Raw genomic sequence first — 288,358 nt, 5'->3', positions numbered from 1 at the left:
GAAAGTGGAGGGGGAGCGGGCAGGGAAGAAGTGCAATATTAATGGGAACGGTAGGGAAGGGAGTGGGGAAGGAGAAAGATTTGAAGGCTAGAGGGAAGGGAAGGGTGAGGGAAAGAGAAGAGGGAATGGAATCGGAGAGAGATGGGAACAGGAAGGGAGAGGTTCCAAGGGTATAAGAAGGGTTTCACGGTTAGAAGGGAATGTGTTGCAAGGGTAGAGAGGAGAGTGGGAAGGAGAGAGGTTGCAAAGTTAGAGGAAAGGGGGTTACAAGGTAAAAAGAAAAGGAAAGGGAAGAAGAGAAGAGAAGAGAAGGGGAGAGGTTGGAAGGTAACAGAAGGGAAGGGTTTGGAACTGAAGGGATTGACGAACGGGAGGGAGAGAAGGGGAGTGGTTGGTAGGATAGATGGAAAGGGAAGAGAGGAGAAGAGGAAAGAGGAGTGTGAAAGGTAGAGGAAGTGAAGTAAAATCAAGGGGAGTGGAAGAGGGGGGTGGTCTGCAAGGGTGGAGGAAGAGAGAGAAGGAAGGGTTGCACAGTTGGAGGAGAGGGCAGGAGGGAAGGGGAGAGGGAAGGGGAGTGGGGTTGGCAGTGGGAGGGTAGATGAGAAATAGAGCAGGGCAGGGGTAGATGGTTTGAATGGGTGGGGAGAGCAGAGAAGGGGGAAATGGATGAAATGGGGAGGGACAGATTGGAGAGAACAGATGAAGTAGGGAAGAGAGGAATGAGGGGAAAGATGCATAAAAGGGAAGAGGAGAGAAGATGCGAGATAGGAAAGTAAGGAACAGAAGGGAAATGAAAGGCAGATAAGAGGAAAGATAGGGAAGGGGAGGGGAGGGGTGAGGGGAGGAAAGGAGAGGAGTAGGATAAAAAGAAGAGGAGAGGAAATGGAAGGCAATGGAAATAAGGGAGAGGAGAGGGGAGAGGAGAGGAAGATGGGGTACGGAAGAAAGAGAAGAAGAAGACAGGAAAGGGCTAATAAAGGGAGAAGACAGGAAGATAGGAAAGGGGTAGCGAGAGGAGAGTAAGATAGAGAGGGGGAAGGAAAGAAGAGAGGTGGAAGGGTAGAGAGGAGGGAAGGGTAAGGGGAGGGAAGAGGAAGGGAAGCGACATGAAGAGAAGAGGGAAGGGAACAGGAGTGGGGGAGGGAGGGAAGTGGAGGGATGGGAAGATGAGTGATTGCAAGGGTAGAGGGGAGGTGTTGCATGGTAAAGCAAGGGATTTCAATGTTAGAGGGAAGGAAATGAAGGGGGGGGTTGGAAGGGAGGGAGGGAAGGAGTGGGGAAGGGGAGAGAGAAGGGGTGGAGTAGGAGGGATAGCAGGAAAGGAAGGGAAGGGAGAGGGGAAGAGGAAGGGAAAGGGTGGGGAAGAGATGAGAAGAAGGAAAGGGAAGTATAGTAGGGGATAGAGTGAAGGGATGGGTAAGGGAGGGAGAGAAGTGGGGGGTTGCAAGGTTAGAGGGAAAGGCGAGGAGTGGGAGAAGAGTGGAGGGAATGGTAAAGATGTAATAGGGAAGGTTGCAGTGTAGGGAAGAGGGGAGGGAGATACGGGGAGGAAGGGGATGAAAGGGTAGATGGAAGGGAAGAGTGGAAGGAAAGTAGAGGGAAAGGGTTGCAAGGTTATAGTGGAGGGAGAGGAGGTGTTGCAGGGGAAGGGGAGGGGTTGCAAGGTTGAAGGATGGCACAACAAAGAAATGGTCGAAGAGGAGGAGGGATGGGGAGGGTTTGGAAGGGGAAAAGGGGAAGGTAGAAAGGGTAGCAGGAATGGAAGGGTAGGGTGGGGAAAAGATGAGAAGAAGGAGAGTGGGGAAGGGAAGTGGAGGGGAAGGGAAGTAAAGGGGAGTTGAGAAGGTGAGGGAAGGGGAGCGGTTGCAAGGACAGAGGAGGAAGGGAGTCAGCAAAGGGAAGGAGAGGAGGGGGTGAAAGGGTTAGAGGGAAGAAGGGAAGGGAGAGGAGTGGAAGGGAAGGCATTGCAAGAGTAGAGTGGAGGGGAGGGGTTGCAAAATTAGAGGGGAGAGGAGAGGGGAGGGATGGGTAGAGAATGGAAAGAGGAAGGAAAGGGGAGGGAGAGAAGGGACAGTGAAAAGGGGAGGTTTTAGAAGGGAAGGGAAAGAGAGAAGAGGGAGTGAAAGGGGAGTGGAGTGGAAGAGAGTAGGCAAGGGATGGAAGGAGATGGGAAGCGGAGTGGAGTGGAGATGGGGAGGGAAGAGGAAGTGTTTTGAGGTTGGAGAGAAGGAAAGGGAAGAGGGGAGTGGTTGAAGGGAAAGGTAAGGAAGGGAGAGGGAAATGGAAGGGGGAAGGGGGAAGGGAAGGGGAAGTAGCAGGGATTTGGGAAGGAGAGAAGGGAAGGGGTTTGGGAAGGTAGAGGTAAGGGGGAGTAGAGGGAAGGAAAAGTGATGAGAAGAGGGGAAAAAGGGGAGTGGGGTTGGGTAGTGGAAGTAGGGACAGGAAGGGGATCGGAAGGGGAGTTGAGAATGGAAGCAAGAGAAGGGGTTGCAAGGGCGAGTAGAGGGAAGGTGCTGCTATGTCAGAGGGAAGGAGTGAGGGGAGGGGAGAAAGAAAGGAATGGGAAAGGAAAGGAAGGGTACAGAGATGGGTACAGGGAAGGTTACAGGAATGGGAAGGGGAGAAGGACAGTTGCAAGGAAAGAGGGGAGGAAGGGAACGTGTTAGCATGGAAGGGATTGGGAAAGTGAAGAGAGAAAAGGAGGTAGAGGAAATGGAAGGCAAGAGTGAGGTGAGGGATGGGGAAAGGAGTGGATGGAAAGGGAAGTTAAGGGGAGTGTGGAGGCAATGGAAGGGGAGGGATTGCAAGGATAGAGGAGGAAGGGAGTCGGGAAGGGGAAAGAGAGGAGGGGATGAAAGGCTTAGAGGGAAGGGAAGAAGGGAGCAGAAAGGAGTGGGAGGCGTTACAAGGGTAGAGTGGAGGGCGGGAAGGGGAGGGGTTGCAAAATTAGAGGGGAGAGGAGAGGGGACGGAAGGGTAGAGAATGGAATGAGGAAGGAAAGGGGAGGGAGAGAAGGGGAGGGGTGAAGGGGAGGGTTCGGAGTGGATGGGAAGGGAAGTTAAGGGGAGTGTGGAGGCAATGGAAGGGGAGGGATTGCAAGGATAGAGGAGGAAGGGAGTCGGGAAGGGGAAAGAGAGGAGGGGATGAAAGGCTTAGAGGGAAGGGAAGAAGGGAGCAGAAAGGAGTGGGAGGCGTTACAAGGGTAGAGTGGAGGGCGGGAAGGGGAGGGGTTGCAAAATTAGAGGGGAGAGGAGAGGGGACGGAAGGGTAGAGAATGGAATGAGGAAGGAAAGGGGAGGGAGAGAAGGGGAGGGGTGAAGGGGAGGGTTCGGAAGGGAAAGAGAGAAGAGGGAGCAAAGGGGAGTGGAGGAGAGTGGGTGAGGGAGGGAAGGAGATGGGGAGAGGAAGTCATTTGAAGTTAGAGAAAAGGAAAGGGTGGAGGGAGTGGTTGAAAGGAAGAGAGGGGAGAGGGAAATCGATAGGGGAGGGGAAGGGGAAGTAGAAGGGATTTGGAAAGGAGAGAAGGGAAGGGGTTGGGAAGGTAGAGGTAAGGGGGAATGGAGGAAAGGGGGAGGGGAAGTGCTGAGAAGAGGGAAAGGAAGGGGAGTGGGGGATGGGTAGGGGAAGTAGGGACGGGGAGGGGATCGGAAAGGGAGTTGAGAAGGGAAGCAAGAGAAGGGGTTGCAAGGGCGAGTAGAGGGAAGGTGCTGCAATGTCTGAGGGAAGGGGAGAAAGAGGAGGAAAGGAATGGGAAAGGAAAGGAAGGGTACAGAGATGGGTACAGGGAAGGTTACAGGAAAGGGAAGGGAAGGAGAACGGTTGCCAGGAAAGAGTGGAGGAAGGGAACGTGTTAGAATGGAAGGGATTGGGGAAGGGAAGAGAGAAGAGGAAGGGTAGAGGAAATGGAAGGCAAGAGTGAGGTGAGGGATGGGGAAAGGATAGGAAGGGAAGTGAAGGGGAGTGGGGAGGCAATGGAAGGGGAGGGATTGCAGGAGTAGAGTGGAAATGGGAGGTGGGGCAAGGAAGTTGGCAGTTGTGAAGGGGAAAGAGAAAAAGGGAGGGGTGGCATGAAAGGGTCGAGAGAACGGGAGAGGGAGGGGAAAGGGGAGCATTGCAATGGTAGAGGGGAGGAAGGGGAGCGTTTGCAAGGTTAGAGGGAGGGTAAGCTAAGGGAGAGAAGGAAAGTTGGGAGGGAAGGTTAGGGGATTGAATGAGGAAGTGAAGTGAAGGTGGAAAAGGGAAAGAGGGAAAGTGGAAAAGGAAAGGAAAGAAAAAGGGATGGGGAGAAGGGGAATGAAGGGGAGAGAAAGAAGAGGTGGGGAAGGGTAGGGAGGAAAGGAGATGGGGAAGGGAGGATCTGGAAAGGTAGAGGCACGGAAAGGGGTGTGAGGGAGTGAAAGCAAGGGAAAGCGAGGGGGAGAGGGGATGGGAAGGGAAGTAGAGTGGAGGAGGGGAGGAAAGAGGAGGTTGCAAAGTTCGAGGCAATGGGGACTGATTGCAGGGTTACAGGGAAGGGAAGGTGAAAGGGAAGGCGAGAAGGGAGGGTTTTGGAAGCTAGAGAAAGAGAAGGAGGGTGGGAGGGGTTGTAAGCATAGAGGGGAAGGAGGGAAGGGGAGTGGTTGCAAGGTGGGAAGGGAAGGGAGAGAGATAGAGAGAGGGGAGGGGTAGGGGTAAGAGTAGGAAGAGTACCAAGAATGAAAAGCAAGGGAAATGGGAAGGGTGGGAAGAGATGAGAAGAGGGAAGGGAAGTAAAGTGAAAGGAAAAGGGAAAGGAGATAAGGGGAGTAAGGGGAGGGAGAGAAGGAGAGAAATAAGGGGGAGGGAAGGAGAAGTACATGAAGGGGAGGGGGTAGGGGAGGCTAAGGGGAGGTGGTGAAGGGGAGGATTTGGCGGGATAGAGGCAAGGGAAAAGAGAAGAGGAAAGGAAAGGGGTGTGAGAGAGGGGAGGCAAGGGAGGGAAGGAGAGGGATGTGATGGGAAATGAAGTGAAAGGGGATGAAAGAGGAGAGTTGCAAGGTTAGAGGGAATAGAAGAGGAGGAGGGGATTGGTTGCAAGGAAGGAGAGGGGAAAAGGAAAGAAAGGAAAGTAGACAGAAGGGGAGATGTTGGAAAGATAGAGGGAAGTGTGAGTGGATAAGGCAGAGATCAGAAGAGAAAAGGAAAGGGGAATGGGAGGAGAGAAGGGGGTTCCAAGGGTAGGGGGGATGGGAGTTAGGGAGGGAGAGAAGGGGGATGAAAGGGCAGGGAAAGGGGGTGTAGGAGAGGGGAATGGGAGGGGTTGTAAAGTTAGAGGGGAGGAGGAGACACTGCAAGTTGAGAGTGGTGAGGAGAGTAGAGGAGAGGGTGCATGTTTAGAGGGAAGAAAAGGGAAGTGGAGTGGGGAAGAGAAATGAAGGGGAGGGGATGAAGGATAGAGGGAAGGGAGTGGGAAGTGGAGAGAGTGAAGAGGAGAGGTAAGAAGAGTAGTAGGAATGGAATGGAAGGGAAGGGTGAGGGGAATGGTGGGGAAGAGATGTGAAGATGAAAGGGAAGGGGAAGGGGAGCAGGGGAGGGAGGAAACAGGAGAGTATAGGAAGGAAAGGTGAGTGGAATAGAGACAGCAAGGGGAGGGGTTGCAAGAGTAGAGGGGAGGGCTTGCAAGGTTGGCAGGAAGGGGAGGAGAAAAAAAGGGGAGAAGGGAAGGTGTGTAGAGGAGTTGCAAGTGTAGAGGGGAGGGAAGAGGAAGGCTTGCAATGTTAGAGGGAAGCGAACCGAAATGGGGGTGGGAGGGAAGGGGAGAGGAGAGGAGAGGATGAGAAAGAAAGGTGAGTGGAGAAGGGAAGGTAAGCCTTTACCAGGTTGGAGGGGAAAGAGTGAAGGGTAGAGGGAAGGGAAGGGAAGGGAGAGGAGAGGAGAGGTGAGGGATGGAATTGGGAAAGGAGGGGATGGGAAGGGTTACAATGGTGGAGTGGAAGTAGGGAAGGGAGTTGCAAGGGTAGAGGGTAGTTGGGGAGGGAGAGAGGGGGAAGGGGATGGTCAAGTGAAAGGAACGGAAGGATAGAGGGAAGGGGAGAGGAAGAGAGTGGAAGGGCAGGGATTGCTAAGGGAAGGGGAGTGGGGAGGAGATGGAATGAAGGAAGGAAGGAACATGAAGGGAAACAAAGGGATGGGGAAGGAGAGAAGGGAAGCTAAAGGAAGGGGAGGGAAAGAAGGGTTGAGAGGGGGAGGAAGGGAAGGTAAGTGGGGAAGTGGTTTTGAAGGGGAAGGGGGGGGGAGTATTTGAAGGGGTAGAGACAAGGGAAGGAGAGGAGAAGAGGTAAGGAAAGGGGTGTGAGGGAGGGTAGGCATGGGAGGGAAAGAGAGGGAGTTGGATGGGGAGTGTTAGAAGAGAGGGAAGAGGAGGAGTTTCAAGGCTCGGGAATGGAAGGGGAGGTGGGGATTGGTTGCAAGGTTAGAGGGAAGGGAAAGGGAAGGAGAGAAGGGGGTGGGCTGGAAAGGTAGAGGGAAGAGTGAGTAGATGAAAGGGGAAGGGGCGGAAGAGAAGAGAAGAGGGAAGGAAAGGGGATTCGGAGGAGGAGAAGCAGGGGAGGGGAGGGTTTGCAAGGGTAGAGGGGAAGGAGAGAAGGGGAAGGGTTGTAAAGTTAGAAGGAATGGAAGCAGTGGCGTAACGAAACTTGAGGGAGCCCCCCAGCAAGGTACGTGGAGGGGCCCCCTCAGAGCTTAATCCGGAGCTCCCCGGCTGAAGTACTATGCTGAGGGGGTCCCCTGGAGCTTGGGGGCCCCCCTGCACGGCTGGGGCTGTGGGGGCCTGTGTTACGTCCCTGAATGGAAGGGGAGGTTGCAAAGTTAGAGGGGAGGAGGAGAGGCTGTAAGGTGAGAGTGGAGGAGGGGAGAGGAGAGGTTGCAAGTTTAGAGGGAAGAAAAGGGAAGCGGAGTGGGGAAGTGAAAAGAAGGAGAGGGGAGGGGATTGAAGGGTAGAGGGAAGGGAGTGGGAAGAGGCAAGAGAGAAAAGGAGGGGTTGAAAGGGTATTAGGAATGGAAAGGTGAGGGGACAGGTGGGGAAGAGATGTGAAGCGGAAAGGGAGCGGGGGAGGGAGAAAACAGGAGTGCATAGGAAGGGCAGGTGAGTGGAGGAGGGGAGGCAAGTAGAGGGGTTGCAAGGGTATAGGGAAGGGGTTGCAAGGTTGGAGGGGAGGAGAAAAAAAAGACACGGGAAGGGTGTGGTGTGAGGGATGTGGAAATGAGAGGATGGGAAAGGAAGTAAAGGGGAGTGGGGGAGGTCAGGGAAAGGTTGCATGGGTAGAGGTGAGGGAAGGGAGGGGTGAGATTGCAAGGAGGGGGAAGGAAGTCAGGAAGGGGAGGGAGAGATGGGGAGGGGATGAAAGGGTCTAGGGAAGAGCAAGAAAGGAAAGGGGGAAGGGAAGAAAGAATGGGAGGGGAGGGGAATGAGAGGGGAGGGAGTGGAAAGGGAGGCATTGCAAGGGTATAGAGATTAGAGGAAAGGGCAGGGTTTGCAAAGTACTTCTAGGAAAGGGAAGGGAAGAGAATGGAAGGGATGGGAGGAGGAAAAGTAAGGGGAGAGGAGGAGATGGGGGTGGGAGAAGAGGGGAGAGGATAGAGAGAAGGGGAAGGGGATAGAGAGTAGGGGGAAGGGGAAGGGGATAGAGAGAAGGGGAAGGAGGGAGGGAGGGAGGGAAGGGAGGGTTTGGAACAGGAAAGGAGAAGAGGGAGGGAGGGAAAGAGGAGTGGAGTGGAGTGGAGGATTGGCAAAGAGGGAGGAAAGGTGACTGGATGGGAAGTGGAGCGGTGTAGGGAAGGTAAAAGAATGGAAGACAATGTGTTGTTAGGTTAGAGGGAAGAAAAGGGAGGAGGTGAGTGGTTGCAAGGTTAGAGGGAAGGGAAAGAAATCGAAGGGTGAGGGGAATGGGGAAGAGGAAATGAAAATGGAAGGAAGGAAGTGGGGAAGAAGAGAGCAGGTGGAAATGTAGAGGGGAGGTGAGTGGAGGAGGAAAGGGGAGGAAAAGATGAGGAGAGGTAAAGGAGGGGTGTGGAGGGGGAAAAGAGAAGGAGAGGGTATCTTAAGGGAAGGGGAGTAGGGAAGGGGAGTTGAGAAGGGGAAGCAAGGGAAGGGGTTGCAAGGGTGAGGGGAGGGATGGCGTTGCAATGTTAGGGGAGGGAAAAGAGGGGAGGGAAGAGAAGGAAAGGGGTAGTAAAGAATAGAAGGGAAAGGAAAGGAAGGGAAGGGAAGTGAAGGGAAGGGAAGGGAAGGGAAGGGAAGGGTAAAAAGAATAGTAAATGGAAGTGAAGGGCAAAAGATGGGTTGCAAGCAAAGAGGGGAGGAAAGGGAAGGAGTTGGAGTTGGAAAGGAAGGAGAGTGGAAATGGAAGAGAGAAGAGGGGTGTTGGAAGGGTAGAGGGAATGAAAGGGAAGGGAGAGGTGAGGGATGGGTTTGGGAAAGGAGGGGGTGGCATGGGAAAGGGAGTGAAGTGAAGCAGAGTGGGGCGGCGAGGGAAGGGGAGGGGTTGCAGCAGAGGGGTGGAAGGAGAGAAGGGGTTGCAAGGGTAGAGGGAGGAAGGGAGTTGAGGAGGGAGAGAAGGGGGTGATAAAAGGGCAGGGAAAAGGGGATGGTAGAGGGAAAGGAAGGGAAGGGTGGAGGGAAGGGTGGAGGGGAGAAAAGGGTAGAGGGGAGGATAGGGTAGAGGACAGACAAGGGAAGGGAAGAGGAAATGAAGAGGTAAGGGAAAGAAAGGAAAAAGGAAACGAAGAGGGAGGAGAAGGGAAAGAGACAAGAAGGAAGTGGAATGGCAGGGCAGGGTTTGCTAAGGGAAGGGGGGGTGAGGGCATGGAATGAAGAAGGGAAGGAACGTGAAGGGAAACAAAAGTGGAAGGAGAGAAGGGAAGCTAAAGGAAGGAGAGGGAAAGAAGGGGAGAGAGGGGAAGGAAGGGAAGGGAAGTGGGGGAAGTGGTTGTGAAGTAGAGGGGAGGATTTGGAAGGGTAGAGGCAAAGGAAGGGGAGGAAAAGAGGGAAGGAAATGGGTGTGAGGGAGGGGAGGCGAGGGGAGGAAAGGGCGTGGGAAGGAGAGTGTTGGAGGAGAGGGAAGAAGAGGGGTTACAAGGCTAGAGGTAATGGAAGAGTAGGAGGGGGCTGGTTTCAGAGAATGGAAGAGAAGGAGGGGGCTGGTTACAGGGAAGGGGAAACGGAAGGAGAGAGGGGGGTTTGAAACGTGAAAGGAAGTGCGAGTGGACAAAAGGGAAGAGAAGAGGGAAGATAAGAGGAGTCAGAGGAGGAGGTGGGAGGAGGGTGTGCAAGGATAGAGCGGAGGAAGCGGAGGGGTTGTAAAGTTAGAGGGAATGGAAGGGAAAGGTAATGTAGGGGTGGGAAAGGGAGGGGTTGCAAAGTTACAGGGGAGGAGGAGAGGTTGCAAGATGAGAGTGGTGAGTCCAGAGGAGGGTAGAAGATAGATTGCAGGGAAGCGGAGTGGGGAAGAGAACAGTGGCGGTGCGTCCATTAAGGGCGCTGGGGCGTTGCCCCACAAGCCGCCCGCACCGGCAGCTCCCTCGGCGTTGAGGGAGAATTTTCAATTCTGACAATCATGTCAGTCACAGTCAGCATGAACTCGGACTGCCCACCCCCTTCAGATTCTGAAGGGGGAGGGCGGTCCGACGTCATGCTGCTGAGTGACTGACATGCAGCATACCAGGGGTGGCGCAGAGCGCACAGCAGGCAGCAGTGCGCATGCTGGGTGAAGGAGGCGAATTTTCGCTCCGTGCCCAGTCATGCGCACTACTGTCTGCTGTTCTGGCGCATGCCCATTAGGAGAGCGAAGGTTGAGCAAAGGCTCAAACCTCGGTCTCCTAATGGGCAGGCGGGCGGTGAGTCACCCTGCTCTAAGCCAATGCTGGCGCTGCTGGAGCAGCGTCTATTGGTTTAGAGGGGTTGCCAAACAGTGCTGTTAATATCTGATCCGTTTATTCCATCATCGAGGCATCAGACTACTTGAGGATTAAGAGGCCAGATTCATACGGCCCGCGCCGCCTGCACCTGAGGATGTCAGCGGTGTGCAGTCACTCAGTGACATCACGAAATTAGGTACGCGAGGAGCGCTGACATGCCACGGGTCAGTTCAGGGCTTGAACACTTCACGGCAGCCTCAGCTTTTAATCGTCTAAATCAAAGGTATTAATTAGGTCTCACTCTCGCTCCGTCTTGTACTCGTATTGGCGGACGATAGTGGTGAGCAATGCTCAGTCTCACTCGCATGCTGATCGACGGTGAACGGTTGCCAAGGTATTCACATAATTTATTGATGTATCTAGTGTTTTTGCGTAATGGATGGGCGGGAAGTGCCAAGGGCGCCTCGGGTCAGTTCAGGGCTTACTTGAGTGGTGAGCGCTACTTCCGCTGTTTCCCACTACTATATTATTTCACGCCAGTCTCTGAATTTTATGGCCATACCCAGCGGTATTGATGAGGTCCAAACTTAACTCACCCGTTGCCTGGTATCAGTCATCCTTTCAGCGCCAATCCACTCAGTCACACCGCCTGCCACACAGCGGGTCTTGGGTTGTGACGTGGAGGACTGTAGAACTGCTGTAAAATGAAAGAAAAGCTTGCACACCCACGTTGCAAACAGCACTATCTCTGGAGGTTATTCCAGGTGCCTTTTTGTAAGAAAAAAACATAGCACTGGGGATTCATTTAATTTAGAAAAAGTTCCCCCAACATCCTTCAGTGTATATAATTAGCTACAATTTCTGCATGTGGGACTACTTTTCACATCGTCATTCTTTGACATTTTTAAGGGGCCAAGATGTAGCCTTTTGGGTGAGCTATTTCCCGATGTAAAATTTGCATTTTAAAAATACAGAATCTGAACCCCTTCTGCTTCTTTTTCCTGTTACAAACCACATTTTCCCATTTCCTCCATGCTTTAGTGCTGACATAAACAACCTATGCAAATTACCAGGATACAAAAGAGGCAGAAGCAACTTCTGCTTGAGAGTGCACAGCAGTGTTTAACCCTGCTGACAAATTATGAAGAAATTAGGTTTTTTTACGCTGACAAGAGGTGCCTGTCTGCTATTAAACAAAACTCTGAATAAGAAAAATGATGAAATACCTACAAATTGCCTCTGTGGTACCACAGAAGATTTGAATTTTTTTAACTAGCCTGCACCCTGTACAGTTCCGTGAGAAGAGTACCTACCATCACCAAACTGCTTACACAAAATCATCTAGATGAGCCGGATGAGCACATTCTCTTCCTCATAAGTGACTTGTTCGAGAAAGCAGCAAAAATGGGACTGGAAAATTCCTGAGAAACAGCTGGAAACGAAGAACAAAACTATTGCAGAGGTCCAGTGCTGTTCCTTAGAAGAGGCGCCAACGGGACCCAGCCGAGAAGCAGAGAGGCGCCGCGCGGACCTGGTCTGGTAAGCTTTCTTTTTTAAATTTTCGTGTTTATGGGGTTTTGGAATATCTACTCGTACCCAGTCTTCCTCCTTAAACGAAGGAGTATTTTTCATGTTTACCCACATCATACCTGTTTATGTATTTGGTTTGATGCGCAGATATCCTCTCAGATATCTTGTCCCTGTCCATCTCACACACACCCCTTTTTTCCAACCAGAAAAAGCTGACATTTTCGTTATAGGATTCCTGCCTTTAAGGGACAGAATGTTACTCTGCCTCTCACCCCACTCACTGTCCACGTGTCTCTCCTTGCCTGTAACCCCCTCCCATTGTGCTGTCCCACCCCGCAGTAAACCGGAAAACTATGATGTGGCCGCGTCATCTTTTTTTTTCTCCCACACACCCCATACCTGTTGCCCCTGTATAGCCTCCTTCTATGTGCAAACAGGTGTAAGTAGGCCAATCCCTCACTAATGCCCCAAGTTGTCACATCGCTCCTGCAGATACGTCCGATGGCCTCCTGGGGTTGGGAAGGAGACGGCGCATTTTATCAGCGCTAGGGTGGAGGCCTGTTCTTGTGTGCGTCATGGATAGAATGAGGCCTGGCAGACTCCGATACCGGCGATGATATAGCTCAGTGGGTAGAGCGCCTGCCGCTGAGAGCTGGCCCTGAGTGAGAAAAAGCAAATAGCCCAGGCGCCGGCAAAAACTCGTACAGCGCTAGTATGTGTCCGCTATATGCTATCAGAAGGCATAATCCCTGGCTTCCAGCACCTGAGGCTTTGCAACACTGTAGCCCACTATGGTATAACCATGATGGCAAAGCGGTAAACAGGAATCAGCTTTTAGTGGCATTGCCCCTCCCCAGACAAATATTACCAGCTATACTGAGTATTCACGCTGACCATGTACAGAGCAAGTTACATCTATTGAATTACATCGAATTGTTTTTTGCACTTTTGTCAGTGAGCCCCTAAATCTGACTTTCGATCGGAGGATGAGCCCAGTCGTTGCTTCTGTTGAGTGGATGTCGAGGACTGACTGGACTGGACAGTCCATATCACATTCGGCTCAAGCACGCCCCCGCTGCCTAGCCCTCCTCCTCTCTGACACACACGGACGGCCAGCACGTCTCCTGGAAGCTCCCAGAAAGGGGAAGGTGTGACCAGGGGTGCTTATGAGGTGGCACCGGGCCCAATATGTCTGGCTGCGGGTTTTGTGTTTGTCACTTTGTGAGTAAATCGAGTATTTCCCATTTGCTTGCAGCTGCAGCGGTCTCTGTATACTTTTTTGTTTATAGGTCTTTAAGCCTAAACAAATGTTTGTGACTCGTGCTTTATGTGTGGACTTGAAAGAGTTTGAGTGTGTGTTTGTACTTGTACTTGTGTTGGGGTAAAGTTGATGGATATAAGGATGTTATTACAGATCCTGTCATAATACTTTCGCAAGTGCTTTATCAACCTTCCTGCTTCCTCAAATTTGCTTGAAAATGCTCCATTTATCCACTCTTTTTTCAAAATTTTCTCGGAGGAGTTGTTAGGGCTAGCTCGCTCGCCTCAGTGCAGCACCATGATAACTTTACGCCCCACCACTTTCAAATGTCACCAGCCGCCACTGGAAGAGAAATGAAGGGGAGTGAACCGATTGAAGGGTGGAGGGAAGGGAGTCGTAAGAGGAGAGAGAGAAGATGAGGGGTACGAAGGGTAATAGGAATCGAAGGAAAGGGTGAGGGGAAAGGTGGGGAAGAGATGCAAGTATGAAAAGGAATGGAAGGGGAGCAGGGGAGGGATGGGGAGTATAGGAAGGGAAGGTGAGTGGAGGAGGGGAGGTAAGGGGAGTGGTTGCAAGAGTAGAGGGGAGGGCTTGCAAGATTAGAGGGAGGGGGAGGGGAAGGGGACCTGAAGGGAAGGGAAGCTGGGAAGGGAGTAGGGAAGGCGTGTAGAGGAGTTGCAAGTGTAGAGGGGGAGGGCGGAAAGAGGAAGGCTTGCAATGTTAGAGGGAAGCGAACCAAAATGGGGGAGGGGAGGGAGGAAAGGGGAAGGGATGAGAAGAAAAGGAGAGTTGAGAAGGATTTGCCAGGTTATAGGGGAAGAATGGAAGTGGTTGCAAGGGGAGGGGAAGGAGAGGAGGAGTTACAGGGAAGGGAAAGAAAGGAAGGAAGGGAAGGGGTGGGGGTTGCAAGGTTAGAGGGGAGGAAGGGTATTGGAAGGGGTTACATTGTTAGAAGGAAAAGTAGGGGAGTGAGGGAGGAGGTGGGGACAGAAGAGTATAGGTAAGGGTGGAGGGAAGGCAAGGGCAATGAAGGAGAGGAGGGAAGTAGTGGGACAGAAAATAAAGGGTTGGGGCAGAAATAGGGAAGGGGAGGAATGAAAAGGGAAGCGGAGGAGTGTCTGGAAGAAAAGGGTTGGAAGAGTGAATAAGAGGGGAATGGAAGAGAAGGGAAGGGGATAGAAGAGATGTAAATAGGGGACAGAGGGGGAGTGGGTGAGAGAGAAGGGTTGGAAGGGTAAAGGAAAGGGGAGGGAAAAGGACAGAAAATGTATGGAAGAAAAGAATGGAGGGAAAGGGAATGGAAAGCAAGGAGGAGAAATAGGGAAGTAAGGAAGAGGGAAATGGAATGGGAGGTGAGGTGAGAGGCATGGAGAGAAGACAGGTTGCAAGGAAGGGAATGGAGGTTAAAGGAGAGTGCAGTAGAGATAGGGGGGTGGGAAGGGACGAGACGAGAAGATAAAGGGAAGGGAAGTGAGAGAGAGAGAGGAGGGATATTGCAGCAAAGGGAAAGGATGTGAATAGAGGAGATAAGGAAAGGAAGGGAGGGCTGAAAGGGAGAGGATAGAAGAGTTAGGGAAAAGGTTTGAGTGAAAGGGAATTGGTGATAAAGGAGGAGAGATGAGGAGCGACAGGAAAGCAAGTAAGAGAAGGGAATAAGAAGGGAAGGGAATAGAAAGGAAGAGGTAATGGAATGAAGAGAAAGAGCAAAAGGAATTGAAAGGAAAATGGAAGGGAAGGAGTAGGAAACATAAGCGGATAGGATAGAAGAGATATGTAAATTGGTAAGTGAAAAGAAGGGGAGCGAAAAGATAAGGAAGGAAGGGAAGAGGAAGAAAAGTGAAAAGAAAAGATCAGATGAGAAAAGAGTAGATAAAATAAAAATAAGTCAAGTGGAAACGGGGACATGAGGAAAAGAAGAATGGAAAAAAGGAGGAGGAGAAAGAGCTGCTAAAAAGGGACGTGAGGGTGATTACAAAAGGATTGGAATGGAGAGGAGACAGAGAGGTAAAGGGCAAATAAATTGATTGAAATGGATGGAAGGGGAAAAGGGGAACGGTAGGACAATGAAAGCAAGGGAAATGAAGGGAAGGGAACTAGAATGTCAAGTCGGTATCAAGTCAGTTTCAAGTTAGTTTTCAGTTTTGTTTCAAGTTCAGTTTACAGTTCACTTTTTGTTTGCTTTATTTACTCACCTTGCCCCCTTACACACACCCCTGCCCTCTTCCTTTTTGGACCCCGCTAAGCCCTGCATCTTCGGCCTCTCACTGTCCCCATCTCCCGCCGCCAGCAGTGGTCCTCCTCGTCCCCTGTCCCTGAATGAAATGCTGCAGCTGCCTGGTTACGAGCCTTCTATACCAAGGACACGTCACAGTGGAGGTATTGCAAGGGTCATCATGCATCATTCGAATGGGTGATGCCATGTGTTTCAGTTTACGGGGGGGGGGGGGGGAGGGGGGCATGGCACCGTTTTAATCAATTTTCTTGAGAAATACCAACTAATTTATTTAGTCACAAAAATGATCATGTGATCAACCTGAAAGAAGATCCATTCTATCCGACATTCTTCCCCAACAGTGGTCTCTCCTTTTCCCTTTGCTGCGGCGGAGACCTCCTCTCTGCAGTACCCTGGACCTCGGGGCGTCACACTGGCGGGCCTGTGTCATACCATGAATGCTCCATTCACAGGACTCTGCTTCTGGTGCTGCTGAGAAGGCACAGACCTTTTGCGTAAATTTAAAATGTTTTTTTTCTGTATTCGTTTAAAATAAATGAAGTTCTCATCGTAAGATTGTGGATTTCAGTAGCGCTTGGTCTAATATATTTGCCGTTCATACGTGCTACTTAAAAAAAAGTGCGCTATTTATTCATCTGCAGGACCGATCCGGTGACCTAGAACTTTCGCACATACCTCGGCAGCGGGCGCATAACTCAGTAAATCACTTTACCACTCTTGAAGAGCGCCAGTTAACCAGCTACGAGCACATTTCCCATTTTCGGCTCTGATGCTTTGGTATGGAATATTATTCTGGGTGGTGTGAAGAGGCGGTGCCGCCTCTTCGGGTCTGCAGATAGATCTGTACATCATGTGTGCTTGGATATTATGTGGACTGGATAAGCCATTCCATTAAACATGGCCCAGAGACTAAAAGCCTTTTGCCTGGAGCCCCGCTGCACATTAAAAGCTAAAAACGGGTGGTTCTCTTCGAAATCCATTGTGCAAGTTAGGTTTTTATAGGGGCCAAAGAAGAAACAATACATAAAGGAATCCACAAGGCGGCAAAATCAGGCGCGTAGCTCCTAGAGGCCAGCAGCCAAAATCCAAAGCGCTTCAAGCAGCGGAGGGAGCCATCAGCACAAAGGAGCGGGTCTGTGATAGCAGATGCATGTATTCCACCTGCCCTGGTTATCTACAACCTGCTTCTCTTGATGACACCCCGCATCAAACCAACATAAGAACAGTCGCTGTGTCAGCCAGACCAGGCTGCTTTGCTCTGTGTACACTATGGTAAAATGCCGCTGGTTTCTTTGAGAGTCCCAGGAGGCAGCCACTCATATACAAGTCATAGGCTCACTCAAGCTTTATGTAGCACAGCATTTCATCAGGGAGGGCAGTGGACATGGGATGGATGATGGAGTGCGAGATAAGGAGGGAACACGCAGGAAAGGGGGTAGCACTCACTGACCCATATGTAACCAACTCCGTCTCTCTCTACTTGCAAAGACACTAAAGAATAGATGATCATGCAATTTGGATACTTTTCTGACCCAGTGACTAGCACTGACAAGGACATACACTGGTTTTAGTCTCAGCTCTAAATCATGTCCCATCCTCAACACCCATTCACACTTTAAAGTTGCATTTTAGAAGACTCCTATTACATGAAAACCAAAACCCTCATGCACAAAAAGGTAAAAAAAAAAAAAAAAAATTACATTTGAAGTAAAAAAGATATACAAATAAATACCAATTTAGTGGCTCATGTGTACAACGTGAAACCAAAAAACTTGGATTAATCATGGCTTCCCTGCTTAACCAAATTGTGTGATCTTGGGAAAATATTTTATTTTACCCATCTTCCTTTTTGTTCACTATTCCACATGAAAGCACCTTCAGATAATTAAGTTCAAAAACAATTGTGTTTCATTTAATAGGCTAGAATGTTTCTCCATTTATAATAATGTGAGCTGCATGAAGGATTTACATGGCAACTGTCAGGACAGGAATGTTTCTAAGTTTATGTTTAAAAAAAATATTAATTAAAAAAATACTTATCAGTGCAGGGCTATAATGTGACATTTTAATGTCAAAACTTCCACATGTTAAAAAAATACACTTTTTGAATTTTTAAGAGACTGTGGGGTACATGCATCAAGCTATTTCCCAGTTGCAAATGGGCCGATTTGCAGAATTAGCCCCTTTGCGACTGGTAAATAACCTTTTGGGATGCAGCAACCCCAAAGGCATTCGCAAAATAGGTAAAATAGGTAACCGCCATTTCTGAGATTCTGAGATTACCTATTTTGGGAATGCAGTTCGGGAAATCGCAATTTGCAATTCCCTAAATGCAATGCAAGGTGCATTCTCAGAATGAGTCTTTGCATTAAGGAATCGCAAATTACCATCAAGTTGATGGTAATTTGCATTTCCTTAGAAAAATGCACAAAATTATATTTTTCTAAGTTCCATGTGTTCACCACATGTGCACAAATACCATTTTTGGGAGTGCATCAGGGTGGCCTTTTGGCCCCCTTGCACCCTTGAATTGCATTCACAATGTGCGATTACCTGTTTGGTAATCGCAAATTGTGAATGCTTTCCCTTAGGAATGAATGGGAAAGCATTCCTTAATAGCAAATCGCAATTTGCTAATAGGAAATGTGTAGGAATTGCATTTTTTTCTGCAAAACCTACATGCATGAGGAATTGCGATTCCTTAATAGCGATTCCTTAATAATCATTATTAAGTAATCGCAATTCCTTTGCTTGATGCATGTGTCCCTGTATCATATTTTAAGTGATATTTGGTGTAAAGTTTTCATGACAAACTTAAAAAAAAAAAACATTTTTATTTTATTCAGTACATTTATGCATAGTACATGATCACAACCACGGATCATTCTTATCATTCACAGGTTATCATTATGCTTATCCCCCAATCATGACAAACGTTTTTAGTGCTCAGCTCATGCACAGGCTATAAGAGCTGAACGAGATGGTTGACTCGGCTCGGACTTGGCTCGCTCTCTTAATTTGTTGGCTCGCCCACCTCCATATTAACCAACTGAGCATTTCCTCTCATAACAATTGATTTCCTACAGATCAGGTAGAACCAAATTATGTGCAAAACACACAAGATGATGGACGGAATGTTGCACATTGGCAAAACATTCACCCCCAGTCACAGATCTGGGTTTAATCCATCGTTATTTTGCTCACCACGCCACCCTAGGTGAGACATGGCCAAATGCAAATCAGTCTTGACCCTGTGCCTCATGGGAACAGTCCAGCCCGAACTGCCAAGCCACGTCTTCCCTGGACCGGAATCAAGCATCCTAGGACCGGTTTTGGGGTTTCACTGGACTGTTTCCATGAGGCACAGGGTCAAGACTGATTTGCATATGGCTAGGTTCAAACTGGAATGGCATGGTGAGCAAAAAACGATGGATTTAGGCCCAGATCTCTGTACAGGGGTGAATGTATGACATTGTTCTGCATTCTGTCCATCAACTGTTGTTTTTGCATTTGTCACCCCGAGTGGGACGGGTATGCTCAGACGTGAGTCCCGTGCTCTCTATGCCACTGGAATTAAGCTATATTGGCTGAAGAGGGGTGAAACCCCAAAACTGGTCCTAGGATGCTTGTTTCCAGTCCAGGGAGGACCTGGCTGGGCAGTTCGGGCTGGACTGGTCCCATGAGGCACAGGGTCAAGACTGATTTGCATATGGCCATGTCTGAACTGGGGTGGCGTGGTGAGCAAAAAAACAATTAATCTAGGCCCAGATCTCCGTACTGGGGTGAATGTATGACATTGTTCTGCATTCTGTCCATCAACTGTTGTTTTTGCAGAACCAAATTATGTGACAGCATTGACTAAATTATGCAGCAGTAAAAAGCAAATTATTCTGCAGAATGTGAAGTAATTAATATGAAAATGATTTGTGCTTCCATGACTTCATTATATTGCTATTTTTATAGATCCTAACACAATGTGAGAAAAGGTTTCAACTCATTATATTTTGCTATGGGTGAAGGTAGGGCCGGACTCTGAACCAAAACCTGCCCTGGCAAAGTGCTCATCCGCCCCCCCCCCCCCCTGCTATGCTGCAAAAACGACCCTGTAACAAAAACAGCCTCCAGGAGCCCAAAACCTGCCCCCACCCGTGCGGCCCACCGGGGGATTGCCGGTGCCCGCTACGGCCAGTCCGGCCCTGGGTGAAGGGTACCAACCTTCAGAAGTGCAAACCCAGAGTTTCTCACAGTTAAACGGCCAATAGGCTCACTCAATCCCCCTCAAAGCAGCTTCTGTAGAAGGAAAACGCAACATGGACTGTACAGTGCAACAAGGGGCTACAGCGCCAACAATACACTTTGCTTAATGCAACAATTGCCTGGAATGAAAAAAGAAGATGGACATGCATGACTGTACCATTAAATACAATCATTTCTAGAGCCTTATGACAGAATATAACTTTTTCAATAAAGATTCTGTTAAATGTTGTCTTACGTTATGAAGGGTTTCAAGGCACTAGAACATTTTAAAAAGTCATTAACATTTATATTCCGTCATAAATACTTATGTAACAGCTCCTTGAGACTCACACGGGTTAGGAAAGTGCTATAGAAATGCCAATATAATATAGAGTAACTGTCTTGCTCATTTATATTTTAGAGGAAACTTCCATAACCTAGTAGTTAACAGTGTGAGAAGGTGCTACTGCAATGCATTTGTCAACGAGGAGAGATACGCTATGGAGCTATTCATCCCTGTTGAACAGATCACTAGACCACAGGGTACAGATCTAGATAAGAATCCTCTGTGCCATGGAAGCTGCAACAGCCCCAGCAATGGGCTTTGCAAGCTTTGATTTGGTAAAAGAGTCAGAAGCCCTTCTTTTTTCAGTCCCCATGCTTTTAATCCACTGGAAAAAACGAATTAAGCTGAAACAGGTACTGCACCACTGTCTCTTTATAACTGTCAGGGTCGTTCCCCCTAACCCTTATCTCCTGTGTTCCCCAACCTCCCAAATCTGGGGGGGTGGGGAGGGATAGATAAATCCCATGCATACCCCACAGTTCCTATGCCAATGCACGGTGCTGCACGCCATTCCCTTCAGCAAAATCGAGCTGCTATGGGAGGCAAAGGCAGAGTCTGCGTCCCTGATGGGATCCCTGCTGGCCTCCCCCCCACAGCCAACCTGGAGACCCATCACACCAAGGTAAGTTTGTTTAAGGGGTCTACCAGGTGAATCGTCAACAATTGCAGTGTGGCCTGCCATCCCGTCCACATGTGCGCCTGCTCCCCATCCCGCACCAGCTTCAGAGCCTTCCTTGGATCCCTGGTCTGTGGCATCTCCGAATTACTCAGGAGTGCTCCAGACTTCAAGAGTTCCCATCTCTCCAGGAGTTTTCCCAGCCGGCGCCAGCTCTGAAACCCTCATTAGCACCCTGGTCTACAGTAGTTCCCTACCTTTTATGAGCCCGAGCCTGCACCACCTCTGAAGCCTTCATTAGCTCCCCATTCTAGAGTAGTTTGCCGCCCTCCAGGACTTCCTCCAGCCTGCACCAGCTCTAAAGTCTTAATCAGCTCCCTGGCCTAAGGGAGATCCCCACCTTCCAGGAGTTCCACCAGCCGCACAAGCAGCGCAGTCTTCACTAATATCCTGGTGTGAAGTAGCTCCAAGCCCTTCCTGAGCTCCCAGCCTTCAGTAGATCTCCAGCCAGCAACAGTGCTTCACACTCCACTAACTCACTGCTCCTTACTAGTTCTCTGCCCTGGAGTAGGTCTCATCCATTCATACCGCCACAGCCTGTATTAAAAAGTAATACCATTTGTGTGGGACCCGGCCTCGTGGCGTGAGCCTCCCTGACCATTAGCACCCCAACCCGACTCATGCACCACCCCTGATCCCTGGTTATAGCCGCCCGGCCTCCCCACCCCGTAGCCACCGACGACCCCTGGCCACCATGTCCCGATGTTCCGATGGCCGGCCCAGGGCCCCAGCGAAACCTAGACCTTAGACGCGCCATGCCCGGCCAGGGGAGAGGGAACCCCCCAAGCAAGACAGGGAGGAGTAGTCTCTGTCACCCCTCTGACCTCCTCTCAATGGAGGGTTTCGATCGCCCTCCGGGTCCCCAGGGAGCTGGCTCCCCGCATGCTGGGTGTCTGGAGTCCCTCCCGGCCCAACTTGAAAGGATCAAAGAGCCGAGCGGCAGGAAATCCCAACACACCACCCCCAGACGCCAAGACCCCTCTCTGTGAGGACGCCGGACTTCAAAGGGAATAAGGCGTATAACAGAGGGTGCTGAGGGGACTGGGGCAGAGAAGACCTGGAACTACGAGAGCCCTGCGGACCTGATCGCGGCTTGACGAAACTCGATAGAAGGACGCTACCTGATCCTTGGAAACCACCTGAGCCCTGCTGACGCCGTCGCGGCTCCTGAGAACACTAAGAACACCGGAGCCCTGCTGAGAGACTCGCGGCTCCCACCAACTCCAGACCGGCTGAGCCTGCCGAGTGAATCGCGGCCCCCGAAGATCACCCGACAGTTCCTTCCCACCAGAGCCCTGCGAACGTGGTCGCGGCTCGAGAATACACTGATCCGGCTGGACCTGAGACTGTACCGTGTCCCCCGGCTTGAGGATTGAGAGCTGTGCGAAGGATACTTGGCATTGACTCTGAACCTAGAACTGTTCTGCTACCCCAAACCCCTATGAAGGAATTACCAAGCTTGTTGTATCGACCAAAGACTACCTTGCGGATCATAAAGGTCCAAAGAATCTTAGATAAAGATCTCCGTCTACTGAAACCTACTGTGTGGTGTCTCTTTGTCAAGCGGTGCAAGCTCAGCGTGTGCGATCCTAAAGTACGAGACCCCTTCCTGAAAGGGCCTCACCGCCGGTGCTCGGCCTGGTTCTGGGAGAGGTGGGTCACGGGGTGGTCAGTAACATGTTCTGTAACCCCCCTGGGATCGGCCCTTCCAACAATTTGTGAAAATATTTGGAAACTGTGCTTGAAGGAAGGAAAACTCAGTGCAAGACCATGAAATTCTTGGGATTTTTCTGTGGGATTTTTGTGAGGCAAAGCAATAGCAAAACAAAGTTCTTGCAGAAATAATTATAAGTGCATAAAGCTGTCATCAAGCAGGAGTGGTAGAGCTCGTTAGAAATAACACTTAAAAAGATTTGGCTCAATCAGGAGTCATTTTATTGGGAAGAGTCATTTGCAAACATTCTTCCATCTACGGTTTCATAGAATGCCATGACGTAGGCACGATGGCAATCCTAAACCCAATCTCATGTGTTTGTCAGATGCAGAGTACTTGAGCTTCTGAAAGAAAGTAGGTACTACAAAAGAGCAAAAACGCACACTTGATATTTTCCAATTCATGCACTGCCCTAACCACTAACTGAACCCTTTTCTCCCAACCCTCTTACGGCTTGGTTTAAAGACCCAACATCTCCGAACTGGTCAGCAACTGCTCCTCCGCTGTTTTCCAGCAGTGCAAAAAATAGAAAAAGAAAATTATAACATAGCATTATCATCATTTCATTTTTCCCTGCTGTAGCAGTTTTGTGGGTGGGGCTGGGCTGCTCACAGATCAGGGGAGGAGTGGTTAAGATACTATTTAAGTGCGGATGACAGTTTGCCTGCCGTCTTGGGCTGGCCAAACAATCATGCACACTTTGCATTTTCTCCACCAGGCTGTATCAGAGCCCGGTGAAGAACATGCACAAGCGCATAATCCCCATCGGAGCGCCGAACCATGGCATTCAGACCAATCACGACGCTGCTGTCATGGTCATAGCAGCATAGTAATTGGCTTAGGGGAGCCGGTGTGCTTCCTGCTTCTGTTCCGGGACTCGTCTGGAAGCGGAGGAGAGACACGGCCTTGAAGATGTAAGCGTGTTTTTTTTTCCACACAACCCCCACCCCCTGCCTCGCCACCCCCAATCCATGCCAGCTGCCACTGAAACTGGACTGTCTCTCTCTTTACATAAATCCTCCCCGACCCCTCTACAATTTCAGATGTGGGAATACTACTGAATCTAAATATTAGCAGGACGCTCTCATGCGAGGTCCGACTGTGGACACAATGGAGTGAGTAGGCCCCTGGGGTTCTTTCGGTCCAGTACATGTATCTACTTAGAACCTTAATTCTAAAACCTTGTCATTCTTACCACTGTAAACTGTCACCCCTAACTCCTTTTTTCTATCTTTTGCTTTCTCCTGCCCTCTGCTACTTCCCATGCTTTCATGCATTCCTGTCCTTCTTGCCTGATGGTCAAATGCCTAAGGCCAGCTGCCCATAAAGCGCGGTTAGACTGTTCAGCGAATTTTAAGTTTCTTCGTAAAGACCACTTCAATGAAAAACGCTCCTTCCTGACTCCTTTGATTTTGTGTCCTCGTTTCCTTTCTCCTAATCCTCTTTTCCATCTATCCTGTCCCGTGCTTTCCTTTGGCTACTCAAATTAGTAAGAACATTTTAGGAAATCATACTTACACTTTCCAGTGCCTAGGGAGCTGTTTGTATCTTTCTCTCTGTCACTCTTTCTGTGTTTTACTAGGTCTCTCTGGGGTCCTTTTTTCTGTCTCCCTCATCTGCCCCAAGATGGCTTGTGCATAGAAGTAGGCTAAAAAAGAATATACTAGAAATAAAGTTATTTTCACTCTCTGCTGCACTTTGCCCCTCCATTCTCCACAAGACATTCCTGGTGGGTATTTGTGATGGTGCACTTGTTTGAGGAAATCCATAAGGCGCCTATGTATTTCCTTAGTAGGTCATGGCGCTACGGTACAATACAGATATGTGTGCCTTCCTCATGGATGGTTTGTAGATCCTGTTCAGTCTCTGTTCTGATTTTCTCTTTTGCATGGCTTCGTTGAGCCAGGGATTTATTGCGATAGTTCGGTTGTGTTGATAGGTTAATGTGAATGCTTTTAAGTCGAGGTCTTTGGGAGCCTAAAGTTTCAATACTTTCATAGGGCAGAATCATTTTTTCCCATTTGGCGTTCAAGGAAAGATAATGTGGTAAAGATCAGAAAACGAAACTGTTCCGACCAGTTCACATCGAAAAGGGCAAGCCTTCCATCAAGTTAAAGATGTGACTGGTTGATATTGACTGGATCAATAATTCTAACATTCCTGAGTCTGCAAGAATAAGGTCCAGAATCTTTCCCCAGCTGGTATCACTGTTGGACAAGATTGTGGATATGTACAATGTCCACAAGGGTGGTGAATGATACGCATTTAGGAGTGCCTCATTCAATGTTGAAATCTCCAATGAAAGTGCAATTAAAAAAACAATAATTAGCCTACAGGAGTGAGACTCTATGATCTGATCAAAAACTCTGTGTGCTTGTGTCGTTATGGATGACATGCAGATGGACTGTGAAGGGTGGTGGTAAAGCAAATGAGACATCGAGATTCCAAATTGGCGATGTTTACAGCAGGGGGTGCATTGACCAGCCTTCAACACTTCTTGTGGCACTACAAGTCCTTCACTGGTGCTGTGTCTAGCTTCTGGAGCTCTCTTCCACTGTCTCTGTGGCCCCAAATCCAATCTGCTCACCGTCAGGAAGGTACTAAAAGCCTCCCTGTTCTGACTCTACCATAACTGGCTGTTTTACTAATCATCCTGGGTGACTGTCTCACCTCTCTTGTTAACTTACTTGTTGTTTCCTTAAATTCTCTCTCTTGTATTGCATTTCTCTTGCTATTCTGAAAGTGCACTTTATACCTACTACAATATAGCAGCACTATAGAAATAAATAAATAGGTCCATAATGCATAGTAGTCAGTTAATTATCCACAATATGCAGACACCTATTCTATTTGCGTAAATATTATAATTTCTGACACTTTGACTGAAAGTCACTCAAGTCGGAGGAGTTTGTGTTTACATGTATGAAGTTTAGTGAGCACCGACCACGTATTTCACTTTTCTTAGATAATTTTTTGGAGAGCTAAAACTTCTGAAAACGAGCGCAAAAGACAGGAAAATGCTGGATGTGGATGTGATGGTGAAGAAATACAAATGCAATAAGTCAATGTATGGGAGCAAAGGCCCTGAGCCCGAATACGTTCCCTTCTGAAATGTGTGGGTGATTCTAGTAAAGTGGTAGCATATATCTTGTGCATGTTTGAGGAGGCTAGATTGATGGTGTGTGCGCCACTAGACCTATGGATGGTCATACATCAACCGATGTATGGGATGGTAAAGTGAACTCATGCATCCAGATTATGTTACATTTGCTATCAAGACTCTGCCTGTGTGCAGTGCTGTCTGGAATATGCGAATTGAGTCAGCAGGACACATATTGTTCTTTTATCCCTTGATGCTTGAAAGTGTCTTTATTCGGTAGATGGAACTATGTTCAAAGCTCCTATCCTGGTTCAGACTCCTGCATACTACCTCAAATGCAAGGGTGAAAATCATAGATCATCCACATATGGGGATATTCTGTTCATCAGTTCAGAAACTTTATTCGGATAACTTGGTATCCATAAAAGCACAACAGCACGATTATATGTGGTGGAACCTGCTTCTGAGGTTGGTAGACGTGCAAAGTATTCGTCAACAGTTTAATTTAAACTCTGAGTATCTGACCCCACCCCCAGAGCCCCACCCCGCCCTCCATTACCTGGCATGCATGCGGCAGGTAACCAGGAAGGCTTTCTACAGTTGAGCATCTATATTACGAATGATGGCATCACCACGCGTGCTGAAATGAACTGGAGTTAGTACTGAGGGGATTTCAGATGAAAGCAGACCACTAGAGAGGTGATCATTCTCCCTTATTAGGCCAGGCTGCTTTGTATAAAACAATTTCATGGCTTCTATTTTTGACACATTGTACATAACCCATAATCTGTAGCGGAGTAGTTCCTCAAGGGGGTGGGCACGGCACTTTGGTCAATTCTATTTCAGCCAGGCCTCTATCCCAGAGGAATGAGCAAACTATATAGGAGCCACACAATGGGGGCATTGCATTTCCGTATTTGAGAAACTATTACTGTGCATTGCAGTTGGTGATGGTGAAGTGGGCATTCTCCTTACAACGAGAGACATCTATGCATTGCTAGACATGCGATCAGCAGGTGGGGGGGTGTTAGAGAGTACAATGAGAGACCTCCCAAGACCCACAATAGAGGCTCTGTGGGTGCGGAGGTGTGCCCTGAAATGTATTACTTCTAAAGGGAGAACTACTGCAGAGGCTACCACAAGGATATTGCTGTGCTTCAGAAAGCAGGGAACTTGTCTGGTTTTGGGAAATGGAACACTATTGGTATAGAGGGGATGTGTGAGACAGAGCGATGAAATACTTTGAGACCATGAAGGTGGACTTTTCTCTCCAGATTCCTATTATATATATTCCAAATGCAAAACACTCCTCATTGGAAAGGCCACACGCAGCGTGATATCATCTCCTTTATTTGGCAGATCGCACAATCAACACAAAGCAGCTCCAACAGTTATTTGGCCCATTTTTAGGCACCGATGATTGAAGTGGTGCCGTAAGAGCAACGTGGTTCGTTTGGCGGACTTTCAGAAGCGGAATTCTCACCAGGCATGCTTTCAACTAACCCAATGGGGTAAGAAACTGTGTTAGGAGTGCTACGGGAGGCAATACCCACTACGGGTTGTAATGAGCAAACTCGCATTACCAGAATGCACCTGATGACACGTCCACTTGGCAGGACTTTAAAATCACGCTGCAAGTGCAGCTTTACTGTTTGCCCCACCTGTCTCCATTTCCGCCCAAGCCAGTGACCAAGAGATATTTTCCAGAAACGCGTATGGCAGAATGGGCCAAGTAACTGTTGGAGCGGCTTTGTGTTGATTGTGCGATCTGCCAAATAAAGGAGATGATATCACGCTGCGTGTGTGGCCTTTCCAATTAGGAGTGTTTTGCATTTGGAATATGTGGCGGCCGGCTCTGGTCGCGGAAATGGTCCCGCCGCTGACTGAGTGGGTCTAAGGCACCGATGATTGAAGTGGTGCCGTAAGAGCAACGTGGTTCGTTTGGCGGACTTTGAGAAGCGGCATTCTCACCAGGCCTGCTTTCAACTAACCCAATTGGGTAAGAAACTGTGTTAGGAGTGCTACGGGAGGCAATACCCAATACGGGTTGTAATGAGCAAACTCGCATTACTAGAGTGCACCTGATGACACGCCCACTTGGCAGGACTTTAAAATCACGCTGCAAGTGCAGCTTTACTGTTTGCCTCACCTGTCTCTATTTCCGCCCAAGCCAGTGACCAAGAGATATTTACCAGAAACGCGTATGGCAGAATGGGCCAAGTAACTGTTGGAGCTGCTTTGTGTTGATTGTGCGATCTGCCAAATAAAGGAGATGATATCACGCTGCGTGTGGCCTTTCCAATGAGGAGTGTTTTGCATTTGGAATATATATATATATATATATATATATATTCACTGAAAAAACCATAGGTTTCACACATGTTATAGTTAGCTGGACATTTCACTCGTACAAAACCAATGAAATTCCCCCGTTATAGTTAGTTCAGCTAACTATAACTCGCGCGCCCGCAATCCACTGCTGATGACGTCACATATTACATCACTCATGACATGGTCAGTGACCTCAATCATGACATCATTGATGACATCTCAAATAACATCACTGATGACATCATTGATGACGTCTTCAATTGACTATGTGTTTCTGAATAATTTTAATATGTTTAATATATATAGGGAAAGCTCTGTTGAACAATAAGTGGTTGTAAAAGTGAGTGAATGGATATATTACTATGTGCTTAATTGACTCTATAAGTGAGTCATTAAATGTATCTTAATGCATACTAGTTACTAAACTGTGTGAATGTTTGTATGGGTCTGTGTGTTGGTGTGTAAGTGGTTGCATGGTTTTGTGAATAGCTATATGAGTGTCTATATGGGTTATTGATTGGTTGTCTGAGTATCTGTATGGGTGTCTGAGTGTTTGTGTGGGTAGGGTGTGTGTGACTGACTAGATGTGTGAGTGGGTGATTCTGTGGGTTCATGGTTTTAAGAGTGGATCTGTGGTGGACTGTATGGTTGACTGAGTGTATGTATGGGTGTGTTAGTGATTGAATGTATATTTCACTGGTACATTTGTGACTAACTACATATGTGAAAGGCAGTATATATGTGTGTAAGAGTATATAAGTGGGTAGATGCGAGAGTCTGTGAGAGTGACTGTATGGATGAGTGTGTGCTTGTATCTATGATTCTATTAGAGCGTAAGAATGTGGTACTATTTTTATGAGTAAGTTAACTTGAGTGTGTATAACCGCATAGGTAAGTAAATGGGAGTGTGATTATTTGCATGACTGACTAGGTGTGAAAGTACCTCTATGGATGATTGATAGTGTGTGATTGAGTATATAGATGTATAAAAGCATGTGCTAGTCTTGTATGGAGTGACTGTCAGTATGAGTGACTGTACAGGTGAATGAGTGGAGGTGTATGTAGACCTTGGAGTTAATAAGTAGATATTGGAATGGTATTGACAATGGAACTCTAAATTTTGTTTTGTTGTATCAAAGGTTATATTAGGGTGTGAGAAGATGTGGTAATTTTTCTTATGGATGACGTCATCACTAATGTTATTTGAGATGTCCTCAGTGATGTCATGAGTGATGTCACTGACCATGTCATGAGTGATGTAATATGTGACGTCATCAGCAGTGGATTGCGGGCGCGCGAGTTATAGTTAGCTGAACTAACTATAACGGGGGAATTTCATTGGTTTTGTACGAGTGAAATGTCCAGCTAACTATAACATGTGTGAAACCTATGGTTTTTTTCAGTGAATTTGCAAGGTTTTTTAAATGCTAATTCCTAACTATAACGTGTGTGAAACCTATGGTTTTTTCAGTGAATTTGCAAGGTTTTTTAAATGCTAAGTTATGTATTTTTTAAATATTTGTTTTAAAAAAAAATGTCCTATGTATTCATTTATATATTATCTTTATCCTTTAATTTTGTTTGGCTCATTTTTTTAAAATTTTTTCAATTAGGATAAAGTTGAACAGCATAGTTAATATTTTCTATTAAGTTATGTCCATTTTTGTCATTTTTATATTAATTCTTAGGGTGCGCGCTCAGAGCGCGCACCTAGCACGTTTGCGTAAGTTTATTATGAATTCCGTTTTACGTACGCATACATAAGTTTTATTTCGCGCTCGGAGCGCGCACCCAGTACGCATGCATACGTACGTGTACGTACGCATGCGTGCGTGCGTCGTACGTGCTCCACGCGGTACACTTCCGTATATGCGTAGAGTAAGCGCGCTGTCGTTTGCGTATACGCGTGTGCTACGTATGCGCGTTACGTATGCGCATACCACGTATGCGCATGCGCTCGTACGCGTTCGCGCATGCGTAATTGCCCGGTGCGCGCTCCGAGCTTGCTCCGTGCGCGCACCTCGGGTTATGTTCATAATAAAACAACACTTCTAATTGGTTTAAATTACTTTCAGTTTCTGATTGTTTCAACACCACATCCAATCCCCTCATGGCAAGTCATGTGATCAACAATAATCACTTTTGATTGGTTTGAAGTACTTTCAGTTCCAGATTCTTCCAACACCACTCCCACTTTCTTCATTATTAGTTCTGATTCCCTTGGAGAAGGAGCTAATCTGTTGTTGAGAGACAATGGCTGAGCAGCAACCATCTTCAGAGAGTGAACAGGACACTCTTGAGAGACAGAGGAACAGGAAGCAGAAAGACAGCTTTATATGGCAGTTTTTTACTTTCCCTGAGGGACAAAAAAAAGTGAATGCACCGAAAGTTACTTGTGTATTGTGTCAAAAAGTCTTATCACGTGGGAATGCTAACAAGAAGTATTCTTTTAGCATACACACAATGACGAGGCATGTTGAGGCAATGCATCCAGTGACTTTTCGTCGAGCTTCTGGAGCAAACCCTCCACCTGCTCAGCCGACGACATCTGCAGCAGCTCAGCCGAGCACATCTTCGGCAGCTCAGGCAAGCACTTCTACTGCGATGGTGCCTTCACCTTTTTCTACACCTCTTGTTGGTCCACCTTGTTTGTCGAGGTTGTCTACACGGTGCACTGATTGCGGTAGTCTTATTTCTGTGGGGGAGACCAGTCTTGATCTCCTTCAGCGAAAATTTGATGCGCATCAGTGCACTAGGCCATAGATGTTTTTTCTTTTTTTCGTTTTTCTCTTCCTGTTTCCCTACATTAACTCAAGGGCTCTTTTCAGAGCCACCTAAAAACTAAACACAAATATTTTTGGGGGATTTTTTTAAAAAAAAATTTTTTTGGGGTGCGCGCACGCTGCGCGCACCCGAGGAGGTTTTTTTTTTGTTTGTTTTTTTTAAAAATTTTAATGAACAAAGAGAGGTGAAGAAAATGAATCTCTGTCAACAATTCTTCTCTGCACACAGACTCATGGTTTGATGGTAGGCACAAAACAGTATTCCTCATTGTTACCAGTACACATTAACTTATGGTGAAAACATACTCCATAATATTTAACTAGTTAAAGACAACATACTCCATAATATTTAACTAGTTAAAGACAGTTAAATATCTCCCAAACCTCAAAATGTAAAACATAACTTTTAAAGAAGATTCACAATTCTAATATTTATATCAAAAATCACCACAGACATCCCCTCTCAAACTCATAACTCACCTTTAAAATTAGTTAGTTGTGAAAGAAATGTGCCACTCAAACAGCAGACTATCAGAGTCAGAATATCAGAGCTCTACACCTCTCTCCTCTCTCCAGAACCAGTAAATGGCAATGTTTCCCTCTCTTTTGTCACACATATACATGTTAATTTCAAATCTCAGTGCTTCCCACTTTTTTCAAATGAAATCACACATTTCTATTGGTTGCAAACTTCAACCCCTTTCCAAATGTACCCTTCCCCAACTTGACTTCTGCCTGCTACCATAGCAACAGATCATGGAACACTGCTGTGAGGAGAGAGGTCAGAAGTTCAGCACACAATGTTTCAAATCCAAAGAGCAAGAGTGGTTCACCTGTCCAACCTAACAGCAAATCCAATCTAATCTTCTGTGGGAACACAATTTTCTGAACCAATACAAAACATGCTTCTAAAAATGTACACATACAGCCTAGTTTCTAGTGTAGAATGGTGTGAAACAGCCAATGAGTTCTTTTTATTTAAAAAAATATGTATGCCTCCATTTTCAAACTGTCTTTCATTTCATATTGCCATTCTACTGAAAGACACCTCCTGAGTGCATCCAGATCTCCTTGGAAGATGTTCACAGTGTGGATTGTAGGTCACAGCTATGTCTTCTGGAGTGAAAAGTATGCAGAAAAAAGAGGTATGGTGAGAGACCTTGCTTTGTCAAATGTAGACATTAAATGGATTGGTCAGAGAGGGTTAAAGTGGCACCAATTAATGCCTTTGGTGAAAACCTTTCTACATCTCCCACAGCCTAACCTTATTATTGTGCACTGTGGTGGTAATGACCTAGGCACTTTAACTGGGGTAGGTCTGGAAATGCTTATTAAGGACACCTTTGTGCAATTGATGGCGCTTTTTCCACAATCTGCCTTTGTATATTCTAATATATGCCAAAGGCAAAAGTGGAACTGGTCCAACCAATTTTGTCCACAGATTGACAAAGCAAGGAAGCACGTCAACAAATCTTTCTGCTTTCCTCAGAGACTATGGTATGGGTTCTATATACCACAACAACTTGCGTTACAACATACAAGACATTTATAGAGGAGATGGTGTACACTTCACTGATGAAGGCAACAGAGTCTTCCTCTTGAACTTAAGACTCTGCATCGGTACTTACTTGTAGGTACCAAAAAACACACAATGAACACAAGGGCTCTTTTTAGAGCCACCTTATATCTAAACACTTAAATGCGATTTTTTATTCTTTTGTTTTTAAAAGTTTTTTTCGGGTGCACGCACTCGGCGATATTTTTTTTAAAAATAGAATTTTTTTTTTTGCCCTACAAGGTCCTACTGTGACCCCCTGACAATGCCTAGTGGGTCAATATCTCCCCACTCTGCCCCCTTTACACGTTCTCCCCCTTTGTTTCTCACCCCCTCTAAATGCGAGAGACAAAATGGCGGCCGCCGCTTCCTGATTTCCACTGATTCGAATGTTTACTTACTTCTAACAACCAATCAGAAGTGCGCGAGCGCACTGCAGAGTGCGCGCACCCAGCGCGTACGCTGCGCGCGTACAGATATATGTATTGATTTAAATGCTTTTTTCTCTGGAAATACTGAACAGATTTACACCAAACCTGCAAAAGGCACTTCATGGACCTTTTAGCTACCTCTCTGCCAAATTTCACATAATTATGTTAAGCCGTTCAGGCTGTAGCTGCGACTAAAGTCCCTATGGAAAAATCCATGGGGAAAACGTGTTTTGGGACCCCCCCTTTTTCTCAGCCCCCGCTTGACGAATCACCCCGAGACTTCCAGGGTAGGAGCTGAGCGGAGCACCCCATTAGTTTTGAAAATTTCACGAGGATTCGCCAACCGGCGCCAAAGTTATTCAAAATAGAATTTTGAGATTTCCTATGGAAACTCGGTCCTAACTATAACTATCTACTGGCGACCGCCAGTAGATAATATATGTATATTTAAAATCTACTAGTGGTCGCCAGTAGGTAGTTATAGTTGGGACCTAGTTTCCATAGGAAAATGGTTTTTGACTTATCTATATCTTTGGCACCGTTTCACAAATCCTTACGACATTTTCCCCAAAAATGTGTGCTGGTGATTATAGTTGTGCATGGAAAGTTTCGGGGTGATCCATCAAGCTGGGGTGTAGAAAAATGAGGCGTAAAAAAAAAAAAAAATTAATGTGCACTGCAATAAAATGGCAAGATACTACCTGGATGATGACTCCTATGGGGATTTTTTGGACGCTCCTCAGGAGTATCAAATGGAAGAGGGCCTTGTGGAGGTCCTGGACATCCATGTTCAGGGTTTAATCAATAGGGCCTTGGTCAGGGCTTTGAAGCTATTCACTCAACCACTCAAACTATGGCAGGAGAGAATGTGGCATGGGCTCGGGGCCGCCACTCGCCCTTTTGGAGGTTTTGAATTCGGATCCCAGCCTACCTTGTTCAAAGACCCCTAGTAAGGTGCGTAACTCCTTGGAGAAGAGGAGTTGGCCAACGGCTAGGGCGGTCGGCCTCAAATCTGGGGAACCGGGTTGGAGTCTCAGCAATGACACTGAACATCCTGTCATTCTGGAAAAATCCCTTAATCTCCCCGTGCCTAACAAAAAAATTAATGTGTCCTCATGTAACACAACTGGTGCTATGTAAAGCGCTCTGATACACGATATCGGGTCAGGTTCACACTATATAAAACTCCATAAAAAGAAAAAAAAAAACTCATTGGTACGGGACCACAAATATGGCATTTCAGCAGCCCCCCGGACCTTTCTGGGTCAACGCAAGGTCCTGACCATGCCTTCGAGGATTTAGATTCCCAATCCTCCATCTCCAAGAAGTCACAACAAGAAACGCACCCTGCATTAAAGTATAAGTTCATGTGCAATAATGTTACAGCACCCCCCCCCCCTTCAGTTCCTTAGAGAAAGAACTTAAAATTCAATCCACACTCAGACTGGGTTATAGGCCCTGAAGTGACAGAATATGTTCAGTCATGCCTACACTAAGGCTTTGACAGGGAAGTATGGAATACTCTACGCTCTAAACGTCCCCATCTGTCCCTCCAGGGAGAGGTTGCTGATACTATAGACCTCGACCCAAACATGGCCACGTTCATCAATAAATTGCTCTCTGGACCCGGACGTTCTTCTAGAATTGGCTCAACAGGCCATTTGCCTTTTTGGCAATGCCAATTGTGCCATTTTGGCAGAAAGGCGCAAATCCCTACTCATTCATTACGACCGTAAGCTAGCCAAATTAGCCTCCACTAAAGCTGGTCCTTTGGTAAACGGTCTCCTCTTCGGAGATACGTTTGTGAAAGACATTGGAAAATATGTGGCCACCCTCTCTACCTTGGATAAGGCCCAATCAAATATTTTTAAAAAGGTTTTCCACACTGGCCTTTTTGGGCGGGCCGGACGCTACAGAGGTCATGCGTCAGGCCAGAGTAATTTTCAGACCTCCCTCAGAGGTTATTATGCCTACAGAGGATAAGGAAACATCTATGCAGGCAACTCCAATTTGTACCCCTCCTGTCCCAGAGGGGAAAGAGGTTGCTACACCAAACAGTCTTACAGAGGTGGTCATTCCACGACGGATTCAGACTATTCAGGTACTGATCATACCTTCCTCAACTGAAATTTTGGGGGGCAGGATGTAATTTCTGTATCATTGGGAACGTCTTACCTAGGAACCTTGGGTTCTGAAGATGGTATTTGGGTTTCTTTTGGAGTTTTACACCACTCCCTCTCAGGCAGTCCTTCCTCCCCCTCTCCATTTTTCCCAACAATAGAGTCTCTTTATAAACTCAGAAGTGCTAGATCTGCTTTGGAAAAGAGCGATTGCCCACTCCTCTCTTCACCCACGAGTATTTGTAAAGCCTATTTTCCTGGTGCAGAAAAAAGGCAGAGGTGTCCGCTTAGTTCTCATTTTGCAGCATTTCAACTCTTGAATAGTTTACCAACACTTAAAGATGGAGGGTATCCATCTTCAGCACAATCTCCTTCAGTAGAGTGATTGGATGGGGTACCTCTATTTGAAGGACACATACCTTTCGGTTCCAATGTTTTCCCCTCAAAGGCAACTTACATTTTTCTGGCACTCCATTTGTACGAATTCACAGCTCTTCCCTTTAGCTTTTCTTCAGCCACTCGGCGTTTCACCAAGCTTCTGGGACAGATCGTGCAGTGTCTCAGGGAAAAGGGGTTGAGACTTATTGTCTAGCTCAATGATATTCTCATAATGGCCCAACAACGTGACACACTTCTGTTGCATCTCTCATGGGCGATTCAATTTCCTCAGTATTTAGGGTTCCTAATAGACAGAGAGAAATTGCTTTTTAACTCTACACAAAATCTGGACTTTCTGCGGTTACAGATAGATTCGCTGTCTGCACAACTCAAAGTTGCCCTTCTAAAGACTGGGTCCATAAAGAAGTAGTTGAAACAAGCCTTGGACTCTCCGACAATATTGTTACATATTCTGGCATGACTGGTGGGCCTTCTGGCATCATCCATTCAGGCCATCTTTCCGGGGTCTTTGCATTATCAAGCCCTTCAGAGGCTCAAGATTCTTCATCTTCACAAGGGCCTTTCCTACGCGGAACACATTGCCTTTTCGGAGGAAGCCAGGACAGAGATCTCCTGGTGATTGGCTCATAACCACACCTGAAATGGCAGATTGATTATTGCCTTGGTTCCGGAGAGGATTATAGAGTAAGATGCCAGCAGATGGGGCTGGGGTGCGAGGTGTGGCTCGAACAAGACTGGAGGCAGTTGGTCTCTAGGGGAACTACGCCTCCACATCAACTGCCTCACCCTCCTCGCAGGCTCTTTAGCAGTGAAGATCTTGTACCTTCACAAAGAGAAAGGTTGTATTCTCCTTCAGATGGACAACATTTCAGCAGTTCATTACATCAACAAGTTGGGGAGCACTCAGTTACGTCTTTGGACAGAAATCTCCAAGGATTTTTGGCATTACTACCTGGAGAACCAGATTGCGTTACAAGCGGAGTACATTCCAGGTCAGGTGAATGTAGTGGCAGACTGGAACTCTCGCTTCCTTCCTGACTCCAGTGACTGGAGGCTTCATCCACGCATATTTCAGAGTCTCAATCAGATGTGCGGTCTGTGTGCAGTGGATCTCTTTGCGTCCCGTCTGAATTCCCAACTCCCATGCTTTTACAGCTGGAGACCAGACCAGATGGTGAGAGTTGGATGCATTTCTGCAATCTTGGTCAGAGGCTGTGATGTATGCTTTTCCACCATTCACGAGGACTCAACCGGTCCTTGCTCAGATCAATCATCAACAGGCGGAAATTGAATTAGTGACCCCACTTTGAAAAGCGCAGAAAGGGTTTCCAGTAACCATGGTGCTCCCCTGTGCACCTTGGGTGCGGGTTTTTCCCTAACCGGATCTGCTTTTGGACCCAATAGGGCTTCCACATCAACTGTTCAATGGTCATCTTTCTCTTATGGCTAGGAGACTGTCAAGAGATGATGGTAAGCACCGGGAGTTTCAGACCAAGAGGTTTTTTTTAAATCCCAATCAAGGTCTCCTAGTGTCCATAAGCGATACGCTGCAGCATGGAAGCGATGGGTGTCTTGGTGTGGTGAATGGAGTGTGGATCCCATGAGGACCACCGTTCTAATGATTGTGAATTTTCTCTCTCACCTTGCCTCTCATGGGCTAGCTTATAGAACTATCAAATTTAAAATCACCATATCGGCGGGTCACACCCATATGGATGGTCAACCAGTGGTAGAATATCCTCAGGTGTGTAAGTTACTTTGTGGGGTTAGGATGGTCGTCCCTCCAGTTCCTAAATGCTCAGTCTTGTGGGGCGTGGATGTGATTTTGCATTTTATACGGGCTTTTACAAGCTAAATCGACAATCCTTTTGTGCCTTATGTCTTGCAGAAGAGTGTCTGACATTAAAGTCCTAGACAAAGCAGGTAGAGTGTTTACCCCTTCGGGGGGGGGGGGGGTCCTTTCGTATTTCTAAAAGAACAAAGACTAACTCTCATTGCATTACCCAGCATTTCTCAATAATCCTAAATTGTGTGTTGTTCACTGTATGAAATCATCTGAAGGCTGCACCCGCAAGTTCCATAGGGAGCAGTCAAGTCAGTTGCTCATTTCTCTTCTAAAGCCCTTTGGACCGGTTTCTTCTGCCACTTTAGCCCATTGGGTTAAATAGATTCTTGGGGTAGCTGGTATTGATGAGTCTATTTTTGGACCTCATTTTGTTTGTGGCGCCATGGCGTCTAAGGCTTTTTCATCCAATTCTAGACTGAAGGATATTATGGCAGCTGCAAATTAGTCTTCCGAATCCACATTTAAAGTGTTCAATCATAAGTCTATTGTGGATGTTGTGTCGGTGGTGGTGGCTCCGCTTTGAACAAGCATAATCCGAAGCCTCTGTTCCAGGCATAGAATAAAAAGATTTCTAGCTACTGCGTCAAGAAGTTTCAATTTTATTAAGGATACTGAGGTGAGGATTATCCCCCCACAAACATTGTAGTATTTGTATAATGCTGCATTGTGTTTAATGCCATTATGATGCATATTAATTACCACACAATTGTCAATGTTTGTTATTTCCCACCCGATGTTGGATTTATCTAGCGAAAGGATGGCAATTACCTTGCATCGTCTGTATTTCATAGGAACGGATTCTAAACCAGTGTAGGAGATGTGTAGGTTGGATTAGCTGGGTCTGCTTGTGTTTCTATGGTTCGTGATGCGTGGGATTAGTTGGCTGATTCTGCTGGCATTCCCATTGTGGTGAAGATTCCAGTTCCCTTGGATTTTGGAGGGGTTTCTGATTGAACAGTTCATGACATGGCTTCGACAATAGGCTCACGTTTGAGTCGGTTCTTTACTTACGGAAACTGTTGGTTTTGCAAAGAAAGAGGAAGGCCTCTGGTTGAAAGAGGTTATATAGGTCTGTGAGGGGTCTGATTGGTGGACTATGGGTGGTGTGGCTCATGAGAAATAGTGTTTTCAATGTTTTACTTCGCTGCTGTGATCAGTGGATTAAAAAAAGAAGCATAATCCTAGCCTCCGTATCCTTAATAGAATTGAAAATTCTTGACGCGATAGCTAGAAAAGTTTTTATTCCCTTGTGTTCTGCTGCAGTATCCCAGAGTGTTCTAAAGAACTACTAAAGTATGGCACACCCCTCTTGTTTGAATCAAACTAATACAACTTAAAACATTTAATTTAGAAAGGAACAAAAGGAGGCGGTTCATTTTGTAATAGAAATTATGGTTAGTTCTGTAGAGAGAAATATTAGGACAGGTTTGGTGAGTTCACAAATATCTTCCTCTTCTATTTCATTAAAACATTCTGACATGCAGACTGAACCATGCACTTTCAACACGAGCAGCAGACTGCCAGTTAACTCCCTGGTGATCAGCAGCTTTACTACAGCGCTCTAATGAGCAACTAGAGTGCTAACATTTTGAATTAGTGTAGCACATCTGAATGCCATCTTGATGGAATCAAAGTGAAAAACTGAAAGCATTTTCTACTGATGATACTGCAGGAAATGAGGAAATTAGGGAGCTTCATAAAAAAAGAAGTCTCCCAAGATAGCCACCAGAGGAAAAATAAAGGCCAAATGTAGCACAAATATCACCTAAATAGTATAGCCCAATGACAGAAGTGTGCAAAACACTTCATTTTGTGCAGTTTTATATAGTGCAGACTTGACCGGATGGTATCAGAATGCTTTACATAAGAATCTGTTACATTACACAAGGACACATTCATTTTGGTTTTAAACATGGTGAGATTAAGTGATGTGCCCAGAATCACAGGATGTCGAGCCGACGCTGAAACTCGATCCTGGTCCCCCAGTTTCAAAGTCTGCAGCTCTAGCCATAACGCCACATTCTCTCCTCTAAGTGTAACATATAATCAAGTGATCAACTGGATGAAAAAACAAAGATAGCAAATAATATAAAAGTGCTTTGTCGCTATTTGACAACTCAGAAAATATGTCCTCATTTTACTTTAAGAGCACTAACTATAATTTCTATGGGAATAAGACTCATTTTTATAATTTCTAAAGAAAATGCTTTAGGTATTACAGTTTTGATTACATCAAGATGACGTCAGGCATGCCACACATTTGCAATAAATATGGAATGTTAGCAATATAGTTGTTCATTAGAATAACGTTGGGAGGCAGACGTCAAGGGCACAGACTCAGATAATTGAGGACAAGGAGGAGGGTGCAGAGGCAACAAATTGACCTCGCTTGGCAGGGGGAGGGGCAGTGGCAGCACAATGGACCATGGAGGGCAGGGGAGCAGAGTCAACAAACAAACCATGCAGGACAGGCAAGAGAGGTTGTGGCAATATAACAGACCATTCAGGGCAGAAGGAAGAGGTAGTGGCAGTACAACTATACATGCCAACAGACCAGACTCAGGCAGGACACGCTCACTGTTTTTAAGCCCAAAAGGGCTTTATTTTATCTGTCTCCTACCTAAAATCTCCTCTTTTTCAATACAAGTCAATGGGGAAAATCCATTCCCAGGTTTTTTGTTGTTGTCCAAAATCTCCCTCTTACCAATTTGAAAATGTTGGTAAGTATGGTACATTGGATCATGGAGGCCAGGCGAAATGGTGTAGGGACATGGACTCTGATAACAGAGGGCAGCAGGGAGATGTACAAGGGCACCAAACTGACCTTCCAGAACAGGCAGCAGCACAATCCACCATACAGGGCAAGCGGGATGACAGTGCAGCACAACGGACCATGGAAAGCAATAGGGAGGGGACAGGGCCATGCACATGGACAACAGAGATCAGAGGGGAAGAGGCAAGGGCAGCAAGGTGACCATACCGGACAGACAGTAGGGACAGTTGCAGCATAACAGACCATGAAGGGAAGGAGGGAGGAGGCAGGGGCACGACCGCAAACCAGGTAAGGCAGGAGAGTGGGGATAGGGTCTGCACATGGAAAACGGAGGGCAGGAGGCAAGGGAGCAGGCCAGGAGCAGCAAGCTGACCATAGAGGGCAAGCAGGATGGGCACTGGAAGCACAAAACACCATGGATGACAACAGTGAGACTATAATGGCATGCACACAGACAACAGAGGGAAGGTGAGAGGGGGTCAGGGGCAGCAAGCTGACCATACACGGCAGGCAGGAGGGACTGTGGCAGCACAGAAGACTATGCATGGGAAGGGGGAGGGTTACTGGCAGCACAGCCGCCATGGTGGGTAAGGAGGAGGGGGCAGGGGCATGCCCAAAGGACCATGGATGACAGAAGGGAGGAGTAGCGGCTGGACACAGACAAGAGAAGGCAGAGGAAAGGGCTTCGCAACAGACCACACAGGATAGGCAGGAGGAGTAGTTGCAGCACAACAGAGTATGGAGGGCAGAAGGGAGTGGCAGCAAAATGGACCATGGAGGATAGAAGAGAGGGGATAGGGGCATGGAACTCGGACAGGTAGAGTGGAGGTGGCAGGGACAGGCGTCAGTCGCCCGCCATACTAGGCTGGTGGGAGGGGCATTGGCAGCTCAACTGAACTCTGAGTAGATAGGAGGGGCAGGAGCAGGTCCATGCAACATGGAGGGAGAACAGGAGGGAGCAGGGTCATGCACACAGAAATCAGGGGGAAGCAGAGTAGGGGCAGCAAGCTAAGCACAGAAGCTAAGCAGGAGGGCAATGATGGAGCATAGAATTGAGCAACGGAGTGAAGGAAGAATGGGCAGGGACATGAAGCTAAATGGAGGGCAGTGGCAGCACATCAAACCATGCAGGGCAGGAGGGAGGGGGCTGATGCATGGACTCGGACAACAGAGGGTAGGGAGAAGGATGGGGTATCAATCTAACTGTTCAGGGCAGGCGGGAAGAGTACTGGTAGAACAGCCATATGGGACTGAAATGAAGGGGCATGGACTTGGACAATGGATGGCAAGGAGTGGGGGCAGGAGCAGCAAGCTTGGGTGGGGGTAGCACAATGCCAGGCCAGAACCTGCGTCAAACGCCTCGCCCCACCGTTCATTATGATGGGCATTTTACTTAATGTTAAAAAATAACTAGAAACTCACTGGAAAAAACAACGGTTACAAGGACATTGCAATTAGGAACTAGAATAAAAAAAAAACTTAGAAATTCACTGAAGAAAAAAAAAGGTTAAAGAGACATTATATTTAGGCTCAGATTTCACTCATAAATCAAACTGTGAAATTCAGCAGTTATAGTTCCCTAAGCGAACTATAATTTACGCCCCCACAAGGCACTGCTTGTGATCTCACATATCACATCACTGATTACATCATACAGTGATTGTTTTCTGCATGTTTATGAGTGTTAAACCTTTATACTAAGGCACTACACAAGTTAAATTACTATACTTTGTGTACTACTAAGTGATTACGCGAGTGGCTGTGTGACTGTGTATCCATGTGTGAGTGGATGTCGGAGTGGCTGTATATGTGTGTGTGTGTGGCTGTAGGGGTGAATATGTGGGTGTGTGGGTACCTATTTGGGTGAAAAAGTGGGTCTGTGAGTAACTATGGGTGTGATAGTGGCTGTGTGACTGGCTCTACTGGTGAGTGGGTGGGTGTCTGAGTGACTGCATGGATGAGTAAGTGGCTATGTGGGTGGGTGAGTGGTGTGTAAGTGTCTTTATTGTGAGTGGGTGTTTGAGGGGCTGTATTGCTGAGTGGCTGTGTGAGAGGTTGTACGGGCGAGTGACTAAGTGGTGGTATGGATGACTGAGTGGCTGTTTGAGTGGGTGTTTGGTTAACTGTGAGTGTCTATGTGAGTGTCTGGGTGAGTGAATACATGTGTGACTGCTTGTATGGGTGAGTGGGTGTCTGAGTGGTTGTATGGATGAGTGACTGGGTGTGTGAGAGGCTATAGGGGTGAATAAGTGGGTATGTGAGTAGCTGTATGGGCGAGTGAGTGGCTGTGTGGATTAGTGTATGGGGTGTCATTGGTTGTATGGGAGTGGGTGAATGAGTGGTTATCTGCCTGTGTGAGTTGTTCTGTGGATGATGTCATCAGTGATGTCACTGATTATGTCATGAGTGATGAAATATGTGAAGTCATAAGCAGTGTTGCTGGAGTGCAAGTTATAGTTAGCTCAGGTATAGTTATAACTGATTAATTTCACTGGTTTTGTAAGATTGAAATCTGAATATATAGTCACTGAAAAAAACAAAGGTTACAGGGACATTATAGTTAGGAAACAGAATTTATAAAACCTTAGAAATTCATTGAAAAAGCCAAAGGTTACAGGGACGTTCTAGTTCTGCTCAGATTCCACTTGTACAAAACCAGTGAAATTCAGCAGTTATAGTTACCTGAGCCAACTATAACTTATGCCCCGGCAATGCACTGCCTCTGACCTTACATATTACATCACTCATGACATGGTCATCACCTCCATGGGTACGTGTCCTGTACATATTCTACACCACAGCTGCGTAATGGAGCAAGAGGAAATGTTACTAGTGACCTTGTGTGTGTTTTGGCAGTGCGATTGTTCCTCGTGTGTCTTTATCCAGAAATTTGTGATAACAAATCTTCCTATAGAGAAGACGATGCGAATACAAAGAGATAAATCTCCACCAAACAAGGGTCCTTCCTCTTAACTATATGAAGTACACTTTGTTTGGTGGAGAGGTCCTCATTCCTCAGAATCCAGAATGCGTCACCAGAATGAGCGGGAAAAGCGCTCGCGAACCTTTTGGTAAGCTGCCCATCAGCCTGGCAAAAGGTGGGAAGACCACTGCATACTACCAAGGTAGACAGGGCGGGATCAAACGGGTGGAGCTTCAGGTGATTTTGCACATTTATTTAAAGGGAGAACCATGGACTCTGCTCTCATCAGGCGAGGACAAGAAAGAACCCACTCGTCACAGTCACTACACATTGTATCCCAATAGATCAACGATGTATTCACCTCCACGAAGCATTTCAGGATCTTTCAATGTGCAATTGCCGAGAAAACACTTGCTTTGTCAAGCACTGAAGGGCAGAATTATTTGTCCTTTACAGAAATGAAGCTTCAATTGGGGCACCTGCTTTGTTTATATATGTAAGTGTTTCCCATTGAGGTTTAACTTCTGTAAAAATGTAGCAGGTCCTCATGTCAGCTCACGCTGCAACAGTTCTCCTGTCCAGCTTGCCTGCAGTCAGATACTCTCTGATGCTCGTCTACCTGCTCCTCTGTTTGTGCCTCTCTGCTTGTTTCTTGCTCTGTTTTGCCTTTCCTGTTCTTTTTTCTGCCCTCGGTTTTGTCTTTTTCGGATCATTTATCTGCCCTCTGTTGTGCCTTTCCTGCTCATTTTTCTGACCTCAGTTTTGCTTTTTCTGCTTGCTTTTTCTGCACCCATTTTGCCTTCACTGCTCGTTTTTCTGCCCTTTTCTGCTCTGTTTGGCCTTCTCTGCTAGTTTTTCTGCCCTCTGTTTTGCCTTGTCTGCTTTCGGTTTGGCCTTTTCTGCTCATTTTTCTGTCCTAAGTTTTGGCTTATCTGGTAGTTTTCTACCCTCAGTTTTGCCTTTTGTGCAATGGGGAGAGGGACCTAGGCCCCCCCTCCCCGGGCCTATATCAGCCCCGGAGACCCCAGCCTTTCCTGTGCTCTGGCTGCCAGCCCGCATTTGCTGCCTCCAAGACAGGAATCTTGCCCCCTGCCAGGAGGTGTGAACTATCCCAGGGGTCAGAAACAATGGCCTGGATGAGAAGGTCACACCTCCCTCCCTGACAGTTTGGCTAGTGAAGTGGCTCATCAAGGCGGTGAGCTTCAAAGACTTTACTACCTGTGATATGCAATCAGGCTACCTCCTAAAGGAGGAAACAGCCTTCCCTCTGTCCCCAGGCACATTTTTTATCCAAGCAGACAAATCAGGTATTCAGGAGGTGTACACCCCCAGAAGGCTAGGCACACCTCTAAGGTGGGTTACCTGGTCTATACAGCTAAGGAAGACTTCTGCCATTTTTACAAGTGGTAGAATGAAGGGTTCTGGGAAGACAAGGTGGCACACCCCAGGTTGTGGTCACCTCAGGGACGAATTAGCCACTGGGGTTAGTAACTCATTGGTCACTTGCACCTACACCCCTAACGCACCTAAAGGTAGGATTTAAGGGCTACCCAGAGACCAGAACCTCTGTTCTAATCTGACTTTCTACAAAGAACAAACCTGCGTCTGCGACAACAGGATCTGCACAAAGCAGAGGCATGATACTCTGCACCTGTGGCAACCTTCCTGGAACTGCATGATTGCGACTCATCCCGGGCCAAAGCTCAGTTTCCCCAGACAGAGGGACCCCTTTGAGAGCCCAATGGACCTCCAGATTTCCCTGGACTAGTGGCACTAGTCCCGTGAACACTGCAGGTAAAAAAAAACTTTCGTAACCAGAGAATTGCCGGCCGTCGGGCCCTCCGAGGGATCGCCCAAAAGAAGATGGTCCAGTGCATTGTGGGAAATAACTTTCTGATGAGCGTACCACTGCCAGGGATTGTTGGTCACCAGTTCAGCAACCACCCCCTTTACTTGACGCGGCAACTCGATGGAACTCCGCGAAAACATCGACGTCAGCCAACACACTGCGTGGAGCACTGTTTTTTTTTTTTTTAAAAGGAAAGAAACAAGAAAGAAACCAAAATTCTCCAAGTGAGGGATCCCTAAGGCAGAAAGAAATACAAATTAAAACTGCCTAAGAGGGTATTGTATGTCCTCTTTTATTAATGGTCCCCCTTGACAGGATTAAAACAAGCATTTGCAATGCAATAGGTCTCGCAATTACGCAAGTTTGAGCTATTGGCATTCTAAACGACAATGCCTTTTTTGTTTTGCTTATTAAAACATAAATAAAAGGCATTGTCATTTACAATGCCAACAGCTTAAACTCGCGTAACTGCGAGACCTATTGCATTGCAAATGCTTGTTACAACTCTTACCAAACAACATCTCCTATTCCGTCGGTGTTTATCGCACAGCCTCTTTTACAAAACTGTTCCGTGCACACAGCTACCTTACACAATGTAATCTGCGTACAACACACAGAAGCTTTTCACAATAAAAAAAGGCAGGCCTCTTTCTTTTGTCAATGCGTCCTTTGTAGTAAGGAGTGTCTTTGGCAAAGATGCAACTGCGCATGAGTAAGCACCTACCTGTTTGTGATGTAGCCATGCCACCTAGTGTAACGTGTGTCATTATAATTTATTACTCAGTAAACGCCTGTGTAACCAGGACATTGCACACGGGTCAACATGTCAAGGTCGTAATGACGCGATAAGGATGTGATGAACGAGGCCCTGAAGTCTAGAACCACAGAAAGCACATCTTTGCACGCTGTGTGGACTTCTAATTTACGCTAGAGGCGTGGGCTGAGTTTCTGTGCCCGTCTGCGGCACAAATGATAAATGGCTCAAAATTCACTATTACGGCGGAATACTACATAAATTACAGCGACCTTACATGTAGAGAGGATGTGGCGTAATGGCTAGAGCTGCCAGCTTTACCCTGGGGAACGCGTTGGTGCAACATCTCTTGGTTCTCGGTAAATCACTTGATCTCACCATGCCTACTACAAAAATTAATGTGTCCTTGTGTAATGTAACTGGTGCTCATGTAAAGCTCTGAAATACCTTCAGGTCTAGTTTGCGCTAGAGAAAACTGCAAACAAAAAACTCGTATACGCCAGGGAAGCCAGGTCCTGAGAAGACTTTGTTAGTAATAGCAACTGTGCTTGTTTATTAGTGCAACACCGTCATGGTGAGTGATTACAGACTGCCTGGTTCACCGTGTGCTTTGGACCCCTCATGCTGTAAGAGTTTACTACCTCTACCTCCGCAATCCTACGTTGTCTTGATGACTTGCAGCGCCATGTTAACTCCTAAATACATATATTCGCACGCAAAGCGAGAAACGTTCGGAGACAACCTGAGCCTGGTTTACAATCAGTGCACTCTATGCACAGCTAAGCGCACGTGCTTAAGTGGTCGTTTCACGTTCGGTTTCCGATAAACCTATTAACCACAGGTCAACACGTTTAGTGATTTGCAGTAATTTCATATATTTGCAAACGCCAAAATGTGTCTACTGCAGAGGAGCGTGTATGTAGTAGGTAATCGTACAGTATAATGTGAAATCCAAATGCACCCAGCAGAATTCACTGCTGTCGAAGACGTACACAAAACTCCATATTAATGCCGCATGATGAACAAATATTCATTAGCGAGCGCGGGAGCGCCCGAGAGTGCATGAACGCGACAGTATCCAGCATGTGTGTATGGGAGAGAGAGATAACAAGACCGTCTGCTCTGCGCCACTGGACCCCGAGCAGGGAGCCACGGAGCAGGACCTGTCGGCTGGAGACCAGGACATCCTGATGGAAAGCTCAAAGCGCTCGGCTCAGGGATAGGGGCCAGAGTAACTTCAGCACAGCAGGCAGACTGGGGGTGGGGGGTTGGTGGCCGAGCCTTGGAAGGTTTGGAGGGCAGGACCGGGCGGCTGGGAGAGCTGAACCAAGCAGCAATCAGCCGAGGGTGGGAATATAACTAAGACTCAAGTGGGGCAATTGCGACGGAGCAGTAGCCCTGCAGGGCGGATGGGGGAGGGGTAGCAACAAGGGTGATTGGCAGAAAACAAACCGAACTCCTCTAGGGAGAGAGGATTTAAGAACAAGAGGGAGACGAGAGGTAAATGTTGGGTGTAAAACATACCAAAACAAGCATTGGCCGCACGCGCGCCTCGCGTTTAAAGTAAAAAAAAAACAAGACAAGCCCGGCGGAGCGTGGCGCGCGCTTGGGGGCGGGGGAGCGGACCCTTTGAAGTGCTCCCAAAAGGCGGATTGCATCATGGCGGCACGATGCGCGTGATTGTGCGCGTGCTAGCCATGCAATCCGCTTTTTGGGAGCATTTTAAAAGCCCCTATAGTCTCGGTTTGCGATCGCTTACGCGATAGCAAGGCGAGACCTAAAAAACCGGCTGGTATTGCTAATGCGTGTTATTACTAGCCTTGGCATTACTAATGGTGGTTGTTACTTGCCGCTACCAATCGCTGTATTACACCGATGGCCACCGGATCTGAACGTCCCATACACATCATGCCCACACCCGCCATTTTGCGTTATTTTCACATGCCAGTGTGCGCTGTTGCTATTTATAGAGGTGGTCTCGAAGCTATGGGATGTGAAAATAATGCAAATGTGTGGAGGGATGGCGAACTTCCCATTAAATATCACGTGCATCACTCAGTGTTACACATTCTATGAACAATTAAAAGGTGAAGTGGGCACTGCCGAGCAAAAGAACAGTATAGCGGTTCAGAACAGTGACCGCTGCGTCAGTTACCCTTCAGCCTACTAGATCGATTGGCTGTACCTCCACTCATCCTAATCGTGCTGCTCTCCCGTTTTTCCTGCCCCCTCGCCTACCGCTATCCGTATCCACTGCCCTCTCCCATATGCCCCCGCCACCCTTCAGTAACACCAGAGGAAGCGCCAAATCGATGGCAGCAGATAAGTAAATGAACTCTGCTCCTTAAACTATATCCTGCGCGAGACCGAAAGCAGGGGCCTCCGTTCCAGCCTCAGAAACAAGGTGCTTGCGGCAGCCGACGAGCACGGTCGGTCATGACCTGACCTGCCCCAAAGCTCCCCTGCATGCTCGGTAGATTCCATCGCCCCCCCCCCCCCTTACCGCAGACAGCCTTCGGATGAAGAGGATATCCAACCGATTGGATTTAAATAACGAAGCAACGTGCAGCTGTAGCACTGCAGTCTCAGAGGACAAGCATTGGCCGCACGCGCGACTCTCGCTTAAAGTTTATTAAAAAAAAAAAAAGACAAGCCCGGCGGAGCGTGGCGCGTGCTTGGGGGCGGGGGAGCGGACCCTTTGAAGTGCTCCCAAAAGGCGGATTGCATGGCGGCACGATGCGCGTGATTGTGCGCGTGCTAGCAAGGCAATCCGCTTTTTGGGAGCACTTTTCAAACCCGCTCTCTATAGTCTCGCTTTGCGATCGCTTACGCGATAGCAAGGCGAGACCTAAAAATAAGTGTTGGGTGTATAGGAGGAGTTAAAACTGCTGTACCCTATTTGCTTGTACCATAGATACACGCCTCACCGTGTGTTGGTCTTCACCAGGGTGTTGACAGCGGCCCTATGATGAAGCATGCCACTACATAGTGGGTGAGGGCAGTCTTAAAAAATCTAATGATTCTCCCCCCCCCAGTCTCTAGATCTTTAAAATACTCACACTTTGAACCCCTTTGTAAGCAAACTTAGTGTATTCAAAGACAGAGTAAATACTCGCTCCGTTTCGGTTTTTCTCCAGTCCTCTTTAGGAGAGTTTAAAAAACAAAAACAAAGGAATTCTCATAAATGAGAAGTGGTTACTAAACTCCATCAACTGCTTCTTTCATCTCAGAACATTGAAACTCATATTTCCTTCCTTAGACCACATCATTGCATTCAGGTTGTCCATGCCTGTATCCAGTCAAGACCTAGCTATGGAGAGGTGTGTTGTTGGGGTTCCCAATGGTCCTCTGTCTTGCATCCGCAAGTTAAAACATGTTACAGCAAAAGTCCTTGGCGGAAACAGGAAAACAAACGTGACTCATCTCAGCAACACACACAGCAAAAAACTTAATGTGCCTTGAGCACAATGTCATTTATCAGAGGCTTCACCTTTTGTGATTAACAAGTTTAAAATTCACACCTAAGCCACACAACTAAGGTCTTTGAATGCTCACCAAATGGGCATTACCACAATGCAAGTCGGAGGGAGATACTATATATTTCAAGTGACAGCAACCAGTCTCAGGTTGATCCCTTCTGATTCTTCCATGAACAATTAAAAACTTCATTAGTCCAAAGCAAATACCTTCAAAGTACTTGGGTTGGGTTTCAGGCCTGTTAGCAGTATTAGTGTCCTGAAATTTGAGTGGGGGTATACTTTACAAATATTGCCACGGACAACATAGTTATTTTGTGTGTTAATGTTCTTTTCCAAGAGGACAAAAGGAATTTTTGCAAGGTCACTACTTTTCCTCATGCGTTTTCTCCCAAAGCTTGAGTTTCGGAACCTAGTCAGAGTGAGGGAATTGAAAGATACGGGGATGATGGTCGGATCAGGTGACTGACCATCATCTAACGAGATCAACACTGAAGAGGCTTAGCTCAACTGTATCCCCAAAACACAAATATAAAAGGTTTGCAGACAATGAAACAAAGATAACGTTTGGCTCTTTTACCACCTGTGCTAGATTAAACCACATAGATGTAAAAGTAAATCACGATTTGGTCAAGTGAGAAAGATCGGATTGAACCTCTGGCCTTTCCACGTCTGATAATTCAGCCCAGATAGAAGGACCGTGAGATGATGAAACCAGGACTTTTCTTCCAACATGTTCCCAATCCATCTGCCTCAACAATTTGGATTTGGAACACCATTCAGGAGAGAACCTTCGTAGGACTCGAACACCAAGCATACAATAAAAGACTAAAGACAGAATATTCAGAGTGACACCAGCATGTGCAGAAGATGCTCTTTATTGGCAAAAAACAGAGTCCAGTTTGGCCGCACAGTCCCGCCTGCATCGAGCATGGCTTTTCCTTCACTGCCCCCTGGACTCAGCTGCTTCAAGCACTGCAGCAGAACTCCGCTTGGCCTCCTCCAGTAGACTAGACACTTGCTCCTTCATCTAAATAAAAATAAAAGACAGACAGCAGAGCTAAATAACCACTGGGAAATTATTTTTTTCCTTCAGCAGGTGAGACTGTTTCAAACAGCAGAGACTTCCCTTTGTCATTTGTTTTAACAGCACAGTACATGCAGGCCGGTTGTTACTGTGAAACTGTCCAACGCAGCGGGGAGGAGAGCATTATCCTTAAATCAAGGGTTCACCAAGTGAAGGCCACTCATTGACAGTGTACTCACGCCTGAAACTGTAGCATAAAGAAAGCTTCACGAGAGAGTACCTGGTCGCACAATCACCACATCCCAAGAACATGCTTCGCTCCCTCAGTGCCTGCTACTGGGGACACTATGGTCAGAAGAAAACACCGATGGGCCCACAGAGCTTCCAGTCCACTTGCCAGTACCAACAGCTACAGATACCCAGGAGTATCCCACACCCCCTAAACAGACCGACTCTTTGGCATCAAGGTTCTTGCCTCCCAAGCAAGAGATCCTGATTTCTGGCTCCCAAAGTTTGGTTTCCCACGCTCTGGCCGCCCAAGCACGGATTCCCAATGTTTGGCATCAAAATCTCAAGATGACACTCAGTCCTCCCCAGCAAAGGATCTCTGTCCCTGGCTTCAAGGGCACATGTTTCTACTCACTGGCAGCCATTGTCAAAAGATAATACACTGCACAACGTTAGAGAGTGATCAAATCATCTGTGTCTCAAAATAACGAAAGCATTACTGTCAGACTGGATTTGTGTTTTTTTTTTTTAACAATGATTATAATTTAACATGTGCTTTTAAACATAATTCTCAAACTAAAACCATTATCTCCAATTTGTTATTACCCTCATTTTTCTAATGTCCTTTCACATTTTTTACTCATTAATTGCTAAAAGACTTTAAATAAATTTGTTGCAAATTCCCTTTGGTCCTAAAAATATCCTACCCCACCTTTCTTTTTTTAATTATTTATTATTTGCATATTTTGGAGATTCTTTCAAACTAGTGGCACTGCCTAGGAAGGGAATATCCTTTGTGTATGGCAACTACTACTGAATGGGAGATGAACACTCAGAGTGTTGAAACATGTTATTTTAAATATGCTCAACTACAGTATATGCGAGGAAACAAAACGTTCTACCACAAGTCTCTACATCAAATTAGAAATATAATTTTTTACTAGTTTCACCTACCACTGTTTTTAGTGCTTGCACCCGATCAGTAAGTATGGACAAGCCCAGCTTCAGTTTGTCTATACCTACTGGTCAAATCATCCTCGCTTCACTACACAATGTATAAATTGTGTTTCAGTTGTACCTTTTGTTGATGATACTTCTGATTCAGGGTGTTCAAAAGTGGTGGTGGGCCTTGCATCCTTCTGACAAACTTTGGCATGTGTTGGGTTGGTAATAGCCATGGATGGGAAGGTGTGTGCACACAGTCGTCTGGCCCAGTTTGTGACCTTTCTTACAATCCACATTCTGAGTAGTTTGATTAACAGTACTCGAAATGGGGAGGGGACTCTTACAACCTTCTCCTGAATACACCATGATGTCTATGGGTCATAGCGATAGGGATAATTAGAGTATGGGTGAGTGTTAACAGGTATGACTTTGGTAAATCGTGGTGTGATTATTTTTAAAACAAACTTTACTATTGGGCGGGACCCGATCAAGTTTCATTTACTTCCCTCTGAACTTTTACTGGGTGCACAGAAAGAGAAGTTACAGGTCAAAACTTGTGATTAGTTTCAACATTGTCAGGCTCCCTAAAAGGTTAACAATTGTTTAGATGCTCTGAAACAGTACCATAGGACCATTTTTTTGCCTCTGTCACAATTCAACTTGCTGCATCTACAAACTGCTGTTTATCTTGCAGTATTAGAACACAGAATACATTTTCTTTAAATTTGATCAGGAAATTTGTAAAGCTGAGCTGCACCACCTAGATCATAAACTGCCGCAACCACACTTGGGTGCATTGACCAATAGGAATCAAATACTGGCCCTGACTCCCTGCCTTACTCACCTGTGCCTTAAAGTCTTCGTCTGTTATGTCCTTCAGGTTGATCAGCACATTGAAGTAGGCCCCGAACACACCAGTCTCTAGAGCTTTCGCTGCCACCTACAGCAAAGAAAAAGGCTACGGTCATTGGGAATCCATGAAGTAATGAAGGAGCTCAAACTGTAGTAAAGAAGGAACTGTTCATAGTGTTAAATGTACGACCCTAGTATTATTGAACATCTTCTATACTGCACTTGCACCCTATGAAGGTGGGTCACCTTCACACAGAAGGCAGAAATGCACTTGGTTCAATAAAATATTACAACAATGGTACTCAGAAAATGGGAGCACAGTAGGAGGGTATTTTGCAGGGATACAGAGATAGAGGTTTCTGAAGAGATGCAGGAATTTGCCAGCAGCAATAGGCTGCAGTCGGGGATAACAATTTGTTTGAACATTTTGAGACATCTTCTTCTGACCTAATCCATGATCTAAAAGCTGGGATTTTTAGATGCTTCCTGAAGGGGAGGAGATAGCCTCAGTTCTGATACTGGGCGGTAGGGGGAGAGCTGCTGTTATGTGGGGTAGCCTGGTAAGTAAGGCTGCATAGTTTGAATCTGATCCTTCGCTGGAAGCAGCAATTGAGATCAGCACGTATGGAGGTGATGGTCATTTTCCTGAGGTGGCGATTACTGCCGTGAGTGGTGCAAGAAACTATTTTAAGACTCCGGCTAATAGTGAAAGTCCCATTTTCAGGTACTTTCTTGGAAGAAAGTCACAGATTTTGCCATACTGGTAATGCAAACTGAGATAAGGTAGGGTTAAAGGGTGAAGCCAAGGTATTTTATCAGAGTGAGTGAGCAGGAGAAGCCATCCAGTTTAAGAGAGTTTGTTCCTGAGACTTCAATCTTGCATTCATGAGAAGGTGAAAAAAGGGGAACACCTTTTGAGGCTGCTGTAGTAAGGCTCTTTATCAAGCAAAGCTATTGTGTTTGAGCTTTCAGTCACTCCCGCCACTGTGATGGGTGGAGCTTGGCCTTTAAGGTCAAAGAAATGCCACTGTAATTCCATTAAACTGCTTCTCATAGATAATTACATTACTTTAGTGTTTATTATTATCTAATTGTCTTGTGTGTAAGCTTATACTCAACACATTACAGCTTTGTTGGTTATGTTGGTAATCCAACGACCAACACTACAAGCTAGATCGGTTTATTTTGAAAAGTTATGATAAAGGCAATGGGCCCGTGTTATTTATTGTGACAAGGATATGATAAAGTCAATGGGCATTTAAGGGTGGCTTGTTACAACTCTATTGAAATCTGCAGAGAGGTATTTTGTTACATGGAATCTCACCGTTTACCATACTGGGCAAGGGTCTTAGTGTTGGTTACCAATCAGAAATGGTGGGGAGAGAAGATTTGCACAAGGAGTAAAAATTAGGGGCTTTTATATCCACCTCTCTCCCTTCCCCTACATTTAGGTCTTGGGAGTATAAAATCAAAAGGAATCTTCCCACTCAGATTGCATAGTAGGGTAGACATACAGGTCATTAGGCTGGCTGCTCTAAAATGTATTGCCCTCCCCTCACCATTGTCCTGGATTCCCAAATATCAGAAGGGTAACCGCAGTCCTAATCATCTTATCTCAAAAGGAGACAAATGTTTAATTTGTGCCAGGGTTGCCTTTTGGGGACAGGGACAGTATATTGCTGAGCATCAAACTTTGTCAACCCAGAGAAAGGCAGATAAAAAAGAGGAAGATCGAAAAACAGTGATAAAGATTAAAAAGAACACTCAAAAGGGAGATAAAAAAAAAAAGGAAGAAAGTGGTGAAAGCTTTGGATCCAGGCACTTTACTACTTTAGACAAATCAAGCACTGGGTCGGCTATCTGCAATCATTACCCATATGAAGACTCAATAAATTTTCTACAGTGGTAATCAACCACTCCTGGCGCAAAATTGAATATGTGCAGTCTGTATTCATGTCTCCAGGTTTTAAGGTGGCTCTCAGATCCCCAGAAACCCATGAAGAGCATCCAAAATGATTCCCCCTTCCCCTCCAGTATCATAAGAGTACCTGTATGTCCGATCTACAGGCGATATTGCCATGTTTGGCCATTTCCTGCAATGGGGACCAGAGGCTGCTGACCTTCTGCGCCAGTGACAAAGGCACTGAAATGGCTTTCTTCAGCCCCTCCTGCATCGCGGCTTCACGGCTGCAAGGCAAAGGACAAGCCACTCAAATGTGCAGGACTGGCGGTCAAACAATACGAGACGACCCCTGGCATAGCGACTCATTTAGGAGGTCATACCTACTCACAATATAATCAACAAAGAAGAGAGAGAAGAAAGGGAACTCGTTTGCCCTCCCTAGCTATACTCAAATAAACCAAACGAGAAAGAGCTCACTCCCTACTTAACCGATAACCTGGAGAGGTCTGTAACTCAAGATCTCAAGAAAAAACAGGGGGAACCCTAGTTTTTCCTTTTTTGAAGAACCCTCACTCACCAACCTAGCTAGGGATAATTAAGGATACACGAGATCTAGACAATCTCACAGGTATCCACCACTGTTTATCAAATGTGTCCAGGGTCTCCACTATAAAAATACTCCTTGAGGTAGGCCACCAGGTGTCGATTTTAAATCACTTACACCACACACACAAGAAATGAGCTCTGATGTAATCAGACGTTGCAGAACACCCTGGATGCCATTGGCGACCGAGGTGGCAACACAATGATGAAGGAGGTCACCAACTACGTTGGTGAGTGAGTTCTTTAAAAATAAATCTAGGAATCCCCCCCGTTTTTCCTTGAGATCTGGAGTTACACACCTCTCAAGATTACAGGTTAAGTAGGTAGAGAGCTCGTTCATATTTATGCACAAACCATTCAAGCTACGGAATATAAATATTTTGCTGCATCGTTTATTTCGCGTAACTCTTGCCAATCTGGCTAATAGAGAGCTGTACAAATGCAACAAACAAAATACAATGAGGTATATAAATTATAATAAATAAATGTATTTAGTGTTAGTGCTGGAAATGGGAAAAATGACTCCGGAATCCCATACATTGGGAAGGGGGGGGGGGGGGGGGAACAAGAGAAAGGACTCGGAGGCACAGTCAAAAGGGCCAAGGCAGTGTCGTGTGTAGCAGAGAAGAGTCAACTTGTACATTTGTTTTTTAGACACTCATTCCCTCACATGCCGGAGAGACTTTGTGTACCAAGGAAGTTACAGAGTATAATAGCAACAGATTGTGGTTAATGCACCTGCTTGAGGGATTTTTGCTCATCCAGTCACTGTTCTGACTCATCATGAAATAGTATAAAGGGTTAATGGACCAGCTGCATAACATGTAACATGCACTGACAGATTGCAATAAACAGTAACACGTCCTTCTATCTGCAGAGAAGAACAGACATCCATCCTTGGGTTACCTACACGTCTCAAATTACAATTCTTTTTAATGTAGCTTAGCAAGCATAATGATTTATGAACCCGCACAAACTCATTGAATGCATACGACAAGACTTTGCTTTACAGCTTTCCTGTTTCTCCTCAATCTTTCTTTATTCTAAGGTCAATAATTTATTTTGGTATTAATAAACACTTATTGTATGTGCTGTATGAATAGTTATTGGTACATCTGAATTGTTACATTCCACGCATATAACTTTCCTACAAAGCTTGTAAAAGTAAAGCACCTGGCTGCCAGTTATAGTTGATCTCTTAAGCACAACAAACTGAATGTCTTTGTTTTTTATTGGTAGCATCGTCATGAAGATGTTGGGCTCCAGACTGATCTCAGTCAAAATGAACGAAAAGGAGAGCTGGCGTCCCTTTAAGTAAGGCATTTGTATTGGGCACTGCTTGCACTGACAAACAAGCACTGGCAATGCCAACCGGTCTGACGTTAAAGGAATTTTGTATGGCAATGTGAAGCATTACAAGTAAATAGCATGGTAATAGATGTGTATTTGTGTGGAAGCAAAGAATCGTAGAATAATATTGGTGTAGGTTAAAAGGTCAAATGACAGTTGCACTGTCAAGTCAGAGCTAAAACCCTACGTGGGTTAAGGACTGCCCTTATCCCATCTGCGTTGCTGTCAGAGAAAACACCATAAATGTTATAATTATCTAACACACTTTAATAGTGTTACGATGTCATGTGTGGGCTCCAGAAAGCTCAAGCTGGGTAAACAGAATGATAACAGCTGAATGGAGAGCAAGCACTTTTTTTGTTAAAGCCCACAACTTCTACCCAATCAAAACATGTACTCAAGGCTCCCAACATGTGGGCGGAGTCAAAGTCCCTTTCCTAGGGACTCTCACATAATCGTCTACCAACAGCTGCGCTGTCAAGTGAGATCCTAAAATAGTCCCCCTCATCCTTGGCATGTTGGATGCTGAATACAGCAAGACTAAGGGCGCTGATTTGTATGTGGGTGCTTGTGTGGGATGTGGCAAGTATGCTCAAATGGCAAAATACAATCTCCACTAAATGCATATGCACGGATGGTTCCTTGGTTAGAGGGCAAGGGAAGTGAAGGCACAAATAATTTGCAGAGAGTAGACACCATGGGTCGTAGCAGTAGAACAAGCCTTATTCCGGTTATACTGCGGTTTCTATAGGGTTAGGTGATCCGAGTTCTCTAGATGGTATTTCAAGATATCCCCCCCCCTCCCTCAATAGATACTGCTTGCAGCATCCACTTACTGTTCTGGTGCCTCCGTCCCACTATTGTTATTGGGGAAAAGCCAAGCAAGCCCCAGCCCGAGAAAGCAATGTCTACATAGTGGCAAAGGGGAATCAACAATTCCCCTGTGCCGTATTCACACATCTGGTTGTTTTGACTTTTCAGATCGGTTTGGTAGGTATGTTACACGCCTAGTCTTTCATCACTAATTTGATCAAGGTGCAACCGGTCCGTACATCTAGAACCACAGAGCACACGTTTGTAGTTTCTGGACATTTCACTACAATTCCTTCCATTGCAGTACATGCTCACCCAAAACAGCGAATGCCTTTCTCTAGGTAATTGAACGCGACCCTTCAGAACACAACCCTGGCATCCTTAGCTAGGAAAGGATCCTGAGAGTACAACCCTGGCACCCTTAGCTAGGAAAGGATCCTGAGAGTACAACCCTGGCACCCTTAGCTAGGAAAGGATCCTGAGTACAACCCTGGCATCCTTTAGCTAGGAAAGGATCCTGAGAGTACAACCCTGGCACCCTTAGCTAGGAAAGGATCCTGAGAGTACAACCCTGGCACCCTTAGCTAGGAAAGGATCCTGAGAGTACAACCCTGGCATCCTTAGCTAGGAAAGGATCCTGAGAGTACAACCCTGGCACCCTTAGCTAGGAAAGGATCCTGAGAGTACAACCCTGGCATCCTTTAGCTAGGAAAGGATCCTGAGTACAACCCTGGCCATCCTTAGCTAGGAAAGGATCCTGAGAGTACAACCCTGGCCATCCTTAGCTAGGAAAGGATCCTGAGAGTACAACCCTGGCCATCCATAGCTAGGAAAGGATCCTGAGAGTACAACCCTGGCACCCTTAGCTAGGAAAGGATCCTGAGAGTACAACCCTGGCACCCTTAGCTAGGAAAGGATCCTGAGAGTACAACTCTGGCATCCTTTAGCTAGGAAAGGATCCTGAGAGTACAACCCTGGCACCCTTGGCTAGGAAAGGATCCTGAGAGTACAACCCTGGCACCCTTAGCTAGGAAAGGATCCTGAGAGTACAACCCTGGCACCCTTAGCTAGGAAAGGATCCTGAGAGTACAACCCTGGCATCCTTTAGCTAGGAAAGGATCCTGAGAGTACAACTCTGGCATAGAAATTACTATCTTCTCTGAATAGACCGCATGGAGCTGCGCTGGTCATTTGTATATTAGGGGCCAATTGCACCTCCTCTCACATTGGCCCCTCAATCTTTACTTTACAGCAGCAAGTTTGTTTTTGGTTTCTCAAAGCTTCATTGCCCACAAGACCGCTGCAGCATTTCCCCCCCCGTGCATTCTTCTATTCATTGTTAGCTCTCCCCTCATCATGTGCTTTTGGGGAGCCAAATACGAATGCTGTCGCCAAGGTTTCCTCACTAACTCACCTCTAAAAATAAAGAGCATAACATTTCCTGACAGGCTCACATGCTTCACCGTACCCAGACGTTTCCCACTATTCATTCATAACCGAGCGGTTCTAGGATCAGTAATCACAGCATCAACACATACAATGCCACACTGCACATCATAGGGCACACAAAAAATTAAGCAGGTTACAATTTCAGGTCACAGGGATTCTCCTGGGTCACAGCCTACATAAGCCTGAGGGAAGGAAGGAAGCAACATTCCCAGAAGTCCTCAAAATATGTGGCCTACCCTCAGGCATTAATATGCAAGCTGCTGGGGTTCACCAACTTCAGATAAGAAGGGCAACATCCCCCCCAATCTAACACGTTCAGTGCCTGACCACAATCTACATCCAAGGCCACTGGGAAGGTGTGAGGGTATCATAGCCACCATACTGCCAATTGTCTTGCAAGGCTAAACCGTAATCTAGACTGCCTGGGCATGACTGGGGGAGCAGCAGAGTTAGACTAGGCTGAGAAAGACCTGCTGCACGATTGTTCCTTGGTTCAACAAGGAACAACCCTGATCCACGGAGGACTCCATCTCAAAGCAGAACAGAATGACCTTTGAGAGAGACAACCACAGTTGTACACTGGCACCAGCATCAGAGTTGCTGATGGAGACATCTTTCAGACAGAGAAAGCTGCACCTTCTGCAGTGTTTCTCACACAAAAGTCTGTCGGTCTCCCAGAAAAGAAAGCAAATGTGTTCAAACCTAAGTGTTTATTTTACCTCGCGAATTTTCAGAAATATTTCTGTATGTACAGTAGCTTTGGGACCCTGGAATTCTGTGATTTTAGCTGGGATGCAAATAGACCCGGGCTTCGGGGGTAGTCTAACAGGACAACCAAAGGAGGCACGGCTAGCACTTCAAACAAAGAGATAGAGCTAGCCTTAGAGCCAACACAAAAATAGAGTGATCAATTGTAATTTTTAAACAATTTGGTCAAACCAGATAGGATTAGAACAAATAGTTTTTAGTGAAATTTAACAATGTTTATAGTCAACTACTGGTAGATCTTTGAAAAGGGGAATATGTGATTTAACAACTAAAAAAAACTTCTCCAGACAGCACTTTAGAACCAGTTTTCGAAGTTCAAGACAACAGTTTTTGACAATTCTCCAAATATTTCTTCTATGAAGTGACAATGAACTAATGAAATATGATTTATTTCTAGCTTCAGAAAGACGCTTCTGACCGACTGAAGACCAAAGATACATTTTGCAGTCTGCTCACCGCGCCATTGTACTTGCCGGTCTAATATTGAGCTCACTGGGTTAACACACCAAACTTCAGGATGTGTAACTAAATGCCAATGCTCAGATCTGATTCCCAACTAATCTTTCATTCCTCCAGAGACTGAATAAGTGGAAGCCAATCAGTTGGGAACATTGCCGCCTGTAAATTACTGTCAGGAATCTATGCTAGTCTACGTCAAAATAGAACAATTTTTAGTAGCACCCCACATTGAGCAGTTCTCAAATGAGATGGCGGAGTTATATCCATGCAGGAAGCCAGCCGGCAGCCAGCAAGTCTAAAGAATCGGCCAAAAAGGGGCTACCTTGAAATAACTTTGCAACAAATGGTGTTCTAAGATTCAAAGGATACAAGGAGTCCTTCAAGCTCCAGAACACACAGAATGTGTGGGAGATGGATAATGTCCTGCAAATAGGACACCCCAACAGAAACGGTGCCTCATAACAGCGCATGTTAGAACAACCGTGCTTTCAATTCGGTTCTGAAGCCACCAGTATATAACGTGTCAAATCCACTAAAATACGAATGTTTTTAAATTCTGCAAGGCCAATGTGCCTTATAAAAAGCAACATTTGCTAGGCACTTCTCCAAAACTCCTTTGAGAAGAAAGGCCATTATCTCTATAATGGTCGTTTCTAAATTCCCATACTCAATGGCAATTAGCCACGTCTGAACAGAGAAAGGAACACACTTGAAACGGACACAAGGGACACCAGGTAGACAACATGGTTACCAGTATGTGCTCTACTTGTTTCAGTGTTACCATGACAAAGTAGTGTTTTGATTGTACAATGCTTTCGCATTTCTAACCTGTTATACACAGTGTCCAACACTTGAGCTATCCCTCATTTGATAATATTTCATCTCCAAAGGACAAGAGCCACAGCCCATCATTTCTTCTAAAATTCCCAACGGCCCGTTTAGTGCTTGTGGGCATCTAATAAATATATTGAGAACCTATAAATGGAAGATAGGAGTTAAGTGGAGTTGTTTGTTCTAAAGTGCAATGAACACCCCAAGGCAAGGGTACTCACAAACATTTTCCCAAAGGCCGCAAAGTTTGGTCTCTGATGGCCGCTTCGATGCCAGCAGTATGGCGCACCAGGGTGTGGGGAGATAAGATGGGTATAAGCAAAGCATATACATCTAGTGGCTGAATTGCACAATGTTAAACAATAATACCTGGGATTAATCCCAGCTTCCCCACTTTACCAAATTGTGTGATCCTAGGCAATTGTTTCATTTCACTTTCTCTCCTTTTTCTTAGAGTGAAGTAGTGCAGGACAACCTAGTCACTTTCTTTCTTTAACTAACCATTAAATAAAGGCTTGCCTTTATATTTAACTTCACTTTAATGTTAATGCTGAGTTGAGTGAACAGCAACCCAGTGCTGCTGTTGGTCAGGGGGCCGCATGTAGAGGTCAGGAGGGCTGCATGTGGCTCCCGGGCCATACTTTGAGTATCACTGTCCTAAGGCAGCTTTGCACAGAACTAAAAACATCAAAAAGATATGAAGATAATTGTTGGACTTGGCCCTTTTTGCAGGGTCAGCCCTGAACTTTTTGCCTTCCTCCTAGCCTTTTTCTGACATGGTGTTGGTGGGTCTAGGACTCTGGGCACTTTAGCACTGCTGTCCAGTGTAGAGTATGTGTGCTCTCTGTGGTAAATATGGTAAGTTCGGTCTACACCTGTGTGGTTTATTTAATTTACCTGTCAGTCTCTTGTAAAGTGGTATCTCATATACCCGGGGCTGGTAAATTAAATGCTATTGGCAGGCTTGCAGCGCCGATTGCGCCACCCACCAAAGTAGCCTTTCAAACCTGCCTCAGGTCTCTGTCATTGCAGGGCCTGTGCGCGCAATCGCTCAGGCTGCTTCCCAATCCATCGTTTTTCACAGACGATACCACCTTAGTTTGGACACAACCATATGCAAATGAGCCTTGACCCTGCTCCTCATGGGAATAGTCTAGCCCAAACTGCCAACCCAGGTCCTCCCTGAAGTGGAATACAAGCAACCTAGAACCAGTTTCTCTGTTAAGAGCTCAGCAGCAAGGTATAGCTTGATTCCACTGGCGCATGGGGCCCAGGTCTGGTCATACTCGTCGGATGTAGAGCATCAACTGCAACAACAACAAGATGATGGATGGAATGCTCAAATTAATTTAAGCCACTGGCAGAGCGGTGGATGTCTTCGATTCCTTTGCCTCAAGGTCTCTTAAATGGCTTTCCACCAACTCGCCTCCTCCTGAGGGAGCTTCAGAAGATTTTATAGGAGAGGGTAGAGGCGATAGAGATTGCCCCATTTAAGCCAAGACACCTCTGGTTTCCTTTATTACTAAACCTCTCAAGCACAGGGTTGTCAAGCCCCCATTCAATCCATCTTCTCTACAATTCCCAAAGTTTCAATTGCAACAGCTTCAACAACTAAAGTTGATGACATGGCACTTGAGAGTTTAGCTTTGAAGGATATGGATTGATTTTGCAGCAAGATCCCAAATTCATTTCAAAAAGTGAATGCAAAATTTCATTTACCTCAGAAGGAAGTGCTTCCTGACTTGCAGAGGAAGATGAACAAGTTCCCTCAATGTTTGATGTGAAAAGCCCCTTAATGGTACATCCACAATGCACTAAGGAATTTCGGCTTTCAAATTCAATTTTTGTTGCCTTTCGAAGTGTCAATAAGGGCAAAAAGATGGTTACATCCACCCTGAGCTGCTAGGTTCAGCAGACTATTTATGAGGCTTACACATCCCTGGGTGAGGCGCCATCATCTCAGATTCAAGGTCACTCAACTAGGTTGGTTTCTACTTCCTGGGCAGAAGCTGAGAGAGGTGAAGGGCGGGGTGGGAGGGTGGAGCTGCCACATGGAAATTCCACAGCACTTTTGTTAATCATTATTTAGATATTCTCAGTTCATCCACTGATAATTTCGCTATTGGTATGGTGGAAGCAGCAATTAAGTCATTTTTGCCCTCAATAAATTAATAGTCTTTATACAAGTCCATTGATACATTCACTCCAACATAGGCAAGTGAAAATATATAACTACGCTGATGATATGCAGCTGATTTTCACAGTCGACTATAAGGGAATCTAAAGAATTTTTTCACAATACCATGATATACATCCGGGACTGGATGAATTGCCATCAGCTGAAACTGAACGCCGATAAAACTGAGATGGTGGCGACTAAAATAAAATCCACCTATGGAATCCCTCCTTTTGGACTCTCGAAATGGGGTCTGCTGCTATGCTAAAGAAAGTGGTACAAGTCTTGGGATTCTCATTGATGAGGAGCTATCCATCAAAGCCTAGATAAGGGCTGTGGCTTCCTCATGTTTTTTCCAATTTAGGAAGATTAAGAAAATAAGGAGATATTTTACCGTTTACCGAAGTAATCACACAAATCATTATTGCTTTAGTGATCGCCTGCATCGCATATGCAAATGCTCTCTACTTTCAACTGGTCTAACCCGTAGATTGCAATTAGTGCAAAATCAAACAGGTCTGTTGCCGGCCTAGACATGGTTATATCTTACCCCTGATGAAAAGGCTACATTGGCAACCGGGAGCCCAGAGGGCCATTTTTAAAACTGACTGTATAATTTTCAAATCCCTCCATGGGAAAAGTCGAGCTTTTAGCTCTACAAAAATTCAGCACTACGTTCCAAACTGCCATTTCAGATCAGCCTACCTGAACTTGTTGATGGTTCCTAGAAGCAAAAGAAAGACTGGGCGGAGCTAGGTTCTCAGGGATTGTTCCCCACACTTTGAATTCACTGCCTCCTAAAATGAGAACTATTGATAATTATGAGAATTTTAGGAAACTTGAAAACTAGGATGTTCAGACAAGTTTATGGTTAATTTTTCGATCGCAGCCTAAAGAATCGGCCAAAAAGGGGCTACCTTGAAATAACTTTGCAACAAATGGTGTTCTAAGATTCAAAGGATACAAGGAGTCCTTCAAGCTCCAGAACACACAGAATGTGTGGCTGATGGATATTGTCCTGCAAATAGGACACCCCAACAGAAACGGTGCCTCATAACAGCGCATGTTATAACAACAGTGCTTTCAATTCTGTTCTGAAGCCACCAGTATATAATGTGTCAAATCCACTAAAATACAAATGTTTTTAAATTCTGCAAGGCCAATGTGCCTTATAAAAAGCAACATTTGCTAGGCACTTCTCCACAACTCCTTTGAGAAGAAAGGCCATTATCTCTATAATGGTTGTTTCTAAATTCCCATACTCAATGGCAATTAGCCACGTCTGGACAGAGAAAGGAACACACTTGAAATGGACACAAGGGACACCAGGTAGACAACATGGTTACCAGTATGTGCTCTACTTGTTTCAGTGTTACCATGACAAAGTAGTGTTTTGATTGTACAATGCTTTCGCATTTCTAACCTGTTATACACAGTATCCAACACTTGAGCTATCCCTCATTTGATAATATTTCATCTCCAAAGGACAAGAGCCACAGCCCATCATTTCTTCTAAAATTCCCAACGGCCCGTTTAGTGCTTGTGGGCATCTAATAAATATATTGAGAACCTATAAATGGAAGATAGGAGTTAAGTGGAGTTGTTTGTTCTAAAGTGCAATAAACACCCCAAGGCAAGGGTACTCACAAACATTTTCCCAAAGGCCGCAAAGTTTGGTCTCTGATGGCCGCTTCGATGCCAGCAGTATGGCGCACCAGGGTGTGTGGAGATAAGATGGGTATAAGCAAAGCATATACATCTAGTGGCTGAATTGCCGATTGGCTGAGTGGCCTCTTTACAGCGTCAAGAGACCTTTAAGTGAACTTGTGCTTAACAAATTTCCCATAACCATGTGCCTCAAAACATGATGTAAAACGTTCTTTATTGCTTGTGAATTCCACGTGTGGTTATGACTGGGACAAAGAGGTCCTTTGAGGGGGTAATGAATCCATTACTTTCCAGTAAACTTCATTACCCCGATTGAGGTCCACCTTGACCCAGTCATCACTACTCTCTCTGTCCCTTGTAGTTTTTGACTGGTCACTTACATGAATGGCAGAGGGAGGGACGAGTTTACAGGAATTTTAGGGGAAGGGAAGAGCCTTTACATTCGATAAAAACGGAAAAGAGACTAGAGTGTGCATAGCCTGTCTGGGGGTGGGACCGCCTCACTTGGTTATGACTGGGACAATGAGGAACTTATCAGGGTAATGAGGTTTACCAGTAAGTAATGGATTCATTCCGGCTTCTTTGAGCAGAATTGAAGGAAAGCAGTGTCCTGGAAAAATATTTTTTCTGAAGATAAGCCTACTTGCCTTTCTCCTGGCATAAGAACATTGTGAGGAGAGTTCTACTTACTTATACCTCCCATACATGCATACCTCAGAACTCCTGCTGCGGCCAAATCCTGAAGAATTTTACTTACCAGCACTACAAACTGAACCTTTATGGATCTTCTTCCAAGAAAAAGAATTAACAAGGCCCACATACAATAAAGTATTTGACAGTCAGCATGAGTGGGAATCTCAAGAGTAAAGAAACCAATCAAGACAAAAGTGGATATTTCTCACATACTGGCGAACTCTTGCATTTCTGTGAAGGATGTGGCTACAGGGAGTAAGAGTAAACAGTGAATTTACCAGAGCAGCTAGAGACATTGAATAGATGTGTCTTGGCAGGTGGGTAGGATTGAGTAAGACGGGAAGAGGTGGAGTTAGGTATGAAATACCTCACAGCAGCATTCTGGCAAAAAACAGACCTATAGCTGAAGATCTGCTTGTCCACTAAGGGAGAAATGTCAGTCCTGACCACACTGAAATCATCCTAAATATGCCTCAAACCGTTTGAAAATGTAACATGCATTATATGGTTATGGAATTAAGAACTGCTGTACGAAATCAGATTCCCTGTATGCCGCGTGTGTGGAGATAAGTGTATCAAGGTAGTAATATCCCGCGATCAGATGTTCATCCAGACTACCTAACCTGCTTATGAATTTGATTCTTTAGTTATATAGGATATAAAGGTTCCTTAATTGAAAGCAATATTGTACCCAGGGGTTGGGGGGGGCAAAGACTTAACAGTACCAACCTGGCCTTCTGCTCCACTGTGGATCGGGGTAGCTTCATTGCAGCCTGCAGAGGAAAGAAACAAGTAGAATATTGAAAGGAAGCGCCATTGATTGAAACTCCTTCATTAAGTTAAGGTACGGCAGGCATAACGACCTGGAGCAACTGACTTCAACCAGGTAAGTTCCAACAACAGTCTACATGGAATCCACATCTAAGATTCCACTACTCTAGAGTAAAGACCCAATACATCCCTATTGCTCATAAGTTGAAGAAAGTTCCCTTGGCTTTAAGGTCAGAGCGGACGAATGGGTTTGAAATGTTGTGCAAGCAGGATACAATATAAAATAAGCAATTGAGAGTTTTGATTGGTTGCCCCCATGTGTGTTGGCACGCAGAGCCAATGGAGCTTCAATGATGTGTAGCTTGTCACCCACTGCCAATATTTCTACAATGCTAAGCTCTTTGAAGGATGCTAAGGTTTTCCCTGCATTAGATATGGCAATGGCCCATCAGCAGATTATATTACTTTTGGATTCCTGTAGTGAACTGGACTGTTTGCAGATGTCCCCCCGCACCACCACCCCCCACACGTTTTGCCCCCATTTGAACTGCTAGATGCTGATCTTCAATTCTGACTGGCACTTGAGCCTGGTTAGCATGCTTTAATGTACTGTGTTCTTTCCCCTAAAGTGACGTGTAATTGGCATCCCCAATTGACAAAAGTCCCTGGTAAGTGGTACCTGTGGTACCCAGGGCATGATTGGTAAAGTGGTACTCAGGACTTGCAGCACTGTTTGGGCCTCCCTGAGTGACCCAGGTAAACTAATGCAAGGAGGCCTCCCATTGCAGACTGCAGTAAAAGTGTTGCCTGCTTCAATCCTTACCATGAGTGACAAAGTCCAAGCACTGCTTTTAGTATAGGTCAGTCACCCCTAGAGAAGATCTCTTAAGCCCAGGAGGCAGGACGCAGTATATTAAGAATGTAGACATGCAAGTGCAAGCTTACATGTCTCTATTGGAACTTTACCATTAAAGTGCACTGCAAGTGATAGGCAGTCCATAGGATAACATGGGACTACTACCCAGGCATAACCGGGTTGCTAGCTCCCTCATGGCAACACTAAAATATATGGATTGGGTATTAAAACGCTTGCCTTCTCTCCCCTGTCATGCATGAATCTCGGGCCAAGGGAAGGCTGGCATGCACCCACGTAGCTACTTACAGGCTACCCATCTAGTTACCCCAGCGGACATGTACTTTGACTGTCAAGCCCAGGTTTTCCCACCCCAGCTGCCACCAAGACAGAGATCTGATCCCCCACCTGGTAATATGAATGCTCCCAGAAGGTAGAACAAAGGCATAGGCAGGAAGGAGGTGACACCTCCCTACCGCAGAATGGGTTAGTGAAGTGTGTCAAAGCGGAGAACTTCAAATGCTCTTCCCGCATCCAATATGAAAGAAGGCTGTCTCCTCGAGGAAAACAAAGCCCCCCCCCCCTTGCCCTCAGACTTGCTGGACCCGGGGAAGGCGGGAAATTAGGTATGCAGGAGGTGTGCACCTCTAAGAAGGCTGGCTACACCCCTAATGGTTGGCAGTCAATCTGCACACCTAAGTTGGACTTCAGCCATCTTTAGGAGGGCAGAAAGTGAGTTTTGGGTAGGAAAAGTGACCCACATCTCCAAATGTTGACACCTCGGGGGCAGATTAGCTGTAGGGAGTAGCTGCCTATTGGCTACTAGCTTCCACACCCCTAACACCCCTAAATTCAGGATTTAAGGGACGACGCTTACATCGGAAGCTCAGATCTGATTGACATACTTCAAGGAAGGACAGCAAAGACTACCATTTTTATTGACAAGACTTTGCCATGCCATAAATGAAGAGAGGGATTCTGGATCTCTGTGGCACCATAGCTTGGAACTGTGTGACCAACTTTTGTCTGTGGCCAAGACTTAGCACTCCCTGGTAGAGGGGCCCCTGTGGGATCCAGAAGCAGTCTCAGATTGGTGGAACGAATCCCCTGCAAGTTGCAGGTAAAACAAGGTGCTGAAGCCAAAGAAGTGTTGGCCACTGGGCCCGCAAAGAGATCGCCCAAAGAAAAGTGATAGTGTACTCAGGGAGTTGTAGTCTGGCTCTCCCTGAAGTCTTGAGCAGTTACCTCACTCCCATGGACCTCCAGCAACTGATGGTCCTTTGGATTACCGTTACCGCAACCAAAGCTTGTTGGTCACCAGGCTGGTGACTGACCCCGTAAGTCAACTCTGCATTAGGAGAGCAGCTTCCAGGAACCACAACCGATGTCTGCAACGACCCCGCTCTGGTGTACCTGCAACTTCTACTTGACAGTGGCGTCTCAATGAAAAAAGTCTTGGTGCGACTGGATTCAAGTTGATTGACAGCCCAAAGCTACCTCTGCACCCGGACTCACCGGGCAAGGTAAAAGTGAACCAGCTGTTGAACTTTGGTCCTGGGACCCCAAGCACCTCTACCCTGAAAGGGCAGAAAGTAACTTGAACCCTTAGTGACCGTTTATCACTAAGCAGCTTTTCCCATGGACCACAATGTTAAAAGCCCTGTTTTAAAGTCCACTGACAGCTCAGCAGTTACCTCTGGACCCAGATTCCCACAGCATATTAATAATACTCCGACTGTTAAAACCTGGTCCTGGCCCCCCAAAGACCTATACGCTCTGAGGGTGGAAAGGAACTCAACCCCTCAGTGACTGTCACTAGCAGAATTTCCCATTGACCGCAATGTTAAATGCCTGCAGTCCTTGATGCTTTTATTTTCTAATGCCTTAAAACTTCATAAGTCCCGTTGTATGTATGATACAAAGTTTGTTTTGGTGTCTAAATTTACATAAAAATAAGCTCGATTTTTATAAATTGGAGTTGGATTTCTTTAGAGTTGTGTCAATTACTTATGCACCATAACGGTGCTGTAAAATGCTTAACATATGTTCCACCAGTAATGCCTGACTGCTCTTTGTCACACTACCAGGACTGAGCTAAGGGTTATTGTTGTTGAATCCAAGGATCATCTTTGAGGCATTGTGATAATATTAAATGGTAAAGCCTCACAGTCAAACCACATAATATTCCACTTTCCTACAATAGCTGACATTTAATGTTGTGTCACCCCTAAAGGGGCATTTAGGTTTAAATGAATGCCTTTTGGTCTATGGTCAGCATCTGCAGTTTTCCATCAACTCATGGAAAGATTAAGGTTGTGTGCTTTCAAAATCACCTGTTGGTTTATAGTCAGAATAGAGGAAACACATGATAAAAGGTTGGCTCAGGTGTTAAGTATTTAACGAGACATAGGTATTTACTTGAAGGGACCGATGTGTAAGTGGGATGTCTCTAGTGTAGATTATCTTGGTTATTGGTTATCAGCACAAGGAGTGAAACCCAAGGAGAGTTTAGTTAAGGTTATTACTGATTTCCTTGCACAAGGTGCCAAGGACCAGCTGAGGTTGTTTTTAGGCATGATTTAGTTTTATTCAAGATTTGTTCCTAACTCTTCAAAAAAGACATACAACATACATCATAATAAGAACAAGAGGTTTGTGTGGGACAAGTACTGTGAGAAGGTGTTCCATATGGTCAAGGAAGTTGCTCGTGCCATTCCTCTTAAATTAAATCATTTGATATGTGCGACCTTTGTTAGTGACGGACACAAGCCAGCTTGGTTCAGGTTGCATATTACGTCAATGTACGAACAGGAACAATGAAGTGGTTCCCTTCACATTTTGAAGTTTGAAGAGGGCTGAAGCTGCATACTCAATCACTGAGAGGGAGGCAATGTTGTGTGTTGGGGAATGAACCATTTTCGGAATTACTTGTGGGGTTTGGAACTTACCGTCAGGGTTAACCATACACTCCTCATTGATTTGTATACCAGCAAAGGGGCTGATAAATCTATCCCCAGAATAGCTAAGTGTGAATACAGGCTACAAGAGCTTTCCTGCAAGTTAGAATATATTGCGTGGGTTTGCAACATCTCTGCAGATTGTTTGCCATTTGTGATGTTGGGGACCATATCTAGGAGGATCAGGTTGCAGTGTGTTCCCTATAGGAGTCTAGTATAAGTACCATAACCAAAGCAGATTGGGATGGTCCCATGTAAGAAGATAAACACTTAACCATGCTTATTATCCCTATTAATGTCGAAAGCAGTTCAGGATTGCTTGAATTCCAATTCAGGGAGGACCTGGCCTGGCAGTAGGGACTGGACTGTTTCCATTGGATCAGGGTCAAAACTGACTTGTATATGGTTGTGTCCAAAGTGAAGTGGCATGGTGTGCAAAATAACGATGGACAGATGCGGTCACTAGAAAATACCAGGGGGTGTGATTAATTCACACATTCCACAGATCCCTTTTTTGTACATTTCAGTGTGACACCTAAAGTAGGACAGTCATGCCCAGATGTGGGCCCAAGTTCACACTGCACCACTGGAACCAAGCTATACATGGCTGATGAGCCCTAATGAGGGTGAAACCAGGCCTGGGTTGGTTGTGTTCTAGTTCAGGGAGGACCTGGCCTGGCAGTTTGGACAGGAGTGTCCCACTGGAGCAGGGTCAGACGTATTTGGATATGGCAGGGTCCAAACTGAGATGGGAAGGTTTGCAAAATAACGATGGACTGAGATGCAGTCATGAGTAATTACCAGGGGCTGAGATTAATTCAAGCATGTTCAATCCATCACTTTTTTGTATAGTTCAGGATGAAGATAAAATGATCAGGAGAGCAAAGTGATGGAGTATATTTGTGGGGGAATGCCTTTGTCTAAGAATGTAGAGGATGAAGTAATGGCCTACCGACATGTGGCTTTTGAATCCGTACAAAAATGTTATTTGAGACATGCCGAATTGTTACTGGTGCCAGAGAAATTACATAAAGTTTTTAGTTCCGCTCTTGATGGTCACATTGGAATGAGGGCCATTAAAAGAAGGCGGAGGGAGTATTTTGGAATAGATATGTCCTGCCCATTTAGTGAAAAATCCCATGTCACTGTTCTCAGTCCAGTGATGTTGTGCCAGTTTCGGACAAGACGTGGGTGAAGTTTGGGTTAGATATCAGTCCCATCACAATGAGAAGAGATGTGCCTAGGTTCGGAGTGGTAGTTTTGGATTCTTTTTCTCATCTGTTGAATGTTATGTTTGTTAGCTCAGTCACGAGTGCCTGAGTGATTGAGTTTTTGGATACCTAGATTTCTAGAGATGGTGTCTCAGAGGAAATAGTGACAGAAAATGGTAGGCGGTAGACCTCAAGGAAATTTGAAGTTTATTTAGAGTCCCCAAGTGTGAAACATGGGAAAACCTCTTTGTATCACCGCCCCCCCATACAGATACTGAAGTGTCACCTTTTGTTCTAATGAGGACGTATTTCTAGATCCAAAATAGTTATGCCTTAGATGGGTAGGTCAGGGTTACCAGAAGTAAAGATCAAAGATGTGTAAGACAAGGAAGCCTGCACAGATGAAGAATTCTAAGTAGGCGGCAAGCCGTTGAGGTCAGGAGGGGAGACAGGGGGGAGACCGATTGGGTGAAGTTGCCTGGAATTTTACTGAAAGATAATTCGAGGTATACTGAGCCTACACGGGTTGTGGTGGTCAAACAGGCAGTGGTAAAACTTGTGGATGGAAGGTGATGGAATATGGAAGGATTGTCCTTATTCCCTGCAGATGGTGCATTAGTGAGGAAGAGTCATGCGCCCCGCTGCTCCGGAAGTCACGAGTGAGTTGCCATGCAGGTTCCGTGATTTTGTTATGAACAGATGAGCCGTGCACTATTTTGGGGTGATGCTGGAGTACGGTTTGATGATGTGTTGTACTGGGGGTGTGTGTGTGTTGGTTTGTCAGTTGTAGATAAAGTGCTTGCAAGTCTAACGTATTCCAGAATGACCACAGTTTCCCTTAAATTGAAACAGGATTTACCAATTCAAAGTGTGCGTATCACTGAAACGGGCAATACGTTTACGTGGAATGCCAAGGAATACCTTGCTCTGATTAAGCACCCCAACTAAACCGGTCTGTGGGTTGCACAGAAGCAGGACAAAAATACACCATGTGACGGTTTGTGACAAAAAGGAAGGGATTCCACTTCAACGCATCTGCCACCATTTCCTTCTCAAACGAGAAGGAAAGTGAAAGAGGAGTTGGCGCCAATATTCGACCAACACAGTCCTTCTGATTCCGGACTATAGTTCAGTGCAAGTCAACGACCAAGAGCCAGTGTTATCAACTCAGAGACACTGCAGTGCTGGAAGTACAGATATGTGGAGGAGGCACTCTGCTCCAACTATTGGTTTTTTTTTTTTTTTTATTCATCTTTAATGGACACTCTTAAGCCACACTTTTTGTGGAAGGACAATGATGACTTTTCTCGAAATAGAGACACTGTGTCAAGGAAGGTTCCAGCAGGTACATACCCCTCCCACCCCTTACTCTGACCTTGTACAAGATAATGTCCCTCTTACATGATGGAGGGTAGGGGGTATCCATCCAACTCTTTCACCACCCACCCTCGTCCCTCAGCTTCCTACTTCCCACAACAATTTTTGATAACTGTTAAGGGGCGACTGTCGAACATAGTCCAAGTTACATCCTCATGCTCTTTGTGCCATCTTTTTTCCTGACTACAGCAGCGACAGATGGGAAGGAGCCCGCCTATGCTGGCAGGATCCGCATGCGCACTGCCCCTTTGTGAACTATGGAGGAAGTCAAGTATAAATAAGTGGGGAGGAATAGTCTTGGTTGCGTCACTTACCATGTAACTACTGAAGGCGTTGGAGTCCGCATCCACCATGGCCAGGAGCTCCTTCATGCCGTGGTGCAATGGCGGGATTAACGATCTCATGATTTGGTCCAGGTCCTCGAATTGTCGTTTCCCATAAGTCATCTGTCCCACCATGGAGCCGAGCGCCGCCCCCTGCAGTGCAACATCGAAAGTCACTTCAATTAATGGTGTGATTGACCCATTCTGGGCATTCCCCATCCTTGGAAGAGCCACGAACCAATGCAAAGGAATACATGCCAGGGCTACTCTACACAACAGCTGCAAAACAGAGCCCCAGGGGCAGCACGTCACCACCCACAAACGCCCTCATAGCCCGTATTTTTCCACCCCAAATTCCAGACAGCTTAGAAATCAACTTCTCACTCCATCGAGCATCCCCATATAGGTGTCATCGATTATTAGTTTATTCTATTCAGTAGAGAATAAGGGACGCCCTCAGCTCGAAGGCAGGGATGTTCACACTGGCGTTCAGCAATGTTCCCATTGATCAGCGAACAGCCATTCTAGCTGTGTGTAAGTCCACAGCAGAACATTATTCTACTTACCTGCGAGCTACACAGAGGTCAAAAGTACACTGCCTGCGACAGCGTTCAGGAGGCTCTCCGGGCAGATGTTGGGCTATAGGTGCACTACACATCAGAAACCTCGAATAGCTTCATCGGTTTTCTTTTTGAACACCCTCAGAATCTACACTTTGTAGGCCGCATTTTAAAAACTTATTTTAATAGCGCAAGGGAGATGTGTGGAGGTTTGCATAAATGTGTGAATAAACGATTTTAAAGAAAGATAAGATGCCTGCATTAGGCATTACTTTTATTTACTCCTCTACAGCACTTGAAAGCAGCACTAGAACATAAAAACACCGAGTTAGCACACAATGGAAATCTAACACTCCAGACTCATTTAACCTTCCCTTTCCTCCGTCGTCTTCTTGTTTGCTGCTCGGCAGTTAATCATTTTTTAAGTTTCTTTCTCGTTTGATACAGTTATGTGACATATAACGAGAGCTGTCCCCATGTAAGGGAGCATTGTGTCCTGAAATCAATATTTAAGGTAGGAGGAGATCCTAGAAAGGATTGGCGTGATCGCTTAAACAACGTCAGGCGACCTCTTTGGTGTTTTGGTGCCTCTAGCGTGCATCTCAAAGACGAGAAGGGGAATTTCACACTCTTAAGGGTGCCGTCCAAGAGAAACGTGTGTTTATTAGGAAATGTAGGAATGGTAAAGTCATTAGGAACACATGGTGTGGCTTTCACTGCCCTGGTTAAGGTATCGTCGTCAATGAAGGAAGTGTTTAGAGGAAGTCATTTTTCTGGCAGCACTGGGAGGAAAGGGGTAACCTCTCGGCTGTGGTTACTTTAAGACCTAGTATGGTAAATCTGGTTAGGGAGGAGGTGCATACTGACACATCCAAAATCTCTCAGGAGCTTTCCCTCAGAAAGGCAGAGGCAGAAGGAATAGTGCCTCAAGAGGCCAAGGACAGCAGTTAGGAGCAGTTCGAGGTGACTACGGACACTTCAGTTTTTTTCCGTGGAAAAGTGGGAGGCAGATTGAGAAATTTCCGGGAGCATTTGCAAAAACGCAGAGTATCGTTAGGTTTTGGAAACTGCTCAGTGATTCAAGACAGCTTGTAATAAATGCTATACCGGTAGAAAAACAAAGGGAGCTGGCGTTTTAAGAGTTAAAGCAAGAGAAAGCACTCAGTGAGCAACGAGGTTAAACAGATGTTAGAGAGGTGCAACAGTGCAATTGGAAAACAGGCACAGAGGGTATGTGAGCGCGTGGTTTTATGGAAGAAGGACAAAAGGTGTTGGCAGTGAAAGAAGGACAAAATGTGAGTTCCTGTAATAAATCTGCAACACCATTTCAAAATGGAGGGTATACACCTAAGGGATTGGCTTCAGGATGGAGAATGGATAGGCGCAGCGAGATCTCGAACATACTTAATTTACAAGTCCTATTGCACAGGAGTCAGACTGCCTTTAATTCAGATGGAAAGGACATTTGTATGAGCTCCAGTTGCTGCTTTTGGCCTATCATCAGCACTGTCATATTTAACTAAAGTGTTCAGACCTGTGGCAGCTTAGGGGAACGAGGGGTGCGATTAATACTATATTTACACAACATTTTGTTGATGTGCCAGGATGTGAAGGTGTTGGTGTCACAACTTTGTCTGACAGAATATTTTGGAGGATTTAGGAATATGCTGAACATGGGAAAAACAATTTTGGTTCCAACTCAGAGTTCTTGGGTTTCAAGGGAGTAAAAGTGCAACTGCAGTTGCCAGAGAGCGAGGTAACAATGGTCAAACAGCAGACCTGGCGTTTGTTGAGATTTGGCATGAGTGGTTGGGTTGTTCTCTTCAATTCAAGCAGTGTCCCCTGGGCTATGCATAACAGAGCTCTGCAGTGTGTGAAGAATGAAGATTTAGCTGGGGGTCTATGGTACGGAGACAAGATGTTGATCACAGAGGATACAAAACAGGAGTCACGGTGATTGGGGAACGTAGAGGTATGGAGGGGGTATGCCATTTTTGGGACAGTTCCAGATTTCATTTTGAAGACTCACATGCGCATTGCAGGGTGGTTACAACAGGACACAGGAGGAACACAGACAGCGGCTGAAAGAGAACAAATAAATCTCTTGAAGCCATGAATTGTTCACGTTTGTGATTGAGGTGACCAACATAAAAAACTTGGGATGAAGCAGGTCAAATAAGCTATTGGATGTGGCAAAAGGAGCATCGATTTTGTCAAGAGCACAAAGTGGATTTTAGATATAGATTATTACAGCAATTGAATGTTTTACAGAGATAATATTCAGAAAATTCAGGGTCTGTTGCAGGGGGAAATTATTGCCTCACATGACACACCAGTTGGAGAAGTATTTCACTTGGCCTCCTGGGGCCGTATTATGGAAAGTGCCACGGGAGCGCAACAGCATGTGTGCCCACTTTGCGCGCCCCCAGGGCACTTTGGTATTACAGAAAGTGCCGCAGACGCTTGTGTAGTCTTTTCTGTAATTCAGATAGGGCTGGCGCTGGATGTGCACCAGCACTATCACCAGAAGATGTTCCCTTTATTTGCATGGCGGTGTAGTCCCATGCAAATGAGGGATTATTTTGCCTCGGTGGTCGTGCCAAATTATTGACGCAGGCACAGTCAAAGCAGCTGTCAGGAGGGGCACTAACAGTACGCCACCAACAAGCCCTCTGGAGGGGGTGAAGAGAGTCCTATGGATCCCCCAGACACCCCTTTGCAGGCAGGTGCTGTCATCCATTGTACTTGCCTACAAAGGGATCTCTAATCCCCCTCAAAAAAGTGCAGGCGGGTTGCCGCCTTAACAGTGAAAAACGGAGCGGCTGATTTAAAGTCACTCCGTATTACACTTAAATGCACTTCCCCCTGGGCAGTAAAACTTCATGGCAGGACATTCAAACTAATAAAGCACACTCTCCTTGTTAGCACCAAGTACACCTTTTAAAAGGAGCGTCCGGTACCAACAAGGAAAATGAGGCGCATTCTTTAATACGGCCGCAGATCCGCGAGCTGCGATAGTGGATGTGTTCAATGAGGATTGGATTTGGGGGCCTGGGGGGGGGCTGAAAGGTTAATCCTTTACCCCATCCGCAAGGATTCAGAACTTTTTATTGCTAGGTAACCAGACAAGGTTATTTATTTTTTTTTTCTTTTTAACTTTATTGATTTTCAAGGTTTCACGGTACAAAGACACTATAGTATACATTTGTAGCAGCCTTATTCTGTACATATCGTACCCTACTTAGTGTGTGGTAGAATTCCATCGCTGTATAGTTACATTCTTTTGTACCCTAGGATAAGTGTTACAAGGCCTGCCGGGGTATCTGCCCCCACTATAAGTAATGTCTATGCAGTATATAATTCGTAACCAGACAAGGTTGACGTGTGGTTCTAGTGACTATTTTGGATGGCACAAGCTTGGGTTCCAACAGTGATGGAGTTGGTTATAGAAGACCACTCATGAATCTGGTAACAAAGGGTTCTTGGTACATATGGTAGGGGAAAAGCATCCTTTTATGGAGTCAGGTGTTCTTAGTATTCTTGTTTGGAGAATATTGGAAGATCTGGAGAATTTCATCAGCTTTAAGGATAGACTTTGTTGCCCCTCAGTGAGTCCTGGGCCTCTGAAACTAGTAAGAGATACCGGAGGTGCCTAGATTGTATGTTCTTGTTGGAGCTTGAAAAATGATTTGGATCCAACGGAGGCAAAAGAGATCTAAGAGCCAGTTTTTAGGAAGAACATACAAGAATATTTTGTGCTATAAAATACTTAATTGCCATAAGTCGGATGTTGCTGCAGGTCATTCTCTTTTGAATGGTGTGTCTATTGGTAGGTGTCTTGATTTGCAGGGTCATGAAGAGTATGCCCCTCTACAGTTTTCTGCATTTCATGTAGGAGTCAATATGGGATGTCAGCTTAATATTTGCTTTGGCTGAAGAGTGGCCTATGAATAGGTGTTTAGCCTTGGGGTAATTCATGTGAAAGGTACTTTGTCAGATTTCCTTCTGGATAGTCTCAGATGTGAGGGTACCCGAGATGAGTAGCAGATATTATAAACAGATGGAGTTTTTTTTTAAATATGTTAGAGAATGAAGATAATGTCTGAACCCATGCTGTATCCACGTTTTATTGATCATCCACAATTGTGTGTGGTGAGATGTTTAAAAGAGTGAAGTGCAAGACAATAGAAGAACAGGAGATGTTCAAATTATCGGATTTGTTATATGAAGTCGTTTGAAGCAGCATCTACAGCTACCATTGCAAAATTAGAGCCATATGTCTATGTTCAAGGCTAGTAAGGTTAACTTTGCAGGAGGTAAATGGAGGACATATTAATGGCTGCCTCTTGGTCAAGCACAGGGGTTTTATTAAGTTTTATTTCAAACCAGGAGAGAATGTGTCAGGCTTTGCTTTAAAAAGCTTTAAACATGCATAATCCTAGCCTCTTGTCTTACCATAAAATACTGATTTTTCAAGGAAAAGGTGTAAGCAGAATAGAGATTTTATTTCAGGCAAAGAGGGAAGGGGTGTTCAGAAGTTGAAATATTTTGAATATGAGTAACTTATTAGGCTGAATTTGAATAGATTAACTTTTAAAATGGTTTGTTCATCTTTTCTAATGTCTTTCACTAGAGGATCAGTGATGGAGCAAATGGAGGATGAAGCCCTTTTGAATGGTGACGGAGATGCAGGTCATTGGTCTTTGGCAGCAATCAAAAGAAAATGGAGGACCGCGTGTTACACGGTCTGGCGCATTCTATATCTATCATGTATCTGCCCAGTGTTCTAATGACGCTTTCAGGGCTGCCGAAAAATGGAAATACATGGTAGTAGCCTTCTTGTCTTTTTTTAAATCTCCATTTTCTTTCTACACCCTTAGCCTAGAGCATCAGTATTCTGTTTCTGCAAGCTTGGACACGTGTATAAAATAAACCATGGGTGACATCAAAGTGTGACCAAACACAGTGGCTTATCGCTCTGAACAAACCCATTCAACAGCATTTCTATTCACAACAGCATTCAAGAACAGAAGCAATATTGGAGAGAAACAAGCCCTCAGCACAGAAGTACAACTAGAGCTTTTGCACCCAATAGAGAAGACTGTGGGTCCCTCCTGTGCACAGAATTATGGCACTGGTCTGCTCAACTGAGCATCAGGAAGCAGACATCACTTCTTTGCACAAAAGGTGAGGCCAAATAATATGCACATTACTCATGAGGAGACTCCTAGGATGCATTAAAAACATGAGCGCTGCCAAGCCTACCCAATGTTCAGATGCACTAACCCATAGTAAAACATGCTCTGTTTTACACTAAACATCCATGAAGCTAAATGCCAACACCTTATCTGCAATCAACAAGACACTACCGCTGTACAGCGCGGTCACTATTTTAGTGCAACTCACAACCACCAACACCATCTCATTGCAACATGCCTGGTTGCCAACAAACGGCCATAAGGCAACATCTGGCCACAAGGACTTTAACCAGATCCCCATCACAAGAATGTTGCTGTCCTCCTCCTTGTAACACACACAGTCACCAACAAGAGAACATCATTCCTAGGGACAAAGAGGACATTATATAGCAAGCACATGCAACCTCCATGAAGCCATAAGCAACATATGCTTAGAACTTAAATGAGGCAAGGGGCCATTCAAAATGTTATACTAAGTAAAAACTCACACCTAGGACAAAGTGTAAGGCTCTCCCCTCTCTTCAGCTGAACTGAGGGGTCAACAATTGGTTAGAGACATGCTAGCGCTTGACTATACATGGCCAGGCTGAACTTCACAACATCTAGAAGCCAATCCAATATCTCTAGTACCTTTGTTTCATCCTTGGGTAGCGTGGGCACAAGTTCAAGGAAGGTAAGAGGTGAACTCACATGACCAATGCATTTATGGGACTAAAGAATACTGGGACCGAACCAAGTTCAGAAAAAGGAAAACCATATACACCAACTGGCTTCAAAAAGCTCAAATAATGGATATAAGGAAAAGAGAAAATAGTTGATTCCAATTAATGTCCATCGAGCAACCATTAATAAAGAATTATAGGAAATATAGCATCATTTAGTCTAGCAGGACTGGGGCAGATATTTTTTGGAGGATAACCAATATCAGGCTATTATAGATTTTATTAATGCCTTGAACCTAACCAATTAACTACAACCTCTATGCATTTAACCTGAAAACTATCCCAGGATCTATCCACCAACTACCAAAACTCAAGACTGCAAAGACCCACTACTTCGAAACCAAGATATTAAATGGGGCATGGGTGGTACCATTCCTCTCGTAGGCGCTCTGATTGGTCGTGCTAAATGTGAATGTCGTACTATACAATGTCACTTTTAAATCCTGCTCTGTTCTTAACGGATTCTTTCACCACATTTCACCGGGTAATTTTGAATTTAAAACGACAATGTTGCATACGGTTTGCATGCCATTAAATATCCCCCTTCCCAGCACTGGATAATAACCTTTTATGCACCAGCCTTAACATCATGCATTCATATATAGCAGGTCTCAATCAATCAATTGATCTGGGGAATTTTAAGCGCGCTACTCACCCGTGAGGGTCTCAAGGCGCTGACGGGCGGGGAGGGGGGGGGGGTGGGGGTTTGCAGATCTGTTTAGCCGAAGAGCCAGGTCTTGAGGGTCTTCCTGAAGGTGTTCAGGGAGGGGGGCGCGTCTGATGTCTGCCGGTAGCTCATTCCAGGTCTTGGCTGCAATGTGAGAGAAGGCTCTTCCACCTGCTCTGTGGATGCGCAGGGTTTCGGCCAGTGCGAGGTTAGAAGATCGAAGGTTTCTTTTGAGTATATGGAAGTTGATTCTGTTGTGGAGTTATTTGGGTCCGTTGTGGAGGCATTTGTAGGCGTGAGTGAGGATTTTGAAGGTGACTTTTCTCCACTGGGAGCCAGTGAAGTCTTCGTAGGTATTGGTTGATGTGTTCGTGCCGGGAAATGCTGAGGACGAGTCTGGCGGCGGTGTTCTGTATTGTCTGGCATTGGTGGAGTAGGGACTTGTTGATGCCGGCGTAGAGTGCTTTTCCGTAGTCCAGTCTGCTGGTGATGAGTGCGTGGGTGACGGTCTTCCTTGACTCGGGGTGATCCATCTGAAGGTCTTGCAGAGGATGCGGAGGGTGTTGAAGCAGCTGGAGGTGATGGTGTTGACCTGTCGGCTCATGGTGAGTGATGAGTTGAGTACGATGCCGAGGTTTTTGGCGTGGTCTGAGGGGGTAGGTGGGCTTCAGAGGACGTTCGGCCACCAGGTGTTGTCCCATGCTGAAGGGTTGATTCCGAGGACAATGACTCTTCTCAGCGTTGAGCTTCAGGCAGCTGATTGTCATTCAGACTGCGACGTCTTGCATTCCTTTCTGGAAGTCGAGTTTGGCGGTGGTTGGGTCTTTGGTGAGGGAGAGGATGAGCTGGGTGTTGTCAGCGTAGGATACGGTGTTGAGGCGTGTTGTCGGACGATGGCTGCGAGGGGGGGCCATTAAAATGGTGAAGAGGGTCGGGCTCAGTGATGACCCCTGTGGGACTCCGCAGGTGATTTTCGTGGGATCGGAGAGGAAGGGTGGCAGTCTGATCCTTTGGCTTCTTCTGGTGAGGAAACACTGATCCAGTCCAGGGCTGTTCCTTGTATGCCTGCGTCGTGTAGTCTGGCGACTAGTGTGCGGTGGGAGACTGTGTCGCAGGCCACGGATGGGTCGAGTAGGATGAGGGCTGCGGAGTGGCCTTGGGCCAGGAGGGTGCGGATGTCGTGTGTGGTGGCGAGTAGGGTGGTCTCGTTTAGAGAATAGTGTTTTTTAGGATGGGCACATCCCTCAAATCCAAAAACCCTCATATCCTATTAATCAGCACATTCCTTATCATATGCTTCACCCCACCTCCAATATCCCTTAAGGTGACCTTCACTGGGTAGCTAACAGTACTCTTCACTTAACACCATACATCATCCCAGGCAGTTAAAAATGATCCTCCTCAGACATTCTAATTTAAACAGAATCCCTACTCCTTTATGTGCACAACATGATACAAAGGTCAGATAGTTGGCTCACTGATACCAAACCAACAGCACTCTCACCCCACAACAAACGTCACCCTAGAACCACATAGTTAACCAGCATAAATATGCTAGACCCTCAAGTACGTAATATACCATGTACATAAAGAAATTTACAGCTTCCGAGCAATAAATAGATCACCAAATCCAAACAAAAAAATCTAAAAATTATTTTGCAGAGTCTACCCCACAAACACAACAAAAAATCTTCCAATATCAAATTAATTTTTTTTCTCAAGCTTACCAACACAAGCCACCTCTAAACTAAACCCAAAGTTACTTACCTGTCACAGACAAATACCAAAAAAAAACGACCACCCCCAAACGCCACACAAAAAAGTACCCCGATTTAAAAAGTGATACCAAACCATGGTAATGTTTGTAAAAGCTATAAAAATGCCAACAATACAAAAACATGGCAATTGTTGTAAATGCTATAAAAATGCCAACAGTACAAAACCTTGGTAATGGTTGTAAATACTATAAAATGCCAACAATACAAAATCATGGAAGTGGTAAATACTACCAAATGCCAGCAATACAAAACCATGGTAATGGTTGCAAATGCTATAAAAAGGCCAACAATACAAAACCTTGGTAATGGTTGCAAATGCTATCAATAGGCCAACAATACAAAACCTTGGTAATGGTTGCAAATACTATAAATTGCCAACAATACAAAACCGGGGTAATGGTTGTAAATGCTATAACAATGCCAGCAACACATGTTGTAAAAAGCTTGTATGTTTGGGGTGGTTAACTAAGTTTTACTCGGACTTTGTTGCTTTTATGGAGCACACATATTTGCAGCGGGGGGGGGGGGGAGGGGGGGGGGGGCCTAGAGTCCTCCGATGATGTGCGGTCTAGGAAAATACATAAACTGATTAAAACGCCACAAAAGAAATTAAGCTGAACAAAATACCATGCGAAAGAACAAACCTCTCAATAGCAATTGCTGTGGATACACTTGAAGTATTTTTGCGGTTATTTATCAAGCTTTCTGCATAACCATTCAATAATATTTGATATACTCGTCCCTCATAAGCACTCAGGCCCCACCCAGAATAGATTAACCATCCAAACGGTTGTTACACCAGAACCTTATGATAAAGGTTTTATAGAGGCAGATATATAGAGTACAAAGACTGGTTACATTTTGGGACGGTAGAAAACCATTGATGAAAGTGCTTACATTATCATGAGTCTTCTTTAGCGAGACAAGTCTCTCGGGCTGGGCCAGGCCTGGAAGGGCCAACCTCGGCTGCACAAGCAGTTGAGACGACTGAACAATGTTACCTTGGAGGAAAAAAGAACTCTCAAGCAAGAACTTTTCATAGTTTGTATTCAACAGTCTGGAAGTTGTAGATTTGCCAGACACAAGGTTTTGGCGAAGAAGGTTGTATGCCAATATGTCCGGAATAGGACAGTGTGCTGAAGGAGGACGAAGCAGGATGCAAGGCTAGACGGTCAACATGGTATATTCCCTTGCTCTGATTTTATGGGCGCTGAAAGATAGAGGCACAGAATGAGGGAGAGTTTTCACCCACTTAAAAGGTTCACATCCGGGCTCCACTGGGCCTCCGCTTACTAGAAAAGATGATCTCCAAAATAAATGGTCACAAACTGAAGGTGTCCTCTAGTAGCCCCCATCACCAGCTGTCCTCCTCTCCTTTTCTTGATCTGAGCTACTTGCCAGGGGGTGCAAGTAGCTGGCAAAAGAGTCTCTTGCTGTAACTCCACTTGGCTCTGCTAAGGCAAGGTCGAATGAGAGATTCTTGCACTCGCGTGTTGGCCAAACCACCATTTGCCCGCCAGCACGTAGGATTCACAGAAACGATCCCAAGCGGGTGATCTTCGACGCGGACAGTGCTTTGCAGACTTAGGGCGAGAAAGCAAAAGACACACAATTGATGGACGGAATGTAGAACAAATCAAAACTTTCACCTCCAGTCAAGAGATCTGGGTTAAATCCATCATTCTTTTGCTCACCATGCCACCCCAGTTTAGACCTGGCCATATGCAAGTCAGTCTTGCAAGCCCTCTGACTGGTTAAACTAAACATTTTTGCTCCAGGAATTCCTTAGATTATTACACAACTTATGCCAACTTTTTCCGTAGAATCGGTGTTCTAGCAATTAAAAGGGTACATGCACAGCAGGAACAAGTACAGCTCCAATGATCATCTGTACTTCTGGTAGCGGAACAATGAATGTTCCAGACCTGCCCCTTTAGAAGCGTTTGAATTATTTCTCTTTCACAGTGTGTTGCTGTTTCCCAATTTACAGTCTAAAAGGAATGCAGAATTATTTTGGAGAAACATTAGCATTTGCCCGCACTGCTCCTGTGGCAGTTAAAAGTAGGAACATAAACCCTAATGCACACTACACTCGCCAGTGGGTGCGAATCCGATCAGTGGCAGTGGATGAAGATCAACCCTATTCTGTGATCCGTTAAACAATTAATGAAATCGTGTGGTCGAGCAATGCAGGGTTTGGGGTCTGTCGATGTCGCTAGAGCACTTGTAGCTTGAGGAGATGGCCAGTGGTATGAACTGGAAATAAAATTAAGGTGGAACGTCTACCACAGTTTAGAATGAAATCTCTTTATTGCGTTTTAGATACAAGAACAAGTCGACAAATAATGTCGACAGTGGTGCCTATGGCTCTACCCAGTTTTTAAGGATCACATATCAATGGTTCAATTATTAAAATAAAATTAAACTCAACAATAAGAATGGACTCAACCCAAAATCCAGAGACCCTCTTAACCCCTCAGCAGTCCACCAGTATTTCTATACCTCTTGATATCTCAAACTCCACAACCTGCAGACTAGCTATGGTTATTGTTTTTGTCCCCGTGTGAGCTCAATTCCAGTACAAGAGTTTGGATCCAACCTTCAGAACCTCACGCCGACATCTATTCGTTCTTAGTATTGCCACTCCTCCTGTTCAGATAGGACCTGATGGAAACCATCTAGAATTGAGACTTTTGTTTTTCTTTTATAAGTGGGTTTCTTGTAGCAAGCATATATCACACTGATTTGTGCATTATTTTCGGTACCACTAAACTCTTTGCAGGTGTGTTAAGGCCTTTCACATTAAAACTAAGGCATTTCAACAGATCACTGCTTGGCACCTGTAAGCTAACCCATATGTGCAATAAGTCAGTGCTTGAAGAGAAGATCCTCGACTGTCAAGAGTGAGATAATTATTATTTTGTCTTTTTTTTTTAAACAGATGAACGAACCTGCTCATATCGACGGAACTGTTGTCATAATTAGGGGACCAATCTTCTTTCCAAACAATAAATAACTAGTAATATTTTTCAATACAGCAAGTGCGGAATGCTAGGTTACATCTACCATAAACATGGACCCATTGCCTTGGAGTTCTTGGCCAACCACCGCCCAGCTCAATCCACCCACCCCCATTATACCTCAGGTTTGCCAGTCTGATGAGTAAACAGCTGCAGGGAGACACTAAGAGCTTTTCTCTTCCTTGTGAGGGTGAGCTCTCCGTCTTGCAAGTATCATCATCATTTTTCCTGCAAACCTAACTCGGACGCTGAAGCAGGTTCACTCTGGCTGCGGCAAAGGGTGGTTCCTTGTACTTTCAGTGGTGCCTAAGTAGAAGCTGTGGCAATGGATTAGCATTATGTAAAACATCTCTCCTCTTACACCAAGGAGTTTTTTTCCTTACCAAGTGATTCGACAATCCTCCTTTTCCCCCTGCCATTTAAGGAATAGTCAGAATGACTCTCCGCATTGATATGGAATTTCCTGTGCTCTTGAAGTCGGCAATAGGCCATTCCACCTTCTGCGTGTGGAGCCTACCAGATCCTGAAATAAATGTGCCCTTGACCTCAGGACATAAAATAACCCTTTGTTCTAGCTTTTCTGGCTCATTAAAAAAATGTACTCGTGTAAGAAAGTCTGAGGGCATAGCGCCTCTAAGGACAGAAGTATAGACGTGATGAATTCAATCACATGCACAGCTTTGGATATCTTCTTCCATAAGTGTGGCAGACCACTACTATGCATGTTATTTCTGATGGACCGGTCTTCCAAGCCTTTAAGCCTTAGTTGCAGGTTGATATTCTGGTCCTCTGGTCCCTTAATGATCTGTACCTTTGAGCTTACTCCTTTGAGCAGACTTCGGCTTTCTTTTTCCAGATCATCTGATTTAGCACCCTGGGAGGTCAGATATCCACTCAAGCCTTTGAAACAGGTCTTGAATTCTTATGTGAAAGATCCTATTTTGCTTTTGAGATTGCTAAGAAAATGCTGCGCATATTCCAAGCATTGCGGATTGTTTTATGGCATGCAGCTAGCGGGGTACGTTTGAGACTTTCTACTTTACTTTTTGAGAAAGTATGCCTTTCACAGATGGTTCGGGATGTGCTCCACTGTTCGTCATCCTTATGTTGCTCAGGGATGCATTGGTGGTCTTCCACTCTTCTCTTGGCACAGTCATATGAAACTAATCCAAAACCTTCACCTAGCTGAGGGTGCTACTGCCCTGATGAACAGATCTAATTCCCAGGTAACTAATAGGTCTTCCTTCTGCTACAAAGGTGCAGACGTTATAGACGTTGTCCCAGTCTCAGAACGTTATCATCCTATCTCGGAGGTTGGACTCACCCAGGTAGCTTTCTTGGAGGGTACCAATTTGTAGACGTTTGCCCTACCCTATTGTCTATGCCCATGTGATCAGGTGGGCCGAGTGTCTTGTCTCCATTGAGGTGAGGGAACTGCCCGTTGTAGCATTGCACCAAGTCATCTCAGATACCCTGTGCATTAATCACATATTTCAGTCTTCTAATTGCAGTCACTCGAAATATAGTCTATATAGACAGGCATGTCACAGAGCACCAGGCCATATTTATGGTCCCCCAAAGCCATGGGGAGCTTATGCCAATTCCCTAACTGGGTCACTGGTGGTCCCTACTCCAACCGCAGCGGTAACCATAAAAGAGTGCACCTCTGGTCTGAAACAGCCACCTCCCTTTCCATATTCTTGCTCTCACCCTCCGCTGACTCCCCTAGGTCAAAATGGGACCTTTCTTCCAATCTCCATTGTGCATTAGGCCAAGACTTGGTCTCAAGGTCTGGCTCACTGTAGTGTTGGAGACTTGCCAGTTCTGCACAGGAGCTGTTGGAACAATCTCACTGTATACTTTGACACTTCAGAGTTCATCACTTGGTTCATGTAGTTTTTGAGGTGCTTTAAAGACTGAAAATGGGGTAATTTGGAAGAGCGCCAGAACTCAGTTTACTCCAGTCCCTTGCAGGTAATGCCCCTTTTCCAGTCTACCAATTATTAGATTCATCCTCTTTACTCAGAGGTGAACATGCCAATTAGACATTAGACATACCACTTGGAAGCCAGTGCTTGGGTAGTCTCACACTTTATAAATCAAACAGAAACAAACATCTTCAACCTCCATTTTCATTAAAACTAAGTTTTATCAGGTCCATCAACCATGCATCCAACAAAACTGTACCTAATATGTGCTTCAAATGAATACAGAATGTTGAGCTTTAGAAGTCCACTTTGACTCTCTAAATGCAAGTCTACATACCCACCTCAGCCAATCATATTCTAGGAACTGTGGATGCACTTGGATGTGTCCATAGCATGCTCGATGAATCAGACTTCTTTCATCCTGCTCAATCACGAGTACAGAAGGGCATACGCTTTTGCACATTATTGCTCACAAAGCTTTCTTATAGAGAACCTCTTCTTTCCGGGCTTTACTATGATTCTGCATGTAATGTTTCATAATCTGTCTGTGGAACCAAAGTCCCATTGAAGCAGTTAACTATAGCATGAAATACAAAGCTCAGGACAAAATCTCACAAGGAAGATCCGCAGCAGCTAAATGGTCACATCCTCAACTACAGTGGTTGTTGTATCGCAACACGTGTGAAGCACTCAGGCTGGTACTAGACCTCTAACACACGCCAGGACTCCCAGAGATACTGCAAGGTTGGATGGGGTTTTATATCCAAACAGGAGATTCAAGGTCAAGGACAGAGTGCTCAGTTAAAACCTCCCTCAAGTAGTAGTGATTTTCAAGAGAGTCCTTGACATTTACACAGATGGGCAGAACCCAGCTAAAAGCCCTCGTGAAATGGTCCCTCAGATTTCTGGACAATGGGTCTGGAAGATAAGAGGACATTCCCCTCCTATTGCTACATAGAGGATGTAATTGGTGGACCATTGCCATTTACGGGGGACCATTGCTCTATAAGAGCTTTACTTTCTTGTTTTTATGGCAAGCACTGTTATTGTTACAGTTGCACAGCATTGGTTACTTTTCTCATTGTGATCCTTCCATGACTATGGTTTCCTTTGGTAAACACCACCAAAAGCAATACATTAAAAAAATGTATCTTGTAGAATATGAGGCAACATCTTTCTCAATAACCTGCTCTTTGGGGCTAATGTGGTACAACTAAGCCCCATTGGCAGGAGCATTTGTACCAAGGGTCATTCAACATCAGTTTACCTTAATTTTGAGAGGAGTTCACTCAGTCTGTAGTAGCAGGAACCTTGCGATTGTCTTCCGGCTTCCTTGGACTGAAAGCAGTGCCAGATTTTACTGGGGCCGATTTCCAGCTGCCACCAGAGCATGAGATGCCTGCCAAAGGCTCCTGCATCTGCAGTCTCGGAGTAAGGTCATCTAAAAATGGTTTATTCGCCACTCACAGACAACTGACAACTGAAACGTGAGGCATCTCTTCAAAATAGCATTTTCTTTGTTAAGGTATGTGCTTAACAGACCTAAGAAATCAAGAACCTATGCTTTTCACCCAAGTCCCAAACTGTATTTGTGATTTCTGGTGCCTGTGAGGGACCACTCCACATCCTGCTTCGCTTACACCTGTCCAACCACCAACCCTTCAGGTTCACTTGAAGTAGCCCTGCTCAGTCTAAAGTAGACTGTTTAGATCATGTGACACAAGAGAAGAATCCCCATTGACCAGACATACCATGGCGGATACAGCCGCAGCCACTGACCCTCCTCCAGGAGCAGGAGACCGAGCACCAACATGTGCCACAAAGGCACGAAGGGAACAGGATATTAGGCTGGCGTCAGATGTATCATCCTGGACCATGTACCTGCAAGAATGAAGCCATCAGTCAAAGTAAAGCTTTCTCTACAAGTTGTTAATTTTCATAGCAAGCCCTGTGAATTCAGTCGTTGGGATAGGAAAGTTGTCTGAAATCAAGGCTTGGACTGTTGATAGACCATCATATCACTGGAGTAAATAGTCAATGGTGGAGATTCTCCAGTGGTGCTCGGCATCACGAGTACTGGTGGATGGGTACACACAGGGTCTCCTCTAGAATGTCCAGGGACACCATATACAGATTAAAGAGCATGTGAAAATGTGCTCAACTCTGAAGTACACTAGAGGACATGACTTACTTTGTAGTGTGTGTTTTTAATTCCAACTAATTTAGGCCAGCTTTTCAGGCAAAAATGCAAACACTGGAGTTGCCCTAAGGCATACGTGTTAAAAAGGAGAAAATGGAAGAAATGCAATCATTACCAATGTGGGGCACACTATCCATCATCTATAGAGCACCACTTTCAATGTGGACCCCTGGCCACTTGTCATATTAGGAGGTTAACAAGATACATTCACTTTTGCCTTTGGAAAGTTGGATAACACTTTCATGTCTTGGAAGAGATATGGAATCTCTATCCATATTTCAACATGGACATCCAGTCTCACTTTGTATTAGAAGGTAAGCCCTCTCAGGCTAAGAAAGAATCTCCCTAGTAGTAAACCATGGAGCGCACTGTTGAGTGTTATATCCAGCAATCCTCTCCACACCTCATTTGTGACACTGTTCAGGGTCTTCAAAGGGTGGGACATGTGGAGCACAGATGGGGAGGTGGATCTACAAGAGTTGCCCACTCTGATGTGGCAGGTGTTGGCTGTAGGAGTGCAGTTAATTATGTAAGAGGCCATCACATGAGCTGTGGCTGGACCATTTCTCCCGTGCGCTCCCCCTTGCTGATGGCTTCAGCAAAGGAATGCACCATTCCAAAGAGGACTCTGCAGGTGCAACGGTGCTGCTCCTTGTGATAGAAAAATGAGTTTATTCGAGTTACAGTGGATTAGGTGGTGATTTGAAGATCCTTCCTAACAGGGAAGGATCTAAGACCGTGGCTGTACTCACTTCATTTCTGTTTGAGGAGCCCAGAAGGACAAAGGGATAAGGGACCAATTGCATAGGGGCGAGGACTGGCAAGAGCCTTGCAAGCCACGGATCTGCAGGGGAGCAGCTAATTCAGACTGGTCTCTTAATTTCTGCAACTGGGTTAAATAAACTAGCTGCCTCTGGATGAATATATCTTCCCTGTGGTTGCCAAGGGCACACTTGTCCATCCACGTTGTGCCAGTGTAGGTGGTGCTGAAATACAAACCTTCAAGTGGGCATGAGAGCTACAGAATGCAAGTGGAGGCGCCATAATGCCATTGTCACCCTTGAGGTTTGGCTACTGGAAACAAAACAAAACCGGTTCTTCAAGGGACAACACATTATTGAGGCAATGCTTCCGTACTGGCTAGCATGTTGCACTTGACAAACCCAAGGAGAAGAGAACCACTGAACACATCAATGTCTCAGTAGGTGGAAGGGCGCTCGTGGCTTTGATGAGCAGCCTTCATAAATGGTGGATGGCGTTGAAGCCTCGGTGTCTGCTGTAGAGAACAGAACGGAGGCCATGTAGAGTGGAGGAACACAGGCAGCTTAGAAAAGAACTGCTACTCTGGGTATTAAGCAGCTGAAGAGAGGTAATCCAACAATTCATTTGTAAACTCCCAGCACTCCCTCATTGCTTCAATTATTGAGAAGCAGTGGCTTAGCAGTGGGGGGGTGGGGTCCGACCCGGGCAGCACGAGTTTTGGGGGCAGCAGCTGCCCCCTGCTATCACCTGCCATCTCGGGGCGGCATCAGCATCCTCCCCCCGCCCACTCCTCAATGCGTTTGCCACCCCTGCGGCAAACGGAGAAAATCATCGCCAGCACCCACCCTGCCCGCTCTTCACAGCAGCCACCAAGGGCAGCAAACACAGACCGCCACGGGCGCCCATGGGGCTAGCTACCCCACTGATGTGAAGGATCACTTGAAGTTAGAGAACACTAAGAGTTTGACCAATATTAGACTGCTAGGCTGAGAAGATCGCAGAGTAGAGGAAGACCTACAGGCTCCCAACAAGACCCTACGCATAGTACTTATGCCACCACAGCCAGGACAGCATTGTGTTTATCCACAAGAAGACAGACTAGAAAAGTGTGAAGTAGTGTTAGATTTTAAATGTTATTTCTGTAATGCACAGAATCAAAATGATCGCTTTGCTATGCTCGAACTCTATTCCGTGTTAAGTTAGCATTCATGGTGCCATCTTTATTGGCGCCATCTTGTTCTGTAACTAAGATCGAGCTTCTGTCTCAATGCTTACTTCAGCAGAAAGGTTGCCCCTGCGCCTCCAGCTTATATTTCTCAAGGTTGACGCTTTGCTGCACTAATGAATGTACTATCTATTGTTGCATACCTTTGCTCTTAGATACTTGTTCCCACATCTTAGAATGGTAGACACCGGCCGAGCGGACTTTGGGTCGAGATAGCATGTACCTAGCCCTGTGCCATGGCTCATCCTCGTTTGCCTCCTTTGTTCAGCCTCTACCCAGGCTGTAGTTTTCCATTAGGGTGTGACTTGGGAGGTGTTGGAAAGCATATTGTGTGAGTCAGTCCCTCAGCAGTCATCTCAGGTGACTGGTCAGACTGGGCTCCGCTGCAGCCCCATCTTAATAAATGCTTTGGTTTGTATTCTCTGTCTGATGGACTATTCATTTCTTGGCAGGCAGAGAGGTGGTCGCATGTGACCCGGGTGACCTGATTCGGGTCACTTCCTTCAGTAGGAGAACAGTTCAGTTTCACTGGAAGTGTCCCAGCTGGATTTGGTGCTGTGCTGAACCGTAAAAAAAACAACAACAAAAAACAGCTTGAATGTGGTTGTGGGTGAAACACTGCGCTATATAAGGCCTAGACCCTTAGTGTCAAAGATAAGTGCTGTCATTGTTATCTTCACCTGCATTACTTCTGTATATCATGGTGATGCTTCCATGCTGTGACTGGAAGATGTATGTTAAAACATATACATCATGAATAATAGAAGACAACATCTTACTCAATAATCCGCTCTTTGGGGTTGAAGGGAGCCAGGGAGTCCAGTCCCAGCCGGCTAATGACCTACAATAGAAGAGAAAAAGGTTATAGAAGGCAGTGGCGTAGCAAGGTCAGGTGGTACCAGATGCAGAAAATTTCTCGTCACCCCCGGCTTGACAAAATGACAAATATATGTGTTTAAAACACATTTTTTACATTTTGTCACCCCCCTCAGTGATGACACCTGGGGTGGCCCGCGCACCACCTGCATCCCCCTTCCTACGCCACTGATAGAAGGACAGACTCTGTTTAAAGTTCAACAAGGACATACAGAGAGGAAGCCGCAAACCTCACTGGGTCATATAAGATGCAGAGACTGGGACTTGCTGCCAAGGGGGGAGGTATGAACGAAGTCCTGCAGACCTTCAGGAGGCTACTCAAGAACTGGCTGTTCGATCAGCAGCGCCCCCCCCCCACCAGCACCTTGAGACCCTCACGGGTATGTAGTGCGCTCTACAAATGTTGTTTGATTGAACGAAGTAATGTGTGGGAACAAATTTAAAGAGCCATTCTCAGAGAAAAAATGAATGCATCTCTATTGCTGGGTATCATTATCCCAACCACCTGTATTGGTTTATTTCTAAACTCAAAAGCAGCCACCAATTCCAAGTCTCCAATATTATTTATCTGGTGAGCAAACATTTAAATACATCGACCAAACTTACAACATATATAATATACATAAAAAGATTTTCTCTTCAATTCACAATGACTTTTTAAATATATATGGCTGCAATATTCAATAGTCCATAGCAGTCCATTGAGGGAGGTGAGCAGGTATGAAATACTACAGAGCCAACGAAGAACAATAAAATCCAAGGGAAACATTGGTGGCGAGGAGAAGGTACATCTCAAAGCCAGGAAAGGAAAGCAAAAAGCAAATAAAACAAGAAATCTTGTGGGCAGCACGCTACCCGCAGATGAGGGTAGCAAGACCAAGAGGCAGCAAATGTGTTCTGAAGGGAGGATCAGTGTCTCACTGAGGGGGTACAATAGATAGCCTCAGGGACAAACCATAGAACACAGGGCGAGGGCTGCAGCTAAGGGCCACAGAGCGGTATGAAGGTATAATAGAGCCAACTATAGACCTTGTAGGCACAAGCATTAAATGGTACCACAGAGAATCATATTGGGTGACAGATGTAAAATGTCTCAGGGCAAGAGGAAAGAGTCACACAGGGGTCACATGAGTGTGTAGGATGCTACCAAACATTTTCAGGTAAGGGATACAGTAAGTGCCTCTGTGCCATATTTGTAGGGATGGGAACAGGCACCACAACACACAATTACATCATGAGCAAGGCAGTAACATGCTAAAGAGACGCATGGACACAGTTCACAACATCATCTCTCAACATGCAGGTGGTACGTTTTAACCGCCCTAAACCTGTGCAAATGGAGGGAAATACTATTACTCCCTCAACTAGCCAATGTTTAACATCGCCATCTTCAGGCATCGAGATTCTTGCATTCCAGCCTTTACAGCCCAGGAACCTCTATCCATTGAAGATTGGACAATGGGCAGCCAAAGAAAGCTTCTCAAAGTGACAGACTCGCTAAACTAGGGCAATTAGCAGAGATGGGAGAGCCAGCAAATTCATAGGGAGAGCCAAAACAGGGGTCTGACTTGGATCCAAGAGCCAAAGCACCAGCCAATCCATCAAGAGAGTAAGCACTTGAATCATGAAATTAACGTAATTAACAAATATGATAAATAACCATTTAAATAATAAAATTAAAAATGTTGATTCTTCAACCTTCGTGTTTCCAAACCAACCTCGCTTGCCCCCTCTATTGACAAGACAAGCCCTTATTCACATCTATTCCTTTTACAATACAGAGTCTACCACCAGTAAAAGACCTTCCCCCACCCCCTCAGGTCACAGTCTTCCATAGCCCCTACACTCCTGATAGCTTCCTGGTATTCCACCGAGCACCTCCCTCATTAGATCCCCACGCACCCACAACCCTCTCATCCAAACAATTTACCAGTCGTATCTTGTGCTCCTCCTCCAGAATGAAGAGATTCTCCTTTTGGATATAATACTCTGCGGAATCGAGGAGGGCCTTCAAGGGAACAAGACCCACTAGCTGAGAGCCGACCACCGGCAGGTCCAGGTCCTGTGGAGAGAAGACAGAACTGAAGAGAACCGAGATGCAGAGGGTGTGTGGGGCCCGGCAGATTTAGAAGCATCAATCTAGCTCATATCACACTAAATCCCCTTAGAGAGCCTAGACCAGTAAACGTAAACAAGATCCAATGGAAGGGCACGAAAGGGTGCTGGAAAGGCCCTGGTTAAGGAGGAATGTTCCAAGAGTACTTCTGCTTGCCAAGAAACGCTCCAAGCATTCGGAGCCCTGCAGAGCACACTCGTGAAACGAGGCCCATTCCACATAAAGGGCTTCACAGAGAAGTCCCAAGGAAAGGATTGTGAATGCTAGAAAACACATTATGGGTATCATTAAGTGTTTTAGTAGACATCCTTCACTTCCAGTGCAACACCGATGCTCCAGAGACTCCTCAATCGTGTTACAAGTATCTTGGCTAAAGGTCTCTACGCCTCCAGGAACCAGCAAAGGGGCAGGTTTGAGCACCCCCCTGCCCTAAACCGCACCAGAAAGAACTGATGGACAAGCATTCTTCTACCCGCTGATGGCAGTGGAATCATTTTGTGGTCATCAAAGCACAAAAAGGGCCAGAGGAGATTTTAAGACCTGCAGGGGTTGGCTCCCCAACTAGAAAACCAACACAAAAGAAGCCCTGGGTAATTTTGTGGTCATCATGAGCTGTAAATAAAACCCCACTGCTCTCCTCTGCAACTCATAATGCACCCCTCTTTACACTTCCTTTAGGACGTTATTCTTCTTTGAGCGAAGGCTAAAAGTGTAGCACTAGAGTGTACGTGTTCCCCTACCTCGAGGGTCATTGTCCAACTGTTACATGAGCGCTGTGAAGCTAACCACACCCTGTGCATGGATTTCACGCAGCACTCAACCAACAACTCACGTAGGCTCACCACACCCAGTACCCATCCAACACTTCTAAAAGGGGGCCCTTGTTGTGGGTGTGAAGCACTATATAAAAGCTCCAATAAAATAGAATGTAATGCAATAAACACTAAAAAATAGACAACACAGGTTTAAAAAGAAAGGAAGGCATGAGTTTAGTTCGCTGCCACCGTGAATACAGGTAGAAAGATTCTGAATCTGAAGATTGTACAGAGATCTCTGCAGAATCTCCATTTCAAAGCCAGAGACTTAGAAGCAATGGCCAGACAGAAGGCAGACATTTTAGGTGACCAACATACATACAGTTCGGTTGAGGAGCAGTTAAGAGGATTTTTCGATACACCTAGAATAAAACATGACCTGCGCACCGAGGAAAAAGTGGTTGGAGCAAAGGAATCGCATTTTGTCATGTCTGCTCCGACTGCGGGGACAGATATCCAACCAACAAGTATTTCAGAGGTCAGAGAAAGGGCAGGCCAAGGTGCACACCAAGCAGACATAACACTATTATGAAACTGTGTAGCTGCACCCTCCCACATTGTGTGTTTATTCCTGTTTTCTGAAGGACGACGACCCCCGGCAAAAAGTTCAATAAAAAGATAGAATAAAAAAAAAAAGTTTGTTTTTATGCAGTCTATATTATCCTCCCAAGCATTATAACAAATTTGGCAATAAAATTGGATCATCTTAAGCACAGTATCTTCATATGTCCTAATCCTGCCCTGGTCTCCTACATTATTCCTAAAATATGATGAATTCCCGTCTGTGCTTCACAGGAACATTATACAAGCCTTTCAGGTGTCGCTACAGTCAACTTTACCTCCCTTGAAGGCCTCATGTCAATTATCTTCAGTCAATTCATTCATTCTTCAAAAAAGAAGTAGATGAAAGACAGCTTTGAGTTAGACTCGTTCTGACAATGGGTTTTTTTAATGCGTGGTCATGGTTCACCCATGGCTTGGACAGTATGCGCATAATGCTGAACGCAATTTGTGGATGATTACATTCTTCTATTTGCATTCACATTAGTTTTTGGTGATGGGGCAGAAAGGAGTTATTTTGTTAAACTGCAGAAGCCTAATGGCATGTAGGTTACAACTGAGACAGTGTGTTTAGGACTGGCTTTTGACAGTGCTGCTGTCAAAAAGACCTATTGCTAACAATACAATTTTAGTGGGCTTTGGTCCACTGGTTTCATCCTCTGGCTTACTTGGACTAGCCCCTTTCAGATATTGGCTTGAACTTTTGTCAATCACAAATTGACTCAGACCAGTGGAGCATTCATCATTTACCTACTGCTATATACATTGGCCCCCACTCCAGTATGTGCAGTGAACTGCATGAGATACTACTTTATAACTATAGCCCTGTACAAGCTGCTCCTGCAGGTGCGCTCACATGCATCTCGCTTTGTTTCCACCCACCGTTCAATTCTTCCCCGGTGCACTCATCACCCCCTCCTGCCCGCCACCCTCTCGCATTCCCCCCTCATCTCAATCTTTGTCCATGTGCTCCTTGTCACCACCCCAACTTCATAACCTTCCAGCTTCCCCCAACTTCATAGCTACTCATCACCCCTCTTTCGTGTTCCTCATCCCCTTGGCCACCCTCTTGGGCTCCTACTTCCCCTTGTCAACATCCACTAGCCCATCGTTCAGTCACCCTCTCGTTTTCTTTCCTCCCCTGCCCTCATCTGCAACCTCCCTCTATACAGTGTGAACACATCCTGGGAGACTGAACCAACAGGACCAAGTACCTTCAATGCATTTCACTTTTCATGTCCCTTTCTGACTTTAATGATCTTGTACTGCATGCATTAGCACGTTACACCAGACCTACTGACTTTGCCAATACTGGTCTTTGATATTTTTACTTTACTGAGACATTTTAATTGCAGATTTAGGACTGGTTTACGTAGTGTCCACTCTCCGCTGACACCTTTAACTAATCCCCCTCACACATTCATAGGTTTGACTTTGCTGTCACGATAGTATGGTCCATTTATGAGATTTTTGCTGACAAAATAAAAACACGTACACAGTCTTTCCTAAAAACACAACGAAAATACGGTCCCTTGTCAAGTGTGTCTACTATGCAATATCTTACTGGGCGTGCTTTCTAAATTCACCATTTATAATGCAAACTTCACCTTTTGACTTCTTTTCATGACACTCTTCGAGGGGACAGTTTCATGCACAGGGGCACTCCTCGTAGCGGTGTGACCCAAGATGTTGCTTGATGGTGAGACTATTTTAGGACCACATAAGTTACACACAGCCGCCCTTATTGCTAAAGACTTTCTCCAACAAAAAGTCAGACCCATTGGTGTTGTCAATACGTTTTGGTTATTGTGAGGCTACATACACTTACTATCACCAGATAGGTCAGAAACCAGTGTATTTTATTCAAGAGCGGTGGTTGGTCGCGCAATTACGAAACACTGGCTTTCCAACACACTTTCTATTACTAACAATAGGTGGAGGAAGTTAGCTGAATATTAAATAAGGGTGTATTATGCAGAGACTGGATTAAGTAGGAGTGCCGTTGACTAGGTTGCTTTTACTCAGGGTGATACTTTTATATATGTGTAATGCATATATGCATAATGTAACAAGATATCGCTACAAGGATGCCAGGCTGAGGAATTATGTCCCTTCTTGTCTTCGAGGAACACAAAGACAAATAAAAAAAATCTTACTCCAACAGACAGCGAGAAGGTGTCCCATATTAAGAGCATGTATCTCCATAGATGAGGCTTTGGGTTTAGGGAGGGAATGTTTCAGAGAGGCCTTCACTGTGAAGGCAAATAATTAGCTTCAGAGGACTACACAGTACACCAGGCTCTGTATTCAAGCCACGCTAGGATAGAAAGTTGTGGCGAAATAAAATGTGTAATGAGGAGTATTGTCGGATAGCAACATTTGCCAAGGCCATCGGACAAAAGACCATAAAGTCTGGAATAGATCAACTCTAGTGGTGGAATTGCAGTTCATTAAAATGCTAGTGCTACCCGGGTGATCACCTTCCTCCTTGTCATTACAGATGCTGTTCCCAATAGCAGACTTATGGGACAGCCTGGTAGATTCTGGATTTTGTAGTCTTGTTTTTGCTTCCATTGAACTAATTTGACTAAGATCAATCATCTGTGAAAAACTAAGAACTAGAGATCAATTCTTAATGACCTGGTGTGAAGCGGTCTCCCAACTGTGTACCCATTAAGAAGGCAGGAAGCATGCTGAAGGGTTTCACAGGACACACTTGTGATCTGGGTGGAAATAGTGCTCTGTAAAGGGAGACCTGTCCAGAGGACAATAAAAAGATCCATGTTGGGAACTCTGCACACCTATGAAAGGGCAATTTTGGATGGTCAAGAAGGTACTTGGTACAAAACATAGGTGGATTTGGATACATATGAACCCACGCCGCCACCAGCAACAAAGCACCGAGCAAGGTCTGCTGGTAGAACTGTGCAGCTTACGTTCCTTTCAATCATGTCTCCAGATCTCCAGCAAGAGACGGCATCCATAATATAATCCATTGTCCGCTCTCTCTCAAGGAGGCTAATGTAAGTAATGAGAAAATAAACCAGGTTGGTGGTTTTAATTAAAAACGACCCTGTCCTAGTAGCCACTGCCAACGCAGGAATCCCCAACCACAACATTCCAGAATGACGTTCCGTGCATTGCAGATAAACATTCCCACATATCTCCTTTCCTAAACAAAACAAAACTAAATACAGACTATGTATGCTATGTTGGCATACAACATGTAAACAGACAAAATAAAACACGACAAACCAAACCTACACCAGTAGAGAAAACCAAAGCAATGCAAACACTTTCCACTTCATATGATGCATTGCTTAAAACGTGCAGAGATTACTATCACATACAGGATTTCGCCTGGGAACCTCCTTTTTTAGAGCGAACTGTGGAAGAGTCAGCCCATCAACACAATGTACTGCACACGAAAGAAGATTTGGACTCCGGGACCCCAGACACCACAACCTTCTTCCACATTTTACCACCATCCAACACCCCTCTGTGTCCGCTCTCCTCCTTGACACATTTAAGTGTCTCAGCCCTTTCAGAGTGGAAACCGGTTTCTTGACTTAAACAAAATCACCAACCTTCAATCAACTCCCTTCCAGACCCTTCATCCACATATTTACTCTGCAGAAAGTTACGCACATCCACCCCCTTGCCCAACTTGTACACATCTACCTGCTTCTGACCCATCCCCTCAGCAAAGTGGAGGGAGACCCACCCATGCTGATATACAAGGTTATCCTGTACACCCACACAACTTCCCAAATTACTTCCTTCCAGTTCACATTGATAAGAGCCAATTGCAATTTATCTTTAACTACTCGGGTAAACCTCTCAACCGGAATATTGCTGTGTGGACGGTATAAAGATGTCTTGGCATGCCGATACCAACACTGCTTAAGAACTCCTTCATCCCCAAGGAAACTAACTGGGTGCCATTATCTGTTAGTTTCTTCTGGAAAATCCTCTCCATTGAATACCTCACGGAGTAAGAAATAACTACACATGTACTGACATTATATACAAAGTTGACTTTGAGACAATTGGATAAATAATCCAACAATGCCAGCGCAGCGTTGGAAGGTCCTCTAAACACTCCAAAAGGTCCCAAAATATCCAAGGTCAACTTGTTCCATGGAATGCCAGAGTATACTGCTGGGGACACAGTCGATGGTACTGTCACCTGCATCTTGTCACTCAAAACACACAAGCTGCAATCTCTTACATAATGTTCAAAGGCTCAGTCAACACCGGGCCACCAAAAATCCTCCTTGACCCTATGCTTTATGGCACCGATTGCAATATGCCGCTGGTGGGGAAACTCCAGAAAATTATTTCGTAGACATTCCGTGGCATGACCAACAAACTGCAATGTCTTAACAGGCCATGAGTAGCTGGCAACTCTTCAGCAACATGCCCAAAACGAGTCAGATCGTCGGGTACCTGCTCAAGCCTTCGCCAATTCCAGCCACAAATGACATGACCTCTCTTAACAGATCTTTCAACAATTCCTCCATCATCCTCAAACAAAACATTCTGGTTAATCTGCCCAACAGCACCACAGGTGCACACCATCTCAATGTCCTCGTCCTCTTCAGTGACCTCATCCACCTTCAATGGCAACTTTGAGCGGCAATAGGCAGCATTCTTTGAGCCAGCCACATATTCCTGTTTGTACTGAAACTCTAGTAAACAATACTGCCACTTGGCAACACGTGGTGTCGTCCTACCACCACCTGGATAATTAACAGACCAACTAAGTTTATGATTGGTACACAAAACAAATTTGCTGCCTCATGCAAAATTCTTGACATGTTGAACACCCCATCATGTTCCAACAATCTCCTTCTCAATGGTAGAATAAGCATCCTCAGCCCCACGTAGAAATCTATAGTCAAAAGCAAGGATTTCCTCATCTCCTGCTGATTTTTTCTGTAAAAATACCACACTAAAAACCTAGATTTCTTGCATCAGTCATAATGATACATCTTTGGTGTCAACCAGCTTGAGGGGATAATCAGACACCACCTCAATTTAATTTGGGTGAACACACTATTACATTCACTATTCCAGTCAATTGTATGCTTTTTGTTCGAAAGCATGCGTAGTACAGCAGTTCAGGCAGCAACATTCTAAACAAATTTAGCAACATTTTCTAAAATCTTCAGAAAAGACACAAATTGTTCTGTGTCTGCTGAAGCAGATGCCTTCTCCACTGGTTACAAAAGGTTAATCTTGGTTTAAAGACTGCTACCGGAAACCTGATGACCCAAGTAGTCCACACTACTCTACATAAATTAGCTTTTGTACACTCAGAGTCAACCCACTGTTCTGGACTATATCCAGGACTGTACCGAGCTTTTGGTTCTGATCAGCTACATCACTCAGAATATTCAGTAGGTTCAATCTTGCCTAAACCACAAAGTTTCTTCAACTCTGACTTAAACTCTTGCCTTAAGTTTAAGGGCATGCTCCTTGGCTTATGAACGACTGGGATAGCACCCTCCTTCAAGGTGGTGATTAAAACCCAACAATTTTTACAAGTTTATCCGTGAAAACCTTAGGGTAATCCTGCACCCACCTCTGTTCACTCAGTTCACACTTTTAAAATAAATAAATAAAAAAAGTTTGGGCACACAACGCTTCCCCCAGCCAGCATACATTTCCTGGAAATCACTTGATCAGGGATCAAAAACCGTACTCAATTTACCTTGATGGTGCCTACCCAACAAATTAGAACCATTCTTGGCAACATACACAGCATTCATGGCAACACGATCCTCAAACTTCAGCTCTGTTTCAAACCTGCCCACAACTTCAACCCTTTTGCCTTCATACATACATTTTTTATTGTTTGGTACTTCGAAATTATACCTTCCCCAGCCTCACAAACTCTTTCTCACCGATCGACGTGAAGGGTGTCCTAGAAACATTTTGACCCATTATGTTATCCGAACAAAAAGGAGGATTTAACACATACAGGTGTTACTTTCTCTACTTCACATTAGTTTAGACTCGATACCATCAGGGCAAAGATTCTCATCAGTGCACGCAACATCATCCAGACCCTTTACAGTGTTTTTACTATTAAGATTGGGTTTGACAGCAGCTCTGCACAGGCGCACAAAATTACCGTGCTTCACACCCTTGAAACACGAAACATTGTGTGCTCGACACGCCTTTAAAAATGCTAATATGAAACTTGCTACCACACCTAAAACACACATTTTTGTCTTGAAGACTCTCAGACGAACTAGCGTCAGGACGCATTGGAACCTTGCCGTCATCCATGATGGTGTTACACTTCTCCACAACTCTGGACACATGCTTGACCTATATTACACACACATTTCTGAATGTTCAACATTTCTAGTAAGTGCAGTTTCTAGATCAGGCTCTTCAGTAGATAAGTGTCTTTCCGTGATGTTTTTATTGTTCGTTTTCTCTAACAATTTATCCCTAATGATCTCACCCTGAAGTATAAAATTGCATGTAATAGCTGGCGTTCTCAAAGCTGCGACAAAATTATCAACAGACTACTGCAAACTGACTTCAAAACATTTTTCTTAGGGTTAAATCTCTTGTCCAAGTGTTTTCAAAATAGACCTGCCCTCTAAACCTAATTTGTAAGTCAGTAGACCCTTTTTTCTTCTTAGGCATAAAAGTTTCCCCATCAATGGCCTCTAAATCCGCTTCAAAATCTTCACATCATTGCTTCCAGCTCAAAAGGTGGAATATCAGGGATGGCCATAAATTGAGCAGGTGCCACAATCCTCTGGATAAGCACACGGGGGATTGCTGCCCAATAACAGAAAAGGACAGGCAAAAGAAGAAGATGCCAATACACTCACCATCACCTGTGTAGACAACGGTTGTACAGTGAGCAGAACGCAAAATGTCACAAGGTGTGCCGGTCACTGGTTGCCAGGATAAACAAACTATTTAACGCCTCTCTCTCTCTTTCTCGCTCTCCCCCGCTCTCTCTCGCTCTCCCCCTCTCTCTGTAATAGATTTATATAGCACTGCTTATCACCAATGAGGGTATACAGGCGCTGTCCAACTGGTATGTGAACACAAATGTGCGCTCAAGATGGCACCCATCTAATGATCTTTCCGTAGGGGATAGGCCTTGTTGGTCTCAACAAACTTAATACACTCAGGGTGGCGACCAAGTTGACGCTGTCGAGCGTTGCTGCACAGAGGAATGTTTCTGCAGGCAATAAGGGCTTGAAATGGCGTCACTACAGTTGTGGTCCATCAGTGACACGCACGGAGCTTCGGATGACACACTTCCAAAATATTGACTAGTTGAGGGCTACAGGAGTACCTTCTCCCCAGAGGATCAATGTCGTCGGAAGTCTAGGGCCACAAACAATGGTGGGCCAAAGCTCCAGCTGAAGTGTGGACACATGGCTCCCAAATGATCTCTAGAACAAGCCGTACAGCACCACAAAGAAACGTGGATAGGAACACTGGTGCCCAATCATCGCCACTAATGAGAAGCTAAGCGGTTAAGAACTTTAATCATACAGGACTAGCTGTGCCCCCCGTCCTGGCAGCAGCTACCATCCCAGTAATCCTCCAACCACAACATTGCAGAATAACGTTGTGTGCACTGCGGATGTACATTCCCCACAGTAAGGCAATATATCCACAGGGGATTACTAAATGGGTGATTCTGTAAAAACTGTTCTCACCGATATTCACCAGCTTAGAGTAGTTCAGAGTTGGCTTCCTGCTGAAGAAGAGGCGGAATAACTTGATAGGTGTGTGGCAGACAGGAGGAGCCACCCTCACTGTACCACACAGCCTGCAGAGAGGTAAGCAAGTGCAAGCAGAGAATGGCCTACACACCATTCGGGTGCACTAAGGCTGGCTAAAAGGTGGAGAGTTATGAAGGGAGACTCCTGGAGGCTACTGCACCCTGAGCACATACCAGAGAAAGAACCAGCATAGCTAGAAAGCAACCCAATAGTGTAAATACCACACCCTGCACAGTCATTAGGGTACGTGGCAACATTTGTCATGGTAGCGGTGTTGTAACGTTGCCACTGGAGGAGAGCAGAGTCCAGACTGGATGAAGGGACGAATGGGAAGGTGGAGAAAAGGCAGGGCAGAAGTAGAGTAAATAGGCAACTGGAGAAAATACAGACGCTGCTACCCCGAGGACACAGCTGGCGGCAAAAAACTATGGGCAAAGCGATTAGGAATGACACAGAAAAGAAGGGAGGGAGGTGTCACAAAGGTGAGTAGCTTCTATTGGTGCAGCGGCACCAGATCCCAGTGCCCACTGAACCCTGATTATAGCTCTATTTTACGATTCAAACAGCAGCCAGAAGACCTTTTCTCTTCCTTGCACTAGGGCCCAGGACATACCGGCTTGGCAAGATTGCGAGTAAGAACAGTGGGATTGTGGAGAGTAAGCATGTATTCTAATTTTAGTGATTATAAACCAAATAGTACCCAATAAGGAACCACATAAGCCAACATTTCCTGCACTTACTGATCATCAGGCCTGGTCGTGGTCCTGCAATTTTCTCCAGGTGACCGGCTCATTCATTGAAGGACTGTTTGTCACTCATTTGTTGGTGATAGGCCAACTGCAAGATGAAATTCCATCAAAATATAAACACCCAATGACCTCTTTGGAGACTCTAAAGCTCCACTTCCATCTTTGGACTGCCCTTTGTCAACGACCTCTTTCTGACACCTTCAGCGTCTGTTCATAACGAAGGAATCCATATGGACTTCACTCTCTCCTTATAAGCTCCTTTAGCGAATGTCGCCAAAACCGGTTTCTGGTACCTTAAACGTCTCAGATCTTGGATGAACATTTCTCATTCCTGTTACTATTGCCCTGGTACAATCAAAACCGGACTAGAGCAATGAGGTCTATCTGGCGATCCTAGACTGCTTTCTGCACCAACCTTAATTAGTGCAGAATGCGGTGGCACAACTCATTGCCACGTTACCTAGGCAGGCACACATTTCTTCAACATTGAAACAATGACACTAGCTTCCTATCAAGTTGAAGCTTGTTCATATTCTACAACGCTATCTTTCGAAAATCTACAAATTCTCTATGTTTCTCACCATGTCCTTCTCTCTGGCTACCAATATCTTCTAAACGTACGTATGTTTATTACAGTCGCCTATGCAGACAGGGCTTTCTCAGGGGTGGCTGCCAAATCCTAGAACTCCCTATCGCCTAGTTCTGTGCCCTGAAACCATACTGCCCCAGTTACGAAAACAACTGGAATAGTTCTTATCCAATTATAACACCCATGCCAACCCTTGGCGATACTTATGCTTCATGAGTGCCTAGAAGCTTTAGCGTATATGTGCGGCATAAGTACCCTGCTATATACGTTAGGGACAAATTAACCTGAAATATGTGGGAAAAGCAATGGGCATCCTCAACACCCTCCAACCGTGCCTTATAAATACAAAAAATAGGGCACGTGTGAACTCAAACCCCTGGGGCGGAGAAGGCCCATGTGGAACCTTGACTGGGGTTACAATGCTTGGCTCTTCATATACCAAACATGCGAGTCATCAGGGTTTGGCATGGATGGTGTGACAGTCTTCAACTACATGTTGTGAGAGTGGGTGGGCAGCACCCACTAGAGAAGTCTTAGGTCTTCCTCATGGACCTCAAACACGAGAGGTATGGGTGGTGCGGACCAGACCATGAACCTTCGGCTGCAGCGGCTCCTAGAGATCATGCACAACAACATGTATTCAATGGTCATGTTCTATCAGCACCACTTCCATTGAGGAACTCAATGGGGGTGGGGAGGTTTACAATGCTGCTGCTTTCTTAACTTCCTTGATCCCTTGGCCAAAGGTATTTAAGGTTTATTAGCATATGGAATGAAAAGTTTCCACAATGCTGAAATCACGGAGGATAAATCTATAATACACCGGACAAAAATCCCTATGGATTGAGAATGCGCATTCATTCTAAAATTGTGCTGGACCCTTACGTACATAAACTAAAAGCAATTTGTACAATCAGAACATTCGAAATACTGAAATAGTGTATTGTACAACCCATGTTCAATCGCGTTTCATTCTGGAAAAGTTAAGATCGGCCAAATCAACTGTACGTTTCGTGTACATGTTAAATATTGACTTAAGAATCTTCTCGTGGCAAGAAGTCCAGACAGTGCTTAATTTGTAAAGGAGTGCCGGTGTCCCAAGCTCTGTTCAGAAGACCGGGACAGGGCAATTACAAATTGGTGCACTGAACAAGGCTCCGTCATCTTAAATCCACCTAAGTCTCCTTCAGTTCTTCAGCAGACACTCAGTCTTTCTCTCTTGCAGGTTCCTGCTTTCTCCCTTTCTTTGTGATGAGTTTTCCATCTTTCTCCTTCTTTCCAGTTTGTGTGGTTCTCCCTTTCTTACACGCAGTGAATCGAGGTCTGAAGAGGAAAAAGAAGTGACTGTGCCCACAAATGAGTGCTGGTGGCCCCCACCAGGAACCACCAGGCAAATTAAGCGCTGACACTGTCTGGACACCGCAGCGAAAAACACAAAGCTCCAAGAGGGAGGAGGAGGCGCTGAGCAATAAGAAGCAAGGAAACAAGATTGAGGTTGGTTCTTAATGGTAAGTGATGGATGGGCTCCAAGTCAGTTTTAGGTTTTCTTTCTTCAAGAAGTTTCTCAAGCACATCTCGAGCTCTGCACAGACAAAACTTTAAAAAAAAAAAAAAAGTGCTCATTTTCCATTGCTTTACCATACTCAGGACACCGCTGCGATCTGACCTCAGTTGTGTGGCATGGAAAGCCATAGGATAGTCCAAGCTCTACCTAAAGATCTAAGCATAGGGAAACATAAGCCCCTCATTGAAAGAGGTCATCCCGACCGCTCTGATAAAGCTCAGAAGACTCCCTTGCTGACAGAGTCTGAATGTGATGGGCAATGTGTTCTCCTTGGTTCCTTAGTGTAGACATATCGAAAATGTTGACTAAATCTCTTCTAATCCCAGCTTGCCAGTAACTAACGGTTATATCGTACATGGACACAACTGGCCTGAGAATGAAAACCAATGCTTGGTAGATTGAGCGCACCACAGTCACACGAGGGAGCGGAGCGGAAACGGAAAGCCATATCCTGAGACACCTGCAGTGAATCCCACCTTCTGCACAGCGCTAACATAGCTAAGTCTACTGTGTGACTTAGTGAGGGACAGGTTAAGTTTACTGCCTTTATACAATGGCCTCATCAACAATGTCCAAGGTGAACTGCTTACCATAGATACTGGACAAAGGCGGGGAACAGACCAGACGCGCTACCTAAAGTGAGGACCCAGCAATCATGAGCAGAACCATGGAAGCTTTGGCATCCTCACAGCAACAGAAGAGTCATGGACGATCATGCGAATGTCAATAGCTGTACCCGGCGAATTGCTCTGGAAGCATTCTAGATCATTGGTGTTTAAGTCCTCAGTACTAGTACATAAGGGGCCACCTACACATGAATCATCTTTGACCACGTGCCATCATTTTATGTTGCATCACGGAGCATTTGCAAGATAGAGTTTGTCCAGGTCCATTTATAAAAGCAGTTCACATATGTATGGGTGCAGAATGGTCAATGGCAGATGACAATCCTACTGAACCTCTCCTGCACCTCTACATCTATGCTGTAGTAGATCCCTTCAGATGATCAATACTGGTATGGATCAGTTCCTCCCAAAGTTCTCCCACACTGCAGGAGATTTCTCGCTGCTGTACTGGATTCTCCCGTCAGCAAATGCATACTACAAACGATACCTACATTCAAACAACCTGCAGCAGCGGTCTCCCTCTCCACAGGTGCATGGGCAGTGTGACCAACTCACTCAATGACTGAATGAGAGATCGGGCTTGGGCAGCTGCTCTATGCCTTCAGTGCCGGATTCCTGACCCTCTCCCAGTGGGGCGATTACCTTTGCATCCTTGCAGACCTCCTCATAGACTGCGTGCAAAGGCGTGATCTCAAAGTCCAGCAGATTGGTGGAAATCTGAGCGAGATTGACTTCATCCAAGTACCAGCCAATACCCTGCACCTTCTTCAGACGTCCAGGCTGTGGAAAGGACAGAGAATTAGAGTTGAACAGCTTCTTGGCATTCCCGTCCTTTAAAAAGTAATTTGTTTAATACAGAAAGTTATTTGATGTACAATAGTAAGTATAAAAACATACAAAGTATTCAGATTATTATATTATCAATGTAGTAGTTCAGTGGTCAGTCAGGTGCATTGTAAGTTGCAATGTATAGATCCTGACAGTCCTCATATAAATATGCAAAGGAAACAAAATTCTGAGGCATGAACGGTAGTAAAAGCCAACATATCCAAACAAATCTCACAGTAGCACCTGGTTTCATTGATGGCCAGAATCAAATTTTTCTTCAGAATGCCATTTTGTTGTAACAAAGCCAACACTATCAGTATTTCTATAGCGCCCATCTGCCATTAGTATAGCCTCGTAGCTCAGTGGCTAACCCACCAGTGCTCCAGTAGTAAATCCATGCTAAACTACCACAATAACATCTGCCCCTAAGTTGCATATGACGTCGGTGCAGTATTTTCCAAGACCTACTCAATATTTCAATATGCAAGTAACAATTGTTATTCTGCCACCTGATTATAGTTGGCTAAAAGATTAATATCATGAGCAAGATGTGAGAATGTGACAGTCTACAACTCTGTTATCGCATTTCAAGATCCCAGGGTTGCTCACGTCCCCACCACCGGTTTTTCTGCTGAGAGAAATTTAGGAGTGGCTTTTGAAAGTGCTACCCACAGGGTTTTGCTGGCCTAACGTGCACAGCTGCCATCTGGGTTTTTCTAATGGCTCCTTTGCTCGCACTCCTTTGCGTGATTCACTCCGTCTTCCACACTGCTACCCATACAGTGGGTTTTGGATCGCCACCTTGCCATTCCAACTACCCGACCCAGGGACCCGCAATTAGGTTGCCGAACGCCCCGGGCGGCCCGTGGCTGCATTCTTCAATCTCTTTCCACCGCACACTGGCCTAAATTGTATGTAACCAGTCCTGAGGATGGCCTAGATTTCCACAGGCCGAAACGGCGTCGACTTCAACAGCGTAAATCCAGGCGCCCCCTCATTACGGACATCCTACTCATTGTTTATTATAATTTACCTACCATTGACTGTTGGTTGTCCTGATTCTGTAAAAATGATTGTACTACTTCATTCTTTGTTGCGCCTTTCTCTACCGCTGTATATACCACTTCACGTGTCACTTGCGCCGTCACAAACCTCACGAGCACTTGTGCACAATATCCTGTCGGTTACATTTCCAGTAATGTAACGCAGTGCTTGTTCTCTTTTTGATTGTAGATATAATGTTAAATATGTGCAACATGTTTTAAAATACAAGAAATCCCACATATACTTGTCTCCCTGTGTTTTGCCCTACGCTGATTGATTCTTTAGCAACTCGATTTTGCCTTTCACATTTGTTCCCCAAATGAAATCCACTCTGACACATTGTTGTTTGATATAATAGAGTAGACTAGAGCGGCACAGAGTGGTGAAGAGTATAGTGGTGAAGTGGCGCAGAGTGTGCAGTGGCAGAGAATAAGGTGCTACAGAGTAGCAACATGTCATAAAAACAAACAAAAAATTGTGATTGAAGTGGTGCAGTGGTAGATTCCCTGGCTGCCAACATTTGCCTCGGAGTGTCGTAGAGTGCAGATGTAGAGAGTAGAGTGGCATAGAGTGCATACTGCTGGCAAGCATTGGCAAAGGCAATGGGTTTGGCTTGTTTTAGATGCATGTACGTTACTCTCATAGGTCTTGAGGGTGCAATACAGAATGCTCAGAGACGCGCCAAAATACTGGCCGGGTGGTACTGTATTTTAGTTCATGTTTTAAGCCACGCCCCTAACTATATAGGAAATGCCATTCGGAAAGGATTCCTAGGTACGCTTCTTAGGCCATGCCCCTTCAAGAGATTGCACTACTTTTTTCATGCCACTAATCTCAAATCTACACAAGAAACTTTAAATCTGCAGTACTGCCAAGATCATTTCAATATGCGAGCTTGCTCTCTTGTTCGAGCGGTTGTAACTACTGATGTGAATCAGAGGATGTTGCTGCCTCGTCAGGGATACGAAGTGCTTTATACATGCTACAATACACTACATTGCCTGCAACACTCAGCTAGCAGCAAGCCCGGTTCTAGCGGGTGGGCGAGGCCCACCCAAACATGAGCCTTGGCCCTCGCAGTGATGGCAAGAAGGTCAATAGAAAATGGCCACTTTAATTTAAAACGTTCCTCTAAATGTTGTTTTTCTTACTGTTCTAGGAGTTGCATGATTTGGGCCTGGGCTCTCTCACACCCCCCCCAATCACACATCTCCTTTTAGAAAGGTGGGCTGTGTCCCCGCCCACTCGTGCAGGTACAATAGGGGCATGGTGGAGTGAGCAGTGTTTCTTTGGCACTGGGTAACCTTTGCCTACTGTTCTGCTGCATTGATATTTCCTTTTCTATTCAGTGCAAGAGAAAGAAGGTTGCTTATCCTGAGCAACATTTCCCGATCCCTGCAGCTGCTCATCAGATCAGGCTGTGAGGCATTAGAGGAACCGAGCAGGTAAGAGAACGTGTGCCTATTTGTTTTTATTTTTAGAAGCAGTAAGGCCCAGCAGAACCCATACTTCGTATAGGTTTCATTTAAACAGTTTTTATCATTATCATGGCCAGCTCTGGCACCGACACAAGACAACAATAAAACATGTCCAGATAACTCTGGTGATTTATGATCCTGCTGGAGAGCAATCATTTGTCTGTTGGTAGTTTTTAAATGCAGATAAACTGTATTTTATGTGGGTAGCTCAGTGAGTTACTGCCTTTGTCACAGAGATCCTTGCGTTACTTGCAGTTACAATCCTAACACAGGACACTGACCTATGAACTATCATCAAACGGCTGCATTCAAACCTGAATGGTATGGTTAAAACGTCGCTTTTTTTATGTTGTGAAATAGTTAGAACTTCCCCAGTCATTCATTATTCTAATGTTGCTAAAAAGAGTTTGTTTGGGCAGATATACATTTTTGTCAGTAAAGACAACCACTGGAGTACTCTATGTGCTTCTCCAGGCCAAACCTTCTTAAAATATACTTCCCACCAGTATGGATGACATGTGATTCCTACACCTTGTAATCCTCATTGACTTATGTGACATTCCCTGTAGACTGATTTACATGCTTGTATGATTCATTGTGTCTGTATAAAGTGTGTGTGATGTAAAGTAGTGTGACACCCTACACTGGGCACTATACAATAAATTAAATGCATATGAGAGAGGGGCTATGGAGAGTTGAGGGGCACTGTTGGAGGGTGGCAACGAGGGAATCCGAGGAGGCGGTCAATAAGGGGAGGTGCTATGGAGCAATGAGGGGCACTGTTGGAGGGTGGCAGTGAGGGAATCCGAAGAGGAGATCATGGTGTGGAGGAGGGGGAGTTACGGATAGAAGAGGGGCACTGGTGGAGGGTGGTAGTGAGGGAGTCTGAGGAGGAAGTCATGATGGGGAGGGGCTAAGAAGAGATATGGGGCACTTGTGCAAGGTGGAAGTGTCAGTGACAGAATCCGAGGAGGAGGTCAATGGGGGAGAGGTTATGGAGAGATGAGGGGCACTGTTGGAGGGTGGTAGTAAAGGTATATACAGAAAGAGGTCATTGGTGGGGCACCAAAAAATACTTACGCACTAGCGCTAAAGCCGTCCCTGTCATGGCCTTTTTGGTTTTGTTTATTTATTTAGCAGTCGGGTCATTAGGCCAACTGTGGAACATACTTTAAAGGTCTTGCTAATTATATTTTTTCTGCTATATTTAATGTTTTAAGTTTGAAGGTGATTTTACTAATTTTTTTTTACCAAGAATAATGAAAGTGGAGCCCTATGGTGGCTGATATGGGGCTGGGGCCCAAGGTCAGCTGTGAGATAAGGTGCACTGGAGAGGAGTAGTAGAAAGGTGGACATTCAAGCCTGTAAGGGAGTGTGCTGCAGAGTACGGGGTAAGGTGGAGGTAGTAATGAAGAGGGATTCTCCCTGAAGGCTCACACCGACGCGCCAGAGTAGTGTCACCTGCCCGATAATCCCACCTCAGAAACCTCCTCTTCCCATGAAATGGACATAACATGGAAAAAAAAACACTTTTTGGGAGTGACAACGTTTAGAAAGATTTGGAAAATAGTGCGTTTTACTGGGCCTTGTAAGACTAAGAAGAGATAAAGGAGGGCCCTGAAGCAGACCTGGCTAGACACCCGAATGAACCCTTGGCCGACCCAAATAAAAATTTCTGGAGCCAGTCCTGGCTAGCAGGCTGTAGAATTTAGGACTTCATTCGAGTGAGGAGAGGTGTTAGACTCCAATTTGTTGTTTCAGACGAGCATCAATCCACAGGAACACTTTGAGCCTTTGTCCTCCCTCATCTCAAACTACAAAGCTAGAAATTCTTAAACATGTCGTGGGATGCCCTCTAGCGTACATTTGACTTATTGCAAATCAGAATCTTAACCAACGCTTAACATTTTAACATTTTTTTTTTTTTGTTTGCATCTTTTATATAGCACAAACTCGACCCGAAGGTATTGGAGCGCTGTACACGAGCACCGTATTTATATTACATATTTAGGCACGGGGAGATTAAGTGATTTGCCCAGAATCACAGGATGTGGACGCGACCCCGAGGCTCGAACCCTGGTTTCCAGCACCAAAGTCTGCAGTCTAGCAGATGGACCACATCCTCTCCTCTCATCATCCTCACCGGACCACATCGAAGCATGTGGTCGGGTGACCTATAGCCTACATTTAACTTCTTGGAGATCTGATTCTGAACCGACCAACGTGCAACACGGCTTGTGTTACCTCCAATTGTGTAGCACGACCCCCCCCCCCCTCCCTCCCTCCCCACCCCCCGGCCCCTCCATGAGTTCGGTATCATAAGCGGTATATTCACCTGACAGCTACTCCGCAGGTGAGTAGTAATCAAGCAGAACTGTGAATCTAGGCTCTGAAGATGTAATGCCCACGAAAAACGAATATCTCAGTGGGAAGTTCCCAAAAGAGAACAATCGAGGAAAAAGGGACAACCAGCAGTAAAAAATGTTAAGAGAAACAGACAGACGTTTTAAGGCATGAGCAAAGGGGGCTCTGGCCCAGGGTCCCAGCCTTTCAGGAGGGGGGGGGCCGATAGTTCAAGACTGTCTGCACAACAGAGCTGGCTCTGACGACTTTCTTGAACAATTCTTAAACAGATTGCTTTAAGTACGTTTTCCTTGAATTTTATTTTGTGGGTGGTGTGCCATTATTACAGACATTTTGCAGAGAAATGTGTCTATGTTTCATGGAACATGCATAAAAAGTTTTTTAGATCAAAATAGGTCCTCACATATGATAAATGGGAGGGTGTCACAGATTATTTGCAGTAATATTAGTGAGCTGCTGCCGTGTTACAATATTGAAAACACAGGTGACTATCCATGAATATTAGATACACACATTTAGAATTTGGACTATTGTGTGTCTGTGCACTATCAATGACCTGGCTAAAGAGGGCATGAAAAAGAAACTTTAGCAGAAATTCAAATCTGTTCAGAACAGGGGCCCCCAAAATATGTTTGGCCCAGGGCCCCCAACATCCTTAAGATGACCCTGGAAACAGACGCCGGAACCAAGCCACCTAGACACAATGAGCTTTTTATGCAGCGTTCACACATTGCTCAAGGAGGCCGCAATGGAGATTAAGGGAAGGTAGCACAACAATAAGACAAGCATTGGCAAAACTATTCTCGACAGCAAAGTAAAGCAAATGACAACGCAAAGATGATTAATAAATAGCACCGTTAATATGCAAGGGTAAGGCACTCAAACAGCAAGCAATTTCTAAACAAAATGATGCATGCACGTTGTAATGGTATGCGTGGTAATGGGGTGCGTGGTAATGGGGTGCGTGGTAGTGGGTCATGCATGTTAGTGTACGCATTTTAAAGGCATGCGTGATCCCCTCCCGCCCTCCTTCCACCTACCTACTTTTGCCCTCCGTCTATCGCCACCTTCTCCACCCCCGACTGCTGGGATTCCCCCCATAGGGTTGACCATAAAAAGTGAACGCCTTCTTACACAACCCCCCCTTGCTCTGGCAGGAAATGGCCCATTAGCTGCCCGCTGGATGGGGTGGGTACATGCCTCCCCCTGCACTCCCCCGCCCCTCCCTGCTCAGCGTAGTCCAAACACTGCTCACATCTTTCCTCCGTCTTTGTCCTTTGTTCTCAGTTTGTCTGGTCTTCTCACCCCTCTACCTTTCACGTCACCCCTTCAGTACTCCGCCCTTTATGCTGCCTCCTCACTCCCTTTCTCTCTATCTCCAGTGTTGTCCTTTTCTCCTCTTTCTTATTCCAAATGGTCACTTTCCCGTCTCTGTTTCTCACTAACCCCGTATCTCAATCTTTTATTTTTCCTGTATTTCGTCCAAATTATTTGAATCTTTCCTTCGTCCTCCTGTCTTCTCTCTGCTTTCCATTCCCTTGTGAATATTTTTCACCTGCCCTCTTGTTCTCTCACTCCCTTACTGGCCGCCTTTTGAAAAACTTTTCCTCTACATTTCTTTCCTTCTGTTTTTCTCCGTTTTCTTCGCATGTTATCCTCTGCTCTGCCTATTAACTTTTCTCTTCGCCTTTTCCATACCCTCTCCTAGGATATATAATTTGTTTCTCTCTTTCCTGCCTGAATTATGGGTTTGGCTTTCGGTTTCTCGCTCTCACGCTCTTTCCTCATCCCTTAGTTTCTAACTTCTTTCGACATTTCGTTCCTATTGTCTTCCATTTTGTTTGCTCTCATTCTTTCTCTCCCCATTTTCCCCATATACACATTCAATATTTCGGTTTAATTTTGTCTTTATTCCAAAATGTATTCCATGTTTTGAACCACTAATTCCCTTCAGTCTTTCTTCCTCAATTTGGTTCCTCTTGTCGCTCTCGGTTTGGCTTGACAGCGCAGCTGCCTGTGTACCTATGGTTACAAATTGGATATATTATACATAAACAGGGGGTTAGGCTCAACGCAAAGTAGTTTAGCATCGCTCAACTCATGCAATTGGCTGTTTGCTACACAATTTAATTTCTTTTGGTGTGCTTGCATTGCAGAGCATGAGTAGGTAGCATTTGCAATGCAATAGGTCTCGCATTTGCAAGAGTTTGAGCTTTTGGCATTGTAAATGACAATGCCTTTTATTTAGGTTTTGGTTTTCAAATAGATAATGTCAAGATCTTATACTCTCGCAAATGCGAGACTTATTGCATTGCAAATGTTTGTTATTTTGCAGAATTTACAAAATCCGATGTGTAAGGTGCGTCATTAATGTGTTTCACCGTCTAGAACTTGTTTTTAACCCTACCCCAGGAACCACATTTATAAAGAATGTGGTACCCTGGAGGTAGTTTTCACTTTTCACTCACACGGTATTCACTACTCACTAAAAATGAAACAACAACAAAAAACTGCTCCGCTGTAATCCGGCGTCAAAGCACACCCAGGGGGCACTCATCTTCCTGTGTGGGAACCCGATGATGAAGCATGCCACCAACTAGGTTGGTGGGCGAGGGTTGTTCATCAAACCTAATGAGTTCCCTGCAAGGAAGACTTTTCCGATGACCCTGATGACTGGGTTGTTTAAAGCTTAGCAAACCAAGAGAACGAGCTCAAAGCTGAGTCTCAGATAAGGGGAGACGAACCAGCGCCTATGTTCTCTCCTCTTGACTTCTTTTGTTAATGGATTTTTAAATTTCAGGGAAGCAATATGTCTAAGACACATTTTTCAAAGATATCAATATTGTAATTTACGGAGGAGGAGCCTAGCGCGCACCCAAGATGGCCGCGTAGGTGCGAGGCTCCCGAGGACCTCCGCGACCTCCTGCATAAATCCTGACCGAATCCTGTCCTAGATGAGGGGACTGTGTTTGTGAACCAGAGTTGAGGTGACGCCCGTTTTCCGTTTTTAATTCGGACCTCGGACACCGGCGGGAGCACCGATTAAGGTTTGCGGCCTTCTCCACGCCGGCCCCCCGTACTGGAGTTGTGGGGCGATCCAGCGACAAAGTGAATAACAGCGGCGGGCAAGGCTGGGTGACTCGCGCACCCCGCACTTTCGCTTTCGCTTTTGCGCCCTCCTTGCTGCCAGGCGAGGTAGGGTCGCGAGGAGGTGTGCGGTGGTGTGGCCTCGTTGGGGTGCCCTGCCGGCCCGCCGGCTGCGGTCCGTCCTGCGGAGCGGTGGTCGCCCCCCCCCGGAGCCCTTGAACGGGATTGTCTACCCCCTTTTTGAGGAGATTGGCTCGATTTGGGACCGCGACCATGGCCACAAAACAAGATGGCGACCGGGCTAAGGTGAAGTCGACCCGTCGTGGCGCGGCCCATCAATCCAACAATATGGACCGCTACACCCTCCAGAAGGGATCTCCAGAGGCGCTACGTAGATCCCCTACGGGCCCGACTGACGCTCCTGCTCTGCCCACGGACCTGACCCTCCGAGACGTCATGGGCGCCATCGCCGAGATGAAGGCCTCGGTGGACCAGCGCTTTGACACTCTGGCGCAGAAGATCGACTCGGTCCTCGTGGACGTGGGCCTCGTGATAGCCGATCTCTCAAAAACAAATGACCGGGTCGATTCTTTGGCCCACTCTACCTCGGGCCTCACGTCCGACGTGGCGGCCCTCCAGCAGGAGGTGCGCAGGCTCGGCCAGGCGAGCGCCCTGATGCATCGTCGACTGGAGGATTCAGAGGGTCGGGCCCGGAGGAATAATGTCCGCATCATCGGGGTGCCGGAGGGACGCGAGGCAGAGGCAGCGGATCTGTTTGTGGAGGACTTGGTCCTCACCCATCTCCAGCCTCGGGGGCTGAGTAAATTCTTTGCAGTGGAACGTGCCCACAGGGTCCCCGGGGGTAGGCCTAAGACCGGAGCCCCTCCGAGGCCTCTCATCGCCCGGATTTTCAATTTTCGGGACAGGGACGCTATCCTGCAGACCTCCAGGCTACAAGGGCCGGTCAGACTTGACAATATGGATATCAATTTCTATCCTGACTTTACTCCGGCGGTCCAAAAGCAGCGACTGAGTTTTCTCGGTGTCAAACGTCGCCTACGGGACCTGAATCTCAAATATGCGATGCTTTTTCCGGCTAAGCTGAGTGGAGGTGGATGGCCGCACGCACTTTTTTGATCGTCCCGAGGCGGCCGGGGACTGGCTGGACACTCTGCCCGGAGATCGGGGCCGGGGGGGGAGCGGTTGGTGGGGAGGGCCCGCCAGATCAGGACTGAGGGACTAATGGTAGGCCTTGCTCTGGACTGTGTTATTGTCACCATTGACTGTTAGGGTAAGTTCCCCTCCTGCGGAGGTCGTGCGGGGTCTCTTGGGGGATCTCCCTCCTCCTCTGGGGGACTAGTTAGTTTTCTTTCCATGGGGCGACAGGCACACTGCACTTTGGGGGGGCTGTTCGGGCTCATGCAGGGGTGCAGGGTGGGGGGAGTTCTGTTGGGATGGGTGGGTTGGGGTGGGGTGTGGTTCGTTTCTACCGCAAGGCAAACCCTTTATTGTATTGGTTTTTTTGAGATGCTCCCGGGGGGACAAATGATGGCTTCTGTATGTGATGGGGGGTAGGGACCTGACGTTGTCCTGGAACGTTAACGGACTGGGTGATAGGATTAAGCGGGGTGTGGTCCTGCAATATCTGAAACGGATTTCGCCTGATGTGGTCTTTTTGCAGGAAAAACACCTCATTGGTAACTCCTATTGTGCCATGAACCGACGTGGTTATCGTTTGGTGGCCCACTCGGGCTTCACATCAGGCTCACGAGGGGTGGGCATTATGGTCAAGACTTCGCTCCCGCTAGAAATAGATGAGGTGCGCCATGATGAGAGGGGACGCTACACTGTCTTGGTGGGGAGAATGGAGGGCAAGGTAGTCGTCTTTGTCTCAGTGTACGTCCCACCGGGGTTACAGTCCACCACCTTTGCGGACCTGGGACGCCTCCTGCTTGACCTTCCGGGGGGGCTTCTGGTGGTTGGGGGGGGGACTTCAATGCGGTGGCTTCTGGGACTCTGGATCGCTATCCCCCTAGGGACCTCCCCCGGGCACAAGCGTGGCTGTCTGGCCTTTTGGACACGCTGGGATTGGTGGACTGTTGGCGTCTGAAGCGTCCCACTCAGCTGCAGTACACCTTCCATTCGGGGGCCCATGGTAGCCTTTCGCGGCTTGATTATGTCCTTGTCCCTGCGGCCTATGCCGGGAGAGTGGGGGAGGTGCGCCATCTGGCGCGGGGTATCTCAGATCATTCCCCACTCCTGTTGCACTTTGATGTCTTCCCGAGGGGGGAGGGCAGGGTAGCTCCAATCAATGCCTGGTACCTGCGCGACCCCACTATTCGTGCTGACTTGATTAAATCCTTGCAACGGTATTTTGAGGAGAATGTGGGGTCTGTCCCGTCTGCCATTTCCCTGTGGGAGGCTTTCAAGACTGTGCTTAGAGGGGAGGCCCTCTCCTTTATTTCCCATGCCCGGAGGCGCGCACAGGAGGAGGTGACCCGGGTGGAGGCCGAAATCACTGAACTTGAGGGTGATCTGGGGAGTGGGGTGACTGACGCTGCGCTGCACGTTCTACACCTTAAGCAGGCGGCCTATAGGTCCCTCGTCACGGAGGCGGCCAGGGGCCTCAGCAGAGAGCAACAGGGGCGATTGTATGATGTGGGTGATAAGGCTGGTAAGTTGATTGCGTGGTTGGATAGGAAGGAGAGAGCTAATCGTGTGGTCCCACTGATTGAAAGAATGGATGGTGTACGTGTCACTGAGCCGGAAGGCATTGTCTCTTGCTTCGCGGATTATTTCCGCGAGGTATATTCCCCGGTTTCTCCCTGCCCGGAGGAGGATTCCCATGCCCTGCTGCGTGACATCGCGCTGCCCTCCCTCTCAATGGAGGACAGGGAGTTGATGGATGCCACCCCCACCTCGGACGAAATTGCCCTCGCCATCCGCTCGGTCGCTTCTGGCAAGGCCATGGGCCCGAACGGCATTCCTATCGAGTTGTATAAATTGCGACCGGACGTACTGGCACCCCACCTCCGCGCTATGTTCCTTGCGGCTCACTCGCGGGGCTCCCTCCCGCCGGACCAGCGTCTGGCTACCATCGTGGTTATCCACAAGGAGGGCAGACCGCGAGACCGGGTTACATCCTACCGGCCTATCTCGCTCTTGAACGCGGAGCCTAAAATCCTCGCCAAGGTGCTCGCTAACCGGCTGGTCGGCGTGGTGGGCGATTTGGTCCACCAAGACCAGTCCGGCTTCATTCCCCATCGCAATACGGCCCTTAATCTGCGGCGCTTGCACGGGGTGCTCGCGCGTGTTCCGTTCGTGCGGGAGCCGGCCATCTTGGCGTCCCTGGACGCCACCATGGCGTTCGACACGCTCGAGTGGCCCTACATCTGGGCGATGTTGGCGAAATTTGGATTTGGCCCGGGATTCATCAGTTGGGTCAAATTGTTGTACTCGGACCCATTGGCACAGGTGGTGGTGAATGGTCGAGTCTCGGCCCCATTCGTGCTGGGACGGGGCACGCGACAGGGTTGTCCCCTGTCGCCGCTCCTTTTTGCATTGGCCCTGGAACCCCTGGCGGAGTGGCTGCGGTGGCACCCTTCCATCCGAGGTCTCCGTTGGACCCCCGAGTATGAGGACCGCGTGTCCCTCTACGCTGACGATATCCTTTTGTACTTAGCCTCCCCGCGCAAATCACTGATTGTCCTGGTCGATGTTCTGCGCTCCTTTGGCCGTAATTCAGGCCTTGTCATTAACTGGGCTAAATCCTGTGTCTATGTGCTTTCCGGGGAGGCTCCTGTCCTCCCTCGGGGCTGTCCGATCCAGATTGCCTCGCAGGGATTTCGATACCTGGGGGTCTATATTACGCTGGACCCGGTGGCCCGCTACGAGCGAAACTTGCTTCCCCCCCTCCAGCGCTTGAAGGAGGACGTCGCGCGCTGGCGGCGCTTGCCGCTTTCGCCGCTCGGCCGGGCGGCACTGTTCAAGATGATGTCATTGCCACGCTTTTTGTACGCTCTCCAGAACACTATGGACTTGGTCCCGGCGCGCTACTTCCGTGAGGTGGAAAGCTTACAGCGCCGTCTGTTTTGGGATGGGAGGCCGCGTATAGCCCTGACAAAATTGACGCTCCCGTGGTACGACGGAGGGATCGCCCTCCCGGATATTAAGCGGTATTACTGGGCCTCCCAGTTAGCTGCAATTAATCACGGCTTCTATGGGCCCGCCCTAAACCCGGCATTTGAAATGGACAAAATGCTCCTACCCGGTGGCGACTACAACCGAGCGCTCTATACTAGCGTGCCCGATTCCCGCTTGACGGGACCCACGCGTGTCATGGTGCGAGTATGGCACGCGGCTAATGCAGCTATGGGATGGAAGGACCGTTTGACCCGGGCGTCACCGTTGTATGCGTCGGAGAGGCTTGGCTCTTTGTGGACCTCGAAGGGCTTCGAGAGGTGGGACATGATAGGCATCAGTACAGTGGGAGATCTCTGGACGAGGGGAGGATTCAAGACATTCGAGACGCTGCAGGCGGAGTTTCAGCTGCAGGGCAGTGAATACTTTCGCTACCTGCAGGTCCGTCACGCACTGGGTTCCGTCTTCCCAGACGTGGCCTCCATCCCGGAGTCATCCCCCCTGGAGGATAGAGTGCTAGATGGCCACGTTCCGGACAGCACGATCTCCCTCATTTATAAGAAATTGATAAATGACCGCTCGGGCCTACTGACTGGCCTCCGCGAGGCTTGGGTTGCCGATGGGCTGGAGTTGGACGACGAGGACTGGATTTCCGCGGTGGCCTCTCCGAAGGAGGTGGCCATCCCGGCTCGCCTTCGCTTCGTCCAGCTTAAGATACTCCACCGGGTGTATATGACGGGGCCAAGGCTTCAGCGTATGGGCTATGCCGAGGATGGATTGTGTAAGCGTGGGTGTGGTGCTTTGGCGACTTTTTTACACATTCTGTGGGAATGTCCGAAGGTGGAGCGATTCTGGCGTGGTGTGCATGAGGTTCTGCGAGCGGTTACACATGTTGCGCTGTTGCCTGAAGCGAGGAGATGCCTGCTGAATGTGTGGGAACCGACTGATTACTCGGTTCCGCAGACGCGATGGGTGACTCTGGGATATATGATAGCTAAACGTGACATTGCTCAGCTGTGGGGATCTCAGAGACCCCCGGCGGTGTCGTCTTGGAAAGAACATATGGATTGGTGCATGTTCCGAGAAAAGGTGGTATATGTGGCGCGGGGTAAGCCTGGGGCATGGGTGAAGATATGGGGCCCCTGGAACGCTTACCGCGGGGGTATTTGCGAGCCGCCGTTGTTGCCTCCCGCTTCACCAGCTCCATCCCCATAGTTGACCCCCTCCCTCAGCCCTGGGCACATTGTTCTCCCAGTCCCGGATCAAGTTTCCCTCCCCCTCTCTGCATTTCTTTGGATGGTTGGGGTTCCCCACTTGAGGAGCACGTGTCGTCATTTTCGATTGTGGGTTGCCTTGCGGGTGTGGTTTTATGTTGTTGTGTTGTATAAAACAAAACCGTATTGTGGGTTCAGAGTTATGTGGCCCGCGTTGTTGATACCTCCTGCTTTATCGTCTATGCAAAGCCAAGTGCCTTATTGTATGTATGTCATTTGCTTTTGTCACTTTAGCGGCCGGCCGGAAGGTTGTAGGCCCATACTTGTATATATTTGAGATTGCAATTAACGGTTTCAAAAAAAAAAATATTGTAATTTACCAATTTGGGGGAAAAGTCTGATTTGGGTTTTAATCCACTCTCCTGTGTCTGATCAAACTCAATGTTTAGATTCCTGGATTGAGTTTCCAACTCTAATGGAGTGGTCTCTGTTAAGGACCAAGGTTTCAGCAAAATTATACTAGAGTTCCCAAAAAAAAAAAAAACACAAGAGTCTACACCAACTGGAAGGTGTGACTATAGTTTTTAGCAATGGCTCGCTAACAGAAAGGCCGTCAGAATTCTTTGGCTTGTTTATTGCACCTCCTGTTAGACTTTTGCCCTCATAAATAAAGGACACTACAGATTTTTTTTAAAAGTGATAACATACCTGGGGAAGATGATTTGGTCCGAGTAACAATGGATGTAAAATATTTGCACACTTGCATCAAACATGATGATGGCCATCTGGGCATGGAAAGTTTCCTCAACAGCAGGCCAGCAAATCTTTTGCTCCATAATCAAATGCTTTTGGAGAAGGCCAAATTTGTCGTGAACAGTGCATTTTTTTAATGAAGATAAATTATAACATCAACTACGCTTCATGGGGAAGTTTGAAAATTATTATTTAAGTACGCCCTCCCTACAAACCTTTGACTGAAACATTTTACTCTGGTTGAGGTTCACTGACAAAAAATTATAATTTGGAAGGGAGATGCGGCATGATTGCATGTTTTTCATTCACTTTTAAATCAGAATTCCCTTGTAGTGACTTTGGAATTTAGTGGTAAAACGATTTGTTTTCATGACTGTATATTGTACATTGAAGATTACAAAAACATGAGTAACATTTATAGAAAACACCAGTTAATCGTACTCAACATTCCAAATGTGCGCATCCTTTACATCAAAAGAATTATATTCCCTTTGGTGAAATGTTAAGAGCCCTTAGAATTTGTAGTAATGACACTGAATACCAGAAAGAAATCATTAATATCAAAGCGAGATTTATGCAGCAAAGTTACTCAAGCCACATTATCAAGAAAGCACTAGGAAAAAACTCAGCTGGGAGGCCGTCGTCACCAGGAGCTTTCCGGGAAGGCACGGAGTAGATCGCAGAGGGGACTTCCTCCACCATGACTGCGCCTTCCCGCTGTGCAGATTGTGTGGTGTTAGCTGTGGTATTGTAAGGCAGTTAAAAAAGGAAGATTCAGCAGCAAGGATCAAGGGGATACTACTAGCCATGTAAAAGCATTCATAATATTTCAGAATCTCTGCCACTATTGCTGTCGGGAGGGTGACAAGGCGAGCCTTCGAGTCTCAGACTGCAGGGATTGTTCTAGAAGAGTCTTCTTGGCAGATTTGAAAAGTTAAAAGCCCAGTAGTGTAGCAATGGGGCGAGGAGCAAGTCTGGCCTGGGCCGCACAAGTTTTGGGGGTGGGGCGGCCTCCCCCCCCCCCCCCCCTTCACCTGCAGCCATCGCAGGAATCACCAGAACACCCCCCCCCCCCCCGCTCCTACACAAGGCTGCCGTGTGCGGCAAATGCCGGGACAATGTCTAGCTACGCCACTGCTAAAGCCTATCTGCTCTTCTCACCCCTTTCGTAGTGTCTGTCTTAAGCAGAAGAGGCATTTCTCCGCCCCGTAGTACAGTGTGTGTTCAGCTGATATTTAGCCAGTATTCGCACCCAGAAAAGGGGTGAATTCAGAAAAGAGGAATTACCATTAGTCAGGGCTCCGACCTTAGTTTCCAGTGTCAATCTGTTCTCCCAAAGACTTGGTTTGATCTGCACCAAGTCCCTCATCAGCATGCCGTGAAGGACAGCCTTCTCTGCCCCCACAACGTCTGTGCTGAGGTCACTGAGCCCTTCGCTGCGGCGGAAATTCCGCCGCAGCGCTGGGGGGTGCGGGGGGGGCAGCGCGGTGGCCCGGTGCTCATGACGGAGCCACGCCGTCATGAGCCACGGTTGGGCTGTGCTCATGACGGAGTGGTTCCGTCATGACTCCGCCCACACCGCTAATCGCCCGCACAGGCGGGGAATTAGCACCGCGTGGGTGGCGCGGCCGCCAACGGCCGCAGCATGACGGAACCACTCCGTCATGAGCACACGGCAACCGTGGCTCATGACGGCGTGGTTCCGTCATGAGCACGGAACGGGTTAATATTGTTCTACATATTCTGCGAGGCAATGTTTTGCTTGCAGGTCTTTATAATGGGAGGTATTGAGGCGCCAAGATCCTCGTGTGGTTTATGCAAACTCAAGTTTAAATGTAGATATACAAGGTCATGATCCGTGACCCTGCAAGGGATTATATTCACGTCAGCTAAATGTTGGTCACCAAGTGAGTACAAAGGAATTCATCAATACGGGTCTGAAAGTTATGGGAGCATGAGATTAATGTGTAGTCTCCAGATTGCAAATTCAGGAGTCTCCAAGGGTCACAGACAACACGGTCCTGCATTAGGTCATGTAATGCACAACTATCCTCCACAGCCTGTCAGATCTATCCCCAAAAAAAAATCAAGCGCCACATTCCAGTCTCCTCCAATGATGGTCAATGTAATTATCCTATTGATTTGAGAGAGAAACCTAGACTTAGAAGTCTGTGGGGCATACATGGAGCCCACAGTAACAGTCATCCTCTGTATTAAAAGCTTGGCAAACACATGGCAACCGTCGGTATCAGACCAAGTTTGGAGAATGCTATACGAGAGGCGTTTATGAAGAAACATCCTAAAAACTAACACTAGAATTTTTTTAAGGCCACTAAAGCCCAGATTGTCTACATCTTAGTCTCGGTTTATCAAGAGGCCCTAGATGGTCACCTCTCTGCAGAGTTCCTCAAAGCTCAAATTTTGTTCTTCCGAAACCAGGGAAAGATTCCCTGGCGTGTTCTAGCTATCAACCGATTTCTTTGATAAATGCAGATGTTAAGATTTTAGTGAATGTTTTGGCAACACGCTTGAAAAAAGTTATCACAACTCTTATTCATTCCTCTCATCTGGACTTTGTTCCTTGACATTCCTAGACCAATCACTTACAAACTCCCTCACATATTATTTGGCAGGAGAGGCGAGTTGGAAGAAAGGGTCCTTCTTTCTTTGGATGCCGAAAAGGCTTTCAATCGTGTCGATTGGCTTTAGCTTTATTGGACAATGGCGAGGATTGGAATAGCTCATGACTTTCTCACATTAACCAGGTGCATGTACTGTGAACCAACTCCATCAGTCACTTGTGGAAGTTTCTCCTGCCCCATTTTGAAATCCATTGAAGCACTAGACAGAGTTGCCCCTTGTCCCAGTTGTTGTTTGGTTTGCTTTGGAGCCTCTAGCAATTGCAATTCGATCCAACAATGACATCAAGGGTAATCTCATCTCAGCGGGTGAGGTTAAGGCCTTATACTATGCTGAGGACATTCTCTTGACACTATGAAATCCTTCCGCCTTGGCTGCTGCTTTGATTTCTCAACTGGATTCTTTCTCCACGTTTTCAGAATATAAAACAAATTGACAGAAATGTGAGGCCCCTGGCTTTATCGTCCTCCACCACGAAGGCCTCTTTGGGTAGCCTTCCATTTAAATGGCTTAAGTCCTGTTTGAAATATCTCAGGGTAAATATCAATCGGGGCCTCGAAAATGTGGTGCTAATCCATTTGCAACCCATCGTTGATCAAATGGAGTGTGATTTTAAAAGGTAGTATGGCTTGAACTTCTCTGTGGGTTGGGTCCAGGTTATCAAGGTGAATGTCCTCCCAAAATATAATTACATCTTTGGAATGCTGCCTCTAGTTATAGCTGTCTGCGGAGCATGCAGCATTCCATCTCTCGATTCATTTGGGGCTCGGAAAGAGATTATAGGGTGCTAAGCTTTACTCAACATCGGAGATGGATGGCTTATGTCTTCCACATTTGGAGGGTTATTCGCTGGTGCAGCAGCTGGCCCATGCTGTGTTCTGGTTGCCCACTTCTAGTGATGATATCTAAACAGGGGGACAAGGGGGGCTAGTTTAACGAGGTCCAGAGTACGAGCCCCGGAAGACTGTATGCAAAGAAGGTACAAAGTTCCTCAGAAACAAAACAAGGGGCCGGGGGGGGGGGGGGGGAAGAGAGGAGACACTAAAGGGTGCGGGTGATAAAAGTAGTCCCACACTTACTAAAAGATAAGAAAAGAGAAATGAAACGGAAAAAAGGGGGAAATTCCCTTTACGGAACTAGAGCTCACACACCCAGCAAACTAGACGTCATGCTTCATCATATGAGGCTGCCCCTCGTCAGGTCGGCGCTGCAATACCGGATGGGCTCCCAAACCGGGGCTCTTTAGCGGGGATCTTTTGTTCCTGCCGGTTGGTGCAGTGGGGGTGAGGGGCCTAGTGTGTGTCGATGTGAATGAAAGTGGATTAAAACAGGTCAGTTAGTCCTAACCATTATTTTATTCATAAGGTAAACCGCCTGATTAAAAATATAGAGAGTGGCAGTATACCAGATGAAGTGTCTAGTCGTGTAGCCCTACTCTCAAGATCAACATGTTTCGTGCCTCTAAAGTCAGGAGGATCTGGGCACTTCCTCAGGATCAAAGAAAACCTATCTACACTACGTGGTCAAGTGAGCTCTACGTACCACGTTCACAGGTCGATGACCTGAAATGCAAACAAAGGATGAAGTAATGTTAACCATAATGTCTAATAAAACAATATCGTATCTCACCAGTCCTTAAAAGGAGACAAAATTTTCATTATCTAAGGTGGCACAGTAATCATGCGATTGCTGGTGTTCCCGTGGGCCACTGTACCGGATGTGATCACACTTAAATAATCTTATCATCGTATAGTGCTACTAAAGTGAGAACAATCATGACCGTGATTACCCATTGTATCCATTGCATTGATGATCTTGTCCATATTGGTTTTATGAAGTTATTTCCAGACCGAGACGGAAAATTGCATTTCCATCCTCCAAACATTGGAGATGCATTCAATTGTCACATGTCCCATCACATGTCCTGGGGAACACGCATATTTCCCTAGCTTACCCATTGCACAAAATAGCCATACCTTAAAAACTTTTGGGGGGACAATTTCAGGCTTGTATACTACATTGGTAGACCCCTGTTTCTCTGTTCCCACATCCGTAGCATTATGTGTTACATGGGAAACTCGTCTTAATACACAATTCTTGAATGCTGACTGGTATACTCTACTAGTGGATTATAATAAAGGACTATGGGAAGCGTGCCTGAAGTATAGCTTTAAGATCCTCTACCACTGGCACTTGGCCCCAGTAAGGTTGCACAATGCCCACCTTAATGTGGATTCACGCTGTTGGAGATGTGGCTTACTGTACTGCGATATAGTTCATAATGTGAGCGTCTGAAGGCCTTCTTGTCACAGGTTTGGGATAATATGAGAAGGGCCCTCGGGGTGGACAGGCCTTTGACAGCTCAGCTGGTGCTCCTACATCATGGGTGCTCGCAAACATTTTCACAGGGACCAAAATGTTCGATCGCTCTTGTGACCGTGGGCCGCATAGATACCAGAAGAGGGTGGTAGGGGGGAGGAGTAAGGTGGGTGTAGGGGGAGCAAAGCATGTACATCTACTGGCTGAATTGTATTGCAGAATGTGGAAACAGAAAACCCGGTAACAATCCCGGCTTTCCCATTTGACAAAGCTGTGTGATCCTGGACAGTTTTATTTTCCTTAATTTTTACATATATGAGGACCCTTAAAATACATGACTTGAGAATGTGCACTCTGCAAAAGCCTCCTACGATTCATTTAAAAAACTATAATGTTATTTATGTATTATTGCACCTGACTTGCCTCTTAGTTCACTACTGGCATTGTTGCCTGGCTGGTGGGGAAGCATGAATGTTTCTAAATTCATGTTTCAAAACTACCCAGTTAAAAAAAAAAATGCTTTTCAATGCGCAGATAGAATCTGATTTACTAAGGTGAAAGGTTCTGCATGTCAATGAAATGCACTTTTTGAATCTTGGAGATACTTAATTATAATTTTACATGCTTGCTGTAAGAGGTCTTTATAAATTAAAAGTTTTCCTAAAGTTAAGTAGTTACTTCCTCTCCAACTGCAATTAACATTTAATCAAACTATTGCCTGTTTCTGTAGCATATTGTTGGTTAGTGCTCTGTCGGGTAAACAGCAGCCCAGTGCTGCTGAGGACCAGAGGGCCGCACATACAGGTCAGGAGGGGTTGTACTTGGAGTATCACTGTCCTATAGGATACTCCTGACCTCCCTTCAGTGAACCAGCATGTTAATAGATGGCTCTCCACCGCTCTAGGGGTTCCTAAATTGGTGATTCTGAGTCTTTGGAAGTAGACTCTAATACCCACTCTACAGACTTGGTTGGATAACATGTATGATATGGCATGCTTTGAGCACCTTATTTATAAGCTAAATGACAAACTGCAGGTATTTGGGGCCTCATGTAGGTAAATAAATTTTACCGGTTCTTAAATACCGAGCCGTACCGAATCGGTAAATTAGAATCGGTAAGTTATATGTAGGTAAAAATTCGGTAACAGTTACCGATTCGGTAACATTCGGTAAATACGAATCGGAATTCACCGATTCGGTAAATACCGAGGTGATAATTACCGATTCGGAAAATACCGAGGTGGTATCTACCGAATCGGAAAATACCGAGGTGGTATCTACCGATTCGGAAAATACCGAATCGGTACGTACGGATTCGGTAAATAACATCACATGACTTGACGAAACAGCTAATCCTGTGCAACGACAGCCCACCCAACCAGGAACTGCCCACACCCAGGCAGGTGTACACAATTAGCCGAAGTGGCCACACCCAGGCAGGTGTACATAATTAGCCGACCCTGGAGAGGCCTGGAGTGCAGAGGAGAGGCAGGGAGCAGTTGCATGTGCGAGCGGGAAACGAACAGCATGTCCAGCCAGAGAACACAGAAAGACGGAGGGGAAAGGAGGAGGAAGCTCAAATTCAGCCCCAAGGAACTCCAGGTGCTGGTGGAGGAGGTGGTGAAGCAGCACCAGAAGCTGTTTGGGAGGCAATCCCTGCAAGTGCCTGAGGCCGAAAAGCGCAACATATGGCTGGCCATCCAGGCGCAGGTCAATGCTGTGGGAGTGACCCACAGGGACATTGAGGTCCTCAAAAAGCGCTGTTATGACCTGAGGATTGTGACCAAGAGGAAGATGGGCGACATCCAGAAGGAGGCCAGCCAGACCGGAGGTGGAACCAACAGGGCACCTGCCCTCACCGAACTGGAGGAGCTGGTGGCGGCCACACTCGAGCAAGAGAGCGTCGTGGGTCTTGGGGACGCCGACAGCTCTGCCAGAGCCGCAACACACCAAGGTAAGACGAAAGCACAGCAATGTAGCCTCCCCTACCCCTATCCCACATCCCCCATTGTGAAACGAGAATCACACTGCAGTCCACACGTGTCAGTGCAGACAGGCAATGCATTCCGGGAGATGTAGTCAGGGCAACACTAACCATGACGTAAATGTCACAGGGCAACAAGGCATGTCACGCACTCGAGGCACAAGGAGACAGAGGACAGATTGGAATGTGAAATGATTTATTGTGACGCTTGCAATGCAGCCCTTCGGGGACACTGAGCCAATGTTGTTTTTCTGTCCACAGATGTGACATCATGCAGTACAGGGCATGCTGCAGGGGAGACGGCACACCGGCCACAAAAATCACCTCTAGCCAGCACGAGTTCAGACCAGGGAGCAGGCCCACTTGCAGCCGCACCACCTACGCAGCCAGCCTCGCCGCACACAGAGCCAGCATCACCTCACCGAGAGCCAGCATCACCACCACCAGAGCCAGCATCTCCACTCATGTTCGATTCACCGGCCACATCTCCGCTTGCAGGTGTGAGAATGAGGAGGCGTCCAGCAGCCAGGCTACGAGCCTTAGACACCTCGTCAGACGACAGCATGGGCCCAGAAGACCGCACCGGGCCCCAGGAAGGGAGCCATCCCACTGTGCCCCACACCTCACAGGCAGCACAGACGGGAGCAAGAGGGCGCCGCAGGTCGCGTGTCCAGAGTCCACCAGCACCCACTGACGGCCATGGTGTCTTCTTGGGGCTCGAGGGCCAAATGTTGAAGCAACAGCGCCTGCAATCAAAGGCAGTTATGTCAGTCCAGAGGCACATGCGGGTGATGAAGACAAGCTTAGTCAACATGGACACAAACATTGGCGGCATGGCTGCGGGCATTCGGGACATGTCCCAGTCAATCCAGCAGTTGTGCAGCAAATTAGATGCTGACATCGAAGCACGGCGCCGGGAACGCCAGCGAAGGGACACTACCAGCAGGGCACTCAACCGTCTGGCAACTGCGACTTCCCTACTTTGCCGGCGCTCTGTGACGATGCAGGAGGGCCTAACACAGTGCTGCAGCGACCTGTCTCGGGGGATGGTGCAGGTGACAAGTGCACTAGGGGTGCTATTGACTAGTCAGGCGTCGACAACTGCTGCAGGGGATGCTGCGGAGCGCATCGACACCAGCAGCAGCATCACACCCCCCGTCCCAGAAGCACGCAGGAGCAGCAGGCGGCTTGGGGTTGGCTCTAGTGAGGATGCACAGGCCGTGCAATCCACCACTGCAGCGCGTATGCGCAAACATTGATGTGGCCCTGCTTAGCCACTTCCCATTGGGTGACGTAACCCTGGACATACTCCTTGTATAGATGGTATATTGCCAGATTGGCCTGTTCATGTGTTCATGGCGTGGTGCCACATTAAACTACGTCATGACTTCTCACAACTCGCTGTGTCCCCTCACTTACTCAGAAATAGTTGCATGTGATCTCTGCCCGTCTCTCTCTCCCATCGATTGCAGTTGGCACTCTAGCTGCGCTGCCCTCTGGCTGGCCTGACTCATCCTCGTTGTCCTCAAAATATGTTAGTTCCACATCTGTACCTTTTTTCGTGGCAAGGTTGTGCAGCATTGCACAAGTGGCAATTATCTTGCAGCAGGTGATGGGTTTGTACTGGCGTGCGCCTCCGCTCTTGTGGAGGCAGCGGAACCTGCTCTTCAGTAGTCCAAACGTGCGCTCCACCACATTGCGTGTAGATTTGTGGGCCACGTTGTATCGTCTCTCACTCTGGGTTGCTGGGTGTAGGTAGGGAGTGAGGATGAATGACCGGCATGCATATGCACTGTCGCCTGGATGAGTAAGAGGGAACCATCAGTTACATGCCTCTATACACTCTGATTTGCAGGTTTCAAGGGGCGTCACTGTTACTTACCCAGCAGGTATCCCTCTCCGAATTCGCCGGCACTCAGTCGTGTGTAGATCCCACTATTCTGGAAGATGTAAGAGTCGTGGGTGCTTCCAGGAAACTTTGCAACAATATCTGTGATGATGTTCCCTGCATCACAGATCACCTGCACATTGATGGAGTGGGTGGACTTCCTGTTCCTGTAGATGTGCTCTGTATCAGCTGGTGGACAGATTGGGATGTGTGTACCATCAATACAGCCGATGACATGGGGGAACTGTGCCATGTGATAAAAGTCTGTTTTTGTTTTCTGCAGTGCAGCCTGTGTGTTTGGGAAGCTTATGTAGTGGTGCATTCTCTGCATCATGGCATCCAGGAACTTCCTGAAGAAACGGGACAGGCAACTCTGGGATACACCACCCACCGCAGCTGTCACCACCTGATAACTGCCGGATGCCAGTAGATGTAGGCTGCAGAGCACCTGCACATGTGGTGGTATGGCGTGCGCCCTTCTTGTTGGCTGGTCCAGCAGTGGGTGCAGGTCCCTTATCAGGTCCATGATGGTTTCGGGGTGTAGCCTGTACCTCTCATGTATCTCTGCATCAGTCAGCTGGAATAGCGTGATGCGCTGTCTGTAGATTTGTTCCTCCCGTCGCCACACCCTCAGTCCTGCTGCCTGTAGACGTAGGCGCCTTGCAATGACGTACATGGCGGCCATGTTGTCCACGCTGTTGCATTTTGGGATTGCTTATGTGCATTGTTGATGGTTACCACCTGCTTTCCATCCGTGTTAATTACCGACTCTTATTTACCGATTTTCCTGGATTTCTTAATTACCGACTGCTCCTACATGTCATTTTAAATTTTTACCACTTCATATTTACCACTTCATATTTACCGATTCGTTAATTATGTATTCGGTAAATATGAATCGGTATTTTAGAATTCGGTAACTATGAATCGGTATTTACCGCCTCATTTACCGAAAAGTGGTTTTTGGACTCCTACATCTCACTTGTCTGAATACCGGTCGGTAACGGCATATTTACCGAAAATCGGCCGTTACCGACCGGTATTTCGCTACCTACATGAGGCCCTTGATGAGGTTTGGGACGCTTTACTTAATGACTGAAGTGTCAAGCTCAACTGTTCATTTAAGGTGTCTACGGTGAATGTGTCCTACTTCATATTTCATTCAGACCCTTATACTCCATTCCCCAGCCTATTCCTCTTGAGGTTTCCCAGTCTTAGACCCCTATTGCTGAATATGTTGGCTTTTAATAAAAGAAGAAGATGTGGACAGAAGGTCACCTGATCTTATTTCTTTCAAGGTTAGTGTTAACCCCTACCATCTTTTCTCGCCACTGGGGGTGTATATTTCCTTTTCCTTTGCTTCCTTGCTGGTTAGGTTCTTCTTTTTTCCTCGTTTCAGTTATCAATTAGTCATTGCTTTAAAGAAGATATGATCTAAACGTGTATTTTGAATTTCTCATTTTGTTTTGTTGACAGAGGAGGCTCCTCCGTTATGGTGGAGGAGTGTCACCCCCTGCTGGCAGCTGCAGACACAAAAAATAAAATGATAAAACTATTTTATTATAATTTTATTTTTCTTCAGGAGCAGAATCATAGGAGTAAGGCTATAGTGACGAGCGCACTGATGGATGAGTTGTGGGCACTGCTATAAGTGCGCATGTTGGTTTGGCCGGCCGTCTAAGGACGGCCAAACCAACATGCACACAGATCTCTCCAACCCGATCTGCATTGCTGGGTGGAGAGAACAGCAGGCACAGGCTCCCAGTCTCTCTGGGAGTGCAAATTCAGCCCACTCCAGCCAATCCCGCCTCTTCAGTCATGCTGGCATTGCCAGTATGAGAGCAGCATCTGGATTGGCTTTAGGGGAGTCTGAGTCTGTGCATAGCAGACGAAGAGCACCATGGCAACGAGCAGCAGGTAAGTGCTTATACATTTTTATTTATCGTTATTGCGCAAGAGGTTATACAGCTGGGCTCCTGATAAAGGTTGTTAACATTTAAAACGTACATTTTCATCCTTGTACGATAGCTTGCTTAAATATGGCTAGTCAGAAGATCTTCTTGGACAAACAAGGAGTATAAATGGTTGCTCGTTACAAGATATTCCAAATAATGTTGGGCGCACTAGGTGCGTGAAGCAGCGCATGGACGCATGTGCGTCATACAGTAACGCACTGAGGGGTGTGCCTGACTAATCAGGTTAGTGCTGAGGGCATTTGCACTATAACGATGAGGTCTACTTGACATGAAACGTGAGCAGAAAGCGGTTCTCAAGCCGGAAAGTCAGATGGCGTGATATTGTAGTTGCTGATGAATAGTGGTTTATATTTAAGTCTTCATGCATCATTTTGGTTGTGTTTTTTATCAAGTAATGGAGGGCAAACTAGTATGTAATTTGGGAAACTTTATTTCAAACTGTCATGGATATGAAAGGCAGTTAAAAAGACATCTCTTTAACACAGCAACTGAGCTACTATATGTAACTAGTTTATTTACTAGTCAGTCTTAAATGAAAGAAAGTAATATGTTTGAGACATAGTTCAAGAAGGGAGATCGGAACCTCCTAGCCTATCATCGACCTATCCCATTATTAGATTTGTCTGCAATAATTTGAGGGCACGTAATTCTGGGAAAAATATAGGAATGGGCAGAGAGACACTGCTTTTTCGCAGAAGTTCAGTATGGATGTCTGCTTGGTCTAGGCACCATCGAACAGGCATTACATCCATCTCTAATTCTGGGGAAATAAGTCAAGGCCAGGAGAGGTGCCATACATATGGCTTTCATGGCCCTCTCCTGTGCCTTTGACATTATTGATAGGGAAAAGCTGTGGAGGCTAATGGATCAAACTGGCATTGGCCCATCTATAATGGATTTACTTATGTGCCTCTATTGGGACCCCTCTACAAAAGTCTGTTATACACAAAATGGCGACTGTACAAACTTCATTAAGGTTACAAGAGGGGTGAAGCAGGGATGCATTTTGGCACCTTTATTTTATATGAAAGCTCGAGTCCACTTTAATATCGGGTGTAAAGGATGTCCCTAAGATAGCCCCCTGCCTGGTTCCTGTACTTTTATATGCAGATGATGCAGACCTTATCGCATGTACAGCAAATGGATTGCAGGCACTTAGACACTTTTAAAGATTTTATAGGGAATCTAAATTTGAAGATTAACCACAGTAAATCTTTTATAATGACTTATGGTCCAAAGAATACAAGATCCAAGAGTTTTTTTTATTGGGACAACGCCGATTATGAAAGTATCTAGTTTGAATTATGTGGGCATTTGATTTGAAGCAAGTTCGATTGGCCCCTTTAATACTTTATCTGAGCCTTTGGTCTACCCCAGATACCAGCTTCTCGCGAAAGGTAGGAGGAGTGTATGAACTCCAGCCATATGACTGCCATTCCCTGGCTGGCATATGTTAAAAATACCTTCTGCAACTTGGGTCTGAGCAATATCTTTGCTTGTCCATGTAGCATGAACTCTGGGTCAAAGGCATCGATAAAAGAAAAGTTCCTGGAGGATAGGGAACATTCTAGAACTGCCAAGGTGCTGGATATGGCCACAGTAGCAAGGTACGTGCCTATCTCTACTTCTATGGGGATGGAACCGTACCCAACGTGGATAACTGATGCGGAGCACAGATTTTATCTTACACGGTTATGACTGAACATGGGTCACTTTTTAGCTGCATTTCCCAGGACAGGTCCTAGTTTGCCAAGCTTCCATGCTGCCCATGTGATGCACTGTCCACCCTATCTACATTGCACTTCCCATGCTCTTCTGCACAATGTATTGTACCATATGAACTTGTTTTTTACGCCCTATTTTAAGTAACCTGAATTTACCGTCCTATCAAGAAGTTTTATATTTTTTGCAATGCCGGTCTACCCCAACAATTTGTTTCTCGGTTTTAAATGACATACAAGCTGAAATTGAAACTAAGGAAAAAAATATGCTTTATAAGAACTCTTAATTTTTAATGTCCAGGAGTACATGCCTGTTTTGAAAGAACATTTCTGCAACTTTAACGAATTTAAAATGTGCATTTGGGGTTTTTGGATTGTATTTTAACATGTACTGTTTTGATCAGGAGCTTTTAAGGTCAGGTATTGACCGACTAAAGGTTTCTTTGACTTTGATACATACTTCAGGAATTGGCAGCGTACTTCGATGACCTTTTGAGCCCTTCTCTAACCACCAGATTGGAGTAGATATTAGCTCAAGTCAATCCTTGGTTGTTGCAGGCATCAAGATATAGTAAGAATTATTGATGCACTGGCACATTGCATTTCTAAGTGAATTGAGTTGAATTCAAGTACTTTGTTCGAGAGTACCTTGCACATATGTGAATGTAAATTGAGTTTGCACTGAATGTTTTATTTTATTTCACTTTTAGATTGATGTATTGTTTCAGTCAGGTACATTTATATATTTTGGAAGAATTTTAATGCTAAGAACAAATTATGTGTTGGATTTGCTTGTGAGAGATAATTACTTCACTACAATAGTGCACTAGAGGATGAGGAGTAGCTTTTGTGCATTCTCCTTCGATTAGGCTTATTGTTCCCCATTTGTACCTATTGGAGGTTTATTCTAACACCCTTTACTTCACTCTTTGTGGTGTTTGGTCTCTTTTATACATGGTTTATGGTTTTTCGAGCTAAGCAAGGGAAAGGGATTATTCCCCACTGATATTTATCTGTTGCTTTTCTATACTATGCAAGTGTGTAGAAAACTCGCTTTTTATGTGGGATTGTCAATGTAAGGGTACACCATGCAAAAAGCAGACAGTCATTGGTTTGCAAGGCGTACATTAATAATACCAAGTGCTCTATTTGTGGTTGTGTGGTCGAGCATTTTAGGCTTACCAGAGGGTAGTGTTAAGCATTTGTTGTAAACAGAGTGAATAAATGACGCGCGCACATACACACACACAATACGGTTTTTTTATCCTATAGGAGAAACATACACTGCATAGGTTTACTTGCAAACGTTTTTGACAGGTGTCTAAGACTTAAGGTGTTTAGGGGCCCAGGTCCAAGAAACCACCAGCAGTTCAATTTTACCTGCCCTGATATGTCTAGGTGCAGAGGTGCTGGTCACGTTGGTAGCCTCGAGCGCTACATGTTAAGGTCTATAGAAGGGCCTGCAAAAGAAAGGCTGAAAGTAGGGACAAGTCTGGCAGAACTCAAAGGGGAGCTTGGCTCGGAGGGTCTTTGGAGCATGGGGACACAGTGTTTGCAAGAACCTGGGCTGGGTGGCTCTGGTGAATAGGCGTTTCCGGCAGGTCACTGTAGTCAGAGGCGGTCACTTGGATTTGGCAACCTGGAGAGGGAGCGAAAACAGAACAGCAGGGCCACTCTCGAAGACCTTGTGGATACTGAAGTCCCTCGATTGGAGGTCAGTATTAGCGTTGGCTGCGACCGGACTGGACATGCAACAAGCCTGGATAGTTGCAAGGGCTCAGCACGAAGGGTATTAGTACTGGGAGGCCTCTGGAGAAGTCAGAGGTTTGAGACTTGGTGAGAGCGACGAGGTTGACCTTCTGGACTCGCACCTCTTCTTGGCGAGTTGATCCCTCGTAATGACCAGCGACCGGTAGATGTTCCTAGGATTGATGCCTAATCACTTGCAATATCTAGTAATGGAAGTAGACATCACAGGGGCCTATCTGCTCATGTATATGGGCCCTCGCATATAATATAATGCACCCTGCCTTAAGGCCCTATGGCCTGCTGTAGGGGTGACTTACTTATAGTATATGCAGTGTACATTAGCACACTACACAGGCAGTGCGCCATGTAGTGATTCCAAAATGGGTTGGACCATTTCACTCATTCTGCAATGGCAGTTTGCATGCAGTCTTTTTGTGGGTCCCTTTGGTTGGCATAATACATGCTGCAGCCCATAGGGACCCTCTTTAGTACCAAAGCCCAGGGGTGCTAAAGTCCTTGCCAACTGGGTTACAATTAAACATTTACCTTGTTTTAAGGGAAACAGTGCTGGCACTGAGGGCCTGGTTAGCAGGGACCCAGTGCACTTTGTCAAAAAGAATCAGTACTATGGCAAAAACGTGTGGGTGGCCATGTTAAAAAGAAGGCACTATCATACACAATCCACCCCACCCTCCCCTTCAACGAAAGGGAATGAGACTAACCGTTCTCAAGAGAATCTTCATTGTCCAAGTCAAAGAACCTGGAAACCCCATCTGCATTGGCATGGTCAGTCCCAGGTCTGTGTTCCACTCAATGCTCAATTTGAGCAGGTGGTTTCCGGTGCTCGGCACCAGAACTTAATTGGCAACACCGGTGCTTGTGACAGACTGACTAATTTAAAGAAGACAACAGTGAATTCAAAATACATTAAAAATTAATTACCATTGCCTGCAACCCAAGCCATTCTTCTAGTTTTGGGGGGCTGGAGTGGTCTGAATTGTCACACTTGTAGGAGTGTGTTGGTTAGAAGCTGTGTTTTTATTATCATTGGCAGCATGGTAGGGCAAATGTGTGGTGCAAGCTGCAGTGGCCTCCCGACAAGAGCCCAGACATCAGCTTTTTTTGTTTTTTTACAAATTAAGCAATGGTTCCACTGTAAAGTCCATTTCCTGTAGTGAGACGGACCACCTCAATAGTTTAAGATTTTCTTCTTTCATTTGAATTAGCCATACAAGAGGCCTGTGCTCAATTTGTACAAGGGAGCGAGTAGCAAACGGGTATGGTCTCTTCTTCAAGGACCAAACCCCAGCAAAGGCTTCCCTCACAATGGCACTCCAATGGTGTTCTCTGGGGAGTAACCTCCTGCAAATAAAAGCAACAGGCTAGTCCTGGCCATCATCTTTGGTCTGTGATAGGACTGCTCCTATCCCATGCTCAGATGCATCTGTCTGCACAATGAACTGCCTTGCATAATCTGGAGCTTTTGGAACGGGTGCTGTGCACATTGCTTCCTTCAGCATGTTAAAAGCATTTGGACAGCTCAGAGTCCAGTTTCTGTCTAGGGTTGTTTCTTGGAGGTCAGTTCTGTGAGGAGTGCCACAGTAGTACCATACCCCTTCACAAACCTCCTGTAGAACCCAGTCAAGCCAAGGCATTACCTGACTTGAGCCTGGGTTGTTGGAGCCTCCCAGTCCAGAGTAGTCTAGATCTTGGGCTGTAAGGGCAGAACTTGGCCTCTACCTCGAAGGTGGCCCAATACAACTGAGCCCTGCCCTATCAGGCTCTTGCTTGCCTGGATAGTGAGTCCTGCTCTCTGCAGAGCATCAAGGACCGTCCCATGGTGTATCAAGTGATCCTGCCAAGTGGGGCTAGACAGCAATATAATCAAGATATGCTGCACTAAAAGACTCCAGGAGAGCCAGGACTTTGTTCACCAACCTTTGGAAGGTGGCAGGGGCATTCTTTAAACCAAAGGCCAAATAATAAACTGGTAATGTCCATCTGGGATTGTGAATGCCTAGACTAATTTGTCTGCACTGATGTCAACTCAAATGTACTGAGAAATTTCATCAGCCCTTGGAATAGAGTTTGCACCTGACTTAGTAACAGCAATGAGTCACACTTCTTTACATCGAACGCGCTACACCAGCAATTAATTTGAAACTGCGTTGGGTGTAAAGAAGAGTGACTTAGATCCGGATGCCAACATGGGCAAGGACAAGATTTACTGGTGCTAACTTTCTCTGAATGATCCTAAGGAATATGACGAGTACAAATAAAGGACAAAATTGCACAAAATGGGTTTGCATTTTATAAATGAAAGTTTTTATCTACAAACTACAAGTACCAGTGTGAGGACATTAAAAAGCCCTGAAGAAGTCTCTGGGAAAAGATGAAATGCGTTGGTTACATTTATTGAGAATATGTGAAAAAGAAGAACACTAATAAAGGGCTATGAAGATAGATTTTTAAACAAACGTGAATGGAGTCTGTGCATTACTTAATTCAGATTATATGGAATGTACAATCATTGCATAAGGAATGCATAGTGAGTGCTGATAATTTGTGTAAAATAATTTGGGGATTTATATCCCTATATGGAGGATTAGGGGGCTAATCCTCCTGATATGAGCACCACTTATTGATATTGCACCCACTCTAAATGATAATTGCAGTTTAAAAGTATCAATTTGTAAATCACTTTATATATTAAAACATACATTAAAAAAATTACATTAAAATAAGCATCTCAGAAAGAAAAAATAAAAGTTTCACTTACCTTATCCTGCAGCATGTCCTCAATGCTCTCCAATCCCTGGCTCCAGACTCCTCTGAGCACGAGGTGCCATCACAGCCAACTACCTTATCCAATCCACATGCTGCTCTAATGATGTTAAAGTCAAGCAGCATGAGAGAAGCATCTGGATTGGCTGGAGCAGGCTGCCTCAGTGCTCCAAAAGGCACTGGAGGACTGTGCCTGCTCTCCAACCCAGCTACCTAAAACAGCTGGGTTGGAAAGATTTGAATTGCACATTTCGGGCTGGCCGTAGTAAGATAGCAGGCCAAACCTATATGAGCACTTCAAATTGAAGTGGCCACTCCTCATTGCTAATCAGCAGCAAGGGTGCGCTGGACCTGCCCCCACACTCCGTTCGGCAGAGAGTAAAAAATAAAATGTCAATAATATAATTCATTACCATTTTATTTTTCACTCTTTTTGCAACAGTGGGGAAGGGTACGCTCCTGCGCTCCTGTGGAGGAACCTCCGCTGTTCAGTTCTCTCCTCGACATTGTTCAGCAAGCCTGCACCTCAGCACCAACACGTCCCCTTCCCCATCCTCACCCCACGTCTTTCCCGATCTCCTCTCCTATATTGTCTATGATCACTCATGTCCTGACCCCCTCCGCTCTTGGTATTCAATCCAGGTTTGACTGCCTCTTTTGGTTTTCATTTCCCCATCAGACATGTCCAGGACCCCTCACCGGGTCCTGCCCCCTTTAGACTTTAGTCTCCCTTCCCCATCAGGTGCCTCTCTCACCACGCTCCAGCCCACTTCTTCCCCCGAACATCCATTCCAGTTTGTACCTGCGTCCTGGACTTCGCTCCTCCTCCTCATACCTCTGCATCACCGTGCCAGACTGTCCCTCCGATGCCAGTCGGCCGATCCTCATACCATGAATGTCAATTCACCAAAACGTAGGGGTAGCGGAAGTGATCTCACACCTCAATGGCATCACAGGATTCAAACCTGAATCCTAGGAAATAATGCCACAAGACCTTAATCCTGAAGACACAATAGTGGACAATAGAGGCCAGACCCATTAGTAATAATTCATAGGGGCTAGAAACGATCTTGGTGGCTCCCTTTAGTCCTTTTAGTTGATAAATTTTAATTCATCATCGCTTGTAAGAAACTAGCACTAAGGTTAAACATAAAGATGAACGATCTGTTCAAAAAAAATTTTCAAATATTCAAAATATTGTAGCATGGCAGTAATTTGATTTTTGTTATAATAAAAATGTGTCTTTTAATGTTTTGAATTTGTATTTGTGCTATAAAGAGTGCCGTTCCACTTCTGAATGTATTTAAAGTATAATCTCCCAGTGAGGTGTGCAGAAGGTAAGCTTTTAGTGCTCATCAGAGAATACATCTACCTTCTGTTCTTTGTACTGCGTTACCCACCTCAGAGGCTAGGAGTCGCAAAAGCACTGCTAGAGGGTGCCACCTCCCAGACTCCGGTGCTACGGCCCCCTTCTCACCTGGTCTTTGCCCCTGCCCTGCTCCCGTATATCCAGGGCAATGCGGTGGGCCAGCTCCTTGGTGGACAGCAGGTTGATGTTGTATGCAATGAGGAACTTGCGAGCTCCAGTGACGCTGGCTCCCCAGCTAGGAACAAATGTGCCCGGTCCAAAATCTGGGGCCCACTCTGGTTTCTTGAGCTGAAACAAGATGACAAAATGTCACATGCAGTGAAAGTCTCTTAGCTCTTGCTGAAATCTCTTATCAACACTTAAACATTATTTCATGAGCACCACTGATGCGCCGCATTTACAATGCTGCGCACCGTGGCGCACAGATGGGCAGATGCGTGTCGCATCCCCCCCCCAAAGGGGGGCATTGCTGGAGTTGCTCCAGCAAGGCTCGGGGTGCCCCTATCCCCAACATGCTGCGTCAATCCTTACGCCTGCTTTAAGCAGGAGCAGGGTTTTGGCGCAGCATGCCCGTAAAAGTGACTGAGTGAAATCTTGTAGATTTCACTCAGCCACTTTTCAGAGGCGTTCCTGCGCCGGAACGCTCTCCCCCCCCCCGTGCAGGAACGCCCACATGTGGCGCAGGGCTTTACAACCGGACGCATCTCCCTAGATGCGTCACGTTGTAAATACCCCACAGCATGGCGCTGGCTTTGCGCCGCCGCTGTGTCACAAAAGTGACGCAACAGGGGCACAAATCTGGCGTAAGGGGCTTGTAAATTTGCCCCTAACTGTCCAGGATATTCGCGGCAGGCGCAATTTCCCCAGCCCCAACAAACCACCCCTTGAAGTTGATCAGACACCCAGGGACAGCCGGTCAGTGAGAAAACCACAACCACATTATCAACCAATATCACTCAATGCACTTCTCTCTCCTTAGATAACGTCATAGCAGGGAAGCGTGGGAGGTTCTGTTTGGGATTCAAAGTGATGGATAGAGAAGAGAGGAGAGAGTCAAACTTCACTGAAGAGCAGCACTTTCTAGGGTAGAGACAGCAACAGCCTTAGTTTCCCTCAGAAGCACCTTTAGTCTGCATGCAATTATTCCCTTGTGAAACTTAGGTTGGTCATAAACCGTTGTTTAAACAGATGAGACAACCAGGATATCAAAGCAGCACTTGGCTTGAAAAAATGTAAGTTCCAGGGCCCAGGGCAGGAGACCATTGCAGCTGGCACCACCCACAGCCCATGCCACGGCGACCACAGCGGGCACCACTCGCTGCTCCTGCCACGGAGACCACTGAAGCTGGCCGGCACCACCCACAGCCCCTGGCACGGAGACCACTGCAGCTGGCTGGCACCACCCACAGCTCCTACCACGGAGACCACTGAAGCTGGCTGGCACCACCCATAGCTCCTGCCACGGCAACCACAGCTGGCACCACTCACTGCTCCTGCCATGGAGACCACTACAGCTGGCACCATCCATAGCCCCTGGCACGGAGACCACTGAGGCTGGCGCCACCCACAGCCTTTGCCACGGTTAATGAATGCCACTACGCCAGTGCCATTATTAGCTTTCTAACCATCATTTCCCGGGTCAGCTCAGTTAGCATGGGTGGCTTGGATGTGCGAGCTTTATCAATTTAAAAAAAAAGAATAACTAGCTGCTAATGCGGTCTGATGAAACAAATAGGGCAGACCGCATCAACACGATAGACTCGGATTAATAAATGCATGTGTTTAGGAATAGGAGTCGGCGAGGAGCACCGGCAAGCACTGGCACAAATTAAGCACAAAGTTTCCTAAGGACCAGGGCTGCTCACACACCCAGTTTCACTAGCTTTCTCAACACTTGCAGCTTTGCGACTGCTCTCATAACCCTGCGGGGGGCACCGGCAACATTCCCGCCCATATTGTCCACAATGAGCAAGACCTGTGAAAACGTCTCACCCCAGTATTCACTGGGTCTCTAAGCAAGGTTCCTTGTATGGTCACAGGGAACAAATCTGCACCTGGCTTTACTGCTTTCCAAGCCAAAAACAGGATAATTCCTTTTGTACATTACACCAAAAAGGCTATTGCTAACCCACATTCACGGAGGGTTAATAAGAGGGGAGTGAGGGTCTGTGTGGGAAGGGGCAACCTGAAAAGACGGCCCTGAGGCAGACGGAGGAGGAAAGAACACAAAGGCACCAAAACTCAAGTTCACCTCAGAGAATTACTCAAGAGATGAATGAAAATGTGAACATTTAGGGGAGCAGCCAAATGTACCTTGAATGAGCTTTGAAGACTAAGAACTACTTTTCGAGTTCTCATCCAATTTACTAGTCACACTTAACACTTTAAAATACCAGGGCAGACCTAGCAAACACTGATTCACTGCTCAGTCTGTAATTGTCCAACATAAATAGACTGTATTTGTTGTCTTAAGTCCCTTCTATAGAGCTTCTACGTGAGTCGATGGTTGTTTTTTTATGGACTCCAGCGAATGGTCTTACATACGTATATTCACTTTCATCATGGTTAGGGATAACAACTGATAGGAAACATTGGCTTACTGCATTTGTTGTGCAAGTATGGAAATCTCAGTCCCAAACTGGAAACCGAGGAGCTGGAGGAGAGCGAGGGGGACAAGAGAAAACCCTCCTGGGCTTATATGGGCGGGTGAGCACAGAAGATCCGCCTTCAGAAATGCCCTCAGTGAAGGATCTTCTCCCTTCTAACAGCTCTGGCCTACCCCAGAATCCCTAAGGCGTAATCACAAACACCGGTGCATGCCAGGAGCATATTTGTGGTCTTGGACAACCTCATAACTAAACAGTAGAGGATGAGCCCCATTTTTTCAAGCCGACCCATTTGTTGGAAGAGTCAACCTACCTTGTCAGGAAGCGCCTCGTATTCACCCGACCGGATGGCAGGTAGCGATCTACGACTCTCCTGTCGTGCAGCTTCTCCATACAAGTAAACTGAGGAAACAGAGGGAATACACTCTAACACATGCCTGAGTCATAAGAGGATGGAGCAAGAAATGTTTGAAGCAAGAGCAGCCAGCAGGGCACATTCAATACAAACTTTCAGCTAGTGTAACTGGATGAGTTAGGAGCTAAAACCGAACACAGGTTGCAAAAAGCATGCCGCCCAGGGCTCTGTGGCACCAGCACAGCATCAGCCAGGATCCTGGATAAACTACCTCATTGGAATCCTACTGACTTAGTTCCAGGACCTTAAAGAACCATCCCAGTACAACAGTACTAGCTTATACTAGTCAGGATTATTCATAAACATTCATAGTGCTAACCAGAGTCATGTTAACAAAAAATACTGCAAGTAGACAGTGATGGGTACCAGTCAAGGTCCTACAGACCTGTCCCAGTGGCAGTCTAGAGGCTCTGGACATACAGACCACGAATGAGCAAGGTCAATAGATGGCCAGATCTCATTTGGGACATATTATTCCAGTCTAGTGCTTTTTACAACAAACAATTTTGTTCAAATGATTGGATTGAGATATATCAGCACTACAATACCCAGAATGCATTTAGTTGATATGTGAACGTCCAAGACTGGGAAACTGTATGTCTAGAGACAAGGAGTCTTCTGGTAGCCTTATGAATGATACAGACGCCTATTGCTTCATAAGCCGATACGAGGCAGGTGGAAGAAAAAAGTGCACAGTTATTAATCACAGCTTCCCCAAGCCATAAGGATTCTGGTGGCCATGCTCTTCAATGATACAACATTCTTAAGCTATGGTTACTACACTAAAAACTACCAAAACAACAGTCTTGTTCACTCACCAGGCACCCCCAGCTCAGATGCCAATTTCTGCCCAAACCTATTAGCACAATTGATGCATTCCTCCATGGAGACATTTCTTACAGGTATAAAGGGGCAAACGTCCAGGGTCCCCATCCGCGGGTGTTCACCTGAAGGAGATACAGAAGCCATTGTTAGCCGCCGTTCACTTTTCAAATTCTTTCCCAGAACATGGGATGACTCTCCCTCAGCCACACTGTACATTTGACGGCCAGTCAAACTAACTTAATGCATTGCAGAGACCCTGTCTAACCTGACCAGTATATGGGATAGAACTGGACTACCATGTGTGCTGCATATGATGGCCGCTCTTCTGAGACACTCCCTTCATTTGGGCGCTCATTAAACTGCTAAGAGCATGCAATGCCAATGAACTAGCTAATTCCCTCCTACTAGACTCCCCCTAACAAATGCTTAGAAATTCCATGTTCATTAACACTCCTTTCCTTTGGCTTCTCATCCACTTGTGCAAGTGATGGTCGTTCCTCCCGGTACACCCCCTTCGAATAAGCTCTACGTACACAAGGCATATTACGGCTACCCACATGGACACTTCCCACCATTAGGGACAGCAGTACCTGAATGACGAGTCATGTCGATGAGTGGGAATGCTGCCCTTGCTGCGTTCAGTGCTCCCTCCACCACAGCTTGGGGGGAACCCACAAAGGTGTAGACCGTGCGGTTAGTGGAAGGGCCGGGGTCCACATCCAGCAGTAGGCAGCCTTCTGTCTGCGAGATGGCACTGGCGATGGCATCTATCACCTGCAAAGAGAGGAGCCATTACACTTTAAGTCTACAACTCCCATTCCTTCATCACTAGACCATCATTCATTGAAATGGTGCCAACAGATGTCAGTAGCCTGGACATATAAGAGCAGAATTTGTGGCAGGACTGAAAGCCGCATCACTAGAAGTTATGGCAATGATTTGTAGGGTGATGAGTGGTAACAGTGGTCTGGGCTGGAGGAGTGGCGCAAGCATGATCTCAGCACCCCACGTGAGGGGGGGGGGGGGGGGGGAATAGTAGCATCTTATTAGATGAGTAGCAATTACAGCCGTGAACTGTAGAGGGAGCAAGAATTAGAGAGAGAGCGATCCACATTCTTCTAGACCACTCTGCTGCACTCAACACTGTTGACCATTCCACCTTACTTCTTCTCAGCTCCTCAGGTGTTATAATTTTAGCACTAGACTGGTTCTCCTCCCATTTCTCCAACTGCTTTGTCTGCCAGTGGCCTATGCTCTCAACACCTACCACCCCGCAGTGGACGCATCTCAAGGTTCTGTCTTGAGACCTTGCTTGTTCCTCTACACTATCATCTCCCTTGGTCGCATGATCCACTCCTTCAAGTTGTTACCATCCATACATCACTGACACCCAAATATCTCTCCATAACTAGATTAAAATTTGTGATTAACAGCCTTATGACAAATGGTGGCCTGCAGTTCACCTACAGTGAGGTTCTTAGAGCTAGAAATTCTGTCTTTCGCTGCCCCAGTAACTGTCACCTCTTACTCCCAATCTCCCTCCTTCAGCCCACAGCCCGAAACCTGTATAATATAACTAGTATTTCGCTAGAATCCTTTATAACATCCATCACCACGGATTCAGTTGATGTTTGGGTGTTTGCATTTTGTGCAATACAGTTGTACAAACCCATTATTTTATAGGGAACCATAAAATATGGGAAACATTTCAGTTTCCTCATGAAATGTAGTTCTCATCATGCCCTGACTAATTGCGTTTTAGAAAAATTCTCAAAACCACTCTATTTCCATAAGGTCTATCTGCTTGGCTAGTGCTCATCCAAAGCGCAGAGATACCCCTCCAGGGGCGATTCAGGCACGTTATAAACCCTATAAATAAATTAATAAATAATGACAGCCCCAAACCACTACGCAGAGCTTTACCATAGTCAGGGTACTAAGATTAGGATTACAGGTCGGTGGACCAAATTATTTAGCAGCATTATCTGAATTACACAACACAATCTCTGGAAGAATTATTTTGATTTATTTGAGCTAAATTTAGTTGAAAACAGGAAATTATGGGACAAATGCAGCTAATCCATAATTGCCACAAAAACAGAATTGCATAATTCCACTGGCACAGACCACTCCCCATTGTTTGATTATCAATCCATCAATAAAAGGTAAACAAAACCCAACCAGCATAATTCCAATCAATGCCCATTGCTAGATGAACATTATTGAGAACAACTTCACCAATCTTTCTCTTCTACAGACACAAGGTGCATTTTAAAAACGTGAAGAGAGCTTTTCTAAATTTAACAATCCTACTTGTATAATAGCCTGTTGTCAATAGTTATAGGCAGAAGGGCTATACCACTATTAAAACCATCAACGCAATTAGGGTACAATGTTCTAAATTAGAAAAAGGGAGAAACAAAGAAACATTGGAATGAGGGAGCAGAATGTCTATTCTACTTATAATTGGCCCCGATACACTTCACTGTCTTCAATGGCGCTCTCAACATCCCAAAGTTCTAATTAAGGAGTGTTCTTTTTATTCCAGACCACAAAACAGCAAAGTTCATTATTTAACCTGCTATTCACAAAAAAAAGTCCCTCTTTGCGAGGAAAAAACCCTTTTTCAATCTAACTATCCCAAAATAAACATTTACAAATCAATCGCCCTTGTAATATATGATGTCATCACAACCCTTTGATGGCAATATTGGTATATATTACACTGCTACCCACAATCCATTTTTCCATTTCATGTTTATTTTGGTGAAATTATTATGCAATTATTGTGCTTTTAACTGAAAACAATACGTGAAATACTCAACTGTATAGTATGATTGTAGTGGAAAGTAATTAAGTAGTTACAAATGATGAGCTTTAGAGAAAACAGACTTTTCTAAAAACAATATGCAGACGTCAGCTTGGTGAAATTAGAGATGGTAATGTTCCCTCCAAAGAGAATGTTCAGCTTTCACAAGCATGTTGCTAATAAAACAATAGTTAAGCTCAGATTTTTAAAGAAGTTCCTCCAAAGTTCACCTAAAAATAGGCCCTCATTGCAATTGTAGAGCTTGATTCCCAAAGAAAACTTACACTTGAGTAAGTTTACTACCACTTTTCAAAACTCCAAGTGTAACTTAATGCAATAAAATACAGTAGTAACTACAGCACTACACGTGGCCAACAACTCGTACTGAACCACCCTCCCTGTCAAAATAATGGAGGTTGGGACTTAAAATTAATTTTCATAGGAAATAATGTTAAATTAAATTTACAATAGCTAAATATATAAATAAATATAACAGTTAAAATGAATAACTATAGTACATTTATTATTTATTTTAATAACTAATTTTGGATTAAGTAATACTTTAACAAAAAAAGTTTCTTTAAAAAATGTAATAGTTTAATCAATTCAATGCATCACTTAATCAATACACATTAAAATATTCTTTAGGTGGGAATTAAATTTGTAATGTAAACTTCCTAAAAATCATTTTCTATTCATATATTTTAACTCAAAATGAATTTAATGGTGGTGTAGCATTATTAATTCTGTAAGACGTCTAAAGTAAATATATAACATGTATTTACAGTAATATTTAACAAATAAAATGTATGTTCAGGGTAATTTTTTCTCGTTTTCCCTATACTTTATCACAGGCAAACTGCAGTTAGGGTGAAGGTCTACACATGGTAAATTACAGAGAAAAATAAAGATTTAAAGTATCAAATAAATATTTAAGATGTTTACTATTAATGTAGATTATAATTTAAATTTGTAGTTTGAAATGAAGACCAACATTAAAAGAGATGCTACAGCACTATTAAATGTAAATTAAAAAACTCATTAATGGAAATTACAATTATTTTTCTAAAGTTTACTTTAAAATGTTACTATGTGCATTAACTCATTAAAAGTGATTTATAGAAATAATTCAAAAATAACTTCTATAAACTGTATAGTTTCATTATTTTGCAAAATGTTAAATAAATAATTAACATCCTTTCTGATTGAATAGTAAATATGGATTATTTATAAATTCTTGCTAACATTAATTTACATTTTAAATAGCTTATTATTTCCTGTGCAGTTTTATTTTAAGTCCCTACCTCCATTTATTTTCTATGGGAGAGTGTTGCAATACCAGTGGTTGGCCATGTGTAGTGCTGGACTTAAAAAAATAATAATAATAATGGTAAGTAGTAAATTACACTCAGCTTGTTAATACTGAAAAGTAGTAAACGGAGTGTAAACTAAATACAAAAGTGTAAACTTACTCAAAAGCTTAAGTTACCTTTGTGATTCAGGACCCAAAATGTTTAGGTTGTTAGTTTTCATAAAAAGGTGCTAATTATATAATTGACAATGATTACGTTTTACAGAGTGGTTTCAGATTGTCATGATCTACTTATACGGCCATGCTTACAGACTAATAAACTTGAGCGAAGGAAAGTGGACTGAATTTTAGCCTCCTACGGGTCATAATCTATAAATAATGGGTATCAGTGAAAAACCATTCTTGACCTGTAAAATATTGTTTTTTATGCTTCTGTTTATTGAGCAATAAAAGCACCCAGCATTTGTTACATATGTACGTGGGTGTGTGTATGCGCACACACGTCAGGGTTCTGAGGCACGAATGTCAAGGGAAAGGTTTGTGCAAGGTTCATGCAAAGATTGAAGAAAGTTCTTGGCACAGGCTTGTGTAGAACCCGTGGTAGTCAAAAGGCAAAAACAGCTCGGATCCCTCTAAACTCTCGAAAATGGTAAAATACCTCACCCCATCACTTTCTGCAAGTTACCAGGGGTGTAGCTTTGGGGGGGAGGGGGTGGAAAGGGAGGGGGAATTCCCAAATAGCTACATTTTTGGCTTGGTAGATGGATCTGGACTGCTACGTCAGTCGTTTTTTCTTGTCATCCTGGTTTCATTAAGAGGTTGTAACTTGTTCATTTCTGGATCAGGAACTGGATACATTAAGGCCCAGATTTGCATCACTTTTTTGTGTACCAAAGTCGATTGATATTGAGCAAAGCATCTTGATAGATCACATTGTATGGTGCATTTTCCATTAATAGCCATGCAAGGGATCTCAGGCTCTCCCTTCAAAATGCACTTTGTATAGTATCTTAAGGAAAAGAAAAAATAACCACAGATTACCACCCCCTGTTCTATCATTCTCTACACACGACGCTTAGGAATTGTATTTGCAAAACTAACATCCATTGTGGTGTTAGTCTCTCGCCTTCTCCAATAGTCCTCCTTCCCTAGTCAGTCTGGGGTTTAATTTGGTCCCATACCCTGACAAAGTACCTCACTGGTGTGGAGGTGAGGCAGGTCAACAGGAGAGACTAAATATTTTCAAATGTTACACTGTTTCCATTAAGTAACAAGTGATCTTCTCCAGGGCCATTGGTTGCCACAGGCTGCACAACCATAGTTCCAGTGGTGAGGCCACCGTTTTTTCCCCAAAATGATGAGATTAGCCTTTGGCCACTCCTAAAATGTCCCAGGAGTGCCCTGCTACTGCGGCCTCCCCACCCCCCACCAATCCCTCCAAGCGTGCTCACTTGTCATGTTTAGCTACACCCCTGAAGGTTCTCTGTATTTTGCCCCCAAACACGGACTTCATGTGGCTCACAGTGTCCTGCCAGAACGGCTGAGTCATGGGGCATGGTCATCAGATGGAGGTAAGTGCCCTTTACTGTCCCACATATCTGATGCGGTCAGGTAGATGTCAAGTACCGCTTCATGTGAAGTTTATATTCCGCTTCTCTATGTTGTAGACTTTTAAAATCTTTGCGAAGAGTATGCCAGTGAGAGGCCCAGATCTTGTCCTGTGTGTCTTCATCAGCTCCATTTCCCCCGCTATTTGATGCGGCTGCTTGGATCCAGTCATCTTTTCCAACAATAGTCAATAGTGTTCCCATCAGGCCTTTTGTCGTATCATATGCGCCCAGCATTATTTCGAACAAGGTGAGAGGTCTAACTGGGCCTCATTGATGTTCTCTTCCATAACCCAGTGGCGTAGTAGGGCATATTGTAGTCTATTTCAGTCACCCCTTAATTCCCCATTAGTAATTAAAGGATTTGATTATCCCCATATGAAACAGGTCACATATCGTGAGACAGATCCCCTTTTTCAAGCCTTAAATCTCCCCTGGTCCAGTCCCGGTGTGATACAAGGGTGTGTATGGATCGGCGTATATGATGCTCCTAGTGTGGATAGAACCTGTGTAGTGGATATGTGGTCCCATATCTCCACGTGCATGCTGGTTACTTCTGAGCTGGAGAGCGGCCTAGGTCTTTAGGACCCAAGTAGCCATGGCAGATCACAACCATCTCTGCCCGTGACAGCTCTGTCCATGAAAAGTCATCTTTTTTCCGATTCACGCATCGACCATTCTACCAATTTTCGGATGTTGCCCGCTTCGTAATAAATAATCACATTCGGGAGTGCTGAGCCACCCTTTTCTAAAGGGGCTGTGGTGCTGCTATGCATCAGGCAATACCATGTAGGGTGGCCACGGAGTGGGGTGGGGAGATTAGGCTCGTCACCCAGGGTGCAAGTGTGTTGGTTTGGTCGGACACTTTCGTCCTCAAGTAAATAAAAAGCCCGTGTGGAAACAGCCATGGTCAGTAAGAATACCACCAAAGTACATACAAGGTGTTGTGTCCATTCTTTTACAGCTACCACTGCCTTGTACCATTACACTGGCAACGAGGGGTCCTCACCGCCTGCACCGTCAGTCTCCTGTTTGCAGCTTGCTGATGCCCCTGGTCGTGTCGGATACCCATCACCATGTGCTGCGGCCTACATCTTCTGGCTGCTCCTGAGCCCTCTGGCCCATCCGCCCACCTGCCTGCTGCACCTTGTGTAGGCCCAAAATCAGGAGTGGCTGCATCGCTTGGTCTGCCAGCCCACTCTGCTGATGCCAGCCACAGCCTTCGGCTCCCAGCCTGCCTGTGTTGCTTCGAAGTGGGTGCCCTCCGGCCAACCATGCAAGAGGTGTGTGTCGACGGACCCTCGGCCGCGGTGGTGAGCACGTCCCACAGTGCTCCTCCTGCCTGTGCACCTGCTTGCCTGCTACCCAGTTCCACTCATGTTAACCCCTGCACGTCGAGCTGTTCCTCGCCCAGCAGAGCCAAGGGTCCCTCTACCAGCCTCCTGGATGCAGCAGTCCGAGTAAAACCTTGCCCTTGCTTTGCCTTGGCCATCCGCCTCTGCCTGCGACACCCAACTCTGGCAGTGCCTACCAGAGGTCCTCTGCTGTGCTGCCACCGAGCCTGCTTTCTGCTATCACCGTTTAGCCCCCTCCCCAATCAGCCTCACACACCAGGTACCTCCAGACTGTGCCACGGTACCTCGCCTAGAGCAACTGCCCACACCTATGTCACAGAGAGTGAATGCTAACCCCGTCTACCCCATGCCGGGCCTGTTGCATTATGTCTTCCATTCAACGGTTGTTGAAGCGGGCACCCATGCAGCAACACCACCCTGCAAAAGCTATCACAGCACACTTTGAGCCATATGCAAACCCGGACTATGAATGATCTCTGTTTTGCCAAGCGTGGCAGAAGCAAGAGGAGTCTGTCAACAAATGTTCCAACCATCTGAAAGAACCTGCACGCATGTGCATGCTCCCAGACGAGCCTGACGAGCTGAGAGCACAGTTCATTTAAGGGTGAGCCTTTTCCAAGTGCCGTGAAAGGGTATTACAAGACTCAAGAATGCCTATTTGCAACATTCTATCTCTGGGGTGCGACAAGGAGCTCTCAAAAGGCCCCGTAGCCCATCCATATGTATCCAAGCCAACCTGCAGCCATTATAGAAGAACCAGTCAGTGCCGTTTACAAGGAAACATGCAAACCAAAGTCAGACCTTGCCAAATCGTAAGCATCTGGCTGCGCCTGTGGTTGGTGTGGTGACTCCTACTCCCACTCAGATGACTTTCCTGCCAAGGGAAAAATCTTGCAGTGCCAACTCAAATTGTGCCAGTCCTCCCCCTCAAATCGACGCCCATCCACCGTGAAAAAAAACCAGCATGGTGAAATCTCACTCTGCTGTGCCAGCAGACAGTGACGTGGATGATGATGAAGACGCTGAAGTCGTCCATGTAGTTGGAGCCATTGATCCTCTCTACAGATCAAACCAGTCGACCCACCCCCATGTGCCAAGTGGACATCTAAGGTCATCCGGTCTCAGCTCTCATCAACACTGGTGCCTCAAACTAAACCTAATGGCTGCCGAGGTGTACCCTTGCAAATCCTGCAGCCATGCACTGCAACAGAGTCCAAGTCTATGCCAACTGCTCACCGTTGCAGCTAGAATGAGTCTTCCAGGCAGATCTCACCAACAACTCCACACACCAGAGTGCTAAAGTATATATGTCCCAAGAAGGCACTGGGTTTCTCTTCAGATGTCACACCACTCAAGTGCTCAACGTGGTCAAATTTGCCTTCATCATCCATGCCAATGACCTAGACCTGTTCCCACAAGACTTTTCTCCTCTGTTAGATGGCATAGACTGCCTGGTGGACCCAGCAATCCGCCTCCACATTGAGGATAATGTAGCCCCAGTGGCACTTCGACACAGCGAATTCACCTACCATCTCTACCCCAAGGTGGAGAAGGAACTGAAACACCTTGAAAAAGCTGGCATCATCGAATGAGTTGGAGGCCCAACACCATAGGTCTCCCCCATCGCAGTGGCAAAGAAACCCAAACAGCCAGATGCCATGTGCATGTGGGTGGACATGAGATTGCCTGATCTCGCCATTAAATGAGAGCGTCATCTCACACCCACCAGAGATGACATTATTGTAGAGCCGTCTGGGTCGAAATGGCTCTCCAAAATGGACAGTCTGACAGTTTCCACCACATACCTCTACATTCTGACTCGCACCCAATTACTACATTCTCCACGCATGCCCGCCTATGGAGATATACTCACTTGAACTTTGGTATCTGCAGCACAGCCGAAGTTTAACATATCATCAAAGAGGCTCTGCAAGGTCTAACAGGTGTGCTCAATGAAAACGGCGACATCCTGGTTCACGCCCCAACTCTCAAGGAACACCTCACTCACCTCAGAGCAGTCTTTATCAGACTCAAAGAGCACTGTCTAACCCACCACAGAGAAAAATGTGATTTCCAAAGTAATTACATCCGCTTCTTCAGGTACCAGTTCTCTGGCCAGGGGATTGGAGCTGATCCGGCCAAAGTGAGCGACATTCAAAGTGCAACAGCCCCTTCCTCAGTGACTGGCATCCTCAGCTTTCTGGGCATGGTCACATTGTGGACACTTCATTCAGAACCTCTCAGATCTCACCAAGACCCTCAGAGACCTCACTAAGACCACCTACCCCTGGGTCCGGCAGGATGATCAAGAGGAAGCCTTAAAAAAGTGCCAAGGCCGCGCTGTCCTCTGACAACACCTTGGTATATTTTGTTCACCAAAAGGAATCTCAACTGGTCATGGAGGTCAGCCCTATGGGACTCACATGGATGTCAGCCCTATGGGACTCAGAGCTGTGCTAGCCCAACATCAAAAGTGTGGGGAAAGGGCGCCCATTGCTTATGCTAGCTTGGCACTTACACCTACCGAACAGCGCTACTCCCAAATTGAGCAAGAGGCTACTGCCATTCTGTTGGGTTGTAGACACTTCTACATGTATCTGTATGGGCATCCGTTCACAGTGGTAACGGATCACAAACCTTTAGTGCCACTATTTTGAGGGTCCTAATCAAAGCTCCCCCCTCCAAAAGGATGGAGAAATGTATCCTGTAGCTGCAGGAGTTCAACTTCGCTGTGGAATACCGACCTGGCACTCACAATCAAACTGACTTTTCATCCCTCCATGCCCATCCAGCCACCCCTTCAGAGTCGGCCAATACCTGCAAGAGGGGAGAGGATGTGGTCTAATAGCTATAGCGGTCGACCTCAAATCTGGGGAACCGGGTTCGAGTATCGGCAAGGACGCTTAACATCCAGTGATTCTGGGCAAATCACTTAATCTCCAGTCCTTGTGGAACGCAACTGGTGCTCATGTAAAGCACTCCGATACCTTTGTGTAAAGTTTGCACTATATAAAACTCAGAAATAAAAGAAAAGACAGAGAAATACATCTGCCTGGTGGAAGACCGGTCCAGACCAATACCCACCTCCTTGGCCGATGTTGTAGATGCCACAAAGTAGGACGAGTGTTAACAAATTGCCATCCAAGCAACCTTATCAGGGGACTGGCAACCTCTCTGCTGTCCAGCTCCATACCGCACGGCAGAGGCAAAATCAACTCTCCTGTCCCTGCATAATGTCCGCCAGGAACCATCCATGACAGATGAAGGTTGCCTAATGAGGCCCACGGCTAGTACTCTGGGACAGTTTGCGTCACATGGCAGTGCTCCTAGCCCATGGGGCACACCAAGGTGTTGTCAAATCAAAGAACAGATTGCAGAGCAAGGTCTGGTTCCCAGGCCTGGACCAAAGAGTAGGTGAGGTCCTATGAGGGTGCCCCGCCTGTCAGGCCTCCGGCCCAACTAAATATCCCCCCCCAAGCACCAGTTACTATGGAGGTAAATGAGATTGTCTCAACCGCAGCAGCATCCAAGGTCTAAACATAAAAATGGAGAAGCGGATGGCCATGCACGGCCTGACGAGATCGACACCCATAACCGCACCCTCTTTAATGGCCAACTGTGGGCCAAGTACCTCCGCTCCAGAGCCACAAGCACTGCAGCATCACACCCAGCTGGCCCCAAGCCAACGGGGAGGTTGAGTGCCTGGTCAGGACTTTGACCAAAGTGATCCGCATCACCGTGGCAGAGAACAGCAATGTTGAACATGCCATCTACAACTTTCTGCAAGAGTACAACTCATGCCTCATACAACAACTGGCATAGCCCCAAGCAAGTTATGCTTTGGGAGAACTCTGGCCGACACCATCCCCCATCACCCTGCATGGGCTGATCAATCAAACCCCCTCAAATTGCTTGCAGTGCCAGCGAGCCCACAACAATGACAAACTTCAAGGAGGCCGCGCACCAAGCACACCACTCTGAAGCTCGAAAACAAATCATGGTGAAAGATTTGACACCCAGGAGGCAAGCTTTGTTTGCCTTTCCAGATGGACCCCAGGACTATCACTGAGATCAAAGGCACTATGGTGACTGCTGTAAGGGGGTCCGAAAGCATTACACATAATGTATCCCAGTTCAAATAATCCCCTACGTGCGACCCCCCCCCAAGACGAAGTGTCTGGGGGAAGTTTGACTGATTAAGAGGAAGAGTTCAATCGATCCCTCAGGAGCCCTGCCAGTATGCAGAGGCCACACTCACCTTGGCTGTGCATCCCTCCATTGGATCCTGTTCCCATGCCCAATGGGGCTAGCCAAGACGTAGCCAGCTCCTCTTCCACCAAAAAGTCATCTCCTACAGGCTCCACCAGGAATGGTCGTGTAGGCGGTACCATCTGAGGCATCCCAACGTTATGCAGAGTTTCTAATTGATTGAACTGCCATACACACTGCCTCAGTGTTAAGCGAACAGGTTTAGCAGCCCAACCGCGAAACCTGTATCTAATGTGTTTGGTTACTTTCATTTCATTGCATTATTCCCATTTGCAATCCTATGATAAAGGAGGGATGTAGTGTTGCAATGCATTGTGCAACACCATGTGGGGAGGGTGGGATAGGTTGGTCGCCCCAAGGGCATAAGTGTGTTGGTTTGGTCGGACGCTTTCATCCAAGAGTAAATAAATAGTTGGTGTTGAAAAGGGCATGGTGAGTAAGAGGACCACCAAAGTACTCGCATGAGGTCTCCATTCTTTTTTAGCATCCACCGCCTTGCACCATTACAGGGGCCACCAGTATTTCCTTGCCTAGTCTCTCTCCATCTCTTCACTCATTTAATATTCTGTCTCTGTAAGGATTGTAGTGTTCATAGTGTTCGCGTAGTGTTCGCGTCTGGTATAGACGCAGGGATGGTTCCTTTTGTTATGATGCTGCCTGGGCAAAGGTACAGGAGGAATCCAAGAGGGGAATAGCATGCCGGAAGTGGGCTGGCTTCTCGCAGGAAAAGTTTAATAGTGCCCTTTCTCAGGGTGGGTTACCAGGGTGCATAGATGCCGAAAGTGCATGCGTAAACTTGGACAGGCGGATTGCAGAGGCACTGGATAGCACTGCCCCCTGGTCACAGAAAATACCGGGAAGAGCACAAAAATCTGCTCCTTGGTATAACGCCGCCTTGAGAATGGCGAAAGCAGACTGTAAACGCCTGGACTAGGGGAGGAGGGAGTATAAAGATACGTTGAAGAGCTATCATGGGCTCATTAGAAGGGCGAAGGCATCATACTCTCTGGAAAGAATTGGGTCAGCGGAAAATTCGACAAGGGAACTGTTTAGGGTTTACAAGGAGATATCTTCCCTAGCTACAGTAGCAGTACCTGCAACGGGCTCAGAGGAGCTATGTAACCACGTGGCAGATTTCTTTTCAGACAAGGTGGAGAAAATCTATTCCACCTTCCCTGACTCCGCCCAAGTAGGCTTCGAGACCTTGGAGGAGGCAGGGCACGCCCGGGAGGGTGAAGGGTTGGATAGCTTCACCGTTCCCCCTCCAGAGCTGCTAACTAAAACCTGTATTCGTGTTAAGTCGGGCTCTCCTGGAGACCCGGCCTCCCCTAAAGTGCTTAGAGGGAGCATAGAAACATTGTAGCCATACATTCGACATCTCGTGGAGGTTTCATTTAGGACATGCACAGTGCCAGGAAGATGAAAGGAAGCAGTGGTCCTTCCGCTACCCAAGAAACCGCACATAGGCCCAGACCAACTTGACAATCTGCGTCCAATCTCTCTACTGCCGTACTTCGCAAAGATTGCAGAGAAAGTGGTAAACATGCAACTTACGGCTCATATTGGGAAATGTAACCTCCTGCATCCACTGTCTGGATTCCGGGCTTTCCACTCGACGGAATCTGCCCTGCTTCTCGCCACGGAAACCATCAGGTAATATGTGGATGCGGGACAGACGGCGGCCTTGATCCTGTTGGACTTAAGTGCCGCCTTTGACACTGTTGCCCATCACACTCTGGTGAAGTGTCTGTGGAAAGGAGGTGTGTCTGGCAGTGCATTGAGCTGGATGAAATCATTTTTGTCGGAGCGCAGTTTTCAGGTGAGGCAGGGCTCCCACTATTCTAAAGCCATCAAACTGAGACAGGGGGTGCCGCAGATAACGACCCCGAGCCCGACCCTGTTCAATCTTTATGTGGCTCCATTAGCGGAGATTGCTGATGGATTTGGGATCAGGGTCGTGTCATATGCCGATGACACTCAATTGGTGGTCTCCCTGACACAGGCACAGAATACGGCAGCCTCCAATTTCGTGGCATGCTTGCAAGAGCTGGCATCATGGATGGCTAACAACTGCCTGAAATTGAATGGCGATAAGACCGAGGTGCTTGTGGTGGGGAGAGCCCCGTCGGTGTGGTCATCGGCTTGGTGGCCCCAGAGATTGGGATCCACCCCTACACCCTGCGCTCAGGCGAAGAACCTGGGGGTGTGGCTGGACACAAAACTCTCCTTTGAGTACCATACCAGGCGGGTGGCAGGCGCCTGTTTTGGAGTCCTGAGGGGCCTTCGTAAAACCCTGGATATGCTGCCTACTGCAGCCAGGAAGACCATGGATCATGCCCTGGTGACATCGCGCCTTGATTATGGCAATATTCTGAACCGGGGTGCAACGGCTACCTGTATGCAAAGACTCCAGGGTGTGCAGAACGCAGCAGCTCGTCTGGTTCTTATGCGCCCAAGGAGGGCCTCCTCGAAGGTGGCGCTGGCTTCCCTCCATTGGCTGCCGATAAGAGAGAGAGAGTCTTGTTCAAGGCACGGTGCGTCTGCCACCGTATTATTCAGGGGAAGGCTCCATCCTATTTGTCTGATCTACTCACTCCTTATGTCCCAACACGCCAACTTAGATCAGGAGGGACGGGCCTGGTGTGCGTTCTCACTATTAAGAGAGCAAGGATGGGTGGGCGCTCTTTTCGTTTTTTGGCTGCACAGCAATGGAACAAACTCACCTTGAGCCTCCGGGTGGAAGCCTTGGAGGGCACCTTCAGGAAAAATTTGAAAACGCATCTCTTCCCCCCGGGATAGTCAGGACTGGCTAGGTTAGGGTGTAGCAATCAGGGCAGTTTGCACCGCAGCGCTGGGACACACCGGCAGAGTGTAACCATGCGCTTTATAAATGTGCCTATTATTATACAGTACTCGCGGAAGTACATTCATTTTTACTACATGAACTCTCCCCAGCTTTGATATAAATGCTCCTTTCCACTTAGCCAGGTCAGCTATTATATGAGCTTTCAGCCGAAGCCACTTGTCCCCGGTTCAAGTGTCGAATGTGTTAGTGATATAAATGCCCAGTTATTTTATCGGGTGTTTGGCCTATTTCATCGGGCAGTTCACCCCAAGGTGCCTCTCGTGATCTTCGGGACCGATATGTTCAGTATCTCGTACTTGTCTGTATTTTAAAGTGAAGTACAGTTTCATAGTCCTGTATCAATCACGGACCGCCGTCAGGGAGAGTTCTGGCCTGTATGATTTGCAATCTGCCCTATGCTTTTCCGGTTTATGAATCAAACCAAGCACGCAACCCCCATTGGGCTCAAAGGGCTTCTTTACTGTTTGGGTGCATGCGTCTCCAGCAGGCTATCATATGCAACTCAGCAAATTTGGATTGCAGATTTATTGGGCCACTCTTGACGCATGCACATTGCGAGTTACCCCATCTTGTTTGGGATCCCAGATCATATTGAAGTCCCCTCGCAACACAATCCTTCCCTCCGCAGGTTCCACCAGTGAGCTAAGAACCAGAGCGAGAAAATGCTCCTGTTAAGTATTGGGTGCACATATGTTAAGAGTGAGAGGGGAGTCAGTCATCAGTAGACTTCTGCCCTCCCAGTCTCTCGGAATGTGTTGTACCTGTATTGGGAGGTCTCTTCCAATTAGTATGGCCACTCCCACTGTCTTGGTTTCTCAGAGGCCTGATAGTTAAATGGATTGCCCCAGATTTACATTCTATTTTTTTTTTTATTTTTTTTTTTTTGAAACCGTTTATTACAAGTCTTAAAAGTATACAAGTATGGGCCCACAACCTTCCGGCCGGCCGCTAGCAATGGTAGGAACATACGACATACATTTATGGAACACGTGGCGTTACAGGAGGAGCATTTCACAGTAGGTAACCATGTCAAAAGCCACATCATCCAGGCCCCATTATGCGGTTTCATTTTAAATTAAGAACAACAAAAATTAAAACCACACCCACAAGGCAACCCACAATCAAAAATAGCAGCACGTGCTCCCCAAGAGGGGGGATCCCAACCATACACAGAAGTGTGAGGAGGGGGAAGAGAACAGAGCGAGGACTGGGGGAACCCAATGCCCGGCAGCGGGGGAATGAGTCGGCTAAGGGGATGGGGCTGGTGAGGCATCGGGCAGCAGCGGTGGTGCGCAGATACCCCCTCGGTAGGCGTTCCAGGGGCCCCAGACTTTCAGCCATGTCCCAGGCTTACCCCTCGCCACATACACCACCTTTTCGCGAAACATGCACCAGTCCATGTGTTCTTTCCAGGCCGAGACCGTCGGGGGCCTCTGGGATCCCCACAGTTGAGCAATATCACGCTTGGCTATCATATATCCCAGAGTCACCCACCACGTCTGCGGCGCCGAGTAATCAGTCGGTTCCCACACATTCAACAGGCATCTCCTCGCTTCAGGCAACAGCGCCACATGCGTAACCAGTCGCAGCACCTCATGTACACCACGCCAGAACCCCTCTACCTCCGGGCACTCCCACAAAATATGCATAAAGGTCCCCAAAGCACCACACCCACGCTTACACAACCCATCTCCAGCATAGCCCATACGCAGAAGCTTTGGCCCAGTCATGTAGACCCGGTGGAGTATCTTGAGCTGGACGAAGCGAAGGCGAGCCGGTATGGCCACCTCCTTCGGGGAGGCCACCGCGGAGGTCCAGTCCTCGTCGTCCAACTCCAGCCCGTCGGCAACCCAAGCCGCACGAAGGGCAGTCAACAGGCCCGAGCGGTCGTTTATGAGCTTTTTGTATATAAGTGAGATCGTGCTGTCCAGGACGTGCCCATCCAGCATTCTATCCTCCAGGGGGGAATATTCCGGGATGGAGGCAGCGTCCGAGAAGACGGAGCCCAGCGCATGTCGGACCTGCAAATACCGAAAGTATTCACTGCCCTGCAACTGAAATTCCGTCTGCAGCATATCGAACGTTTTAAATCCTCCCCTCGTCCAAAGATCCCCCACTTTACTGATACCTATTATGTCCCACTTCTCGAAGCCCTTAGAGGTCCACAGGGAACCTAACCGCTCAGACGCGTATAGAGGTGATGCCCGGGTCAAACGGTCCTTCCACCCCATAGCTGCATTGGCCGCGTGCCAGACTTGCACCATAACACGCGTGGGGCCCGTCAGACGAGCGTCGGGCGCGCTCGAGTAGAGCGCTCGATTGTAGTCGCCACCTGGCAGGAGCATCTTGTCCATTTCAAATGCCGGGTTTAAGGCGGGCCCGTAGAGGCCATGGTTAATGGCAGCGAGCTGGGAGGCCCAATAGTACCGTTTAATATCCGGGAGGGCAATCCCCCCGTCAAACCATGGGAGCGTCAGCTTAGCCAGAGCAATGCGCGGCCTCCCGTCCCAGAACAGGCGGCGTTGCAGACTCTCCACCTCACGGAAGTAGCGCGCCGGGACCAAGTCCATAGTGTTCTGCAAAGCGTACAGAAAACGCGGCAGAGACATCATCTTGAACAATGCCACCCGGCCGAGCGGCGAAAGCGGCAGGCGCCGCCAGCGCGCGACATCTACCCGCAGACGCTGGAGGGGGGGAAGCAGATTCCGTTCATACCGGGCCTCCGGGTCCAGAGTAATGAAGACACCCAGGTACCGAAATCCCTGCGGGGCGATCTGGATCGGACAGCCCCGCGGGAGAATAGGAGCCTCCCCAGAGAGAACATACACACACGATTTAGCCCAGTTGATGACGAGACCGGAGTTACGACCAAACGAGTGTAAAACATCAACTAGCACTATAAGTGATTTACGTGGGGAGGCTAGGTACAGAAGGATGTCATCAGCGTATAGGGATACGCGGTCCTCATACTCGGGGGTCCAACGGAGACCACGGATGGAAGGCTCCCACCGCAGCCACTCCGCCAGGGGCTCCAAGGCAAGCGCAAAAAGAAGCGGCGACAAGGGACAGCCCTGCCGCGTGCCCCGGCCCAGCTCAAACGGGGCCGATACTCTTCCGTTCACGACCACCTGCGCCAATGGGCCCGCATACAACAGTTTGACCCAACTGATGAATCCTGGGCCAAATCCGAACTTCGCAAGCATCGCCCAGATGTATGGCCACTCAAGCGTGTCAAACGCCATGGTGGCGTCTAAGGACGCCAAAATGGCCGGTTCCCGTATAAATGGGACGCGCGCAAGCACCCCATGCAAACGCCGCAGATTAAGGGCCATATTGCGATGGGGAATAAAGCCAGACTGGTCCTGATGAACCAGATCTCCCACCACACCGACCAGCCGATTGGCGAGTACCTTAGCGAGAATTTTGGGCTCCGCATTCAGTAATGAGATAGGCCGATAAGAAGTAACCCGATCCCGAGGTCTCCCTTCCTTGTGGATCACCACGATTGTAACCAGACGCTGGTCAAGCGGGAGGGAGCCCAGCGAGTGGGCCGCGAGGAACATTGCGCGGAGGTGAGGCGCCAATGTATCCGGTCGCAGCTTATACAGCTCGATAGGGATACCGTTCGGGCCCATGGCCTTGCCAGAAGCGACCGAGCGTATGGCGAGGGCGATTTCGTCGGAGGTGGGAGCGGCATCCAGCGACACCCTGTCCTCCCCGGACAGGGAAGGCAACGCGATATCCCTGAGCAGGGCACGGGAATCCTCTTCCGAGCAAGAAGAGACCGGGGAATACACCTCGCGGAAATACTCCGCGAAACAGGAGACAATTTCTTCTGGCTCAGTTACACACACACCATTCGTTTTCTCAATCAGCGGGACCACACGATTCGCTCTCTCCTTTTTATCCAACCACGCTATCAGTTTACCAGCCTTATCACCCACATCATACAGTCGCCCCTGTTGCTCTCTACTAAGGCCCCTGGCCGCCTCCGTAACGAGGGCCCTATAAGCCGCCTGTTTGAGCTGGAGGACATGTAGTGCAGCATCCGTCACCCCATCTTCTAGATTACCCTCCAGCTCAGCTATTTCAGCCTCCATCCGGGTCACCTCCTCCCGCTCGCGCCTCCGGGCGTGGGAAATAAGGGATAGGGCCTCCCCTCTAAGTACTGTTTTGAAGGCCTCCCACAGGGGGATAGCTGAAGGCACTGACCCCACATTCTCCTCAAAATAGCGCTGGAGGGATTTAATCAAGTCAGCGCGAATGGTGGGGTCGCGCAGGTACCAGGAATTGATTGGGACCACCCTGCTCTCAGCCCTCGGAAAGACATCAAAATGCAACAATAGCGGGGAGTGGTCCGAGATACCCCGTGCCAAATGGCGCACCTCCCCCACCCTCCCGGCATGGGCCGCCGGGACAAGGACATAATCAAGCCGTGAGAGACTACCATGGGCCCCCCGAGTGGAAAGTGTATTGCAGCTGCGTGGGATGTTTTAAGCGCCAGCAGTCCACCAATCCCAGTGTATCCAAGAGGCCGGATAGCCACGCCTGTGCCCGGGGGAGGTCCCTAGGGGGGTGACGATCCACAGTCCCAGAAACCACCGCGTTGAAATCCCCCCCCACCACCAGAAGCCCCCCCGGAAGGCCAAGGAGGAGGCGCCCCAGATCTGCAAAGGTGGTCGACTGCAACCCCGGTGGGACGTACACTGACACAAAGACAACCACTTTGCCCTCCATTCTACCCACCAAGACAGTGTAACATCCCCTGTCATCGTGGAGCACCTCATCAATTTCTAACGGGAGCGAGTTCTTTACCATGATACCCACACCCCTCGAGCCTGACGTGAAGCCCGAGTGGGCCACGAGGCGGTAGCCACGCCGATTCATGGCGCAGAAGGAATTGCCAATAAAGTGTGTCTCCTGCAGGAAGACCACATCAGGCGAGAGTCGCTTCAGATACTGTAGGACCACACCTCGTTTGATCCTGTGCCCCAGTCCATTGACGTTCCAAGACAACAAAGTTAATTCCCTACCCCCCATCATACACAGAAACCATCATTCGTCCCCCCCAGAGCACAGTAGGACCAACACAAAAAAAGGGTTGCCTTGTGATAATAACGAACAACACCCCATCCCTGCCCACCCACCCCAACAAAACTCACCCCTACCTGCACCCCTGCATGAGCCCAGACAGCCCCCCCAACGTGCAGTGTGCCTGTCGCCCCAGAGATAGTTAAACTAACTAGACCCCCAGAGGAGGAGGGAGAACCCCCAAGAGACCCCACACAACCTCCATAGGAGGGGAACTTAAGCAATCCGACGTATAGTGGCATCATTTTTGTCCCGAGCGAGGCCTAATATTAGTCCCTCAGTCTTGATCCGGCGAGTCCTCTCCCCCGACCGCCGCCACCCCGATCCCGATCTCCAGACAGAGTATCCAGCCAGTCCCCGGCCGCTTCGGGACGATCAAAAAAGTGTGTGCGACCTTCCACCTCCACTCGCAGCTTAGCTGGGAAAAGCATGGCGTATTTGAGATTTAGGTCCCGAAGACGGCGCTTGACACCAAGGAAGCTCAGTCTCTGCTTCTGGACCGCAGGGGTGAAATCAGGATAGAAATTAATGTCCATATTGTCAAGTCTAATCGGTCCCTGTAGTCTGGAGGATTGCAGGATAGCGTCTCTGTCCTGAAAATTAAAAATCCGGGCGATGAGAGGTCTCGGAGCGGCTCCGACCTTAGGCCTTCCCCCGGGAACCCTGTGGGCCCTCTCCACCGCAAAGAATTTACTCAGCCCCCGTGGCTGGAGATGGGTAACAATCAGGTCTTCCACGAAAAGGTCCGCCGCCGCTTCCTCACGTCCCTCAGGCACCCCGATGATACGGATGTTGTTCCTCCGGGCCCGACTCTCGGAGTCCTCCAGGCGACGATCCATCAGCGCACTCGCCCGAGCAAGCCGGCGCACCTCCGTTTGCAGGGCCGCCACATCTGTCGTAAGGCCCGATGCGGTGTGGGCCAAAGAATCGACTCGGTCGTTGGTCTTGGAGAGATCGGCCCTTATCAGGCCAACATCTACGAGGACCGAGTCGATCTTCTGCGCCAGTGTGTCAAAACGCTGGCCCACAGAGGCCTTCATCTCGGCGATGGCGCCCATGACATCCCGCAGAGTCAGATCCGTGGGCAGATCGGGGGCATCAGTAGGGCCCTCAGGGGACCTACGTGGCACCTCAGGAGATCCCTTCTGGAGGGTATAACGATCCATGCTGTTGGACTGATGGGCTGCGCCACGCCGGGTCGATTTTACCTTTGCCCGATCGCCATCTTGTTTCGTGGCCATGGTCCCAGTCTCCCAATCGCACCAGCCACGTCGTGAAGGGCGGGCAAGCCGGTCCACTGGCTCCGGGGGGGGTGCCACCCCAGATCTGCGGGGCGGATCACAGCCGGCGGGCAGGCAGGGCCCCCCAGCGAGGCCACACCAACACACAAAGCCCCGCGACCCAACCTCGCATAGACAGCAAGGATGGTGCGAAAGCGAAAGTGAGGGTTACGCGAGCCACCAAGCCCTATCCGCCGCTGTTATTCACTTCGTCACTGGATCGCCCCACAACGCAAATCCGGGGTTCGGCTAGGAGAAGGCCGCAAACCTCAATCGGTGCTAAAGTCGGTGTCCGAGGTCCGATTTGGAAGCGGAAAACGGGCGCCACCTCAGCTCGGGCTCACCAACACAGTCCCCTCATCTGGGACAGGATATGGTCAGGATAGTCATAGGAGGTCGCGGAGGTCCTCGGGAGCCTCGCACCTACGCGGCCATCTTGGTTGCGCGCTAGGCTCCTCCCCCCCAGATTTACATTCTAAATTGGTTTTTTTTTTAGTGTGTTTCTTGTAAAAATATAATTTCTGCCTGTTGCCGTTTCAAATATCGAAGCAAACATCAAATATCACCAGAACATGCACCGTTTACATGAGGGGTTAAGACCCCAATTATTTAACATGATATATTTGATGGTTTTGTCCTAGTTTTACAAGCCTCTGGAACCCAAGGTCCCTAGACCCCTCTTGCCAAATGCTGTGTGATGTAATTATTACCCCTTAACAGAAGGAGAACAGTCAACATATCATCTACGTCTGTGAGGTGGACAAGGGGTCCCCAGGTCTCTATGCCAACCGGATCAGTGTTCTGATCTTCTTAACCTGGTTTCTGCAGCCTGTGGCCAGTTTGTATAGGATGCGTACGGCGAGCGATAGAGGTCTCTTTGCCACCCTCTTTTCCTGCCCACCACCCTCCCGGCAGCCTAATATGTCCGTGCCCCAAATCTGCACATTGCACTTTGGTGTGGAGTACACTGCCCCATCTTGTCAACGTTTTGAGTAACCTTATTGTCGTGGGTGAATATGTGCATGTTTCCCCTCATGTGACTTCATGGAGCCAAGTAAATTGCAGATTCGACTCAGTCTCACAGGGCTTGTTATTGCACCGGTCACTCAGAGGTGAGTGGATCTTCCACTCGATCACCTGAGTCCTCCAGGTTAGCATGACTCATTCCGTTGTTCACCAACAAGATCTGTTGCGGGGTTTGACTCGCATCTCCTCTTTATGATTCTTTCTCACGTGGTCCCAGGTCCTACCCTCTGCTGGTGTCACTATATTTTCAGTACCTTTCCAGGTGAATCAGAGTCCTTCTGGTGAACTCCATTGATATTGTATCGGTTTCTTGTTTAGTTCCATTGGCACAGTATTGAATTCCCTCCATCTCTGCAGTGCTATTGCTGAAAGATCTTGGGACGGGGATATTTCACTATTGCCATAGTGGATTCGCTTTGTTGTGCGTGCAATCTGCATTAAACGTCCTTTCATAAGAAAGCTGGTGAGCCCGACCACAATGTCTTGCAGTTTGTCTTTCGTTTCCGCCGTTTATGCGTCCAACTCTATGTGCTCTTTCAATGTCTATGGGTTGATCCTCATCTGCTTGGAGGACCACTCAAAGCAGCTCTGACACACTTGGTCATGGCGTTGCCCTCCGAGCCTTCTTTCTTGTGCAGATCCTGATGTAATCTCACCTAGAACGGCTGTCCAGGTCTTCGCGTTTTTTCAATAGCCACTTCGCTTGCGATTCCTTAAGGCATATAGTGGTCAAAACCACCCGGTCTGCTTCGGTCACCGTGGTTATGAATTCCTCCACCCTATCGATCCACAGTCGGTCCAATCATTTGCAGGTCATTTTTAATTTCAGCGACATCTTTTCCTATTTCCACTTACATTTTTTGGAGGGACCCCTGGAAGGTTTTTTTCCAAATCTAGTTTCGGTTCTGTGAGGCAGGTCTTAAGGTCTTCTTTTGTCATAGGGGTCCTTTCGCAGCCACGGCTGTGGGTGAACTCTAGTCTCTCAGATCCTAATCTACGGTTTTCGGGAAGAACCCCGTTATGGGTTTGTGATTCCTAGTTTTTCGATCTCTGGGAATTTGCTGGTAGCGTCTCTCAGGGAAGTTGTTTCATGCCCCGGTTCTAGATATCTGCAAGAATCCCCAGCAGTGTAATGGCACTAGGGAGCATCCCGCCGTGATGTCATTCGTACCCTAGCTATGGTGGCAGCGCCACTCCTGCCAGCCATCGGTCGCCCATTTTATCCAGTTTGGTTCATGTCTGGGCCTTACAGCATTGATCTCAACATTCGGACTCTCTCAAAGTCGTACGCTTCCAATGTTTCGTTGTCCTACCATAATCACAGTTCTCCAGCTGCTTGGGAGGCTCGGAGTCATCTCTACCATCACATCGGTTGCATCTCTTTACCGCACGTGCGTGCCAGAACTCAGAAGTTCACCGCTCCTCAATTTTCATAAGTGCAGCCCGGGTGCTCTCCTCGTCAGCCACAATCTATTCTTCTTTCGCGGTTCCTCCTCTGCATCCCCGTGTGTTTCACAGCTGCCGTGCTGGGAGCTGTGTGGTGGTTACACAGAGCCCCACGGCGTGTCCAAGTGTCCTGAGGGATTCAACAGGTGCCAGGCAATGCGAGGGCTCACAGCGTTGTTACGCCAAGCACGGGTGGGTCAGGGGCCATCTCTCAGCTGCTCATCTTTGCCCACCTTTAGTACGGAGTAGCCACATATCCATCCCAGGACGAGGAGAGCGCACACCAAGCCTCTAAATCTCATAGTGCCAATATCGGCAACACTCACCCCTCATGCAGCATCATACTGAATAAATAAACAGACCCCTTTTTCGTGGAGAAAAATGCTGCAGGTTTATTAGCATACCACATATGCCAAACAGGCCATCCAAAGGCAAGCCGCCCCTCGCTGCTTACCACCTGATGGTCCAACTTGCATCGTGGCCTTAGCCAATCGGTGCTTAGCGGTTATGGTGAAGGGATAGCCCCTCCCACCTCCGGTGAACCATCGGTCCACCTCATTACTCACGCCCCCACTATGAGGGGCAGAGCGTTCAAGCGACCCCAGTTTGTACAGGTTTCCAACCACCCATAGGACAGACGGGGTGCAATCGCTCCTCAGGGTCCACCACGAAGACTTCCTGGGGATATTGGGCCTCAGAACGCTTTGTGCTCATGAAGAGGGTATCCCCGAGTACCTTTCAGCCTCTGGATCGCCCTGTAACTCCGCCATAGTCCCTGGGTGTGGTGACCGTCACAGCCAGGGCCCCCCTCCAAGGCTGGCATTCCTACTTACATGTGTGTTTTGTGTTCCCAGCACTCGTTTCCCGCATATATGGAACAGCAGCACACTTGCTTAACGGACCGCTTCTACCCAGCCTAATACTATGGCTATGCGGGCGGGGCATTTCATGCATAACTTGAAGCAACCCGTCACCCGTCCTGGGAGCCAAGTGGCTGACATTGACCCGACATGTGCTAGACCTTAGTGATACCACACCATGGCAAACTGTGCTGTTCGCAATGCGCACACTATTGCAGTCACAGCAACCGTTTGGAGTGACAACTTACACCACCTACCAGGGTTGCTTAATTAAAGCTTGATCACAGAAACAAACATCTGCTAACCAGCTGTGTCCCTAGATGCTCAAACAGCTCTCGACTTAATACCTTGTAATCCCAGGACCTAGGCCAGCCTTCATTGCTTGCAACCATGCCCCCTTACCCATGGCAGTGAGGTCGGGCCCCCTAAGTGGCACACCACGCTGTTAGGGGAACCTTTCCCTCCCGCCAGTCTCTGCCCTGATCTGTTCAGGGCGGCTCCATCACATTCCGGGGAACCCCATCCCAGCAAATGGCGCCTAGGAAACCGCACGGAGCTATTTATCCTTCACCTACCCTGGAAAGTCAACTCATTGCCTCCCAGGTGTAAGACCACAGTGATGGGAGGGGAGCCACCCCCCCGGCCAGGGTCGCAGCTTCTACAGAAGCTGTTCCAGCGCATGCCTCACAGGGGTGCCGCTGGTATACTCAAGAATTCATCTGTCCATAAAACACTTAACCTGCCTTCCGGCCACTCCCTTGGGTGGATGTACATTTTACACTTTGGGATTTATATCATTCCTCCTGCATGATGCTGACCGCTCCCAAGGATATCTTGCTTAACTGAAGCAACTTGTATCATGCAGCTTTTGGATCTGAGGCCATGGAGTAGGAGATTGGTCCTTCAGATCTCTAACTCTATCCTTGAAGCCTGAACCTGCGGCTATGCGTACGAGTCCTGTAAAATATGTGCCAACATGACGTGTATTTGAGCGCGTTGTCCTCCGGGGGGTCTGCTGGCTCTGGCAGAGACAAGATGCAGCATGCCACCTTCCCCCAACTCAGCGGAACAACCACATGTGTGAGCTTGCCACAAACTTCTGTAAACGCATGCCAACCCACCCAACCATCTCCAGCACTCTGGGGAGACACGGCCACTCGTTGGCCTGACTCCAACGATTTTGAAGTCCTGGATGGTCTTGAGGATCCATCTCTTGGTGCATGCTTGCAACCCTTAACATTATCACATTAGTTGGAAAAGACCACTGCCTGGCAGCAAGCTCATCTAAGCCCCAGCAGAAATTGCCTGCCTGTGCGATCAGGCCAAGATTCATCACTCCCCACTCCATCACCATCTTTCTTGCTTCCCGATGTTGACATTATGCAGTATATGGTGTTTTGCTTCCTGTCTGGCGGTGTGTGTACTGAAGGAAATGTGTCCTGGAAGTACCATTGATTAGAGTTCAAATGTCCCTACTTCACAGTACTTGGTGTGTTTAATAAAACTAATAACAGGTTCAACAAATCACTCGGGCATTCCCCGCTTACTTTAGCATGTTGGATTGAGGAGATCCCGTGAAATATGTACGATATCTCCCTTGGCATACCACCCCTTTAACACAAGGTTTCCCTCTTTAGGCAGGTCACTAATTGTCTCCATCAAGCATTTAAGGCTGGTTTGAGTCCTGCTTAGACAACATCCCTTCTAACACACTGTGTTGAGTAACTACTCATGTTCGTCTCTTGTACAAGTCATCCCAGTTTGCCTGGCACTCGTTGGACCCAAGGAAGCTTTTAACAAGTACCCTATACAAATGTATATATCATGTTACGCAACTTGGGACACTTACTTCCTCACTACGTACTTCCAGGCAAGTAAATACTGCCAAAGGTATCCCCGCCTTAGTAACTGAATAACCACTAAATAAATGCTGTCCAAGGTAAAAAGACTACCAGTGCACCTAGCCAAGGGCCCTCCACTGCGTGTGACCCCCCGTTGATGCGTTTGACTTTTTTTTTTTTTTTGCCTGCCCACTTCCGGACCCTTGACGTAAAACCAGCCAAACCAATCGCAGGCCCTCCTGCTAAGACAACACTACATGGCCATTAATGTGGGTGCCCCGGACACCTGCATCGTATAACATGTGAGGCCCAAGCTGTTTTAGCAGTTCACTCCAAGTTTGCCAACTATACTTTTATTCAAAGAATCAGGCTTTTCTCATTGGAGCGGCAGCATACTCCCTTCAAGCATGCCAAATGTGTTGAAATGCTTGTAATAATTCCAGCCACTGGAGGCCACCTCCCAGTCCATCCTTCCTTTGCACACCATGTCACCTCAAGTGCACTTGCACACCATGTCACCTCAAGTGCACCTGCACACCATGTCACCTCCAGTGTAACAGCAGTGTCTCCTCATGGTAGCTGCACTCAGCGTCATCACGTGCGTAAATGCACACCGCGTCATCACGTGCGTAAATGCACACCGCGTCACCTCGTGCGTAAATGCACACCGCGTCATCTCGTGCGTAAATGCACACCGCGTCATCTCGTGCGTAAATGCACACCGCGTCACCTCGTGCGTAAATGCACACCGCGTCACCTCGTGCGTAAATGCACACCGCGTCACCTCGTGCGTAAATGCACACCGCGTCACCTCGTGCGTAAATGCACACCGCGTCACCTCATGTGTACCCGAGGGAGCATTCCTTTTAAGACACAGGGAGATAGAGGCAGGTGCACTCTGTTGCCCCCGCCTCGAGCACACTCTACATTATAAACATAGTAAAACCGGTAACTGTTTCTCCCTCGTGGAAGCTCTTCTCAGTCTGAGCAGCATCCCTGAAAAAAGAAGCCAGTGAGTTGGAAGGAATCCCAAGCAGCCAGTGGCTCTGACTTCATGAACCCGGGCAGGGCTAGACTACTGCAGTCTAACCTGATTGGGCATACACATTGATACAGTGTGACCGCTCATACTCCTAAAACTGCTTCCCAATTGACTCTTTAACTGTCGCAAAACTTTTAGCGTGCGGCGCAAAAGTGAGGTGTAGATGATCACAGTGCTCCTTGATGCAGCCTGTGCTGCTACCGCAACCCCAAAGGAGCTCCGGTGCTTTGCTCTTATGCCCACCCCTTCAGCCTCTGCAATCAAGATGCCCCTAATTCCTTAGACCTCCTCCCGCCTGCCCCCCGTGCACTTGGAGCGGCAATGCCCGTGCCTCAGGCAGGCCCCCTACTCCATGCCCCAAAGGAGTTTAAGCGGGCAGGGAAGAAACAGTTGCAAGACCTGTTCTCAACCAGGCTGCGTTTGTTCAAGAAAGCAGCTCCTCTCAGTGGGGCATCGCCAGCAAACAAGGCAGCCACCCACACACTGCCAAGACCAAACCCAAAGAAAAGGTGACGACGACACACCCCCTCCCAAAATATTCTATCTGGATGCTCGTGGTAGCTCCCATACATCAGCACCATACACCCGACTTGGAGCACCATCCTAATCAGTCACGCCATATGTAGTTTAAAGCCACATTCCAGTTCAATTATATGGTGGCTCACCTGATGCTGTTACACTGCATATTGACAGGCTGGCCTGCAACCCGACTGCCAGCTGACAAGTAGTTCGTGTACTTGAAATGCTCTCCGGATCATTCAGTTGTACAAAATTAAACGTGACCCCTTCCACCCAAGTACCCAACCAATTGCCTCAACCGTATGCATCGTGTCGATTTGAGTTTACCTTTTGTGTAGACAGGGCTCTATGTTCCATGGCTACCTCAAATACACTGCTCCATAAGTAAACCAGCAGCAGGAAGGGGGGTGGGAAGAGGCAGAAATCATGGAGTTGTACCTCAACCCGGGCGCATGCCGGAATAACAATCCCGTCTCCAGACCCCTCATTACCAGAAATGCAAACCAGAGGTGAGGTGGAAGAGGCCACTAGGTGGGCGGGGGGAGAACATATACCTCTGCCCTTCCCCACCTGGGCCGGAAATGACGAGCAGGCCTCCGAAGGGGTCTCGCGATGCAGGGCTGTCCTGTGTGCCATCTTGTGGTTGTAAAGGGCCCGCCCTCTTATGAGGGTCCCCTGCGTGGACGTCGGGCAGCTCACAAAGTTTCAGGAGCGCAGACCTGGCACTCTTCTCAGCAGCTCTGGTCTTTGCCTTGTTCGCGGCTCCGCCTCTTCAATGACTTACCTCTCGCAGCTGCTGTTTGTTGAACTCACTGCCCAACCCTCCCCCCCACCCCCGCTTCTCAGGTTTCAACTTGTCTCACATATCACAGGGGTTCACCTCTGGAGCTTGCCAAGCCTAAGGAGCACGTGGTTCAGCATGCACCGGCACTCTGTGCGACTTTCAGTCCAGGGAAAACATGACTTGGCAGTTCGGGCTGGACTGTTCCAATGCGGCACAGGGTTAAGACTGATTTGCATATATCTGGGTCTGAACTGAGGTGGCGAAGTGAGCTAAAGAACGATGATGGATTTAACCCAGATCTGTAACTGGGGGTGAATGTCTGAAAAGTTTCAGCACTCCGTCCATCATCTCCTTGTGTTTGCCCTAAGTTGGCAGGGTATGCCAGACGCGAGTCCCTTGCTCACTTTGCCACTGGATTCAAGCTAGCCTGCCTGATGAGGGTTGTTAGCCTGAAACCAGTTCCAGGATGCTTGTTTCCATTCAGGGAAGACATGGCTTGGCAGTTCGGGCTGGACTGTTCCCATGAGGCTCAAGGTCAAGACTGATATACTTATAGCTTCTGTCTGAACTGGCGTGGCGAAGTGAGCTAAAGAACGATGATGGATTCAAACCAGATCTGTGACTGGGGTCGAGTGTCTGAAAAGTTTCAGCGCTCCATCCATCACCTCCTTGTGTTTGACAATTGACACAAGAGCGGTACAGTTGCAGTGTCGAGGAAGAGGAGGGTCCCTTACCCAAGTAAAACAAGCATTTACAATGCAACGGTCTCGGCATTGTTAAAGTTAGAGCTATTGGCATTGCTCATGACATTTTTTTTGTTTATGTTTGTTTTTAAAACATGTAGAGAAACGGCATTGTTATTTACCAATGCCGAGACCATTGCATTGTAAATGCTTGTTATGGAAGGCGAGAGCCAACTTACTTGGTATGATGGGAGCGGTGGGGGAGGGAAGGATGGTGGCAACACACCTCCTTGCAGCCCTCCACGCTAGGCATTTTATTTGTGTGGAAAACAGCCCCCGACCTGTGAAGTACTCTGGTGCGGCTGTGTGTGCGCCTGCCATACAAGCCAGAGAGAGAAGCCGAGGGTGGGAGGAGAGGGGGGCTTCACTGACCAGCCAGCCAATAGGGAGCTAGGAGGGAGAGGGGGCAGAGACGTTTTAATGCAGGGGCAAAGTGGGCTCTGGCCCAGGGCCCCACCCTTTCAGGGGGCCCCCTTACAGAGTCAGCTCTGTTCTCCAGAGTTTTGCCCTAATGACCTTGAGTATTTCTCAAACAGATTGTTTTAAATACTGTTTTCCTTTAATTTATTTTTATGTACCTGATGTGTGAGAGTCTAGTACAGCCATTTTGCAGAGAAATGTTGTGTTTATGTTTCATGCAATATACATAAAAGAATTTTCTTTAAGATCAAAACAAGGCCTAACATATAAGAAATGGGAGGGTGTCACAGAGATTATTTGCAGTAATATTGGTGAGCTGCTGCTGTGTTACAATATTGAAAACACACATAACTATCCCTGAGTATTAGATGTGAACACATTTAGGGCCTTATTTATGATAAGTGATGCATCGCTGTGAGAAAACAGGGATGCGTCACTTCTTAGCGCGCCCTCCTTGCAACATGATAGATGCGTCATATTTACTGTATGACGCATCATGTTGCAAGGAGTTACAGATACAGCAGTATATCTGACGTATTTGTAGGCGCACAAGTGATGCATTGCTGGGGTGTGTCTGACAATAGACGCAGCTCCAGCAATGTGTCCTTTCACATGGGGCAAGCCCCATGTGAAAGGCCCTGCATCAGTCTTACACCTGCTGTGAGGCAGGTGTAAGATATTGACACAATGGCGTCCTAGAAGTGGCGCACTGAGTTCTCATAGGTTTCAATGCGCCACTTCTACGAGGCTTTTTGCGGGGCAACACCCACCCTGCATACATTATACCTGGTGCAGGTATAATGTGGTGCAGGGGTTTACAAAGTGACGCATCTGCCTAGATGCGTCACTTTGTAAATAGGGCGCAACAAGGCACATTTTTTTACGCTGCCAGTGCGTCACAAAACATGACGCACCAGCAGCATAAAAGGCCCTTAGAATTTGAACGAGTTTCCTTTGCACTGTCAGGGACCTAATGAAATGAAATAGTGTATTTATCAAAGAGCGCAGCTACTCAGACTAGAGTGTCCTGGCACGTGACAGCAGGAGGAAAGCGTGTGTAAAGGTCCTTCCTGAAAGAGTGTAGGTCTGTGGTTAGTCTCAGAGACTCAGGGAGGCTATTCCACAATTTTGCGCCTTGAAAGCAGAGGGATCTGCCTCAAGTGCGGGCAGGGCATATTTTAGGCACGATGGCCAGGTTGGCATTGGAAGATCTTAGGGGTCTAGATGTTGTGTAGAGATTAACTCGCTTATTTAGGTAGCTGGCTTCTAAGCCGTGGAAAGCTTTAAAGAAGATGGTCATCGCTTTGAAGTCAATCCGTTCTTTTATGCGGAGCCAGTGTAGAGACTTAAGAATAGGTGTCATACTAGATCTGGGTTTAGGTCTCAGGATGGCTCTAGCCGCCGCGTTTTAGGCGCTGAATAAGGGATTTGGGAAGACCGAAGTACAAGCTGTTGACATAGTCAAGCTTTGATGTCATCAGAGCCTGCGCCGCAATCTTTCTGCCCTCAAGCGGTAACAGTGGCAGGAATTTTTTTAGCATCCAGAGTATGCCAAAGCAAGCGCCAGTTAGATTTTGGATTTGAAAGCGCATGGAGAGTGTCTTGTCTATGACAATTCCTAAGTTTTTGACTTTCTCCTTTTCCGCGGGCGGGGACGGCAGATCTTTTGGCCACCAAGTGCTCCTGTCAGGTGTTTCTGGTTTACTAAAGAAAACAACTTCTTAAGCCAGTTAAAAACCTTTGTGAGGCAAGACCTAATCATTGCCCCGTCAAAGTCGGTTCCTTTTTCACACGTAAAAATCAGCTGAGTGTCATCAGCATAGGAAATAATTTTGGCGCCCTCTTCCTCTACCAGAAATGCACGGGGGATAGATGTATAATAAAAAGGGTAGGACTGAGAATGGAGCCCTGAGGGACACCACCATTCATGGCTGGAACTGGGGATGAGAAAGGGGGGAGCCAGATGTCCTGAGATCTATTTGCCAAGAAGGAAGACATCCATGTTCAGGCAGTCCCCCTAGGCCGATGTTCGCAAGTCTCTCCAGGAGCCTCTCATGTGGGACCGTATCGAAGGCAGCCGACAGATTGAGCAGTATCAATACGTCCTTGCCTCCCTGGTCCAGCTTACCCTTGAGAAATTCAGTCACTTTCAGCAGAGAAGATTCCGTACTGTAGTTAGCCCTAAAACCGGATTGGGACTCATGAAGGAGCATCCCTTTATCAATGCGTTTTTGGAGAACCTTGTTTACATGCTTCTCTAATACTTTGGAGAGGGCCGGAAGAAGGGAGATTGGCCTGTAGTTGGCAGGGTCCTTCGGGTTGGCGTTAGCCTTTTTTATCAGTGGAAGAATCTTAGCATTCTTCCAGAATTTCAGCATGTTGTCTGAGGAGAGGGGAGCATTAAAGAGATGGTTTACCATGGGGTTTATGCTGGGACCTAATAGGTTCAGGATATTCGCTGGACATGGGACGGTAGGAGAGCCAGACTTAATGCTTTGGAGAAGGGTCAGTGACTCTTCAAGCTGAAACTCAGGGAAAACTAGTAAAGATGAAGGATCCAAGAGGTGAAATTTGCTATTGGAACTAAGGTAGAAGGTCAGTTCTTCCTCTGAGATGTTAGTGAAGGCTTGTTGGATCACGGACATCTTTTTGTGGAACATTTGAGCTATTTGCTTAGACCATTCTTCCTTGCATGGCCCTTCCTTTGTGCCGACTTTCAGGGAGGTAAAGGATTTGACTATGCTAAAGATTTCCTTACTCTTATTTTGGGCATTTTTTATCTTGGTTTGAAAGAAGTTTTTCTTGGCTGCCTTCACGAGAATGTAATTAGCTTTTAAGTTGTCTTTATACACTTTCCTGTCCTCAGGTAGATAGGATTTACGCCATTTCCGTTCCATTTTTCTACAATTTCTTTTGCTAGATCTGAGGGAATCGTTAAATCATGGAGCTGGTGGGGCCAAACTCTTTGAGGAGCGCGAAACAACCAGTACCGCTGCATCAATGTTGGTTCGGAGCCATGAATCCATTGAGAGGGCGTCCGAGTCAGGGCAGCTAGACAGCTCCGGTGAGGAATGACTGAGGGAGTCTGCGAACATCGGGATGGATATTTTATGGAACGTCCTGTAATTAGGGACCCTCTGCCCTGCGTTAGCCCGAGTGGCTGTGGCAGAGTTGGGAATGACAAATTTTAAGAGGAGGTGGTCAGAACAGATAATGGGAAGAGGTAGGCTTACTGATATGTCAAAGTTGTGAAAGATTTGATCTAGGGTATGACCCTTCTCATGGGTGGCCGAAGAAATAGATGGAAACACTTTGCAGGCCTGCAGAGTCTCCAACAAGGAAATTTTTGAGGGTCTTTTCCATTGTCCATATGTATATTGAAACCTCCCAGAATAAGGCAGTTGTATTTTAAGTCCAGGGAGGTGGTGGCTGTATTAAGCGTACTAATACAATTTCCAATGGCACTGGGAGGTCTGTAAATCAGAACACCAGCTAAGCTATGATGGGGGGATAAGGTACAGCAGAAGCCTAAGGTCTCTGCACCCTCGATGTTTTCCATCAGGATGGGAGAGCAGTCTAGTTTTTTATTGTAAATTTTGGTGACACCACCCCCTTCCCACTCGGCCGGTCCCTCCTAAGGATTTTATAACCCGTAGGGATGGCCGAGGTGATAGTAGGGTTGGAGGCTTCAGACAGCCAGGTCTCAGTGAGAAATAAAAGATCAGGCTGTTCGTCTAAAAGTAGGCCATAAATGTGTGGTTCATGCTTTTGCATAGAGCAACAATTTTAAAGTATGGCCTTTAAGTCCTCTGTTTTCTTATTGTTTTTACACTTATTGTTGCGTGGGAGGATCTCGGGTATGAGTTTCCTGGGCTGCAGGAGAGACAAGTTGCACTTATTGCATCAAAAGTCTACCTCCAAGCTCAGTTCAGCCGCTGTACACTGACATAATGGTAGCCGCCTAAGGCTAAGCAGTTTTTCCCTTTTGTAACATAGTGGAAGAAACTCACTGGAGGGGAACTGGGCAGCATGGCCGGCGCTGGACGCATCCGGAGCGCCACCAGGCGCAGACGGGCTTGCCTTTGGTGCGCCATCGGCGCGCCCGCTGCGCGCGTCCTTTTGCATCGGGAATATATAGGCTAATACCAATGATGCAAACTGGATCGCTAACACAGCTGAGGAAGTGGAAACTGAGTGGGCAGTAGTGTGGAGCCCGATAGTAGCCCCAGCCCTCCGCACAATCGGCGTATCAGCCGTGGCGGACCAGGACTGGAGGAAAAGCGAGATGCGAATTGAAGCAGACAAGGAGGTGTAAGCAAGCAGAATCAAGTAAAGTGCAAGTGCGCGTAGGTAGGAGAAATTGTTAAAAAGCACAGAGTAATTAAGACACACATATACAATTTTAAAAGTATTAAAAACATAGTAGCATGGCAGGAAACACTAAATCCTATCACTGTCAGCTGCGCGCATCTGTTTGCATCGGGAATATGTAGGCTAATGCCTATGATGAAAACTGGATCACTAACACAGCTGAGGAAGCGGAAACTGTGTGGGAAACAGGGGCCCAAATTGGAACATAAATTCAAAGTTGTTCTGAACAGGGGCCCCCAAAATATGTTTGGCCCAGGGCCCCCAAAATCCTTAAGATGTCCCTGAGAGGGGGAGATCAGTGGAGATAAGGACCACCACGTGGGCGCATCCTCTCGCCTCCTCCCGGGCACTCTTGGGTCTTTCAAGGGGCGCAAAGTAGCCATGGGAGAGGAGCAAGGCAGCACCCCGGTGCGGAACTCGCACTGTGCCGGTTCAGGACAGCTGTACGGGGCACGAGGTGGGGCCCATGACACCCTGCTGTTTGATGGGGTCTGCTCCTGTCCAGATGCTGATTGGTTCTACAGTTGTCTAAATTCCCGCATCACTCTACACTCAACCCGGGGTTGTCATTAGCTCGGTTTTGTACACTCCTCCTCTTCAACTGCTCGACCTAACATGGCACGTTCGATAAATCCCAGTACATCCAACTGTCCACCATTTTCTTCCTTCTCTGCATAAACCCCATGTTACCACCTCATTAAACTCCCCATTCCCATTCATCCAGCTTCTTGCAGCCATGAACTGGGAAAAGCTGCATGTGCCAACAGCAAGAGCTCAGCTCTTTCAATGAACGTTCTTCTTAAAACCGGTAGGTGCTGAGCGCTTCGCTCCCCAGTCAATGCTAGACCGTTTTCCTGCTTTCTTGCACGTCTGCTGAATTTCACCCTTGCACACTTGTGGGTTATTTGCACGACACCAATAAATAATTAACGTCATATTTCACCCATTAGAAGGTGGTAAAAATGGTACTGAAACAGTGTGGTTGTCCTTTGATGCACGTTTGCTCGTTTGATAGATGTGTTTCTTGAAATGGCTCCGTCATTAAACACAAACAAACACACAAACACACTTAATCCCCATCTATTTTAAGAAATGAGTATTGGCAAAGCCAATAGTTCCGACTCCTATTTTGAGTTTTGATCAAAATATAAAAAGGCCTGCTGCTGAAAAACAAACCAAATGAAGACTGGGTACTATATGCAATGCATCTGTGAGCTAAAGAAATTATTATGTCATGATTCAGTATACCCCTGAGATATAAACCAGCTCTTTGTGCATTGAAATGGAAGCACTCTATAGGAGGCAGAATAATACACCAAATAACCATTAGCAAGAAAAGAAAGAAATATTCCTCTTGTGGAGCCAAAACTCACTTTATGTATATTTTATAGAATCTGTATGTAACAAAAAGTATTGCAGCTGGAGAGGTGTGGTGCAGCGGCCAGGGCAGCTGCCTTCGGAGCACGGGGTTCATGGTTCGATCCCTGGCTCCAGTGGCAGCTCAGCACCATGTGAATCTGGGCAATAGCTCACTTAAATTCCACGACGGCCCCCAGCGCCTTGAGTAGTTGTGATTTACATGTACGGGCAGTTTTTCTGTCAAGCTACATCAAATAAAAAATAGCACCAAAGGCAGGGAGGGGTGGTTGAAAAAGATAAGCAGATTCTTCACTATTTCCAAGGAGGGAATCCTCTTGAATGGACACCAATGTTTTCCCTGCACCACATGTCCCCAATGACACTCACAGCTTTTTGCCAGCACCTTCAGTTTGCCATCAGCCACGACAAACTAGTTCAATGTGCAGTCATGGATGCCTCAGCACTAGCAACGCCCATGATCACTGCATGTTACACTTCTCACGAAGTATGCAGTTATTTAACTCAATTAATAAAATAAGCGCTGGCTGTCAACGATAATGTCAATGCAGCTTAGGGACTCATCCTCTAAAGCTTTGAGCCTTGCGATAAAACTAAAGATAATGATCTTGAATCACTTTACTGAAAAGGAAATAGAATATTGATTTTTGCCTCACACTGAATCCCCCACTTCACACACGAAAAATGTAATGAAATCTGACCGAATCTATAATGTATCCGGAAAGTGTAGAAAAGGGCATGACAGTGCATGAGATTTACCTACAAGCAGCGTTTCAGGTGTAATACATTTCTAACCACCAGTCCCACAACATAGAATTTCAAGGTGTGCATGAGGGAAATGTCACAAAATCGGCTATTTATCGACACCTTTCACCGAGATTCAAGGCACATAGCAAGGCAGCAGCATCACCGTAAACACGAGCGACAAACAAAGCCTGTTCAGCAATGAGACACACGCTGGTCAAAGACTCACCAACAAGAGACAATTATTAATTATCAGCAACAGCGAGTGACGCGTTACACCGTTTCATAAGCGTAACACAGTTGACGTACTCTGAAAGTGATTATGGTCATTGGTGGGCCTAATGACATTCAAACTCAAAGTTAGAAAGAGTATAAAAACGGGGAAACCCCATGAAAGAGTATCGACTTATGCGCAATAAGCGCATCTGTGATTGTGGACATTTTGAGCGGACTGGCTGGTTGACAAAAGGTGATGTGACCAATAAATATAAGTTTTCTGTGTTTTTCATTCACTGCAATTGTATAGTGTGTCTTTGCAATTATACGATAAAATCCCAAAAGGAGAGCAGTCAGTGGAGGGTGGCACAGAACTGTGGCATCTGCGCGAGCCGTCGGGCGGGGCTAAAACACAATCGCTTCATCTACATGATTGGTATAGGATGTGTTCGCGCCACAGTGCACCAGTGCTTGTACGGACAAAGCCTGGGAGCGGCGGAAGCTCATAATCACCATGATGTTTTTGTCAATTACAATTTAAGAGCACTTGCGTAGGGAGCCGGGCAGACGATATGTAGTTCAAAGTCCAGTTAAACTGCAGTCGCAGGGCCTCCTCGCCTCGGTTTTAAACTCTCACCGCATCCTCGCAGATTTCTCATAATTTGTGGGGTGTGCGCGCCGCGCGTCCACGTGATCAGTCAGTGTCTGCTAGTAGTCATCGGTCTTCGATAGAAGGCTTTGAGTGGCAAAGAGATGCAGGGGGCTTCAGCGCATACTTCTATGCCCGCAGTGACAACGAATCCGCTGGCAGGGAAGCTTAGGTCTGAAGCTCGTCGGCTAGATGCAGACCCCCTTGTGCCCCCCCCCCCCCCCAACCCCGCACCACCTTCCCCCGCAACAACTTAAACAAGCACACCACCGCCTTTCTCCGAGGCAGAGCAGAAATGCCTCGGAGAAACGCAGCGTCCTTTTCGGATTCGGGGGCGTTTGTCTTTTCTCTCCTCCAACCATTGGCTGGAGGAGAGAATGAGACTTCTTGCAAAAAACACGCCCCCCGATCCGAAAAGGACGGGGCCTGATCGGAATGACTGACCTCTTCTCCAATGGCTGGCCAGCATTCAAGAGGCCAGCCAATGGAGAACAGGGGAGAAGAGGGGCGGGTTCAAGCCCCTCTTCTCCAAGTCATTAAATCTCCGACTTCCGGTTCTGCCTTTCGGCAGACCGGACGTCCTCGACCTAAAAAGCACAGTCTAAAAGTCAGAATATATTTGTTGATGTAAAATCACACCATTGCACCAGTATTCCAGTAGTAGGAAGGGATTACTTATTGTTCTTGTGTGCACATTGTGCAAGAGCAGAACGCCATCACTCACCATCAGGTAAGCCAATGGCTGAAGTGGGCTGGCTCTGTGTCCCACGATACATGCTATGATGGCCGGAAGCAAAATATGAATGGTACTACAGGGGACCCTTCCTGCAAAGAAGCGCTGTTCCTGTGTTGTTGCTGTCTGGCCACTTCGCCACGCCTCGCGGCCCCCGCTTCGCGGGTGCCGCTCGTAGGCTTAGACTCTCTCTGGGGAACAACCTTTCTGCCTCCCTTCACGTGCTTTGAGCACCAACGCGCCCCTTGCAAGCTGTCATCTGGTCAACAGGGGTAGAGGCGGGACTGCGAGGACCAGCATTCCTAGCGGCGTGGATCGGCCGCAGCTGGTCCTCTTCCCGCCCCCTCCTCCTCCTCTTTAAAATCTGTGTGGAGTGAGTGAGCCTTGGGACCCTTCCTGCAAAGAAGCGCTGTTCCTGTGTTGTTGCTGTCTGGCCACTTCGCCACGCCTCGCGGCCCCCGCTTCGCGGGGGCCGCTCGTAGGCTTAGACTCTCTCTGGGGAACAACCTTTCTGCCTCCCTTCACGTGCTTTGAGCACCAACGCGCCCCTTGCAAGCGGTCATCTGGTCAACAGGGGTAGAGGCGGGACTGCGAGGACCAGCATTCCTAGCGGCGTGGATCGGCCGCAGCTGGTCCTCTTCCCGCCCCCTCCTCCTCCTCTTTAAAATCTGTGTGGAGTGAGTGAGCCTTGGGACCCTTCCTGCAAAGAAGCGCTGTTTCTGTGTTGTTGCTGTCTGGCCACTTCGCCACGCCTCGCGGCCCCCGCTTCGCGGGTGCCGCTTGTAGGCTTAGACTCTCTCTGGGGAACAACCTTTCTGCCTCCCTTCACGTGCTTTGAGCACCAACACGCCCCTTGCAAGCTGTCATCTGGTCAACAGGGGTAGAGGCGGGACTGCGAGGACCAGCATTCCTAGCGGCGTGGATCGGCCGCAGCTGGTCCTCTTCCCGCCCCCTCCTCCTCCTCTTTAAAATCTGTGTGGAGTGAGTGAGCCTTGGGACCCTTCCTGCAAAGAAGCGCTGTTTCTGTGTTGTTGCTGTCTGGCCACTTCGCCACGCCTCGCGGCCCCCGCTTCGCAGGTGCCGCTTGTAGGCTTAGACTCTCTCTGGGGAACAACCTTTCTGCCTCCCTTCACGTGCTTTGAGCACCAACACGCCCCTTGCAAGCTGTCATCTGGTCAACAGGGGTAGAGGCGGGACTGCGAGGACCAGCATTCCTAGCGGCGTGGATCGGCCGCAGCTGGTCCTCTTCCCGCCCCTTCCTCTTGTTTTTCCTTCATAGCTTGTGTGGACAACGCGCACGCGGGACGCGCGCGGGGCAACGGCCGGGGCGAAGACCGGGCTAAGAGCGGGCCGTTTGAGGCCGTTCGAGGACGGCCCAGGCCCATCCCCCTTATTGCTCCTAACCTGCTTGTTATTGTATCATCGTGCTGAGACAGGTTAGCTTAAACTGAAGCTCCCTAGTTAGCAAGTCGAATGACGACCCTGATCTCATCGTAAGCACCATGAGTACTAGGATGACACGTAGCAAAGCCTCCAAAGGTGGTCCACAAATCTGTGGCCCTATGGACGACTTCATCACCCGCACAAATATAGCCATCGATGAAGAAATATCTAAACTTCAAACCCGGGTATCCCTAGAATTGGTAGCTGCACGTAGGCTGTCCGAGGTAATTGCCCTCTCGAAAAAATCATCCCTAGGACATATAGCCTCTGCTGTCACTCCAGCACGCCCTGCCCGCCCAAATAGTATTACCACCCAGGTTGATTTACACCAGCCCCCGATTACTTCCATCCTCACTCCGCCCTTAGAACAATCACGCATTACAGAAGAGCTAAGTTTCGCTGCACCTTCTCACGCCCAGACCCCCACCCTTAATCCCCTTTCCCAAGCATTCCCAACTACTTCCCGTGTTAGTGGTGCACAACCCAAAAGAAAACGCCAATTACGCTCAGCCTACTCTCGTAAAAAGGCAAAGGTCGCAGTCTCCCACCAGCTCACAATGACCAACACTCAGGCACGTAATGCTTTACCTGAGGGTTCCTTGAGCACACAGTCAGTATGCCAAAGTATGGGAGAGGGTCCAGCCAACACCACCCCAGTAGACGAGGGGGCGCAGGTACAAGACCAGGGAAGGAATGATAAGGAATTTATAGATCAAGTCTGGGAAACATTAAAAAAACTTCTCTCACCACTCGACTTAAGATTGTCTAGGATAGAAAACAATCTACTCGAGATGGAGAAGAGCATTATTGCTCTGGCCACTCTTGGCCTGAGAAGTCTCGAAAACCAGGGCGTGTCCTTATCTGACCCACTTTCGCCAGCCCCTGTTTTGCAAGCTGAGCAGCACCCCCCACCAGTACCTGTTGCTGTAAGGCCTGTTCCTAAGCCGAGGACTGTGGCTGTGGATCAAGTTTCCATAACCGCTAAACCTCAGGCTACCAAACCGCAGATTCCCACACGGAACTCTAAGCCTGGAAAAGTAAATCCAAACCTGGTAGCATCCGCCAGACCCCAGCCTGCCGAAACCCAGGGTCCTCGTCCAAAAGAAAATTTTAGAGGAGGCTATATAGACCTTCCACCAGAGGCCAATGACTATGTGGTCGTGTTGACAGGCGTCCCTGTGATTGGCACTGACCAACACGAAAACCACTGGTCATTGAAAAATAAAACTATGCACTGGCTTAACGTCAACAGACCGATTCCCAATGGCAAAAGAAGCCGAGTAATGATGGTCCATAGAATACCCTGGGTGGGCCCAACCAAGAAATCTAAGCAAGGGGACTGTGTAGTTGTAACTTTTGAAGACCCACATACGGCGCACCATATCTGTTCCTGGCCAACTAGTGAAGATTCTTTAGTCATACCAAGGCCGCTATCCTATTTTTACCCCCCACGCCAATTGCATACCCAAGCGGATAACTGGTCCTTGGTGCAGCACCACCCATGGAACACCCATCCCATGAGGCAAAAGAATACTCTTTTACACTGGAATGGCCTTTCAACCTACAATAGATTTGGAGGCCTGGAGGAGGTCGATTGACTTTCTATGTTCCCAGCATGCCCACAACTAGAAAAAGCATTGTCTCCACATGTTATAGACATAATTGGAAATCCAACCAACGGCCCTCCAACTAGCCAAGCCGGGCTTCTGACTCTCTTGCCCCGGGCCATGGAATCGATCAAAATGGCCATTTTAGATTGCAAAAGAGTGGAAACGAGGCCAGACAGCCCCTGTTCGATCCCCCCTCCTCCAGTACAATCTAATCCAATGGAGATCGACCTGCCTGATAGAGTTGCCTCCCCAGGCGATTCTTCACTGAGGGTCTTAAGCTGGAATGTGGCTGGCCTTGCACGTAACTTTGATAACCCGGAATGGAACACTTTCCTGGCACCCTATGACATTTGCTTGCTACAGGAAACATGGTGCCAGGAACCTAGACATAGAGTGGGGTTTTCGACCTTCCATGTTCCGGCTGTATGTCACCAAGGTTCTAAAGGACGCCCATCCGGTGGTCTTCTCATCTGGATCAACATAGCACTAGACCTCAGTGTTTCTCAAAGGACCACCGAAACACCTGACCTTCAATGGCTAACAGTGCACTACAAAGGGGGAAGGAAACTAGAACTATTTAATCTCTACTTAAGGGGCATTAGGAACGGAGGATCTCTAAACTCTTTAGGCTTAAGTAACTACCTGTCTGCCTGTGACGCCGACTCTCTCGTCCTGCTGGCAGGCGATTTTAATTGCTGTTTTGAGCCTTTAGCCAAAGAAGATATTCTGGATACCAACGAGGAGGATAACAGGAGGGGCATCCCTATTTTGAACCTCGAACCGATCCCTAAATGGACACAAAAGGCGATCGATATAAATGCTCTTTGCATGGAGCATAACTTGAGAGCAACGAATGGGCGTTCTAAATCAGATCCCATGGGTGCCCATACATACAATAGGACGGGCCACTCATCCAGAATTGACTTTGTTATGCTCAACTATAACCTCTGGCCATATCATCAAGACATGGAGGTTATAGAGACCTGTGACAGCGACCACAACCCTCTCGCTTTAACCATTTCTGTCCCCTGGCAAACTGGGTCTCAAGAAGCTACTAATCAGTTATGGAAAGCTTCACATGAGATTCTTCCCTCAAACTGTGGCAGACGTCTTAAATGGGCAAGAGTCTCAGCGGATGAGGCTAGGATGTCACAAGCTGAAACCATCTTACTAGAGGCTGAATCTAGGCTTGATAGCACGAATAGCGATAGCAAGATGTTTTTATCGTTATTTACGGAGACTGTAACGGCACTAAGTGGGCTGTTCATCATTCCCAAACCCAGCTCCAGAACTGCTTCAAAGGGGGCCCTGAGAACAAGTGAAAAGTGGTTCACAGCCAAGTGTCGACTTGCTAAGGGTGATCTTGTTGCTGCAGTAAAAGGAAAAGACCAAGCTACCATCAGGTCTGCAAGGAAACTTTATAGGAAAACTGTGACTGAGGCCAAGCGGACATATGATTTCAACTTTTGGCGTGACCTAACGGAGGCGAGCACAAGGAAAGATGCTAAGGGGTTCTGGGACTTGCTAAGATCAAGAGACAAGCCCATTGATCAACAACTGACTTGTAATATCCCTGGTGTTGCCTGGTTTGCCCACTTTTCGAAATTGTATTCGGCTCAGATAGGGCCTCCGCAACCAGACCCGCTCCCAAGGCTCAGTTCCACAGATCTCCCACCAAATGAAGTCCTATTTACCACCTTGGAAGTAGAGAAGGCAATCAGGTGTATTGTTTCTAACAAAGTGGCAGGACCTGATGGGATCCCGGGCGACTTGATAAAAAATAATCCCCCATTTTGGAGCAGATTAATTGCTGCTCTTCTTAATGAGGTTATGTTGGGGGGGTCTTTCCCCGACTCTTGGAGGGGCGCTGAAGTAGTCCCCATTTTCAAGAAGGGTAGCAGGGAAGACCCAGCCAATTACCGCCCCATCAGTTTGCTGGATTCGACGCAAAAGGTAGCGGGGAAAGTGGTATTGGGCAGGATTCTGGAGTGGGTGGATGAAAATCAGATATTGTCTGATTTCCAAGCGGGTTTTAGATCAGGGACAGGCACCGTCGAGCAGACATTCCGCCTTTTAATGCTCTATTGGAAGGTAGTGGTGCTAGGAGGGGGCAGCTTATACTTAGTCTTCATAGACTTAAAAACAGCCTTCGACCTGGTTCCAAGAGCATTATTGTGGAATGTCCTTGACGAGTTAGGTCTACCTCCCTATTTGTTGGCCTTGCTGATAAAATTCCATGAAAACAACTTTGCCCAAATCAGATGGGGTGCCCAGGGAGAAAAAACCCCGTGTATTCCAGTAGACAGGGGCGTCCGCCAGGGGTGTGTGCTTGCCCCCACTCTGTTTTCGCTTTACGTCAATGGAGTGGTGGAGCACCTTCTTCAACATCCTGCAGATGCACCATCCCTGGCTGGAAGGAAAATCCAGACGCTCCTGTTTGCGGACGACACCCTCCTGATTTCGAAATCACCTGCAGGCATACAGTCACTACTTTCCAGCTTCAAGGCCTTCTGTGACACCAAGGGACTGGCCATAAATATTGGCAAGACCAAATTTCTTGTCCTCAACCCCCCTAAGAAATCTGTTAAACCCCCCACTCTAGACTCTGTCACATTAGAACGGGTCAAAGAATTTGACTATCTAGGCATACGTCTTTGTGATAGTATGAGCTGGAAGGCCCATCACCAAAAAGTGTTTCTAACCCATAAGAGGGTTGTTGGTGCTTTACTTAAAGAGCAGCGTGCTTCCTCCATAAAACCTATTGGGGCACTTCTTGATATTTATAGGGGTAGGGTTGTGAGTGCAGCACTGTATGGCGCAGAACTTTGGGGTACCCAGAGAGTGGATACTTTGGCCCACCTAGAAAATAAATTTCACAAAGATCTGATGAGGCTACCCCAGAGCACCCCCACAATCCCCCTCTTGCTGGACGCAGGTACCCGTCCAATCTGCGAGCAAGCTAAATTACGCCCCTTACTACTATGGTCTAGAATTTGGAACGTCCCCGAACTCCACAGCTATGCAGACGCCCTAAAAGATGTACTGTCCTTACCTGGCTGGCATAAGATCACCTGGCTCAGAGAGGTCAAGAGGGCATTATACAAGCTCGGTCTGGGAGCTGCGTGGGAGAATAAAACAGCACCTCCTAAACAAGAACTGAAGAAGGCTTACTGGTCTTGGGTGGATAACGAGAGACTTGGTAAATCAAATCACCCAAGATCTGTTGCCAACTTCTTGATGGTTAAAGATATCCCCTCCAGAGAACCATATTTGGACTTGATTCACAGTTCACATGATAGGGCATTATATTTCAAATTCAGGGTTGGGGTCTTACTTTTATGTCAGTTTACCTCTACCTGGAAACCACCACTGCAAACTGTACCCTATTGCCCATTCTGCGAGCTAAAAATCGAATCTGTCGCACACTTTCTATTTGAGTGTCGAGTCTATATGGCCCCTAGACGGAGGTGGTTGAAGCCTCTTTGTAGGAGCCTGGGAACTCGCTCACATCTGGAAGCTATAAGAATACTGCTCTCAGATACAAGACCCTTTTTTGCCATTTGTTTGGCTAAATTCCTAGGCTGGGCTTGGCGCATAAGATCTGCTAAACAACTGACGATACAGTAAAGTGTCCCTTTTTCATTTTTCATAAATTTTAAGATTATCCCGTGTAAATATGAAATGTTTTTAATGGTAATATGAATTGTAAATTGCTTTGTTTCGACCATTGTTTTTATGCTGTCATGTTTTGCTTTTATGATATGTTTCTATATCGAAATAAAGCTTTACTACCTACCAATGAATGAACAGAGCAGATTAAAAATATGAATAGTATGTTTATATTTGTATTAAAAACTAAAATGTCTTTAAGAGTGCTAGTTTAGGTCTGGCTTTAGCAATGTCAGCGAAAATGGCTTTAACTGAAAGTACCTCTTCAATCATTGGTGACTTAAGGCACTTAACTAATGATGCATGCACGGTTATTAATCCCGCTCTCATACATCCATTCAGCCACACTCGTACACATTCTTGAGCCAGCCCTACTATCTTTTTGTAACCTTTAATGATAAACATTAGGCCTATGGCACGTTACAATTTTTCACAATGAACCAATCAGTCCTATAGCCTTTATCACATGACCAAATTAGGACAACTGTACGAAGTATAAGCTTTCCCTCCAGCTAACCATCAGGCATGCAGTCATAAAAACACATATGCACACAATTACACTTGGCAAAACAATGTTTACAAGGATTATCACAGTCAAATCTTCTACTACAGGGTCTGTCAGAGGAGGTATCCAACAGCAAAAAAGCACATGCCTTGGCACAGGGTAAAGACAACCTACTTTTGAAGGCCTACTGACTTTAACAAACGTTTTTGACGATAAAAACGATATTGATGGTGCTTTTTTCTTAACATTTAATAAGAAACAGATCAGTCTTGGTCATGGGCTAGCTATCATCTCTACTCTCAGATCTACGGTATTTCTCTTAAGCTTTCCCATAAAGTAGAACGAGCAACACAACCGCTTCCTGCCAATCAAGCGCTGGTAGAGCAGAAGATCAACATGTGGGCAGAGCCGCAGCCTCCCTCTCAGGGCCTCTTTTTAAAGCTCTTTCTATTGATCACCCAAGGTAAGACCACAGATCTGCTTTCAGGCAAGACTTTAAAGTATATTTTCCTACCACAAACACATGCAAGTAATAGAAGAACAACGCTTTATTTCCGACCAAGCTACATATTATAACATAACATGTGTATTGTATTTGTAAAGGGCACATTTACCCGTAGGCATCTTGGCACTGAATAACAGATTTGTATTGTTACCCAGCTAAATGGTACTCATTTTATCTACCTCAGATGGATGAATGGCTAAGTGGACCCACGGGGACTCTGCTCATGACATCAGGGTGTCTAAAAATGTATTTATTACACGAACATCTGCAATTTTCAGGTTTTCCTGATGCCATTAGTTTGACAAACCAAACATGGTATAAGTCAGAAGCTATCTTCACCAATGTACTGAGCAATCTTCTCTGCCAGAAATATTACTCCTCAGCAGGGTTGGATTGGGATAAAAACTCGGCCCGGGCACACCAAATAAAAGTGCCCCACATTTGCGTATTGCCTTTCCGCAAAACACTGCTTCAGGGAAGTTGTATGAAAAGAAAGGGGGTGGGGGATATATTTTATTAACTTCACTTAGATTTAAAAAAAAAATGCACATATTAGTTCACACTGCTGAGCCACACATGAATGCAAGTAAGACCACTTCTGCTCAGGCCCCCTCCGCCCATCTGTCTCTAGAAAGGACACTCAGGCACCCACTGGGCCGCTGGCAGCATCCTAACAGCACAGACAGCCGTCAGGCTGCCCACAGAAGCAGCTCACAGCTGTAACTCAGCTACCGGCCCTTTGGCCATTTCTCGATTGCCCACATTACCAATCCGACCCTGCTCCTGAGTGACTCCTAGGTAAAGCCAGCGTTTTTACACATTTCTCACAGCTAGACCAGGAACGCACAATCACTTAGGAGTCCAGACTGAAGCCCATGTGCACACTCGGTAAAGAGGGCCATTTTCACAGAAATGCACACTCATACTGAGCCCCACAATCACCAATACACACACCCTGAAGACTACTTCACACTTATGGTAGAGCACTGCAATCTCTACCCGAATGCACACCTAGTGAAAAAAACGTCCCCCTCACGACCCCCAAAACCAGAGTACGAAAGTGGCCTTCCTTAGCAACCACAGCGCAGCATCCCTTTCAGAACAGAGTGTAAATTCCTTAATAAAGGCTTTTTTTTTTTTTTATTCAAAATCAGCATTGATAATTTCATTCTTACATTCAAAGAACATTTATCATTACATAAACAATACACAAAAACAAGGATAGAACAGTCAGACCCAATTAATTATTGGGGCCCATAGTGCAAACCCAAATTCTTTTTTTCTTCTACCTTTAAGTTTATACAGAGCGATTTCCAAATTATACAGGGATAGTAATTTAGCCTTCCAAGTAAAAAAAGACGGTGCATCCAGACTAAGCCATTGGGAGGTGATACATAAACGAAAGATGGCCATACATAAAAACAAAATCCCCTTCTCGGGGGTGGAGCGTTTTCTGATATTTACCCCAAACTCATATCCAAATAGCACTAATTGAGGTGTAATGTCAACAGAGACTCCAAGACCTAGGTTCAAAAAGCGTTTTACCTCATTTAACAGGGGGGCTAATACAAGACAGTCATAGAACATATGCACCAGATCAGCTGCCCTCAAAGCGCATCTAGGACAAACATCCCCCCGATTGGTTCCCCATTTAGCCATCTTCGCTGGGGAATAGTATAGGTCAAAGATAGCCATTTAACATTGGCTTTTGAAGCTGCCTGAAAAAAGAACAGCATCAGCTAAGTTCAATACTAATTGTAAATCGACACCTACTATCTCCAGCCTTCTATCCCAACGTTGCTCAAAGTAAACAAGGTCGTCCTGTTGGGCTGTGGTTAAAATTTTGGAGATTTGAGAAATCTTACATCTCGCCTTTATACATTCCAAGATCAGGTTCTTTTCCAAGCTAATCTGCCCTCTTAAAACAAGGTTATCTAAGAAGCTTCGAATTTGGAGATGTTTAAAAAAATCCGAGCGTTGCAGCCCGAACTTCTCTTGAAGTTCACAAAAGGACATCAATTGATTATTTAAGAAAAGGTCCCCAATAGTTCTAATCCCCCGAGTATTCCATCTCCGCATAGTTGAATCACAAATAATTGTAGGGAGTTTCCCTATTATTCCTAGAGGCATATAGAGGTTATATTCCTTTAAGGTAAAATGTTTGCGAACTTTGCACCAAACTACAGCTGCAGCCCCAAAAATCTTAAAGCGAGTTCTTTTATAGTAACTGGGCTCGAAAAACTTAGAAAATAAATGCCTAGCTTCAGGCCCCATAATAAGTTCATATATAGAGGGAGAAGCAGCAGAATCTGTATAAGACTGGGTACCAAAAAACAAAATCCCCATGTGCTGGAGCATCGCCGCCCAATAATAGTACTGGAATTGGGGAATATTCAGTCCCCCCCTTCGCTCTTGGTAGATTAAGTTTTTTGAAAGCTGTTCTTGTCCTCTTATACCCCCATATAAAACGAGAACACATTCTTTCTATCCTTGTAAAAATTGAATTAGGTAGCAGAAGTGGAATCGTGCGAAATAAATAAAGAAATTTCGGAAAACAACCATCTTAATAACATTACACCTACCATATAAAGATAAGTGTAAATAATCCAGGTTTTCTAGCATTTTATTAGATGAGGTTAGAATTGGGTCAAAGTTTAAGTTAACAATGGTTTGTACCTTCGAGGCAATTTTAACACCCAAATAGAAGGCCTCTGTGACTGTATTAACACCTGTGAGAACGTCAGTACCGGTAAAGAGAACTTGTGTCTTGTGTAAATTCAATTTATAGCCTGACAGCACCAAATTCCGACGTCAAAATTTCAATACGTCTCATCGCTTTAACCACATTCGCTGTAACGACAGCCACATCGTCTGCATAGGCTAAAACTTTAATAGATTCTTGCATGGGTTTAACTGATATAATCTCTGGATCATTCTCGATTTTAATCAACAGAGGCTCAATATAAAGAGCGAAGAGAAGGGGGGGAACAAGGACAGCCCTGCCGAGTGCCCCTATACATCTTAAACTCCCCAGAATACTTCCCAGAAATACGAATTGTGGCGGCACGGCGAATATAGAGGGCTTGCACTGCTTTGATGAAGGAGAGTGGGAAGCCTTTCCAATGGAGAACTACCCATAAAAATTCCCAGGAGACCCTGTCGAATGCCTTCTCGGCATCCAACAGGGCCACCCCTATTGGAACTTCGGAAACCTGAGCCCAATCCAAAAGGGATATTATTCGGCGGACATGATCGGTGGTACCTCTACCTGCTACAAACCCGTGCTGGCGCTGTGAGACTAAAGGTACTATAACCTTCCCTAGTCTTCAAAAAAGGCATTTTAAAGCACTTAACAAGGGCCACTTCAATAAGTGCTTGAACTCTGGGGCAGACTCACTAAGGCAGACCCCACCCACTCACCTCCATGTACACTCATTACCAGGATCCATAACCACTCACTAATGGCGCCCCAACTCACCAACTGGACACAGGTCAAGCACCATTAGTCACTTGAGATTAAGACTGACCCTTTTTTAGGTCGAAGCCTACCAGACAGAGCAGCGGTCTAGTTTGCTAAAGATATCCTGAGGACATTCAGAAAGCTTCCCTAGGAATGTATTCCACCCATTGTTTACAATTGTCTTTGTGGTTCGTATCTCACATTTGCTTGCTTTCTATTTGCCGGCTTTGTTTTAGGTTGTCCAGCTCGAGTTCATCCCTTCCATGGAACATAGCCAGTTTACAAGGGCCCCTCGTATTTTTCCACCAGTGCTCCTTTCCGTAAACAGGACTTCAAGTTATCTTGTCACATTTGCTGTGCATTGAGAGACAGAGGTCAAATGTCAGGCTCTCTTCCAGGGAACTTAGTGTTTACTTTTCCTAACTTCAAAGCAAGAGGATTTATGTGACACTCATGTGGGCTACTGGGGATGGGCTTGAAAAAGGCTGTACAATGTTATTTTTTTCCAGCACACATTTGAATGTCTGTAACTGAACCGTGAAGATATTTCAGAATATATCCGAATTAGGACAGGCCAAATAAAACATTTTTTTCTGGAAACTCTGAAGTGCAGCAGAAACTAATATTTTAATATGATCAAAACAAATCAATAAACTAGGTGATGACATTACCACAAACATTATCATTTGGGTGCTGCATAGTTTTATCAGTAAAACTGTATGCCTGTGCAAATGTAATGGTCATTTCAATTGAAAATGTGTTCTCTGTAATTGCAGTGCATTACCACAACATGCATATCACACTTTGCTCCACTCCACCCTGCACCTCTCCATGCTACTTCACTCTACTTTGAAACAACCTATTCTATGTCAATGCAATCTACACCACTGCAATTAACAGTGCACCACTCCACTCTACACCACTGCACTCTATGCCCATCTGTTCTAACCACTATACTCTATCCGAAAAAGCTTTGCTCCACTGTACTTAAAACCAATACACTCTATTCCACTATACTCTGCAACACTATGCCACTGCACTCTAGTCCACTCTGCACCAATCTATGCCACTGCACTGTACTTCAATGCACTCTACACCACTCCACAACATTCTGCACTGCACTCGCTGCCACTCAACTCTACGCCACAGCAATCTTTGCCCATGCGCTACGTGACTATAATCTACGCCATTCTGCATCACTTCACTACACCACCGCACTCTAGGCCAACCCACTCTAAGACATTCTAATCTACTCTATGCCACTGCTCTTTATGCCACTACAGTCAAAGCTGCACCCCTCTACCCTACGTATTCCACCCTATTCTAATCTAAATTGTTGCACACTACTCCACCTTGTTAAAAACCACTGCACTCTACGCCAATCTACTATGAGACACTATACTTTGCAACACTCTACACCACTCCACTCCCCACTGCATCACTCTGCTAAGCCACTGCACTATTTGCCACTGCACTATACCCTGCACCACTCCATGTTATTGCACTCTACTTTTAAACAATCTACTCTGCAATACTCTACGCAATGCACTGTACGACACTGTACACGATTGTGCTCTACATCACTGACTCTATGCCACTCTATTCTACTTTGTACCACTGTACTCTACGCCAATCTACTGCACTCTACGCCAATCTACTCTACAGCACTGTTTGTTAACCCACTTTAATCTGCAACAATGAACTATGCCACTGCACTCTACTTTTCACCAGTGCACTATATGCCAATCCACTCTTCACCACTGCAATATATGCTAGTCCACTCTTCAGCACTCTACCCTGTACCACTCCAATCAATTGCAACCTACTCTGCTCCACAACACGCAACATTCCACTGGTGAAGGGGACAATAGAAGTGATTCTGATAATTTGAAAACCACTAGCCTTTCCACAGACCTCTCAAATGTCAAGGTTTGTTATTGCATGGTGCGTCTGGATGCTATAGCGGAGTGCAAGCCACTAAGCAGAATTTTACCACAATGTGCAGTAATTACCCGATCATACCCTTGATGTGCCTTCATGTTGCTGGGAATTTGGCTCAGTGGCGTAGCTAGCGGGGGCGTAGGCACTTCATGCTTAGTGAGCAGTTTCAGCAAGCCCAAGGTAAGTGATTTTCCTTTTTTTTCCTGTCGTTATTTGTCTTTTAAGCATTGCAACTGGCTCAGTAAACATTAAGATGCACAAATCACCAGTTTTTCCACAAATTCCTTTTTAGGTATCCCCTACGCAGCGCGCATGGGCTGCATAGGAAAAAGACCTTTAGCCATCGAGTCGGTTTTGAGGCCAAAAACGTGCACGCATTGCATTGCTTTCAATGGCAACGCGTGCACGTTTGGTGACTCCCTTGCGGGAGCGAGCAGCGGCGCCATATGTTAGCAATTATCGCGCCTTGCTGCTCGCTCCCGCAAGGGAATCCGGCGCAGGCCCCCTCCCCCTGCTGCCACGTACGCTTGTTTTACCTGCCTCAGTATTTTTTACTATGACCTTTATTCTATCGGGGAAGGAATAACATTGTAGCCAAAGTGGCTGGCGGTACAATGACGTATTGTGGAGGCGCTCGGCGTTAAAAAAAGAGACTCCAGTTTCATTCAGTGCTGATCAAAGCCAGGCAGGCAGCCCTGAGCTGTGAGTCAGGTGATCGGGACAGCTCTCTGTCCATTAGCAGAAGGTGCTCCAGGGCTTTTAAATCGGGCCTGTAAATATTTGTGTGGCGAGTGGGGATGGCCTGTCTCCTAAGTGCAGCTTGTGAAAGCGAGTGCCTTTCAGCCGAATACCTGGAGAACACGCCTATGCTGAGCCACTTGCAGGCAGTGTTTGGAAAGAAAATAAGCAGATATTCACTGCCCCTCGTACAAACACCCTTCTGAGAAGTGCTGCTATCTGCCTGTTAAGTACTGGTGCTTCCATGGAAAGCCTATTGTAGCAACAGAGGACTGTCAGTGATCGCGTATTACCAGTATTACAACAGAGGAAAAGGTAGCATGCACTTCAAGTATAACACTTATTCATCCCAGCCGAGAAGTGCTGGTGCATATATTACCAGTATTTACCCCAACTAGAAGTGCTCGTCCTCGCAGGTTACCAGTATTCACCCCAGCTAGAAGTGCTTGCCGATTACCTGTATTCACTATAGTCTAGAAGTGCTTGTGCTCGCAGACGACTAGTATTCACCCCAGCATAGAAGTGCTTGTGCTCGCATATTACCAGTATTCACACTAGCCCAGAATTGATGGGATCACATATTACCAGTATACACTCTATTCTAGAAGTGCTTGAGCTCGCATATTTCCAGAATTCACTCTAGCATAGAAGTGTTTGTGCTCGCATATTACCAGTATTCACCCAAGCCTAGAAGTGCTTGTGCTTGCATATTGTCAGTAATCACTCTAGCATAGAAGTGCTTCTGCTCACACATTGCCATTATTCACTCTAGCCTAGAAGTGCTTGTGCTCACATATTACCAGTATACACTATTATTGAAGTGCTTGAGCTCGTATATTTACAGTATTCCAACCCTTTGCGAAGTGCCAGTGCTCATGTATTACCAGTTTTACAACTCAGTCAATAAGCGCCAGTGCTCCTGTATTACAACCCAGCCTAGATGTGGTCGCATATTACCAGTATTCTCACCAGCTCAGAAGTGCTTGGGATCACATATTACCAGTATTCACACCAGCCCAGAAGTGCTTGTGCTCGCATATTACCAGTATTCACACCAGCCCAGAAGAGCTTGTGCTCGCATATTACCAGTATTCACACCAGCCCAGAAGAGCTTGTGCTCGCATATTACCAGTTTTCACACCAGCCCAGAAGTGCTTGTGCTCGCATATTACCAGTATTTACACCAGCCCAGAAGTGCTTGTGCTCGCATATTACCAGTATACACTCTATTCTTGAAGTGCTTGAGCTCATATATTTAAGTATTCCAACCCTTTGCGAAGTGCCAGTGCTCATGTATTACCAGTTTTACAACTCAGTCAATAAGCGCCAGTGCGCCTTTATTACAACCCAGCCTAGATGTGGTCGCATATTACCAGTATTCTCACCAGCTCAGAAGAGCTTGTGCTCGCATATTACCAGTATTCACACCAGCCCAGAAGAGCTTGTGCTCGCATATTACCAGTATTCACACCAGCCTAGAAGTGCTTGGGATCGCATATTACCAGTATTCACACCAACCCAGAAGTGCTTGGGATTGCATATTAACAGTATTCACACCAACCCAGAAGTGCTTGGGATTGCATATTACCAGTATTCACACCAGCCCAGAAGTGCTTGGGATTGCATATTACCAGTATTCACACCAGCCCAGAAGTGCTTGGGATTGCATATTACCAGTATTCACACCAGCCCAGAAGTGCTTGGGGTCGCATATTACCAGTATTCACACCAGCCCAGAAGTGCTTGGGGTCGCATATTACCAGTATTCACACCAGCCCAGAAGTGCTTGGGGTCGCATATTACCAGTATTCACACCAGCTCAGAAGTGCTTGGGATCGCATATTACCAGTATTCAGACCAGCCCAGAAGTGCCTGTGCTCGCATATTACCAGTATTCAGACCAGCCCAGAAGTGCCTGTGCTCGCATATTACCAGTATTCACACCAGCCCAGAAGTGCCTGTGCTCGCATATTACCAGTATTCACACCAGCCCAGAAGTGCCTGTGCTCGCATATTACCTGTATTCACACCAGCCCAGAAGTGTAAGCATGTGAACATGGTGAAAATCAGAGCGCTTCTGGGACCCATCGGGTCAGGAGGCGCTACATAAATTACATGTAAGGTGGCGATCGTTAATCAACACCTGCGTGGAGTATATGAAACAGCATACAAAAACAATTGGAATGACACCCGCCAAACTGGAATCTGTTACCTGCAGTAGACACTTGTAGCCAGCAACCATCTGAACAGTTTTAAAGTGGGCAGTCTCACAATTTAAATTCGAGGTAGCCCAGCGGCTGAAGCTGCTGAACCAGGTTCAAATCTCCACCTCGTCTCAACATCTCGTAAACCTCGGCAAATCACTTAACCTCCACGTGCCTAGAAAACAAGCATTTGCAATGCAATAGGTCTCGCATTTGCGAGAGTTTAAGTAATTAGCAATGTAAATGACAATGCTTTTTAGGTCGAGGACTACCGGTCTGCCGAAGGCAGAACCGGAAGTCGGGAGATTTAATGACTTGGAGAAGAGGGGCTTGAACCCGCCCCTCTTCTCCCCTGTTCTCCATTGGCTGGCCTCTTGAATTCTGGCCAGCCACTGGAGAAGAGGTCAGTCACTCCGATCAGGCCCCGTCTTTTTCGGATCGGGGGGCGTGTTTTTTGCAGAAAGTCTCTTTATCTCCTCCAGCCAATGGCTGGAGGAGAGAAAAGACAAACACGCCCCCGAATCCGAAAAGGACACTGCGTTTCTCCGAGGCATTTCTGCTTCGCCTCGGAGAAAGGCAGTGGTGTGCTCGTCCTCTCCCCCTGCTCTCGGGCAATCCATGTGCTGCCACACGTCGGACCCTGCGTGCAACCCTGCCAGCAGCTGCCGGTGACAACACTTGCCCCCCTGGCTTGTGGTACTCTTGTATAGTATGCTCTCTTTCTCCCCTGAGTCTGCAGTATGCTGGGCTCACTCCCTGCCCCCAAGGCCTGTGGTACTATTGTCGAGTATGCTCCCCCTGGTCCTTCGCCCTCCGGTACTCTTGTATAATAAGCTCTCCCCGTGCCTCACTCCCACAAGCCTCTGAGCCTGGCGCTTGCTGCCCTCCCCTCCCCGTGCCCTCGCCGCCCCTCCCCGGGGAGTCCTCTTGCTGCAGCGCGTCTAATCTCGGTGTGAAATTGCCCTTATTGCGGGCACTGGTTTCCCTGTCATCCTCGCTGTTCCCTTAACTGCCGCGTCCAAGGGGAGGGGCCCGAGGGCAATGATGGCTCTGCGAGGTGGGTGGGATTCGTGGAGGAGCCCCGGGTTGGGGCCCGGCTCACTCGCTCTCACTCATTCTCTGCCTTCACTCGCCCTTCGTTCTCACCCAGTTTCCCTTCTCTCCCCCACATTCTTTCGCTTTCGTTTTCAGTCATAGTCCCCCTTTACAATCTCGTTCAGCATTTAATCCCGTTCGCTCTCGCTTACTGCTCTATCCTGTCTCTCACTCAGTTCCTTCACTCTGGCTCTCTTCATTCGCTTCGGTCCTCGCTCTCACATACTCTAACTCCCCCCCTTACGCAATCACTCACTCTCCTTCTCCCTCCCTTGAAGCATGTCGTTATTATCTCTCCCCGTAGCACTCTTTTCTCTCTCTCTCACACACACACAGTCTCTGTATTCAATATCCTTTTTTCGACACACGCGGACTTTCAACTCCATCACACACGTCGCCACTCCGTCTTCTTCTGTCCCTTCAGCCAGACTGTTTTACCCTCAGGCTCCCCGCCCTCTTTGCTCACCTCCATCTACGTAGCCATTTCTCGTGGTTGGGGGTTTTCTCATGGTTTGAGGGTTCTGGACTGATCGAGTCAGTTACCATGTGACACCCCTGCATTACTGAGGCTGCCGGGAGACCCCACCCGCAGCCACCGTGGACAGCAGAAGCCCTCTTCCATTCAGGGCTCAGTTTTAAGCACACACACCTGCAGCCGATGCATGTGAATGGACCAGCGCCATTGTTAGAGCCCTGGAAGCCATAAAGTGCAAGGAGGCGCTATACCCCACCCCACCATGGATCAGCTGTGAAGCTGCAAATGACTATGGCAAACACAAATGGGGGCTCATTCCAAACCACTTCAAGCACTTCCGCCCCCGCCTGTGTCTACCTACACCCATGTCAGCCGTGTGTTACAGGGCATCAGAGATATTTTACGTATAGGGGGAGACACGGGGATCCTTCCACTTTTGGCCGTATTATAGGGCAGGTGGAATAGAGTGAGGTATATACCACATCTGGCAAATGCTATCTCCCCAGAGTGGAATATTTACCATGCGTGGTAAATGAATATCTCCTATTTCGAGTTTTCGTTTTTGCCACACCAAAGTCTGCATGTTCTGGGTTTTTGAAAGACCCCCCCCCCCCCCCCCAAAAAAAATAAAATCGGTATGCTTGGCCTGCCTTGCACAGGGATTACAATTATCCACTTAACTTGTAAGGGGGTCCTTGGGAGTGACTCTGTAATGAATTAGTACTCACAGGCCATGGAGAGAAGGGCCCAGTGCTCCAGGGGAGTGGATATGGGGAGTCAGTGATCACAGACTGTAGAATAGAGGGGTCAGGACTCACTGGCTCTAGAGACGAGGTTTCCCAACTCATAGGCTGGGGAGAGTACTCACAGTCAGTGCGTGGAAGTGCGCAGTCTCGCTCGCGAGATTTAACAAGCATTTACAATGCAATGGTCTCGGCATTGGTAAAGTTAGAGCTATTGGCATTGCTCATGACATTTTTGTTTAGGTTTTTGTTTTTAAAACATTTAAAGAAACGGCATTGTCATGAGCAATGCCAATAGCTCTAACTTTAACAATGCCGAGACCGTTGCATTGTAAATGCTTGTTATTTATATGTTTTGATAATTATCAAAAGATAAATAAAAGGCATTGTCATTTACAATGCAAAAAGCTCAAACTCTTGTAAATGCGAGACCTATTCAAAGAAGCGTCTGCCATTGTCCCGGGCTGCTTATAAAGTGAAAGAACGCATGACGCGCTGAGTGTTGCAGGAAAGTATGTCGTGCCTGCAGTAGGAGAAACTATTTGAAGAAAATAACGCTTACAGACTAAAAAAAATACCGTGCAACAACCAAAGTAAAAGGGCCAGTCCTCATGGGAGGTTAGAAATGAAGACAAGGCGGTACTAAGGAGGGATTAACAAGCCTATTAACGAATCAGAAGCCAGCATTTACGAAGGACAATGACAAGCAAATGACAAATATAGGCGGAGAGTGGGCGGGGCTTCTATTCCATACTCCAATACAGCATGGCTCGCAGAGCAGCGCATGCACTGCTCAGGCTCGACCTAATAAATGGATGGATGAATGAATGGAGAGAAACTTGCATCAAAGTAATTAACGCCCCAGGCCCCCTTTACACTTAATGAAGTCATAAGCACTTCAAAGCTCACCAGAGTTTTAGAGTGATACAACTAAAGCATTAACACACAGACATGGGTGAAAAACGGGAGATGTGTAATTACTTCAGTGGAAAGTTAAAAACAAGCATTGGCATAGCCAATAGGTCTCGCCTTTGTTGTTGTCTCCACACACTTTTTTTGTTTTTTTTAAATAAAAGGCTCTCCTTGTCATTGATCTTTCCAAAGAACTCTCAGCCATGTGCAAAAGTGTAAACACTCGGCTTTTGAAGTGCCCCTATAATATCTATTAAAAGGAAGCATTTGCTCTGGATGCTCAAAAACATTTTAGGAGAGAGCCAAGAATGAGACCCACAAGTTATCACATCCATTACCCATACACAAATGAACAGCTGGGCATGCCCCAGCACCCATGTACAACTAAAGACCGATAAAGCAAGCTCCCTTTAAAAGAAAGATTAAAATCAAAGCCACTAAATCCAACTTTAGTAAAGATATGTTACTTTCACTTCTTAGACAGGGCCATATTGTATATGCGTTGTCAGGTTTTAATCTGTAGATGTTCAACAACCCTTTGTCCGTTTTTGCTTGCGTCCTCGATGTATTTTCATGGCCTACCCAAGCTTCTCCACAGCCCTCCTTGATCCTGAATGGTGAAGGAGGGCACGGCCCAGTGCTTCATTTGTAATAGAATATGTGCCAGGGGCCTCGCCAATAGGTCACTGCAGGTTTAACCAGCCATTGCCTTGCCAGCGCTGCCAACCACAACACCTACGCAACTACCAACCATAACACTCCTACAAGTGTGATTCTTCAGACTATTCCAGGCCCCCAAAGGTATAACAATGCCTTGGGTATTAGGAATTAATAGTTTTTAATGTATATTTAAGAAACAACTTCATCTCTAAATTACACAGACAGTGCCACCATGTGGCAGAGTGTCATAGTGCCCGTGTTCACAATTAACTCAGGTCCAAGTACCAGAAAACACCGGGTCAAATTAAGCACTGGAGGAGTCCCCGATTAGCGTATGAAACGTTCAAAGTACCACTATAGTTCTTAATGCTAGCTATAACTACATTTCCCAGAATACAATGAACTGCAAAATGAAACACAGTAAATACCGACATGCCATCGTTCGTGCACGCGGCCAGTTGGAAGCATTGACCAACATATACTCATGCAGATGGCTCTTTCAGAACCCAAGGGTCCCCAAGCTGAATTCCCATTTAAAAAGAAGCTTCAATCAGGCAGCAGTAAACAGGAGCCCGCTCCCCTCCGTCTCGCGCACCTCTTTGTTCCTCCCCTCCGAGAAGTTGGGGACGCACTCTACGAGCTGTGTCATTATGGCTGCTTGTCCTGCGGTGCCTCGCTCCTACCCGTAGCCGCCTTCGCGCGCACACACCGACGAGCCCCTTTATCACTTTCACCCACACTTGCCTAATCCCAGGCTTCTCATTAACCCGACTCCAGCGAGTCAACACCGAACACCTGGGAATCAGGAGCAACCGGACTGGAGCTAACTGGATCTGGACTCTGACACGGTCCACTGGGGCAAGTGGGCTGGAGCCAGACTGGGCCGCACTCAGATCCGCCCCGGGTATGGAATGCAGCGCTCTGCAGTGAACCTGTGTGTAGCGGGACCAGATGGCTCTGTATCACCAAGTTTCGATTCCTGGACGTTGGTTTTACCCATCAGTGCATTCTGGGAGACGTAGTCTGGGTTCATTTTAATTGCACTAGTTCGATTCATACGCTCCATGATGATATGTAAAAGCGAAGAACAGGAATGGTAAAGTGGTGTCCCTGTGTGTCAGAAGGAGCCAGCCTGGCGTCATAACTTTACCCACACTGACTGCACATTGGTGTAAAACATGGAATGCAAGTCGCTCTCACACACTGCCTCGATGCCCATGGAGGAACGAGCTGTAAGGTAGCGGTGGGCAAGCCAACAAATTAACAGGGGGAGCCAGATAAGAGCCAAGGGTCAGGCTCAGATTTTAGAGCCCCTGCACGAGCCGAACCCTGAAAATATTTGCTATGTAAAACATACAACAAACCACGCAAAATATAATAAACTCTGTTCTAAATTTAAAAAATGTATTTCTTTAACAAATGGAAGATTTTACAACAATAGGGCACATTATAGCACTGCACTGAGAAGTACTTATTACAAGTGATAGTTTTGTACAACTCGTAGTCTGAACTCACATGTTTGAAACTGCCTTCATATACGAGAATGAAGAAAAAAGAGTTTTGGTGAAATGAAATATTTGCCTAAGATCACACAGGTTAAGAAGGGGGGCTGCGATTTCTCCAGGTTTCACTTAGTACAAATCAGCCTGTAAATGGGAATTATTTCTCTTTCTTTATGTTAAGGCTAATTTTTACTGCACTTTAGCGCAACCTCGGCCTGAAAGTATTGCAGCGCCTTCCATGAGCCAGTTACATTATACAAGGACACATGCATTATTCATAGGCACAAGGAGATGTAGTGATTTGCCCAGAATCATGGGATGTTGAGCTGATGCCAAGACTCCAACCTGTTTCACCAGTTCTACAGTAAGCACATCTGATCAAAATGCCACATCCAGGTAGAGGGAGGCAGGCACAAGCCACATGAAAGCTCGGCTCGTTATAGGCTTGAGATTCTAACAGGACCTCGAGCTGAGCCAAAGTCAGGCTTCATGCTTCAGCCTGCCTCGAGCTTTCAGTGGTTCGCCCACCTCTACTATAACCCTCACTCATAGGTAGGGCCACTGGAATTAGGCGACAGGGGAGGTCCAAATTCTGTGGCAGGGTTGGGTAAATTATGTATCCAGAAAAGGCAAATCATGCACCGTAATGTGGCACATTTTGTGATATTATTACTTCATTATTTTCTCATTTTTAGGTCGAGCCTAGCACAGCGCAAATGCGGTGCTCTAAGGGGAGGCCTCTTGGAATCACTCCAGACTTTCTCAAAAATTGTCTGTGTGGTTTTTCAACTTCCACACATTCTATTGGCCTTTGCATGTGGCTTTAAAAAATGAAAGCACACAATTGGCCAAAGTCAGGTGCATGTCCCACCTTTTCTGTAAATGTTCACTCCCACGGCCTTCAGCTGTCGGGAGCGAGCAGCGTTGCACAGGGTGCCAGCTGCATTCCTTTGTGGATCATTAAACACAGCGCGGTCACGCGCAGCTGGAACAGGACAACTTTTTTTGTTGACTTTCGCTTTTGAGCTAACACGTTTCCTGCTCATCAGACGCATTCCTAGGGTGCCTGTTCCCTGCACTTCCCCCTCCCGCAATGGCTTTAGAGGTAACAAACACACACGCATTTGTATTTCTTTGTTTTTAAGGTAGTTACAGTTCACAAAAATACATAGCGCTTTACAGAGCGCAGTAGTGTGTGTGTGTATATGTATGTATGTGTGTATGTATATATGTGTGTATTGGAGTGTGAGGCGCAGTACAGAGCCTCGTCGACTGTTGCCGAGCGGTCGTGGAGACCAGGCCTGCTTTGCATTCACGCTTCCATCTCTCGCTGCCCAGGCTGCCCAATGGTGAAGCCCCGCGTCCCAATGGACGTGGGGAGGGCAGCCCCACCGCGAGAACCCTTCACTTTGTGTGCCCGGCCGCTGCACCCTTGTGGAGCCCCTTCCTCGGCCCTCCCTGAGGGGGATGAGATGTGCTGACTCACGGTGCCTCCCACTCCCTACTCCTCACGTTAAGTGGGGGCTGCACAGCCGATGTGCCTCGGCCTCGAGTCTCTTCTGCATGGCGGAAACTGCTTTCTGCTAAACTTTGCCTCGTGCTCCCGGCCCTTGCTCAGTTATCTATTTTTAGCCATTTTCCGTGCACCAACGCGGTGTGTCCCTGCCAGTCTGGGATGGCGGGCTCAATGGAGGCCGTTGGAGCCTGCCGCAGACCAGGATCCTCTACTACTCTATCCCAGCTTTAACGAGGCGCACTGAACTAATTTCCTCCAAGTGGCCCACTCTGAGGCTTACTGAGCCACAATAGATGTCTGCGATGGAGGGCACTTGAATCCCGCCAGAAATGTTGATGATGATGAACGTGTTGAAATGCTTTTCAGCCCCTCTGTTAACCAAAGCCCCATGCGTTCTCTCTCTCTTTCTGTCTCTGTATTCTCTCACACTCTCTCGCTCGCCCTCTCCCTCTCTCTGGTCTCTCTCCCTGCTGCTCCCTCTCACTCTCTCTCTAGTCTCTCCCTTGTCTCTCTCTAGCCCCTCTCTCTCTCTCTCTCTCTCTCTCAGGTCTCTCGCTCTGTCTCACTCTCTTTGTAGTCGCTCTATAATCCCCCCTCTCCCTCCATGCCTTCTTCTCTCCATTTCTTCCTCCCTCTCTTAATCTCTTTTCTCTTATTTTCTCCTCTACCTCTCTTTAACCTTTTCTTTTCTTATCTCGCTCCCGTCTTCCTCTGCACACTCCTCTTTCTTTCCTCCTTTTCGGCCTCTTCTCATTTTTAAATCAATTGTTGCTATGTCTCACTCTCTCTTTTATTCTCACCTTCCCCTCTCTCTTTTTTCTCACCCCCCATCTGTCTCCTCTCTTCCTCGCTCAACCATTCTCTGTCCTCTCCCCTTTTCTTCCCTCTCTTGCTCCATGCCTGCCTCGCTCTCTTCTCTTTTTTCTCTTCAATTTCTTTTGCTCGCTTTCCTTTCCCATTCATTCTAAGTCACATACAGGTATGAGTACCTAATTACAGAGCTAGCATTTCAAGGCAAGTGACATATGTATGTCAAACTATTCTGTGTTTTCAGTCCGCTTTCTGGTGATGTTTAATACTTTCTCTCAGTGTTTATATAGCCTGAACTCAACCAGAAGGATTTGGAGCTCTTTACAAGATCAACACTTATATTATACAAGGGCACTTTAACTTGGTGTGAGAAGTTGGCCTGGTATATGATGTTCACTAGTTAAAGTGACCACCTTGTTCCATGCCAAGCAACCCTTATGGTGTGGTTGTAAGTCAACCTTTTCGGACTAGCTGCCCTAGTGGTAGCGTAGGCTAAGCAGTCTTTGAGGCTAAACTCGTGAAACGTGTTAAGCAGGCTGTTTTACCAAATGTAACCCCCCTTTATACCAATGAAAGGACACCACACAGATATATATTGAAAATATATATGTATTTATTTCTCAAAGTATCCCCTAGACTCTTTATGAGCACAGGAGCACAAATCGTTAAACAAGAATACGTTAGAATACACAGAAGTTGCACTTTATATGGATAGGCCCTGGTGGCCGCTCGAACCATATACTAAAATAGTGGTATAAGTACCACGAACAGAAAAGGGAAAAGGCCTAGGCCCTCTAGAATCGCTGGGCCTACAAGGAGCTAACTTTAGTTAGTGACCAGGAGGTCCACGGGTTGCGTGTGCAGAGCAAATAGTCACACGCGGGCTCCCATAGGTTTTCAATGGGTGCGTAAAAGTTACAAAGTTACTGCAAAAAGGATCTTCCGGATGGACTATGAACTCAAGATTGGAAACACAGACACTAGAGATGTTACTCTACACTTGGGCACCGGAGTGCCAGCTTTACCTCACCCACAGGAAGCGGGTGCATAGGTCTCGAAGTGCGTCGGGTTTCTTCTATCTGTTCAGTGGAGCCTGAAGACAAAGATGCTGCAGGCGGCCGGTCCGGAAGAGATGCGGTGGATCCAAGAGTGGATCGGAGTTGTAGAAGACCTGTAAGCAGAGGGGACAGTGTTCACAGTCACTAGCCAGTGACCAGCGTGGCACCAGGTGGGTACCAGGCGATGTCGGGTGCAAACAGGAGGAAAGGCGTAGCTTGTCTCTGCAGCCACGTGATCCCTGAAGGTCGACGACGTCCAGGAGTCGGTTCACGAGCTGTCCCACGCAGGTTCTCGCTGTCGGCGGTGTCGGCGACTTGATCGAAGCAAATAAGCCTTGGCAAAAGCAATTGTTGTGGAAAACGAAATAAGCTGATGGTTCTGACCAGCAAGGTCAGAGGGACTGCTCCTTTGGAGGGGAGCAAGGGGCAGTCTGGAGCAACCAGACCAGTGGTGTAGTTCTTGAAGTTCGTCGCCAAGATGGCCACTAGCCAGCGGGCCAGCAACCGGTTAGGCGCGTCGAGTGGCAAAATGCAGAAGGGCCCCACGCAGATTGTGGAGATGCTGGAGGGCTCACCTTTGGTGCAGATGCTGCTTGGGGGTTGGGCTTTTCAGATCCCAAAGCACAACTTGGAGGGAGCCTCGGTTGTTGCACTTGCAGCTTGTCGTGGTCGTTTCAAGATGGCTGGCTCCACGTGTCTCGTTGCCTCCACGGGTCTCTCTTTTTCAGGGACTGTGGATCGGGCGGTGAGAGGTCTGGAGGTCCAGGTCTTGTCAGTCTCTGGGCTCGGGCTCCAGCGGGAGGCGGCGGCAAAGCAGACGTTGATTCGCTGGATGGTGCTTGCGTTAGCAAGGTGGTCACTCCCTGACCACAGGGGAGATTGGCTTCAGTCCTCTGTGCGGCAGAGCGTCGAAGTTCCCGTCTTCTTCTTGTAGTTAAGTTGATTCCAGGATTTCTAAAGTCTTAGGACACAGCTCCTACCTTTATTCGGATTCTAGGGGCCGGACTACCTGCTAGGTCCCTCCCTAAGGGTGGGACCAGGAAGGGGGGTGGTTACACCCCCAATCCTTTGTCCAGCTTGCCCCAGGTCCAGGGCTGGTGTGCCCCAGGACCGGTTTGAACTGGCATATGCACCGAGGCTCCTTGTGAGCCTCAGGCATGTCTGGTTCCTTTCAAGCCCTACCTGACCAATACACAAAATCCTGTCTGGGGTGGTGCACGCACCTCCCCTGGCAGGAAACCCTTTGTCCACACCTCCCAAGCTGGAAGGACTCCCAGCAGCAGGAGGGCAGACTTGTGTCTGTGGTGGCAGCATCCATTTTGTGGAGCTGAGGCTATGTTTGATTTTACCCGGGTTTCAGGTACTGTACATGTCGTGTCCCTCTAGAAGGGTGGAATGCTAACCCCGTCGCCAGAATTGGCGAGGGGTTAGTATTCCAATTCGTATGACACCTTACTCGACATGTTTTGATAAAGCCAAACCAAAGATAGCATTTAACCGCGAGGTTCATAATGCACTTAAGAGTATATGGTATGACGATATCTGGAAACAGTAGAAGGAAGTGGTTCCGACCACTGCAGACAGGCTCAGCTCATGCCAGAGCACCATCTCACATGGAACCAAGCACTCTGCCTTCAGGATTGTCAAGGCCTGCTATAGGAGTGGCTGATAGGTTACCATGTGTTCCATTTAAGGTTAGGTATAGGTATACTACACCTAAGTAAGAGGTGGTTACACCAACTTACCCCAGCTGAGTGATCAGCCAGTTGTTTCAAATTTGTTAGGCCAGGCCAGGGGTGGCACAATACATGCTTCAGCCCCTGGTAGGCCTTAGATACACCAATGCCCTGGGTACCTAGTGTACACTGGTACAGGGGCTCACAGGGTGATCTAGTTCCAATGGTTTATGTACCTAGGGTACATGGAGTCCATTTTAGAGAGAGGGCAGACAGGCTGAGACCCTGAATGGCAGTATCTCAGGCCTGCTAAGTCGAAAAACCAGCTAGACACTAGGCAAAAATTTGGGGGTAACCATAGTCAGATATCCACCTTCCTACACAACCCCCCCCCCAAACGAAGGGAGATAAGGCTGACCTTGACCAGGTAAGCCTATATTGCCCACATGGCCATATAAGGAGGAACCAGCACTGGCATGGTTACCCCCTGTCTCATGGTCCACTAAGCAATCCCTCACCCTAAGGGTATCAGAGGGTCTCCACCATAGGGAATCTCTACATTTGGTGTGTCTTGGCAAAGTAAAAGGCTGGTGTTGAGATGGAGTACTGAAGTGAGTGTCCTCAAAGTGAGGCCTCAGCTTCCTCCAATCATCCTCCACCATGGATGCCTTTCTTTCCTTAACTGATTTGCACTGTGCTCTCAGGGTCAGCCTCTGGCTACCTAAAGCTGGAGGCTGGGTCCCTTTTGTGGGCTTACTGGAGGGACAGGTCAGGTTTGGGGCCCTAAGGTCCCATGTTTGCCTGTGCCCAACAGAATCCCTCTGGGGGAGGTCCCTAACTACCTGTAAAGGAGATCCCTCAGGAATGTTTTTAACCATCACCTGTCTAGGGCTACTAGCCAGGCAATCCTCATTCTTTTGATGGGGGGGGTTCTTGTGGACAGGGGCCCTCTTGGGGTCCACTGGCCTCCCTGACCTCTGCAGCCCTGGGCTGACTGAGGCAGGGTAGAGAGAGGCAGGCTACCTGTACCAGACTGGGTCCCACCTTGGAAGGGGCCACTGACATCAGAGGCTCTGCCAGGCCAGGCCTGGCTACCTCTGGGGCAGTTCCTTCACAAGGGGTGAGGTCAGATCCCTGAGGAGGCTGACCTTTTCCTAATGTCTGGGGAGAGGGAGACTTTTCTTCCTCCCCACTACTCTCTGTTTGTGTGGAGTGATCCATAGTTTCAGGCTGCACTACACCTATGTCAGTCTGAGTATAGGCTGAGACCATTACAGCCTTGCCAACCTTTTCAGGGGGGCACTCAGTTTATGTTTGAGCTGTGACTGTCACAGCTCTGCCAGTCTCTACAGGGAAGTCTGTCTGTGCCTGGGCTGTGGCTACCACTGCCCTTCCAACCTTTCCAGGGAGGAAATCTATTTGGACAGGGGTTGTGATTGGCACAACCCCACTACCCTTTTGTGAAAGGCCTACCATTTTAGAATGGGTGTCTTGTTCAACTCCAGCCCAGGCTGAGAGTTCTAAGTCATTCCCCAGTAAGCAGTCTACAGGCAAGGTTGGGGACACTGCCACCCTTTTAGGGCCAGTGCCACCTCCCCAGCTGAGACATACCTCTGCCATGGGATGACTGTTCTGTTTGCCATCAATGTTAGTCACCTGGTAGGAGAAACCAGGCAAAAGCTGCTCAGAGGGAACTAGCCAATGGGCCACCATAGTGATGCTAGCTCCAGTGTCTCTGTAGGCCTCAGCTCTTGTACCATTGATGTAGGGCTCCTGTCTGTACCTACCCAAAGTGTTGGGACAGGCAGTGAAGTTGGCAAACCCCATGCCACCATCACAGACAAGAGTAGTTGCTGTAGGGGAATTGGCTAAGCCAGGGTCCCCCTGTGTTCCCCAAGTAAACACACCCAGATTTCTGGGGGCACTCCCACCACCTGGGGGATTACTGCTGACAGTAATAGGTGGTGTGACAGGAGTAATTGGAGGAACAGTTTTGTTTTTAGCCTTTGGGCAACTGCTGTCAGTTTTCCAATGCCCAGGAATTTTACATTCATGGCAGTAAGGCTTTTTAGCTGTGGTAGAGGAGGGAGCTTGGGACCCACCACCCTGTGTGGAGTTTTGGGGCCCTGAGGAAGATTTCTCTTTTGCTTTATCCCCACCCTTCTCTTGAGGCTTGGTGGTATCTTTCTTTTGGTCACCACCCTGATTCTTAGGCCTGATCCTGGTCCTGACCCATTTATCTGCCCTCTTTCCCAATTCTTGGGGAGAGGTCAAATCTGAGTTTACCAGGTGTTGATGGAGGAGCTGGTTTTGACAGTTACTTAAAATCAGTTCTCTCATCATCAAATTGTACAATCCTGTATAATCAGATACCTTACTTCCCAGCAACCAACCCTCCAAAGCCTTAGTGGCACATTCAACATATTCAGACCAGTCCTGAGTCTGTGTCTTCTGGGTATCTCTGAACATTAACCTGTACTGTTCAGTGGTTAAGCCTAACCCATCAACTAGGACACTCTTCAGGGCTCTGTAATTTCTGACATCCTCCTCCCTAACAGTGAGGAGTCTATCTCTGCCTCTTCCTTCAAAGGAGAGCCATAAGATTGCTGCCCACTGGTCTTCAGGAACCTGCTGGACTTTGCAGGCTCTCTCAAGAGCAGTCATCCATTTGTGGATATCATCCCCACTTTTGTAGGGGGGCACAACCTTGGACAGGTTCCTATTATCAAAGACCCTATCTTTGTCCCTAGGGACAGTGCTGCCACCAGTGGGTATAGACCCACTCTCTCTAGGTTGCCTAGCCTTACTCAGTTTCTCTTCCATCAGAGCTACTTCTAGCTCCTGTTTCCTGATTCTCAGCTGAGCTTCCTGCATTCTGGCCTCATGTTCCCTCCTCTGAGGGGTGGTCATCCTTCTCCTGGAGTGACCTTGAGAGCCTCTAGAGGTATGAGAAGCATTAGATTCACCTGAGTGATTCCTTTGCCTCCCAAGCCCCTGGTTAAGTCCACTAGGGAGATCCAATGGGGTGATCCCATTGTCAGTCCCCAGTAGCCTTAAGTTAGCTGGGCCACGTATAACACTTGGCACTGGGCTAGTTCTCCCTTCATCCTCACTACCTCCTGTATCCCCATCACTTTCCTCCTCTGTAGTATGATTCTCATCTAAGGGATGACTATTGGAAAGGGGTACTTCAGTAGCATCTTCAGAAGGGGGGCCTCCTGTTACTGTCCCTAAGGGGCCTAACTGGGAGGCTTTCCTGAGAGCTTTCTGATCTTCATCAGCCTGTAAAAGCTCCCTGAGTTCAGCAGAAGTAGGATTCTTGGGCTGTTTAAGGCCCCTGATATTTGCCAACTGCCTGAGCTCATTTTGATTAAGGGTAGCAAAGATGGATGGTGCCCTCTGGGGGTCACTCTCAACAGAGATGGGTACGGTGGACCCCTCTGCCCCAGCCATTGCTCTTAAGTGTGGGTGGATGTGTTGCAATCTACCTACACTTGGGTTTACCTACTAAACCTATCTAGTAGTTGTAGTCAGGGTGTGCTACTCCCTTTGCTCTACAACACTAAGTTCAGTAGAACTTAAGTATATCTAATCTTGTTTTATATGTACCTACAGGTACCTATGTGATCTTTCAATTGGTAACCAAGAGATTACAATGGTAAAACACAGCAAGCTCAAATCCAACCGCTGCTCACCAATGTGAGAAGTTGCCCTGGTATATGATGTTCACTAGTTAAAGTGACCACCGTAGACCATGCCAAGCAACCCTTATGGTGTGGTTGTAAGTCAACATTTTCGGACTAGCTGCCCTAGTGGTAGCGTAGGCTAAGCAGTCTTTGAGGCTAAACTCGTGAAACGTGTTAAGCAGGCTGTTTTACCAAATGTAACCCCCCTTTATACCAATGAAAGGACACCACACAGATATATATTGAAAATATATATGTATTTATTTCTCAAAGTATCCCCAAGACTCTTTATGAGCACAGGAGCACAAATCGTTAAACAAGAATACGTTAGAATACACAGAAGTTGCACTTTATATGGATAGGCCCTGGTGGCCGCTCGAACCATATACTAAAATAGTGGTATAAGTACCACGAACAGAAAAGGGAAAAGGCCTAGGGCCTCTAGAATCGCTGGGCCTACAAGGAGCTAACTTTAGTTAGTGACCAGGAGGTCCACGGGTTGCGTGTGCAGCGCAAATAGTCACACGCGGGCTCCCATAGGTTTTCAATGGGTGCGTAAAAGTTACAAAGTTACTGCAAAAAGGATCTTCCGGATGGACTATGAACTCAAGATTGGAAACACAGACACTAGAGATGTTACTCTACACTTGGGCACCGGAGTGCCAGCTTTACCTCACCCACAGGAAGCGGGTGCATAGGTCTCGAAGTGCGTCGGGTTTCTTCTATCTGTTCAGTGGAGCCTGAAGACAAAGATGCTGCAGGCGGCCGGTCCGGAAGAGATGCGGTGGATCCAAGAGTGGATCGGAGTTGTAGAAGACCTGTAAGCAGAGGGGACAGTGTTCACAGTCACTAGCCAGTGACCAGCGTGGCACCAGGTGGGTACCAGGCGATGTCGGGTGCAAACAGGAGGAAAGGTGTAGCTTGTCTCTGCAGCCACGTGATCCCTGAAGGTCGACGACGTCCAGGAGTCGGTTCACGAGCTGTCCCACGCAGTCTCTCACTGTCGGCGGTGTCGGCGACTTGATCGAAGCAAACAAGCCTTGGCAAAAGCAATTGTTGTGGAAAACAAAATAAGCTGATGGTTCTGACCAGCAAGGTCAGAGGGACTGCTCCTTTGGAGGGGAGCAAGGGCCAGTCTGGAGCAACCAGACCAGTGGTGTAGTTTTTGAAGTTCGTCGCCAAGATGGCCACTAGCCAGCGGGCCAGCAACCGGTTAGGCGCGTCGAGTGGCAAAATGCAGAAGGGCCCCACGCAGATCGTGGAGATGCTGGAGGGCTCACCTTTGGTGCAGATGCTGCTCGGGGGTTGGGCTTCTCAGATCCCAAAGCACAACTTGGAGGGAGCCTCGGTTGTTGCACTTGCAGCTTGTCGTGGTCGTTTCAAGATGGCTGGCTCCACGTGTCTCGTTGCCTCCACGGGTCTCTCTTTTTCAGGGACTGTGGATCGGGCGGTGAGAGGTCTGGAGGTCCAGGTCTTGTCAGTCTCTGGGCTCGGGCTCCGGCGGGAGGCGGCGGCAAAGCAGACGTTGATTCGCTGGATGGTGCTTGCGTTAGCAAGGTGGTCACTCCCTGACCACAGGGGAGATTGGCTTCAGTCCTCTGTGCGGCAGAGCGTCGAAGTTCCCGTCTTCTTCTTGTAGTTAAGTTGATTCCAGGATGTCTAAAGTCTTAGGACACAGCTCCTACCTTTATTCGGATTCTAGGGGCCGGACTACCTGCTAGGTCCCTCCCTAAGGGTGGGACCAGGAAGGGGGGTGGTTACACCCCCAATCCTTTGTCCAGCTTGCCCCAGGTCCAGGGCTGGTGTGCCCCAGGACCGGTTTGAACTGGCATATGCACCGAGGCTCCTTGTGAGCCTCAGGCATGTCTGGTTCCTTTCAAGCCCTACCTGACCAATACACAAAATCCTGTCTGGGGTGGTGCACGCACCTCCCCTGGCAGGAAACCCTTTGTCCACACCTCCCAAGCTGGAAGGACTCCCAGCAGCAGGAGGGCAGACTTGTGTCTGTGGTGGCAGCATCCATTTTGTGGAGCTGAGGCTATGTCTGATTTTACCCGGGTTTCAGGTACTGTACATGTCGTGTCCCTCTAGAAGGGTGGAATGCTAACCCCGTCGCCAGAATTGGCGAGGGGTTAGTATTCCAATTCGTATGACACCTTACTCGACATGTTTTGATAAAGCCAAACCAAAGATAGCATTTAACCGCGAGGTTCATAATGCACTAAAGAGTATATGGTATGACGATATCTGGAAACAGTAGAAGGAAGTGGTTCCGACCACTGCAGACAGGCTCAGCTCATGCCAGAGCACCATCTCACATGGAACCAAGCACTCTGCCTTCAGGATTGTCAAGGCCTGCTATAGGAGTGGCTGATAGGTTACCATGTGTTCCATTTAAGGTTAGGTATAGGTATACTACACCTAAGTAAGAGGTGGTTACACCAACTTACCCCAGCTGAGTGATCAGCCAGTTGTGTCAAATTTGTTAGGCCAGGCCAGGGGTGGCACAATACATGCTTCAGCCCCTGGTAGGCCTTAGATACACCAATGCCCTGGGTACCTAGTGTACACTGGTACAGGGGCTCACAGGGTGATCTAGTTCCAATGGTTTATCTAACTAGGGTACATGGAGTCCATTTTAGAGAGAGGGCAGACAGGCTGAGACCCTGAATGGCAGTATCTCAGGCCTACTAAGTCGAAAAACCAGCTAGACACTAGGCAAAAATTTGGGGGTAACCATAGTCAGATATCCACCTTCCTACACTTGGCTTTAGGCGCGAAGAGATTAAGTGACTTGCCCAGGATCACAGGGTGTTAAACCAACGTCGGGAGTCCAACCCGGTTCCAAAAGCGGCAGCTGTAGCCCTTAAGCCAGATCTCATCCCCACCCTTTTCCTGTTAAGCTCTCAATTTGCACACTATTCTCCCCCTTTCACCTGCTTGCTTCACCCATCCCAAAGCACTTTAATCACCACTAACTAAACACTTATTAGGTCCCAAAGGCGAGACCTATTGGCTATGCAAATGCTTGTTACACTTGTTAACATAGTCTGTGCATAGGTTGCACCTCATTAGTACGAGTTTAACACCCAAATATAGAAAAAAGCAACAAAAAGGTGATCACTCGACCTTTGCAAAGAGCCTTGCACTGCGCTGCAATACGCCTTGCTACATTTTTAGTAACTTTTGAAACGTTTGAGCTATAAACAATTTTAAAAAAAAAAATCTGCAGATTATGTAGGAGATGATAAATTATGTGGCAAATCAATAACTATGAGAAAAGCGCTGCAGCTGCACAATCCCATAATTTGAATGGCTCTGCTCATAGAGTATATAGGTGGCAGGTGGAAAATGAAATAAGGTGGACATGGTAACAAAGTCACTTGAAGGGCACGTGGAAAAAATGGACAGGAACAGGATTGGACCTGGATTTCTTTGGTGATAGAACAAACCTCACTGGAGCCAAAACTGAACCATGTTAGTCAAGAAGAATTTGATTGTTCTTCCACTAGGTCTGCCTTAGGGCCCCTAAAGGTTCCTATCCTGTTTTATCAGCCCTACAGAAGAGTCATCAGAATGTAGAATAACAGTGTGATGTCATGTTACCTTTACTTCACAGGCTCTACATCGGGCGTTATTAATTCGTGGAGTTACATTGGGAGTCATTATCTTGCAGGTAACCCTTTTCTTTGCAGATATGGGTTTAGCATACTTGTAGTTCTATGGCTATGTGTGTGTGTATGTATATATATATATATATATATATATATATATATATATATGTATATATATATATATCCAGGCAAAGGGATCCACATTCCGGGGCATATATATATATATATGTGTTCGGCCGCCTGGTGGAACTGTGTTGTTGGATATATATATATATATATATATATATATATATATATATATATATATATATATATATATATATATATATATATATATATATATATATATATATATATATATATATATATATATATTCACTGAAAAAAACATAGGTTTCACACATGTTATAGTTAGCAGGACATTTCACTCGTGAAAAACCAATGAAATTCCCCCGTTATAGTTAGTGCAGGCAACTATAACTCACGCGACCGCAATCCTCTGCTGATGACGTCAGATATTACATCACTGTATTTAGACACTTATTTACCCATGTCTTCTTCCATTAATCTTTAGCTATACATATATTACAAATTTTTATTTTTCATAAAGATACATATGTCATTAGTGATGTAATATCTGACATCATCAGCAGAGGATTGCGGTCGCGTGAGTTATAGTTGCCTGCACTAACTATAACGGGGGAATTTCATTGGTTTTTCACGAGTGAAATGTCCTGCTAACTATAACATGTGTGAAACCTATGGTTTTTTCAGTGAATTTGCAAGGTTTTTTAAATGCTAATTCCTAACTATAACGTGTGTGAAACCTATGGTTTTTTCAGTGAATTTGTACGGTTTTTTAAATGCAAATTTTTTTTTGAGATTTTTAGTAAAAAATAATATCCAACCTATGTATAAAATAATATATGTACTATATCCTGCATTATGGAATGGTTAATTTTTTAAAAATTAATGTTTACATACAGTTGTACATCACAGTTATTATCTTCTACAACTCTTGAAACTTGTACTTTTTTTTTTAATGCATTTTTTGCCGTGCGCGTACGGTAAGCTGACGCTACGCGCTCGGTACGTCATAAGTACGGTGCGCTTACGTGATACGATGCGCGTACGGTAGGCTGACGCTACGCGCTCCGTACGTCATAAGTACGGTGCGCTTACGTGATACATACGTGACGTACGCGTACACGCATGCGTGTTGCGCGGAACCAACGTCGCGGTTACGCGGGTGCGTGTAATGCGCATGCGCGAGTGCGTCCTACGTACGCGCTCCGTAAGCGCATATTTACGTCACGTTTGCGCATGCGTACTTGTTTACGAGCGCGTACCGTAAGCTTACGGAGCGCGCACGGTAGGTCATGTGATCCACAAAGAACACTTTTCATTGGTTGAAACTACTTTCATGTTCCAGAAACTTCACACACCACACCCATTCCCCTCATTACTGCTTGAGATCCCCTAGGAGAAGGAGCTGAATTGACATTGAGATACAATGGCAGAGCAGCAGTCCTCTTCTGAGAGTGAGCCTAGCAGCACCATCATCAGACAGAGAAGGAGGAAACAAAAGGATTCTTTTGTGTGGGAGTATTTTTTTATTTTTTTTTTGTTTGTTTTTTGTTTTAAACAGTCCTTTATTTACTGTTCCACAATACACAGCTTCCAGCCTACAACCCTTCGGGCCGGCCGTGCAAACTATAACACCAGCGTTGCTACGTATTTACACAGCCCAGTGCCGTCAACCCGGGGGTACGGCGGCGCTATAAAGTGCAAGTGTCTCACAGTTGAAAGGAGGATAGTGAAGGACTCAGTTTCTCTTTTTTAAAAACCATAAACCAGAACACGGTGCGAGGATATCGCCAGTGAGCCCACAACCGAAACAACCCCTTCCCCCCCCCCCCCACCCATTAATCCAGGCCACATTGTGAACACAGTAAGTTTGCCTATGTACCAGTGATGCGACTAGAGCACCCCCTCCCCAAGCCCGTGGGGCCACAGGGTCGCCAGGGTCCCTACATATCTCCCAAGCTGTCGTGCTCAGTGGACGGAGGCTCGCAAATGCCTCCCCTGAAATCGTTCCACCTGGACCACACCTCCACCCACTTCCGGGGGCACCCCCTCGCCACATACACAGTCTTTTCCTGTAGCATACACCAGTCCATGTCGTTGTGCCAATCTATAAGTTTTGGTGGTCGCGAGCTTCCCCAAAGTCTGGCAATGTTCCTTTTCGCTACCATTTGTCCGAGTGTCACCCAGAGCCTCCCCTTCGGGGGCAGGTCCGTTGGCTCCCATATATTAAGGAGACATCTCTTGGCCTCCGGGCGAATCTCCACCTCCCATACCTCCTGCATACACAACACCACCCTTCTCCAGTATCGTTGAATCTTCGGGCAGCCCCATAATATATGGAAGAAGGTACCCGTGCCACCACATCCCCTCCTGCAGAGTACCGTGTCAGCCCTCCCCATTAAGTGTAGCCGAGTACAAGATATATATATTCTAAGTAGTATCTTAAATTGGATTAGTCGCAGTCGGGCTGATATCGCGACCTCACGGGGGGAGGCCAAAGCATACAGCCATTCTTCGTCGTCTATCTCCAGCCCCTCAGCAACCCATTTCTCTCTAAGGGGTAGGAGCAGGTCGGGGGGGTTATTAATTAGTTTTTTATACGTAAGCGATATGGCGTGTTCTGCAATGTGCCCATCCAGTAATCTATCTTCAAGCGGGGAGGTTTGTGGTAGCTTAGTCTCAGGTGGGATGTTGGCCTGCAGGGAGTGTCGCACCTGTAAGTATCGGAAGTATTCGGTTTGTGCCAGCTCATATGTGTCCCGTAGGTGGGCGAACGTATGAATCCCTGCAGGGCCCCAAATATCCTTAATTTGGGAGATTCCGATCAAATCCCAGTTACGGAAGCCCTTCGTGCGTCCCAGATTACCCAGTTTTTCGGAGGCCCACAGTGGCGTGGCCATTTTAAGGACTCCTGACCATCCGAGCTTCTTCTGAGCAGTGTGCCATATCTGTACCGAGTGTAGTGTAGGCCCAGTGAGTCGACTCGCACCTCGTGTGGAGTAGAGCGCTATCTCATAGTTCCCCCCGGGGAGCAACCACCTGTCCATACCGTAGGCTGGGTCATTACCCTCGCCATACGTCCCTTGATTGATCGCTGAGAGGTGGGCTGCCCAATAATATTTGCGCATGTCTGGGAGGGCAATACTGCCATCGTACCACCCCAACGTCAGCTTGGTCAATGCGATTCGGGGCGACCCGGCCCAAAGGAGGTCGCGCAGGGCCGTCTCAATCGCTACGAAGTAGGTGTTAGGGACTAAGTCTGGATAGTTTTGTAGCGCATAAAGAAATCGCGATAGCGCTAGCATCTTAAACAGGGCTGCCCGGCCCAATAGAGACAGCGGTAGGTGCTGCCAGGATTTAGCCTCCCGTTGGAGCCGACTTAACGGTGGTTTGAAGTTTCGATCATAGAGGAGGGCCTTGTTAGTGGTGATGTATACTCCCAAGTACTTGAACCCGTCTGCTACCACAGTGATGGGGCACGTGTCCGGGAGCCTCGGAGGGTCACCATGCAGGACGTAGAGATATGATTTGTTCCAGTTGACCCGGAAACCAGAATTACGACCGAAACCGGCAAGTATGTCGAGTACCACAATTATCGACCTGCGTGGCCTACAAAGGTACAAGAGGATGTCATCGGCATAGAGGGAAATTCTGTCCTCCCACCCGTCCGCCCAAGCTATACCTTTCAAAGAAACGTCTTGCCTTATCCAGGCTGCGAGCGGTTCAAGGGAAAGGGCGAAGAGAAGGGGAGAGAGGGGGCATCCCTGCCTGGTCCCTCTCCCAAGTGTGAAAACCTCAGACACCTTATTGTTCACCAGTACTTGTGCCAGGGGTTCTGCATAAAGAAGTCGTACCCACGCTATAAAGTGGGGTCCAAAGCCCATTTTGCGCAGCACTGCGAACATGTACGGCCACTCTAGGGTGTCGAAGGCCATGGCGGCGTCCAAGGAGACTAACACCGCATCCTCCTGTAGTCTGTGGCGCTGCCCCAGTACGCCATTCAGCCGCCTAATGTTAAGGGCGGTGTTGCGATGGGGCATGAACCCCGATTGGTCGGGGTGGACCAACGAGGGCAGAACCGATTTGAGCCTATTGGCAAGCGCCTTGGCCAATATTTTGGGCTCCGCATTGAGGAGCGAAATCGGTCTATACGACGCACAGGAGTCTCTGGGCTTCCCTTCTTTCGGTATCGCCACTATGGTCGTTATGCGCTGATCGCGAGGCAGCACCCCTATCTCCCTGCTCTGATCGAACATTAGTTTCAGGTACTTACTGGTGATGTCAGGTTTCAGCTTGTAAAGCTCTATGGGGAGGCCATTGGGCCCCAAAGCCTTACCAGGCCGGAGGTCTCCTATCGCACGCTGTAGCTCGTCCTCGGTAAGCGGGCTATCCATGGCCTCCCGATCCACCTCCGAGAGGGATGGCATTTGAATATCGGTTAAGAGGTCTATAGAGTCTTCCTCCGGGCGGTCCGACTCCCGCCTGTAGACCTGTTGGTAGTGTCTTGCGAACTGTCCCACTATTTCCCGGGGCTCGGTAACTACGCTCCCTGATTCGGTGCGGAGTTCTGGCACCACCTTCCTGGCCTGTCGTTTCTTCTCTAGCCAGGCTATTAGTTTACCGGCCTTATCGCCCTGATCATAGAGTCTACCTATCTTATGCCGAGCCACAGTCTGAGCCTCTTGGGTAACCAGCGCTCGGTACTCCGCCTCCTTCAACTGCAGTTTGTGTCTGACGTCCCTGGCCCCAGTGTTCGACGCCTCCTTCTCTAGATCGTCCAGTTCAGCCTCAAGTGCCGTGACCTGCCCGCTCCGCTCCCTCCGTCTAAGCGAAATGACTGAGAGCGCCTCCCCCATGATCACTGGTTTGAATGCCTCCCACAGGGTGACGGGGGAGTCCACTGAGCCAATATTTTCGTCGAAGTAGCGTGCGATTGAGTGGGATATCTGCTTTCTGGTGTCCTCGTGTTTCAAATGCCAGGCATTTATTGGCACTATGCAGCCCTCACGAGTGCTCCCAATTGTTATGTGCGTTAGGACCGGCGAGTGGTCTGAAATGCCTCTAGGCAGAAGCGCTGCCTCCCGTATTGTCATACCATGTTGTAGCAAAGTAAGGATATAATCTAACCGTGAATAGGAATGATGCGACCCAGAGAAAAAGGTAAAGTGACTGTCTGCAGGATGGAGCAAGCGCCAAACGTCTGTGAGTCCAAAGGCCTCCAGAAAATCCGCCAACCACCTCTGCCCCTGGGGCAGTGCTCTGGGGGGGCCGCCTATCTTGGGTCCCAGACACCACTGCGTTAAAGTCCCCCCCCAGTACCAGTTGACCATCGGGTAGGGAAAGGAGCAACGCGCCCAGGTCCGCGAAGGCCCGGGTTTGAAGGCCAGGCGGAACGTAAACAGAAAGTAGGTTGAGTATGCGGCCCTCCCATTGTCCAGATACAGCCGTGAAGCGGCCCTGGGGGTCAGTTTTAGTAAGGTCTATATGGAGGGGCAGAGAGCGTCGTAGGAGGATCCCCACCCCCCTAGAGCCGGAGGTGAAGCCAGAGTGCGCTGCCAGAGTGTAGCCCCATCTGTTGAGGGCCTGACATACATTCCCCATCAAGTGAGTCTCTTGCAGTAGTACTACGTCCGGCTGGTGCCGCTTGATGAATTGTAAGACTATAGTGCGTTTCAGTCTGTCCCCCAGGCCATTAACATTCCAGCTGAGGACTTTCAAGCTTTTCTCCCATCTCCTAGCCATATTCGTCATGTTGTGAGGCGCTTCGTCCCACCACCCCGGCATTTCGGCTAACTCCATGACAACATAGTTCGTGTGAACGTAAAGAATCCCCAACTCCCCATCCCTCCCTGGTTCCCTCCCCACAGGTGTACTCAGTGCAAGCGATCCAAGAGCTGATAAACCTTTAACTCCGCCCTCCCCCCCCGCGACAGTCCCCAACATCCCTGCCCCCCTCTTCAAAAACAAACCCCCCCTCCCTGCCCCCTGCTCCGTGGGTTCCAAACTACCCACCACTTCAATTAGCAGAGCGCCTGTCGCCCAACCCACCCCGGTGAGACCCACCGAGGAAACTCTACGAGGGAAGTACGTGGGCCAGCCCCATCCTGGCCGCCCGCCCGTGGTGCCCACTACGTTCAGTCCCTCAGGCCAGCAGCGCATCAGCTAAACATCTCGCCCGGCTCCAAAACCCGAGCAGGCAGTCACGCTGCTCCGTGGAGCACATCATTTTGACATTCAACACCTTTTATACTTTACTGTCCGACGGCTTCTCTGTCAAGCGTTCGTGGCCTTATCTTGCTGTGGCGTCGCTGGGTGAGTCCCATCGGGGACTATTCGATCTCGAACGCCAGGACCGCTGACTCTGCTCAGCACCTTCCGCTCTCCCCACCACTGACCCCGGGGATGGGTGCCCTGTGTCTCGCCGTCGTGCGCCGTCCTGCCGAGGGGCCCCCGCAGTCTCAGTCGCGTCGAGCCACTCCTGCGCCATGGCAGGCGAGGTGAAGAAGAGGGATGTACCACCAAAGAGGACCTTCAGTTTGGCGGGAAAGAACATCATGTACCGAATCCCTCGGTCTCGTAGCGTCGCCTTGACCCCTTGGAAGGAGCGCCTCTCCTGTTGAACCTGGAGTGTGAAGTCCGGGAAGAAGCGAACCGTGGCCCCCTCATACTGTAGGTCACCATGTTGCCTGGCAGCTTGGAGGATTGATTCGCGATCTCGATAGTTTAGTATTTTAGCTATAATTGTTCGTGGTAGGGCCCCTGGTTTGGGTTTCGGGATCGGGGCTCTGTGAGCCCGTTCGACGGTGAAGAACTTCGACAGTCTCTTGGGTTTCAGGTGGCGGAGAATCAAATCCTCAATAAAGAGCTCCATACAGTCCCCTTCGAGTCCTTCTGCCACACCTACCACCCGTATATTGCTCCTCCGAGCCAACCCCTCCTGGTCGTCGAGCCGTAGGGCCAGCTGCCGGTGCTGGTGCACAAGCTCGTTGACCCTGCCCTCAAGCCGCTTCTCCGATTCCCGCAGGGCTTTAATGTCCACCTCGTTGGTTTTGGACCGGTCCGTGGTCGTCCCCAAATCAGCACGGAGCAGATTCACCTCAATAGTGACCTTGTCCATTTTTGCCTCCAGGCTGGTACCGAGGGTCTGGATTGCAGCCATAATGGACGTTAGGGAAGGTTCCGCCGGACCGGGGACCTCCTTCGTCGCCCCTCCGGGCTGCGCCGGCGTCTTTGCGACCGTGTAGTTGTCCAGCTTGTTGGTCTGGGTCCCATGACCCCCTTTAGGCCGCATGCTTGCTCCGATGTCGGTGGTGCCGGACGTTCCTCCGCCCACGCCAGCCCAAGTCTTCTCCGTCGAGGCGGAGCGCAACTGTATGCACCACTTGGCCTCCCCAGGCCACTGCTCAGAGCGGGGGCCCCAGGCCGGGTCCGCCTCCCGGCCCGCCGGCCCAAGAATGACCGTCCAGGGGCCCGCGACCCCGAGCCACCGCACACAGCCGGTTCGCCGGCGTTTAGGGCCCCCCTGGGGACTGTGGACGTGAGCCCCCCTCCGTGCAGGCACCGCAGGTCACCTTCTCCAACAGCGCCAGCTAGCCTCCACTCCCCACGCGCTATGCAGCAGAATGGGAGAATGGCCGCACCCCTCCTCCCTTCAGGTCTGTCGCGCAGCCGCACCCGTGGTGGCGGTATTCAGGCCCCCACGAGCTGCAGGGTCCCGCAGGCAGCGTCGGCCAGGAATTCCGAGGGAGTGGTACCTCTGCGCCGCACGGAAGGCGCCGTCCTCCGCCGATGGCGCCACTCAGGCGCGCCGCGCAGCAGGCCAGGAAGCCGGGGCCTCGAGTAGTTCAGGAGGCGGCTCCGGGGCTCCAGGCGCGCTGTTCAGGCCTGCCGCCGAGATCCGCGATCGCCGTACGGGCTGTCAGGGAGGCTCCGGAGTCCGCAAAAACCGCTCCGAGTGTGCACTGTGTCTGAGGGAGCTGGGGGGCTCTTGCGGGTGAGCTTCTCAGCAAGGATTTTGGCCGGATTTAGGGAAACACCAACGGTCCCGGCGGAGCTCGGGAATCAGGCGGCCATTTCCTTCGGCGCTTGGCCACGCCCCCTGTGTGGGAGTATTTTACTTTTCCAGAGGGGCAGAAAAAGGTCAATGCTCCATTGGTCACTTGTAGACTTTGTGAGCGTGTTTTATCTAGAGGATATCCAAGGAAGAAGTATTCCTTTGGAAATCACTCTATGATGAGACACCTTAGGGATAAACATCCCAGGACCTTTGCTCGACATACTGAAGAAAACTCTTCAGTAAGTCACCGGATCCCAACCTCAGAAGCTCAGCCGAGTACATCATCGGCAGCTCAGCTGAGCCCTTCCTCTGAGGTGGGAGCATCACCTTCTTCAGCTCCTCTGGACATTAACCCTCGATTTCGGAGGGTTTCAATGAGGTGTACAACGTGTTGTGGTCTTATTGTTTTTGGGGAGACCAGTGTTTCCCTTATTAACAATAAGATAGACCAGCACGTTTGTAGACGTTCATAATATTCCCATTCTTTCTTTCCTCTATCCCTGTATTAACCCAACGGCTCTTTTAAGAGCCAACCTTACCTCACAATTTTTTTAATTTTTTTGTAAGCTTTCCTTTTTGAAAAAATGTGTTTGCCGTGCGCGTACGGTACGCGTAATCGCGGAATAGTTACGCGAAGTTTGCGGAATTTTTCTCGCGGAATTTTTCCGTTTACGCCGTGCGCGTACGCTACGCGCATTCCGCGATTTTTTGAAAAACAATTCAAATTCATTTTTGCCCTTGGGGGTCCTTCTGGGACCCCCTGCCAAAGGCTAGGGGGTCAGGAACTGTCCACCCTGCCCCCTTTTCACGTTCTCCACCTTTGTTTTTCACCCCCTCAGACTGCGAGAGACAAAATGGCGGCCGACACTTCCTGGTTTCGACCGATTCGAATGTTTACTAAGATCTAACAACCAATCAGAATCGCGCTCGTGCACGGCGGCGTGTGCGTACGGTAAGCTTACGGTACGCGCTCGGAGCGCGCCTATAGATATATATATATTGATTTAAATACTATTTTCTCAGGAAATACTGAACAGATATACACGAGACCTTCAAAAGGCACATCCCTGACCTGAGGGCTACCTCTCTGCCAAATTTCAAGTAATTCTGTTCAGCCATTTGGGCTGTAGCTCGGACTAAAGGTCCTATGGAAAAATGCATGGGGAAAACGCGTTTTGGGACCCCCCCTTTTTCTCAGCCCCCACTTGACGAATCCCCCCGAGACTTTCAGGGAAGGAGCGGAGCGGAACGCCCCACCTATTTTGAGAATTTCGCGAGGATTCGTCAATCGGCGCCAAAGTTATTCCAAATAGAATGTTGCGGATTTCCTATGGAAACACGGTCCTAACTATAACTATCTACTGGCGACTGCCAGTAGATAATATATATTTATATATATATATATATATATTGAAAACAAAGTGCCCGTGAGCAATTAAGAGGTCACTCGACATCGCTCTGGCCATTCAAAATGCAGCTTCCCCCAAGTGCTCCACATTCGTGCTCTGTGCCTTCGTGCTCTGTGCCGACGCGTTTCGAGGCTGAAAGCCTCTTCCTCTTGGGCTGCTCCGAATAAACACCACATTGAAAGCTCACAGTGTTTCCGGCGTTTTTTATTTCATTATTTTCCCTCAGTGGGCGTGTGTTTAGTACAAAGTTCTTATGGTGCATGATGGTACTTCAAGTTCATACTGTGAGCATCTTTATATCCTTTTGGTAAAGTCAATGTGCGTTTGAAATTAAAAGCATTATTTGATCCTTTAGTAGGTAGCGGAGCGCTGGGACAGGCTAATTTGCATATAGAACGATGTGCTGGCATGGCATTGATTAGTATCATACCTCAGCCTCTTTGGATTGAAGATGGTGCTCCTCTTCACGGCAGGGCGGCCGTGTGGTAAATTTTGAAAACAAAGTGCCCGTGAGCAATTAAGAGGTCACTCGACATCGCTCTGGCCATTCAAAATGCCAACTGGGAGAGAATCTGAAACCAGCTGGGGAGGCTGCCGTTCTGAACTGCTCAAAAACGGATCAGCATTTCACTCTATATGCTAATTAAGCCTGCCTGCCTGTGACACAACCTACTAAAGGAAAAAACGAAGGTAATAATGAATGGAATATTACGAACTGTGCATTTAAACTCGTCAAAGGAACACTGTGTCCCAGCATGCATCTTAATAATCATTGCTTTATGCACACGCCCACTGTGGATCAACATGCAAATGAATAAAAACCGGAAATGCAGGCATGTGAGTTTTAAATGCTGTTGTTTGTTCAGCCCATGAGGAAGAGGTCGTGGAACCTTGAAACGCGTTGGGCATCTTAATTGAAAAGTGGAACATTAAGGCAGGCTGCATTTCTGAAAGCCGGATGGCAGAGTGACTTCAAGTGCGCTCCCAAAGCTACAGGGCATTTTGATTGACATATATATATATATATATATATATATATATATATATATATATATATATATATATATATATATATATATATATATATATATATATTATCTACTGGCGGTCGCCAGTAGATAGTTATAGTTACAACCTAGTTTCCATAGGAAATCTCAAAATTCTATTTTGAATAACTTTGGCGCCGGTTGACGAATCCTCGCGAAATTTTCAAAACTAATGGGGCGCTCCGTTCAGCTCCTACCCTGAAAGTCTCGGGGTGATTCGTCAAGCGGGGGCCGAGAAAAAGGGGGGGTCCCAAAACGCGTTTTCCCCATGCATTTTTCCATAGGACCTTTAGTCGCAGCTACAGCCCGAACGGCTGAACAGACTTACGTGAAATTTGGCAGAGAGGTAGCCATTAGGTCAAGGAAGTGCCTTTTGCAGGTCTGGTGTAAATCTGTTCAGTATTTCCTGAGAAAATAGCATTTAAAAGCATATCAATATCTATACGCGCGCACCGTGCGTGCACGGTGCGCGCACCCTGCCGTGCGCGAGCGCAATTCTGATTGGTTGTTAGATGTCGGTAAACATTCGAATCGGTCGAAACCAGGAAGTGTCGGCCGCCATTTTGTCTCTCGCAGTCTGAGGGGGTCAAAAACAAAGATGGAGAACGAGAAAAGGGGGCAGAGTGGACAGTTCCTGACCCCCTAGCCTTGGTCAGGGGGTCACAGAAGGACCCCCAAGGGAGAAAAAAACAATTGTTAATTTTTTTTTAAATCGCGTGGTGCGCGCTCCGTGAGCGCACGGCACGAACTGCGAACCGTGCGCGCGCAGTGCGCGCACCTCGCGATTTTTAAAAAAATTAAAAATTGTTTTTTTCTCACTTGGGGGTCCGGCACGAACTGCGAAACGTGGGCGCTCGGTGCGCGAAGTGCACCGAGTGCCCACAGCGCGCGCACGGTGAAAAACCTGAAAAAATAAATACATAACATGGCATTTAAAAAAACGTACAAATTCACTGAAAAAACCATAGGTTTCACACACGTTATAGTTACGAATTAGCATTTAAAAAACCTTGCAAATTCACTTAAAAAAACCATAGGTTTCACACATGTTATAGTTAGCTGGACATTTCACTCGTAAAAAACCAATGAAATTCCCCCGTTATAGTTACTGCAGGCAACTATAACTCACGCGACCGCAATCCTCTGCTGATGACGTCAGATATTACATCACTGATGACATATGTGTCTTTCTGAAAAATAAATATTTGTAATATATGTATAGCTAAAGATTAATGGAAGAAGACATGGGTAAATAAGTGTCTAAATACAGTGATGTAATATCTGACGTCATCAGCAGAGGATTGCGGTCGCGTGAGTTATAGTTGCCTGCAGTAACTATAACGGGAGAATTTCATTGGTTTTTTACGAGTGAAATGTCCAGCTAACTATAACATGTGTGAAACCTATGGTTTTTTAAGTGAATTGGCAAGGTTTTTTAAATGCTAATTCGTAACTATAACGTGTGTGAAACCTATGGTTTTTTCAGTGAATATATATATATATAAAACATTATACACATATAATGTTAAGGTTTAGTGTTCTTAATCTGTAACAGTGTTCTAAAAATGAAAAAAATTAAGTAAGGTAATTCTAATCTAAATTAGATTCAAATATAAAATCAGGCATAAATCATTATAATCATGATTACATTTTAATACTTTAAAATATTTAATGTAATATATGGTTTTAGGGTTCAGGGATGGGCAGTGTTGAGGGGTGGTAAGATATATTTAGGTTCCATGGCTGGGTAGTTTTAAGGGGTAGTTAGGTTTTTTAGGGTTCCGGTATGGGGAGAGTTTAAGAGTAGTGAGATGTTTTTAGGGTTTAGGGATGTGTAGAGTTTAGAGATTGTGAGTAATTTTTAGGGTTCAGGGATGGGCAGAGTGTTGGGATAGTAAGGAGTTTTAGGATTCAGGGATGGGTGGTTGAGTTTAAGGGTAGTAAGGAGTTTCTGGGGTTCAGGATTGGGTAGTGGATATGGGTAGTAAGAAGGTTTTAGCGTTCACAAATGGGTAGAGCTTAACAGTAGCAAGACGTTTTAGGGTTTAGAGCTGGGCAGTGGTTATGAGTACTAAGGAGTTTTTTTAGGTTTCACGGCTAGTGTTTAGTGATTGTAAGAGCTTTTCAAGGTTCAGGGATGGGTAATGTGTAGGAGTATTAAGGGGTTTTAATGTTAATAGATGGGTAGATTTAGGGACAGTGAGGGTTTTTTGGGTTTAGGGAAGAGTAGTGTTTAGGGTTATGTTTTTTTAGGGTTCAGGCATGGGTTGTTTTTAAGGATATCAAGGGTTTTTTAAGGTTTAAGAAAAGTAGTGTTTAGGGGCATCACACACTGTGGGTGGGTAGTGTTTATTGCAAGTAAGAGGTTTTTATTATGGTTTAGGGATGGGAAGAGATTTGGGGTAGTAAGAGGTTTTCAGCACATCATATTCTTCAGGAGTGGGCCATCATAAACATTACGCCACTGGACTCAGCTCTTTAAAGAGAAATACAGCATGACACAGTAACACCCCACTTTGCCACCTCACACCCCATCTAACCCTTTAAAAACGTTTTGACTCGATTTTTGCCTGTGACCCTATGCAGTGCTCCTCTGCCTTTCAGCTAGGTTCGACCATAGGAATACCGTGCATACACATGCATACAGGCGCTAAAGCTAAGAGCGTTAGGTTGGTCGAGCTCAGTAGCAGTGTTCTGAGAACAAGTGTTTGACAGAGAGCTTGCTGCATTACAGACAGTGTATGAGTGCACACGAGAAAAAACTATGTGTTACAGAGCCCTGTCTTTGTGCTAATCAGCACTATAAATGCTCAGACTGAGCATAAACATAGAATCCTGACACATTCCCAGCTTTACAAAACTCTGTAAACCTGGGAATGTGTCAGGTTCCATGGATGTTGCGTGGGAACACCCACAGCAACACCTATGGAATGCCCCTTTCATGCAGTAAAAGGGCCCCATATTTACAAGACCATGAAAAGTCACACAGGGTGACTTCACGTGTCCTTGTAAATAGGGGCAAGCCCATTGCTCCACCGGTGCGTTAATAAAAGTGACACACCAGAAGCTCAATGGGCTTATAAATGAGGCCCTCAGTGTATATTTTCCAACTCTAAATATGACTTATAATTCTTTAAAATTGAAATAGCTTGCTCATTAAAAGGCATTGCTGTCCAAAGAGTCACACATGTTATGCAGTAACCTGGGTATGTGTGTGCGTCACACGCGGAGGAGAGAGTCTATTAGGTGTGACCCTGAAGATCTGTTTGCATACTTATGTACACATCTTTCTTGTAATGTTTAACCCCAGCTGGAGCTGGAGGCCATACAAACAAGTTTTACAAGACAGAGGGTGTAATGAATAACAAATCTGTAACATGAGATATCAGCAGGTGGCGGAAAGTCTCAGCATACCAAGGGGCCGGAGTCATAATCTGTAGTATTTCAAGTGCAGTGCTTAATTTGAGCTGGGGGTTGCAGGAGTGGCCAATGACACTTATTTTTGGGGACCGGGACTTATTTTTCATCATCATACTTTGACTGAGAATAAGCGAGAGACAGGTACAAAAGGGGGTAGGAAGGGGAAGAGAAAAACGGAAAAACAGTGACAAAGGGAGTAAGCAGGGATGAAAAGGAACCTGCAAGAGTCAGATGTGGGGGAAGGGAGTGGACGGTGGTGGATGAAAGAAGCATGAAGTAGAATCAAGATTAGATGGGCTTGGTACTCGGTAACTGCACCACGTGGCAGCGGCGGCCACAGGCTTCTGAACAAAACTTACAAATTAAGCTCTGAAAGAGAACCTACACCATCCAAAATCCCCCAGCCAACATCTCAGATGAGCTTCACCATCAACAAATCCCAGGACAGCCTCCCTGAAACTATAGGAACCTTCCTCGGTACAATCTTTGAACAGCAGGTCTGTCTCTCCACAATACCTACAACAGCCTAACAGCTCACATACTACAGAATCCTTTCCAACAGCTCATCAGGGATCACATCATAAACAATATTTTGTTCTAGAGACCATAACCTGCACCAACAATTCATGGATAACCAGGTCCAACAGACTGTAAACTACCCCTTCAGGACACAAGAGAACATGGCCAACAAGTCATACGCGTCATCAAAGATCCATGAGGCAGCATCTCCAAAAAACCATACTATATTCCATCAGTCCAAGGAATTACGTGTCCAGCAAACTATAGACCACAGACTACAGCCACAATCTGCAAGATAGCTTTGCCAGCAGACAGTACACTCTAGCAATAATCCTTGGGCAAGCCTCTCCCGTAGATTATAAACTACATCAGCTTGTCCAAGAGGCACTAGTCAACAGCAACAGTCCCTGGGCCACATTCTCTAACAGTAGCTGTACTAGCAGTGTTTAGTCTGCTAATGGTTAGTAGTGTTAGTGGTCAGGGGGGGGCTGCCATTTGAAGACATTGTTGCTGGTCAGTGTACCAATGAAAAAGGGCAGTCTTGGCGGTAGCAATGCACTCAGTCTTTCATACCTTGAAGGCGATAACTGTAGTGCCACTAAGGGCCTTATTTCAAGCGGCCCGTTAAATTACGATCCCCCATAAAAAGCTGTTTGAGTAGGGATCTCAATTTTAAGTGGTGAGATGTTTATTTCACCCGCATGCATTAAACTTTGCAATCCTCGTTACATTTTGGCACTTCAAATCTAATGGACTTCATCAGGGGAAAAAGGCCCGGTATTTACCAGGACATGTGGATTTTGGTGCGTGAAACACTGACAATTGCATGTTATTCACCCAAACGACAAAATAGGTGATAATTATTGCACCAGATAAATTCCGAACACTTCGATGTCAATATTTGTGGGTATGATCATTATCGCATCCAACAAGGGGAACCCATAATCAAGCCGCAATTTATTAATATTAAAACCTATCATTTAAGCACCAACTTCTAATTAGTTTGTGGTTCACGCTTCTTAGATACACACTATTCTCATTATCTTGCTCTGCTTTCGGCTTTTCTATGACATTTGGATGAACTCTCTTCCATGTACCTTACTCTCATGCCTTGTTCTGAATACTGGACTAGATTTACAACATAGACCCACATGGGCATATTTACAAGAACTGACGCATGGGCATTGATGCGTCCGATTTCTGCGGCCAGCCGCTAATGCTCTAACAATGCCATGGATGCGCTGTATTTACAATACAGTTCTCCATGGCGCAAGGATTCATGGATGCGTTAGAAATTCTGACCCATCTTTTGGTACTAAAGTGACGCATAGCTGGAGTTGGTTGTAAGACTGATGCAACTCCAGCAATGCGTCAGAACACAGAGGCGAGTCCCATGTGAAAAGCCCTGCATCAATCCTCACGCCTGGTTTGAGAAGGTATAGGGATTTTGACGCAGTCATGTCTCAGAGTGACGCAGTGAAAAGTTGTAAATTTTACTGCATCAGTTCTTGGTGGCTTTTAACATGGAAACGCCTACCCTGCTTATATTATACCTGGTGCAGGCATAATGTGACGCAGGCCTCTACAAACTGATGCATTGGGCCCAATGCGTCAGTTTGTAAATATGGAGTAGTGCATCAAAAACAGTTATGCTGCCAGCTCCTTGTATAAATGGCCCACAGTTTCTAAAATCTCCACTGATGCTTGAACAATGCAGCTCAATTTAACACTATGAATGCAGACTTTACAAGAGTTCGTAAATTGGTCAAATTTTTTGTGTTGCACGAGCACCCAAGAAAACCCTTTAGTAAATGTGGGCGGCCACTGTGGCTATATTTGATACAGACAGCACTGTTCTCATGTAATATTGGTGAAAAAAACTTTTTTTATAATGGAACATAGTGTAAAACAGATCTCATTTTCCAACCTGAAAATCCAATATTAATTTAGAGCTATTTTCAATCATTCTGTCATTACATTTGCACTAGCATAAAAGGTTGTTTTGTTACAACCATTCTCTACGTTTTGGTAAAATTCATGCTTATTTTTAGGTTGAGCCTGGGCAGCTCATGCGTTGCTCTGCGGCATGCTGTATTGGAATATAGAATAGAAGCCCCGACCATATGCCCTTCATTGTATAAGGGCAGGCAGTGGCCCATGGGACCACTGCCTCCTCTTAAAAAATATTTTTGCACCCATTCACAAAGGAGAAGAGGTTCCATGGGGATCCCTTTCCGTTTGCGAGTGGCTTACCACCTACTTGAAGTAGGCGGTAAACTGTGAGTGTTTTTTGCGACTGCCAATACGGTCGCAAACTAATGGCACATACCATTCTGACTCGCTATTAGAAAGTGACGCCCTTGGCACTCCCCTTCCTAATAGCAATTCGCAAACCCTTATTTTGCGAGTCTCTGACTCGCAAAATAGTGTTTGTACATACCACCACCCTTTTTTGTGGTCGCAAACGTGCGGATTTCCTGTTTGCAACGGCAAAAAACAGTCATACATCTGGTCCTCCATTACTTATATAAAGACTTTTCATGACCCATGTTGATATATTTTCGATCCTTGAAGTCATTGTACACATAACTGATTTCTGACACCCTAGGACAACTGTATTGTAACCTAAAGGTGAATCTACTCCATGAGGACTGAGATTGTAGGTTTTGGACACAATATTTCCATTACCTGAGAATCGGCAGGGGACGAAATAACATCCAGGAATGGGCCTAACTGCTGAAAAGTACTCAACTAAGAAATTAGGTGGAATTGCTAGTAAAACATTGAGCATTTATAATTTTAGGGGCCTTATCCCTGATGGCATTTGGGGCAAGGGTTAGGGTTTGAAAGCTTTGCATGTTCACTGAGGGCCCCCAGTTGCACCACACTTGCACCACGTAATGTGGTAAATGTGCAACACAAATGAAAAATGAGATTTATGAAGCCACTCACAGCATTTTACATGGCTCTGAGTGGCTTCATAAAACTCAAGTAAAGCAACGCAGTGCAAATGGATGCATTGCCTTATTCTGAGCTAGGAAGGCATCCCATGGGCGTTGCGTGGGTGTTTCCACGCAACTCCCATGGTTTTTGACGCACTCCCAGATTTACAAGAACTGGTAAACCTGGAAATGCGTCAGAAAGATACACCTTCCCAGTAGAGGCGTAATAAGGAGAAATCTCTTTATTCTACAGCACACACATAGAAACATGCCTCTCAGGATTGTGCCCCTTCCTGCACAAAAACAATCCTGCTTGCAACACAGCACTCTTGCACCATGGTGCAAGGGTGTTGGCACGAGGCAGGCAAAATGGCGCCAATGCAGGGGAAAAGGCAGGAATGCTCCGAATTCTTCTAAATCCGACGCACTCCTGCCCTTTCCCTGTCACGCAGCAAGGTGACTTGCAGCACCGCGTGACAATTCTCATAAATATATATGCCCCTAAGTACCAGGGACACATTTTCTTGCTCGCATTAGACTACATATAGACATTTGTAAACATGAAACTGAAAGATTTGGAAAAAATGAAAGGGGGAGTTTATTTTCCCCATTCGATTCTAGACTGGAGAAAGCTACAATGAAGCCACCTTGCCTTTAGTCTTCCACCTGAATCGGACCTGTTGGTTTGTATGCAGCAGGGCTCACTGTTTCTTTGCAACACCAGTGGTAAAAAATACTGTGGTTGGTCATATCTCAGTCCCAGAAGAAAGAAGGTGCTAGGACTGGCAGTTTGTATTGTTCTTTATTTTGTCTGCCTTCCATTACGTAAACATAAGAAAGGCTTTGCTCGTCTTATACGAATAGCTGTTAGGCACAGAGCTAATGTGGGCAGGGGAGCAGAGCCAGCCCCAGCTTCCTTTTGTACCTTGTTGCGTCTCTGAACCTGTGGGACCTGCCTCTGATGGACTGCTTCCGGCTTGCGAAAGGTGTTTGTTTTGGAACTGGCTGTTTATCTGGTCATTGGTCAAATAGTATCAAATCTCTTGTCTGTATCCTGTAGCCAGACAAATAGAACATAATCTCTACTGTTTTGTCGGCAGCTGGATAAGTAGCTGAAAACGTCACTACTTTAAATAGCAAGATTATGCATTATACTGAATATCGAATAAATGGCGAGGGTGGTCTCTAATTACCCAGACAGCATTTTGATATGAGTATGAATACTAAAATAAAAGGGGGACTCCAGGCACTGGCAAGATATTTGCCATCTTAGAGGATGAGTGCATCCAAGTGTGTCAAACGTTTGCAAATAAGGATTTGTACAAAAGTGTGTCCACAATTACATGAATCAACCTAAGTTGTTCACAGATAAAAACACAGTAAAGTAAATATGAAATGAGTTCATTTCTATCACTATAAAATTTAAATATGAAATATAGATATCTAATTAAACGATCGGTGGTCCTCTGGTACACTCAACGGCTCCACCCATCCATCCTCATGTTCCAAGAGACACATATCTCGGCTCCCACTACCCATTCTTGGAATAGTTTGGATAGGACAGGGTCTACCACGCTGGCTCTGCCCGGGCATCAAGCGGTACAGCCAATATTGCTACGTTTCCTTCCCACTCACAGTCACCCATATAGTCATAGATCCTCTGGGTAGGTCCGTGGCGGTGAATGGTCAAAAGAGGCACACCAGTGCCACCCATTCAGCTTATACGGCCCGCCCCACTTGCCCATCCAGACAAATGTAGTCCTCACAAAAATGCTTCTACCCATTACAGGAACCTCCACACCCACCATCTGGTGAGGGCAAAGCAGGTCACGGGGTGGTTGGATGCCCTGGGCCTGTGTGATGTTCGGAGGGCCTGCCACCCGGTATATCACCTGTATAGCGATATGTCAGCACACAAGACGCTCTTGCGGGTATACCTTCTCCTGCTGCCTGCCACTGATGCCTTACACCCACCCAAATGGAGATTCTCCCTTGAGGCATCTCCGACCACTCACCCATTCAAATTTTCAGGGACCCCAAACACTCAATGTGTCCTATGTCGCGCCTAAATACTTGCTTCCTCCAAGATGACCGTTGTCCCAGCCTCTTTGCTGCTGGACTACAGCCTTACTTCGTGGCCAACATTGGGACGGTTTCCTCTGCGAGCACGATCTGGGCTGCTAGCAAAGCTACTATGCATGTGATCACCAAGGGCTACATCCATTGTGCTGAAACAGACCAAGGACAGAAGATGTTGGATCTGGAAGTCTGCATTTCTTTTGGATCTGCAAGTCGCATTGCTGCCCTTAAACGCCACCATGCCCTGAACCCCACTGAAGCTGTTCAACATCAGTTGATGCTGACGAGCTCCGCTCTCCATCAAATGACCCTTGAGGTGGCCTAGCTGTGCTGGAGTGCCTCCACATAACGCGTGTGCGAACACCGTGATAAAACTTGCAAACGCTTTTGCTGGCTCACCACTAGAGACAAGGCCACTAGAATAAATTCAAGGACCCTCGACCACACAGGTATCCTCTGCTCGACCTCAGTGGATATTGCTGCGTCTTTTGCCACGTATTACTGTACCCGGTATACGGCCCGCCCACAACCCCCATGCAAACAGAATCAACTCCTACTGGCAGACATACCGTTTGGCATACCACTTTTGCAACTCTCACCTGTGGAAAGCATTGCCCTGGATGAACCTATCTCCGTGGAAGAGATCCACAAGGCCATTTCTGTATTGCAGACGGGGAAGACCCATTGCCCAGATAGCTACCCCCTAGAATATTATTGTAAGTTCCGGGATATCTTCTACCCGCATTGCCTTCACTTATATGCAGAACAGGCACAGATTGGCCACTTCCCCAGGAACTCAACGCAGTTACATTGTGGTACTCCCCTTGCCGCACTGTGACCCCTAAAGGCCGATATCTCTGATCAACAGGGAGGTTAAGATATTTGCAAAAGAGATTCCCATGAGACTCAGGTGCATTATATCCACCCTGGTCCCTCCAGACCAATGCAGGTTTATGCCCAACCGAAGCACCTGGCACTGTATTTGGTGACTGCATGTAGCAATTGCCGGAGGACATAAGATACCAGAACCCTGTGTGCTCCTACTTGTTGGCTTCAAAAAGGTCTTTGATGGCCCTATTCAAAATGATGATCCTCCTGCCCTCTATCTATATATTATCCAAAACGTCCCACTCACTATCCCTGTTCGATGGTTCAAGGGCCTTGCTGTCTTAGTCCGTGCTTTCTGTTGGGACAATCTTTCCCTTCATACAGCCTGGTCCAAATGCCACCGATTGATGTACGATGGTAGTATGACTATGGCTGACCTCCATTTGTACTACAGGCCGGCGTAGCTGGTGGCAGTCAACTACTGACTGGCTGGCGGCTGGGCCAACCCCACGTACTGGGCTGAATTATCCCTACTAGATCTAGATAGAGTCATGGGCCTGCTTTGCGGTGACCTGCTCCCCAGGCATCTTCCAGAGGTCACCATGCTGTTCTTTACCTTGTGTGTGGTTCTCCGATCCATGGGGTGGCAACTCACCCAGAAGACTCCACTGTGAAATGGTCGCCGCCTCTGGCCCACCTCCCAACTACAGGGTTTCCAGACATGGGACAAATTGGCATCACTTCTCTGGGTGATGCCTGGTACGGAAATCATATTAAATCCTTTCAAGATCTCCAGATATAACTTGCCCAGAAAAAATCTCAATTTCACAAATACCTACTGCTTCGACATGCCCTGGGTGTCCATCAAGACTGTCTGGATCCACTTCCCACTTGTTGGTGGGCAAATTGGAACTTGGTGGGGTATCCCACATCTATCGTACCTTGATCCACAATGCACAAGACGTGTTCACCCCCTTGAGACGAAAGTGGGAAACCTGGGGTGGACCCTTAGAGGACTTAGAATGGCAACTTGCCTTTATGACTCCCAGGGAAATTGCTATATGTTCCCAACTACGTCTGACCCAACTAAAATATCTTCACTTCACCCACTTCACCCCCACTCCAGCTCTGGCGGGTGAGGAAGGTGCCTGCTCCAACCTTCTTTTGCTGCCCCACCACGCATGCTGATTTTTTCCCCTTGACCTGGGCCTGCCACCTTATTGCTAACTACTGGTGGAAGATCACATCCTCTCTATCCTGAATCCTGGGTTACGCAATCACATTGACATCCCCAAAAATGTTATTGGGTATTCTGGATGACCTTGGGCCACTAGAAGAGAACGATAACTCATTGAATTACCACTGCGATGGCCAAAAGTAACATTGCCGTAGATGGAGAACAGCAGCCGTATCCACGCTGGCCGAATGTCAGTCCAGAATGGACTGGTGTGCCTATCTATGATGTGCGCAGGTGCCCCCGCAAACATGAACAAATATGGGGGAAATAGCTAGAACATTATGGACTATAGCTTACCGATGCTACCTACTAGAAATGTAACATGTATGAAATATATGGGTGCAGGATTGCCTCTGCGAATGACACGGTTAATGGTAATGTTTTGTAACCTAATCAATCAATAAAATTGGTTATCAAAAAATAAATATAAAAATTTATGGCTGCAAACTGGGGCTTGAAGAGCCTCACCATGGCAATCAACATTTGCTGTCCTAATCTGGGCGTTTTGGCTATCTTGATATAACTCACTGAAGAGCTGCACAGAATAATAAGTATGGTCTAATAATACATATTTTTTTTAACTTATCTTTATTATAATACTGCTATATTTGACACAACAATTTGCACATCATGCAGTTTACAATTCTCCTGATCTGCCCAACGGGCTTCCAGCAAGACTACATTTCAACATATTTGGGTTATGTGCATCATCATACAATGTTATCAGAATATGAATTGCAGAAACCATAACTACTTCATCAAAGAAAAAACTACCCAACAACAATTTGTAGCAGTGCCAAGTGACGGTATTTCTCTTCAAGGTATGTTTAGCATATCTTTAGTGCATTTATTTGGAGTTGGAGTCTGTCCATAATTCAAAGTCAAATGGTCAGTGGAGGAGGGGGGGTTTATCTCACCTCTCATCTATAATTGTCCCTCCTAAATGTGCGGGACCTGGCTGCCCCTCATTACCGGGTGTGGCTGAAGGTGATTGGGCCGTGTCGTCTGTGAGTCGTCTGAGTTGGGCTCCGTGGGGGGTGTTAGGTCTTTGCAACCCCTCCAGCATGTAACCCCAGTCTTCAATGTCTTGCTCTGCATTCTCGTTGGGCACACTGTTTTTAGATAGTGTTCTTTCGCCACACCCCACTCTCGCGTGCACGATAACCATATGTCCAATCGTGTGGTGAGAGTTTGAGTCCAATGTATCGCAATACGCCACTTTGCTAAAACTAGGCCTAGCAGTGCAAACTTGTATCTTGTACAAGTTCTTTTCTTTGGGGTCAGGAATACCCCCAGCAGGCAATGCTTAATGGACGATTCTGTATTAATGGCTGTGACAGTGCGTAATCTGGATTACCTGGTGCCAATACCGCTGCAGACAAATACAAGACCAGGTCATATGTAGGAAAGTTGCTGGGTCTATACCACATTGGGGGCAGTGGGAGGGGTGTTCCGGGTTAAAACTGGCATGTCTCTGAGGGGTCAAGTAAGTACGATGTATATAGTGAAATTAAATATGTTTAAATCTGGCAGTACTGGCTACCTCCAGCACCTGCGCAAATACTCTTTTCCATTCTCCTTCCGTAAGGAGGACTGCAAGATCCTCTGACCATCAGCCTTTTAGTAATTATGTGTCAACTATGCGGTCCTTTTTGAGGTCCTTGTAACAACGAGTGATTAGGCCTTTAGTGGAACCTGGGTTGAGCATCAATGCCAGTGTGTGTGACTTTAAAGGTTCCTCTGGGAAAGAAGGACATATTTTGCGAACTGTGCAATATATATTTGGTATATTGAAGAAACTGACCCTCAGGGATTTGATACCATTCTCTTGCTTCATCAAATGTCAGAAATGTCCTATTTGCATATAACTCTCCAGCCGACGTGCATCTCCCCTCGTACCATTTGGATATATCCATGACAGATTGGATTTAAGAGAATCCCTGCAACCATTGTAGAGGGAGCGAGTTTGCATATGGTGCTCTGAGAATGACCCGAGTGACCGCATGCTCCCACTCCGCCACCACCTGCCTGATTATAAAGGGACATGCATCAGGTACACACCATTAGGTACCTCGGGAGGTCTGAGCCTCTATGTTGGTCTGCTAGGAGCACTTTTCTATATTGTGCCCCTCCATACACCACTGTGCGGTGTACTGTAATAGTCCAGTGAAATAGTGAAGCCTAAGATCAGGGAGTCCCAATGCCCCCAACTCCATGTCCCGGTATAAACCCACTCTGATCTTCATGGAGCAGTTGGGACACCACTCTGCTGAGACGGGTTGGGAGGATTTTGACAAGTATCTTTAGTTCAACTCCAAGCACTGACAGAGGCCTGTACGAGCTCGGACCCGTGTGTTTCTACCCGGTTTCGGAAGCATAACAATCCGAGCCTTCCTCATGGACTGAGGGAGGACTCCCCTGTCTTTAGCCTCACGCAAGGTCTCTAGCAGCCTAGGGAGCAGTATGTCACTGTACATTTGATAAAATTCCACTGGTCGGCCATCTGGGCCAGGGGTTTTGCGTCTGGCCATGCTCTGCACAGCCTTGCGTAGTTCGTCTAGTTGGATTTCTGCGCCTAAGGTCTGTGCTTGTTCAGGTGTGATGCGAGGAACTGGTATATCATGTAGAAAGTTTAGATTAGAGGGCTGTGCAATCTCTGGGGCTTCATGATATGTTGCAGCTAGGTGGTCATAGAGACATTTGTTGATTCCTGCCTGTGTATTTATCAAAGCCCCATTTACGTGTGTTAGTGTTAGGATTAGTGGGGGCGGTCGCTCTCTTTTCAGTAACCATGCTAAGAGTCTTCCCGCTTTGTCGCCTTCTCTAAGCAGGAGTTGACGGTATTCCCGCCTTGTAAGGCTGTCGAGTCTGTCCCATATTTCACTAACCTGTCTATGGACTTGCAGTAGGGAAACATTGTGTGTTGCTGTGGGTTGCGGTTTGTGTTGCATTGCAGAATGTTTGTCTTCCACTTCTGTAACCTCACGTTCTAGCTTGCGTCTTGTCCCTCCAACTTTGGACAGGCATTCACCCCAGGTCACCACCTTAAGCATCTCCCATTCTATTCCCCTAGAGGTGGCAGTCACCAGCTCGAGTCAAAATACCCTGTAATTGTTTGTTTGAGCTCCATGCAGAACATGTTATCTTTAAGGACGTCTGGACTTAAACGCCAGATGAGTAGCCTCGGCCGGGTATGAGCTGGGCCCCACTCGAGAAGGACCAGGGCGTGGTCTGATAGGAATCGTGTGAGTATGCGGGTCTGCACAGTGGCTGTTATGGTCTCTCCTAAGAGAAGGAATCGATCTAGTCTACTAGAAACGTCCAGAGCTGGCGTGTAGCACATGTATCCCTGCAAGCTCGGGTGGGTCCCTCGCCAGATATCTACACATAGCAAGCGACACATCACTTCTTGTAGGGCTGAGGTCATGTTAGGTTTGGTGTGCATTTTTGGGGGGTGCCCGTCAAGATTGCTGTCAATTACACAATTAAAGTCCCCCGCCCATATAAGAGGAATTCCAGTGTATGGAATGATCAGTTTTTCCAGTTCCAAGAAATAATCTCCATGATCTGCGTTTGGGGCATATGTGTTTACCAGACCAACCTCAATCCCATCTACTGTTTATATCCGTAGTATAATTGTGCATCTGGAAAGAAACTTGTGGGGCCACCCATACTTATAGCCCCCTTGCATATGTGGAATATGTAGAGGAGTATAGCTGATCTCTCCATTTCTTGTGCAGCTTTAGAATTTCAGAGTCTAGTAGGTGGGTTTCCTGCAGCATCACCAATTGTGCCCCTTGTCTGCGCAGGTAGGATTGCACTCTATACCACTTTGTAAATGAATTAAGCCCCCTCACATTCCAAGTTATAATCTTAAATTGTCCTATATGCCTGCGGGTCTACACCTGACTCCTCCCTATTATTTCTTTATTCCGTCACCTGCACTGCTTTCAGATAACTAGTATGTTTTCCACAGCATTAAACTTTTCTCACCCCCCCAGGTGAACACTATATCAACAATGTTTGCATTCCTAATCCTATTAACCCCTTCTGACCCCCGTCCCCATTTCCCAGTCCCCAAACAGTCTTTGAATCCATTAAAACAAACATAACATCCGTGTTATTATGCGTGTAGGTCATGTTCTTAACCAAATCTGTTATGGACAGATCAAATCTCATCTACAACTATAACACTAGTTCACACTCAATCCGGATTACTTATACTCTATACACACAGTCATCCAAAACTATATACTGAGCAAGTGTGTAATGAAATGCACCAATCAACAGCAGTGAATCAATCAGCTATCTCACCCCAACTCTTGGCCTACATACCTTCAACAACTCACTCACCTCTTTCCCATATATCCACTCATTCTACACACTCACCCTCAACACATATTACTGAGGGCTCAATGATTAAAAAAGAAATATAAATTAAGAGTGAATTATAGCGCAGCTGAGAGAGAAAAATAATAGAGTGATAGATTAGATAGGAGAAGAAGAGGAGATAAGGTACGATAAAATAAGTTAAGATGGGGGTTCAGCTCTACCCGTTTATCAATTTCGTCCAGCCAATCGCTCACATACACTGACTTATATCTCATATCACCTCTGATGCTAGTCTTACACATTGGGACTAAGCCCTTGGCTCATATTCACACATACTAGCTTCCCGCTCAGGTGGGGGTACTTATGTTTATTCCGCTTTGTGCCAGTTCAATGTTTATCTAGTTGTGGGGTATCCTCTATCATGTCTTCCATGCTGCTGTCTGAGATGGACACTGTAACCACCTCCACCAAGGCTCTTGCAGCCTCCCGTTCAGTTTGTGGTAGGTGAGGATCCACATGGGAATTCCTCTAGCCCTCTCTGTCTGTGTCTTCGTGTTCCAAGTCTAGGGATCCATCTTGGCGAACCACCACTCATTGGGTCGAGCGCAATGACTTTCTGGACCTCCTCCCTCTGCCATTGAAACCCCTCACTGCAGTAGCACCAGGCACATTCAATCTCTCCTTCCCCTTGTAGACTTATCTAGCTTCACTACCTAACTCCAACCAGTCCCAGGCAGCCTCAGGTGAATTGAAAAAATGTGCCTGCTCATTATGTATCACTTTTAGTTTAGCGGGCTACAGGAGCGCGTACTGTGGGCCCATCGCCCTGAGCTTTTGCTTTTACCCACCAAAGGATACCCTTTGCCGCTGAACTAAGCGCTTGTAGTCGTGAAAATACGAATTTCATTGTTCTCATGAGTAGGGACACCCTCCTGTCGCGCTGCTCTTAGTATACAGTCCCTGTCTCTATAATTGAGCACTTTGTCAATAAGGGTCCTTGGGGGTGCACCGGCAGACGGTTTTTGTATAAGATCTCCATGCGCTCTTTCAATCACGAAAATAGTAGACAGTTGTTCTGCGGGAAACGTGTCTTTGACCCATTGTTCTAGAAATTGTTAAGGGACTTTACCTTCAGCGCCTTCTGGAAATCCCACAAACCTAAGGTTGCCTCTCCATGATCGTCCTCCGGCATCTTCTGCTCTTTGTTCCAGGGTATTTGTTTTGGAAACTAAGTCTTTTTAATGTGGAGACCACGTTTTGTTCTGTGTCCAGGGATCTCTCTGCAACCGAACGGAGGTTGACTCGTAGTAAGCCTATGTCCATGGACATGGCATACATTTTTGCCTGGACTGCTGTGCTGGAGGACTCAATCGCTGCAAAGATTTGAGCTCCCGAGGGGCCTGGCTGTGTGTTTACATGCTCTGAGGTGGGGGGCTCGCGTGGAGGATAAGGTTTTGAGGGCCCCCTCTGTGCAGTGAACTGGTCCATCTTTGTTTGTTGTACTCCTCTTTGCGGCCTCTCTTTGCCCATATTCACTGCAGATGAGGAACCCAGTGGCAGAGAAGCGCGGACAACACCAAACCACGGTAGGGGCCAGCTTTGGTCACCAGAGGGGTCTTCCCAAGTATGGTATAAGTATAGTGCACCAACCGGGCCCTAGCTCCAGTGCTGCGCTGCCATTAGTGTCCACATAAATGTAGAGAATAGAATAATGTGGCTGAAGGAGGTATACTTATTGTTAGTATCAACCACTCTGGGGCTAGAGAGGCACAAGGCCCCAGGTTCCGGCTGAGTAGGTGCCGCAGATCCAGTAATAACACGCAAGAGAGCCCAGTGGTACAGCAGGGCAGGTTTCCCATATATAGGGTTCAGTAGAGTACCACAGGGCTCCATAGTCCTTGAGACCCACTAGTAGTTTAAGGAGATCATGTGTCTCCTATTACATTCCGAGCCACTCCCAACTTTATTACTATGATAACCGTAGCGGGTTAGTGTTCATTTGGCAGAACGCCTAATAAATGGACGCCCCTGCAGGGGAGTGGGCCGATACACGTTGGCCATCTGGTAGTTTTATAACGCGGGTGGGGGCCAACTCTCCATGCAGCAGACCCCTAACGGCCCATGCCCTCTGCTAGTAGCTTCCTGCTGGATTATCTTCAGGCAGGGTGGCTTTTCTTCTCAGCAATGTCGCCACAGGCAGCATTGATACCCCCTTTGGCGCCCTGACCCTCAGTGCCGGTGATTCCACTGTGGTCTTGCCTTTTGTGGGCCCCGTTATCTCCTCTCCCTCACTGTCACGTCTTTTCCAACAGCCAAGGGCCTGGATTATAACAGCGGGATGTCTTTGGCTCCCGGATGGCCCCCAGCAGTAGGACTCCGGCCACCAAGTGTGAGAGACCGCAACACATGCACACGCGGCCGGGAACAGTACCAACTGCAGAAATAAGCCGCCCTTTCAGGATCGTTCTCCCGACCTGATTCCACTGCAGCTCGCAGTGGGGCCCGCATTCATCACGGCCCCTTCAGCCCACAGTGAGCTCTCTGCCGTCTTCAGACACTAGCTGGACCGGACTGGCCATTGCGGGCACCGGGCAATCCCCCAGTGGGCCGCACGGGTGGGGGACGGTTTTGTGCCCCTGGAGGCCGTTTTTGTTACAGGGCTGTTTTAGCAGCTTTATTACCTGCAAAATCAGCCCTGTAACATAGTACCCCCAGGGGCACCACTCTGTCACCCCCTCCCCCAACATGCATACCCAAATAACACACACAGAGACTGTTGAGTTGGGTAAAATTGCTGCATAATCCAGAATATGTAATGGGTGGGTTATTTTACGGGCGATCCAAGGGCAGGCAACCAACTGGGCCGCCTGCCCGCCTGATGAGCCAGGCAGCGCGGGAGCGATACCCGCCGTTGCTGCCATCCATGTGATTCTTTCTACGATCACGTGCCATTGGTAACTTCTACTCACGCCCCCCCTCTCGGGGCGGGGCATCGCTTAGCAAACCCCCGGTTGTTCAGGCCCACAACCGCCCGCAGGACTAGTGGGGCGCCGACACGGCTTCCGGGACCCTCCCCTGAGGCTCCTCGGTTTTGGCTCAGGCACCCCCTATGGTGCCGCGCAGAGGTACCCTTTGTACCGGCCTGCTTCCAGATCGCCCTGTAACTCCGCCTGCAACGAAAAAAGAAACATTACAACGCTCAGAAAACCCCCCCACCCAACGCCTACGCCGGGTAAGCGGTAGGGAGGGATGTGGCGTGGTGGGCGACAAAGAGGTCGCCAGGAGGGTGGGGGAAGGCTAAATAGCCTCCCCTTCCCCACAGGGGCCAGGAAGTGACGCGCTTGCGCGTCACTTCCGGCCGGCACGAGGAGGGGGACACCGGTCGGCGTCCCCGCCCCCTCCCCTTGGGAGGGGGTGGGGAGGGGTGACCGGTGCCCCTGTGGCACTAGGGCACCGACCGCTGTTGTGCCCCCCTGCGGGTGCCGCAGTCGGCGGCATAGTACCCCCAGGGGCACCCCTCTGTCCTCCCTCCCCCAACATGCATACCCAAATAACACACACAGAGACTGTTGAGTTGGGTAAAATTGCTGCAGGTTTATTACATAATCCAGAATATGTAATGGGTGGGTTATCTTACGGGCGATCCGAGGGCTGGCAACCAACTGGGCCGCCTGCCCGCCTGATGAGCCGGGCAGCCCGCTGTTGCTGCCATCCATGTGATTCTTTCTACGATCACGTGCCGTTGGTAACTTCTACTCACGCCCCCCCTCTCGGGGCGGAGCGTCGCTTAGCAAACCCCCGGTTGTTCAGGCCCACAACCGCCCGCAGGACTAGTGGGGCGCCGACACGGCTTCCGGGACCCTCCCCTGAGGCTCCTCGGTTTTGGATCAGGCACCCCATATGGTGCCGCGCAGAGGTACCCTTTGTACCGGCCTGCTTCCAGATCGCCCTGTAACTCCGCCACAGCCCTGGAGGGGGCTCACTGTCGCAGCCAGGGCCCCCCACCAACCCGCTATAGTCTTACCTGCAACCTCTCCTGTCTAGGGCTTCCTGCAACTAGCTGGAAGGGAACCATCCCTGCAGAAAGAAGAGTTTGAAATTTTGCCACCTTATGACACTTTGACAGCGCTAGCGGGACTCAAACCCTTGTCCTGTGAGATCCTTTACAACCACAAGCACACGACTTACCAGTGAGCTATAGCTCCTGGTGTTGTAGATGGCCCCATCTATGTCCCCAAAGCCCTAGACGCTATCCTGGGTCGGATAGGGTCTGCTGAAATAATGGACCCGTTGGGCCTGTGAAGATGTGCCAAGAACTATTCGCCCCCTTGCGGGAAAGTTACACCTCTTCACAAATCTGGGCGGGAGGATGCCGGCACCCAGGCTCGCAAAGCCCCATCAAATTGATGATCTCACCTAGCTGCCGCCCTCCGCACCGGGTGTGCCTGAACCTGCGTGCCCATCTCTGGGATAGCAGCCCACTTGCTAGGTGACCACTCCCCCACCCGCCTGCCTGCTTTGGCCATTATGGCGAGAAGGGTTTTACTTAACCTTTGGACAGTCCCCTCTGTATGCTAAACCTTCTATCAGCTGTCGGATTTGTATTTTTATGTATTTCCTTGTTTTTTAACCTGTATGAACTTTTATGACTAATTTGTCGAAATAAAGTTTGAAAATGGAAAAAAAAAATGGCTAAACCTAGTGCACAGGAGTGCTCCTAGCTGACAGCGCGTGACCATGGGCAAGGGGTGACTCTTGCCCCTGCCCACCATCCCTTATTCCTTATGGGAATTATGCCCCTGCAGATCCCTCAGTGATGAAGCCCCCTAGGCATACCAGCTTCGGGAATCTGTCTGGTTTGAGCAGTGCGCGCTGTCTGTATGGTTCAAGCATAGAGGATTGACTAAGTCCTACTTCGCCCCTCCCATCATGCTCCCCGGTAGGAGGGTGCCCCCCCGCCAACCCAGAGCATCCCCTGCGGTGCCAAATTCCTGCTCCGTTGAAGTAGAGTTTTAGTGACACCCTGGGCGTGCCAAATGTTCTATTGACATAATGTCCCCTTGTGTTTGACCCGCTGACACCCCAGTTATTGGGACGGCAGCACCATATGTTGGCTGGCCGCATCCCCTAAGCGAGGTAAAAGTGTCCGTAAACCAGGTTCCCAGTTTCCTGCAGCTGCAGTACGCGACCAGTTACTCTTCTGGGGGATACCACCAACCGCAATGGTCCTCCGGACATTAAGAAATGCCTTATTCTTACCTGGGCCTATCTCTAAATGATGGTGATTTCACACAGCTGTAAGGCCAGAGGCCCGCCTATGAAACCTATTTACCGTTTTTTTGCTACTCGACCCCCTTATGGGTAGGCCTCAGAGTTTGGGCAACGCGCGTGCTCCCAGGGCACGGTGCTGCTGGAGAGCAGATGTCATGTTACCCACTCGCTGATACTTTATCTGTTGCTAAATGCCCTACCGCTGGAAGCTTCCCAAGAACCGTAGACTTCGTGGTCTCACCTAGATTGATCCCATCGCCTGGGGGGAACCCAGTGGTGGACAGGACCTGCATGGTACCTCCACCCCAGCGTAGCTATCGACTTATTTGTGATGCCGAAGCAGGAGATGCCCCCTTAGTCTCAAGTTCTAACCCATAGAGGATAACCCTGGGGGCAGACAAGTCTATGGGCACCAACCGGAAACTTTGGTGCAAATACCGGCCCTATCCTGAATGTTGCGAATGCTGCATGGTCAATAATGCCCTGACGCCATGAGGCTCTACGTGGTGTTTACCAAACTTTTTGAACGACCGCACACTTGCTATATAACAACTATACCACCCACATACCGCCCTGGCTAAAGCGCGGGTGGATAGGTTTTCATTGAAGCAACCTGAAACCTGCCTTTGGTTGCAGGGGAATGCCCCCCCAGTGTACATCTGGACCTGTTTCTATATGGTGCCTTCAGCTGATCCTCCTGCAGGCCTAACCCTTGGTTTTGGTGCCCGGCTCAGTGTGCTGCCGGCTGGTGTTTTGCAGCTTCTCACACTACCCCTATAACACCCCAGTGCCGATGGCTTAACAAGGCTTGTGAGTTGTAGAAGATGACCGAAGCCACAGTTCTGGCTTCGCCTGGTAGCATATCAAAATTGCTTCCATTCTGAAATGGTGGGACTGTCACCTTTCTGTGTTGAATAAGCCTTAGGTGTCTCCCTTCAGTGAATAGCAAGCTCACCCCTGGCATGTGCAGCGGGCACCGCGTCGCCATGCGGCCAACGTTATACTAAGTAACGTGGCATGTGGGTAGTCCCATGCTAATGTTCTCTGCCTGACACCCCACAGAGCGCTGTGCTTACAGCCTGCCCTGTGCAATGTACGCCTTCTAAAATTCCAGGCCGCATTCAAGACAGAAGTTATTCACGCAGTTCCCACTGCTCCTCACTGCGGGACCCCTCTCCGCATGCAGATAATTGGATTCCCAGGTAATCTAGTGTTCGTAAAGTTTTTGCTTGAATTATCAGTGTGGGAATGGCGGCCCTCTAAGCCCGCGCATGGACAGTCTGCACGGCAAACCCCCGGAAATCCCATACTACTGGGGAGGAGGTGTACCTCTCTGGAGGCCCCTCTTGTTCCCACTGACCTGCCCGGATGCTGGGGCGGGGGTCCTGGGAAACAACGACCAACTGAGTGATCACTTGCAACCCGGTCGGGTTGATTGCCCAGACAGAAGTTGTATTGAATAATGCAACCTGCATGGTCCAAGATTTAACTCGGGCGCCATGAGGCGGTCTGGAACACGGACCGGTGGGCAGCAAGTAATCGGCTTAACAATGAACTATTGGTGGGTTGGAGACAGAGGTACCCTCCAAAACACTGAAATAACGGTGAGAATAGTTCTATGAAGAAAAGCATTGAATGAATCGCTCCTGAAAGTGAAGGGACAAATACCCTGTCTGGTTACCCCCAAGGCAGGCGTACCGCAATGCCAGCTGTAGGCAGAGTGACACACAACCACCGACCTAGAGCTATTCACGGCAAAATGTACCTAGAGAACCAAATTGCGCAGAACTAGAAATTGGCATACGCGCGCGCTTCCGCCGCAAGGCAGTTCTACGGAACCCTGACAATTGTGCGGCTACATGCCAGGCTCATGGCAGGCGGCCACTTCCTATCGCCCACACCTTGCTCCTGCCGAGCTGTCCATCATAGTAATACCACAACCAACCTAGATACTCGTGCAGGCATGAAACTAGCGCCTGTTCCAAGCCTTCCAAACTATACGAATGGCTTGTTCAGCTGGCAACAGAGGATTTAATCCCAGATGCATAGATCCATGCCTGTTGGGTCATCTCTACAATATACGGGCCGCACCAACTTGTGGCAGACTGTCCCCAGTGCCAGTTTGCAATTCGCTCACGTGCGGCGCACCCGCAACCACTTGGTCAAATCCCACCGGTAACTTTTTGCTGTGATTTTGGCCCTAGTGAGGCGCTATGTGGTGACCACTTCTTCTTTTGCCGCTATGTCAGTGCATCCCCGTATTCAATGCGATTGGGGCACTAAGCTACACCCATATCTACACCCATCTTTTGGCTTAATCAATGCTTCCATTTGCATTAGATAATAAACTACCATTCTATCTCGGTTGCGTTGCCCTCCAAGAACTAACCACCCACCTGGGTGGCTAGGTGACAGTTAAAGGCCTAAGGCTGGCACATTCTTGCGAGCAAAACCAAACCACGCAGATGCAGCAGGCCTATTGATATCAGTAATTGCACGAACATACCCGTGTACGGTAGTCTCTGGGCCAGACAATTCGTAGCTCTGACTAGTTGGACAATGGTGACCGTTACTGATAGGCCTGGCTAGCAGTAGCCCCACAGCTGTAAATTGCACCTTTGCGTGTCAATCCCATCTCAACACCGTGCTCAGATCAAGGCCCACCTAAGCATGTTGGAGGGGCAGAGTTGCGGACTTATAGCACACCTCTTTTAGACTGTCGGCAGCGTTCCATGTTTAACTGTTACTAACATAGCCCAATGACCGTTCTACGTTAGGACTATCCCCACTCTGGTCCGCCCTGCCCAAGGACTAATGCACTTGGGAGCGCGAGGCCTTGAGCAATGGGGGTTTGGATGTCCAGACAACAACAACAATAACAACCTACCCAAGCCCCTTTTCAGCAAAAGGTTGGGGCCGAATTCTCTCGATGGCTCCAACAGTTAGCTCCATAATTGGGACGAAATCCCACTTGGCATGTGTGGAGGCGTCTGCGAAGCATGATTCATGTCGTAGCTGCTCGAACACATGCAGTAAACTGTGCTGACATCGATCTTGTGGGACGGTTGTTAAATAGACATGCTCATCTTTGAATTAATGTTAGTCAACAGCGCCGCACACGGCAACGGAAATTAATTCCATCATATCTCCTCCCTATACCACTTCTTTCAGGCTTAGTGATGGTACAGCATAGTCACAGCGCCAACCGGTGGCGTACCATTTGCAACATGGGCAAGCCTGTAACTAGTGACTGTCTTGTGTACTAGAAGCGACACCTTCTAGATTAGACATTCAGTCAGCAAGGCGCGCGGACTCGACCCGAAGGTATTGGAGCGCTGTACATGAGTACCGTATTTACATTACCTATTCGGGCACAGGGGGAGATTAAGTGATTTGCCCAGAATGACAGGACGCGACCTCGAGGCTCGAACCCTGGTTTCCTGCAACAAAGTGAACAGCTGCACGTTGAGCACCGTGTTTACATTACCTATTCAGGCACGGGGAGATGAGTGATTTGGGGGGGGACCTTCTTCCCCCGCAATGTCTAGCCGCGGCACGCATGCGGCTGCTGCGGCGTTGAGGGGTCAATTCACGCAGGCTCGCGCACCCCTACGCCCCACCTCCCCGCTAACCGCTACTCGGCTGCCGAGGTCTAGACCTGCACCTGGAGGCGCGGGGCCCCAAAACTACTTAATTGTTTTTTATTGCACATTTATATAGCGCGAATTCGCCCGAGGGTATTGGAGCGCCTTAAATAGCACCGTCTGTACATTACACATTCAGGCACGGGGAGATAAGTGATTTGCCCAGAATCACAGGAGTGGACGCGACCACGAGGCTCGCAACCTGCTTTCCCGCACCAGAGGCGGCAGCGCAGCCGACGGACCACACCCCCATCAAGGAGATTACGTGATTTTAAAAATGTTTGCAAATTTTTATGGAGTGCGGGCATCGATCCCGCTACTCGGCTGCCGAGAACCAGACCTGCACCCGGAGGCGCGGGGCCCCAAGACTAATCTTAATTGGTTTTCTGCGGCATATTATATATAGCGCGAGTTCGCCCGAGGGTATTGGAGCGCCTTAAATAGCCCCGTGGTTACATTAAGCATTCAGGCACAGGAAGAATAAGTGATTTGCCCACGATCACAGGATGTGGACGTGCCTACGGGGCTCGCAACCTCCTTTCCGCACCTTTGGCGGCAGCACAGCCGACGGAGCACATCCTCGTCGCGGCGATTACGTGATTTAAATTTTTTTTATTTTTTTTATTTTAATGGAGAGGGCATCGATTCCGCTACCTCTCGTGTGCTAAGCAAGTGCTCTACCATTCAGAGCTACCGTCGAAGCCCGACCACGAGGCTCGCAGCCTGCATTCCCGCACCTTTGGCGGTAGCGCAGCCGACGGACCCCATCCTCGCCAAGGCGATTCCGTGATATTAAAAATTTTTGCAAATTCCATGGAGAGTGCGGGCATCTATCCCGCTACACCTCGCGTGCTAATCAAACGCTCTACCAATCGTAGCTACACCCATGTGTCGAAGCCCCACCCTGACCAGGTTCACAGGAAGTGGACGCGACCACGAGGCACGCAACCTGCTTTACCGCACCTGAGACGGCCGTGCAGCAGCCGGACCACATCCTCATTACGGAGATTACGTGATTTAAAATGTATGCCCATTTTCTTTTAATGGAGAGTGCGGGCATCGATCCCAAGTTCTCTGACATTCGCACTACTTTCCCCGCGTTGAAAACACACCCGGACCCCACTCGAGGCACGGGGGGTGGGTTAAATGATTTGCCCAGGATCACAGGAAGAGGACACAACCTCGCGGCTCGAAACCTGCTTTCGCGCACCAGAGGCGGCAGCGCAGCCGACGGACCAACTCCTCATCAAGGAGAGTAAGTGATTTAAAATTTTTTGCAAATTTTTGGAATGGAGAGTGCGGGCATCGATCCCGTTACCTCTCGCGTGCTTACGCAAATGCTCTACCCCTCACACTACTTCCCCTGCGTCGAGGCTAAACCCGGACCCAACTCGAGGCACGGGGAGATTAAGTGATTTGCCCAGGATCACAGGATGAGAAAGCAGCCTAGAGGCTCGAAACCTGCTGTCCCGCACCAGAGGCGGCAGCGCAGCCCACGGCCCACATCCTGATCAAGGAGATTGCGTGGGTCTAAATTTTATGGCAAATTTCAGGGTGGAGAGTGCGGGCATCGACCCCGCTACCCAACTCGAGGCACGGGGAGGGGGGAATGAATTGCCGAGGATCACCAAATGAGGACACGACCTCACGCTCGTTAGCATGGCGAGTGCGGGCATCAAAATTGGACATTTTAATTTGCCTAGAATCACGAACGTTGCGCCGAACCTGGGATCCGAACCTAGTGTGTCTGCTCAATAGACGGCAGCTCTATCCGTTAGGCCACATAGCTTCACCGCTGCCCCGAACCCCCCCCTCGACCCTAGCTCGAGGCGCGGGGAGGGTAAATGCTTAGCCCAGGATCGCAGATTAACATTGGGGAGTGCGGGCATGATCCCGCTACACCTTCGCGCGCCAGCAGGTGCTCTACTACTCGGGGTACGCTCCCTGCTGCACTGCACAGTGCCGCCCTACGGCAGCGCCGCCAACTGACCGCGACAGCCGCCATTTAAATTCGCCACCCATGCCTTAATCTTGCGCCCCCTCTGCCCGTGGCCATCCGAGCCACAGGGCCCCGTCGACCTGGTGATGTCCAGGGACAGGGCCGGGGCGGAGTGGGTGCAGCAAGACTCACCCTTGGTATCAGGACACAGCGACGAGACGACGACCGAAGACGAGACGACGACCGATGCTGTGGCGTGGTGGGCGACAAAGAGGTCGCCAGGAGGGTGGGGGAAGGCTAAATAGCCTCCCCTTCCACACAGGGGCCAGGAAGTGACGCGCTTGCGCGTCACTTCCGGCCGGCACGAGGAGGGGGACACCGGTCGGCGTCCCCGCCCCCTCCCCTTGGGAGGGGGTGGGGAGGGGTGACCGGTGCCCCGGTGGCACTAGGGCGCCGACCGCTGTAGTGGCCCCCTGCGGGGGCCGCGGTCGGCGGCAAAGTGGTAAAGTGGCAAAGAGCTCGGCCACACCACAAACCCCCCTCCGGGTGGGGGGGTAGGGGGGGCAGGGGGGCAGACGAGCACTTTGCCAGGGCCGGTTGGTTCCCAGTCCAGCCCTGGACACTAGGCCACAGCACAGGCAGCCGCTCCAGGCTCAGGCCCCACGAACTCTCCCACACGCCAGCTCCGGTGCCTTTCTTCAGCAATTTCGTGCCAGTACGCGCACCGTGTGGCTGCCGTGGCAGGAGCAGTCATGCCATTGTGTGATGATCACTCTCGAAAGATATTTTACAGGATTATGAAATGGCAGGCCGCAGAGCTCTTCAAGCTGCATCTGCTCCGGCCGGCATCTGAGCCACGCCCCCTATAATACATGTTAAAGAAATGCTTTCTTGAGGGAACATTTATGTTTTTTAGTGCTTGGAGGCCCCCTTAAAAGCCTTATGATTTTTGAGGGTTGGGTTCGTTTTGGGCATCCTATGGTAGGATGTGTGCTTGTTTTGGGCTTTTTTTCAAAGGCAACTGTGTTTGTTTTGAATTTCAGACTTGACGACACTGAAGCAACGGATAAGCAGCAGCTAACAGGCAGCCCAGTGACACAATGGTTATCTGGGCCAGAGAGAGGGGTGGCACTCACATAAAGGCATCTTGGAGTGGGGACATGGAAAGGAGGCATTTGGGTTGCGGAGGCAGTGAGACTAAAGGGACAGGTAAGGAAGTAACTAGGCTACTGTCATGGAGAGAAGCACCTGGAGCAGAAAGCAAATGAGGCAATTATCACAAGGAGCTTAGGGGGTAATTGCATGCTAAATAGGCCTTTAGCTCAAGAATTAGCAGAAGACTAGGCTGGGTTGAGATAGGAGGTGCACTGACTAACCAGTGACTGCAGGATTTTGGGCAATCTATGCAATGGTGGCAGACTGACAGGGAGGTATGCATGGGGGGGGGGTATGCATAGGCTCCCCAACAGTCTATGGAGCCAAGGACTTATTTTAAAAACAGAGAGCAATGAGGGACTGGATGTCTACAGGCTGGCCCAAAGATCTGAGGGAAAGCTGATGAGAGGTAGGACTAACGCTGGTCATTGGAATCTAGGGCCTGCTGACGGGGCTCTGAGGGCCACGGTTGACCAATGTTAAAGGAGAGTAAAGTCAGGGTGCTCCGAAGGCAGACTGAAGGATCAGGGGGACCAGAACAAGTAGGGCCCGAAAAAACTACGAAGGAACAAGACCAATAAGCACCTGAACTAAGTGGACTAGGACAGACTAGGATTCCTGCAAGGACCAGGATTAGCATGGATATCACAGGAGTGCCAGAACAAGGAGGGCCAGGGCTAGCAGGACCAGAACTAGGTAAACCAGGACTAAGATTGCTAGGAGGACCAGTCTATGAGGACTAGACTTAAGAGAATCGGAACAACAAGGACCAGCACCCAGGGGACCAGGAAGTCCACCGCATACAGTACAGGTCAGACCAGAACTGGCTCTGAACAGAGAAAACCTGGTCCAGGAGGATAAGGATTGTTCTTCTTCTTTGTTTGGGGACTCCTGGTCCACATGCTTGAGCCAGGATGGCCAGGAGGATGAGGAATTATAGGGCCAGGCACAGGAGAAACAGAAAATGTGGAAAAGGTCAGATGCTACTGAAACACACAGAAAAAGAGGAACTGGTAGAGGTCTGGTGGATTAGGTATATGAGGAGCAGGAGGATGAGGGCAATCATAAAAGGAGACCCGGACCAGCAAGTCATGGACAAGAAAAAAAAATCTAAAGATTATGCAGCAGATTATTATATGAATAGGCGCCAATGTGGCAAATCCATAATTATGCGGAAAATGTACCATCTGCAGAATTGCATAACTACGACCAAGGACATTGAAGGACTAGATCAAGGAAAACCAGGACTGAATAGCTAGAACACAGAGAGTATGACTATATAGGTCAAAACTAGGATTGCTAGGAGGACCAGGAGAACAAGGCACAGTAGAACCTGATGAAGAAAAGATGAGGAACAAGTGGATAAGGCTCAATAGCACAGAATCAGAAGGAGAACATCATTGCATGGCCAGGAGGACCAGGTTGCAGAGGGAAAGGAAGAACTGCACAAGGGGGCAGGACTAGGCTGACCCGAGGCAGGAGGACTAGGCTAAGGGGCTAGAACCAGGAGGACAGTTACCAAAATGATGAGGCCCAAGAAAGAGGACCTGAAAAAGGAGAACCAGGACCATTGGCTGCAGAACCAGAAGGACCAAGAGGATATGGGCGATTCAAACTAAGGAGACATAAATAGGTAGATGATCACCAGGACCAGAATCTGAAAGATCAGAAGGACCAGGGAAATCAATGCCATGCCTAGAAGGACCATTAATTACCAAGACCAAGAATGACCGGGACAAGGAGGCACCAGAAATGAACAAGACCAGGAAGACCAGGGCCAGGAAGGACCATAACCAGGACCCCCAGACCAAACTCTAAAACAGTAAGACATTAAACAATACTTAGTACCACCAATGTTCAGGGAGTGTTATAACTTAAAACAAGCCTTGGCATAACCAATAGGTCTCGCTTTTGGGAACTTATAAGTATTTAGTTATGCAGCACAATATCCTTGGTGCAACAACATCAACTGTTGCATGACTAAACACTTATAAGGTCCCAAAGGACAGTGGATAGTGGGTACAGGTCTGTATTGAGTTTGGATTGAGATCAGACCAACAGATTAAAGATTAATGTGCAGTACCCGTGGTCTGAGGCCCAAGAGTCAGACCAGGAGAACAGGGGAGAAAGACTGTTAAAAGGCTACTGAGGCCAGCTGTGGCCTGGGATAAGTCAGGAAGCAGAAGAAGCAGCAGTGGTAGGGTGGGTAAGGCTTGTGGTCCCACAGCAGAGTTCAACCGATGCCATCCCATCCCGTCCCGTACCACACTATCACCACTACATTCCGCACCCCCACCCACTCCCCCTGTCATCCCCTCCAATCAGGTGTCTTGGAGTAGGGTTGCTAAATAAAGGAGCATCACAGGAGCTACAAAAGGTGGTGAGGGTGGATGTTAATCAACAAGGACTACAAGGTGCGAAGTTCCAAGGGGAGGGTGAGAGCTGTGGGTACCAGTGTAGCCTTTACCAGGGAGTCCACCCACAACACAACTTTTCCCCAGCTCCACCCCCCCTCCTAAGAACCATCTTAACCATAAGTAAGTCTCCCTCAGAAGGTGTCAAGCAATGGTCCAGAGCAGCAGTAACGCCCCCTCTTTCAGGTGGAAAGGTGATTATCACACTCTCAACAGGGGTAGGACAAAGAAAGACAAAGTATTGAGCTAGCAAGTACGTGACCTGACCGCAAAGGTCAAGGAAACACCCCCGAAAAGAAGGCAAAAAAAAAAAGAACACACAAATAAACCATAAAAGAAAATGAGATCGAGAAGAATACGACAGACACCCCAGCAGAAGAACGCCAATCAGAAACGTGCAAACAGAAGACCTAAAGCAAACAAACAAACCCCTATAATTGAGACAAACCAGGCAATAGAGCAAGAGCAACTCAAAGCAGCCTCATCCAAAATTACAGCACGACCCAGGCAGAGCCCACTGCTGTGCTACCATCAAGCCCCGTGCCCGGAAGAACGCAGCACTGCACTGAAGGTAGTCGAAGAATGAAAGGATGCTAGAACAAGACGCGACATCAATACTGCGCTCTGTGTGAGAAGGAGATGTGGTGAAGAGCGCGGGGATGCAGGGAGGCGGGCAGGGGCACGGGGCTCTTAGTGTGTGCACTTTGAGGGTGTGTGTGCTGTGCATGTTTTGTAGAGAAGCGTCACGTGTATGACAACATCGTGTGGGATGTTAGTGAGCTGCGTTTGAGAAGCTTCTGTGAGAGAAACCTGAGTGAAAGTGACATGTATGCATGACCAGGGAGTATTGGTGAGTGAGAGTGCTGTGGATTTACACAGCCCGCGAGTGGTCCGCACGTGAGAGAGAGGGGGGCAGGAGGTGAGCCCGCGAGTGGCGCGCGCGTGCTTGGGAGAGCAGTCTGCTCATTTTCAAGCACTGCACTCGTGCTTGAGGCGCGCCGCTGCGCGCTCCCGCAAGGTGGATGCCGCCACAATCACGAGTGCAGTGCTTGAAAATGAGCAGAGCGACGGCAAAAGGCCCTCCTATGGAGCGCATGCGCGCTGCGTAGGCGAGACCTAAAAAGCTTAAAATGTTAAAGCACCTACAGATCTAATTACATATTCAGCAAGTAGAAAGCAGCTTATGGTTCTCGCATTTCCTTTAGAGACCTGTGTGTAATATGCTGGTTACAGGTTACTTTAGAGGGTTAATGACTCTGTTGCTGAGATTTTTGTGCAACCTACAGATTTACCTGCAAGAGGGAACTATGAATCATTGCAGGTTTTAACTCAGTCTTTCGTTCTGCTAAGGGTGATGAAATGTAAACCATTGCATCGTGTACTGATCACGTACTATTAATTAGGGCAATAAAGGTAATTCTGTTGGATCACAGGCTATTTAAAGTGTCATCATTTGTCTAATTACATGAACAGACCTTGACATCTTACATCAATACTGAGCGTAAGAAAGTAAAATGCGTTCATATTTAAATGTATCCCTTAGCCAACATATTAAGTGTGTGCCTGCTTCCCCTCTCGGGCTGCTAGCAAGGCGAGGTACCGTCCAGCTGTGTTTACAATGAGATCACACACCTGTTCCCATATGGGACACAACTTAGTCAAGACGTTCTCATAAGTGTGGCACTTATAACATAGCACATTGGCAATGGAATGGGCCCTCCAATACATACAGTGACTTAGAGGCTGCTACTCCTCGTGGAAAAACACAAATTGAATGTTGCTTATCCTAGTCTTAGCACAATGTACCAAGCAGTCTGTAGGTGCCTGCGTAAGGCCCTTGGTACCGATGCCCCATTTGCAATAATGGAATCTGGTCTGGAGAAAGAACAGCTGCGGGAACCAGAATCCAGGAGGTTCGAACTCTAATCAAACAGTGATCATTGAACTAGAATATTGTTATAGGGAAGGGTTTCTGGCGAGAGATGCCCCGCCTGAAGACATAAGATTATCTGAAAAGAGTCGTGCATTCTGAATCTATATTGCTAAATGTGTGACTGCTAGTGGCTTTGGTTAAGGGTGTAGTATAGATGAGAAGTTAAATAAATAACAGATTACTTTGATGTTTAAAACTGTTATATTTAATTATGAATGTTTCTTAACAAAGCAATTAGATGCTCGTCCTGCTTTTCAAGTCTACTCCCTTGGTAACATAAGCCACACCTACTGTAATAACTCATTCCTTATGCATGAAGCTCCCACCCTATGCATTCAATAAATTCACTTTTTGTGGCGCTTTAAGGGGCACACGTCTATTTTTCATTAAACTTAAACAATTTGTTTTCAGTTTATGGCTGCCACCTGTATAATGAACCAGCAAGTGATTAGATTTGTCCTGAGACAAGGTTTTCTCCTAGATCACCAATGCACACACAACTCTAGAGGAGATTCTTTGAAACATTAAAGCAAACAATTGCAAGAAGAAGAAGAAGAAAGACCCGTTAATGTATTTACGACTGCAAAAACCTTTTGAGTTTTTAAATAATGTGATTACTATACTCCCAAGCGCAGCATAGATGATTGTTTGTTAGTAAAGTAGAAGAGCGAAAATAGTACAACGTCTAGCGTACAATAACAACCAGAGATTCTGATCTATCCCCTCAGTGTCATACAAAGAAGTCTAAGCAGCGATAGCTGGTGTTCAATACCAAAATCAGATGTGCAGCAGTACGAACATTCACGTTACCTTGTGTTTCGCTTTGCTATTTCTAAGGCTAGTTTTCTGTTCTATGCAGTTAAAGCAGGTCTTTTTTCTCTGTAAATGCTCAGAACAGGAAGTGATTAATTCGTCAGATGATTGACCGTGCGTTTAACCAATGAGAAACAGGTAGATTGCTGGACTGGAAGAGTTGACCGGCCATCTTTGTAAATGGCCCACGTCACGGTAGTGCAGTCGAAAAGTTGGACGTTTGTACGCTTTTATAGTGCCGGACAAACATTCTTCCTTATCTAAGAATGAAATAGAACAGCAATGCTTCTTGAAAAATAACATTAGAAACGGTCGCAGAAGTTATTGCCATCTCGGTGCTGTCATGATTTTACTGTACTAACTCCTGAAAGCTCTCATTGTGTGCTGTATTTCACTCGGGTTCTCATGGTCCGGTGCCTGATTCAGGCGGAGGGTTTGCTTTTAAAAAAACGCGCGAACGTGCGCGTGAGCGGCCGCGAGACGCGATCTGTGGTGGGGGAGGGGGAGAAGCGGGAGTTGTGTGCGCGCACGCACGCAAAAGGGAGGAACAAAGCCCGGGAGTTGTGTGTGCGCGCGCACGCTAAATGAAAATTTCAAAAAAGCACGCGAGTGGCAAAGCTGACGGTTGCGCGCGAGCTCGCGCGTGTAACCGCAAGCGCTAGGCCAGCAAAAGCGTGTGGCAGCCCTTTAAAAAGTCACTTACTAAATGTCTCGCAGAGTAGCACATGCGCTGGCTTAGGCGAGACCTAAAAAAGAACAGGACTTACATTTACAGGTATGTAAATAGAACAGTAGGAATTCTGATACACTCAGAACCTTGGAGTCCTATCATAAACATGCACTCGTGTCAACAGATATCGAAATGTATCCATGTTAGTGCTTGAGCTGTACACAATACAGCTGAGAAACAGGGAGAGGCAACCACTGCTCACTATTTCTGTGCTGTGCTGTCTGCAGCTCCTGTAAGACGGCAACTATGCACAAAATCTTAGATTGCACAACCCAGCGTGGTTGTGCAGTTTTTGCTCTGTGTTTATAGCTGTTGATTATAATTGCACTACTTCGAAAGCACAGGTCACTTTATATTCTGGCATGACTTAACTCAACAAGCATTGAAAATGCAATAGGTCTCGCCTTTGATTAAGTTAAAGCCATTTGCTATGCTAATGGTATTTTATGGCAAAGCAAATGGTTTTTAACTTAATGAACGACAAGACCTATTGCTTTTTTAATGCTTGTTTCGTATGGTAACACTGTCTGGGCAAAGTCCTCACCTCATTAGTACAAGTTTAACAACAAAATACAGCCATAAACAACAGAAAGATGACCAGCCAATCTTAAAGAAGGGCCTTTCACTGTGCTGAAAGCCACGTAATAGCCGCGTGTATAGTAACTTTTGATCAAACTGAGCTAGAATCAACATTTGTTTTTATTCAAATCTAAAGATTATGCAGCAGATTATTATATGATTAGGTGCCAATGTGGCAAATCCATAACTATGCGGAAAATGTGCCATCCGCAGAATTGCATAATTACAGTGGCCCCTGGTTATGTTCACCCACTAACCTTCAACTGCACATTGTTTTGTAAGTTAACTACTCTGTGACAGTTTGTCACTCCCTCCAGAAGGTGGAGGAACACTTGAAAATGCGCCAGCTCAGGGGTGTAAATTACCCTTCATCTGGTAGAGTGCATTGAACACGGCATTAAATGTGCAATTAAACCTCACCCTGACAACGGAGCCACAGATAGCTGGCGATAAACCCGCATCGCCAGAGGGAGACACGAGGGAAGCATGGAATGTGTGCCGATCCCGCCTAATCTGAGACTATCTGAATGCAATTCAATTATTTCAACTATCGAGACTGATAAAGCAGGCCTTTAAGAGCACAATAAGGAGCTGGCAGTGGTACAATACATAATTAGACACCAGCTAAGCAACGCTAATGTCACGCGCTCCGCAGCCCGCTCTTATCTGAGAATGGATGAGCGCAGCAGTGGGGCGTCCAGGCGTCTGTGCACCTTTGTCTCGAGCCGCGATGTGCTGTTTGTGTTGCTGCTCCTTCCTCCGTCTCGAGCGCAACCTCCTTTGTTAACAAAAAAAGGCTCCATCTGTTCCTCTGAAAGAAGCACATGCACTGCCTCTCTGCGAGATCACAAAAGTATAGCTGCTAGGCTTCTGCTGCCAGACATGCCCCTCCCATGTTCACTCTCCCGACGGTGTTTAAAGTGTCCATCTTGTACCGTCAGTCTTCCTCCCAGCAAGATTATTTTTTTCTGTTTAGTATGGTGCGAACTTGGCTAAGGGCACTGTAGCGCTTTAAATGAGAATACAATACGCAAAGTTAGATTCATCTCTTGTGTGTTAAGGGAAATTGATTTGAGCAGAATCACAGTATGTTGATGAGCTGACGCCGTGACTCTAGCATGGTTCACTAGTTTCAAAGATAGCAGTTCTGGCCGTTAGACCACAGCTCCTCTCCATTACCAAATGGATACTGCAATGTGTGTTTTTCCACATATGAAAAAATATAGCAATAGGCAAGTGATGTAGCATTGTGAAGAAAAGCACATCCCTTCGAGCTGATCTGTATCTGGGAGCTGAGAAGGGAACCCGATTATGTTCAGACAGAATTCAAGCGAATGGCTGTGGCCGTGGCCCTGGGCAGGGATGTGTCTGTGCAGCAATGGTAACTGATGCGGACAGCTTTCCAAATCACTTCCCTGTCCAGCCACAAGGTGGCAGAAATTCCTAATAACCGGTCAGGTGGGATAATAATCTAGGCGTGGTCTAAAAACCGCATGTAGATAAGAGACCTGGGCATAAACTGCTGAGGGAGGTTGTGGTCAGAGCCACACACACTTACCATGGCATTAACTTCCCACCAAATACACTGCGTATGCCTTTTTTAAACACGTACAGACAGACCTATTATCAATACGGAGTGGCACACCGACCGGGGAGACACAAAGGGAAAGCAACAGAAGGCAATTAACTGAAAATGTCAAGTGGCTGTAAATGCGCAATCTGAATGTCGTTGATGTGGGGCCGAGGAAGGTGGAGGAGAAAGCAGTTACTTCCAATGCGTACTCGTGATGTGACAATTCAGTAACAACTCGACTGCCAATCACGTCACTTTTACGAAGCTATTGAAGCCCAAATGAACAATAGAAGCAATCTGCAGTAAAATGAACCAAGTAACTGCTGGCTGTTGACTCTGCATGTCACCCTATCCCTGGAGATGCACAAGCACCCCAGAAACCCAACCCTCCTCTTTTCCTCGCACCCTGATGTTCTACTGATAACATTCTTTTTGTACTGCCATCAAGCGCTTAATAAAACAAGCCCTCGCCATTCCCGCTGTTTATTTTTGCATCACGCTTTCACTTTAAAGTGAAAGCGAGATGCAAAAATAAACACACAGCGCCATGTCTCCTTTTTTGTCCGGGCCATCCGGACTGGATCGCACGGCTTGAAGCAGGTGATCCAGTCTGGATGGGCCGGACAAAAAAGCCAAAAGGAGGCACCCCAGAAAGCTTATTTCCAATGGCAGGCCACCGTTTAGCATAAACGGTGACGCCAGCCAATGGAAATAAGAGCGGGGCTTCAAGCCCTTTTCTAAAACTCCTCAATAGCAATAAATCTCGCCGAGCGAGCTACGCATGTGTGCAGCAATGCTAGGCGAGACCTAAAAAGCAATGGGTGTTACGGTGGAATGCCCACAGAAACACCCATTGCACACCCCCTTAACTCAAAGTGATGCATGAACAGGGGACGTAATTACAAGGCCATGAAAAGCCACGCAGGGTGGCTTTGCAAGGCCTTGTAAATAGGGGCCAGGACACAGTGCCACTGGAGCATCAAAAAAGGTGACGTTCCCGTGGCGCTGGGGGCTTATAAATGTGCCCCTTTGTCTTCTTGGGGTCTGAACATTGTGAGGCTTATTTACAAGCCCCTTGCGCTGACAGTATGTCACTTTTCCCGATATTAAAGGTGATGCACCGGCGGGACAAGGAGTTTGTAATAATTTACTTTGTTTGACAAACTGGACCAGCCTCAAATCAGATTCTTCTTTTTAAAGTAAGGGGCTTATTTACAAGCTTCTTGTGCCGCCGGTACGTCACTTTTAATGTGGGAAAAAGTGGCGTACTGGCGGCGCAAGGGGCTTGTAAATAATCTCTTAAGAATCTATGAACTTTCTTCAACTGCTCTCTGGGAATATGAACAAGGCAGGCACAATCTCCATGTTATTTGCCATGACAGGACATTGTAAAGCAATCACCTCAAACAGCCACTTTGATCTCAATCTCCCCCTCCCATACATCACTTACAGCAATCAGCAAGGCCTTCTTCAGATCAGATTAATTGTATGGTTCCAGCTAGTTTAGTTCGATTACCGTTTTGGTGTTTCCCTGATACTTTGTTGTGTTCTAACTTTTTTCTATTGTGTTCCCATCTGTTCGTCCTTCATGTACCTCATACCTGACAAATTAGTGGCATGGAATGCATGGCATGTAATAGCCATTCCGTTTATGTGAAACATGCTTATAGAATGCTGAACGTGGAAATATGTTACACACTGATATTTGGGTTGGAAACTTACATTTATTCAAAATAAAAAGTTAGCTTAACCTGACAAAAATCTGTTTTTTCAACAAAACCCATGCTTTTTGGGGATTTTCAGTACATTTAAAATGAATAACCTGCCCTTGATAACTCTGTATATGTGAGTGATTGGCAAGCTACTCTTTGAGGACAAAAGGATTGAAATGCATACTCAGTTTGTGGTGTTTATTTGAAAGGGTTATATTGTGCTATGTGTCTTCCTAGAGCACTTAGGTCTTAGGGCTCAGTCCGAAATATAACTTGGAAGTCCAAGTCTAATAAGGAGGTGGGACCTTATGCGACGTCTTCTTTGCGACCCCTTCATGTGTGTAGTGTAGTTGTATAGCTGATGTCTCTTTGCAAGGTATGGTACTTCCTACGATGGTCTTTATTTTATGAATGGTAGAGTCATTTCATTGTCAGTCACCATGTGATGACGGAATCTGGCTGGAAGAAGCAGAATGGAAAAATTGAAGTAAGTGGACTGAAGAAATGAAAGAAGCTGTTTTGAAAGAGGCAGCTGGTTGTATTTTAAAAACAAACAGACCATTTGAAATTCTATATCCGGATTTTTTTTAACTGCCTGTAATACCTACACCATTTAGCCAATATGGAATGAAATTGTGCTTCAAAATTAATTGCTTTTGCCCAGTTTTTCTTTGGGCGTGTGAACCACCTAAACCACGAGTGAGGGTCACGCATGCGTGGCCTGCAATTAAAATAAATGTTTTTTGAACACCTGTCAGAACCTGCAACTTTGAGCCTATTTATGTACACATTATCTCCAAATACACTATTTGGCCCCATTTCAACAAGGGTTTTTCGAAAGTGACCAATCCCTTAGAGAGCAATGCGGTGTCCGCACTTGTTCTTGCTCAGAGTGTGCAATTCATATCACCTCAGTTACACTCCAACCGCCACTGGTCATGGCGAGCCCTAGTCATCATCTATTTTCAAAATTCAAAAGCTGACACTAACCAGGGCGCCTCTTGTGAAACATTTATTCAATCAATTAGGTACAAATTATGCAAAAAATACTCTATTTTGCTCCATTTAAAAAAAAAAAGAAATCGGTGGAGATTTATCGATTTACTTAAAGCAGACACGGCTTGATATTACGCCGAGTGCAATTTGAATCTGGTGTTTGGCCCCACCACTAACCTTACTACCTACCGCTGTCATCTCTGCCCTTTAGACGCCACAGCCGCAAATTAACATATTGCTGCTTTTTGGAGGATTCTGTGATATTTTGTCCAAGCCCCAGTGGTACAAAAACCTGCCCCCACTACTGATATTAACTTCACAGGAACGAGGGGGCGCCGGACCGACATGGTCGCCTAACGGAGCGGCTCCGAGCGCCCGGCCCCGTCTTCTCCTGCATGGTCCGCTCCTAGCTGCCCTGGCTGGGAGCCGACAGGCGCATCAGGACACGGAACAGTCCCGCATCCTGGGGGTGAAGTTTGAAGAGCTCTGGTCCTCCCCGGGTGCCGCCAGCCGTGTTTGAAGCGTGCCCGGGGTACGAACGCGGAGCGCCTGGAGCGGAGCCCGGCGGCGAAGACTACTGGAGCCCGCGGCGCCCGCGAGGTATCCGGGCCCCGGGTCTCCGGTGGCACAGAGGTGGCAACTTGATCGCGGCGATCGCGGGGGCCCTTCCCCCCCAGTGCCCACCTACATTCGGCAGACCCTGCTTGCCGGTGGGGGAGTGGAGCTGCTTCCGAGGGACGGCTTGGCGCCAGGTGGAGGCCGGTGAGTGCGACGACGTCGGCGCGGCCAGCAGAGCCATAGAGGCGGCGTGGGAGATCCGGTGGTGGTTCCAGGGGGGGAACCGGCGATCCCTCTGCTACCTTCCCCCCTTCCCCCCCTCAATTGCTGCAGCCCCTCCGAGGGCGCCCACCTTGACCCGCGAAGAGGCGCTGTAGGGCCTGAGGCTGTCCCCGGGTATCGGGCCGCGGCCGGCGGTCGGGAGGCCTGGCTCCCTCTTCTCTCCCCCTTCCGTCCTCGCCCCAGGGGGCCACCCTGCAGCGTTTGCTCACCAGTGAGGAGTGAAGGGATACAGGGCCCCACAGGCAGCGGCATCGGCTGGGAGCAGAGAGAGGTGGCTGCGTACCACCCTGGACCCTGACGGGCTGTGGAACGGCGGCGGTCCCTGGGGAGAGCTCGGCTGTCATATCGGGCAGCGCACCGGGAGGCGATTTGCGGGGCTTGTGTCTGCAGACTGCCCGGGTGAGTGGAAGCCCTGACTGCACGTTCCTCCTCCTACCGCCCGGATCCCCGGTCCTCCTGGGCTTTCCGTGATCCTCTGCGGGGCCCACCGGTGGGTGCGGCTGTCCCCCACGGACTGAGGTGAGGCCATCATGGGCAAGGACAGGGCCTCCAGACCGGCACCTGCGGCCACCCAAACCAGGATCGATCAATTTACAACCTCCGAGAGGGGAACTGGTCCGACCGGGGAGGCGGCACCGGCCCCCGCCACGGATCTGGCGGCCATCTTGCAGGCCATTAATGCATCCCGTTCCTCCCTGGAGGGCATGGTAGGTGAGGTCAAGGTGGATGTTGCCCTTCTCTGACAGGACTTGCGCAATGCTACTGCCCGTATCTCTGAGGCCGAATCGCGAATCTCGACAGCGGAGGACGACATCCGTCAGCTGCAGGATCAAGTACGGGAGCTCACCACCCATTCTAAGGAGCTGCACCGCCGGGCTGAGGATGCGGAAAACTGGGCGTGTCGCAGTAACCTCCGCTTGGTGGGGTTTCCGGAGGGGGCTGAGTTGGGCCGGGCTGACGACTTTTTGGAGCGCTGGTTCCGATCCTGGATGCCAGCGGACAGCCTATCGGCCTGGTTTGTTGTTGAGAGGGCCCACCGCTCCTTGGCCTCGAGGCCTCCGGGGGCACCCCCCCCGCCCCTTCATTCTTAAGATCCTTAACTTCAGAGACAGGGATGCCATTCTCTGTGAGGCCAGGCGTGCTGAATCTCTCAATTATCAGAATCATAATTTCATGATTTTCCCGGACTATACTCGGGAGGTTCAGGAGCAGCGGCGATCCTACACGGAGGTGAAACAGAAGATGCGGTCCCTGGGCCTTCAGTACCAGCTGCAGTTCCCGGCCTGCCTCCGGGTCATCTTTCAACACAAAGCCATCTTCTTTGAGACGCCTCGGGCTGCTTGGACTTGGTTGACGGAGGAACATCCGCTGCTTCGACCTGGGCAAGGCTCACCGACGAGGAGCCGCAGGGGACCGACTACGTCCAGGCCGTCCAGGACCCGTCATAGGAGGCGCACCGTGCCCCGGGGACGCACCGAGGGGGAGGTGGTGGTCATGCTGGAGCAGGGTTTTCTGTTTAAACCCGAACCTCAGCTTATATTTTTGTGTGTCATAATTAAAATTACTAAAGAATAATTACTAGATATTAATTTTGTTGAGTGTTCTGACTAATAAACTTTACTAATGAAAGAATTACACGTGGGAATGCAATTGCATGGCTTAATTAAATACGTGAACTAAGTTGTTGAGCAAATTAATTAAATATGTGTGGCTAAAGTGCTATTTGTTATGTGTTTGCGCTTTAAAATAACATGCTTTAATGTTTCTTTATGTTGCAAATGGCCAGATAAATACATACACATAAGGGTATTAGTGGGAATTAACACTGTATAATCAATACGATGTAGTAACGTTGTTTGTGTTTCTTTTAATTAAGATTGTCCGTTTTGGCCTATTGGAAAATGGCCGACATTTACAGCCTGCATTTGAGTAGATGAAATATGAAGAGAGGCCTCGCTGAATATGGTTGAACATGACCTCGGCCTCTGTCAGAGCTAAAAGTTTCCGAAAGGACAGCAGCTCTGGGCTCATTGCCAGATATCCTTGGAAGAGAACAATTGTCACAATGAACATTTTGATAAACTTGCAGTGGCTTCACTATAATTCCGGAGAAGAGCATCCATGAATGTTGCGGATTTGGTTTGTGCTTCCTTCTTCCGTGTTTTTATTTTTGAGAATCTAGAAGAGGCCAAAAAGAAATTCCCGTGCCACAACTGTGGACAATTGGGGCATTGGAGATCCGAGTGTACGAATCCACCATTAGTGAGTAATGAGAATAAATCCTTGAATCAACAGGTGCAGAACGAGGTGTGTAATCATCAGCAGCAACAGCAGAAGGTTGTCAAACAGCAGAATCAAGAGCCAAAACCGCCCTTGCTGCAGAATAGAGGGTCCCAGAAATATAACCAGGACTCAGGATTCTACAATGATGAACAGGTAAACAAATTGAGACGTACAAACCCGGTAGAACAGTACTGGCTAAAGAATGAGAGGAGTGAGTCTGAAGGGGACTACTGACGGTGCCAAAGAGAGGAGGAAGAGTGCATACTTGGAGCAACTCTAGAAATAGACCAGGCAGGACCATTTGTAGATGGGAAAATAAATGGGGAAAGTGTTACTTTTTTAGTAGACACAGGAGCGACGAGATCAACTGTCAGGTCAGCAGATATAAGAAATCTTCTTAAACTAGTAAGGGTAAGGATAGGGAACTTTTCAGATATGCACAGGTTTGTGGTCTGCGACACTAGTCCAGTGAACTTGTTAGGTAGGGACTTATTGTGTAAAATGAATTGCACAATTTTTTGTACTCCGGATGGAATAGCTTTTGAGACACCGGATGGGGATGTCTTATACAGGATGACTCTAGATAATAGAGAAAGTGAGATTGTTGGAACATATGCTGTATTTAATCCAGATGACTTGCCTCAAGAGTTAAGGAATACAGTAAAAGCAGCAGTTTGGGATTTTACTGGATAAGATGTGGGATTGATGAATAATGTAGATCCAGTAAAGATTACAGTGAAAGAGGGAATCACTTATCCTAATATCCCACAGAATAGATTGACACCAGAGATAATTGAGGGAATAACACCTATAATTGATAAGATGATTCAGCAGGGTGTTTTGAGGGAGTTACTGAGTAGCCCATGTAATTCACCGATAATGGGGCTGAAGAAACCTAATGGGAAGTTCAGGATTGTGCAGGATTTGAGAAAGATTAACAAGATTGTGGTATCATGCTGTCCCATTGTGCCAAATCCGTCAGTGATTTTGTATCAGATTCCTCATGATGCTGAATGGTACACGGTAATTGATTTGTACCATGCTTTCTTTTCAATTCCATTGCATCATGACAGCCAGCCGATTTTTGCATTTCGGTTTGGACAGCGTATTTTGGCATGGTGCCGTATCCCACAGGGGTATACAGAGAGTCCTTCAATATTCAATCAGTTACTGAAAAAGTCTTTGGAGAGTCTGATCATGCCTGAAAGCTCAGTACTAGTACAGTATATCGATGACCTACTTGTGGCGTCGAAGACACGTGAAGCTTGTGAAGTAGATACCATAGCTTTACTGAATCATCTGGCAGATGGAGGATTAAAGGTATCTCCAGCCAAATTGCAATTTTGCAAGAAAGAAGTACATTATCTTGGACACAATATTGAAAAAGGTCTGAGAAAAGTGACCAATGACAGGATCAAAATTATCAGAGGAATGAGAGCCCCAATGACCCAGAGAGAAGTGAGAATGTTTCTGGGAATGGTGGGTTATTGTCGTCAGTGGATAAGTAATTTTTCCCTGATAGCAAAGCCGTGGATTAAATTGACCAAAAGTGAGGTGAAAGACCCATTGGAATTGAATGCAGAACAAATGGCAGCATTCGAAGAATTAAAGAGCAGATTGTGTGAGGCTCCTGCTCTGGGAATGCCAGACTATGAGAAGGAGTTTGAATTGTACTGTAGTGAGAGGAATGGATGTGCACTTTCAGTGTTAATCCAGAAACATGGACGTCTGAGAAGGCCAATTGCGTACTTCTCATCAACACTTGACCCAGTAGCTGTGGGTTTACCAGGTTGCCTGAAAGCAGTAGCTGCTACATGCAGAAGCTTGGAACAGAGTGAGGGCATAATAATGGGATATCCTGTAAGGGTATTCGTACCTCATGATGTGGCAATTCTTTTGACAAGAAGCAGAACTCAATATATGTCACATAGTCGGCTGACTAAATATGAGAAAATCATTCTGGGAGCATCAAATGTGACTCTTGAGAGATGTGTGAATGTGAATCCAGCAACACTCTTGCCAGATGCTGAAAATGTGAGTGTGAGAGATGATGTTGATCATGATTGCTTGGATGTGCTTGATTACTGTACAAAACTGAGACCAGACATAAGAGATCTGCCACTGCCTGAGAGTGATCATGTGTTGTTTGTGGATGGATCATGTTTGAGAACAGAAGAAGGTTGCTGAGTGCAGCATATACGGTGTGTAAAGTTTAAGAAGTTATGGAAGCTTCATCTTTGAAAGGAGTTAGATCTGCTCAAGTAGCTGAATTGGTGGCATTGACAAAAGCTTGCAAGATTGGGAAGAATTTGAGAGTGACTGTGATGACTGATAGTCAGTACGGATTTGGAGTGGTTCATGACTTTGGCCAGCTTTGGCTACAGAGAGGTTTCTTGACTTCGAGTGGAACCCCTATGAAGAATGCTGAAGTGATTGGGAAGTTGCTTGAGGCGATACAGCTGCCTAAAGAACTAGCAGTTGTGAAATGTGCTGCTCATGGACAGGGAGATGATTTTGTTACTCTTGGTAATCGGTTCGCAAATGACATAGCACAGTATTGTGCAAAGAACAATCATTCGATTAACAGGGGAAGAGAGAAGGAAATGTCTTTTTGTTCTGTGATGTTTACTAATGTCCTGGAAACATGGGATGAGGTGAAACAGTTGCAGGATGAAGCAGGAGATGAGGAAATGGGAGATTGGATCAAAGCAGGTTGTGCTCCAAGAGAAAAGGATCATGTTTGGATCTATAGGGATGGAAGACCAGTCATGCCAAAAACCATGTTGTCAACAATGGCAAGAATGTATCATGGCCAGGGACACCTGGGGAGGGATGCTATGATTAGGTCCTTCAAACAAACCTGGTACAATGCAAAATTCAGGCTGATAGCAGAGAGCATCTGTCAAAGATGTTTGATTTGTCAGCAGTTCAATACTGGAAAGAAAACAGTGGTGAGCCTAGGAACAATAGGCAGAGAAGGAGGTCCTTTTACCAGAATGCAAATTGATTTCATTGAAATGCCCCAAGTCAATAGATTGAGGTATGTTCTAGTGGTAGTCTGTTTGTTCTCAAGGTGGGTGGAAGCATATCCGACTAGGAGAAATGATGGAATAACAGTGGCCAAGTTGCTGTTAAGAGAGTTGATTCCTAGGTACGGGTTTCCAGTGACAATTGAGTCAGACAGAGGAGGACACTTCTACAATGAGCTCATGAGTTTAATTTGTGAAGCATTGAGCATACAGCAGAAGCTACATTGTGCATACAGGCCAGAGGCTTCTGGCGTTGTTGAGCAGATGAATGGCACAATAAAGAACAGAATTGGTAAGATGTGTTTAGCCACTGGAATGAAATGGCCTGATGTCTTGCCTCTAGTGCTAATGACTATTATATCTACTCCAGACAGAACTACGGGGTTGAGTCCACATGAAATATTAATGGGACGTGCAATGAGACATGCATTCGTGCCTGTCAACAAGTTGATGACAATAACTGATGACATGATTTTGGATTACTGTAAAGGCCTGGCTGACGCAGTTCATTCTGTGTTTCACCAGGTTGGAGAAGATGCCACTACACTTGAAAAGAAGCAAGCCCATGATCTGAGTCCAGGGGACTGGGTGAGAATAAAAGTGCACAGAAGAAGAAATTGCTTGGTTCCAAGGTGGGGAAGGCCAAGACAAGTTATTCTGACTACTACGACTGCTGTGAAGTGTGCTGGAGTGAAGAACTGGGTTCATGCGAGTCATACTCTGAGAGTTCCAAATCCAAGGGATGGGACTGGGAAGGAGTATTTTGAAGAGTCAGATTCCAGTGATGATGCAGACACTGAAACAGTGAGAAGAAAAAAGAATCCTGAAAGGGGGGGAAGGAGAGTCAGAAAGAGAGTCAGGTGATTCTTTTTTCTTACCAAGAGAGGCTTTAAGAGGAACATTGAGAACCTCAGAGGAGAGTTCGGATTCTGTAAGAGTGCCTGAAGTTCCAACAAGCAGTGGAGAAAATAAAGAGAAGGAGAGGAAAGAAAAGAGCAATTCCACAGAGACTACACCTGAGTCAAATGAAGAGATTGAGAATTCATCTGAGATTACTTCTGAAGAAGTAGGGTCAGAAGAAGATAGAGAGGGACAGATTGCGGAAGATCCCCGAGGAGGTGTAGGGAACATTCCTGATAAGCTAGGTGAAGGGACAAGTAGACAGCAAGAAGATTGCGTGTCGCAGACCCGAGGAGGGACAGTAGTAGGGGAATCTCAATCGGTTGAAAAGAAAACTGCGGAACAAAAGAGAATTGTTGATGAACAGGAGGCAAATGAGACAGAATCGGATGAGAGTGAGAATGAGAAACCAGAGGGTCGAGTTCTGAGAAAGAGAACTTGGATTGGGGAAAGGAACAATAGAGAAGTGAAACAGAAAAGGAGTGTAAAAGGAGATCTTTGGCCTAACAAGATAAAGAGGCTGAGGTATCGAATGACACGGGCGAATTCATCGAAAGCTGAACAGGTGAACGAGGTGTCAAGTCAAAATCAAGCAAAAGGGGAAGAACAGAAGAAATCAAAGGAACCAGAGGAGATCAAGAGAATCAGAAAGCCCAACCAGAAGTATAGGTCACCGGAATGGACGTATGTGGCACTGTCTGAAGAAGAAGAAGAGGCAGAAAGTCAAGGAAATCCAGAGGGGACCTTACGGAGAGTGGTTGAGGAGGAGAAAGCTGTTGGAATCCTGAAAGTTATCTTGACTGACATTGGACAAGAGTCAGATGCTCAGGATGTTGAAGATCTGATACAATTTGATGTTGCTGAAGAAGAAGTGAAAAGTGATGAAAATCCAAATTGAGTGAACTGAAGGAGTCACTTGGAGAAGAGTGAAAAAGAAGAAATCTGAAATTAATAGATTGAAATAATCTAGTGTTCTAGAGACTCAGTAGTGGAGTAGTAGAGGCTAAGTCAAAAGACACAGCCAAAGTAGTAAAATGGCTAACATAGAGAATAATCAAAGTAGATGTACCTTTCTGAAAAGATGGTGCAGAATGTGCTGCTGTTGTACGGGATTATTAATGCTATTATGGAGTGTACTCGCTTTATTAGTTACTTTTAGAGTTACAATAGATACTTTGGGAATACATACTGAGAATATGACTAACATAGAGAAGAGTTCATAGAAAGTAGTACCAATTAGAATTAGCAATATGTATAAACACAAGGATAGATCAAGTAATGATTTTTCTAGCAATGTTTTTTCAAAGTTTCTATATGAATACGTAAAGACAATGGAAGTAAGGGATTGCTACGTCTGTATGCAATTGCCTGCGTCCGTTTCAGAGGGAGTTACTTATCATCATCTTCCGGCTACGTATGGGATTTCATGTAGTGTGTTAAGTAGTGTTTTCTATTTGTTAGGGACAATAGATTATGAGATGTCTAACAAAGATAACATTTTTGGGCAATTGTCTATGAATAAGAAACTGAATCCTGCTAAAAAAGCTAACATTTTTGGTGAGATTTGTATTGAGACAGAAGAATTGCCATTAGATTACATCTTTAGAAACAATTTAACTTGTAGTTTGAAAGAAGAAGAAAAAGCTTTCCTAGACATGGTAGAGAAAAGGAGAATGAGCATGCATGAAAAGGCAGGAGGATATAAAATAAGTGAAACAGTGTGGGACATTGAGATGGGAAAAGAGTTGAAAAATGGGGCCAGTCCAACTTTGGCTTTAGATGCACCACAGAAGGGTAAACTATGCATTACCAGAAGGAAATCCCAATATGATAATCATTTCGTTGGGACTAGTGAGTGTCATGATACATACTTTATTGCAACAGGATGGGGATTTAAAGGTGGAGAAGATCCAGTTTTCCCGGGAGTGTATTATATTTGTGGGAATAAGGCTTATTACAGGTTGCCTGACCATTGGTATGGCACATGTTATGTTGGTCTGGTCTTTCCAAAGATTTTTCATATAGATAAGATAGAGGATGTAGAACAAATTAATTTACTAACACGCTTTAAGAGAGAAACTTGGTCAGAAATTGTAGGAGATATTTTTGGAGCTTTGATTCCAGCAGTGGGAATTTCATTAAACGCATATGGAATTCGGAAGCTGTCAACAGTGGTGGATCGCTTATCGACAAGCACCGCTGGTGGGTTTCTATTGGTAAATACGGAGATGGTTGCCTTACGCGCCATGTCAATGCAAAATCGACTTGCCCTTGATATTCTATTGGCCAAAGAGGGTGGAGTCTGTGGAATGCTGAAGGTTCAACATTGTTGCACTTACATTCCGGACGAAAGCAGAGATCTAAAGGTCTATATCAAAAACATTACTGATTTGCATGAAGAATTAGTACCACTGGAAGCTGAAAGTATCTGGACTAAAATGGCTAATAAGATGATTGCTGTTAATAATTTTATTGCTAAGATAGGTAGTACCATTTTTGGTAGGATATTATTTCCATTGACATGTGTAATTATTGCTTTATTGATTCTTAGATTAGGGTGCTTATGTTGTAGATATAGGAGAAATAAAAAGAAAATAGTAAAAGAAAATGTTGAAAAGAGACAAAAGAGGTCAAAAAGAGACCCACAAGAAATAGAATTAGAAGAATTTAGAGAGAGTATGTACTTAGAAACGAAAAGAGATGATGAAAGAGAAACTGGAGTGTAGTATAAATGCAAAAAGACATTTGAATTTCTCCTAAGAAATGGGGTTTACATTTTTTGGGTTGGTTTTTTGTGGTGATAATATATCACCAAAGGGGGGATTGCTGGAGCAGGGTTTTCTGTTTAAACCCGAACCTCAGCTTATATTTTTGTGTGTCATAATTAAAATTACTAAAGAATAATTACTAGATATTAATTTTGTTGAGTGTTCTGACTAATCAACTTTACTAATGAAAGAATTACACGTGGGAATGCAATTGCATGGCTTAAATACGTGAACTAAGTTGTTGAGCAAATTAATTAAATATGTGTGGCTAAAGTGCTATTTGGTATGTGTTTGCGCTTTAAAATAACATGCTTTAATGTTTCTTTATGTTGCAAATGGCCAGATAAATACATACACATAAGGGTATTAGTGGGAATTAACACTATATAATCAATACGATGTAGTAACGTTGTTTGTGTTTCTTTTAATTAAGATTGTCCATTTTGGCCTATTGGAAAATGGCCGACATTTACAGCCTGCATTTGAGTAGATGAAATATGAAGAGAGGCCTCGCTGAATATGGTTGAACATGACCTCGGCCTCTGTCAGAGCTAAAAGTTTCCGAAAGGACAGCAGCTCTGGGCTCATCGCCAGATATCCTTGGAAGAGAACAATTGTCACAATGAACATTTTGATAAACTTGCGGTGGCTTCACTATAATTCCGGAGAAGAGCATCCATGAATGTTGCGGATTTGGTTTGTGCTTCCTTCTTCCGTGTTTTTATTTTTGAGATATTCGAGAGCGGAGATTTTTCTAAATGTTGCGAGCCAACATCCTTCCCTGCTCGCTCTGCTCAACGGACGCTTGGAGCTTGTTTGTAACTTTTTAATGTGTAAGTTTTAGTATAAATATTGTTAGACTAGAGAGGGTTTTTAGGCCACTTCTTCTTGAACCTATGCTCGAGAGGATCGATGCTGATTGAGAGGACGGCGACTCGGGAGACTTTACTGAGAGACCTGTCCTGACCTAAATACGACATTTAGCTAGAATAGGTAACTATGAGAATAATGATTTTGCTATTAGATGATTTCATTTGAACTAATTTAGATACAATAACCTTTGTTTGAATTACAGTGTCAGGTGGTTATTTCTTTGTCAATTTATTGAGAACTTAAATGTGTTCTTATTGTTTAAATCATGACTCGAGACAATTCAATTAGGTTGCATTGACCTCAAATTAGAAGCAGATTGATTTGGGAGTTCTCTCGTATATTCAGTGTGGATAGAGTAATAGAATGAATGTTGGTGTGATGGGCCCTAGTGTATGATGAGTGTATGTGCGTATGACTGTGAAATTATTCTATCCGTGGAAGTAGGGAGAATTTATATGCTCTGATCTGCAGCAGTCACACGTTCCATGGGACGGCCGCGTCGGGCCTCTGGAGCTTCCCCTGCCTCTTCGGTCGCCCCTGCCAGCCCTGTTGCCGCTGACTGCCGGGCCGGGTCCCCGGTGCGGTCGGGCTCTGCGGCCCCGCCCGCTGCACAAATGGACACCTCGGACCTCCCCTGCAGTCCAATTATTTGACTCTCTCTTGATGAAGGTGGTTTACTTGATTGCTGGGGGACTGGGGGTGGTCTACCGGGCCGCCAGTGTTAGTATTTGGACTTCCGTGCTCCATTTCAGAGATAGCTCTCGGCCAGGGCGGGGGATTTGGTCATTATCCGGTTGATTGGGGGTCCACTAGGTGCTCAAGCCCGAGCGTTTTAGCTTGGTCGCTGTTCTTCACAGTTAGGGCGACAGATGCTTCCGTTCTCGAAGTATAGGGTGGGGGGTTGGGGTGGTTTGGGGGTTGTTTCTTTCTCCTAGGGAGGATTCTGTTGGCTAGAGAGATCCTCCTCAGGGTTACTGTTCTACGGCATCATTGCGTTCCTGAACTTTCCACTGGCCTGCGAGCCCGTGCTCTCTCCCCTTGGGGAGCCCCTGTGCCTGCGTCCCCCCTGGTCTCGTTGCTGGGCTCGCGCTCCAGGGACACCCCCCTTCTGCGTACACTAGATGCTCCGGCCTGGGGTGATGGCTGACACTAACATTCCTAGGGCCACCTTGCGTATTTTGTCATGGAATGTCAACGGTCTTCTGGATCGTTTCAAGCGCATGGCAGTCCTTAAATACGCGCAGCGTCTGGGGATCGATGTCCTTCTTTTGCAGGAGACCCATCCTCTTGGCAATAACTGTTCTTGTCTTGCTCGTTACGGGTACGATAGGGTGTGGCACTCGGGCTTCGTTAGGGGTTCCCGGGGAGTGGCTATCCTGCTTTGGCGGACTTTTCCCTTCGTTCTTGCCCAGGTGCATTTCGACTCCCAGGGTACGACGGTTGCGGTTTGTGGTGCTCTTGAGGGGCGTCCCCTAACCCTCGTCTCCCTGTATGCGGCACCGTCCCAGTTGCAGCCCGTCCTCTCATACACTGCAAACTTACTTCCAACACTCCCGGCGGGCGCGCTTGTCTTGGGGGGGGATTTCAACACGGTATATACACCTAGCATGGATGCGACGGGCCCGGTCTCCCTTGCCAGGGCTACCCGCTCGAAGCTGTTATCAGGCTGGGCCGAGGCCCAGGGCCTGTGTGATGTGTGGAGGGTCTGGCACCCGCAGGCCCGCCAGTACACCCACACCTCGGCGGTGCACCATTCGCACGCCCGGATTGATTTAATCTTTGTCCCCTCCACTGAATGCGCGGGGGTACAAGATGCCCGCATTCTTCCCAGGGGCCTCTCGGACCACTCTCCGCTGCTTCTGGCCCTCGGCCCGCCTCCCTTCTCCGCCCGCCGTGTGTGGCGCCTGAACGCTTGGTTCTTTCAGGATAAGGACTTCCGGAAGTGGGAACTGAGATTTCTAATTATTACCACCATAATGTGGGATCAGTCTCTTCCGCGGCCATCCTCTGGGAGGCTGGGAAGGCGACTATTAGGGGAGCGGCTAAAGGTCTTGTACAGCAGCAGCGCCGGAAACATCTCCAGCGGCTTACAGAGTGTGAAGCGCAGGCCCTGGAGCTTGAGCGCGACCCGGAGCTTTTGGGTGATGCCGGTCGGGCGCGACGACTGGCCTTCCTACGGGATTAAATTCGCCTGCACTCCATGGAGGTGGCGAAAACTTTATGGCGCTCCTCGGTGGCGCGGGTGTACGGATGGGGGGACAAGAACGGTGCTCTTCTCCACTGGCTGGCCACGTACCCCCGGTCAAGCAGGATTATCCCCGCTATTGTGGGCCCTACCGGTGAGACTCACACGGCCTCCGTGGCGGCGGCTCAATCCTTTGCCGATTATTACTCCACGCTGTACCGTGCTCGGGAGCCCTGGATCCCCCTTAAGGATTTGTTGGGAACAGGTGGTGCGGAGCTGAAGTGCTTGGGGGGTGAGGCTAGGGAGTCCCTTGACTCGCCCGTTACTTTACAAGAAATTGATGACGCCATCAGCCACCTGGCCCCCGGGAAAACCCCGGGTCCGGACGGCTTCCCACAAGAGAACTATGCCCACTACCGTGGAACCCTCGCTCCGCAGCTTTTGGACCTTTATGCAGAGGTGATAGAGAAGGGTTTGTTCCCATTGGAGACGGACACGGCTACGATAGTCGTTCTCCCTAAGACACAACCTCCGTCGCAGTCCTGCTCGGACTACCGACCAATATCTCTTATTAATACTGAGATCAAAATCTACGCCACCATCCTGGCACAACGGCTGCGTCCATGCCTCAACTCCCTGGTCCACCCGGACCAATGTGGGTTCATGCCGAACCGAGGAACTCGGCAGAGCCTGCGGCGCCTGCATCTCGCCATGGCTCACCGAGAGCGCCTCTCTCCTTATCTAGCTTTGTTGTTGGTCGACTTTGAAAAAGCCTTTGATTCGGTGGGATGGGTCTACCTTGAAGAGGTATTGGAGAGGATGGAGTTCGGCCCTCAATTCCACGCCATGGTCCGGATCTTGTACGCGGCTCCATGGGCTAGGGTGTTGGTGAATGGGGCTCTATCTCGCCAGTTTTCTATCGGGAGGGGGACGCGTCAGGGCTGCCCGCTCTCGCCCCTCCTCTTTGCCTTGGCAATGGAACCTCTGGCTGTTCTGGTCCGCTCAGACCCTGCTCTCCTTGGGTGGGACTGGCCGGGCATGGTCCCCGATTAAAATAGCTCTGTATGCGGACGATGTCCTCCTTTACCTCTCAGACCCGGCTACCTCTGGTCCTGTTGTGCGTGGGATTCTTCACCGGTTTGGTCGGGCGTCGGGTCTCCGTCTCAACCCCAGGAAATCGGTCTTGGTTCCGCTGCACCCGGCTAGAGATTGCTTCGATTGGCAGTCCGATATTCCCCTCCGGAGGCTTTCTTTTAAGTATCTGGGAATCTGGATCACCCTTCTACCGGAGCTCTGCTGGGCTCTTAACGTGGCTCCCGTGGTCAACAAAGCCAGATCAGACCTGGCGAGATGGCAATCACTCCCATTGAATCCACTGGGGAGGATTGCTCTCTACAAGATGATGATCCTTCCCAAATTCCTGTACATGCTGCAAAACACGCCCTGCTCTTTCTCTCGTCCGTGGTTCCGGGACTTGGATAGTATGGCGACCAAGTTTCTATGGGGTGGCGGTAGGGTCCGTCTGGCCTTGGGCCGGTGCCAGATTCCATCGCACGATGGAGGTATGAGCATGACCAACCTATATTTATACTACCTTGCGACTCGGCTCCTAGTGGTCCATGACTGGTTCTCGGGCGGGTGGGACAATCCGGCCTACAGGCTGGAGGTACAGCTAATGGGGTTCCCCTCTATTCAAAATATGCTCTACGGGGCGACGCTTCCTCGGTCGCTTCCGGATGTTGTACGGGCCCCCTTCTTGGCTTCGCGTGCCGCTCTACGGCATACCCGGTGGTCGGGGAAACTGACCCGCGTTACACCACTCTGGCATGGCACTTGGCTGCGGGAGGTCACGGGCTTGGAAGGATTTTGGGCGTGGGATCTCCTTGGGATCTCCTGTTTAGGCGATCTGTGGCGAGGGAGTCACATGTGCTCCTTCCGGGAGCTTCAGGCTCACTTCTCGTTGTGCCCCTCACAGTTTTACAAGTATCTCCAGCTGCGCCACGCGATTCGGTCTCATGTCCCTCTAGATTCACGGATCCCTGACCATAGCCCACCAGAAGCGCAGGTGATGATGGGGTTTCTGGGAAGGGGGGGTATCTCCCGTATTTACTGGACCCTGGTCAATAACACCCCAATGGACTGGGAGGACACAAAATTGCGCTGGGAGGCCTGGGTGGGACCACTGGAGGAGGCCGATTGGAGGGACGCCCTTATGGCACCCAGGACGATCACCTCCTCGGCCAGGCTGCGGCTCATCCAGCTGTATTATTTGCATACCGCCTATCTGACCCCGGAGCGCCTCCACCGTGCGGGTCTCTCTCCAGATGCTTCCTGTGCACGTTGTGGGGCGGACCCGGCGGATTTTTTCCACATGGTGTGGACCTGCCCGCGTCTGGGAACCTACTGGGACGAGATTGAGACTGAGCTAACTGAGACACTGGGGTGGGAGGTTCCCCATGATCCCAGAATGGCCCTGCTGGGGATAACAGACGGTCTGGACGGTTCCCGTCATGAGAAATTCTTCCTAACTACAGCTTTGGTAGTAGCGAAACGAGATATTGCCGCCGCATGGAAGCGGTCTGACCCACCCAAATGTGCTACGTGGAGGAGGGGGGTGGACTGGTGCGCAGCACAGGAGCGCATGATGTATTCGGTGCGGGGCTGTCCTAAAAAGATTCACAGAGTGTGGGGGAAGTGGCTAGGGGGTATAATTTAGGGGTGTCAATGCGGGTGGAGGGAGTGAGGTGGTCGGGAAGGGGGTAGGAGGTATTGCTGTTGAAGGTCAATGAACGTAGAAGATATATTTTGATGCCAGTTCGCTTGATTGGTTTTCCATGTATTTTTGTATGCTTATTTGCAAAAATAAAAATGTGCTTATCAAAAAAAAAAATAAACTTCACAGGAACTAGATGAAACACGGACACAACAGTCATAAACTGAAGCAACCAAAGAGTGACTCAAATTTGACGTTACCGCCATCACTCAATGTTCAGTGGAAAACCAACTAATCAGTTACCTGCTGGTTTTCGCAGCTCCACGACACACCTCTATCTCCACTCCCATGGGTAATAGTTCTTGACTGCTTATGTGAAAGTAGTACCTTGTAGGAGCTTAGTAAGTGAAGGGGGAACCCTAGGAACTACAACTGCTACATCAGGTGGCTTCCAATTGACACCCATTTAACATCCTCCTTCCTTGGTGCACCATGTTGCTTCATCACCAGGCTGCAGGCTCTTGTTTATGTACTCCCTCATTCCCCCAATTGCAGGTTCAGTTAAGTATCGCACAGACATTTTGTGCCATCATGTTGTCCACTTGTGACTCCTTCCACAGGGAACCCTGAATCGTCAGTGGGTTGTGCTCACTCTGTGGCCTCCAGATGACATCAGCGTTTTAAAACACAACCATGGAATTGGGCCTTCCTCTGTCATGTGTGGGTGTTCCAGTGGTTGAGGCACACTGTTTATTTATATATACTGTGCCGTGTCTTTAGCTTGAATGCCTGCATTGTCCATTTCATATCTTTTGGTTTCACGTTATGGTGGTGCAAAGATTCCTCCACTTCTTTTCCGCCTTCAAGATAAATGTTTGTGCTGGTCCCCTCCCCCGTTTCTCTCTTGACATCACCCATGACACCTAAGACAGAGAAGCACACTTTTGTGTTTGAGTCAGGAATCAACATAGATGCTGAAAATGTGAGGGACATCACGTGCTTGATGCTAACTGTCCTGTAGAGGACTGATTCGGCATGTCGTCTTATAGAATCTATTCACCCTGCAGCTGACCTGTAGGCTTCCGTTGCTCTTTATTATTAAGGGTGAATCCGGATATCTGGAGGAACCAGGTTCGAGTCTCGGCGTCGGCTCAACATCCTGCGATTCTAGGCAAATCGATTAATCTCCCTGTGCACACAATTCAGCGCCTTGAGACCCTCAAGGGTGATTAGCCCGCTTTACAAATCCTGGATTTATTTTATAATAGACATGTTGATACAACTGTATATCAAACACTGTACCATTTTAACTTATTGTTTTCTAGAAAGGCTGAAATGTCAAAGTTATTTTATTGGCCTATCATGTCCTTGTTCATTACATCTATGAGAATATTAAGTATTATATTGTAATTGCTGTGTTGGTCAGCTCACTTTAGACAGTTGTTGTCCATGCAGTTGCTGATAAATGTAACTTTAAACACGTATACCTTAGCCAAAAATATATATTTATTGCATACAACACAGAAAAAGACAAGCAATATTTAAATCATAAGTTCAGTTCCCTTTCCGAGCAGCAAAAAAATCACCTTTTGTGAGTATGCCCAACAAACAAATGACTTAATGATTGAACAAATGGCTAACATGGTCATGCTGTTCGTAGTTTCTCCCTCTTTACAAATCATAGGCCGTTATAAGGATAGTTTACCTTGAAATAATTATCTGTTGGAGAATTCTATCTGCCTCCAATGCGATAGGTAAAACTTAGATGCTTTAAGGTGTTCATGTCATAAATACCTCCCAACCAGAGTTTCCATCTTGAAAATATGCCAAAACATTCAGAATCGGTATTTAACACACCAAATTCGCATGTTTTGCCTTTTAATCTGCCTTTTCCCCTATAACTTTCATCAGTTTTAACCTACCCTCATCTATTAGGAAAAACTGCAAAGGCGTGATAATAATAACTGCAAAAGTGCGATTAACATAACATTATTTCTCGTAATTCCAGTCACTCTGCAAACTCCAGTTTTGCTAACGAATGGAATTTATCACTGAACTTGTAAAGAGTGCCTAAAGCAGAACACAGATCCAGAAACACTCAAATTCTTTACAGGATCCTCTACCAGGTTTCTGCTTTCTTTGTTTGTGGTATAAACCTACTGAGCGGCTGGGTCGCACTTCCCCTTCCCATCTTGGGACTCATTGATTCATGTCCCCTGCCTTGCGGTGCCCCCCCCTTTTTTTGGCTTTCAGCCACCCCCTTGGGGGAATTCTGGAGGCATTCACAGTGCTATCACCTTTTGATCACCGGACGCCCTACGACTGTATTGGACTGCACCTCCATTATGGCACTGTGGTGGGGCCGGTCGTGCTCTCTGTTTTGTCAGGGCTGATAAGCCATCCAACTGCACTGCACTGGGGGCGGCGACTATCTTCATCTCTCAATCCCACTGTTTGTTGCTTTACTCGGAGGAGTGAGTGTCTGGCCCATAAACCTGCAGCACAGCTATTCTATTGCCAGTCTGCAACTAAATCATGACTAAAAGCAAGATGGCTGTGATCCTTAAAAGGGGAAAATTGATAAGTTTTTTAAACCTATCTCATAGGCAGCCGAGGGTGGTGCCTCTCAGATGTCCACAATGCCCTCTCCATCAGGTACTAAATTGGCCCAAGGGGACTCCACAGATGTGATTCTACAGCCAATATCCAACACCAGACAAGCCCTCAAAAAGCAAATGTGTAGTAGGACATGATGTCACTGTGCTCTGTCAAGATTGTGGAACGTGTCATATTGAGTTACTGCTGTGGAGAAGAGTCTCTCCACGCTTGAAGATGAGATAAAGGATCTTCAATATACTGAGCGGAAACTGGGAAAAAACAGTGTGGATATCTGCACCAGGATGGAGGACTCGGAGAGCGGGTCAAGGCACAATAAACTCCAATTCATGGATTTCCTGGAGGGAGTTGAGGGAGATGGCATGGCACACTTCCTTGACGCTGGCCAAAAACCCAAACTCCATGAGTATTATCTTGTTTCCTCACTGAGAGAGCGCATAGTCCAATGATGGAGGCATTCCTTTAATCACGTCAAACTTAAATTAAGGGTGATGGGCCTGCATAATATGCTCTTGTTTCCAGCTAAAATCAAAGTTATTTATAATAACACAACTCACTTCTTTGACACTCCTGAGCTGGCCTGAGCTTTGGTGGAAGAACGTCCAATCCTACCTGAGAGATATACTGTACCAGAGCACTAGAACAATACTATACAGGCCCAAAAGAGCAACGGAAATGCAATTGTTGTAGCTCCCAATCACAAAAAATGGCCACATGAGCCCAGGAAGATACTATGATGATCTGGACCCGCACCACAGACTCATCGGACAAGCCAGAAATAGCAACAAGCGCAGCAAGAGCTTCCATGGAAAGCCTAATTATCAGGGAACTGAAAGAGTACATTCTATGCATCCAACATGAGGGCAAGCATAGGCCCCTTTGATCAATTAATGCTCTGCGCCTGACCCATCTTTGTGCTCATTTGGATGCAGAGCAGACTGGGTGGTTGCTCAGTGACCTCATCCCGGCTACCATTCAGGTCACCCTAGATGGAGAACTATCACTCACCCTTGTTATGTTTCTATAGTGCATCCTGCACTCGTACTCTACACTCGTGTAATCTTCTAGTTCTAATACTGATAGGAATGTAAGCCAGACAGTGCCTTGTGCTTACCTGGTAGCTCACTGCAAATGGGTTCTCTTCTTTTCTTCTTCCTTTCCCTCACCACCTCCCTCTGTCCATCTGCTTTCCCCATCACTCTTCATTCCCTTTTTTCTCATAACACTGTAGAGTTGTTAGTTGACTGCTAGTGGTAGAGTACACATGTATAACTTAAACAAAGGTCCCCCCAAAAAAAGGCAATATTCAGTGTGACCTAGAGTTACAATGAAAACTAAGTCTATGTTCTCCAAATGGAGAATTATGTTATTTATTTACTCAAACATCAAATGAAAACAAGGGAAAACATCATCAGAAACTTAAGAGGGCAGAAATAAGGAAATCACAAGATCTTTAAAATTCAGCCATTGTTCATTTGAGTGACTGAGCCGTGAATATACAATTTTCAAGTCACAATTAAATAAGTGTCTTTGCTTATAAACAAAATAAATACAATATTAGCAGTCAAGACACCAAGGTCGACGATGTTTCGGTCCCAGCTTAGGTCGAGGGATCATCATCAGGACAAAGAAGTTGTGCCTGAGAGTATGCCCATTTAGAATGAAGAAAGAAAGCATTTGTGATGTATGAGTAAATAAATAATTTAATTCTCCACATTTGGAGAACAGAGACTTAGTTTTTCATTGTAACTCTAGTTCACACTGAATATTGCCTTTTTAGAAGGGACCTTTGTTCAAATTATACATATGTACACCCTTGGTCCCTCTGACTCAAAGGGTCATCGTGTTTCTTTATAGAAAGTGGCAGGGTACACTTCATCTATCCCATGGCTTGTATTGGAACACTAGCAGAGTCCTTCATTCTATACATGACACAGTTTCAGGCACTGGCTGAGTCCACTGCACGCATCACATGACTAGAAACAATTGCAAAAATCACCCATCTGCCACATTACAAGGAACCCTGGCACATCTCAACTTCAATCAATCACATGGCTTGGAACCTGGAAGAATCCACACCATTTGTTGCTTGGTTTTAAACACTGGCTGAGTTCACTCTGTATTTCACATCCATTAGAACCCTGAAAGAGTTTTCTCCATCTATCACTGGGAAAGCCTGGTCTATCTATCACAGAGCTTGGATAACTGTAAAGTCTGCTCCACCTATCAGATGACTTGTAACATTGGTAAAGTCAGCTCTGTCTGTAACATGGCTTGGCACAATGGTTATATCAGCTCCATCTATCACATAGCTTGGTACAATGTTAAAGTCAGCTCCATTTATCACAGGTCTTGGAACACTGGTTAGGTCTGCTCCTTCTATCACATGCCTTGGAACAGTGGTAAAGTCAGCTCCATCTATCACATTGAACATAAGACTGTCAGAGCCCACTCCAAAGACCATGATTTGAACCCATGACAAAGGCCATTCTACTACAGGGCGGAGAACGTGCTTGCCACTACCACAGCCAGACGCAATGACTGGCAATGGGAGAGCAACTGCCCCCTCAGGCGGCTTCCCATCTAGTGTTCAAGCCTCACAGGAATAGGTAAGCAGCAGTTCACTATTGCTATCTCTGGCCGTATATAAAGAGAAAGCCGGAGAGGGCCAACAAGGAGTGAGAGGAAAATAAAATGTTCCTCGTATCTGCACTGAACATCATTCCACTGAACGTCAGTCACCACTCAGTTGGTGCTATTACACTACACATCAGGCAGTTAGCCACTGCATTTCATGCTATTTCACTGCCAATCAGGAGAATAGCATCAGAAGGTGCGGCAAAAAGGCAACTGCTTTACTGCCTGTGAGCAGGCGGATGAGTCCACTGGACAGCTAAAGGCCAGGCATAATCCTTCACAACAGCAGACAACTATTGTGGAATATCATATCATGAAAAAGCTTGTGGTGACCAATAGTCTATTAAAGGCACATCTTCCATAACTCTGTGCTAGAACAGTTTAAAAAGCAGGCCAGAGAGTAGGTGCAGGATCTGTGGGACTAGTAAAGAGATATTGGGTCCTCCTGAGTTTGGCCAGGTCCAAGCAGAAGGTATGGTAGACCTATTTCTAGCAAGCAGAAATGCAAGTCTGCAACGTTCATGGTCATGCTCTGGGCAAAGGCACATTTTCTGTTTGCATCATTGGTATTACCCTTATCTGGATTGAGACGGTACCAGATCACGCGTACCATTTGAAAGAAAAAGGGCTTAGAAAGAGATAAGGGCTGTCTCCTCCCTCTTCTTCTTAGAGAGGTCATCTTGGAGTGGGCACTTTGTCATTACCCCGCACACCTCGTTATGGAATTATCCACTTAACACCGTCCTTGCCTTACGGTTAAGACATCACCATCGGACAATAGACACACTCAAAATTGAGTTAAGTCCCCAGGATCCAACGCATTCACTATCAATACCCACCCAACCTATCAAAAAACTCCGCCAAAAAACACAAGCATCACATACTCAGGTCTAGGCCTGAAACCTTAATCTCAGACGTCTATTTTTGTACAAACAAAGGTAGTAGAGTTAATGACCTTATTTTCTACACTAGGAAAAGAGCATGTTGGCGAAAAGTCCTCTACTCTTTGGTCCGAATATCAGGTACCAGAAGAACTCCTCATGGTCTCAAACTTACTACAGCGCCCTCATCCCCGCTCAAAGCCAATGCCACCATCACCCTCTATAACAATGGGATCATCGTAATCCAAGCGTCCAATGTCAATCTAATTAAGATAGCCATTATCTTCACGTTATTCAAAAACACGGTCTCAGCGAAAGCCATTGACACCTACTCTTACACTACCTTCTATCAGGTCATCATCAGTCCCCCCCACCCCTCTGGGGAAGTCTTCACTCTCACTAAACCACTCATCGCCTTTAGATGATCACAGTGCGGCTCTGTCCCTGTTGATGTGCCCCAACCACTAAACCCCCAACTCAGATGGTGAGAGACTTTTCGAGTTCACTCGACGCACAGCCAGCCAGTCTGATTATATCCATTACTCACTCGGAGAGTTCCCAGTGTGACCGACTATCTTTGCCTTTAACCACTGATCCCTCTTCCTTCATCCCTCTCCCCACTCCCCCTACTATGCATGTGAATGGGCAAATGCCCTCCACCGACCATGATCATCCAAACCCACTATTTCATATCGGGACTGTACCTGACCCTCAGCTCAAGGGTCTTATAACCCTTGCCAATGCCTAAACTTTGATATCCAATGGCCGAAGATCTCCGCTAGACCCAAATGATCAACTCCCTCCCCAGGAACCACTCTTCATCACCCTGGACCCCAAAGACCTACACCGAGGCCCCCCTTCTCCTCTCGCTTTCCCAACACAACCTTTACCCCTCTCAAACTTGGTTGCGCGGCTGGATGATATATATCTCCAGCTGTACCTTCTCACTACTGAACCTCATGACCTTAAAGCCCTCTCAAAAGATTTTTTCCCCACGATTAGCTCCCTCCTCACTTCAGCGAACCTGCCCAGAGCCTCCCCTAGCATGAGTGAAAGCATGGGCTAGGGTTTTACCCCCTACGTCTCCCAAACCATTCCCTTAGCTAACGCACCCTCTACCAGGTCAACTCCAACTTGATCCCACAGCGACAAATTCAAACCATCCATTCCAACCCATATAGAGAACCTCTTCACAATCTTAGAGTCATCAATAAAGACAACCTCACAAGAGTGAACGTCATTCAGACTCCCTCCCACACTAATCCACCACGACTTAAACGTGTACTACTCAATTGCAGGTCAGCCAGTAAACAAGCCTCCGACATCTTCAACCTCATCCAACACATGGATTTAGACATTATTATCCTCACTGAAACTTGGCTAAATCCCGCCACCTCTCCTATCTTAGACCTCCTAGTACCTCCAACTCACAACATAATTAGGAGAAACAGAGCTCTGGAGCTGGGGGTGGCATAGCCTGTATTCATAAGAACACACTCTCGATTTCTCACTTGGAGCCCCCTTCGCCCTCCTCCTGTGAATACTTTTGTCTCAGTATCTTAAGTAATAAACTGCCGAATTGCAAACCTCACACTTTCTAACAACCCCGGGAGACAATTTCCCCTTTGTCGAGCAACTAATGGAAGTCATCTCTGGCAATGTAGACTCAGCCGTGCCCCAAATCTTCCTTGGTGACTTCAACCTTCACTGGTCTAACCCCAATAACCAGGCGGTATCCTGCCTTAAAGCATTTCTGAATGATCATGAGCTGATCCAGCACTGTGACCAACCAACTCACAACAAAGGTGAAACGCTAGACCTCATTATCTCCAAAGGGCAGACCATCACATTGGATACCATTATCCCTTGCGACTGGTCCGACCATCATTGCATCCTCTTCTCGATTAACAGGGAGGTGTCGTGGAGGAAGGTTTAGCCAACGAAATCAAAGATCTGCAAAAGGGACCTTAACTCAATAAACGCAACTGAACTAGCAGCCCACTGTAAATCTGCCCTCTCCGCCAAACTGACTTGGTTGATGTTAAGTTACTCACTGACTCCTACAATTCAACCATCTCCAACATAATGGGTTACATTGCAGCATTCCAACATAAAAACGCTTCAACAAAAATATCCAAGCCACGGTACAATGACAATTTAAACACGGAACGCCGTAACATTAGGGCAGCTGAACGCTCCTGGAAATCCAATCTCTCCTTGGAACAACTAAATCTCCTTAGAGATGTTAGGAGCTTCCATAACAAACACATCAAGAGCGCCAAGGCAGATTATTTCAGACACCAACTTGATCAAGCTACAAACCGCCCCAAGAAACTTTTCGAATTGGTCAGACAGCAATCAGCGGCAGGCCCAAACCACTCGGATTCCGGAATCATCCCACCTTCTTGCGATTATCTTGCTGCTTTCTTCAATGAGAAATCAAGACTTATCACCATTGAGCTCACCTCTAAGAAGGCTCTACTGCCATCCCTTGATCTCATAGATAAGTGCAAACTAATCAGTCTGATCACTAAGAACAATGCGTTATGGGGCATCTTCACCCCATTCAGTGAAAAAGACATCTACAAGATTCTTCAGAACATCAATCCATCTAACCACTTCAGTGACCCGTTGCCCCCGTTCATCTTCAAAGAAATTAAGAATGTACACATCCACACCTGGACAAGGATTGTAAATGCCTCTCTATCACAAGGCACGATCACAGACTGCCTAAAAGCAGCTCAGGTGTCTCCCATACTAAAAAAACCTAACGCAGATAAAGCTGACTTCAATAATTTCTGCCCTATCTCCAACATCCCTACACTAGCCAAACTACTGGAAAAATGCGTACAATCCCAACTTGGTTCTCACATAGAGAATTTCCAACTACTAGACCAGCATCAATCCGGCTTTCGGTAGGGGCACAGTATCGAATCGGCTCTCACGCACGTTATGGATGACATTTTGAAAATGCTTGACCAAAATGATTCCTGCCTCCTACTCCTCCTTGACCTTTCCTCCGCATTCGACATGGTTAATCACGACAACCTCCTATCCATTCTGAAGAACAGGATGGGTTTCTCTGGTCTGGTGTTACAATGGTTCTCCTCCTTCCTCCACCACAGATCACAAAGGGTCAAGGCTAACCACTCCCTCTCCCAGCCCTCTCAAGTACTCATGGATGTCCCCCAAGGGTCCACCCTATCTCCTATCCTCTTCAACCTTTTCTTGGAACCTCTAGCGAAATCACTAAATTCCACGAACATTCTCTACCATATGTACGCGGAAGACACACAACTTTATATGAAAATCTCATCCCCGGATAACATAATCTCACTCAACACTACCCTTCAGGCTATACAAAATTGGTTAACTAAGAACCATTTACTGCTCAACACTTCCAAAACTGAAATCCTTCTCATCTCTCCCCCAAAACCACATCCCCAAGCTAGACCTTTGGCTGAATCACCTCACGGCCTTCAATTGCACCCCCCTCATCATTGACTCAGCCAAATCTCTCTGACTCACCCTGGACAAGCACCTGAGTATGAAAAATCATATCAGCAATGTGTGTAAGGGAGCTAACCACTTGATGAGGATCCTGAGAAACATCAAACTACTCCTGCCACAAAAGGATTTCAAGCAGGTGGTCCAAGCTTTGGTCTTCCCGAGGCTAAACTGTGGCAGCGCTGCACTCTGTGGTATTCCCAAATACACCCTGGCTCCACTAAGGGCATCACTGAACGCTGCGGCCAGACTGGTCACAGGTACCAAACGAAATGAGCACATATCCCCAGTCCTAAAATCTCTCAAATGGTTACCCTGCAAAGCTCGAATTCAGTTAAAGATTGCCGTTCTGACGCACAAAGCCCTGCATTTCAAAACTCCCAGGTATCTAGTGCAAAAACTTGAATTATCCTGTGGTGGGAGAGCCTCAAGAAGCGCTAACACTTTCCCCCTGAAATCACTCATCCTTAGCAAAAAGAGAACTTGTCACCGAGCCTTCTCTGGCGGGGCCCCAAAGATATGGAACTCTCTTCCACCGGAAGTACGCAGAATTTCCTCAACGACTGCTTTCAAACTGGAAGCCAAATGATTCCTAATGGACAAATTCCTACCTTAATCTGGGCTAGGCCCATTGGCTCGAAATCATTGATCCTACAATCACTGTTCCATCATGTGACTCTGCTCTTCTTTACCACATTGTGTGCCCCCCTCGTAGCCCGCTATATACCTGATTATTGTGTTACTCTCCTTTATGTCATTTGTATGTGAATCATGCGATTATTCATGTTTTGTATTCTTACTTGATGTCGATATTGGGTTTTTGACCATAATTCCACCCTTTTGTAAAGCGCTCTG

General features: G+C 47.2%; 1 protein-coding gene across 5 annotated transcripts; it reads right to left on the bottom strand.

Annotated features, from left to right (window-relative positions):
* Positions 1-49,071: 49,071 nt before the first annotated feature.
* Positions 49,072-200,433, bottom strand: FTCD (formimidoyltransferase cyclodeaminase). Of its 5 annotated transcripts, none has more exons than XM_085645163.1 (14): positions 200,291-200,433; positions 142,966-143,149; positions 142,369-142,497; positions 141,449-141,537; positions 138,638-138,817; positions 105,834-105,971; positions 92,333-92,464; positions 90,306-90,367; positions 87,091-87,220; positions 71,458-71,619; positions 64,704-64,747; positions 53,310-53,448; positions 51,254-51,349; positions 49,072-49,239 (listed from the first exon to the last, which is right to left on the bottom strand). In XM_085645163.1, exons 1-14 carry the CDS (start codon positions 200,342-200,344, stop codon positions 49,153-49,155), a joined length of 1,626 nt encoding a protein of 541 aa, XP_085501289.1. In that variant the 5' UTR covers positions 200,345-200,433; the 3' UTR covers positions 49,072-49,152. The 5 variants fall into 5 exon arrangements, with proteins under 5 accessions (XP_085501289.1, XP_085501288.1, XP_085501292.1 ...); XM_085645162.1 differs by lacking the exon at positions 200,291-200,433 and adding an exon at positions 170,269-170,289; XM_085645166.1 differs by lacking the exon at positions 200,291-200,433 and adding an exon at positions 170,026-170,196.
* Positions 200,434-288,358: the final 87,925 nt, after the last annotated feature.

This window comes from Triturus cristatus, chromosome 3_1 (genome assembly GCF_964204655.1).
Source record: "Triturus cristatus chromosome 3_1, aTriCri1.1, whole genome shotgun sequence".
In the NCBI taxonomy this organism is placed as follows: domain Eukaryota; kingdom Metazoa; phylum Chordata; class Amphibia; order Caudata; family Salamandridae; genus Triturus; species Triturus cristatus.
Note: the sequence above shows the minus strand (reverse complement) of the source record. Positions and strands in the feature narration are given on the sequence as shown.

What these genes read in the sequence shown, in the direction of transcription:
- FTCD (XM_085645163.1), bottom strand. Translation starts at nt 200,344, where the DNA reads ATGACACAGCTCGTAGAGTGCGTCCCCAACTTCTCGGAGGGGAGGAAC. An exon ending in ATCTGAGCTGGGGGTGCCTG is followed by an intron (nt 141,538 to 142,368) that starts GTGAGTGAACAA and finishes CTGTTTCCTCAG; the next exon opens with TTTACTTGTATGGAGAAGCT. An exon ending in ACGAGGCGCTTCCTGACAAG is followed by an intron (nt 138,818 to 141,448) that starts GTAGGTTGACTC and finishes ATCTTGTTTCAG; the next exon opens with CTCAAGAAACCAGAGTGGGC.